General features: G+C 46.4%; 5 protein-coding genes and 1 pseudogene across 10 annotated transcripts; 4 read left to right on the forward strand and 2 right to left on the reverse strand.

Annotated features, from left to right (window-relative positions):
* The first annotated feature begins 25,237 nt into the window (after positions 1-25,237).
* LFNG (LFNG O-fucosylpeptide 3-beta-N-acetylglucosaminyltransferase) lies at positions 25,238-56,650 on the forward strand. Its single transcript, XM_028705721.2, has 8 exons — positions 25,238-25,869; positions 47,166-47,214; positions 48,660-48,759; positions 50,271-50,424; positions 51,652-51,737; positions 52,559-52,724; positions 53,138-53,223; positions 54,143-56,650. Exons 1-8 carry the CDS (start codon positions 25,441-25,443, stop codon positions 54,207-54,209), a joined length of 1,137 nt encoding a protein of 378 aa, XP_028561554.2. The 5' UTR covers positions 25,238-25,440; the 3' UTR covers positions 54,210-56,650.
* An 8,693-nt stretch (positions 56,651-65,343) lies between these two features.
* Positions 65,344-65,989, forward strand: LOC114584537 (large ribosomal subunit protein eL27 pseudogene; annotated as a pseudogene).
* A 1,873-nt stretch (positions 65,990-67,862) lies between these two features.
* On the reverse strand, positions 67,863-155,208 carry TTYH3 (tweety family member 3). 2 transcript variants are annotated; one of them, XM_028706429.2, is made up of 15 exons: positions 154,697-155,208; positions 120,431-120,600; positions 112,345-112,456; positions 109,269-109,489; positions 108,788-108,883; positions 106,839-106,911; positions 105,308-105,383; positions 95,974-96,029; positions 94,787-94,879; positions 94,602-94,694; positions 93,129-93,265; positions 86,167-86,343; positions 84,884-84,959; positions 82,837-82,940; positions 67,863-75,485 (listed from the first exon to the last, which is right to left on the reverse strand). In XM_028706429.2, exons 1-14 carry the CDS (start codon positions 154,829-154,831, stop codon positions 82,860-82,862), a joined length of 1,596 nt encoding a protein of 531 aa, XP_028562262.2. In that variant the 5' UTR covers positions 154,832-155,208; the 3' UTR covers positions 67,863-75,485; positions 82,837-82,859. The 2 variants fall into 2 exon arrangements, with proteins under 2 accessions (XP_028562262.2, XP_028562263.2); XM_028706430.2 differs by lacking the exon at positions 82,837-82,940 and having other exon boundaries at positions 154,697-155,204.
* A 16,246-nt stretch (positions 155,209-171,454) lies between these two features.
* Positions 171,455-211,343, reverse strand: IQCE (IQ motif containing E). 2 transcript variants are annotated; one of them, XM_028706021.2, is made up of 21 exons: positions 211,152-211,343; positions 207,247-207,294; positions 206,119-206,164; positions 205,551-205,691; positions 204,964-205,098; positions 204,409-204,479; positions 203,096-203,209; positions 202,217-202,267; positions 200,751-200,821; positions 199,481-199,553; positions 198,634-198,683; positions 189,012-189,163; positions 187,624-187,679; positions 184,656-184,837; positions 182,986-183,088; positions 180,941-181,105; positions 179,471-179,494; positions 178,832-178,954; positions 177,014-177,141; positions 174,243-174,364; positions 171,455-172,989 (listed from the first exon to the last, which is right to left on the reverse strand). In XM_028706021.2, exons 1-21 carry the CDS (start codon positions 211,191-211,193, stop codon positions 172,826-172,828), a joined length of 2,061 nt encoding a protein of 686 aa, XP_028561854.2. In that variant the 5' UTR covers positions 211,194-211,343; the 3' UTR covers positions 171,455-172,825. The 2 variants fall into 2 exon arrangements, with proteins under 2 accessions (XP_028561854.2, XP_077774842.1); XM_077918716.1 differs by lacking the exon at positions 211,152-211,343 and adding an exon at positions 207,688-207,739.
* Positions 211,344-212,678: 1,335 nt separating this feature from the next.
* BRAT1 (BRCA1 associated ATM activator 1) lies at positions 212,679-235,695 on the forward strand. Of its 4 annotated transcripts, none has more exons than XM_028706179.2 (14): positions 212,679-212,780; positions 213,396-213,586; positions 215,236-215,390; positions 216,245-216,392; positions 217,837-218,209; positions 219,780-219,899; positions 221,015-221,106; positions 221,763-221,869; positions 222,310-222,496; positions 224,646-224,725; positions 225,027-225,129; positions 226,967-227,065; positions 232,277-232,458; positions 233,994-235,695. In XM_028706179.2, exons 2-14 carry the CDS (start codon positions 213,460-213,462, stop codon positions 234,705-234,707), a joined length of 2,487 nt encoding a protein of 828 aa, XP_028562012.2. In that variant the 5' UTR covers positions 212,679-212,780; positions 213,396-213,459; the 3' UTR covers positions 234,708-235,695. The 4 variants fall into 4 exon arrangements, with proteins under 4 accessions (XP_028562012.2, XP_028562013.2, XP_077774844.1 ...); XM_028706180.2 differs by lacking the exon at positions 212,679-212,780 and adding an exon at positions 212,792-213,088; XM_077918718.1 differs by lacking the exon at positions 212,679-212,780 and adding an exon at positions 212,792-212,981.
* A 5,853-nt stretch (positions 235,696-241,548) lies between these two features.
* On the forward strand, positions 241,549-262,637 carry AMZ1 (archaelysin family metallopeptidase 1). Its single transcript, XM_028706791.2, has 7 exons — positions 241,549-241,697; positions 248,894-249,233; positions 250,336-250,503; positions 252,192-252,320; positions 256,805-256,971; positions 258,312-258,488; positions 261,352-262,637. Exons 2-7 carry the CDS (start codon positions 248,930-248,932, stop codon positions 261,919-261,921), a joined length of 1,515 nt encoding a protein of 504 aa, XP_028562624.2. The 5' UTR covers positions 241,549-241,697; positions 248,894-248,929; the 3' UTR covers positions 261,922-262,637.
* The last annotated feature ends 6,322 nt before the right edge of the window (positions 262,638-268,959 follow it).

Below are 268,959 nucleotides of genomic sequence, written 5' to 3' on the forward strand. Positions count from 1 at the left end.
TTTAATACCAGCCCTGACACTCTAACCACTTTATCATACTGATGTGATGGCTTTCTTTGTAATGGATTGCTTTCTTTGAAGTTTGAGTTCATTTTCATTTTTAATGCCTTGTGTGTGTGTGTTCGCGTGCACATTCAAACCACATTGGGGGTCTGTGTTTGGGCAATAAGTTTTTGTCCCTGTTCCCTGTTCCCCTCCCAGAGCTACAATTCCCATAGTTCCCTGGGAAGAGGGGTTGATTGTGAAACCGCTCTGGGAATTGTAGCGCTGGATGGGGAATAAGGGGATCTCCTAGCAACTCCCAGTATCTTTATCAAACCACAGCTCCCAGAATTCTTTGGGGAGGAAGCCATGACTCTTTGAAGTGGCATCACAGCATGTTAAACGGGTGCTGTGAGTGTGACCTCAGATTTAGCACTGGTTTCTGTAATGAGTGCACAACAGAGGCAGCTGGCAAAGAAATGTCTCCTGCCCCATCTTTCCAGCTCACCAGCTCCCTTCTAAGTCTATGTTGGATGGCGTTAGCCTCTCTTCCTTCTTCTTCTCCTCTCTCTCTAATTCATCTGTGCTGTCCGTCTCCCCCCCCCCTTTTCTCCCCAAGGAGATCCATGAGTTGTTCGCCTGTTTGTTTTCCTTTTCAGTTTGAGGCTTTGCAGATATTAAAATATAATCCAGGAAGAATTTGCTTTCTGGAGGATTATTTGATGAAGGAGGAGGTCATCTGGGAGCTGGAAGGAGGGGAGCAAGGAGAGGTTTTAATTTCCCCTCCATGTCCCTTTTGGGTTCCGTGTTTACGCTTCCCTAGAAACAATAGCAGCTGTGATGGGAACAAAGTCGGAGCCTTTAAAATATTCCTGGCATTACAGGAGGCTGTGATCAAAGAATTCTGATCCGAAACAGTAACACTAGACAGGGGTGTATTGGGGTTCAAGGCTAAAATAGTTGACATTGCTCAAACAGTGTGTTTGTCATTGTGCAGGGGATTGATAGTTTAGAGGTGGCAAGACACACGGGTAATTTAGAAGGGCAGGTGAAAGGGGGAACACAAATAAACATGCGCTGCATATGTACAAGTTCCTAGGTCCCATTGCCTTGTCACATTCTGGTGTGACAAAGAGATGGAACCCAGCGTGGAGCTATGCTGAGGTCATGCAACACAGACTCACGTCTGAGCTCAGCCTCTCCTAGGTGAACATAGGAAGCTGTCTCGTACTGAGTCAGACCACTGGTCTATCTAGCGCAGTATTGTCTACACAGACTGGCAGCAGCTCTTCAAGATTTCAGGCAGAAATCTCTCCGAACCCAACCTGGAGATGTTGGGTATCAAACCTGGGACCTTCTGCTTGCAAGGCAGACATTCTGCCTTCTCCCAACCGGGGGCTTTCCAGATGTGATGGACTACAACTCCCATCTTCCCTGACCATTAGGCATGCTGGTTGGGGCTGAGGGGAGTCTGAGAACATCTGGTGGGCATCAGGCCAGGGGATACTGCCTTAGGGGCTTCCACAGAGATCTAACAGATCAACCCCGTGTGCAGCAGCTGTGAAGAAAAGGCAAATTCCATGCAAGGGATCATTAGGAACAGAATACTGCACAGAACTGGTTGCCTCGCCTCAAAAAGGATATTGCAGATCTGGAAAAGGTTGAGAAGGAGCAACCAAAATCGTTCAGGGGGTGGAGAAACTTTTTAGTTTAGTGAAAAGACTGAACTGGAGGCAATGTGATATGAGCTTATAAAATTATGCATTGGATACAGAAAAGGTTTTCTCCCACTCTCAGAACACCAGAATCTGTGGACATACAATGAAGCTGAACGTTGGAAGGTTCAGGTTGGAGGCAGTAACAAACCTTCTTCTTCTTCTTCTTCTTCTTCTTCTTCTTCTTCTTCGGTGATCCCTCATAGCCGAGTAAGACTGATTTCCATGAACACAATCTTAACAGTGAGGCTTTATGTGACTGTGGAGGCCAATTCTGGATCCACACATCCTTCCACAGTGGGGACATAGGTTTCTGGGCAGGAGTTGATCATGGTGAGGGTCTGCCAAACATGCCTTCCTCTTAGCACGTTTCTCCCTTTCGTCCTGAGTTCGAGTGTCTTCGAAGTCTATGACACCTTTGCTAAAGGCTGTTCTCCAATTGGAGCACTCGCAGGCCAGTGTTTCCCAGTTGTCAGTGTTTATACTACATTTTTAAAGATTTGCCTTGACCACCAGCATTACACTTTCCATTTGTAAGTTTGGAATAGAGTATTTGATTTGGAAGACGACAATCAGGCATCCGCACAACATGACCAGTCCAACGAAGCTGATGTTGAAGAATCATTGCTTCAACACTGATGATCTTTGCTTCTTCCAGGACACTGACATTAGTTCGCCTGCATTCCCAAGTGATGTGTAAAAATTTTCGGAGACACTGTTGATGGAATCTTTTGAGGAATTGGAGCTGGTGTTTTATAAGTGGTCCATGTTTCACAAGCATACAGTAAGGTTGGTAATACAATAGCTTTGTAGACAAGCATTTTGGTTTCCCTGCAAATGTCCCGGGACAGTAACGAAGACCATTGGGACATCTTGCTGGCCAATGTGAGAATGGGATTCTGGGCTCAATGGCCCATTGATGTGATCCAGCAAGGTTCTTCTTATGCTCTTTTGCTCTTAAGGAATATATACGAAGCTGAAGAGACAGTGTTGTGCAGTGGTTAGGGTGTCAGACTCCACTTGTCCACAAAGCTTGGTGAAATGTCCTTAGACTTCATAGCATATTCCCAATGGGAAACTAAGCCACAAATTACTGTTCTTTTTTTTGGGGGGGGGGAAGAATTCCCATCTTTGTTTTCTTCTCTCTTTCTTAGAAACCACTTTCTAGACATTTCTATCCTTTCCCAATACAGACTGATTTCAAAGTGTATATTTGTATGTGGTTGAGCGATTAAATAACTCTTTCCCCAGGGAAAGAGCTGGGAAGGTTAGCTCCCCTTGGTTAGCCACGGGAAAAACATTCCATCGCGGTGACAGATTAGAATGACTGGGTTTTTAAGGACTTTTCGGTAAAAAATATAACCCAAGTCCTTGAAAAATTTTAAAAAGCCAACCTTTAATTATTATTTTTTTGACTGCTTCCCCCTCTCTCCCCCTTTTCACCATTTGGGTGTTTCAGGAGTGAATCTTGTTGCAACTGAAACCCCCAGAGAGGTATAATTAAGGCTCCGTTTAAAATCTGCCTCTCCAGGCTGGTTTGCCCATGTGAGCTTTCATCACTTGATGTCTGCAGCTGTCTAGTGATTACATTCATGGGCAAACAGAGCCATTGCAGAGAGCTGGTCCAGAGGCTCTACTCCTCCCCTGACACCCCATATGTCAATAAAACTATATATCCTACAGACACCATAGTCTGCATTGATCTGCATTGTAAGGGAACTGAACCCTGGGAAAGCGCAGGCAGCAGGCATGCTATATGTGGAGGGCTGGGGGGTTGAGCCCCTCCAAAAAATGTTCAATGAGGGCCCTCCCATCAGGCCTTTAGGATGGCCCACCGGGTCCTGTGGGGCCTCCTCCTGCCATGTGACGTCATGCACACTGCATGTGTGACGTCACACATGTGCTGGGCCCCCCAACGTTGCACAGAACCCGGCACGCTAGGCAGGCACCCCTAGAGCCCCTTGCTGCTTGGACGTTGGTGTTGTGCCTGACAATATGTCAAAGCCATCGTAAGCTCATTGTCCAGCACCTCTTGTGGCGGGGAGTTCCGTAAATGATTTACTTGGTCAGGAGAAGTCCTCCTTTCTCTGCGGCTCCTTTGCAAAAGCGAGCATTAATTTGGCTCGAAACCTTCAGAGGTGCTGAGATGTTCGCGAGTTTCACTGGCTCCCATCTGGGTGGGAAAAGCAGTTTGTGTCCTTTCCAACATGAGCAGGGAGGTGACTTGAAGGAGAAGATTCCACCGAGGATTTCTGCTTCTCGAAAGCCCTAAAAAAACGTTGAAGGTTAGCATGATTAAGGGAGAACGCAAATGTCAGCCCTCCAGTGTAATCAGGGCCCAAGTATCTGCCAGGAACTGACTAAGCCCCTCTTGAAGGCAACAGTTAAAGTGGCCTGTTGCCCACATTCCAGTGTTAATTGCTCCCTTTGCTTAACTGCGCAGGCGAAATGTGCTCTGTGGGATGGGCTGGGTCCCAGACAAGGGCTTCCTCATGGAACTGGAGAAATGCAATCAGAGCAACAGATCCAGGCTTGGGCAAGGAAGAAGCCAGTAGATCTGAAAAGGACCTGGTGGTCCATCCAGCATGGGACACATTCTTAGTCAATGATGGTGCAGACGACTAAAGGCAGCACCTATCAAATGTCCTGCATGTCTTGGAAGTCTGGGTGCAACTCAGATTGTTGAGATGGGTTTGCAGATAGAGCGTGGGGCCTTCAGTCTTCCAGATTATCCCTGTACCTTTATTGCTATGCTAACTTCTCTTTATCTCTTTGGTGTTTAGACTGATATGTCTTGTTTCTGAAAAATTGGGGGAGAAATTCATATATACCGTACTTTTCTGTGTATAAGACTAGGCTTTTTTTATTTAAAAATAGTGCTAAAAAATGGGGGTCGTCTTATACGTCTTATACACGGGTAGTGCATAGGGCGGATGTTTGATTGGTTGCTGTCACAGCTGTTAGCGGCTATTGAGTGTGTGATTGGTTGCTGCATGAATGGCTGGTGTTGATTGGCTGAAGCTGCGGTAATTGGGTGGGTGGTTGACAGCTTATGTTGGCGAGGGGACAGACGTGAGGTGGATTTTGCAACACGTGCGGGTGAGCTCAACAACTCAGGGCAATCCTCTGCAAAAAAATTTGAGTCCCCCAAAATAGGTGGCGTCTTATACACGGAAAAGTACGGTAAATATCTGGACAAGAGAAGAGAGGTCATTGTGGATCTGCCTTCTGAGAACAAAAGGGCAAGCATGGAACTCTTTCCTATCAAGAATGACCTTCCTTCAGTCATGTTGTTGTTTAGTCGTTTAGTCGTGTCCGACTCTTCGTGACCCCATGGACCAGAACACGCCAGAGCTTCCACTGCCTCCCGCACTTTGGTCAAACTCATGCTGGTCTCTTTGAGAACACTATCCAACCATCTCGTCCTCTGTCATCCCCTTCTCCTTGTGCCCTCCATCTTTCCCAATATCAGGGTCTTTTCCAGGGAGTCTTCTCTTCTCATGAGGTGGCCAAAGTATTGGAGCCTCAGCTTCAGGATCTGTCCTTCCAGTGAGCACTCAGGCCTGATTTCCTTCAGAATGGAGAGGTTTGATCTTCTTGCAGTCCATGGGACTCTCAAGAGTCTCCTCCAGCCCCATAATTCAAAAGCATCAATTCTTCGGCGATCAGCCTTCTTTATGGTCCAGCTCTCACTTCCATACATCACTACTGGGAAAACCATAGCTTTAACTATATGGACCTTTGTGAGCAAGGTGATGTCTCTGCTTTTTAAGATAGAATCATACAATTGTAGAGTTGGAAGGGACCCTGAGGATCATCTTGTCCAACGCCCTGCAATGAAGGAATCTTTTGCCCAACCTGGGGCTCGAATCCATGTTCCTGATATTAAGAGCCTCCTGCTCTACTGACTGAGCTATCAATGGCTACTAATAAACATATGCTTTCTTGTTTTATAATAAGCCTGAGTCTGAATACTTTTCAACTAAAGGTGTGCTCTGAGCATTTAACTGAAGTTAACTTCTGCTGTTGCATTTAAATGCTAACAGCTTGTGTTTTATGTGATCTGTACTGTAATTCAAGGCTCACCTATTCATCCAATTTTTGTGCTTTGAAGCATCCCCCCCCCAGCTTTTTCACCTCTTCAACACCTGGAAAAGGGAAAGTTATCCAAAGACTCTTCAGATTAAAACATTATTACCTCTGGGGAAGATTTTAATCATGCTGTAGTGTATATCAACCTTCTTACTATTTACAGCCTACAAAGATTTATTTATTTCATTTCTAACATTTCGATCCCTGATAATAGCCTCCAGCCCCCAAAATAAAATAAGATGGAAAGTGTTTATATGAAACGTGCTAATTTATGTATTGGAATTATTTTAGCTGTGAAGTACAAATCACACACCTTTTCATATTAAATGTGTTCACTGAACTATATATCATTGTATTATAATAATAACAAGTTGTAAATCATAAGAAATGTGAAAAGTTAATTGGAGCGGAGGAGGATTTCAAAGAAGCTTGCAACATGTGTGTTGTACAATGCAAACATTCCAAGAACCATTGAAGACCATAAATGTACAGGGAACCCTTTGTTGCTGAAAGTCCGGGGTGTAAATATTTGTTTTGTTTATTTATCGCATTTACACACCACCTTTCCTCTCAGGAGCTTGGAGCGGTGCACAAAGTACCGTATTTTTTGCTCTATAAGATTCACTTTGTCCCTCCTAAAAAGTAAGGGGAAATGTGTGTGCGTCTTATGGGGTGAATGCAGGCTGCACAGCTATCCCAGAAGCCAGAACAGCAAGAGGGATTGCTGCTTTCACTGCGCAGCGATCCCTCTTGATGTTCTGGCTTCTGAGATTCAGAATATTTTTTTTTCTTGTTTTCCTCCTCCAAAAACTAGGTGCGTCTTGTGGTCTGGTGCGTCTTATAGAGCGAAAAATACGGTGTAGTTGGGTCTGCTAATCAGACCCTTTTATTGTCCCAGGCACTGCTAATGCCAATATGAGCCTGTAGACAGGAGATCCAATATACTTTTGTTTATTCAACTGAATAAAGCGCACAAACATCTCCAAAGAAAGGGAAGGAAAACATTCATTTTTCCTTCTCTCCCCCTCTCTTCCGTCTGCTTTCCAATTGGTTAAGACTTACAGCTTATAGATTTCCCAGAACGCCCATTGGCATGTGAAGGAGGGGAGCGCACACATCACATGTGCATTTAGTTGAAACAAAATACAGTGGTACCTCGGGTTAAGTACTTAATTCGTTCCAGAGGTCCGTTCTTAACCTGAAACTGTTCTTAACCTGAAGCACCACTTTAGTTAATGGGCCTCCTGCTGCCGCTGCAGCACAATTTCTGTTCTTATCCTGAAGCAAAGTTCTTAACCTGAAGCACTATTTCTGGGTTAGCAGAGTCTGTAACCTGAAGCGTATGTAACCTGAAGCGTATGTAACCCGAGGTACCACTGTAAAATAATAATAATAAAAAATCCTTCCAGTAGCACCTTAGAGACCAAATAAGTGTGCATGCACATGAAAGCTCATACCAATAACTAACTTAGTTGGTCTCTAAGGTGCTACTGGAAGGAATTTTTAAATTTAATTTAATTTATTTTGTTTCGACTACGGCAGACCAACACGGCTACCTACCTGTAACTATGTGCATTTAGATTAGCCTTAGCCCCTGCCCTGGGTGTGTCTTCTAATATTCATGAGATCCTAATAGGCTCCAGAACATGCGCAGAGTCCCCAAAGTAGCACCTGCTATTTCATTTTGTTATCTTGGGTTGTAAATCTTTGACTCTACAATAAAATGCCTCCTTTACACACTGGAAGCAAGAGCTGATAAGAGGTAATTAACGAGTCCCTAACAAATAGACGTGGGTGGTGCTGTGGGTTAAACCACAGAGCCTAGGACTTGCTGATCAGAAGGTAGGCAGTTCAAATCCCTGCGACAGGGAGAGCTCCCGTTGCTCAGTCCCAGCTCCTGCCAACCTAGCAGTTCAAAAGCACGTCAAAGTGCAAGTAGATAAGTAGGTACCGCTCCGGCGGGAAGGTAAACGGTGTTTCCGTGCACTGCTCTGCTTCACCAGAAGGGGCTTATTCATGCTGGCCACATGACCTGGAAGCTGTACGCCAGCTCCCTCGGCCAATAAAGCGAGATGAGTGCTGCAACCCCAGAGTCGGTCAGGACTGGACCTAATGCTTAGGGGTCCCTTTACCTTTACCTAACAAATAGACAAAGGAAGAGATTCAACTTCAAAAGACCAGGTTGATGGACTGCAAACTAGCTTTCTTTAGCATAACACTTGATAGGTTCTTCAGCAGGGAAACAGAGACAGCAAGCACAATTTTATACAGAAGTGAATATAGCTGGTTTTTTTAATATAAAAACAGGATCACTAATCATTCCTGACCCCACATAGTTCTCCTCCTGCCCCATTTATCCTGAGGTAGGTTAGGCTGAGACTTAGTTACTGGCCCCCAAGGTCACCCAGGGAGCTTCATGGCTGACGTGTGGATTTGAACCCTGTCCTGCCAGGTCCTAGTCCAATGCTCCAACCAATAAACAAATCAACAAATTCATAGAGAAACATACGTTCACAAAAATCTCAGCAGACCTCACACTCGACTCCTTCCAAGACACAACAACAAAAGGAAGGCTGTCCGGTCCTCATCCGCACTATTCTTTTAAAGCAATATCATTCCACTTAAAAAACTCATGACTTCCCCCAAAGAATCTTGGGAGGTGTAGTTGTTAGGAGTGTGAAGTGTGTTCAGGAGACCCTTATTCCTTTCCCAGAACTACAATTCCCAGAGTTCCCTGGGAAGAGGGATTAGTTGTTAAACTAAATTTTCCAAATGTGAATAGGCATATGTTTAAAGGTTAATTTGCCACCTGAATGATGTTGAAGAAAGCTTTTTTTCTTTTTTTTAAAGTGTAAAACTGGCTCGGGGAGATTTCCTGCTGACATCACAGCAGACAGCCAATCGGCACTGGGCACAGCCGGTGAATGCTTCAGACTTGCAGAACTGTGCATTCTTGTTATTCCAAACTTGACCCTGGAGAGGTAAGACACATCTGGCTTGACTACAGCTTCTAAGTTCGCCCCCCCCACCCTATAAAAACATTATACATCTCCTTTTACACTGTGGCAAAATAGAGATAGAAAATCGTCAGGAGAAGGCTGACTATTCTGTCTCCTGGAAACAGAGTGGTATTTGGGCTGCCTATCAAGTGTAGCAGGGAGGCTCTGGATGCAAAATTAAAACTATGAAAGAGCCTTTGTCTGCTTGCAAGACAGAAAAAGGAAATATCTTTTCTTAAGGAGAAGCAGGGCTAAGGATGAGGCATGTCTTCCCAGATGTTCTGTTCATCCCTGTGAGTGTGATACAGGATTCAGCCCCCTTTGGGAGCCCTTGGGCCCATTTGCAACAGAATTAATGAATGGGCTGGGGGGAGGGGACCCTGCGGGTGGCACATTAGCAAATGCTGGCATACATCAGCATAGAGCAAAATGTTTATTCTGCAGAGTAAATACAGAATTTGAGTGTGTTCAAAAAAAGGCTTTAGGACAGGCTGTTCCAGTGGAAACATTATACAAGGGAGAGTCAGGAAATGGCTTTTGTTGAAAAAGACCTATATTTCCTAATGGGGGGAAAATTGACCTCATTCATTTGCTGGAACAAGGGGCGGTCCATTGAATACTCTGGCAAATGGCATCACCGCTATTGCCCTATTTTTTTTAAAAAAGCCCTGAATCTGCATTCCCTCCTCCTGTACAGCACTGATACTGCGGCTCAATGGACTGGTGATTTGCCAGTATAATGCAGCTTTGTTGTTCCTAAGCAGGCGGCTTCCCCAGAAATCTGAGCTTCCTTTGAAAAGCACAACTTTCTAGTCCTCATGGATGCTCGCTGGAAGTGCTGCCGTTTTCTTCTGCTCATATGTTGGGGGAGCCATCGTGCCACAGATGCAAGCTGCATGTGTGGACAAGGCCACCGGTATCTCCCACTTGGCAACAACACAAAGCTGAACAAGTTAATTAAGGCAAAGAATGAAGGACAGAGAGCGTTTCCTTCTAAGCAACGTGCTGCCTTCGGATTTCGCTGCATGTCCCAGCAGGGCTGGGAGCATGCCTTGGGATCATTTCAAGAAGGCGGTCGCTGTTGGCTGAGTTCTTTGCTGTCATCCGAAAAGCTGCTGGGTGAAAACACTCATTTCCAAAAGGAAACTGTTGGCAAAGGGCGCAGCTGGATTAACCCCCAATAAACACGGGCACAGGGTTCTTAAGAAACCCTGCTACAGCAGCGCTGACTGCCATGGCATTGCCCCTCCACCCAACCCCAGACGGGAAGAGGAATTTGCCTTCTACCAAATGTGGCCAAATGTGGGAGCCTCTCGAGGTGGCACTCAGATCTCTCCCCAGCCCACACCACCCCTCACTGGCCCATGTTTTTGCTTAGAGCATGCACCACTCTGGCAAGACAGTCTGTGGGCAGGTAGGGTCTCTGCATACCAGATGGAGCTGGTAGACAGCTGCCCTGGACACAGAATTGACCTGCGCCTCCATGGACAGCTGTGAGTCCAAAATGACACCCAGGCTGCGCACCTGGTCCTTCAGGGGCACAGTTACCCCATTAAGGACCAGGGAGTCCTCCACACCTGCCCGCCCCCCGTCCCCCCAAAACAGTACTTCTGTCTTGTCAGGATTCAGCCTCAATCCATTAGCTGCCATCCATTCTCCAACCGCCTCCAGGACCTTCACTGCCTTCAGTGGTTCCAAATTAAAAGAGAGGTAGAGCTGGGTATCATCCGCATATTGATGGACACCCAGCCAGCTCTACTCCCTAGTGGAAGCTCAGGTGGCCTCTGAGACAAAGCCGATATTCCCACAGCATGCTGGTTAAATAAATTGTTGGTTCCAAACCGGTTATCTGAGAGTGCCAAGCCTTATGTTCCCACGAGCAAAAAATGAATGGCTGTAGCTCCGTGGCAGATCATAGAATCATAGAATAGAATCATAGAATCATAGAGTTGGAAGAGACCACAAGGGCCATCGAGTCCAACCCCCTGCCAAGCAGGAAACACCATCAGAGCACTCCTGACATATGGTTGTCAAGCCTCTGCTTAAAGACCTCCAAAGAAGGAGACTCCACCACACTCCTTGGCAGCAAATTCCACTGTCGAACAGCTCTTACTGTCAGGAAGTTCTTCCTAATGTTTAGGTGGAATCTTCTTTCTTGTAGTTTGGATCCATTGCTCCGTGTCCGCTTCTCTGGAGCAGCAGAAAACAACCTTTCTCCCTCCTCTATATGACATCCTTTTATATATTTGAACATGGCTATCATATCACCCCGTAACCTCCTCTTCTCCAGGCTAAACATGCCCAGCTCCCTTAGCCGTTCCTCATAAGGCATCGTTTCCAGGGCTTTGACCATTTTGGTTGCCCTCCTCTGGACACGTTCCAGTTTGTCAGTGTCCTTCTTGAACTGTGGTGCCCAGAACTGGACACAGTACTCCAGGTGAGGTCTGACCAGAGCAGAATACAGTGGCACTATTACTTCCCTTGATCACTTGCTTTGACTGCAGAAAGGACATGAAGTTTGACCATTGGCTTCTTCAGGTAGGGTTGGGGAAGTCTTCTAAAACTGTGATGCCATGAGAAAAATTATAACAGTGACTAGAGCTGTCAGCCAGCATAGAACAGGAACAGGGGAACCTCTGGCCCCTCCAGATGTTGCTGGATTATAAACAGGGGTCAGAAATCTATCTGGGAAAGGATACATCACAATGGTGGGCTCATCACACAATTTTTAGCTTATAGCTAAAACTGCATTCTGTTGGTTTCACTGTGACATTCCTCTGCTATCTCTCTTTTCCGCAACACTTTCTGCTCCTGTTGGAAGGTTGAATTGGGAAAGCAAATGCATTATGAAATAAAACTGTCTTATTGGACAAAACCCTTAAAGGAATGAAGCATAAGCCGAGCCTGTTTGACTGGGAGCCAAATTGCATGGGGCGTTCCAGTAAGGGCACTGCTTCTGACACAGGGCAGGTGGTGGCACATCACCTGCCCCCACCATGCCCATATTGCAGAAAGCACCCAAGAGTTTCAGAAACAGCAGGGAAAAATTATGGAGCCAGCACTGGCTGGCGGCAGTTGTCTCTTGATAGCATCCAGCTACGAAAGTGTTAAGGCAGAGCAAGCGAAGCCTTTGAGAAACCAGGCCAGAGCATCTGACAGTCACCATCTCCCTCCTCTTCCCCCTGCTTTCCTATTTATTCTTCCACTCCTGATGTGAAAAGTCACCCTGAATGACATGCATGAGAAACCAGGCAGGGCGGGGGACCCCCACCTTACGCCACCCGCTTTCAGGCGGGCTCAAAAGCTTTCGTGGGCCCGTTTGCGCCCCTCCGACCCACCTCTCCCCCGCCCCACGGCAACAATGGCGGCTGCAGTGGCAGCTCTGCGAGGGGCTTGTTTGCCGTTGCCGGGGAGAGAAGAATGTGTTGGGCCAGGGGGCTGACCCACTCCTGCCACCAAAGAGAGAGAAATCTTAGCCTTGAAGGAGTCACCACTGAATTCCATTCAAGGGACAGAAAAGAAGCGAAATCCTTTTAAAGAGAGCCCAAGAATGCTTCTTTCTGGCTTTTGTCTTGCTCTGCTTGGCTTTCATGCAACGATGCTGAGGAAGCCGCCCCAATACATTAACCAGTTTAACTTGTTGGTGACCCTTTTTTTGTGCTGAGGACACAATGGGGATCCTCTCCAGCTTTTTCTTCTTCTTCTTTTTCAATAGATTGGCCCCCCGTTGTTGTTCCCTCTCCCTCCTGCCTCCCTTTCTCTGGGTCTCCTCACCAACCTTTCTCAGGCTCCTATTCAATGCCACCGCTCTGCGTTTCCGTAGAGAATTTCCCCCCTCCAGGAACCTTCCCTTCATACAAGGACGGATTGTTCCATTCACTGCTGCCCGTTGGGACATCGCCTCCCATCGACATGAAGGAAGTTTAGCGGCAGGATCGAAATTTGTAAGTTTATAAAATGACGCCTGGCATGGAGAAAGCAGGTGGAGAAAGGTTTTGCTCCCTCTCTTCCAACACTAGAACTCCTGGGCATCCCATGATGCTAAACGTAGGATGACTCAGGAAAGATAAAAGAAATGGCTTCTCTCTCTCTCTTTCTTTCGTTTAAAATACAGTTGAACCTTGGAAGTCAAACGGAATCCGTTCCAGAAGTCCGTTCAACTTCCAAAATGTTCGAAAACCAAATCGTGGCTTCTGATTGGCTGCAGGAAGCTCCTGCAACCAATCAGAAGCCTCGTTGAACATCGGGTTCCAAAAGAACATTTGCAAACCGGAACAATCACTTCCGGGTTTGCGGCGTTCAGGAGCCAAAACGTCCAAGTTCCTGGGCGTTCAGGATCCAAGGTACGACTGTAAAGTTATATCAACACTTTTCACAACATGAAAAAAGACAAGCTAATCTACATGAAAAATAACAAAGAAAAGAAAAGAAATAGGAGAATATAGGAAGGATCCTATCTCGCAAATGTTTCTTAAATTTGTCCCATACAGAAAAGGTGTGTCCTACTAGCTGTTACCTGGGAGCCTCCCTCTCTTCTCCCAGCCTCTCACCCTGAGAGATCTCCCCTTCCCTGTTGTCTCACACAGCCTCCTTCAGACTGAGAGCCAGTGTGGTGTAGTGGTTAAGAACAGTCGACTCATAATCTGGGGAACTGGGTTCGCGTCTCCGCTCCTCCACATGCAGCTGCTGGGTGACCTTGGGCGAGTCACACTTCTCTGAAGTCTCTCAGCCCCACTCACCCCACAGAGTATCTGTTGTGGGGGAGGAAGGAAAAGGAGATTGTTGGCCGCTTTGAGACTCCTTAGGGTAGTGATAAAGCGGGATATCAAATCCAAACTCTTCTTCTTCTTCTGTACATGCAGTTCTTACCTAAATACAACAAGAAAAAAATGATGAATGTTGGAAGACTCAGGACAGGTAAAAGAAACAATTTCTTCATGTAGGCCAGAGTTGGCCTGTGGAATCTGTGGAATAGGAGGCACTGAGGACCACCAACTTAGATGGCTCTCAAAGAGGATTGGACAAATTCATGGAGGTCTGTTGATGGCTCCTAGCCATCATGGCTGTGCTTGGCCTCCGTGGTTGGAGGCAATATTGATTCTGAATGCCAGGTGCTGGAGACCCCAGGAGGGGAGAGGGCTTCTGTGCTCAAGTCCCGCTTGTGAGTTTCCCACAGGCATCTGATTGGCCACTGTGAGAACAGGATGCTGGACTAGATGGGTCCTTGGCCTGATCCAGCCAGCAGGCTCTTCTTTCCTCCTGGAAAGACCCCAAAGGCCCATTACTGATGGGATTGCAAGGGAATGTTTGAGTTCTGGCTCTTCCCGAGCATCTAATGCAACACAGAAGGGTTTTTAAGAGGCCAAGCTAAGCACGATCATTTTGATAAGGTCTGGTTCCCATGTATCTTGCTATGTAAACAGAAGTGATGTCAGTGTCGGACCTCCAGACTCTCACACTTAATTAGGCCATCAATAGCAGAAGCCTTGGTGCTGCATTCAACGGTTCAGTTCAAGTTTCTGATCAAGTTTCTTTCCTGTATATGTGATTGGCAGAAGCATGTCACACTCTACAGGTCTTGATCGATGACATTTTATCGTAAAACCATATATATGGATTGTTTGAAATGCAGTTGTGCTTCCAAGTTCACATCTGACCTCATCTCTGGTTCGCTAGCTGTTTCGTCTTTATTACCTGCTCAGCAGTTTAGAAACAACCACCACCAAATTGGATTATTTGTTGTTATATTTTTAATTCCATGCAGGCTGGTGGATGGGGTTCTCTCCTTGCCTCACACATACAAAAAAAGTGACTCTGTGAGGCAGGTCAGATCAGGGGGGCCAACTTGAATAAAATATGGGGGGGCAGGTATGCCCTGTCCCAAATAATCAGTCACATGATGTGGCACACATAAACCATTTGAATGGCAATGCCCATCAATTTTGGGGAGCCCAGTCCCCTGAAATATTTTATTGGGGGAGTGAAGGGGCCCTGGCCCCTAGGAGTTATCTCCTATGGGTCAGACTGAGAGACAGAGAGCGGCCTAAGGGCACCCAGTGAGCTTCATGGCTGAGGGGGAATTTCAGCCCAGCTCCCAAAGTCCCTCTCCCCTGTGTCTTAGTTGCCTAACAACCCATCCCTCTTCACAGAGAATTCTGGGAATTGTAGTTCTGTGAGGGCAATAGGGAGGTCTCCTAACAACACTCAGCACCCTTAACAGACTACAACTCCCAATATGCTTTGGCAGGGGCGGGGGGGAACCATGACGGCTTAAAGTGGAATTGGAGAGTTTTCAATACACGGTTGTACCTTGGTTGTCAAACAGAATCTGTTCCTGAAGTCCGTTCAACTTCCGAAAACATTTGACAACCAAGGCGTGGCTTCTGATTGGCTGCAGGAGCTTCCTGCACTCAATCGGAAGCTGTGTCGGACATTTGGGTTCCAAAGAGCGTTTGCAAACCGGAACATTCCCTTCTGGGTTTGTGGCATTCGGGAGCCAAAACGTTCGAGTCGCAAGGCGTTCGGGACCCAAGGTATGACTGTATGGTATAAATGTGGCCTCTAAGATATGCAGCCACAATCTGTGCATCGTGTTCCACCCCAAACAAGAAGGCAAAACTCTAGGAAGGCAGAAATGAATAAAAAAATGTCCTTCCAGATAAAACACACGCAAACATTGCACATGCGTTTGAAATCCATTGTTCTCTTTTACTCTCCTTCCCTTTCCCAACCAGGCCAGCCACATCCACCTGTTCTTTTCTAATCCTGCACTGAGCCACAAACCCCTTTTGAAGCAGGACAGGTGGCAAGGAGGCAGCAGACAGGGTGGGGCAGGTGGGGGCCATTTGCGTTCCTTTGTCTCATGTCCTGCGTGTGGCTCCCCACAGAAAGCTAGCAAACAATCCCAACTAAAATAACAATAAAGTGAGCAGCATATTTGGGTGTCCGGATACAGAGTGGAGAACCAAGTGGATTCATTTGCGACGTTTTTGCCTACAGGGCTGGACAAGAAGCTTGCATGCTTTTGTGTGTGAGGTACAGGATGAGACCCCACTTACAATCCAGGCAGCTGGTGTGCAGGGAGGAGAAGCCTTATCCCTGCGTGGGCTGCGAAATACCGTATTTTTCGCTCTATAAGACGCACCAGACCATAAGACGCACCTAGTTTTTGGAGGAGGAAAACAAGAAAAAAAATATTCTGAATCCCAGAAGCCAGAACAGCAAGAGGGATCGCTGCGCAGGCTTCTGGGATAGCTGCGCAGCCTGCATTCACTCCATAAGATGCACACACATTTCCCCTTACTTTTTAGGAGGGAAAAAGTGAGTCTTATAGAGCAAAAAATACGGTAAACGTTTTCGCTACAGGGAAGGGCTGTCGCCCAGTAAACAGAGTATCTCCTTTGCATGCAGAACATCCCAGGTGGAAGGCACCATGTTGGCTTTTCCTCCAATAACGTAGAACAACAGAGTTGGAAGGGACCCTGAGGGTCATCTAGTCCAACCCGCGGCAATGCAGGAATGTTTTGCCCAATGTGAGGCTCCAACCCATGAGATTCAGAGTCTCATGCTCTACCGATGGAGCTATGCATAGTTCCCTGCTGCTTATGTATTTCAAGCGGTGGCCTGCATCATTTACGAAATGCTTTATAATGGGATTAAGCCAGACTTCACCAGCCTGGTGGCCTCCAGATGTTTGGCACTACAACTTCCATCTCCCTGACCATTGGCTGTTGTGGCTGAGGCTGATGGGAGTTGTAGTTCAAAACATCACAAGGGCACCAGGTTGGTGAAGGAGGTTTTTTTATAATAATTTTTATTGCATTTTCAATTTTATCATAATCCCAGTTTCAATACACAATTCAATAAACTCAAACATCGCTCTATATGAGCATCAACCACCTCCCGCCCCTCTTTCTGACTTTCATAGATAATTACTTTATTCTTAGCATTTCTATAACCTCCCCACATTTTTAGAGGCAGTGTACCTGGAAAGTAGCCTCAAACCCTACTTGCAATTGTGCTGTAACATCAAGTCAAACCTTGGGTACCGAAATCAGGTTTCACACAGGTGCCTCTTACTAGATTTACAAGGTTATATACAGATCCCTGGCAGGGCTCCTAATACAGGCCTGCGTCAGGTTTTCTGCTAGGCCAGGGATGGTGAATCTCTGGCCCTCTAAGGCGATGTTGGCCTTCCAATGCGCATTACTCCCATGTTGGCTGGGACTGATGGGATTTGGAGTGCAACAGCGCCTGGAAGGCAACAAGTTCCCCAACTGAAGGAAGAGAGGCAGCAGAGGAATCTGGAACCTGGGTCATTGTTCAAGGTACAGTGCACAGTTATCTCACAGTAAAGGTAAAGGGACCCCTGACCATTAGGTCCAGTCATGACTGATTCTGGGGTTGTGGCGCTCATCTCACTTTATTGGCCGAGGGAGCCGGCATACAGCTTCTGGGTCATGTGGCCAGCATGACTAAGCCGCGTCTGGCAAACCAGAGCAGCGCATGGAAACGCTGTTTACCTTCCCGCCGGAGTGGTACCTATTTATCTACTTGACATGCTTTTGAACTGCTAGGTTGCAGGAGCAGGGACTTAGCAACGGGAGCTCACCCCGTCGTAGGGATTCGAACCGCTGAACTTCTGATCGGCAAGTCCTAGGCTCTGTGGTTTAACCCACAGCGCCACCCGCGTCCCTTATCTCACAGTACCTGAATGCAAAGTGTGATCTCTGTGGCCGGTTTGGGTCCTGAATTTTGTGCTGAAGAAGATGTTCTGCAGGGAGAAGAGGCAACGGCCTTTACTGCGTGGATTCATCTGCTCCGGGTTCAGCAGACAGTCACATTTTCAGCCCAAGCCAAAAAGCAGAGCCGACGCCTGGAGGGGAAGTCTGGGGAGGGGACGTGCGCCTGGAGTCCACCGTATTCTCTAGGGAGCTGCCCTCTGGTGAAACAATTAGTCAGAGATGAAAGGGGGTGTCTCCTGCCCTCCAGAAGGGCCTGCTGCTGCTGGCATGCATGCTCTCCAGAGCCAGCGCAGTAAAAATACGGTCTGCACACCAACCGCAATCACTGTCTTTTGCCTGCAGCCAAAGGGGGAAACTTTTGGTAATTCATTTATGTGGGGCCTTGAAGACTGGAAGGCTTTGTGGAGCTGACAGCCCACAGACCCTGGACATGCCAAGCTGGACAGACAGGGCATTGTGGCCGACACTGTGTAGCAACGGCAAGGAGCAGGTTGGCAATGCGGCGAAAGCAGCAGCTGGCCTGACAGGGACCCAAACATCTGTCTGATGTTTCTCCAGTCATTTGGGAGATTTCCAGAGTGCTGTTGCCAAGGCACTGGGGGAGAGGATGTCCTTCTGGTCTGATGTCCTTTTGAAAAGGGTCTTTGATTTGTATCTGCGTTCCTGTTTCAGCATCTCTGCAGATAAGGCTCCATGCAGTGTGTTTCCTCCAGGGATTTTAAGCATTCTGAATACATAATCCTTAAAAATTAATATTGCACCCATCTCTCTCTCTCTCTCTCTCTCCCTTCCTTGACCCCAGCTTGCTAAAAGAACCAGCATTTTGCCACAATGAGTTTAGATTAAATGAAAGGTTAATGGCTTCTAAAATTCCACATGGAACCACCTTGTGTTAAAATCTGGGAGTATTGCAAATCTCTTACAAAAAAAAAAAAGCATTTCTGTCTCATATATGAAAATTCCCACACCCTTATTAACTGGACAACATTGGTTTCCAGATCTAAGCAGCCCAAACCTTCATGTGGACATGAACTTTTCGTCCAATATATTGTTGCAAGCATTGTATGAGAGAATCTAGGCTTTTGTTTAGCACATTGATTTGTTTGATACACCGTTAAGATTGAAGCTGCTTGCCTAAATGAGCAGCGATGGCCTTGGACGGCTGATAGCAAATCTCATTTGCTTTGATGAGGGCTAGAAAGGAGTTTGGAAAGCAGCCACCCAAGGAAACATTAAATATTGTTAGAAGCATGCTACATATTGTTAAGGCACTTGGGATATTTTGTGGATTTTTTCCCAGAGAAATAAATAAGTCTGGGCTTTATTTCCCTAACTGGCTGGCAAGAAGGCTGCTTGGGAATAGAGACCTCAAAAGCATGCTTTTTGCTTTTGAGAAACTGATGCTGTTTCCAAAACAGCTTGTCTGCTTGACTACACTCTTCAGCTTATTGGCACGCATCCTCAGGACATGCGCTCATCTATAACAATCATCATTCAGTGTGCAGAATCAGCAGTAGATACTGTAGTGTCTGGATGATACCCTGGCTGGGTCCCTTCCAGACCTCCTTGGAATCTAGTAGAAGAGGCTGCTGAACAAGTTCATTTGTTATGATAATGGCTTTGGCTGGCCAGTTAAGTATTGTGATTTGACATATCCAAAGAACTTGCTCTGTTGCCATAGAGACAAAGGGGCAGGGCTTTTCCCACCTCACCTAACTGGATGCCACACCATCTTAGGATGGAGAACAAGAGGCCAAGAGGCCTGTGTATAGGAGAGTTGTGTGTGAGTTTTGAGCAAGGCTGGAAGTGGGGTCATCGAGACATGTCTGCCCTGTGCTGAACCCAAGCTTCTAGCTTGGGGTTCCCTTGGAACCCTTATGGGGAAGCAGGATATTTTTGGGTGTTAATGCTGTGAGCCCCTCCATCCTACATTCAGGCTGTATATATGTATAAAGAAAACCATGTATCCTAAAGACTCCACAGTCTCCATTGACCTTCATTCCAAGGAAACCAAAACCGCAGTAATCATAGGCACCGCTGGAGTCTCTGGCTGCCTGGAGATTGGGGATGAACACAACAGTAGGTTACACAAGCACACTCACCCACATAGTGCCGTGTTTGTGCTTTCCCTCAGGAGCTGTCTCTTAGAGAGCCAGCGTGGTGTAGTGGTTAAGAGCGGTAGTCTCGTAATCTGGGGAACCGGGTTCGCATCTCCGCTCCTCCACATGCAGCTGCTGGGTGACCTTGGGCCAGTCACACTTCTCTGAAGTCTCTCAGCCCCACTCACCTCACAGAGTGTTTGTTGTGGGGGAGGAAGGGAAAGGAGAATGTTAGCCACTTTGAGACTCCTTAAAGGGAGTGAAAGGCGGGATATCAAATCCAAACTCTTCTTCTTCTTATCTGCAGCCATCCCAATGTTGCTGGACTCCAACTCCCATCAGCTGCATCTACCACAGCCAACTGTCAGGGATGATGGGAGTTGTGATCTAAAGCACAGAGATGGCACCAGCTCAGGGAAGGGCTGCCTTAGAAGAACACAACTGGTTCTGTGCTATTTCTGAGCTTGAGGCCTAACCAAAATGTGTTTGGCAGCACAGCTCATTCTCCTGCGTGAATTATCTCTGAGCCTCCGCACTTGAAATGTGCATCCAGCTCATTCCAGGAATAGAGTCCACACTTGTGACTTGGCTCGTCATGAAATGTTCAACTCCCAGGGCTATCAACCAACAGTGTGCTTCTAGCTAGCAAACAGCCCTGCCTTGAAAGGATTTATCAAGGAATTAACCCAGTTAACAATGCAGTACTATGGATGTTTACCCAGATGTGCATCCCACTGAGTCTAATGGAGCCTACCTCATTTATTACAACATTTTGACAGAGGTAGCGTTTGGCTAAAGGTCTTCAGAAGACGGCAGTTTCTTTCCGCTAAATAACAAAAGACAAAGCTTTTTATGCATAGCTTGAGAGATAATCTTAAACACATTTCTCCAATCAGGAGATACAACAAGATTCTTACAGGGGGACGTTTGGTAATCCAACATCCTTTGGGGGCTTCCTATAAGGGTAGTTGCTTAGGCATCACTTAAGAAGAGAGGAGAGGATGCAGATTTGCAGGACATTAGCGCATGATTGTGTGCACACATGCACACAAAATTTAGAATAATCACTGCCTTTTAAATAGAAATGCATGACATCTTGCCATAGTGGGGAAATGTGTGCCATAGAATCATAGAATCTTTAAGCTGCACCTACATGGATGGAAATGATCAGGAAGGTAAAGAAGCCTCTGACTCAGATGCTGAAGTAGATCAGGGTCTTTTCCAGGGAGTCTTCTCTTCTCATGAGGTGGCCAAAGTATTGGAGCCTCAGCTTCAGGATCTGTCCTTCCAGTGAGCACTCAGGGCTGATTTCCTTCAGAATGGAGAGGTTTGATCTTCTTGCAGTCCATGGGACTCTCAAGAGTCTGCTCCAGCACCATAATTCAAAAGCATCAATTCTTCGGCGATCAGCCTTCTTTATGGTCCAGCTCTCACTTCCCTACATCACTACTGGGAAAACCATGGCTTTAACTAAACAGAGCATGAGTGAGGAAGCTGTGGCCCAAGATGCTGCTGGACTCCAGCTCCCATCAGCCCCAGCCAGCACAGCCAATGAAATAACACGATACCCTCACATTTTATTTGCTTATTTGGATATCTAAGTACATAATTTTATAGCTTGGAACAACAAACCTATTAAGAAAAGAAGGATACATCAAATAGAAGGCTGTCCTCTGTAAAGTAGGATACAGGGCCATCCTAGGCACACCTCTGGCCGTCTTTAGTCCGAATCAATGCTGTTCTTACATCATAGTATTGTAATGAGTTTGGCAGGGTCAGTTTGGATGATGCCATGGGGTCCCTTCAAAACTTGCTATCCTGAATCTGTGAGGGCAGGGTCTATAAGAGGAAACCTGTCAGACCAGTTCCTTTGTCTAAGTACTGACATCTGCATCTTAAAAGAGCGAGTTCTGTTGCCATAGAGACAGATCTGTGGGCATTTCCCCACTTCACCTGGCTAGATGCCACAGTCATCCTAGGATGGAGAACAATGGGGGGGGGGTGGAGTTGTTGTTGTGTGTGATCTTGACTGATGCTGGAAGCTGGAGACACAGAGGCCTTGCTCTGTGCTGGGCAGTGGTCTCCTCTGGAAACTTGAGAGAGAAGCAAGATCTACTGCGGGGATAATGCTCTGTGCCCCGGAGCCTCTTGGAACTTGGAGATTGAGGTCTGCACAACAGTATTTTAGCCAATGGCAGGTAGCAAAAAAGATAGTAAACATTTGGAAAACTAGTTACAGGTAGGTAGCCGTGTTGGTCTGCCGTAGTCGAAACAAAATAAAAAAATTCCTTCCAGTAGCACCTTAGAGACCAACTAAGTTTGTTATTGGTATGAGCTTTCATGTGCACACACACTTCTTCAGATACTGGCCATGTGGCAGGTGGAATGGGAGTAATTACGGGTCTAAAAACAGCCAGTTCATCAACATGCCATATGTCTACCACATTGCTGCAGCTTAATATATATTTTTATCATTCATCACAAAGTGACTGTGCTCATTATATCCATCTCCATTTCCACTGAGAAATGATCTTCGTATAACACTGGGATGCATTAAGGAAGAGACATCTGTTTGCCAGGCTGGTAAACGCAAATGTTTGGTTTACACTGTGCCTGCAGATTTCTTCTTTTTAACTTAAAATGGCACAAGTCCCTTGTAAAGTGCCCAGCAAGTCGTTTAAGTAACAGAGTCCTGGTCAGTTCAAGGGGGACTATCAGGGTCTGCCTTTGGAGATATGATCAATATAAGGTTGGTGCCTTATGACAACTGCAAGCAGCTCCAGTCACTAGGGTCAAGCCTGATAAAAACTGTGGTCCAAAAACATCTGGGCAGCCACATGTTCCCTTATGCAAAAGGGGCTGAGGTTCAACCACTGACATCTCCAGGCATGGCTGCACATGTCCCAAATGAAACTCTGGAGAATCAGTATAAACAACACTCAGGGATGGATTAAGACCTTTAGAGGCCCCAAGCACCTAAAATATTTTGGTGCACCCATATATATATATCTATTTCAAATTGTAAACAATAAGGAACCATAAAATAAAATTTTATTTTTTGAAATGAAATGAAACTTACAGTAAAATGGAAAATGTTTGGTTTTATATACTTCCACTTTATTTATATTTGATAATTTTTCTCCTACTTTCTCTAATTGCAAAGCCTCTGATTAGATTCTCAAAACTTATGTAACACATCTGCTTCTACGCTTGGTAGAGATAAGGCACCCAGCCTGCCTTGTTGCGTAGTTGTTCTGTTGGGATTTTTAATAGACTTCAACTGAGAAAATGAACGCTCAGCTGAGCAACTTGTGACCATTAATGTTAAAAATCTGGCAATGGGAAATTTCTTTGGTGCCCCCGCCCTTCCCTTGATGCCCTAAGCATGTGCTTATTTTGCTTAATGGTTAATCCAACCTTTGCAACACTTAGGTGAACCAATGGGTCTGACCGCATGCAGTTCTGGTCGCCTCACTTGAAAATGGATATTGTAGAGTTGGAAAAGGGCAATGAAAATGATCAAGGGGAGGGCGTGACGGCCTTTTGTGGGAGCCAGTTCCATAGTTTAACTCTGCACTATGTGACATCATACATTTGTATCTTGCTTTTCCACCCAGCTGTTCAAGGTTGTGAACATTATCCTCTTCTCTCCCCGCTTTTATATTTGCAGCAGTCCTGCAAGGCAGGCTTCACTACAGTTGATGCATGTACATTTTTTGTTGTTTAGTCGTGTCCGACTCTTCATGACCCCATGGACCAGAGCACGCCAGGCACTTCTGTCTTCCACTGCTTCCCGCAGTTTGGTCAAACTCATGCTGGTAGCTTCGCGAACTGTCCCACCATCTCGTCCTCTGTCGTCCCCTTCTCCTTGCGCCCTCCATCTTTCCGAACATCAAGGTCTTTTCCAGGGAGTCTTCCCTTCTCATGAGGTGGCCAAAGTATTGGAGCCTCAGCTTCAGGATCTGTCCTTCCAGTGAGCACTCAGGGCTGATTTCCTTTAGAATGGATAGGTTTGATCTTCTTGCAGTCCAAGGGACTCTCAAGAGTCTCCTCCAGCACCATAATTCAAAAGCATCAATTCTTCAGCGGTCAGCCTTCTTTGTGGTCCAGCTTTCACTTCCATACATCACAACTGGAAAAACCATAGCTTTAACTATACGGACCTTTGTTGGGAAGGTGATGACTCTGCTTTTTAAGATGCATGTACAGAAGCAGCAGTTGTTCTCAATAGGGTGGGATGGGGAGTGCAGGGGCCCTAATCCACATACAGCATCTGACGCCCAGGAAATCCTGTTGGCAGCCTTGGAAAGACCTCCTTGGGTGACCTAAACACACCTTGTTTGCCTCTTATGCTGAATCCTCACTCCGCTATGAAACTCACTGGGTGACGTACACCAGTCACATCTCCCAGACTAACCTATCTCGCAGGGTTATGGAGCGGGAATAAAATGAAGGCGGAGGGAAACCATGCAGCCACCCATGGTGACCATCATCCAGCCACAATCTGACCCTCTAGCCCCAAGAGCATGGCCTACTACTCTGGCCAGAGGGATGTTTTCCATCCCTGGCTTCCCTGCTGAGCTTCAGAACTTCTGGACTGCCTCTGCCTCACCTCCCCAGAAGGACTTCTTGACTGAGGCACTCTCCCCCCCCCCAAGTGCCTGACCCAACCACACCATTTGCAACAGCTATCTGAAAGGGGAATAATAATAATAATAATAATAATACACTGCACATCTGGCTGGGTTTCCCCAGCCACTCTGGGCGGCTTACAATACAGTGGTACCTCGGGTTAAGAACTTAATTCGTTCTTGAGGTCCGTTCTTAACCTGAAATTGTTCTTAACTGGAGGTACCACTTTAACTAATGGAGCCTCCCGCTGCTCCCGCACCGCCGCACGATTTCTGTTCTCATCCTGAAGCAAAGTTCTTAACCCGAGGTACTATTTCAGAGTCTGCAACCTGAAGCGTCTGTAACCCAAGGTACCACTGTGCATATAAAAGCAAAGTAAAATGTTAAACATTAAAAACTTCCTGATACAGGGCTGCCTTCAGACCAAGCTAATCTTCTCTGTCTCCTTCCAATTTCAGTGTATGTGCTGCCAAAGGGAGCACATTTTACATATGCTCAGAGAACCGCTTTCCACAGAGTTCAGCACAGAGCTTGCAGGGTGTGCGTGTGTGTCTGTGTTGTCCCTGTTTCAAAGGAGACAAAACAAAACAAAATATTCTAGTGGCTGTTTTGCGAATGGCAGGAAGAATGCCTTTCCAACACGTTTTTTTTTTAAAGCACGATTTCTCTCCAAGCGTGGGCTGGTCCCCTTCCGCATAAAACCCCACCGCGTCGCTTTGCCTTGTTGCAAGCGAGCTTTACGACCAGGGAGACCCTCCCTCACTTTAATAGCCTCCGTCCTCCCCGCCCCGCTTTTCCAAGCCACGTGGGAGACCCACCGCTACCTTCCAGCCCGGGGGCCCCGCGTCCCGCAATGTTGCAACGTTCTGAGCCCGCCCCCTCCCTCGGTGGGCGCGGCCTAAGCCAGCCACTCAGAGCAAAGGGGCGGGGCCGCGGAGAGAGGAGTTTTTAAATCGCGGCTGAGTCGCTGCAGCGAAGCTATCCGCGCTGAGCTTGGCGCGCTGGGAGGAAGGGGAGACCCGGGGCGGGGTGGCTGGTGCTGCTGTTTCTGCTGGAGCGAGGCAGGGGAAGTCTTTGCAGGGCTGTTTTGCCTCGCGCGCACCTGGGCAGCGGTTGTTTGCCCCCCCCCCCGCTAAATTTGCACTTAATTAAAACTGCAAAACCTCCGAAATCCGCGATGCTGAAAAGCTGCGGGAAGAAGCTTCTGCTGTCCCTGGTGGGTTCCATGCTGACCTGCTTCCTGGTGCTGGTGGTGGACCAGCAGAAGGGGCAGGTGCTGAGCCTGGGGGGCGGCGGCGCCGGCCTCCTCCTGCAACCCTTCGAGGGCTCCCGCGGCGACGCGGCGGGCTTGCGAGCTGCATTGCCCTCGGGGCAGAGCCACCACGATGTGCGGAGCTTCAGCGCGTACTTCTCCAAGCTGGCTCGGGGGAAGGCGGAGGCGGCCCCGGCGGTGGGAGGCGGCCCGGAGGAAGGGAGGGCGGCCAGGCCGCAGCTGGAGGACATTTCGCCCCAGGATGTCTTCATCGCCGTCAAGACCACCAAGAAGTTCCACAAGTCGAGGCTGGAGCTGCTGCTGGATACGTGGATCTCGCGCAACAAGGACATGGTAAGGAGATGGGGCCGCGGGTGCGGGTCTCTTCCCACCTCCCAGTTATGGGATGGATGCTGTGCATTTATTTTTAAATAAGATGACTGCCAACAAAACAAAACAAAAACCTGATCCCCTGTTGCTGGAAGACTTGTGGTGGTGGTGGTGGGTGTATGCACTCTGTGCATGCTCAAGGGTGCACTCGGCTTCGAGCATTGCTGGCGGTGCCAAAGCTGAGCTTTGGGACGGGAAATGGGTTGAGGGGTTGTGCTGTGGAAACTCCCTCTTTTGGGGGTGCTGTGTTCCCGGGCAGCGTATCTTCCAGGCTGAGCCTTGACCTGGAAACGAGTTTGTGGTGGCAAGGAAGCCCCGGGGAACCCGCTTCCGCGCGCGCAGAGGCCCCTCGGATCGCTAGCACCCATCCAGAAAGCGCGGGTTGCCTGCAGCGAGTGGGCGGCTGCTGCACGGTGCCAGCCCGTGCCAACGGCGTGCTAATGAGCAGGAAGGATGCGGGGTGGCGAGTAACTGCAAGCCCAGCGCCTTGATCTGTGCCGTCTCCGCCCTTGCCCCCCAGGGAGGGAAAGTGAGGCACGCTCCTCTGCCACAAGCCCACACAGCCAGCCTCCCTCCCCCCCTCTTTTGCTGCTCTCCTATAAATGGTTTCCGTCAAGGGAGGCTTATTTCGCTTGCTTGAGTGCGCGCGCGCGCGCGCGCACACACACACACACACACACACACACACAGGTTTTCGTTTTGTGGCTTTCATTGTTTCCACGCGTTGCAGCAGGGCAATAGTGCTTGCTTAAAAAGAGAGGTGTGTATCTGAAATTTGACATGCAATCCCTACTCTGAAATGGGCAGAACTGCTCTGTGGTTGACTCAGTGGTGAGAGAAAGGCACTCTGCACATGCTCAAGCGGTCCCTTCCTCCCCAGCTAACCCTTTTCAGAGTGTGGATGCCCTGTCAGTTACTCTAAATGCATTCCCCCCCCCCTGCAAATGGAGGGTGGCAACATGTTATCAGTTGAGATTCTCTGATAAATTGAAAAGGGTGTTGGATGGGGTGAGAGATGCCTTGTTCTCCCTCCGGAGTCTAGTTTGCTCTAGGCAGTTGCTACAAAGTTGGTCAAGGGGGATGTGTGTGTGCACAAACACCCATATTGGATACCTGTTAGGGCAGACAGACATGCAAGGTTTTGAATAGAAACCTGGTTTTGCATGCCTTTCTGTTCTTCCAGCAAGAAAGCATTGCACCACACCACTGCAAGCAAATGTGCATGCAATTGCCCCACCTGAGCCGTACGCAGTTTTTGCCACTGTGGCTGTGAATGCTACCCTTAAACTGCTTTGCTAGGCATTAAGTTATTCAGCAGCAGCAGATTGAAGTGTCCCCTGTCCAAGTATAGACCAGATGTGATAATAGCACTTCAGAGACAGTGTGTCTCTCTGCCAGGGCCAGTTCAAGACTTTTTGGCACCTGAGGTGGACCCCCAAACTGGTTTCTCCCCCCAAGAGAAGAAGGGGTGAGAGAAGATCTACATCAGGATCTGCTCTCCCTGTGGATTCTGCCACCTGAGGTGGTCACCCAAATTGTCTCATGGGTGGATCAGCCCTGCTTTCTGCTACATTTTAAAAACCACTTTCAGGCTTGATTGAGGGGACTGTCTGCCCTTCTGTCAAAAGGCTTAAGGCCTGAAAACACGGCTTCTCAGCCTGAAATGGCAATTCTAAGGGGGATGGTTAACTGTTTGAATCTGTGTATCTGAAGAAGTGTGCATGCACACGAAAGCTCATACCAAGAACTAACTTAGTTGGTCTTTAAGGTGCTACTGGAAGGAATTTTTTTTGTTTTGACTATGGCAGACCAACACGGCTACCCATCTGTGTTTGAATCTGGTGTTATTAGAGGGATTATTATTATTATTATTATTATTATTTAACACATTGGCTTGTGTAGCTGAGCATTCCTGTGACTGTTAGGTTACGTGTGGTGGCGGCGTCCAGATGTTTGGACCCATCAGCATCACTCAGCCAAAACATCTGGAAAAGGCCAGGTTGGCAAAGCCTGTCCTATATAGCATCTCTGCAAGGGATCTTTGCAACGGTTCCCCCTTGGTGTGACTGGTTCCCCCTTGGTGTGACTGCCGGGAGAGCTGCTTCATTATTTAAATCTGCTCCCTAACAAACTGATGGCTTTAATGATTCCCTCTTCTCAGGCTCCGGTGCCTGTTTATTCCCTCCTCCCCAAATCTTTCCCTCCCTCCCTCTTTCTCTTCTCTGTGTTCTCTCTCTCAGGAAGATTGGAGACTGAGGAGCATGAAATGCAATTTGTGTCGCTGGACTGGGCTTTGTCAGATGTAAAGCAGAGACTTAAGACCAGGCTCATTTGCATAAAGAAAAAGGGGAGGGAGGGGAAAAAAGAATTCTCAGGCTTGTTTTAGAGCCAAGAGGGGGGGGATGTCTTCAGTCACCAAGTGCCCCCCTTTCCTAAACTGTGACTGGAATTCCAGGATGCCCCCAAAACAATCGGAGATGAAGAATTGGGAAGTTTCGTGGCTTAAAAAATTAGCATTAAAGTGCTAGCAATTCTCAAAAATTATTATTTATACAACCATCTTAATTCTCAAAATGCGGGTTCTTTTTTCATTCTGCCTCTGTACACCAACACAGGATGGGTTTCTTTTTACAGGTGGAGAAACTAAGGCAGGACAGAGAGAATGACTAAGCCCATTGCTGATGGTGAATTTTAGCACTGGTTTGATCCACTTTTGTCCTGTGGATCAAATTAGTGCCTGATGTTGCATCTATACAAATGATAGCCTGGGAGCCTGAAGTGTGCATGTAAACTACTTGGTAGCTTGCTCATGTCTGCCACAACTCCAGAAAAATCTTACTGCTACCCTATTATTTTTTAAAGAAACCTGGTGCAAAAGAGACATGGAGGCAGTCCCTTTGTAAATCCCCAGTTTTACAATTTCCCCAGAACTCAGAGGAGTGCAAAAGCCAAAGGACAACTGCTTTCTGCTCCACGTATTACCGTGGAGAAGGCAGCTATCATTGACCACAATCCACAGTATCTATGATCTCCCTCTGCTGTTGGAGGCTGGGAATCCCAGGTGAGCGGAAGCAGAGAGCTGTTGCTCCTTCTTTCTGACTTCCCACAGGCACCTGATTAGCTACTGTGAGAACAGGATGCTGGCCTTGATGGGTGTTTGATCTGGCAGGGCTCTCCTTATGCCCTTGTGCAGGGAGTAGGAATTGGATCTGTTTGCTTCAAACTGAGGAACGAGCAAAACATCCCTAGTGGTTCAAGCATCCCTAGTGATAACTCCATTAGCCTGTGGCAGCCGTGCCTTGCTACTGATGAGCCATTGGTGGCCCAGCTGGGTACCTGGGTCTTTAGAGCATCCTTCCATCTCTCATGGTCACTTTGCGTCTTGGCCACCCAGCAGAGACGCTCCAGCATGGATCTCTAACCACTACGCATGTGTTCGGAGCCCAGTGGGTGCCCCCAACACCTACCGACAATCCTGGGAAAGGCTGGCCCCTTTTCCCCCTTCACAGATTCCGTCTTTCTTCTGGGTTTTTTGTTCCGCCTTGTTTGTCCTCTCGGCCTTCCCAGAGCCTAGCGGCTCTGCTCTCACGCTGTCTCCCCAGGCAAGCTAACAAAGCCCCTTTTCTCCCGGGGGCTGAGAAAAGACTCAGCAGAAAGACTCTGCAGCCGCTTGTGTGGTGCTTTTCCGTGGGAACAGAGCGGAGGAGCTCGCCGGAGCTCACAGTGGCCAGGTCAGGTTGCCTAGAGATGTTGTGGGGTGGGGAGGGGGTGTCAGGGGGAAGTGGGGCAAAAATCCAGATTGCCTCTTCTTGGCGGGGTGTCTGAGTGACACCTCTCTCCTCCAGTGCTTGAGGTGTAGGCAAACTGAATTTCCCAAAGCCCGTCTTGCATCACAGCAGAGAGAGAGGAGAATTGGTGATATGTCCCAACCTCTCTGTGCAGATTTGCATTCTCAGGTTCAAACACTGAGTTGACCTTCAGAATCCTGAAAGTTTTGCATAATGCAGTGGCCTCTGGGGAAGACTGTAAACTCGCCTTGCCCACTCTCCAGATTATTTTTGAGGCTACAGCTCCCATTAGCCCCAGGCAGCATGACCGAAATATCCAAAATATCTGAAGGGCACCAGGATGAGGAAAGTGCTGTAAGCCAAAGCTTTGTTCAAAGGAACTCCTTTGATGGATGGCGCTGGGCTGTGAAGGGTCAGCAAATCTTGGCCTTGCTACAGTGCAGACGTATACTAGTTTAGGGGTGATTGGCACAGTAGTTTCGTGCAGAGGGGGGGGGGGGGACAGAGCTAGGGACCTCTAATAGAACGATCAGCTGGCTGCCTTGCCAAAATGCCCGGAATTCTCTGGGATAAACTCCTACAGTTAAAAACTAGCCTGTAAGCTCCACTGATCTGTAGCATAGATAGGAGTTGACTCTTTGCTCGGAGATAACCTGAGTTTGCAACAGTCTTTTCTCTTTGCGCCCCCAATATGTGTTCTGTTTTTAAGTGGATCGGGGCTCCCACACTTCCAGATCAGTGCTGATGTGCTGCAACAGTAGCAGGTGATGGTCCTTTGTAGATATATCTAAAACTTGAGCATGTCACATTGTGAACTGGATCAGACAAGCGGCCAGGTTGACAGGCTCTTCTTCCTCCTCTTTCCTGGAAGAGGTTCAGAAAAGGGAAAGCCAAATGAATCAGGTTGGAGAGCAAACTTCGCTGGGGGAAGGGTTACAACATCTTGGGCTTCCTGGTTGCTGGGGGGAAATGAGGTGAATAAGGGAGGATGGTGGCAGAGGTGCGTAGAATGAGGCATGTCAAGGTGGAAGTGGATCGGGAGAAGCTTTTCTCTGCATTGGAGGACAACCTGAACGCTGGGAGATTCAGCACAGACCAAAGGGAAGTTCTTCTTCACAGAATGCTATTTTGTTGTTGTTTAGTCATTTAGTCGTGTCCGACTCTTCGTGACCCCCTGGACCAGAGCACGCCAGGCACTCCTGTCTTCCACTGCCTCCCTCATGCTGGTAGCTTCGAGAACACTGTTCAACCAACTCGTCCTCTGTCGTCCCCTTCTCCTTGTGCCCTCCATCTTTCCCGACATCAGGGTCTTTTCCAGGGAGTCTTCTCTTCTCATGAGGTGGCTATGGAATCTGCGAACACCACATGTAGGGATGGTCGCCCACATGGATGGCTTTGAAAAAGAGGATTAGAGCAATTCATGAAGGATAATCAGTGGCCATTGGCCATGATTGCATCCTGTCTCAGCTGTCTGAGGCTGAATGCCAGTTGCGGGAAATCTCAGGTGGGGAGACATTGTGCTCAGGTCTCACTTGTGGGCTTCTAAGTGACACCTCGTTGGCCCCCAGGAGAACAGGAAGCAGGGCTACATGGGCCTTTGGCTGGATCAAGCAGCCAAGCTCTTCCTACAACCTTTTAACAGTTGATCTCTTGCTAATCATGATGTACCCTCTTTCTCAGAGGGGAAATTGAGTTGACTGTAGCCGTGGGGCCTCTTCTCTAGACACCATTTCCTCCTCCTTGTCTTCTCTGTTCCACATTAGCACAGCTTCTCTGTGGCATGGAGACTTTTACAGGCTTCAAGCAGAGCGGGGAATTCCTTGGGAATTGCCACAATTGCATCTTGCCATTGACATGTGGGTGGAATCCCTTTTCACGTTCTGTAATGATGAGGGATGTCTCCCCTAGACTCAAGACATGCTTCAGTTCATGTACATTGCCACTGTACACATGTTCTGCTTCAAAAGTCAACTCTGCCATCATAAGAGCATTAGAAGAGGGTCCATCAAGCTCAGCATCACCAAGACACCAGCAAGCCAGACCTGAGCACAAGTGTGACTCTCGTCTCCTGTGACTTCCAGCAACTGGGATTCAGAAGCATCACTGCTTCTCACCATGGGGGCAGAGCAGGGTAGCCCCAAGACATCTGGGCATCTGAGGCGAACCACAGAATGGCAGCCCCTTTCCCTCCAGGGATGATGGGGTGAGTGAAGATCTACTTCAGAACATGGAGGAAATGGCTGGCAAAAGGCCCCCTGTGAGAGGCAGGGAAGGGAAGATCTCTCAGGGTGAAGGAAGAAAGGGAAGCTCCCTTTCTGCATGAGATGAGGGTCTCAGACACTGAGGTCCAGTGCCAAGGGCCTTCTGGCAGTTCCCTCGCTGTGAGAAGTGAGATTACAGGGAACCAGGCAGAGAGCCTTCTCAGTAGTGGCACCCGCCACGTGGAACGTCCTCCCACCAGATGTCAAAGAGAACAACAACTACCAGACTTTTAGAAGACATCTGAAGGCACCCCTGTTTAGCTTTTAATGTTTAATAGGTTATTGTATTTTAGTGTTCTGTTGGAAGCCTCCCAGAGTGGCTGGGGATACCCAGCCAGATGGGCGGGGTGTAAATAAATTATTATTATTATTATTATTATTATTATTATTTTATTATTATTATTAAGATTTACCATTGGGAAAGGTCTCGTAGCCATTGATAGCCTTCTCCCTCTTGAGTTTGCTCAATCCTCTTCTAAAGTCATCCAATTTGGTGATTCGTCGTTGCTTCCTGTCGGAGTGAGTTCCACAGTTTAACTAGGCATGAAGAAAGAATCTCTCTCCTCCTGGATCTTCCAACTTTCAGCTTCAATGGAGGCCCACAACTTGGAGTTCGAGAGAAGCTTTTCTCTGCCCACTTCCTCCATGCCCTGCATACATCTATAAACTCCCACCCATGTCGCTTCTTGCTTGCCGTTTCTTTGAACGAAAGAGTTCCAAGCGCTGTAACCTTTCTTCACAGGGAAATGTCTCCATGAAGATTGTGTTGATGAAACAGCTTTCCCCCTGAAGAACTTATACTGTTCTTCAGCTACACCGGCACACTGCCCTACCATGGTGCGTTGCGTGGCATCCTGGCATGGCCCTTTCCGCATTGCCGCCTCTTTAGCGAAGCCAACCAGCCAGCCGGGGGGAAATCATGTCAGCTTCACTGAAGTTCCTACACTGTCTTGTTTTCAAACTATTGCCGTGTGTTCCACTTCTGATGTGTCTACCTGCCCTTTCCTTGTGTTTGTGTGCAAAGGGAAATGACTGGTGCGTAGATCATAGGCAGCTATTTTGGAGTCGAGACCGAAAAGAAAGGAGAGCTCAACATGTGGAAAAAAGCCGTTTGCAAATGTTTGAGGGAAAGCTGCATGTTTGTTTTCCAAGTCTGCACACTGGAAGCAGAAGGTGGGGGAGTCTGCCTTAAGGGGTTTATCTAAAGCACGAGGTTTTGCTGCCCTCCCCCATCAACCTGCCATTTATTAAACATCTCCCTGAAGCTTATCCTTCCCCTTTTAGCTGCATTCAGGCTGTTTGCAAAAGTGGTTGTGAGATGTTAAGATCGAAAACCGAACATCCTTCCTTCCTGTAGTTTGAATGCAAAGAGGAGGTAGCATGTTCAGGTCTTAGCTATGCTTCAGAACCCACAAATGTGCAGTTGACTTACCCCATTCATGCAGAATGAGCAAAATGTGTAATTTGGCAAATGAGTCCTCTCTCCATTTGACCTGGCATTCCTAAGAACCAGTAATTCCCCAAATCATGAGAAGGGCTTCCTAAACGAGCCTTTTGGGGATGCTGGTTCACAGGGTCTTTTTTTAATTGCACACACATAGGTAGGTCAGGAGAATGACCTCTTGGTCCCCTGTTGGTTGAGACCATCCCTGAGCAGGCCTGGACAAGTGAGCTTTGTGACCTTGGTCCTGTTGTGAGGGGGGAAAAGAGTAACACAATGAACTTTGTTTCAGGCTTGTAAGTGGTGACTAGCCTGATCGCCTGCATGGTGAGTAAGAATCTCCTCTGGGTGACTAGGCAGTGAGAGCTTCACAAGAGGGTCCTACTTTGGCCAAATACCAATAGCTATTTCCTGCAGATGCTCAGTGCATTTGTATTTACAGTGGTACCTCGGGTTACATACGCTTCAGGTTACAGACTCCACTAACCCAGAAATAGTACCTCGGGTTAAGAACTTTGCTTCAGGATGAGAACAGAAATCGTGCAGGGGCAGCAGGAGGCCCCATTAGCTAAAGCGGTGCTTCAGGTTAAGAACAGTTTCAGGTTCAGAACGGACCTCCAGAACGAATTAAGTACTTAACCCGAGGTACCACTGTATTTGATGAAATTTATATACTGCTTGATTGTTATAAAACCACGATGGTTTACAAGAAATATGAAAATTTTAGATAAAAACAGTTAAAATCAATTTAAAACACTTAAAGGTAATTTCAGTTAACAGTAGAAAAGACTGTTGTGCAGTCTCTTTTTATGTTCTTATGACCAGGAGATGGTGGAGGGCTTTGCAGTAAGCTTGTAACTTACGTTTAGCTTTATGCGCTAGACAATAAATAAAGGGGGGGGGGCAGCCGGAAAAAAGATTTTGGCAAATCCACCCACCATTGCACCCAATCCGTTTTGAATATATACAGTTTGGGCTTTAGGCGCGACCCCCAGAACGCAACCCCCACATCAGTTGAGGGCATACTGTACTTCCCCACAGGGTCTTGCAACAACCGTCCATATATATAGCCAGAGGGCAACTGTTTAGTTCCAGTAAATCAGCTCTGACCGTGTATGGTTCCCCTTTTACCACCACCCTGCCGCGGTTTGCTGCCACGTAAACTGCTTATGGAAATACCCTCCCAGACACCAAAGCGGCTAATAACTTGAGGGCTTGGTGATGTTTCTAGCAACTCTCAGCAGGCACCGCCAGTGGTTGACTGCCGCAGTTTGTTTCAGATGAGAACCCATAAAGAATTACTTTACGTATGGAGTGTAGGCGGTTGCATTTGACACAATGCATGCACAGGGACTAGCGGTTAACACCCTGTGCAATTGGATCCTGCCCCTTGTTTTGTGCACAAAGCAACTTTCTGACCCCGCACCTATCAGTTTCCTGCTCTGCCTCTAAATGAAGATCTTGCACTTCTAGTAATGGGATAGCAGGATCAGTTACCTATTGCAACCTTTTCAAGAGTGAGCAGCCCTTAAACGAGTGAAGCTTTGTTAAAGAGCAGACTCGGCTCATGGCAAACACACACTCAGAGATGCTCATAGGTAAGGAAGCAGTAAAGTTGTCCATTGTAGGAAATACATAACTTGGAGAAAAGAGTTTGCGGTTCTAGTCTCACCAGCTGGTCTAGAGAAGAACAAGACAGCCATGCTTGCTCCTTTGCTCTCTGAAGACTGAGAAGTGTGAGGAGGAGGAAGTTGTGAGCAGGATGCAACCCGAGAATATCGGTCTCATATGAGAGAGGGCGGGAGAGGGTTCGTTTCAAGAGGTTAAAGATATCTGTCCCTCACTCCATCGGTTTAAACCATGGGTAGGCAAACTAAGGCCTGGGGGCTGGGTCTGGCCCAATCACCTTCTAAATCCAGCCTGCAGACGGTCCAGGAATCAGCATGTTTTTACATGAGTAGAATGTGTCCTTTTATTTAAAATGCATCTCTGGGTTACTTGTGGGGCAATGGAATTCATTCATATTTTTTTTCAAAATATAGTCCAGCCCCCCACAAGGTGTGGGGGACAGTGGACCAGCTCCCTGCTGAAAAAGTTGCTGACCCCTGGTTTAAACCCATGAGAAAAATCATATGCTCTAAAGTGACTTGCACCCAAACTTCCAACAGCTGGACTACTTAACTCCCATTTCTGCAACACACACCAGCCTAATTTCCAGCTTTACCATTGTGAGCCTATCTCCAACCTTGTGATGATTTGGCCTATACCAGCTTTCCCACTTGGGTCCCCAGCTGTTTTTGGACTACAACTCCCATCATCACCACCACCTAGCAAGACCAGTGGCCAGGGATGATGGGAACTGTAGTCCAAAAGCAGCTGGAAAGCCAAGTTTGGGGGACAGTGTTCTGCAGTGTGTCCATCGATGCCGGCTGGGGCCGATGGCAATCATAGTCCAGAACATCTGGAGGGTGCCAGGATGGCGAAAGGCTGGCAATGAGGACTCACATTTTCTCCCCTTCCTAGCTTCTCTTCTGCATCCCACTGTAAACCAACCCCCGGCAGAAGCTCTTCCGATGATCTAGCCCCGAGGGAAGAGTCCAGTCCGTGGTTTTGGGCTGCTGTTGTTTTTTGGAAGTGGTTTCTTAAGAATTGTGGCCGATTCAGTGTGGAAATACTCTGGAAGCCAGAGGAGAGGGGAGAGGACTGCAATGCCAGGGAGCAGTTGGGGGGAGGGAAGGAGATGAATACAGATGCAAGCTAATCCAAACTTAGCAAATTCCTGCTGAGTCGAGGGATTTGCCTTAACAGGATCACACAAGAAATCGTCTTAGTGTGCAGAGCCGAAGAAGAGAGACCTCAGCACCGAGGAAAGCGGGTGGTCTGGGTTTTCTGCCACTTGCAGGCAGTGCCAACTGCAGATCTGGGGCTGCCCCGGGTCCAGTGGTGTGGAAACAAAGCTGGCGCAGCCCTGGGATAGCCAGCCCTCCTGGCATAAGACTTGGTCGCTGGAATGGGGTATTGTTCGATCTTTAAGCAGCAATTTTTTTGGACTAGCTTCTCCCTGGCTGCCATGCTTTGCTGCTTCATCTTCTTTAAAATGAGCTGCCAAGAGTCAGGCCTGCAGGGGATCCCTGCTGCCACCCCCAAAGCACATTTGCGCTCCTTAGTCCTAAAATGATCACTTTAACTGTAGCTCAGCAGAAAAAACCAGCTGCTTTGCATGGTTCAATCTCCAGCATCTAGGGCTGCGGAAGACTCCCCACCTGAAATCCTGGGGAGCTGCTGCCGGTCAGTGTGGGCAATGCCAGCTGTCTGATCCAGCATAAGGCAGCCTTATTGGTTCCTATAAAGAAGGGCCCATAGCTTAGGGCTAGAGCATCTGATTTGCATGCAGGAAATCCCTGGCATCTCCTATAGGGTTGGGAATGTCCCCTGCCCGAAACCCTGGCTGCCAGTCAGTGTGGTCACAACTGAGATTGGTGCAAGAGCAGCCTGAGAGCTTGAGATTTTGCTTTTGTGTGCATTGAAGTTATTCAGTCCCACATCCTATGCTCATCCAGACATGTGATGGAATACAAGTGTACACACACCCGCCCATCATGACTGACCTGCTCCATGTTCTCTTTTGCAGAACGGTTAAATAATTGCCTTGCCCTCCCCTGACTTTCCTCTCTCCGCAAGCCATGCATTTGCCTTCGGGACAGCGCATTCCTAAGCAGCTGCGGCTCCCAAATTTTCATAGCGCCTTGGCTGGAGTCCCTGCCCTGGGGGTTAATAGCTAGCTAGGGTGCGTGCCATGCGCTCCGCACATGCCCCACAAAGCCCAGTGCGCTTCTGTGTACAGAAGAAACAGAGCTGTGTTTACTGTTTACACTCCAAACACAGGTGTGGGCCCTGCCCGACCGGATCCAGTGACCTGGTGCTCCCAACCAGTTCTGGCCACTTTGCTGGGGCAGAGTGGGAAGGACTTTTCAGTGGGAGCCCAGGTCCTGTCTCCCTACAGTCCTAGGTCTGGGGGTGGGGCGTGCTGAGTTCCAGCGATTCTAGCTAAATTTAGGAGTGGGAGATTCCCAGAGCTGCACCCCCACCCTCATTCCAGGATAATGGAGACTTTGCATAGATTGCACCTCCCTTTAGCACAGCACCAAGCCTGCTTAAAAGTGGGGGGGGGGGGGGGGGGAGAGAGATAGGAGATCTGGGCAGGCCAAGGGAAGGGCTCCTTTGCACAGTGCAGAGTTAACCCTATGGAATCCTTTTTCCACCTGTGGTGGAACTGCCCACCAGTATTCAATAGTTTGTCAGGAAATGGACTATAGTTTGTCAGGAAATGAGCAAAATGATCAAGCATCCCAGTCCAGCTTCATAGAACGGTAGCGTTGGGAGGCAACCCCTGTGATGCAGAAATCTCATCTAGAGCACCCATGGCAAATGGATTTGTTTAGTAAGTCTATGAGGGATGATCAGCTGAAAGCTTTGAGCCCTCAGGAACTGTTGACATGGATGCTGGCAGCTGCCAGAACCTCAGTTGCCCCCAAATGGAAAACCTTCCTGGATTTGCGACTTTTGCTTTGTTGTGAAAATATGTGGAGTTTAGCATTAGCTGAAAAAACAACAACTCATAAATGACATGTTGCCCAAAGCTCGGAGGACCTGGAAAAAAATAATTCTGGGGTTTAAGTTTACATGCAGCAAATAGACACATAGGACTCCCTCCCCATGACAAAATGTAAAAATTTGGCTTTCCCAATGGTTTCAAGTCCTTTGCCGACAGAATATTAAGACTTTCACAGGTATACTGCACCGCTTTTTTGTAGCTGTAGCATTTCTATTGTATTAATTGGTCGGATTTACTTCAATAAAATATTTCGTTTAGACACATCCGTGGGAAAGAGAAGGGTACCTGTGACTACTGGTCACATTCCCACTGGTCCATCTGCAGCTCAAGGTTGCTTACACTGGCTGGCAGCCACACTCCAGGGTTTCAGGAAGTCCCTGCCTTGATATTGAACCCAGGATGTCTTGCGTGTGCAGAGCAGGTGCTGGACTGCTGAGCTGCAGTTTGTTCAGCACGGTTGGCTTGCCACAGCCTCCCCTTCCAGGCTGGCTTCCTGGCCCAGTTCTCCCATTGCCTTCATGCTTTGCCAGCACCCTATGGGGGGGGGGGTTGATCTGTGCATAGTGTCAGCGCTGCTAATCGGCTGCCCTAGGCAATGTGGCATTTCCATTCAGGGCTCCATAATAGCTCTTGAAACCAAAGTCCTGGAGAGGCATCTGTGGAGTGCAGGGGTGTGTGTGTGTGTGTGTGGGAGAGATGTGTGGGCATCTAATTGCACAAGGCCCTTCATTGTCCTGCGTTGGGGGTGGGGGGTTATTAAACATAATAGCACTTAAAATTAGAGGGTCTTCCAGCTTCTCAAGAGCAGAGGAGCAGGAAGAGAGGGAGGGAGGCAAGGATCAGGGGCACCTGTGTCTCTTTAGCAATGCCTTGCAATGCCCATGGCTCAAGATCAAATCCTGAGAGGGGTTGCAAAGAAGGGTTTTGCCTTTTGCAAAGAGAAAACGGGCTGCTCCAAAACGGATGTCTGCGTCAGCCTGTTTTGTACACAAGGGCTGGGTTCGAGTTCTGTCTTTTCAGTAAACAATGCCCCAGGCAGAATACTTTGTTCCTCCAGCTGCTGATGTCTTCCTCCCCCCCCCCCCTTTTCTTGGCACCAGGGACTTTTCCAGCTGTCCGGGAGAAAGACTGCAAAAGGGACTAGAACTATCCAGCCCGACTGGTCCGCCCATCCAGTGGGAATTTCAAAAGTGCAGGCATTCTTGTAGAAATATCTGCTTGGAGCCATTTGAGGCTTAAATCTGCAGCCTCTCCACCACTCATGATTAGTGCTAAAGGTGTTAGCAGAGGTGGGGATAATCTTTGGAAAGAATAATTCTGGGAGAAGTCCAGACTTTCCTGCTATGCAGGACTGCGCAAATCAGAATACATATCCCACTTCATCTTTTTTGTTATTAAAGTGGCTATTGTGGAACCAATTTCACTGGTGGAAAAGCTGCTTTCAGGCATGTGTGGGTGATTGTGGGGTTCACAACTGAGGGAGTCAGTGGAGGTGCCTTGGTCTGAGGTCATGGGAGGTCAAAGACCCAGTACAATTTCTGCAGCAGGGTCTAGGGCTGGTATTTTCCATGAGGTCTAGAAACCTTTGTCCTTTCAAAACCAAAGCAGATTCTCTGAGAGCCAAGTCCTTTGCCAGACCCTGTTCCAATTTGTTTCAAGCATCACACCCGGTTCTTCTCGGACCTCGAGCACAGACACCACAGATCTACAAAGTACAGTGGTTAAATCCGGTTATGGATTTAATTCATTTTGGGGTGCTATGCGGCCCCTGAAAAATCCGTAACTAGAGGTGCTGCTTCTGTGCACGCACGTGGCGCGATAGAGCGCTTCTGCACATGCGTATACACTTCCGGGTTTGTCGCGGCCGTGACCCGAAGATTCTGCAACCTGGAGGTTACGCAACACGAGGTACCACTGTAAAGACAGCAGGCAATTTTGAGCCCCCAGGGCACTGACAGATCTAGCTGGGAGCACACTCTCCTCCTCCAGAAATCAAAATGGGGTGCGCGAGAGAGACTGTGCGTCATGCAGTTCTGCAGAAAGGCAGGTCATGGGGTTAATTTCATCACACTAAATTGCTTCAGTTCCTTAAACTGAGATTGCTGTCTCTGCAGAAGTGGGCGGCGAGGGGGAAGATTTCTGCAATCGCAAGCTGGTCACATGGCTTGATAAATCTTGCGTGCGTGTTCCACCTTCCTGTAGATACTTTCGATGGCTGCTGTGAAATGTGACCGCAAATGGCAAGAAGAGGAAAAATCCCCCCCCCCCTTGTACCCATCCGCTGCCGCCTCCCTGGGGCCTCGCTGCTCCCTGCTGGGGGGGGGTGCCCTTTGCCAGTCCTCTTGCGGGACTTTGTCTCTACTTGCAGTTCTTGGCCTTTGCCTCTGCCAGGAAGGGGAAATGATTCACAAACCAAAAGAGAAATGGGACCAGTACAAGGGCAGGAGGAGAGGGAGAGAAACAGGCTCTCATTGCTCAGCTGGGCCTAAGTCATTCTCCTGCTTACCTAGTGGCAGAGCTGGTGGAGCTGTGGTCCTGCAGCTGCTGTCTGCCAGACACAACTGAGGCAGCCCCAAGTATCCCTGGAGGAGCCTCTCCACCCCCATTGTTCTGCCCGGACACTGAGGTCCAGCTCCGAGGGCCTTGTGGCGGTTCCCTCCCTGCGAGAAGTGAGGTTACAGGGAACCAGGCAGAGGGCCTTCTCGTGTGGCTCCCGCCCTGTGGAATGCCCTCCCGTCAGATGTCAAGGAAATAAACAACTATCTGACTTGTAGAAGACATCTGAAGGCAGCCCTGTTTAGGGAAGTTTTCAATGCTTGATGTTTTATCGTGTTTTTAATACTTTGTTGGGAGCTGCCCAGAGTGGCTGGGGAAACCCAGCCAGATGGGTGGGGTATAAATAATAAATTATTATTTATAAGTAAAGGACTGGTTGATCAACCAACCAACCTTGTCCTGGGGTTAACAAAGGACACTGCTGAACGGCAGTTGATTGAGGGCAGCTGGGTGCAGCATCTATAAGTTGTCGCCCCCCACCGAAATATACCATCCTCTTCTCCCTGCCCACTTTCAGTATGGATCTACTATTTAGAGTGTGTGTGTGTGTGTTGGGGTGGGGGTGTTAACTTACTGGTTTTTCAGCAGAAATGACAAATCTGGATTAAATGGGGAAATAAAGGCACTTTGATGCCGGTGACATTTGCAAGAAAATGTGCATGCATGTGCAGCCCCCAGGTCCAGGATAAACTGGCAAGGAGTGTGGATGCTTCTGGTCCTGTTCATGCAGATCCATGGACCCAATGCAGGCACATCAGTGCGCTATGAAGACTACAGCCTGCCGTTTCAGCAGGCAAGCCTTTATACAACTGTGGTGTATGATACAGCACACCGTATAGGAGATGGGGTGAAGTGTTGTCTTTGCCTCCTTCTGGCCCTGTTCTGCGCTCTCTCCCAATTCTTTTGCCTGGCTGGAATGTGTCCTTGAACTAAGGCCCCTGGTTTGCCTGGATGGAGAGAGAGTGAGAGTGAGAAAGAGTGTAGAAACCTTTGTGATTTTTGCAGGGCTGCTGCATGAAAGTTAAGAGATGCATCCATTGCTCTGCTTCAGATCTTGCCCACAGCTGGCACACAGCCCCCCAAAGAGTTGCCCCACAAGCAAACACAGCCCTTGGGCCGAAGGAAGCTTCCCCCTTCCTGGGCTGCTCCCTCCTGTTGCAGAGAAGATCCAGGCAGAGAGGAACTTTTTGCACGGACAGCAGCGGAGGTGGAGTTCTTTGGCCTGGTAACGTGGGTGCTCAAAGCGTGCAAGAGAGGCCCATTGCTTTACCCGGCCAGGGGGATTGACCACCATGTTTTATTTTATATATTTTATACAATGCTTGGTGGTGGAAAACACTCCAAGCAGAGTTTGGAGCAAAAGAACAATAAGCTGGAAGGTTTCTGCTGCTTTAAGAGAGCGCAGGGTCTGTGGAGCCTGGCATCTCCCTTCAGGTCTGCTGCCCCAGTGGAGTCCGGCTGGCTCTGAAGCAGCATTGTCCTGGGCTTTCTTCTGGTGGGTGTCTGCTATTGTTCCTCGGGGCTCTTTTCTTTTTTTGCATCCTGTGTTTCTTTAAATTGCAGCCTTCAGAAACAATGAAGTTTCCTGCGTGTCCCCAGGCCAGGGTCCTCAGACAATGCCGCCCACTGAGTAAGCACCAGAGAGGAAAGAGAAACCCTTTTTCTTAAGTTTTAAAAGCTCTCGGATGGGGAGGGGAGAGCAGCAGCCGAGAGCTGCACCAGGATCCTTGCTGGGAGGGCCCTAAAAAAGCTGCCTGAAACCTCCCTCAGGTGTTGGGTCAGATCCAGAGCAGGGACAGTTGCATTTGACTTCAATGGGACTTAAGTCATAACTAACTTCCCCCCATTAATTTCAGTGGGCTTCGCCTGGATTCATTGATGGGTGCTGGATAGAAATATGCTTTAAAGAAACTTCAATTTAACTTTTTATTTGGTGGGGGAGGCTCAGTGGTAGAGCATTTGCTCTGCAAGCAGGAGGTCCCCGGTTCAATTCCTGGGGACTGTCCCCTGCCTGACACCTGTTGTAAACAAAAATCTGCCTTTTTCCCCTTATGGGGTATCCAAGAGCCCATATAGAGTCCTTACGTGGGTTCCCTATTGATAGAAAATAACAGAGGCCAACCAGAGAATATTAAGAAGCAAAGCAGCTAATAAGCCTGATCTTTATTGATCTGTTGCAACAGGGTGCTCCCCTCACACGCAGGAAATGAGGAGGAACCCAAAACAAAGGTGTGCCTGCCCTTATATAGAAATTTTAAATTCCCTGCCCTGGAGCTCCAGACCACCCCTCCATACATCAAGCATACATCACAGAAGGGGTGTAACCCAAGACCACCACCCCCAGATACATCATACCTACATCACAGAAAAGGCCGTCTACAGCAGAAATCTGAGTGCGTTGTTTATCTCGTCTGACAGGTTACCTGTTAATGCTCACTTGATTGGATACCCTGGGGAGCCTGGCCAGTCTTTCGTAATGATAAATACTTACCATAGTTCCTGAGCCAGGTCACAGGCTCACCCTAGTCAAACACAGACAGACATACCCTTAAGACAGGATTTGTGAAGGAAAAGAGAATGGGGAGGCTTTTCCATTTTCCTTTGACCTTGCAGAGAAAACATTTAGTCAGTTTGGGAATCAAAAATGGTTTCAGGTCAGTCTTCCTGTGCTGATCTATGTACACGCTTGGTTGGTACATTTATTATATATCTAAGACTTTAAGACTGCTGGCAATACTGAGCTGGACGGACCAAGAACCCAGGCAGTATCCTGTGTCCTTTTAAGTGCATGCTTAAAAATGCATGTGCATCATCCAGGTATATTTGTTCAAGCGCTGGGCTGGATTTGTTGCTTCATAAAGTCTAGCTGGCTCTCGTAAGCATGCCAGGGCCGGCTGCCTCTTGCATTTCAGTCCAGTTGCACAATGTTGTCATCTCCCCATCTTCGGGACAACAAAGGAGGCCAGGTTAAGTTTTACCTGCGGCCTTCAGGATTGCCTGCATTCTACCTGCCTGTGTGTAATGGCTGAGCTGTAAGAAACACAAGTGAATGATGTGTAAAAGAGTGGGTGACATTGGGAGAGAGAGAGAAAGAGCAATTGTTCAGATTTTAATTGAATTTCCTGGCTGGGTTCCTACTGAGCGGCAGGAAGGGGCTGGATGGAGAGGGTGGGAGGCAGGGAGCCTGCAGAGACAAGATTGTTCTCAGAGGTGACACTGAGGGTTGTGGACAGGCTGTACCCTTCCTGTCCAGGCAGAGGGGGAGCCAAGCAGGGAGGCTGCTGCAACTCTCCAGCGCTGGCTTCCAAAGCCTTGCAGGGTCTCTTCCTGTGGCAAGAACTCGAGAGAGGGTCCTCTTGCCCCACTGGACTCTCCCAGGGTGCAAGTTCGGTGCGGCTGGTGACATGTTCAGGATGAACTGTTCTGAAGCAGTCCAGTAAAAAAAAAATTGGCAAAATAATAATCTCCTCCTGGTCTTTTTATAGCAGCAGGAGGATTAGCTAAGGGGCTATTTTGGGAGCAGGCTAACGAAGACACAGTCGCTGGAGGACGGCACATGCCTGATCTAACCATGTAAACATTTCCCTGTTTTTTCAATGAAGTTCCCAGTCAAGGCTCGCAAGCTGATGCCGATCTCTGATCTCTTCTTCCCGGCTGCTGTTTCCGCTTTCCCCATCCATGTTCCCCATTTTGGGGGGTGTATTTTAACCCCCCCCCCCATGTTGAAAGAATGTGCAGGGCGGGCGGTGGTGCTGCCTCTGCCTCTGCCGCCTAGCCCTGCTTTGCCACTAACCCACACATTCAGTAGACATCAGGTGCCACATCCCACATGCCTCTGTGGGGGGGGAGGGTTAAGACCCAAGCCAGGCTTCAAAGGGTCTTCTCCCCCTCCACCTGGTACCAATGGGGAAAGCAGAGTCTGCATTGCCCCCCCCCCCAGCAAAATCGGCTCCTGAGATATTACTAGGTCCTGTAGCCAATAAGGACTAGAACCTTGGTTTTTTTAAATAAAAGAGGGCGGGGAAGGAAAGGAAGAATCATTAGAATTGAGACAGGAGGGCAAATTCTGTACCCACAATTACCACTCCTGGGGGACACACAAGAATTGATACATGCCACTCCTGAAGATAAGCTATTAGGATGAAAAAAGCATCATTCTATCTTCCTAATATGTGGATCTGTTCCTTGGAAGCCACCTTTACCTTCACCCAACAAGTCCTGCCATACCCCAAATCCGTTTGAGTGTGTACTCATAAGGACTAGAATGTTGCTTTTAAAAGAAAATAGAACTGAGAGTTGCAATGGTCAGGCTGCTGAATTCCATCTGGCTTTGGCCCATTTGCACCCTCCTCCTTTGTCTCCATGTCTGGGGTGGGGGTGGGGAGTGTCTGCTCTCTTCCTCCTCTCCCCCCCCCCCTCCTGATGAAACCAAGTTGCTTGAATGCTGCCTCTCCTCCCCCCTCCCTCAGCCCAGCCCTGTTAACCAGCCCAGCTGTATGCTAATGGAGAGCAAACACCATCTCAGCCTCCAGCTTGCATTAAGTTGGCTGCAAGAATCTATTGTTAACCAGCCCATTGCTTCCCTGCCCCCTGCCAGCTACATTCTTCAATGGCGGGGGGGGGGGGGGGAGACCACAAAGCAAACTGGAGTGAATGATGTTTGGGCGCAGGCTGACAGCTCAGATTGTACTCCCCCTCCCCACCTCCTTTTGTGTGCCTCCCCCTTTTTAACTATTTTTTTGTGGGGGGTGCATCTGGCTGCTGTTTCTTCCTTCCCTCCCTCCCTTTTCTGTCCTTTGTTTTGTGTTGCTCTGGATTATTTGCGATTCCCCCGCCCCTCCCACCAGGCAGCACACACAGACAGGCAACAGATGCCAGGAATTACCTGTGTCAATAAGGAAGTGCAGCCAGGCAGGTGGCAGGGCTCAGAAGGCGGGGCAGAGACAGCTCCCTTGGCTCAGGTTCACCTGGCAGTTGGAGCTGAATCAGTTGCAGGCGGGGGGGGGGGCTGTTTTGTGGTTCTTGTTCTCCATCATGCTCAGGGGGCAGGTGGGGCGAAGCCTCCCAGTATGGAGAGGGGCATCTGGGCAGGACTTTGGGGGCAGGGGCCTGCGACCCCTCTTGGTAGAATGAGCAGCCTGCCGGCCTCATAAATGCAGCACATTTTGAGGGGTGAAGGAATTCACATTCCTATCCAGACTGCATTTACAGGGCAGTTTATTCTGTCGCCCCGGCTGTAAATTCGCGCACCGTTCCTGAGCTTTTGCACGGCATGAAAGCCGCTTCTGCAAAGCCAGAAGGATATTGTGGGAGTTTTGGAGTGGGAAAAGAGCAGGAAAGCACCACAGCAAAGTTCTGTAGGCTTGCGGAAGGCTTGGACCAGGGGTCAGCAACCTTTTTCAGCCGTGGGCCAGTCCACCGTCCCTCAGAGCTTGTGGGGGCCCAGACTATATTTTGGAAAAAATATATGAACAAATTCCTATGCCTCACAAATAACCCAGAGATGCATTTTAAATAAAAGGACACATTCTACTCATGTAAAAACGCGCTGATTCCCGGACCGTCCTTGGGCCGGATTGAGAAGGCGATTGGGCTGCATCCCTGGCCCCCGGGCTTTAGGTTGCCTACCCCTGGCTTGGACTCTACTGTTGCAACAGGTGCTCTTAGTATGCAGATGTATTAATTCAGAATGTTTCTGGGATAGCTCAGTTAGTAGACATGAGATTCTTCATCTCAAGGTTGTGGGGGGTGGACTAGATTGGCTCTTGTGGCCCCTTCCAACTCTACAATTCTGTGATTCTGCAGATACCAGTTGCTCAGAGCTGCAGGAGGCAATAATGCTCTTGTGCTTGCGCAGGCATCTGGTCGGCCACTGTGAGAACAGGATACTGGAATAGATAGGTCATTGGCCTGATTCAGAGGTGGTTCCTATGTCCTAATGTGCTCAGGCTGAAGGGCGCAGGAGGTGGTGCTTGGAGGAGCAATGCTGAACAGGTTGTGTGTGAGAGACACAAGACTGAAACATCTACTCAAGGGCACTTCATGAAAATTGTTGGAGGCTGGGGGTTGGACGGGGTGTTTGCATTCTCCTCTGTTACATTTAAGATCATTTACCCCCATTTACCCTCCTTACAGTGCATGATTTCTCTTTCCCCACCCCAAGCCACCGGCATGAATGAGAAAATTCCAAAAAGTTGATTGCCATTGTCTTGAAACCTCAGGGCAACCAACGCCCTACTACAAAAGGGGGAAGTGAGCTCAGGCAAATATTTCTCTTGCCTGAACTGCATTTTTATAGCCGGGTAGATGTTGGAAAATCTGGCTGCATTCATCACATCCAAATCCAGTGCTTGGTCTCTGTCTGGGCCAATGACTGGACAGAACAATCTTTGTATTTCTAGGTAATAAAATCCAACCTTGCTGCAAAATTGCATGTTGGCGTTTTTGCAGATTAGATTAGGTTGCACCAATTTCCAGCAAGATGGGACGTGGTTGTTTGCACAGTGTTAGCTGGAAAGGTTTGGGGGCATTCAAAAGTTACAGTGGTTCAGATAAAACTTTTATTATTATTATTTTAAAAATCTCCCTTTCTCTTTTAGACATTTATCTTCACGGATGGTGAGGATGAAGAACTGAAGAAGAGGACAGGTGAGCTGGTTGAATGCATTTTGGCAGATGGGGAAGGGAGCTTCTTAAATATCGCTTCATCTGGAGGCTGTTCATGGGAGGGTGAAGGAAGATAACCTCCTGCTCATTAACTCTCTGGAGTTGCTGGGGGGGAGAGAGGGGGGACTTACTCAGCTATTTATTAAGCCGCCCTTCCCCTGCCCTTAGGAGACTGGATCAGATCAGTCTATTCTTATGCTAATGCCTCTATTCATGATTCCCCTCAAGACATCCCAGAGAGTAACAGGTGGCAGCTGATGGGAAAATGCTGGTTGAATAGGCAGATGAGAGCCTCTCCTTAGCATTTCCCCAGCCCAACAGAGTCCAGTTTGCATGGAAGGCTTTCTCCCCCTCTCTGAGTTAACACTCAGTGCAGTGAAACAGCCTAGCAGCCTTTAGATGCAGCCCGTAATCCCTTCTTCCCTGACATTTGTTTATCCAAAGAATTTTTTTATTCTGCTCTTCAGCCAGAAAAAAGGCTCCCAGAGCAATGTACAAATTACTAAAAGGGAAGAAGGGGGGGCGGGAGAGAAAGGCAGGCTTCCAGTCTTTAAAAAAAATAAAGGCATGGCACAAAAAGAAAGTGGAGGGGAGGGAGGAGGAGATAAACAAACTCAAGTTCCGAGTTGCAGGTTCTTCTAGCGACCTGCTGGGGTGGGAAGTATGAGGGGAGAAGGTTTTCTCACACGGAGGGCCATGTTTGCATCATGGATTGGAGAGTTGGAAGGGGACCCTGAGGGTCATCCAGTCCAACCCCCTGCAATGCAGGAATATGAAATGAGCTCAGCGTCTGGTACCTGAAAAAGCAGCGAAATGCTTGGCATGCGAAAGGTTCAGTCCCCAGTAAAAAGGTAAAGGGACCCCTGACCATTAGGTCCAGTTGTGGCCGACTCTGGGGTTGCGGCGCTCATCTCGGTTTATTGGCCAAGGGAGCCGGCGTACAGCTTCCAGGTCAAGTGGCCAGCATCAAGTGGCCAGGACTAAGTCACTTCTGGCGAACCAGAGCAGCGCACGGAAATGCCGTTTACCTTCCTTCTGGAGTGGTACCTATTTATCTACTTGCACTTTGACGTGCTTTCAAACTGCTAGGTTGGCAGGAGCAGGGACCGAGCAACGGGAGCTCACTCCGTTGCGGGGATTCGAACTGCCGACCTTCTGATCGGCATGTCCTAGGTTCTGTGGTTTAACCCACAGTGCCACCCGCGTCCCTCAGTCCCCAGTACACCTAGTTTAAAAGCATCCAGTAACAGGGCAGAGCCGGCAATGAGCCAGCGGTTAGATTCAGCAGAAAACAGCTTTATATGTTAGTAGGGTTGTGGTTGTGCTCTTGCGATGCATTTTGTTGACGTATTTATATTTCCAAGCAAGACACAAACTTGTCAGGCAAGCCATGTCCTTCCATTCATTCTTCCTCCTCTCTCCTTCAGGGAACGTCATCAACACCAATTGCTCCGCTGCCCACAGCCGCCAAGCCCTGTCCTGCAAGATGGCCGTGGAATATGACAAGTTCATCGAATCTGGGAGAAAGTAAGCGCAGGGAGTGGGCCAAGGGGGAAAGGCAACTTCATTAAGCCAGTGTAAGGAGGGGCAATGCAGAGGGTGTGCTCTGCAGGCTGATGGGGATCTCCAACTAGGCAGGAAGGGCCCATACCTCAGGGGCAGACCATCTGCCTTGCAAACAGCAGGTCCCAGGTTCAAATTCTGACATCTCCAGGTGAGAAAGAGAATTGTCTTCTGTGCAGGCAGTACTGAGATAGAGGGACCAATGGGCTGCCTCTGTGTAAGGCAGCTTCCTGCGTCTCGGCTTGAATCATAGAATTTTAAAGTTGGAAGGGACCACAAGGGTCATCTTAGCCCAACCCTCTGCAAAGTTGGACCTTTTTTTGCCCGGTGTGGGGCTTGAACCCATGACCTTGAGAATGAAGAGCCTCTCGCTCTACTAATGGAGCTATTCCTCATCATGTTGCCCTCCAGATGTTCTGGAGCACAACTTCCATAAGCTCCAAGCCAACCAGCATGGCCCAATGGTCAGGGATAATGGGAGTTGTAGGCTAGAACCTTTGGAGGTCACCAGATTTTGGGAAGACTGGACAGTCCTGAGCCAGATGGACCAGTTGTCTGGCTCTGAATATGGCAGTTTCCTAAGATGCTAATTATTTCTGAAATTGCCCAACTGAATGTAATGTGTAAGCTTTTTAGGGTAGGTGGATCACGGCCTCGGTTGTAGCAAAATTTTATTGCATCCTTGATAGGTCCCTTTCCCAGTTAGTTGTCCTAAGTGATGTTCAGAATTAAAACCACCAGTAAAAGCATTTTTAAAAATGGCAACCTTAAATAAGGGCTGCCATCATCAACCAGCTGAGGAAAGGGTCCTTTTTAAGGCAGGCATGGCCAAACCTGGCCCTCCAGATGTTTTGGGACTACAGTTCCCATCATCCCTGACCACTGGTCCTGTTAGCTAGGGATGGTGGGAGTTGTAGTCCCAAAACATCTGGAGGGCCAAGTTTGGCCATGCCTGTTCAAGGAGTTGAGTGGCCCACACCTGGGAAAAGAGACTTTTTTGCCCCATGAAGCTGCCTCATGATAGGCAGAACAAACCAGTTCCTGTTTAGATAAAAACTGTTTGTATATATAAATACCTATAAATAGTTAGAGCTTCATAGGTACCAACCCAGGAAAATATAGCAATTGGAATCGATTGTGAATTCATTAAGACTCCTGGTGTAAACATGCAAAAGGAAATAATTCGGTTTGGTTCTTAAGGCTGATGTTTAAGCCTGTGATAAAGGAGCGTCCTCAAATTTGCTTACAAATCTGAAATAAAATGTCTGTATTTCTGTTTTGTCTTTTATGATTCGTTCTTCGAATGTATTTAATCCCAGCAATAAAAATAAATAAAGTTTAAGGCACTCCTGTTTTGCATTAAAGTTTGAAAATGCCTTTTGGCTAGGAATACTGGTCAACTTATGACAAACCAAGTTGAATTTATTTGGCCCCCTCTTAACCTGTTCACCTCTCCTTGTCGTTTGATGCATTAGGTGGTTTTGCCACATGGACGATGACAATTATGTCAATGTTCGAGCGCTGATCAAACTGCTCTCCAGTTATCCTCACACACAAGACATCTACATCGGAAAACCAAGCCTGGATAGGCCCATCCAGGCCACAGAGAGGATTAGCGAGAACAAGATGGTAAGTGAATGGGGGAGCTGGAGAAAAATATTCACTTAGACCACATTCACATACCCCCATACGTTTAAAGCATTATGATACCACTTTTATACAGTTGATTCTTCAACTGTCAGGTATCTATAGAAAATTATTCAAAACATCCAATCCCATGGGAATGTTCAGGGAGGCAGGAGAGGATATATTGCTTATTAATATCCTTCCTAACTTGCGCTAGCAAGTTCTATAATTTAGCAGAGTTTTACATTCCCCTTTTTAAACGTACAACAGATAGCTGGTTGCAGGCTTAAGCCTTTCACTATTAGGTTCCTGGTAAGTTCTCTTATGGGACGCGGGTGGCGCTGTGGTCTAAACCACAGAGCCTAGGGCTTGCCGATCGGAAGGTCGGTGGTTCGAATCCCCGCGATGGGGTGAGCTCCCGTTGTTTGGTCCCTGCTCCTGCCCACCTAGCAGTTTGAAAGCACGTCAAAGTGCAAGTAGATAAATAGGTACCACTCTGGCAGGAAGGTAAATGGTGTTTCCGTGCGCTGCTCTGGTTCACCAGAAGCGGCTTAGTCATGCTGGCCACATGACCCAGAAGCTGTCTGTGGACAAATGCTGGATCCCTCAGCCTACAGAGTGAGATGAGTGCGCAACCCCAGAGTCATCCGCAACTGGGCCTAATGGTCAGGGGTACCTTTACTTTACCTTTACTAAGTTCCCTTATATCCTTCTTAAAAGAATGAACACACCACAATCTTGTGTAAAGTACATAAAAGAAGTTTACTCACATCATCAGTTCACAGTTGGATCCCTGAAGGCAGACTTAGTTACATATACATGTGGGTCTGTCCCATATGGAGATAGCCCCTTTGTTGGCTGAAAGCTGAGCCAACAAAGCATCTCTAGCTAAAAAGCTGCTGGTCCAACGACAGAGGAAGTCGGGGGGTGTGTGCTGTGTGCCTTGTCCTTTTTGTTACCTGGACAGGTAAGGTCACGCCCACCTCTAGTCACATGCAAAGGATGTATGTCCCAGCCAGGAGGAAACAGGAAGTTTTTGACTGACTGGACCAAACATTCCCCTGCATGTCCACTCTAGGAAAACAAGGAATGTTGTACTTGACTGCTACTTGTGTATCACATCCCACAAATCCAAGATGACACCCAACACATTCCACTTTCTCTAGACCAGTATTTTCTTCAGTCTTCCAGATTGGTTTTGACTCTTGACTCTTTTCTTGCCCCACACAGCATCCGGTCCACTTCTGGTTTGCCACGGGGGGCGCTGGTTTCTGCATCAGCCGTGGGTTGGCGCTAAAGATGAGCCCTTGGGCGAGGTGAGCGGTTGACATTGGAGGGCGCTGTGTTTGCTACCCTGAGCTCTCGGATCACTACTATTTATGCCTTAGCTAGTCATGAACACGAGTGCCCGTTCCCACCTTGCAAATGTAAAACACATCGGTGGTTCAGGGGATTTTTTTTGGGGGGGACCACCTAAGAAAGAGGTCAGCCCACCCCTTTCCTTTTTATTGCAGTTGTTAGAGTTATTTTTGTTACTATTTAACACCCATAAAGCACCTAATATTTTCTTAAGTGCTGTACGTGTAATAAATTTTATCCAGTCATACCTCGGAATCCGTTCCAGAAGTCCGTTCTACTTCCAAAACGTTTGGAAACCAAAGCGTGCCTTCCGATTGGCTGCAGGAAGCTCCTGCAGCCAATTGGAAGCCACGCCGGACGTTCGGCTTCCGAAAACCGTTCGAAAACCAGGACACTCACTTCCGGGTTTCGATCGTTTGGGAGCCGATCTGTTCGGGAGCCAAGGCGTTCGAGATCAAAGGTACGACTGTACAGGGGAATTCCCCGCTTATGTGAGGGTTCAATTCTGGGTTCCCCTGCAAGTCCTTTGCCCCCTCGTGGTGCCAGAAGACAGTGTGCCCATTGGCAGTCATACATGCGCAGGGAGGTGCCTGTAGATGTTTTTTTAAGCCGTATGTAATATTGAGGGTTTTATGTTATTTTTCATATTTTAAAAAATAAGGTTTTGGTAAATTGGGGTGGGGGAAAGCAATTCTCCTCCTATCTTCGTTAGGGAGCCTTGCCCGTTGTTAAGTCCCCCACCATACCAAAGTCTTGCTTCTTCCACAATCCTCTACAGCGGCGGACACTTCATGAGCACCGCAGAAAAGATACGCCTCCCGGACGACTGCACCATCGGCTACATCATAGAATCTGTGCTGGGGGTGAAGCTGATCCGGAGTAATCTCTTCCATTCCCATTTAGAGAACCTCCACCAAGTGCCCAAGACAGAGATTCACGTTCAGGTAAAAAACGAGAAACCTCTTAGTAGACCAGTGTTTCCCAAACTTAAGCGTGATTGCGTACCCCTTTTGAGTGTTTTTGTCTTGCCAGCGTAGCCCGTGTGTGTGTGTGTGTGTGTGTGTGTGTGTGTGTGTGTGTGTGTGTGTTAGAGAGAGAGAGAGAGAGAGAGAATGAATGAATGAATGAATGAATGACACATGTGGAAGTCTTCGGAGCTTTAAATATATATATCTTCATATAAGATATATATATATTTAAAGCTGGGAAGATTTCCAGATGTGTTCTCTCTTTGTCTCCAACATGTCGAGAACCTTAAGTCTTGAGATAAAGATATTAATTCAGCCAAGTGGGCAGAGGAGCCCCTTCCTCGTTTCATCAAGTCAATCTTTGTGTGCTCTCTCTCTCCCCTGCCCAGGTGACCTTGAGCTATGGAATGTTTGAAAACAAGAGGAACTCCATCCATATCAAGGGAGCTTTCTCCGTGGAGGAGGATCCTTCCAGGTGAGCAGCAGGTGTCCCTCCCCTCGTGCATACTAGTTATTTGTTTAGAGATGTGTGGATCAGTTGAAACAGTCCCTGTCCACAGGTTTACAATCTGAAAATATACACGACACGCAAGGAGAAAGGGACAGCGAGAGAAGAGCTTCCCATCTCCACTCGGCTGAAAGACGGGCCATATTCACACCACACTTTTAAAGCACTAGAACAGGCATAGGCAAACTCTGGCCCTCCAGATGTTTGGGACTACAATTCCCATCATCCCTAGCTAACAGGACCAGTGGTCGGGAATGATGGGAATTGTAGTCCCAAATATCTGGAGGACCAGAGTTTGCCTATGCCTGCACTAGAATATCACTTTGAGCAACTGTGGCTTCCCCCAAAGAATTCTGGGAGCTGTAGTTTATCAAAGGTGCTGAGAGTTGTTCGGAGGCTCCTATTCCTCTCCCAGATCTACCGTTCCTCTGGGAGAGGAATTGATTGTTAAATAGCTCTGGGAAGAGATTGGGACCTCCTAACAACTCTCAGCACCCTTGATAAACTACAGCTCCCAGAATTCTTTGGGGGGGGGGGAGCCATGGCTGCTTGAAGTGGTATCATAGTGCCTTAAATGTAGGGTGTGAATGCGGCCAAATCTCTTAGCCTAACCTACCTCAAAAGGTGATCATCAGGAATAAAACAGGGCAGGGGAAAGAGACAAAGAACCACGAGCTCTTTAAAGGGGAAATACTGGATCTGAAAGCTATAGATAACTTGCTCTGTAATTAGAAAGGTGCCCCTGATTTTCATCAGGGAGCAGGTTTTAAACCTGCTTGAACCACCCCCTGGCTAAACGTTACAGCCCTAATCAATACTGTGCCACTGATGATCGGGATTATAATTTTTGGGATGTGGCTGATATACCTCCTTCTCTCTCTCTCAGGTTCCGTACCGTCCACTGTATGCTGTATCCGGACACTCCGTGGTGCCCTCGCAATGCAGTTTACTAAGAGACAAGGTGTCCCCTTCTTAACCTCGTCCCGAGTTTTCCCGGTATCCGAAGAGCTCGTGGGACCTGTGCATTTGCGTGTGTGTTTGTTTCCTTTGCTGTGAGGCTGTTGGCGCTTAATTACTGTGGTTAATTCACAGTGTGCGTGTGTTTTATAGGCTGCTGTGCGGCCCCTTCTTCTCTCATCCGGCCCTGAGATGCTGAGACGTTTTTGGGCTCCCCCTGCTATTTGCCCCTGTTGATGGGGCAAGCGGGTTTTACTGTGGGCAGGAAGGAACTGCCCGTACAACCCTCATTTCTTAGGTGGGTGGTTCTGGCTGTTTGTACAGGTGTAAACTGACCGAAAACCCCCACCTGAACAACCAGCCTGGGCATTTCTGAATATTGCTTTGCAGTGTTCTTGTAAGAAGTTGTTTGTTTGCTTTTCCACGACCACCATTACTGCTGTGTCCCGTCCCCCCCCCCGACCCACCCTTGCTGCTGAATTTGTAAAAGCAGTGTTGGAATGAACGAACAAAAACACAGGGTGCAATTCAGCCCAGAGTTAAAGCACTAAAGGAAAAAAACAAAATCAAAACCTATGGACTTCATGGGGAAAAACTGAGCATCTTCATAGATCTCACCCATTAACAATCAATTGGGTGCTTCCCAAGTGCCAAACCCTGAGCTGGGATATGCCTTAAGTTGGTGGTGGAGAATCTATGTCCCAGATGTGCTTGAACTCCCAACCAGGAAGCCCAGCAGCCAACATGGCCAATGGGCAGAGATGATGGGGAATTGAATCTAGCAACATCTGTAGGACCACAGGCTAGCCACCCGTTACCTTAAACCAGGTGCAGGGAATCTGCAGCCTTCCAGATGTTGGTGAAATGCAACTCTCAGTCAGCAAGCATAGCCAGTGATGATGGGAGTTGTAGTTCATCAACATCTGGGGTTCCATAGGTTCCCTGCACCTGCCTCAAACCTTTCACTGCTTTCCCCTCTCCATCCTTGATTCCTAAACGCCCCTTTAATTGTTCCTCCCTGCTTATTAGGCTCCGGATAACTTTTCAGATGAAGGTTTACAAACTAAAGTTTGTAATTTTTTAAAAATGCTCCTTTTTTGGAATTTCCCCCCTCTCCATAGTGAATGAGTGAGTGAGTGTGTTCTGTATTTTATACATATAATGCTCAGTTTTCTGAACTGTTGCTTCTAGAGCTGGTCCCTTGGACTCCCAGCTTTTATGGTTGCACTGAAGGGAGAAAGTCTGGACTCAGCCTCTTGGCAAACTCTACTTCCTTGCCTACAGCTCAATTGCACGAGGATTTATGCTCCACTGAATATGGAGGGGACTTCCTTGGAAGTAAATAGGCACAGGATTCAGTGTTTCTCAAACTTGGGTACCCAGCTGTTGTTAGACTACAACTTCCACCATCCCTAGTGATCTGGACCAGTGGCCAGGGATGATGGGAGTTGTAGTCTAACAACTGCTTGGGACCCCAAATAAACACTGAGTTAGCTTTATTGAAGCACTGTAATGTTTAGCAGCACAATTTTACATATATTTACTTGGAAGGAAGTCTGGGGCTGTTGACAGGGACTTAGTCCCGGGTAGGATTGTGAATTCCATACAAGTGACTTAACTTGTTTTCCTTTACGGTTTAATGAGAAGTGGCTGGCGTAAATTACTATTTTTCTGCCATGCCTTCTCATATGCGATGAAAACCTTTAGGGGCCTGGTTTTGTGAGACTTCCGCTTAGCAAGGACAGTCACCTGCCTTCACCTTCTCTCTTCCTTCAGTGCATCATCTTTTGCCCACCTGTCGTTTCCTCTGGAGCATCTTTCTCCAGGGGTGATTAAAAAACATCTTACCAGGTTGTCTCTCCTGTTGATGCGGAGACTGCTGCTGTAGCCCAAGCGCTCAACAAGAGGTCACATTCTCGTACGCAAGTGTCCAGCCTCTTGTGCAAAAACCAGGGGAGTGTTTGCTTCCTGGATTCTTGGGCAGATTCAGAAAACTGTAAGCTTCCATTCCAAATGGGAAGGAAAAAGAATTGGCCCACACTGGGTAGTGTTTGTAAATATCTTATTGCAACAGTGTTATTTACTGTGCCCTTTTTGTGTAGCTTTTGTAAATTGTGGATTTTTTATTAAATATTTTTTTCCTGTGGATCAGAAAAAAAATAATTTTATAAAATCTGTTTTTAAAAAAATGAAATGGGGAGGGCCAGGGAGTCTTTTGTGACTATCACTTATCCTTAATTTATATGTCCCAGTATCTGGGAATTTGTTTGGGGTGTGTGTATGTATGTTGTGTGTGTTTTTAAATGAGGAAAATAGAGGGGGGGGGAATATAACAAGGACAAATGTTCTCAGGGAATTAAACCTGATTGTTACCATGGAAACTGTGGTAACCATCCTTTCTTTTGCTGTTAATAAAGCAGTTTTTTTGGCTGATTAATGTCATTTGACTGTGGTGTTTTGTGTGTGGCGCATGCAGGGAATAAGATCACACATCCTTTGCTGCAAGATGTAACATGAGTAGTGGCCATACAACAGGAGCTGCAACACAGTGTTGCAGTACTGCCTTTCAGGGTCCCAGCCAGCCAGTGATGAGGTGGAGAAGGAACATTTTGGGGGGGTTAGTGGCTGGAGGATGCGGGTGGCGCTGTGGGTAAAACCTCAGCGCCTAGGACTTGCCAATCGTCAGGTTGGCGGTTCGAATCCCCGCGGCGGGCTGCGCTCCCGTCGTTCGGTCCCAGCGCCTGCCAACCTAGCATTTCGAAAGCACCCCCGGGTGCAAGTAGATAAATAGGGAGCGCTTACTAGCGGGAAGGTAAACGCCGTTTCCGTGTGCTGCGCTGGCTCACCAGATGCAGCTTGTCACGCTGGCCACGTGACCTGGAAGTGTCTGCGGACAGCGCTGGCCCCCGGCCTCTTAAGTGAGATGGGCGCACAACCCCAGAGTCGGACACGACTGGCCCGTACGGGCAGGGGTACCTTTACCTTTACCTTTTTAGTGGCTGGAGGACTGCAGCAGATATTTCACCTGCAGGAGAAATATCTGACGCTATTCTAAGCTTAGAATATCGTACCGCCTGTACCTATTCATTTACCTGACAAGAGCCTTTCCTGCGTTTTATCTCTCTACATTAAACAAGTTGCAATAAGCAGAGGTGGTTCTAGGTTTCAGGGGGTCTCAGCCAAGGTGTGCACCATCTTCCTGTGCTTAACAGACCTGGTCAGAAGTAGCCAGGGTGGGGGTAAGAGGGAGCGAGTGCCTTTTTTCCTGGTGGCTGAAAGAAAAAGGGAGCCATTAGCTCCTCCTCCCATGTTTACTGCCCTATATGAATGGAGAATGGATCCCTTTTTCTTTGACTGATCAGGAAGAAGTTGGGATTCCTTGTCTTCGTCCTTCACGTGTCCTTACCATGTCCTGGGATCTTGACCTAGTGGTGACACTGAGGATCTGACACAATTGCCTTACAGCCTGCTAGTTCTGAATGGGCCTCACCGATATGTCCACATTTGTAGCCCAACCATCCTCGGTTGATAGCCCAGCCAGAGATTGCTACACCACATGGACCGCCATCTCCTCCCAATAAATGGTGCGCACACAGCTACTTTCTCTGTTACATTTACAGAATAATACCATATTTGCACAATAATAAATAAAAATATTTTTTTATTTATACCCCGCCCTTCCCAGTTCAGAAAACCGGGCTCAGGGTGGCTAACAACGAATTTTAAACACTTAATTGATGTAACAAAAAACAGCATAAAATACAGTATAAAACATGAATAACAATAAATTCAGAATTCAAAAATCAATTTAGGGGGGAAATCCATCCAATAAACATTAGATGATCACCAGGGCTAGCTGGCTAAATTAGTACTTTTTGGGTCAGCGAGGAGACCAGGGCAGAATTAGCTGTGGGATCCCAGAGCAGGTAAGCTTCATAAAAAGGGGAGGGGGAGGGAAGGAAAGGGAATAAAAAATCAGGCTAAGTTCAAATTGAAAGCCAGGCGGAATAGCTCTGGCCCTGCGGAAGGAGGTTAAATCCTGCAGAGCCCTGGTCTCATGAGACTGAGCATTCCACCAGGTTGGAGGCATCTCTGAGAAGGCCCTGTCCCTGGTGGAGGATGACTTCCTTAGCGCCCGGGACCTCTAAACTATGATTATTCATGGACCTTAAGGTCCTCTGCAGGGCAGACCAGGAGAGGCGGTCCCTTCCTGTGGTTTCCAGCAACTGGTATTCAGAAGTATTGCTGACTCCAATGGTGGGGGCAGAGCAGAGCCATCATAACTAGTAGCTATCACTAGCTCTCTCCTCTGCCAATACATATAATCCTCTTCTAAGCCATCCTAGTTGGTGGCCATCACTGGTTCCTGCAGGAGGGTGTTCCACAGTTCAACTACCATATATGCCCTGTGTGAATAAGTGTTTTGCTTTATCCATCCCGACTCGTCCAACGTTGAGCTTCATGGGATGCCTGCAAGTTCTGCTATTACGACACACACAGAAAAATCTATATTCTCCATGCTATGTGTCCTACAAACTTCTGTGAGTTGGGGCAAAACTCTGGTGCCGTCCCCCCAACCCCACATTCCACCTCTGCACTCATTTCTCAGCTAAAGACTGGTGGAAAACAACAACTGCGCACACAGAGGCACAAACACGGTGAGCTCATTTCAGACACCCATTCTGGGTGTATGGATTGGCAGTAGCCAGTGTGTGTTCCCTTAAAACTGAGACTCTCTGCAATGCCTTTAAAAGTAAAAAAATAAATAAATCACACCCATAAGAACCTATTGCATTATGCTGCAAAGCACACTTTCATTCTCGCATGTCAGTGGAATGGTCTGCATGAGGGGTGGTGCTGGGGATGATATATGGACTCTGGCTGGGAAAAGCCAGCTCCTGTTGTTTGCTTTGTAATGGTTCAGCAACCCAGAACAGCCATGATAACGGCGGGGCTGGCTCTCCACGGTCCAGCAGGGAGGGTTGGGTGCTTGCCACCGGAGGAAGCCGTTTTTCATCACCGTCTGGCCAGCGGCTGCAGCCTCTGGAATAAATCTTCTGTCCCATAGCGAGCCAGATTTGATGGCTAGCCAGCAGTGTTATCAGAACAGCAGTATATCCTGGAAAAATCTACCTTCGGCTCACATTAGAAATAGACCTCGCAATGTATTCAAGAGGCAGTAAGCATTAATCTACAGAGTACAAAAGAGCAAACCTCTTGAGCAGGATTTAAGCCATCCTGCCAGGCAGCTGGATTGGGATTTGTGCTCTGGCCTTCCAGTGCCAGTCAACCTCCAATTTCCTCTAACCCTTTATGATGCAAATATCCATGAGCTAACCCCTAAACTAATACTTGCAGTTATGCAGAACAGCTCTATCAACGGCAATTGGTCATGATGGCTATATAGAACCTCCAGGTGAAGGGGCAGGCTATCTTTGAGGACCGACATGCATAGTATTGCTTTTAGGTCCTGCTTCAAGGCTTCCTGGTGGGCATCTGGTTAGCCTCTGCATTAAATGGGCCTTTGGCATGACCCAGCAGAGCTCTTATACCCCAAAGGGTACACAGTCTGGCGGCACATGATTTCCATCATCTTGCTGAAGCTAAGCAGCTCCAGGCCTGGTCAATGCGTGGAAGCTCATGGACTCTGCCTTGGTTTCTGCTCCAGAAGAAAGGTAGAAAATAAACAGAAGGGAATGGATGAATGAATGAATGAATGTATCAAGCTTCCACACCTCACTCCCTGAGGATGCAGTTATGCCCTTCAGGAACCACACGACACTGGCCAAGGGATGCCTCCACTCTCTCATGGTTTGCTCCCCAGTCACAGCATCAAGCTGAGGAGCAACACAGCTTACACTTGAAAGCAGCGCACATTAAATTGCTGTGCAAGGTACTGAAAATGCCTAAAAAGAGCTTTGAGGTGTGTGGGAGCCGATGGCCCTCTAGATGTTGCTGGGGAGACTCCCACCAGCCCAAGCCAGCCTGGCCAGGGATCAGGGAGGAGGAGAGTTGCAGTCAAGTAGAAACCAGAAGGCCACATGTGTCCCATGCCCTGCTTTAGTGTCCCCTACAAGAAAAACAGGGAAGTTGTACCGATACATGACCATCATACTGTCAGAGGCAGGGTGGGCGACTACCAATTTTAGTTTATTTTACGTTCCAGTTTTTCCGCATCCTGAAACTAGTTTTCAACATTGCCACTACAATCTACAATTTTTAAAAAAGAAATCCTTCAGAAAATAAACACATTGATTAAAACACTTATTTTCTGCAAGCAATTTCTCCTAATGCATTTTTGTACGCATCGTTTGGGTGGAGACATGCATTGCAAAATTTGGAGCAGTGCAAATTTCAAAGGATAGCTGTGCTTTGGTTTGCGGCATGGTTTGAGATTTGCAACTTAGGTAAGTTTATCCTTAAATGCAATCAAAACCACATTTCTCCCTACTGAGCACATATTGTTTGCCTTGATTTCATTGAAATCAGCTTAGCTTTGGCCAAGCTGTAGCCAAAGTTTTGTTGGTCTACTTACTAAGCAGTGGCGTAGCGTGGGTTGTCAGCACCCGGGGCAAGGCAAGTAATTTGCGCCCCCTAACGCATGGATTTGCGCCCCCTAACCCGTGGATTTGTGCCCCCTAATCCATGGATTTGCGCCCCCTAACCCTAACCCCCAGATGTTGCGCCCGGTGCGGCCGGCCCCCCCTGCACCCCCCACGCTACGCCACTGTTACTAAGATCCTGACACCCAACTGTCAGAAGAAGCCAGTCCTGTTTAACCATCCATGCACTGGTGGAACATGTAGACCCTGCCACCTATGGGTATCTCTGCAAAACAATTCTACAGAGGTTTTGGACAATACTTCAAGTTGCGTGTTTATTTCTGTTACAAAGGAAAGGCCCAAAGGGGTCTTATGAAGTAGAAACAAAATCTTTGTCTGTATGGAGCCACTACAAGTAAACAGGATGTCCTGTCCCAGAAAAGAGCTGCAAGATGAAAGCCTTTAATTTAATTTTATTTTTAAATTGAAGCTTTTTTTAAAAAAAGCATGCGACATAGATACCAAAGTAGAAGATGGCCGCAGAAAAGGTTCTATTAAGAAAAAGAAAATGGTAGCCATGGCTGCTTATGGAATGATGAATCAACGCTATAGAATTGCAACATGGCAAGAGAAGTATGGCATTCAGAAGAGACTTAAAATTAAGTTGGAATAAAAAGGTCATGCAACACTCCTAGGGGTCACATGTACTGTATGCTGCCCTGACTTCCATGTTGGAAGTAAGGCAGAATATATATCTAAACAAAGCACCAATTTCAAGTATTGCTTTTAGTTGTCAGAAAAGACGTCACAACAAACATAGTTCACACAAGTTCTGCAAGCAGGGGGCAGAAGCTATGTTTTTTTCTACTGCATTCTTTTACAGGGACAAGAAGGTCACAGAATTGGAGAGTTGGAAGGAACCCCAAGGATGATCTAGTCCAGTGCAGGAATCTCAACTAAAGTACCCATAACAGATGGCCACCCAGTCTCCTCTTTTCCAGGCTAAACATACCCAATTCCCTCAACTGTTCCTTGTCAGACTTGGTTTCCAAACCACTGATTATCTTGGTCCTCCCCCTCTGTACCCATTCCAGTTTATCAATATCCTTCTTAAATTGCAGCGCCCAGAACTGGACACAGTATTCCAGGTGTGATCTGACCTGGAATAGAGTGATACTATTACTTCCCTTTATTGAGGGTGAAAGAGGAGAGCGCGAAATATGGTCTGAAGCTCAACATCAAAAAAACGAAGATCATGGCCACTGGTCCCATCACCTCCTGGCAAATAGAAGGGGAAGAAATGGAGGCAGTGAGAGATTTTACTTTCTTGGGCTCCATGATCACTGCAGATGGTGACAGCAGCCACGAAATTAAAAGATGCCTGCTTCTTGGGAGAAGGGCAATGACAGGCCTAGACAGCATCTTGAGAAGTAGAGACGTCACCTTGCCAACAAAGGTTCGTATAGTTAAAGCCATGGTTTTCCCAGTAGTGATGTATGGAAGTGAGAGCTGGACCATAAAGAAGGCTGATCACCAAAGAATTGATGCTTTTGAATTCTGGTGCTGGAGAAGACTCTTGAGAGTCCCATGGACTGCAAGAAGATCAAACGCATCCATTCTGAAGGAAATCAGCCCTGAGTGCTCACTGGAAGGACAGATCCTGAAGCTGAGGCTCCAGTACTTTGGCCACCTCATGAGAAGAGAAGACTCCCTGGAGAAGACACTGATGCTGGGAAAGATGGAGGGCACAAGGAGAAGGGGGTGACAGAGGACGAGATGGTTGGATAGTGTTTTCGAGGTTACCAGCATGAGTTTGACCAAACTGCGGGAGGTAGTGGAGGACAGAGGTGCCTGGCATGCTCTGGTCCATGGGGTCACGAAGAGTCAGACACGACTAAATGACTAAACAACAACAACATTACTTCCCTTGATTGGGAAACTGGACTTCTGTTGATGCAGCCTAGAAGCGCATTAGCTTTTTTGCTGCTGCATCACACTGTTGACGCATGTTAAGCTTGTGTCCTAGGTTCGATCTCTGACATTTCCAGGAAGAACCAGGAACGCTGACGAGCCACTGTCAGGCAATGTGGACTGTGCTGAGCTGGTTGCAGCAATGGACTGACTCAGTATAAGGTGGCTTCCTCTGTCTCTAAAAGCAGCGCCTGGAAATGGCAATGAGAGAAGCAGAGTGACAGGGATGAAATCCTCCCATCTTGCTGGGAGGAAAACGAAAGGCAGTCTAAGAGGCAGCTGAATGGAGAAGCAGCAAAGGTCACAGAGCTGTGGTTCTCACGTTCTACTCCTTGGCGGCTGGATCATGTCTAGTAAACTATTCACCGTCCCGCAGTTGGAACACCGTCCACGAAGAAGCCATCCCACTCACCCAGCTGCTTTGTGTCTCCATTGAAGATGAAGAATGATCTGTGACCAAGTCTGTGGCCCCGACCTGACGCTGGAGCGTAGAAGAAAAAACCCTAACCAGCACCAAATTTGTGTGTTGTGGGCGAGGAGTAAATGTTTTCAGCTGAGCAAAGCTTGAAGCATTGACTGATGAATTATGCAGAATTGGCAAAACTGATGGCTAGACTGCGAGAAAAGGACAACAGTGACTTTGACAAAGAGGGGGAACCTTTTATATTATATTTGCAGAAACAACAAAAAAAGAACATTGACTCGATGGTAGGATTTAAATAAACATTCACACCTTTATTGATAGAGAACAATTAATGTGATGAAGGAATAATATGGTGGACTGTAAAAATCAGCAGTATATAATGAGGACAACAAATCAGAAATGGAAGCTGAGGGAAGTCCAAAGAGAGGGAGGGGGTGATGATGTGTAATATGTATGTTATTGATATGAGATGTTTGTAATGATAGAAAAGAAAATCAATAAAAAAATTCTATATATATATATATATAGGACTCTTTCGCTACTTCCCCTCCAATGACAGAGCCCTTTGGCCAGGTCTTTCCTAAACACAGAATGTGCCAGAACTCCTTCACAGGAGCTCCCCTGTCCAGTTCTCAGGGAAAACTCAATTGAATTTGTGTGCATATTTGGGAGCTGAGCGTGTGGGCCAGGTACTTGGAAGCACATCATGGGGGGGGGGGGAGGGAGAATATGCTTGATAAAATTGCAGAAGTATTACACCGGCTCAAACACTTGAACTTGATTGTGTACATTCTTACTCAGAGTGTAAGTTTCAGTGAATGATATGGGCCTTAATGTAAGGTTACCAGATTTTTTTCAATGAATCCAGGGACATTTTTTAGTAGGAATGATAGGATTTTGTATGGGGACTGATTTGTAAATCCGGGGACTGTCCCCTTACCTTAATCTCGAATGAGGGCATTTGGCATTGCAGTTCCTTTAGTTTCCCTTCCCAAGTAGAAATTAAGATATCATGTACATACACAGCAAAATGAGTAGACTATACCTTTCAGAGTAGTGTGGGAAACGCTCCCTCACATCAAGAAAATCAACCTGCCTCCAACGACAGAGAGAAATAACCAAGTTCTGGCGCAGATCCTTCTTTGCAATGTTATTTTCCAGGGTTTTTTTTGCTGCTACAGCAAAATAGCTAGAATTACTCTTGCATCACCTTGAAAGACTGGTTGAATTGGATGGAGGCAGTGGGTTTTTATCACGCTGCATGTGTTAACTGACTTACAAATGGCAGGATATCTGGATCATCAACATAACTGGCTGTGTGTGTGTGTGTGTGTGTGTGTGTGAATATAACACCTGAACTTTTCTACATTTCATTTCCTTTCAATGTCACAGCTTACAATTCACCCCTTCCCCGCCCATGCAATCTCTCTCTCTCTCTGTCTCTCTCTGTCTCTCTCTCTCTCTCTCTCTCTCTCTACTACACCAACTCAGTATAACAATTCATGCATCCGACAAAGTGGATTCTAGCTGACAACAGATTTTGCTATCATGAATTCCTTAGTCATTGCTTCAAGGCTCTCTTTTGTTTTTTCCTGGAGGTGCTTAAAATTTTACAGGGGACACATAGGGTGCTGCCGCCACCTGGTGGAAGCAGTGTGACAGGAACACTTGAAATGTGAGTAAGTAGAGATAGCATTATGGTCTGCAGCTGAAAGCTGTGGAAACAAGATAGGATTGATGCCGAATGCAAATAGCAACTGGAAGAAGCAGAGATGGACTCCTTTCACAGAACCCGCTATCCCACTTGTTAAGGGACGTGGGTGGCACTGTGGGTTAAACCACAGAGCCTAGGATTTGCCAGTCAGAAGGTAGGCGGTTCGAATCCCCGTGACGGGGTGAGCTCCCGTTGCTCAGTCCCTGCTCCTGCCAACCTAGCAGTTCAAAAGCATGTCAAAGTGCAAGTAGATAAATAGGTACCTCTCCGGTGGGAAGGTAAACGGCGTTTCCGTGCGCTGCTCTGGTTCGCCAGAAGCGGCTTAGTCATGCTGGCCACATGACCCGGAAGCTGTAGGCCGGCTCCCTTGGCCAATAAAGTGAGATGAGCGCCGCAACCCCAGAGTTGGCCACGACTGGGCCTAATGGTCAGGGGTCCCTTTACCTTTACCCCACTTGTTCCTTGTTGTTGTCTTTTTTAAAAAACCTGCATTATTTTCTAGTTCCAGTGTGGCTATTTCAGTTTTGGCTAACCTAATGTGCTCCAATTGCTTTAGATGGCAACTCCACCAGCCCCAACTAGCACAATTGGTGGAGGCTGCCTGCACCATGAGGGGCAGACGGGGAAAGCAATGCAGATATTCTGGATATTCCATATCTGGAAACATCATCACTGCACCCTGGGCACCTTCACTGGGTCAGAGTCCCACAATAGGGTGTGGGTGCCATCGCCGCTGCAGCTCCAAGTTTATGAAACCAGGGAAAGTCGTCCTTGTCCTCGCTGGGTGTTACTCCGGACACAAAGCTGTTATTGTTAAGAATATTGATGATGGCACCTCTGACCGCCCCTACAGCCATGCTCTTGTGGCTGGCATCAATCACTACCCACACAAAGTGACAGCAAGCATGGGCAGGAAGATTGCCAAGCATTCCAAGATCAAGTCCTTTGTGAAGATCTACAATTACAGCCATTTGATGCCTACCAGGTACTCCGCTGATACTCCCCTTGATGTCTGTAGGGACCCTGGGCTGCAACGTAAAGCCCAGCGGGAGGCCAAAGTGAAATTTGAGGAGATCTACAAGACAGGCAAGAACAAGTGGTTTTTCCAAAAGCTCAGATTCTGAGTGGCATGCATTTGCACCAATAAATATTTTTTGGGGGAAAAGAACAATAGGGGGAAAAGGAGAACCGATCCAGGCATCTTTTGAATGCGGACAAGAGAAGTATTAACCATCCTGAACAGGTAAGGCGGTCGATTTAACTTTCACTGTCAATACGGTAAACAGAACCCGATCAATATGGCTTTCCCTACAAATGATGGGTCATCATTACACACCTTTGTGGCAACTGAGCCCACAATGGTTTTTGACAAGAGTTATATATTTGCAGCCATTGCATCAGGGAAGGTTTTCATGGCACTATGACTTGGGAGAAGCCTCCCCACGAAATCATGAGCTTTGACATGCTGTGCATCAGGGCACACTTCCCCATAAAAAGGTAAAGGTACCCCTGCCCGTACGGGCCAGTCTTGCCAGACTCTGGGGTTGTGCGCCCATCTCACTCAAGAGGCCGGGGGCCAGCGCTGTCCGGAGACACTTCCGGGTCACTTGGCCAGCGTGACATCGCTGCTCTGGCAAGCCAGCGCAGCACACGGAAACGCCGTTTACCTTCCCGCTAGTAAGCGGTCCCTATTTATCTACTTGCACCCGGGGATGCTTTCGAACTGCTAGGTTGGCAGGCGCTGGGACCGAACGATGGGAGCGCACCCCATCACGGGGATTCGAACCGCCGACCTTTCGATCGGCAAGCCCTAGGCGCTGAGGCTTTTACCCACAGCGCCACCCGCATCCCCACACTTCCCCATGCCCACATATAATAGTTGAGTTGGAAGGGACAGCAAGAGTTACCTAGTCCAACCTCCTGCAATGCAGGAATCTCAGCTAAAGCATCCATGACAGAGGGCCATTCAACCTCTGCTTTGAAAAGCCCACTGAATCCACCTCCTCCTGAGGGATTTCGTTGGAATCTCACTTTTTGTAACTTGAAGCCATTGGTTCGAGTCCTACCCTCCAGAGCAGAAGAAAACATCCAGCACTGCAGTGCAGAGGGTTGGTCAGCAGGAAATGTACCTCACACAGGCCAAGAAAGGTGAGCCACCCATTTTATAGAGGACGGGTCCCTGCTCTAAGGAGTTCTACCATCTGAAGTTCAACGCAGGGGCAACAAGAGGAAGCAGAGGCAGCAAAATACAGGGAAGCAACAGGCGGCTGCTTCAGTAACCCCACTTAGACTCAGTTACAGCAGGGCAGCCTTTGCCAAGAGATATGCCATCTGCAGTGGGTGGGAGTTGTAGTCCAAAAAGTATGGATTTCACCAGGTCAGGGAAGGATGCCATGGACGATGCCAAGGACTGGAGAAGGGGGCACGTCTGCAACCAGTGCTGGTAAGCTCTGCCCCCTCCTCTTTCATCCTCTCTTTTATTGCAGAATGGTAAGGTGGTGGGTGGCGCTGTGGTCTAAATCACTGAGCCTCTTGGGCTTGCCAATCGGAAGGTTGGCAGTTCGAATCCCCGCGATGGGGTGAGCTCCTGTTGCTCTGTCCCAGCTCCTGCCTACCTAGCAGTTCGAAAGCTTAGCAGTGCATGTAGATAGATACCGCTGCAGCTCTGGCTTCTGTCAGTGTGTCCTGTTGCACCAGAAGTGGTTTAGTCCTGCTGGCAACATGACCCAGAAAGCTGTCTGTGGGCAAACGCCGGCTCCCTCAGTCTGAAAGTGAGATGAGCGCCGCAACCCCATAGTCACCTTTGACTGGACTTAACCGCCCAGGGGTCCTTTACCTTTTATTGCAGAATCTAAGCAACCAATTGCATGTTTCTCCCTCTGTGTGTACAAATCCATAAAACACAGTCCCCAATGCTAACAAACTACTTTTAAATATAAAAGAAAAGCCGCAAGGAACAATGGCAGTGATTTAAAATTAAGACACGTAACTCCAGGGCTATGCGTTTTCAAAGTTTATTTTAAAACATTAAACTGAAGCTGAATAGAAACCACAGAAATTACATTTAGAACTTTTTGTTTAGCATTTGCTGAACAAGGGGGGAAAGAAAACCCAAACCAGTAAAAAAAATTAAAAAAATGGTTACAGTACAATTTAATAAAACTAATGAGAGGAAAGGGAAGGATACAAAAACAGGCTCACTCCTCAGTTTATACCCCCACAAAATTTCAAAACATTTGGGGTAAGTGCAGAACACTTGAAAGCAACTAGTCATGTTCAAAGGCTTAAAAAAATTACACACATATACATGTGCATCTTTATATATGTATAAAGTGGCATGATATACAGTACAGCCATTGTGGTTTTAAACAAAACCAAGTTAGGAGAGAGAGAAAATGTCAGTTTTGTCTTCACTGGTATGTTTCTGTGACAGTAAGTCAAAAAGTGAGAGAGAGAAGCCGGGAGAGAGAAGTCCTCAGGCAATTCCCACGTTGACTCTTGCTAACAAAGGATCCAGGTCCTATGTTACAGCTAGGGTTGCCAACTGACCAGGAAAAGCAGCCTGGCCTATTCTTGTGCCTTTTTACAGCATGGGGACAAACACAGTCATCTCCCAATTGTGGCTGCCATTGGTCTGCTAATGTGCTAATGAAAAGCACAGCTACCATAGCTGGTTCATCCTAGTTGGCAAATCCCAGAAGCAAATTTAACAGCACCAAAACACCTGAAGCTCTGTGTGTGTGTGTGTGTGTGTGTGTGTGTTAGCAACATTCTTGCCAACTACTTCAACGCTCTCTGGAGATGGAGCCCTTGCGGTGCAGAAATTCAGAGTATAAGACTCCTAACGTAAAATAGAAAAAACCAACATTGCATAGAGAGGACAGTGTTGTTGTTCTTGTTGTCGAAGACACTCAGCACCTAGAATGATCCTGAGGGAGTAGAGCAACCCCTCTTTAAATATTGAAAGGAATAAAGCTTTGCTTTCCTCATAGCTGCCTGCTTAAAAACTGGCCTTTTCTTCCTCTTTTTTGGTGCAAGTGCAACCAGAAGGGGCAGTTTTCTGCTATAAATAAATAAATAAAAGCCCACACCTCTGCATCTTCCTATGCAGGACGTCAAAGCAAAACTTCACCCAGTTGGGCGAGAGGAGAGTTGCCTCGTTTACAGAGGAAAAACTGAAGTCTAGTGAAGCCAAGCCATCTCCCCAATCCCACCGCCAAACTCTCATCTGACAACTGCATGTCAATCAAGAATGAAAAAAGTCTAGGCTCTAGGAGGTCCCAGCTCTCACTTCCATGGTCCTATCAAGTTTCCCATACACTTTAGAGGTTATGGGAGCTTAAGCCATGGGTTGCCAATGAAGCGCCCTTGAGATCTCCCCCTGCAAGAGCCTCTGAGCCTCCCCACTTGATGCCCCCCTAGATCATTGGGTGATAAGGGTGGTTAAAAGTACATAGAGCTGAAACAGGAAGTTGGAAGAGTGGCTCTTTCCCTCTTTCTTTTCAGCACTGAGCACTTCTTAAGGCTGAGATTAATTCTACTGGGTCGTTTTTTAATCGGATCCCTTGGAAAAGCAAAGTGTGTCTCTGCATCTTCTCTCTCTTGGGCAAGCTCAAAAATAAAGATTAGCAGCAGAGATTCTTTCTTGTTCTAGCAGATAACATTCCAGGAATCAAACTCTGCAGTCCTGCAACTAGCTGTGCATAGCAATTTCTCTCTCACACACACACATAAATGGCTAAGATCCAAGAAGCTACTCTAGAGCAGGCTCCCTCAAACTCGGCCCTCCAGATGTTTTGAGACTACAATTCCCATCATCCCTGACTATTGGTCCTGCTTAGCTAGGGATCGTGGGAGTTGTAGGCCAAAAACATTTGGAGGGCCAAGTTTGAGGAAGCCTGCTCTGGGGTTTCCAAAGGCTCTCACATGCCCCATAGACTCCTTTCAAACAGCAAGCTCCCAATGTGGGTCAGGGCCTGCTCAAGACACAAGTTCAAACTGGGTTAGACTTAAGGATTTTGGGGTCCTGGCCAGCCATTATTTAAAGCAGGGTGGGGAAAGCCCTGAATTACAGTTCCCATCATCCATGATGATTAGAACCATTGGCTGGGGCTAATGGGAGTTGGAGTCCAACAACATATGGACACTGGTTTCCCATCCAAGTTACAGATTAATCGTGAGCAACAGAAATGGGAAATATCTAAGGTGAAGAAAAGGGGAACCCAGCTGATTTAATATTGCAGGCAATTCAAAGAGAGCACAATGAATTATAGCCTGAAAATTCAGGAAATGTCTGAGATAAATGTTTGTATGGCATAAGGAGTTGAAATCCAAGCCTCCTAGCTATTAATCCTCATGGGAGGCTGGTCCTGGAAAAGAAAGATCGTGCCTGATATTCAAAGCCTTGCTAAGGATGGCAGAGAGTCTGTACGCTCTCCTGAAACGCTGGCTGAGAGCAGGCAAGAACAGTGTAAGTTAACACTGGCTTGTATCCATGTGGCCTTTTAAGAAGTATTTTTTGCATGTGAATCACATAAGCTTGCCTCCAGTTCATGAGTACCACGCGAAAACTTATGCATGGGACACATTTCACACAACCAAAACTATCCCACTGTATCTCTGCTACAATCTGACACACAGCATTATGCGAAATGGTCCTATGACTTTCAACCTTCCATGCTGAAGTAGGAACTTGAACTGCAGGCTAAAGCTGTGTCAAAAGAGAGAAGCTCAACTTCTTTCTCATGGCCACTGCGACATTGATTACTGCAAAATGTAGGTAGTATTCTTCCCCTTTGTGAACACACACAATGCTCATCCTAAGAGGGGATAAAGAGCAGAGGTGGCACAGGCTTTCTAAATAGTGTTTAGCACCAAGAATTTCAAGACATGCACGAATTCAAGCCAAGTGAAACTGGCTCCCCATCTGCTCACAGTAAGTAGCCCGCCAGGAGTTTCAACACTGCCATTTCTGCACTTCCAGGCAGGCAGAAAAACAAAAACAGGCGGCTTGTTGAGTGAGGTGTGCTGTTTGGCTTGGTAGGTCAAAAGCTGTATGGCCCAGATGAATCTAGGTGCCACCAAGTGTCTGGGCTAAGCACTAATGTGGAAGCTTCAATTATTCTTGGAAATCGTACCCTGAGCACACACACACAAACACCTTTCCATGAACATGCAATCTGTGGCTTGGGAAATTCTGGGCCTCCCTCTCCTCTCCTTCCATCACTGCTAAGTTGGTCACACCTGAGGCACCAAATGAAAATATGTTTCCAGTGGTATTTAACAAGGAATAGGGGACAACAGAGGAGAATCGAACTCCTCAGATCGGCATACGTGGATGAACGCCAAGTTCGTACACTGAACCCTTCTTTTTTCTTTTTCTTTTAATAAGCAAAAATGAACTCAAAATGGAGTCAGCTAACATTAACATACAGGATACAAAACACTACACTTATTTCCAGGACAGCACACACACGAAAAAAAAATAAATTCACAGCCAAGTCTTGATTCAATTTCCTTTTTTTTTTTTTTAAACGATTACAATGCAGTCTTGAACACTGGACGCAGAGAGTCCAACATGCTATATACATTTCACATTGTGGAGATGTTTGTGTGCTTGACAAGGTTCTTGGTTCACAATTGTTTTTTTTAATAAAAAAAGTGCTGTGACAATGTCATGGGGTTTTTTTTGGGGGGGGGGAGGAGAAGGGGAGGAACATGACCAAATAAAACAGACAAGCAGATGGCCACATATGCACTGGGGGGTGGGGGAGGGAAAGAGAAAGAAAATCAAAAGGAGAGTCTTTACCACTCCAGTTTCCCATTCCGATGTCTCACTGCCTCATTTAGATTCTGATCAGGCAGTACTAGGTATCGGTCTTCCTCCCTCTCCAGAATTTCAGAAACTAAATCAAAGTTAGGGTGATGGTTCTGAAATGATTTGAGAGTCGCTGAGGAAATCAGCCAGGACACATTCCAAGCAATATGGTCTTGAGATTGTTCCCCCCCACCCCCATCACATTACTTAAAAACTCATACAAATTAGGACAGAGAAAAAATAAAGTTTTTTGTGGTTTCACTTGCTATACCAAAGATATTTAAGAGCCCCAACAGGCACCAAAGCCAGCTAAAAGATAAAACCGGCCAGTCAGCAATTTGGAATTCGTCTGTTCGGAAGCTGGCCTGGAGGGCAGGGTGGGGGCGGAACAAATGACGCAGAGAACTCCTGAGAAGCCGATTCCACAGACATGCTGCAACCACAGATGGTTTGGGATTGCACAAGAGACTGCACAGAGTCACCTCACTTGCAGGTCACCACTGTGTGCACTTCTCCTCGTGCCAGTGCAAATGCCCCCACACGCAAGCTTCTTTTTCAGAAGTAGGTCCACTTAAACTAGCCTTGGAAAATCCCCACGTGCTGTTGGTGTCACTCAGGAATCCATATTGGTGTTGTTCTTTTTGTTTTTTTAAAAAAGAGGTTCGATTAAAAACCAAGTTGAGTCTTGCCCACGTTAAGATATACACCAAGGTCCTGCATTGCATGCAAAACGAGGCAGTTAGATGCTGCGACTCTACGGAAGTTGGAAAAAAAGTCACATCAAGTCCAGAGTGCCCCAATCGAATCCACACAGTAGAGACCTTGCAGCTTTGCCTTATAGCATCACTTTTCCCCAAATGGTCTCCTTCCAAAAATCCAATGGAAGATACTAAGCACATCTCCATTTGGCAATTCATGGTCCACCAGTGTACCCGGTTGCTCCTTCCTCTTCAGAGCGTAAGTTGCAGCTACACCTTGGACGAAGGCAATTTCTATAGTGGTTACTGTAATGTTATTGTTGGTCCCTTGGTTAGCATCAGTATGGACAGACAGCATTTACTGGAGCATCTGCAGGGGTTGGGCTACTTGACCCTTGGGGTCCTTTCCAAATCTACAGTTCTATGATTTCATACTCTGTGAATCTCTTCCTTTCTACACTAGTGGGCATGGGGTGGGAGAGACCTTGTTTGAAGGCTTGCCTTTCTCAAGGTATTAAAAATCATGACTAGGCTACCCAGGGTGCTATTTGGGGGCTGCTTCTCCAGTATAATCTGAAAACTGTTCCATAAATTTAAGATGTTTTAAGTGTACACCTACATTTTTTTGTTTTAGAAGCATGAACAAACACGGTGTTTCAAAACCATGTACCTAAGCAGAATGAGGATTAACTCCCAACTGAGTGTGCACTCAATGGCAAATGTGGGTTTGCTGCTTTGCAATGTGCAGTATGGTCCTTAGAGTGGGAAAAGAGAACAGTTTTGGAGCTAGCCAAATGGAACGTAATTATCAAGAGGTTGCCGGATGGCAGGGGAGGACATAAACATTTACAGTCTTTAACTTTTTGGACCCCTCTCCTAATAGTATTGGGTAGCATATGACCAAAATCTATACCAAGGGGTAAATTTAAAGGCTTACTACGCTGTTCATATACACGAAAATCTTTTTGACAACTGACTGAAGACTGTTTCAATCTTTTCTTTCTATCTTTCTGCAGGCAGCACCCAAAGATCCCATGGTCCTCTAGCATCCCCCACTTTCTCAGTAAGCAGAGTGCAAAAGAGTCACACCCTTGTAGGAAGTAACCTGTTTCCAAGGAGAAGGCATACAAACCTTCCCCTGAAAGCAGCCCTTTGCTAATGGAAGAGATACGGGTTATCAAGTGGGTGAACAGCTCAGCTGATTAGAGCGTGGTGGTGCGACAAACATCAAGGCTGCAGGTTTGAGCCATATGGGGCAGCTGCATGTTCCTGCATTGCAGGAGATTGGACTAGATGATCCTCAAGGTCCCTTTCAACTCTACAATTCTATCATTCTATGTCTGGAGGAGTTCTCCTCCAATACTGTCCTAGGTGATGGGACAAACTCACTGTGGCTTCTACGTGAACTTAAATGAGGACCCCCCCCCCCAAGTTCTGACAAAGGTGCCACGCAAAAAAGTGATCTGGTATCTCAGCTGACATTGGGAGGTATTTTACCCTGTCTCTAATCACTTGTTGCGGGATAAGTTACACAGAAATGAAAAATCAAAGTATTAAATAAGTAAAGGCCTTCCCTGTCCAGTATTTCCTGTTGTCACCCCCCACCCCTGGACCCCCATGGTGTTTTATCAAATAGAGCACCTTCAATGCAGCAGCTGTGGGACTGGTGCAGGCATCCCTGAACTTTGATCTCTCTCAATCTGCTGTTGATCTTTGTTGCCAGCACACATCATTTTAAGAGGCAACTGGAATGTGGTTTGTGCAGCCAATATGAGAGATTAGCATGGCGGGCCAAAGAGGGTGGTGGGAGAAAAAGCAAATATCAAACCTGTTCTGACATTCACAGTATTTTTGCTCCCCAATTCTGGGATACAGGAGCAGCATAAATCTGTAGATTGTGGAGCTCTCCCAAAGGTCTATATCTGAATCCAACGCTTCTAGGGTCTTGCATGTCCCAATGCTCAGAACAAGCAGTAAGTCCATCTTGCCACAGGGGAACATTTGCACCGAACCTGGCTGGCACTCTTAGTTGCGCTTTCATCGTGTTACACTTGTGCCATGCGGCCAGCAGCAGAGATAAGATGCTTCTCTCCCCCGTCTAATGCTCCTTAAGCATTGTCCTGAAATATTTTGGCACCAGGAGGAATGCTGGCTCCAGTTTCATGTCTGTACATCAGTGTCAAAGAACTTCTGCTGATTGCTATTAGAAAGTCTAGTGGCAAAGTAGAGTGGGAAAATTCAGCACAGCCGATGTGAACTCATCCATGCATGTGGGTGCATGCAGAGCGTGTGGGGAGTGAGAATACAGCAGTTGGCAAGGGAAGCCCCCTACTGCTCCCCAGGTGTTTGCACCTAGGTCTAAAGAGAGGGAGAGAGAAGTAAACTTGTACTGGAAGAGGATGATTGAATCAGCAGGCCTTCTCATTCTAACACGGAAGGAAGAGGTGGCCTCCCAGATTTGTCGATCCTGGAATGAGGAGACGCTTCTCTAGAGTAGCACAGAGATGAGAGATATGCAGTAGAAGCTGAGTGCACGTGAACTTTATGACAGTGTGCGCATTAAATATGGCTTCCTCGGATTAGTATGTCGCATCCATAGTACTTCTGTAAGATGATCCACTTTTTCTAGGCTTGACTCACGACACCATTTTCGTCCTCAATGAATTAGACAGAGGCCTGGCGGAAAAGGTGGCAAGCGGCTTGCAATTTCCTGATCGGCGGTCAACAAAAGCTGATCCCACACATAGCAGGGCAACATGGGTGAACTGGCGAGTCTCCTGCAGGTGTGCACAGGACCTTGCTTCTCTGTCCACTCCTGCACACACAGGTGCAAGTAAGTATAGCCTCAATCAGTAATAAGCTTCCACCTAGCTTTGCCCCAAGTGCACTCCAAAGGGGTGGAGAAGCAAGAAAAGCAACTGAGCTGGATTCAGGACAGAAAAAAAGCAGGGCTGTTCTGCGAGGACAACACAGGATGGCAGCAGTTGGCACGTTTTGTTCCTTATTTTTTTAAACTTAGACCACGTTCTAGTTTTTAATGCACACTGCCAGTGTCTGGCCGAGGCTGGTTGGTGGCGAGGTATTTGGCTCTCATGCTGGAGGTGTACTGGAGAAAGAGAAAAAAACACAAAGGAGACAGTAGATCAATTCAGAGTAATCGGCAAGACCTTACGACTCAAGTATTGCTTGATACATCCCCTTGTATTAAGATTTGAAGTTAAATATCAAATGGTTAATCATCCTTTCCGACGCCTTAACAAAAGGTTCACCTAGGCTTCTGACGGATGCCAGAACCAAAACTCCTGGGTGTAGAAAAGGGCTTGGAAGATATATGCATAACAAATCCCATGATTTTTTGAAGGAAAGCCTGGGCAGTTAAGCTGGTATAAAAACAAACCTAAATTTGGAATTTAGACAGGCCAGGAGTGATACGCCTATTTGCAAAATACTTGCAGTGCTCAATCCAAGTGCTCCCTGATTAAACAGTGAGGAGAAAAAGAGGAGAAAAAGCAGAGATTTGGCTCACCAGATTTCCTCTTTCAATCATGCAAAGAAAGGAAGAGATGAGTGGCAATATATAGATACACTGCTATATCTATATTTTTTACTATGAAATAAAAAAATGGAAAATTTAAGGGCACCATATGTGTTGCAAACTGAGGGCTGCCCAGGAACCCAGGCTGGGAGGTATAAAGCAGGGTCAGGTCTTCTAGAGGCATTGCTACAATCACTGGCACAAGGTGGGAAAGAGGAGCTGGTGAGGGGGACACAATCCTACCTTTCTGTCATATAATGCAACACATTGATAAGAAGCCGATTGTGCATATATATATATATATATATATATATATATATATATATATGTATTTGCTTTCGTAGATTTTCACGGGTACAGGAATGCAGGTTTTGGTGTCCTCGGGTGTCTTCCCGTGTAAAAGTTGGGGTGTCTAGGCGACGTTTCGACGAGGTCTCACTCGTCATCTTCAGGCTGGTGCTTTCGGCTTCTTGTTACTGGAACAGAGCAGGATCTCAGTGTTTGAGTTCCTATAAATACTGTTGAGGAGGTGTGGTGTATAGCCTCCAATGTTCTGGGCAGAGAGGAAGTTCCCAGGCTAGTGTGCCTTTTCTTCTTTTGTTCCTTAATTGCTTGAGGGATATCTTGAGTGATTTCTTGAGTGATATCCTGAGTACCACTTAGGTGGGTCATTAGGTGTGGATTAGTTGCTAAAGCCTTTGTGTCTTGACCTCTTGAACTTTGTGAAGAGTTTTTCTGAGAAGATGGAAGTACTGCACTTAGTTGTGCTCTGGCTTGGCTTCGTGTATAGGGGCGAGCTGTGGTTTTGTGGCCTGTGCCGGGATTGCAGGGGGGTGCAGCATCCGGAGGTGCCACCATGGTTTGGCTACTGGATGGTGTCTGTAATTTATCTGTGGAGAGGGTCTGGGTTTGGGTCTGGTGTGGTTGATTGGTGATGGCGTTCTGTGTGCCTCTGGATCTGGTGTCAGTTTTTGTGGGGAGGGCTAATTTCCAGATGTCTGGCAAGCGGGATGTGTCGTCACGCTTGTTCATGTTGTGAGGGTGTTTCTCTATCTCGATGGCTTCCATGATTATTCTCTTGTGGTGATGTTCCATGTTAGAGAGCAATTTGGAATCTGCAAAATTAATTTCGTGTCCTGTTTCTTTCATGTGTTGGAAAAGAGAGGAAGTTTTTTCTTCTTTTTTGACGGCACAGGCCACAAAACCACAGCTCGCCCCTATACACGAAGCCAAGCCAGAGCACAACTAAGTGCAGTACTTCCATCTTCTCAGAAAAACTCTTCACAAAGTTCAAGAGGTCAAGACACAAAGGCTTTAGCAACTAATCCACACCTAATGACCCACCTAAGTGGTACTCAGGATATCACTCAAGAAATCACTCAAGATATCCCTCAAGCAATTAAGGAACAAAAGAAGAAAAGGCACACTAGCCTGGGAACTTCCTCTCTGCCCAGAACATTGGAGGCTATACACCACACCTCCTCAACAGTATTTATAGGAACTCAAACACTGAGATCCTGCTCTGTTCCAGTAACAAGAAGCCGAAAGCACCAGCCTGAAGATGACGAGTGAGACCTCGTCGAAACGTCGCCTAGACACCCCAACTTTTACACGGGAAGACACCCGAGGACACCAAAACCTGCATATATATATATATATATACACATATATAGGCATTTGTTATACACACTTGAACCAGCACATAATAAAAATAACCCAACATAAAAACCAACACTCCAAACATTGATACAGTCCACCCTACAAATCCATCCATCCATCCATCTATCCATCCAGGAGCCAGCTAAAACACAGCAGAGCACCCCTTCAGCTACAGGGCCATGCCTTTAAAAGTGACATTTTCACTTGCCAATGGAAGACCGACAAGGAGGAAGGAACCCAGGCAGATATGCCAGAGGATGGTCTGAGGACACAAGATGTAGCACCCTGAGCTCCCTACTCTGGCAGCTGGTAGTTCTGGGTCTGGGTTGGTACCTGGGCAGTAGACCACTGGAAATCCTTTGCATGCTGCTTTGAGTTCCAAGGTGGAAGAAAGGCACAATATAAATGAAATGAAATGAAAGAAAGTAAAAATAAAAGTGTCTCCCAAGGAAGTGTGTTTCCTCCTTAGAGTCAACTTGGTGTTATCCCAGAGTCACTGTTTTACTCCTTGGCAGCGATCAAATCAACTTAGCTTGCTGAAACCAAGCATGGTGATGGACTCAAGTTAAAATCCAATGCTCAAAAACACAAGATCAAATATCGCTGAGTGAAATGAGGCTTACATCTGAGTAAACATGGATAGGATTCGGCTATTAAGTGTGGTTTCTCAACACAGGCCTAGAAATATTGCCGTCTCTTCAAGTCTTTGTGGCTAGAGCTTCTACTACAACACTTCCACGCAGGATGTTGGAACACCTGCCTCAATGGGATTAACACCTGTTTTTACTGGAAAGACAGATGTTCTTCTGGGACAGGTTAATGCTCAGCTATAAATGTCAACCAGATCCTGTTCTCAAGGTCGTTGCAGTAGCTCCAGAAGTACCCCTTGCTGGGCAATAGGCAACACAGAGGTGATAAAACAGGCAAGGTCGCTCGTGATGTAAATTTTTGCACGCTCTCTCTCTCTTTCTGATGTGTGCACTAGGGGAGAGAACATTGATTCTGTAAAGCAGAGAAGGTATTAGCATAAGAGAGGCAAAGTTAGTGATTCAACGGCATTCCTGATGCCAGCTCAATTTCCCATACATGCCCATGTATGAGGACATCTTTTCAGTCAGGTCTTTCACTGCAGATGACTTATGGACAGCCAACCCGACCTTTCAAATTTAATTAGATAAATACCTCCCGGTTAATATCTGTGCTGTTCCCACTGAGATAGATTCCTTTGATTCCCTTCTTTCTAAAGGAAAGTTATGTCCTACAGACAAAAATATTACTCTCAAAGTTCTCTTGAAAGGAGAATCAAACCTTACATTTATTATGCTTTTATCACACCCTTTCCCCACAGAGCTCAGTGTCTGTGTACATTATTCTTTCATCCTCTCAACCTACCCTTTCAGGTTCGGCTGAAATATAGTGCCTGCTCCCCCACCCCCAGATACCCAATGACCTTTAGGTCTACACCATTTCACACTCACATATACAGCGCAAAGCCGTCGTGGCTCAGCAAATGATTGTCTCACAGATGAACAACAAATCACAGTTTGTTCCTCCAAAGCTTGGTTTGCTACCCAACTACTCTTGCCTTGTGCCTGTGTAGCTTAGTGAGCATATGGGGGGGAGTGGCCAAACAAACCATAGTTAAACAAGGCTGGTGGGTTCAAACAAGATACCAAACCATAGTTAAAACATGCCATAGTGCACAACTCAACCTGCCATCATGGTTTGCTGCTGGGTTCAGACATTCATACAAACCACACTTTGGCTAAACCAACCATGGCTTAAAGTTATGAGCATGTGGACCAGGTCTTTGGCTGTCTATCTGAAGATTAACTTGTGCAGGTCTACAAAACAGCACTACTCTCTGGATCACCTCTCATTTTATTTATGAAGTTGGCCTGTTAAATTAACCAGAGTTGTTTTAAATGGAGATCTCTCATTCGAACACAATGCTAAGCTGGGGTTCTGTAAAAGTGAAACAAACTCTGTCCCCAAGTCTTCCTCCTAGTTCCGTGGGAAGAGAAGGAGGAAACGGGAGAACCTGACGCTTGGTTCAACTTTTATATATTATTGATTCCTTCACTTATGTGGGCAATTAATATTTCTAAGAACTAGTCTATTTTATTCCTCACCTGAATGACACTGTGAATGTGGGTAGCTTCAATGTCTTGCAACTGCCATAAATATTTTGCTGATAACCTTTGGCCCCTTCTCAGCAACTGAATTTAAGACAAAATATTCATGTCCAGTTTTTTTGAGCATGTCAGCCTGATTGGTGCTGATGTTCTGGTCAACATGTACACATTTTGGGCTGCTGGAACATGTATCCTATCTTCACTAAACATTTTCACTTGGGAGGGCTCAGTTTGCTAAATACATTTTAGGGACTTTGCTGTTCTTTGGAACAATCCCAGCAAAAACCTGTGCCCACATGTTCCAAGGAGACGCTTCTTCACAAGGCGACAGTTCCACTTCTCTCTCCCTCTCCCCACCAATCTTCCTACTGCAAGATCTTGAGCAGGAAAATGTCTAGCCCCAACCTGTCTGCATTAGCTGCAACATACTTTTTTTTTTAAAAGCAGTTTTATTCAGAATTAAATATAAGAGCTTTCCCTTGACCCCCCCCCCAAAAAAAACCATTTTCAAGATGTGTTGGGAACAAGATTAGTTGTTGCAGCTGCTTCCTGTATGTGGTGTTTCTTCCAATTGTTTCTTGCTGCGTAAAATGTTAAGCAGCTCTTTCCCCCTGCTGGTCCTAACCTCGGAGGAATTTTTTCCTTAGAAAGCAAAAGAGGGGAAAAACAGCAGAACTACGAAGGACAGCTGGACTGGTCCTTAGTGGAAATTCAAAGTTTTTCTCCAGCAGAGCCACACAATTACTACAACACGTCCTTAATCTAAATCAAGTTTTGGGGTGGGGAAGAAGGATGACAGGCATTTTATAGAGGCCTGCCACTTAGGGAGGGCAGTCTCTGCCACCCACATTCAAAATTCATGTATTCTCTCTAGTTAGCTATTGTTAGAAACCACTGCAGGCCTACAGAGTAAGTTATGCATACAAAAAGGAACCAACATTTTTGCTTCAAACATGGAAGAGGGTGAGTGTTTAGCCTGCACTGATAAACTTGCAGTACTGATCATGCAATTTAGCCTTGTTTATGGTCCCACCAGAAAGTGCTATGCCCCCCCTCCCCCCAATGCAAAATGGTACCCCTGATTATATTAATTTCTTTGAGGTCTTTATATACTGCTTAATTAATCATATGCATTCAGTGTAACATTTATTTTGTTTTTAAAGTTCAGATAGTGCTCTAATTTCATGAAGTATATTCTGCGCTGTAAAACTATCCTGGGGTTGGGGGTGGGGGGAATTGCCTGAAATACAAAGTAGGTAATACAGAACATTAAAAATACACAATGCAATGGGCAACTGCATACACCCATGAGAATTAGGAAATGCTGCATCCGGGGCTTGGTTGCCCAAGCAAGGCCAATGCAAGACTGCTTACAAGAGAGGAAGATGCAGTGGCATTCTGGAGAGTACAAGCAACATGCATTGAATGACGCACACACCCATTCATGCGCTTGATAAAGAGTGCGCCGAGCCAAGGCTGTTTCCTTGACAGGCCAGCCATCTCAAGAGACCCACAAGCATTTGCCAAAGCAGAGCAAGCCAATGACAAGGAGGTGGCAAGAATGAAGACCAGGCAAGTGACACCGGAGAATGGAAGCCAGCGCAGCACAAAAGCCCCAGCAGGAATGGGTGATGTGGAGGCGTAACAGCTTGATGTATACAAACAGGTCTAGGAACAGGATGCAGACTGTGGCTAGTGGGCTGTGCTAACCAGGGAAACAAAAGAAGAACCTGCGTTAGGGCAGGCACTTTTTCCAGGGCAGACGTCTTTCAGTTTGCTTCAGTAGATAGAGAGTGCAGGTTGGTTGGTTGGTTGGTTGGTTGGGCTTGTTTTAAAGGGATGAACCGCACAGGATTAAATTCTCCCCAAATACCTGCCTCTAGGATTCAAAACTACACATGGCTCTCAAGAAGCTACTTTGTACTTAAGTCAGACCATTGGTCCATGTGGCTGAGGGCTGGCTACCTGCTACTGCCCGCCAATACCTGAGATCTCAGGCAAAGGCTCTTCCAGCCACACCTACTTACAATGCTTTTGTTATGGATATAAGGAAGCTTTATACAGAGTCACACCGTTGATCCATCTAGCTCGGTATTATACACTTGAGTGGAAGCAGCTCCCCAGAATTTCCAGCAGGGGCATTTCACTGTCCTACCTAGAGATGCTAGGAATTGAGCAATGCATATGCTCTAACTTTGAACTACAGACACTGTAGTCCCCTGTCCCGTCGTCCCCCCCCCCCCCCAGCTAGGATGCTAGGAATTGAATTTGGACCCTTTGGCATATAAAGATGGTTTCTTATCACCAAACTATGCTTATTTCCCTTTAAGATTCTACAGAAGTTGTTTTTTGATGGATTCTTGCCACTTAGCATCATAGGAAGAAGAAAGCACCACATGGCAACTGTATTTACTTGTTACTGATTATGAAAACTCTATGGCTAATTTGTCAAAGCCAGAGAGGAACCCATTTTTAAACAGGAACCAGAGTAGCGTTCTTCCTGTCAAACCTTGCCTGCAAACATTTCTAATAGTAGAAAGATTGTACGTGCAGCACAGCTAGGAAGCTATTTTGAAACATGGAATGGGCAGAATTTAAGTGCTTTGGATTATAGATTTGTTAGGAGAAGCTTTAGTAGCTGTTCTATGCTGGTGGCATTCTTTTTTTTTTTTTTTTTTTAAGTGTGTTCCACAGCATCAGCTGCGATGCCAAGAGATTCACTGAGGAAAGACAAATAGGCATTTCATTAAGAAAGATGCCCATGTTAGCCAAACTGGGTTCTTCTCATATTTTCAGTTTCAGACACTTGGCAGCATCCAAACTCGAAGTCTAGTTAGAGAGGAGGAGATTCCTCTCCATTACAAAACTCCTGCTAATCTGTTCATCTCCAAGAAGTGCGACTGACTGCCACGAAGACCACAGGAAGCTTTGCCAAGGAAAGATGTTGATGTTGCTCCATTACTAAGCACCAGGGCAGGCCTAGCTAGCGTAAACCCTGGGCAGGAAAAGGATAGGGTGGGAAGTGCAGGGAGAAGGAATGTGAATACTTTGGCACTGGCCTGGGGGAATAAGTGCAGGGATGGCAGGGTGTGGGTGGGAGTTCAGCGAGAAGGACCTTATTTCAGTACCTGTTCCGATTTTGCGGGCGCTGTTACCAGTACGTCCGAGCACTGTCCGAGGGCTTAAGCTGCCAGCTCATATGGCTGCTACTGTCCATGGCAGCCAAATACAACTGTGATGATGCAGGAAAGAGAGAAAAAGAGAGAGTGCAGCCTCAACGTGCATGAAAAACACAGTGCAAGCAAGTGAAACGCTGGGGTGTGTATGTCAATGACAGGGAAGGCTCTACTGTCCTATAGGAATAGACTCTGGAGCAAGGAGGAGGAGGAGGAAACAAGGGAAGGTATGACCAAGGGGACAAAAAGAATAGACAAACAATGAAGAAGACGACTCCAATTCTAGGAGTAGGTTTCCTTGGTTTCCACAACAGAAGCTGAGACAAAATAGTATGAGTACGGACTACGCAACATCATCTTAAAGACTTCTTAGGCGCCTCCTATTTACAGATTTCTTACTCCTAAATTGTGTCCAAAGCTGAGTAAAAGGCATTTCCTATGGTTGTGGATTTGAGCCTTAGCTGGAAAAGGCCAATGGGCTGCATGGCTCATGGGGAGGACTCACATCCCATCCTCAAAGATTCTGCCTTCTCTTTCCCATCTGAAAGTAATTCATTGCATAGATAACTGCTGGCAAGAAGATGTCTCTGTTTCCCTCACAACTCAAAAAGCAGGAACACACCTGAAGTCATTCCTTCTTGTACTAAAAGTATCAGTTCAGATGCATGTAGAGACATATTCGCTTTCCTTCTTTCATTGGGACAGTGTTATTCTGTCTTCTCAAAAAGTTCAGGTAGGAGATGAGGGATATTCTGCCCATCCCCCATCTTCAACAGCGCTCCCACCACACCTGTCTGAAGTCCCCCATCTCCCTCTCCCAAGAAATGCAATTAAGACCACTGCTAGTGACAAGGGACATTTCTTAATTAGAGAATGAAGACTCCTTTTGCCAAAGAGTAAGAGCTTTGCAGCAAGCAAAACTATGGTTTGGCTGAATTCTACAGGCGACTAAGATGATCAGGCTTAGCATGCAGTATTAGGGAGTTATAGTGTTTGCAGCTACAGATCCCACCACCACACTCCCAGTCAGAACAGTAATCAATTCCAAGAATAGATGTTTATATTTCCTCTGAAACGGTAACACCATGGCTGAGAAAAACAGTGTTCTCTGAAACGATATACAAAAAAAGAAAAGGGGGGAAAGGCTAAAAAGGAGAATTCTGAAGTTTGTTGCTGAGAGCTGGTCAAGGTAATCAACTAGGGCTGGTAGCACAGACTGTCACAATTTGTTCTTTTAAAATTCTCATTGCTTTTATTTTATATTTCAGGGTGTATTTGCTTTCAGGAATGGCTAAAGGCACTCCCACAAGACAAGTTCAGACATCATAAGAGTGCATCTTCTTAAAAAGAAGGAAAAAAGATGGATTTATGTCATTCATATCTCAATTGGGTGCTAAAGCACACTATCAACTCACCAGTGCAAAGGCTGATATACTGCAGGTTATTACAAGCTTGAAACCAAAGAAACTAAGCAGTGAATGAAACAAAGCTGAGCCTGAAACAGCTTCCAGGTCAATCAAAACCTTTCATGAAAGACATTTCCCTATTCTGAAAGTTTGATACAAAAAAATGAAAAAATTACCAATATTGAAACAGAAGACAAACCCCCTAAACACCTGTATATCTTAAAGGCAGATTTTGGAAAAGGATTCAGTGTTAATGTCAAAACACAGTTTCCACTACAAGCTCAAGAGATACTATGGTGATATATCTGCAGACTTACTAGCAGAATATATTTGCAGAATTCTTCTAAAGGTTCACATCTGTGACAACAATCCTCATGTTCTAAGCAACATGCATGTTTGTTTTCCTATATGAAAAGGAACCTAGACATTTTACCAGGAGACAAGCTGTGTTAATGTGTATGCGTGCAGGAAGAGCTCATGTTTCTGTTCTAAATAGATGCTTATTCATGAAGCAGTATATAGGAGCTGACTACACATATTTCCAAAGCAGATTTCTGCCTTACCCTTCAAAGCAGTAATTAAAACAGACTTACGGAGGGAGGTGGAGACTCCCGGCCAATCAAAGGTGTGTTCTCACATCGGGGGTTCTGAAAATTTGCATTCTGGCTCCTGAGGGGAAGGCAAGAAAAAGTAAAGCGTGAAAAGGTCATTCACTTTCTGGTTTACAGTATTTGTGGAAGTCAAAAATAAGGTGGCTGCATTCGTTGTGATCTTGGAATTGTATACACAGAATGTAATCTGTGAACTGAGCCTTAACAGGCAACTGCTGCTCAACAGCAGATTAGGCTGGCGGATGTTATTTCCTTGGCTCAGTAGGCAGGCAAGAGATGTACCACTCCCATGAAGAGTCCTAGCCCTGTGGTTATGTCCAAAGATGTGCATCATCTGCCAATCCAAAACACGGCCAAAACCTGCACATTGTTCTGAGTTGTCTTTAGGCAAAGAATTATCTCATATTCCATATTATTAAAGTTTGTGGAAGATGTTCCATTCGTTCCATTACAGAGACAATGGTGGAAATACATTAAGCCAGGGGTGGAGGAGCCTTTTTCAGGCCAAGGGGTGGTTTCATTTGGACGGCAAAAGGGGGCAGGACAACAAATGCAATGTATCTTTGTACTACAGGCTACTTTCTTAACATATTCACACACCTGCTTATAGCCCCCATCCAGAGAAGCAAGAGGCAAAAACATTCAGCGTGCAAAGCAGGGCCAGGGAGGAGGGTGGCCTGGGGCGAGTTCTGAGGAACCAGGCAGTGAGGCTTGAGAGGCCACATTTGCCCTGGGTCTGAGGTTCCTCACTCCTGTTTTGAACACACAGCATCTCTAGTGGCAAGTGTTTCCAATCTTTAAGTACCACTGAGTCATTTCCCATTAAGCTCTGCAAATATCAGTTTATCCACTTGCAATACAGAAAGATATAAATAACTTGGCTTGCAGCTGCAGTCACGTACAACTCCCTTTTTGGTTCTCCAGTAGTAAGTAACTGGTGCCTTCAACTGTATCCATAAATTATCTCTTAAACCAAATACCAGGATCCACTCAGGTACAGAGAGCTGCAGAACAGAGCCTCCCTCCTTCCCTCCCTGTTCATCCTCCCACTGCGAATATGTGAAACTGCCTTATAGAAAGTCAGACCACAGGCCCATTCAAGGACACTACTACTGACTGACCTGACTGACAGTGCAGTGCCCAGGATGGTCTCAGGGACAGTCCTGCTACTCAGCTAACACTTTTCAGTGGAGATGTCTGGGACTGAAGCAGTGTCCCTGTGGATGCACCTAACCCACTCTATGCACTGAGCACCATCTACTCACATGTACTCTGTGACGGGAGCATTGCTGACTGTGTGTGCCGCTGCTGGGATGCTGGTCTCGCTTCCATAGCTGCTCCCACAGCTGTAAAGACTAGGCATGTGCACCCTGTACAAGTTGTCGTGCGTTTGCCTGTTCCCTTGAGCAGTCGATTCATCCTCTCCATCATCATCTGAACTCCTGCAGATGGGGGGAAAGTTTCTCTTCAGGGCTGCTGCAGAGCAAACCAGACCAAGCACGTGGTGTTGCTTCTCCCCCCCCCCCCTCTTTTCCCTGCTTCTGAGTAGTACAGCAACAGCTTCCTTCTCACAGCAACCACCTCCCCACAGAGAACAGAATGACTCAGACCTCCCACAACTGCAGCCTGGGCTTTCAAAGCCTGTCACATTTCTTCCCACAGAGCCTGCCAAATAACTCAGAACCAACAAAGCAGTCTTCCAGGAGCTGGTGCAGGATAGCTGGGGCTGATGGGAATTGCAGTCCAAAACAGCTGGAAGGCATCAGGCGGGGAGAGGCTGGAATACAGGGTGGCAATGAACACAGCCACTGGATGCATAACTAATCTAAGGGGCCAGTATAATATTAAGACTGTGGGATAAGTCCATGTAGCTGATGGACTACATGGAGTTGGCGGAAATGACGGGCAGAATCCGAGACCAGGGAGAAGAGTCGGTGGAAGAAGATTGGAAAAAAATTAAAGTATATTTACAGAAATACTGTAAAATTAATGAATGTTAGAAGGATGCTGGAGAGAAGTTATATGGCTTTAGCAGAAATGTTATAAAGAATTAAGTAAGTATAGATTGATAATGGGTAAAGGTGTAAAATGCAAAGCTAAATTGTGTTAAGACAAATTATGGAGCTAAATTTGAGAAAGAGGGAAAGGATTTGCTGAAACAACTAACTGAACTAGAATACAAAAAAGGGAGGTGTGAGGAAGTCAAGGAAATAAGTAAAGATAAGGATATGAAAATACTGGTTTCTTTTTTTCTTTTTTAAACGTTTTTGTCTTTTAAATGTTTTTCTTTTTTCTTTTTTAATGTTCTGATGTATTGTTGGTGTTTTTTATTGTATTCTTTTTTTATTTATTTTTGAAACTTTGTAACCTTTTATTGTGTGTTTTCTTTTTTCTGTATCTGTTAAACTCTAATAAATATTTTTTATAAATATTAAAAAAAAAAAAAGACTGTGGGGTAAGGAGACGGCCACACATACACAGTCACCTTTTTACAAGTTAGGAGATTTCCACATTCTGTCAGTATTATTAACCAGTACTGAAGAATCTTGGGGATGATTTATATAAAGACAGGCCAACTTCTAGCTTAGAGGATCTAATTTGTGTTTGTTTACTACAATGTCTACTGACTGGAACCTGGGCAAAAATAGTGGTTGTGGCAGAGACAGGTGTCAAATGGTGGCTCAAGAGCTGAGGCCAATTGCCTACTGTACTCCAGGAGCCAGCCTACATCCAAGTTGCTGCATTCCAAAGACCCTAGCACAAAACACAAGCTGCCTGGCAGAGTCTCACAAACACTTGGTCAGAAGCAACTAATTCATACCCCTATTTTATAGAGAGGGCATTCTGAGGCTCAGAAACAGGTGATTAGCACAAAACCAGCCATGGCAAGTTTTGCCAGGTTTTAATGGGTTCATTACTGAGTTAGAAACCCTTGCCAATCCACTACAAATCACCCAGAAATCTACCAGTAGATCCCAACTTACCTTCTTTCTATCCTGTTTTTCCTAACCACAGGATTTAATATTTGTGTCTACACCTGATATGATAGACAGGGGAAGTATTTCCCCCCTATTTGCAGGTTTTTTTGGTACAACACTTTTTCAAAACAGCTCTGTAGATATTTAAAGAATAAATGCACACTCCAAAGCTCACAGAAATAATGAGCAAGTGATAGAGACACTTTGAAAAGTAAAGCTATAACCAACCAGGGTGGGGAATGGACTACATTGTATTCTGAAAGAAAAGTCACGAGAAAAAACCTACGCAACACAGGCCACAAGTGTGTAAGGGGTCCAAAGCAGGCAATGGTTAGAAACTTTTAAGTAACAGACAGAATTGGCATGTGGCTTTCGTATGTTTGAAGGAAGAAGAGGAGGAAGGGCAAAGACTATGGTGCAGCAAAACTCTGCCTGGGCTTACATAACCAGCAGCTTATCTGTGGGACCCAATAACCTTCTCAGGTGTAAGACGTGCTAGCTGCATCACATTCAAAGAGTGATCAAGGAATCTGGTTTCCAAACAACAGTTAATTGGGTAATTTGAAATGTGTTCCACAAGGTGGCAGTGAACATTTGCTGAACAACAGAAATTAAGGGTCAGCAACACGGCATTTTATGTCTCCTGAACATTTTACAGGTCAATCTTATTAAGTGGTCTTTTTGACATTGAAGACAATCCTAATTGCTCCAGGAAGACTTGCCATCCCATGCCAGTCAGTCCTTCCCAAACAGTCATGACATTTCTCTTTTAATGCTTATTTTGCAGCCCACGGACGTCATATCCTCTAAACTTAGCGTCTTGAATAGTACTATTGGGTAGTGTGAGGAGTTGTGGCTGCTTGAGATGACTTAGTGGGTGTATTTTAGTCCAAAATCTAAAAGACTGCCATGCATAACACTTCCTTCCCTGCTCCATTTGGCCAGTTTCTCCCAGGGTTCCACATTGCCCTGCATTGTACTGCTTGGGTAGTTTGCTTACACCACACAGAGCTGTCAGCTCCTTTTCCTCAGCCTCTGGAATCCCAGCATGTGGATGACACACAACTATTTTTCCTTTTCATCTAATACCAAAGGGGCTGCTGTGGTTTTGAATGGCTGCATGGAGACTGGATGGGGTTAAGGGCTAATAAACTGAGGTTTAATCCAGATGGAGATGTTCCTGTTTAAAAACGAGATGGACCCTAGAAAAGAGATTCACTCCCCTTGAAGAATCAGGTTCGCAGTCTGGGAGCCTGCTCCTGGAGGCAGCTTTATACAGTGGTACCTTGGGTTACATACGCTTCAGGTTACAGACTCCGCCAACTCAGAAATAGTACCTCGGGTTAAGAACTTTGCTTCAGGATGAGAATGGAAATCGTGCTCTGGTGACGCGGCAGCAGCAGGAGGCTCCATTAGCTAAAGTGGTGCTTCAGGTTAAGAACAGTTTCAGGTTAAGAACGGACCTCATGAGATTTTGAGAGAAATAAAGTATTACCAGACGCAATATATGGAATTGATGAATCAAGAGATAGAATGGAAAATAAAGCAGATGAGACAAAGAACATTTGAATCGGCAGATAAATGTGGGAAACTTCTGTCATGGCAACTGAAAAAGAGACAAAAACTGAACACTGTGACAAGTTTGGAAATGGATGGAAAAATTATTCATAAACCAAATGAGATAAGCAACTGTTTCCAAAGCTTTTTTAGGAAATTATATACACAGGGGCCAATTGATGAGCGGGAAATAGAAGAATTTATTAAGAAGTATGGACTACCAAAGATCTCAGATCAAAGCAAAATGATTCTGAATGAGAAAATATCAGAGCAAGAAATAGAGGGCGCCATTCAGAATATGCAGTTGGGAAAATCTCCAGGACCAGATGGCCTAACGGCTAGATATTATAAGGCATTGAAGGAATGGATAATACAACCACTGAAGGAGGTCTGCAATGAAATTTTGGAAGGGAAAAAGGCACCTGAATCGTGGAAAGAAGCTTTCATCTCACTTATACCGAAAACAGAGACTGAAAAGAACCAGGTTAAAAACTACCGCCCTATATCATTACTTAATGTGGATTACAAAATTTTTGCAGACATTTTAGCAAAAAGATTGAAAAGAGTACTGATTGAGGAGATTCATAAGGACCAAACAGGCTTTCTCCCAGGGAGACATATGTCAGACAATGTCAGGAACATTATAGATATTTTGGAACTGCTGGAAGTGAACATTAACAGAAAGGCGGTGCTGATCTTTGTGGACGCGGAGAAAGCCTTTGATAACATTTGTTGGACCTTTATGAAGAAGAATCTCCAAGGTATGGGGGTAGGCCAAGGTTTTGAAAACGGTATAGGTGCTATATATTCTAAGCAAAAAGCAAAGTTGATTGTGAACAATGTGGTTACGGAAGAAATACCCATAGAAAAAGGTACACGACAAGGGTGCCCAATATCTCCCTTGCTTTTTATAACAGTCCTGGAGGTCTTGTTAAACATGATTAGAGGGGACCAATTGGTTAAAGGGATTCAGGTCGGAGCCAGAAATTACAAACTAAGGGCATTCGCAGATGACCTTGTATTGACTTTACAACAGCCAGATACTAGTACTAAAAGAGTATTAGAACTAATTGAGATATTTGGTCAAGTAGCAGGATTCAAATTGAATAAGCAAAAAACTAAAGTGTTGGAGAAAAACCTAACATTGGTAGAAAAAGAGAAGTTTCAAAGTGAAACAGGTTTAGTAATAACAAAAAAGGTGAAGTACCTGGGTGTGAATCTGACTTCTAAAAATGTGAATTTGTTTAAAGACAACTATGACAAATGTTGGACAGAGGTGAAGAAAGATCTAGAAATATGGTCAAGGTTGAAACTTTCCTTGTTAGGCCGAATTGCTGTTATTAAGATGAATGTATTGCCTAGAATGTTGTTTTTATTCCAGACACTCCAGATCCTGGATAAAATGGACTGTTTTAAGAAGTGGCAAAAAGACATATCAAAATTTGTCTGGCAGGGCAAAAAGCCCAGAATAAACTTTAAGATTTTAACTGATGCAAAAGATAGAGGGGGGTTTGCCCTGCCGGACCTGAGACTTTACTATGAATCGGCAGCGTTCTGCTGGTTGAAACAATGGCTGCTTCTTGAGAACACAGACATTTTGGATCTGGAAGGGTACGACAACAGATTTGGCTGGCATGCTTATATATGGTATGACAAGGTAAAAATGCATAAAGGTTTTAAAAACCATATTGTTAGGAAAGCACTATACAATGTTTGGATAAGATATAAAGATTTACTGGAAAGTAAAACTCCCAGGTGGCTATCACCAATGGAGGCTAAAGAGACAAAAAAACTTAATATGGAGTCTAAATGGCCAAAATATTGTGAAATTTTAGAGCAAGATGGTGAAAGGGTCAAATTACAGAGTTATGATAAATTAAGGTCTAAAGTACGAGATTGGTTGCACTACCTTCAGATAAATGAGGTATTTAAACAAGACAGGAAAATAGGTTTTCAGAAGGAGAGGTCGAAATTAGAAACAGAACTGTTAGAACCCAATACTAAGAACTTGTCAAGAATGTACAATTTGCTGCTGAAATGGAATACACAAGATGAAACAGTAAAATCGGTTATGATCAAATGGGCACAAGATATAGGTCATGACATTATGTTTGATGACTGGGAAAGGTTATGGAACACTGGTGTGAGATTTACGGCTTGTAATGCTTTAAGAGAAAACATAATGAAAATGATCTATAGATGGTATATGACCCCAGTCAAACTTGCAAAAATTTACCATTTGCCCAATAATAAATGTTGGAAATGTAATGAGACTGAGGGTACTTTCTATCACCTCTGGTGGACCTGCCCGAAGATTAAAGCCTACTGGGAAATGATCTATAATGAAATTAAAAAGGTCCTTAAATGGACATTTTCTAAAAAACCAGAGGCTTTTCTCCTGGGCATGGTGGGCCAACTGGTGCCAAGGAAGGACAGAACTTTCTTTATGTATGCTACCACAGCAGCAAGAATTCTTCTGGCAAAGTATTGGAAGACGCAGCAGCTACCTACTCTGGAAGAATGGCAAGCGAAGGTGATTGACTACATGGGAATGGCGGAGATGACCGGCAGAATCCGAGACCAGGGGAGTGAGACAGTGGAAGAAGACTGGAAGAAATTTAAAATATATCTTAAAAACTGTTGTAATATTGAGGAGTGCTGAGATGCTATGGTGTTAAGAAACAGAGAATTGCAGCTGTATATCATAAATTTAAGGGAATTACAATGAAGATGAATTAATTAATTAAATGGAGGGTTGCTGATACAAGGGAAAAATAAGGATGCAGAAAAAGGGAGGTATGGGGAAGTCCGGGAAATAAGGTGAAGGAAAATGAGTTTATGAAATTATACATGTTTATTTGTGTGTATGTTTTGTTTTGTTTTGTTGTTTGTGTACAATACATGTTTGGAAAATTAATAAAAATTATTTAAAAAAAAAAAAAAGAACGGACCTCCGGAATGAATTAAGTACTTAACCCAAGGTACCACTGTATCTGGATGATCAGGTGGCAGCGATGATCAGAAGTGTCTTTGGCCAGCTGAGGCTGGTACACCAGCTGCACCCATTCCCAAGGAAATGGACATCCAGGTTATTGTAACATAGTCTACATGGGGCTCAGATTGAGGAAAGTCAAAGTGTGGACAATTAACCTTTAAAACTTTAAATCATTTCTGTCCAGGATACCTTAGGGATCACCCTCCCCCCATATCATCCTGCTTGCTCCCTAAGGTCTGAAGGAGAGGCTCTTCTGTGTCCCATCTGGAGTAGAAGCACGTCTCAGTGGTATAAGATAGGGGATCTTCACAGTGACTGTTTAAAGATTATGGAATGCCTTGCCTATTGTGTATTGTTTACACTGAGTTGCAACAGGTCTTCAGTGTTTCAGACAGGGGACACTCCTAGCCCTACCTGAAGACGCCAGAGATTGAAACCTTCTGCATGCAAAGCAGGTGTTCTAGCACTGAGCTATGGCTGCCGATTGCTGTCTCTTTGATTTGTAAACAACTTAAGACTTTTTCTTAAAAATACTGGGTGGCATATACAATTATTTAAATAAATCAATGCATCATTTTATACATTGTTGCTTTTTATAAAACTGAACTTTAAATGTTGTAAGTAGCTGTGAGTTGTGCTCTTGTACCAGAAAGAAGAGATATAAAGGCACCACTGTTCCCTCTGTTTGTGTGCATACCTCTTTTGCTGCCAAGTGTGCGGGACGCTGCACACTATAGAACTGAACATGAGGGCAGTGACAAAGGAGAAGAGAACCAGATAGATAAGCCCTTCCACACCATCATAGCAGAAGCCCGTCAGAGATTGTATGTAATCCTAAAAGGAGAGAAACAGAGCAAACTCTTTCAAGCTCAAGATGGAAGGCAACACTGCAGCCTGGCTTCCCACCTGCACAATTCCTCCATTCAAACATGTGTCGTAACACTGTTTTATTTTGTGAGACTGTCATGGGAGCTTTTAAAAAAATGGTTCACCTTCTAAAATTGCACTTTTAAAAATGCAAAAATAATGCAACAGTATAAATAATAAGAAAAAAGAAATTCAAACCCTATAGTTCTTGGGTGTATTGCTGTAATACATTAAGCATGTTGTTACTGGTCATAGCAATAATTTATAAATCTCATCTATTTTTATTTTCCAGGTATCACATGAGGATGCTCCAAAGGAAATCAGAACTGAAAGAACTCTAACAAGCAGTAGATGCTGACTTTTCATCCTAATGCTTTCTACAGAGACAAATACATTAAAGTCAACACACAGTTATACACTTGAGAGCTAGCATGGCATAGTAGCCAAGAAGCGAAGCCAGGAACCAGTTCAAGTCCCACGTCTGCTACAGACTGAACTAGGTAGCCTTAGGTAAGCTGTTCTCCCTCAGCCTCAAAACTACCCACCTGCAACGTGCAGACAATGATAAACCTTGCATGGTTGTTGTAAGGATTACAGAGCTAACACACGCAAGGTACCCCTGAACACTACTAAGTATTATTAAAGTTACAAGAACACCAAAAAGAAGAGGAGAGACACACTTCTTTCTCTGGCTGTTGCTTTTCAAAATCAGTCTTAGCTAAATATGTACATCATAATCCAAGGGTGCTGCTGCCCTGCCTTCATGCCCCTTCAAGCTTTACACAGAACCATTATCAAATCATTTCAGTGTATCTTTGCTGCCAAGGAAAGGCCAAAATGGCATGCCAACATTGTTTTTTCCTCCAATGGGGAAGGCCACCAGATTCAGCTTGTGTAAAAATATGTGCCGCTCATGGTGTTCAAATGCCCCTGTTGCACAGTGAAGCTCAAGATGAGACAGGCTGCCTTGGGCTGAATGCAGTGTTCTCTGTCTGCAAGTGCTCTTGCGCTAGTGGACAAGTGAGTTTTAATGTTGTGCAACAAAGGAATCCTGCTTATGCGTTCTTGCACAACAACATCCCACTGGTGCGAAACATATCATGAGCGGAACAAATATACTACTAAGTGACTTAGCGCTACATTCGATACAACCTCTAGTTTCCTTGCAGAAAATACAATCAGGGCCCACCTGTTTTCTATATTCTGTCCTTTCACAGTACACCATATCCCAGCTTTTCACATCACAGCTCTATGGCTACAAGCACCAAGTGATTTACTGTATTTCCTGCCCACTGGTACTCACCAAATGCAGACTCCGACAGTCCACCAGGGCAGTCAGGTGCTGCAGGTTGCTTTCGGTGGTATTCAGAACTCCCTGGATTTGACTGATGTGCTCCTAAAAGCAAAGATGTTAGACAGGAATTGGAATGCAAAGCTGGGCATTTTCTTTACTGGGTTTGTGGAAAGGAATAATTCATCAAGCTTTACCTTGGAAGCGGGGTATTCTTTGACGGCAGACTTCATCAGCTCCAGCACATCATCCTGCATTTCTACCAGGACCTTGTGGCTTCCCGACAGCTTCTGCTCAACACAAACATCATATCTCAGTCATCAGGGCCAAGGGAAGTCAGCATGCATGCAATGACTAGATCTCGATTTGACAAGCTGCCCTAAATTATTGAAGCACTGTCTAGAAGAGTAGCCACCAGTATCCTACACAGGAGAACCGTAATGTGTCACACTGTGAATTAGAAGCCGGCAGGATGGGGGTGGAAGGCCCCAGGTTCAAATCCCCCCTCAGGCATAAGGCTTACAAGGTGACTTTGTCAGCCTAAGCTGCCTCACAAGCTTTCTGAGAGAGGAAAGGCAAAGGCCTTTTGTGAAAACAAGACTCAGAAACAAAAAAAGTCAGTCTTTATTTTGTGCTTCTTTCCAGGTCTGCAGGTTTTCTATGTACGTTGGAAAGTGGGTGGCAAAATTCAGAGTTGGTGTTCCATGTTTATAAAGAAAACACACTCCAATTAGCAAACTACAGGCACACCAAAGTTTTCATTACATAAACACACCCTGTGGTTTGCTTGTTTTTCTTGTATTATGATTTATTTTTAAAAATACGTGGAGGAGACACAAATTTCGTAGTCTAAATTGTTTTCAAACGTTGTGCCAGGGAGATTAGCTTTATGTACTGGGCCTTTGGGCTTTTGCTGCAATACCCTGTGTGATTGCTACTCAGATAATTTACCAGAGAGCCTGACCTCCTGAGTGAAGACTGGGTGACCAACCAGATTGCTGGCCCCATAGGGATCATTTTTGGTTTCTGCGCCTGGAAGGGGGTTGTGTGGTGACCTGAATTTGAAGACATGGGTCAGTTTCCATAGCAAATAGCTGTTTTCACATTAATTAAGAGCCCTTCCTTGCTGCTCCCCTAATCGAATATTGGCGAGCGTTTCCTGGCATTTGCTTTGAGAGCAGATGAGATCATAGTGAGACATGGTGAATGGCCAAACCTCCTGCCCATTGTTCTTAATACATTCATTTGGGCTCTCCTTTTTAGCAGCAGATGAAAAAATACTCTGACGTTTCGGAGAAGCTAGCTTGGAGACTTGCTGTTAAGACTCCTGGTCATGTCAAAGTACAGCTTAGTGAAAGAGAAGTGTGTGGGCTGAGGAACTCACCTGCTGAAACGGATTTAGGGAGCCAGCATTGCAGACAAGATAATAGTTCAGAGTATCTGTCAAAAGGGAAGACAAAAAAAGGGGTAGCAATCAAGGCTTCATATCTGGCTCTGGTTACAGCTTGCTATTCCTGTAATACCGGAATATTTTGTTCTGAACAACCTGCCAAACAGGTATGCCCTAGAAAAATTGCCAGAGGGCTGGGAGGATGTGGCATGAAATGAAGCTCAATGAATCTTCAAAAAGGAATAGTCTCAAATGTGATGGTATTTTAAAAAAATTGCCACCACACAAAATTTCTCTCCTGCAAGTCACATCTGTGGCTCCGTATTAAAAAGAGACAAGGCTATTTTAAAATTAATTTTTAACTAATCACATGACTTTTCTGGAGAAGCTGTTCAAAAGTATCATACTACTAAGAGCCGACAGTCTTCCTCTAACCTCTGCATCAAACATAATGCATGATGTTCTCCCTCCTACTCCTCATGGAGTGTAAAAAAGGCTTTTAAAAACAAATATTTGAACAGATAAAAATGCTGGTATTGGGATGGGGGACAAAATAGGTAGGCTGACTGAAGAACTGGATGGGGGGCAGAAAAGAGCCAGGAACAAAGTGGAGGGGGGGTGGGACAGAGTTCAACCTGCACCAGACACCCTGCATATCTCTCTCTCTCTCTCTCTCTCTCTCTCTCTCTCTCTCTCTCTCTCTCTCTCTCTCACACACACACACACACACACACACACACACACACACAAATGTGGGAAAGCAGACTTTCTTCTACTCTCAGGTGTATAAGAGACTGAAGAAAAATTGATTACTTGAGCATGAGTTAACTTGAGCTGGCCAGTCATTTCTCGCATGCAGAAGGACTGACATTCCCCACTGTGTAAAGGACAGTGTGCCAACGGCAATAAACGCAAGTGCCAATCTGATAAAAGGAAGCCCAACAAAGAGCTGCTTCTTGGGCACCAGCTTCAGATAATTTTTCTGAGAAGGCAAGAGGTGCATTAAGGCACCTAACTTTGGTATAACGTCCAGAAGAGGACCTACCTCAGGTTGATACAATACAGAATAAAGTCCTTTTCAAAACATGGGAAGGGCCCTCACACTGCTTTCTCACCCAATTGCATATACAAGCACTACTACTACTAGGTTTCTACATCATTCCTAAATACTGTCACCGAAAAGGAAAGGGAAACGAGCTCATACAACATTTCACAGCCTGGCTTTTAATCCATTCTTGCTATAGCTGCGCTGGGAGTGAGTTATGCACAACCAACCATTTTCTCCCCAATTCGCCCTGTCAGAGCCGTCCTGAACCAGTTTTAATGAGATTCCCATTTCTCACCCTTAGTCTCTTTGGCTCAGCTTCCATGCCTCCTCCATAAGGCACGGTCACGGACAACAGCCACAAGCAAACAAATAAAAAATAAGGAAGCCACAAGGAAGCCTATGGGACTTGTATTTTGGTCTACACACCCTGCACATGGTGAAAAGGAGGTGGGGGGAAAGCGGTTATTCTAATTGACCATGGTTTTGTAGGGGAAGAAAAAGAAACAGCCAGAAAAGGGGAGCAGCAGCCAGTGAACAGAGCTGGCCAGACTTTCTCCTTGTTTCACTGCACTTACCATTAATATTGAACACAGTTTCCAGAAACCAGTGCACACGCTGGAGAGACAGCTTTGTATGGGGCCGCCTGCCTGCTAACCAGGGAACCTGACAGCTGTTATTTATAATTCATTAGCTCGCTTTGGGGCTGCTTCCAGCTGCTGCACCTTCTCTCACCCACTGAATTTCTCTTTGGGAGCACTTGTGCTTGCAGCTCAGCTGAGCCAATCCAATGGTAATCAGCAGAAAGTGAGAAAGTAGGGGCCTCCTACGTTTATTCCCCAAAAGGGGTTTTGCCATGAATGACTAGGAATGGACGACTATCCATCAGACTACTAAGCATTTGACCCCAAGAAAGAAACCTGTGTATCCAGGTCTGTATTCATGAGCAGGCCTTTCCAGAGCAAGAGCAGAGTCAACATACTAGCACTGCGTTCAAAACTATTCCTCTACACATGGCAATGTACTCTCATGTATGCATCAAGCCACAAGGGGAAACAGCAAATTCCAGTGAACCTGAACACCCCTAGATTCTACTGATGTTAACTCCTTGGTAAGGCTATGACTTGGGGTAAACATGTGCATGTCAATTCAAACCTCTACTGTCAAAGAAGAAGTCATTTATTTACAGATTGCCCTTCATCCTACAGGATCGCAGGGCTGTGAACACACAAGACAAAACAATGCAACAATTAATTAAAAATGTAATTGAAACACCACACTGGGCTAATAAAACAGTTCAGCAGGAGCATAGCCATGCCCACTTACAGGCTGCCAACAAAGGTTGTGTGAACAGATGCGTTTTAAGCTGTCATCCACAAACCATCAGTGCCAAGGGCAGCCTTTATCTCTAGAGTAGAGGAAGTCCCACAAATCGAAGGGCTGCAGCCCACGATAACTGATTCATCATTCCATGGTTATGGGAATGCTGCTCCAGGCAAGAAACCACAGGACTGACTTTAGGGCACAGACCAGACATTCTTTCAAAATGCCACAAGCTGGATTGATGCACACAACACACCCCTTGGATGAGCTCACAGCCAGACGTGGATGGGGAGTGCTGCAGAGAAGCATGCAGGCTTAGGTAGTCTAGACCTGCCTTAGGTGACCGTTGAACACATCAGTGAAATAAAGACATGCTGCTCCACACAGCATTGGATTAGTAACATGAAGGAGTAGCAGCATCCCAACAGTGATCAACAGATTTGAGAAGCAGGTGCACTCTATTCCTGGAGCATTCTTACAGCTTGAATTATATTGTCACAGGCCAGACTCTTAGGTATGCCAAGAATAGCTTGCTATACTTTTCATTCAGTGCTTGAGCACCGAAGCAGAAACATGGGAAGTGGGTCAAAGCAAGTACCTCACAGAATCCATGTCACACAAGCATGTAGCCCATATTGATCCTGTACATTGCCACATGTGATGTAGACATGCAGGGATGGGGTGGGCTCTGGATGCACACCCATCTAAAACAGTGCAGATGTGTCTCTACTGCACACAGACAACTCTGGATGACTTCAGGACACTAGTGTGCTTGCCTGCACCTCAGTGATCCAAAGAGAGCAACAATTCTGATGAGAAGGAGTGAAAAGTCCCTCTTTAATGGCAGTTTTCTGAGAGGGGCATATCAGCAAAGTGGGCTGATCTTAGGCGAGCCTGGAGAAATCAATAATTCAGTGCAACTACCCAATGCATGAAGAAGTTGTGCTGTGCGTGCGTATGACTTGTCTATTGGGTGGGGGGAAGCCACACTGACAGTTCTGGAAATTGAAATCCTGTTCGCAGAACGTGCATAGCATGAGTGGATGGGAGAACAGGATGCCCTGTCAGCATCCCTCAAACACCACCTAGAAATCCCCCACCCCCACAATAATTCAGTCTATGCTGTCTATCTGGTACAGTGGTACCTCGGGTTAAGTACTTAATTCATTCCGGAGGTCCGTTCTTAATCTGAAACTGTTCTTAACCTGAAGCACCACTTTAGCTAATGGGGCCTCCCGCTGCCGCCGTGCAATTTCTGTTCTCATCCTGAAGCAAAGTTCTTAACCTGAGGTACTATTTCTGGGTTAGCAGAGTCTGTAACCTGAAGCGTATGTAACCCGAGGTACCACTGTATTGGGTTCAACATCCACGGAGACCAGAAAGGTGTTGTGGAGAAAGGGTTATTTTACTTTAAGAGGTTGTTATAATCGAGTGCAAACCTTGATAGAAAGGGGATGGGGAAAGATTCGACAACCTAACAGGGGTCAACAACCTGGCCCCCACAAAGCCTTCCATGGGTGAACTTGGGCTCCTCAGCCTCTGAGCTTTCTTTTCTGTTTTTTAAGTAAGTCTCTAGCCCTCCAAGAAAGTTATGGGACAAAATGTGCAGGCACCTTCCAAGTGATTTCTGTGAAATGAGAGTGCAGCCACCTTGCATATCTGTCCTGGTACTAAGATTGCCAGGTGTGGTTCTCTCTCAGTTGCACAATGGGACAGACAAAGGCATATTTAATCACCCCTCATCCTACTCACACTACATAGGGAGCAGAGGTGATTAAAGTGACCCCCTGACTCCATTTCAGAGGGAATGGCTATGATGGGACCCATGAAGCTTAAGCTTATTTTATTTATGTCATAGAATTTGTACACCGTTTGATTGTAAAGCACCTCCAAGCGGTTTGCAAAAATACAGAACAATATGGAGACAAATCCACAACCATACTTTAAAATATACAGAAGTTTAAATGTTGGTGTTCACACAGCACAGGAAGAGGTCCAAACACCAAGAAGAGGTCTGCTTGTGCCTTGCACCTGTCAAAACTTGTTTGCTGCCAAGGGAAGATGGTAATTTGGAGTAAAGAATCAGCAGAGGGAAGAGGTTTTTAACCCTTTCCCCACTTGTTGCTTCTCCGCTCCAGATCACTAGGGAATGGGGTGTCCTGAAGTAAAGGAATGATGGGGTGGTGGTGTAAACTAACCGTGCACTTCCCCACTCCAAATCAATCCCTTGCAAAATGAAGATTCTCCTTTAGAAGTAGTATATTGTTTTTTCCGGCTCAGAGGGGATTATGACAATACATGTATGAAGACCAATGGTGATGAGCTCAGAGACCTTGACAACTACTAATTAAGGGAAAGCGTCCCCACGCTCTCTAATTACTTCCCTCCTCCGCCCATCATAGACCTGTTAGAAATGAGAGACTTTTCAGCCCAGATACATGGCGTCTGATGCAGCATCATTCCAGTCAGTTATCCTATCCAGACACAAAACATTTTTTTGTACATCACCTCTGAACTTTACTGAATCACTTGGTAATAAAACACAATCAGCTGGAAGGACTGGGGCTGGCAAATGGCATCCTGCCTTGAAAACAAACGTATTGGCTGCACTGGGGTTCCCCTAGCAGTGCAAGATGATTATCCCATCAGCGTCCAACTCTATTGGCCTTATCATACTTAATGAATACTAGATGAGCTGAGCATATAATAATCTAGCCTTCCTGCACACCAAATTGCTTCATTTCCCTCTGCTCCATTCCACCCCCTCCACACAGCATGTGGAAAAACAAAACAAAAAGAATCTCATCTCATCTCTAAACTGTGAGTGGAGAAGATGATACACATAATCAGATTATCTTCTGCGCCATTTATTCTGCTTAGATTTGAAACAGATTTGAAACATGCCAACATAATTTGGGTATATTTAAAAGCATTTCAATTCCTGCTATTCATTGTTGTTGTTTTCCAACAGAAGGAAAAATGCCACACTATCCTACAATTAAATGCAACTATGGATATAAGGATCATACAGAAGATCACATCTATCGGTCTAGCTGGGATGCTAATTTATATCCCTGATTAGGAAAAGCAAGCTTGATTTTAATTTCAAATTTTCTTCAGTCAAGTTACTTATGGAAAATTCCCCTATCAAAAGCTCTCCAGCTCAAGGATCTCTTCTGTATTTCTTAAACTCAAGTTGCCTTAGCTAGTCCTGGGTCTTGGCAAAGGGGAGACACATCTGGCCCCATCCATCCACCAAAGTAGGACCAGTTTGTTTCCCCAAACCCTGCCAGAAAAACAACAACACACTGAGCTCCAAATGGTAGTCACTTGGGAATGCAGAACTGAAGGGAAACATTTCTCTGGCCTCTGTCACCAGCTAGGAGACTTAGGACACTAGAAGACTGACTCCCAGGAAGTACATCATGACAAGGGGTAGATCAACATTGCCTCATCTGTTGGTTGATTGAAGGAGCAACTGCTGCCACCCTTGCTTCCCTCTTCCCTCCCTATTCCTTTTTCCTTTTGTGTTATGTCTAGCAGATTGTGAGTCTGTAGGCAGAAACTACCTTATAGTGATACCTCGGGTTATGAACTTAATTCGTTCCATAGGTCCGTTCTTAACCAGAAACCATTCTTAATCTGAGGCGCACTTTTGCTGATGGGGCCTCCCGCTGCCGCCGCACTGCCAGTGCACGATTTCCATTCTCATCCTGGGGCAAAGTTCTCAACCTGAGTTACTATTCCGGGTTAGTGGAGTTTGTAATTCGAAGTGTTTGTAACCCGAAGCGTTTGTAACCCAAGGTACCACTGTATTAACAATTATGAAGTTGCAGATATAAAGCACAAGGTGCCTTTTCTTCTGGAATGCATCTATTTTATGGAATCAGAAAAGCTTCCAGGGCAAAAACAAGCAAGAAAAAACTGTTACTCATGTAGCATTTGCTATAATTCTATGGACATTTACCATCTCTTTCAGGGTATATATCAGGGACTAGCAGCTGAATGGTACCCTGAAGTTTCAGGGGGGTTAAAAAAATAAACAAGAAATACATACCACTGAGGAACACCCAGCTGAGTTTCTCATTAGTCAAGTGGGGGATATACGTGGATGGAGCGGCTGCAAGGGAACCTCTGGGCAGCCCACCCTTGGGGGAGGGATACTGCCTGGCCTATCCCAAAATAGCTCTTCCATAAAAACTAGTCCCTGGCCAAAATTTTATATTTGCCCAAATTGCCCCAAAATGCTTTGCAGTGGTTCTGCAATTGCTGTGCTGCCCCTTGTGCACTTCTAGTCACCTTAGCCTTAGTATGTGGCTTGGCACTCCTGTCTTGAGTAGATTCTGGAGGCCCCTTTCCACAGCACCCCTACTCTCTTGCTTGCAGCACAGAGTTATTTGGGGGGGAATAGTCCCTGCCTTTTGGAGCATGGACTGAATGCTTCCCCCACCCCCACCTTCCATGTCTAAAGACATGGCTATATCATGTTTATTTTTACAGATGGGTTAATTAAACCAGGAGTTGTTTATGCATTATAAAGAAACAAATCTTTGTTGGCAGGGTTAGGGGATGATCTTAAATCATCAGTTACTAACAAATGTTGTTTCCGTGTACACAGTAAGATATCAATGCAGATATATAGTTGCTTAAAAATAAATAAATAGGTAGCTAAACCACATTGTTGACAGAACTATCCCTGCCATGAAGGAAGTCTGCAAAGTCCCATTAGAATCCTGCACAAGCACCACAGCTGTCACCTGCTCACCCAAGGAGCAGTTCAGCCATCTATTCTGCCTCCCCCTTTCCCGCCTCGACTGCTATCGAAGCACCGTTTTGTCAAATGGACCGTTACCTACCGAGACCCAAATTGAAGGCATCATTCATCTGCTACCTTTCTCAGTCTAGATCAGGTGAGGCAAAGCCCAAGAGAGCACATTACTCAGCTAAGGTGTTCAATTACCCCTTTGTCACAGATGTGTCAAGAACCTCTGCTACTAAGCCTAACAAATTAGTGCAGAGAGCTCAGGCTTCCCAGGGCTAAACACAGCTGAATGCTGAGTTTATACAAAGACCCGGAGGCAGGAAACCCTGGATTTCAGCATTTGTGAACATGCATGCAGCTTACTGGGGGAAGGGTACAGAGATTTCAGTATTTCTCTACCCTATCCCCAATTTCTTTAAATTTGTAGAGCAGAAGAACAGAAACATCAGTTAATGCCATTTAACAAATAATCACTGGTTCAAATTTAAACCAATTTTAAATCAGTGGTGTCTCCTGCAAAAGAGGGTTTGTCTATGAATAAATGTCTCTTGATTCTGAAAACACATAATAGATGGTTTTCTTATATTTTGTTCAGAATGAAAAACATTATTTGTTACATGCCTTCAAGCTACAAATTGTATTTAGAAATAAGAACATTTTCGCTGTTTTATTTCTTTAGTTATAAGCAGTGTTAGAAACTCAGATATATAAGCTAGGCACCAAACGGCTCCTTATACCAAGGTGTGTGAAAACCTTCAAGATCCAATGATCTCCAGGCAGGCACCAGAAGATGTCAGGCAGCATCCTGATGCCCAGGCATCTTCACTTGGTTGCAAGTGGCTGATAGCCAGGTGCAAAATGTGCCTAGCACCTGGCTAATTTCGAAGATTGGTTATAAGCCAGGATTTTTACACAAGAAATCATGGTGGATTGATGGTGAAAAAACTTAACATACTGGAAAAGATAGTGGCTGAAACCAATTTATTCTTGGATTGTAACAAAACATTCATTTTCTACGTCAGGGGGAGAACTGGACAGCTTATTGTAGAATGTCTATCACCTGCTAGTTGACAAAGCTCTTGCAAAAAGGTGGATCTTGGATAATCCAGCAAGGCAGCTAGGTTAATCTGGCAATTTATTTTAAGAATCATGCAAGTCATAGTTAATCTGTGTTAACTGTTAAGAGACCCTGAGCACACAGTTTTGTGTTGTAGATTTAAACACACACACACTAGTGGTCTACTGGGATTCTTTTGTCGTCCAATGTTTTACTGCTGTTGCACTTGAACCTGAATTTCCAAAAAATGCCAATACAGTCCCATACTACACTTTTAAGGAAACATTATATTTCTCTCTTTCTTAATGTTCCAGCCTATTTAACTGCCCTGTCTGGCATGACAGGGGACTGGATGCTTTTAAATTGAGATGCTCACTCGTTCTGGCTTTTATTTTGCTTTCAAAAGAGATCTCATATTCCCAGAACTACAAAAAGCCAAGATCAATCCACAGAAACATGAATCACAGTTTCAACACATGAATGGATTTCCCGTTGTTTACATAGCCATCATACCAAATCCACTTGCATCTATTTGTGTGGAGTCACCAACACGGTATGAGCAGTGGCTACTTTGAATTATATTTCCACCAACTGGGCTTCTTTCCTTATATACAGAAGTCATTTAAGCAATCGCAGGTTCCTTAAGGAAACTGGTCAAGGCTGAGGGTACAATCCCTCAATCAGTCAACCAGATTCTCACACAGATATCCACACACTCACCCATAAAAACAAAACCTTGCATATCCCCTGTCTCATATGCTTCCACAAAGACCCTGGACAACCCCTTGGTCACATACTGTTTTACTGGGAGAACTAGGACTGGGGAGAAGAGATGCTACCATGCCCATATCAGAGGACCTTCTTTGAAGATGCCAACTGTCATTGCCTTGCTGTTCCGCTGCACTGGAAGCCAAGACATCTGGGTCATGCCATGGTGTATTCAATGGAGACAAAAGGGTCAGAGGAGGGGGAAAAGGCAAAGGGGGAATACAGTACCCTGACACCACAGCTTATGCCAGATCTTGGTTCACTGAGATGAACCAAGGTTCTGGTGACATGGGCCATCCTCACACCTCCTACCCTCTTCAACCTAACCCTCCATTTCTTGCCTTTCTACAAAACACAAAATGCAGTCACTTACCTGTACTTAGCACCGCATAATCCTCTACCACTCTGGAGATGTAGGCATCAGGGTTAACGCAGAAGTCACTGGAACCCTAAAGAGGAGTAGAGATGACACAAGTAGTAAGAAACACAGGGGGAGAAATAATAACCACGTAGAGCACAAAAACATTTTATCCCCTGCCCTGATATAACTCTTCCCAATTTGATCTTCAAACGTATCTTTTAAATCATAATTTTATAAAAGCACCCAGCTCTAAGAATGTATGGCACTCCTGCAGAAGATCTACACGTTCAGGAGGTCAGATTTCTAGCCAACCATCTGGATATGATGAAAGATGCACACCTCATCTCATCTACCTGCTTTCCACTCACCCCAACAAATCTCTCTATATGTAGATGATAGCAGATCTAGGGGGAAATCGGCCAGTTTTTGATGTTCAGGAAGGAGTTTCTGTGGTCAAGCATTCAAATATGGAAACTCCTCACCATCAGCACTAACACATAAACTTTAAGCAGTCCAGTCCAGGAAAAACTTTGCCACTTGATTCTGCTGAAAGTATAAAATCCCTCCCATTTTAAAAGGGGGGCACTAGTAGTAGCAACCCTGTTTCTCCAAAAGCTTTTTGTCAAGAAATGATACATATCAACAGCTCCTTGAAGTGTAGAAAAATAAGGCTTCCAGTAATATTTAAAAATAAAGGCAAAGAAGCTTCATTGTCTCTACACAGGAACAGTGTGTAAACCACAGTCCCACATAACTGCTACTAGAAGCTGCAGCCTTGATTCACTTACACAATGGGTGCAGAGCTTGGAGCTAGAGCAGCCAACATGATGGTGCCACACTACACCTTCCATTATCCCTGATCACTGGCCAGACCGGCTGGGGCTTGTGGGAGTTGTAGTTCAGCAAACATCTGGAGGACTTCATAATACAGTGGTACCTCGGGTTACAGACGCTTCAGGTTACAGACTCCGCTAACCCAGAAATAGTACCTCGGGTTAAGAACTTTGCTTCAGGATGAGAACAGAAATCGTGCGGCGGCAGCGGGAGGCCCCATTAGCTAAAGTGGTACCTCAGGTTAAGAACAGTTTCAGATTAAGAACGGACCTCCGGAACGAATTAAGTTCTTAACACGAGGTACCACTGTACTTATCCTAGCCTGGAGGAATCCCATTATTCCTGCCCCCCACATATGGGCAGAGGGTAGAGGAGAATTTGAGAGATCTCCCACTCTCCCTGCTCTGAATGGCTTGTGCTACCTTGGCAGGTGCGGGGGAGGGCAGGGAAGAGGCATGGGCCTATTGGGACTTTTTTTTTTTTAATTGTTAATTGTTCTATCCAATTTTAATATTGTGATTTTGCACTGTAGTAGTAGTAGTGATAAAAATAATAATACACATGGGTGCTGCTCCTGTGGTACAGGTGGACTGCAGCCTAGGTTTTTTTTTTTATCTAGCAGTAAATAATGTGTCAATGGAGAGAATGGTTCACCTGTCTGCTTAAACAGCAGTGCAAGGTGTGTGAGTTTTGTATCATAGCCACTTACCACAGCAACAGCTAACTCCAGACCCAGGGACCCCCAGCTCACAATGAGGGCAAGCACCCCTAGAAGACACACTCTGCAGGAGAAAGAGAAACAGGCTCAGTTTGGCAGACACCTTGGCTCCATTCTAATACCTTAATCTGAAGTGTAACTTCTAATTTAGAGTTCAAAGCAATAAGGAGGAGGAAAAGTTGCCAAACAATTTACGTTTCCGTAACTGGAAATCTGAAGGAGTAGCTGCTTCGATAAGCATCCTGACCTCTTTGTTGTGGAATAACAGCGCTATATAAATAATTATTTACAGGAAACCTCAAAACAAGCCACTTATGAACAGAACAGTTACTTTGCAGGCAACATGAGCAATGACTACAGTTCATTTTTTGCCCTATGCCCTTTATATTTGGAATCGGTGAACTTTCTTCTTTCCTTCTGCACCTGAAATGCACGAGACCAAATGCTGCTGGCTCACAACTTTGACATGGATTTGAGGACTGAATGAGCAGGACAAGTAGTTTTAGGTTCTCTTGTCTGTGAGGAGACACTGTCCAAAGGGTCTGGGACTGCAGTCTAAAAGTGGGAACAGCAAACATACATATCGTTGTGCAAGGAACACTGTGTGGTCCAGCTACCGGCCTGGAGCTGTATTTCACACCCCCGACTTTTAAGAGTGGGGTCAGGCCTGAGTTTGGGGCTCAATTGTCACCCTGATGGATGACTTTTGTAGAGAGGAGGACAGGGGGAGTGGATGCGCCACCTGCTCAATTTCTCAGCAGTTTCAAAATCCCCGCCTCTTGCACACACAAATTATGACTTTGATCTGCCATATGTATTTGCAGCCTGATCCTGTGTATAGTGACCCACTGATTTCATGAGCACATACTCCCAGATCACAGAGGAAAATTTTGTATTTAGATCAACAGAATTATGCAGTACCACCAAAGCACCAACTGCGTAAAAGAGGTATGCAAATCCTTGAAAATGTCAAGCTCTAGCCACATCTTGTGACTTCCCAAGTCGTAATGAAAACCATCACGTGTTATTGTATGATTTTAACTTATCAAAACAAGGTATTTAATTTACACAGCTTGATCTTTTTTGTGCAATACACTTTCACAAGCAATAAGGAAGCTACAGATATGAAATCCTTCTGACTCCATTAATCAACTGTGTGGATAAGTAAGTTTCTCCTGAACCACAGAATGGTAGCTGCTGTTTTGCATTTTGTTTAAGCACCTCAATGCCTTCCTTTATCAGTTTTACCCTTTTGTTTCCAAGAAACACATTCTTCATGGTAAGCATTCCCTGTCCTGCCCCCAAAATGCCTGGATTTAAAGCCTCTGTAATGTGAGATCCATCTCTAAATTAAATACACAAGTTCAACTTCTGAGTGCATAAAGATACACTGCAAATGACTAATATGCAGGTGAACCATGCACTTGAAGGGCCTTATCATCTTAACCATATTAAAAGGTCTATTACAATAAGCACATCCCCACTGGCAAGATCAAAGCACACCATAGGGACTTGGCAGTTTTTAAGATGTGGCATTTCCAACCCATACATGCATGGGTCTAATTCTGCACCACGAGGAGATATCTTCAACTAGAGACGCAGTACTGCATTCACCTTTCTTATCCATGGAGGGTACACCAGAGACCATTAGAATTACATTCACTTTGAAGAACATTTTCTCATCTTTCCAAGTTCAAAGATGGACACAAGCACACTGCAACTGTGCAACTGTTACATAAATGCACTTTCTTGCTAATGCCTCCCAGAAAAAGCCATGGCCCTGTCAGAAAAAAACTCCAAATGACCTTTTTGAATGCAGCAAGCATCGCTCACTGAGTAAACACTACTTAATAGTGTATGGAAGACTTGAAGGGCACAGAACTGAAGATTAAAACAAGTTCATTTTAATACGTTCACATACTGTTTCCACATCAACCTACCCCACAAGAATGGCCTTTGAGTTTCTAATTAGTCCAAATAGCACCAGCAAACAGATTAGGACATGGAACATGAGTAAGCCCAGGTATCCCAGCCACCTGTAGCAAAACCAAAACACAGATTAAAAAACAACACAGGAGACAATTAAAATGCGCAAAAGTGAAAAGCAAGTCTTGGACAAGCAAAGCAATCTTCTGATTCCCACACCCACTACAGAGATTGAGAAATGAATGCTACAAAGCTCATTTGCTTTGGCTTGGAGCTACACGCCATTGCATCATCATCACATCAATATCAAGGCAATTCAGAATTGGGCTATGATTACTGGTAAATGCTCAAAAACCTTTCTATTTAAAAGAGTGGGGATCCTAGCACTTCTAACCACAGAATGATAGCATAGGAAGCTGAAGCTTGAACACTCAGCTTGAACAAGCACCAAAACAGCATAAAACACACACATGTAAGAGTACACAGCCTGCTTACCTGTACCAGTCATACAGATCAATACGACCTGCCAGCAATTCTAGAGAGACGTCATCATTCTTCCAGAAAGGAATCTCTGTTGTCTGCCTCACAAGTTCATCCAAGAGTCCTTGGAGCTTTTGAACCACGTGCAGGTAATCTGTCTGTTTAGCAAACATTACCTCCAGGAACCCCAAGTTGGGCTCTGCTGTTTTGTTCAGAGCAACTGCAATATTTTGCACCTGTGGATAAAGAAAGACTGGAATGAGTTCTCCACATCAGCACAGGCATACACATAAAAGTAAAGGGCTAGCAAGTTGGTCAGCTTCAAGTGAGATGCTCTAAAGCAGTGTTTCCCAACCTTTTTTGGGCAAAGGCACACTTGTTTCATGAAAAAAATCTCGAGGCACACCACCATTACAGCCCCGTGACGTCAGCGCGCAGCGTCACGCCGGGAGGGACATGAATTGCTAGCAAATTACATAATCACCTCCTTGAGGGCTGGCTCATCTTCTCCGAAGGCAGAACCCCATTAATTAACAGCACAGACTCACACCATAGCCAAGACGAGGGGGGAAAACCTCAGTCATGCACAGTCATGCACATGTGGGGGCTAAATGAGGACGAAGACCGGGCAGAGAGCAGGGTTCAAATCACCCCACCTGGCCAGGACAATCCCTGGGTGCTCCCTTGGGCCACTCGCCTGACCCACCTCGCAGGGCTGTTGTTGCGAGGATAACACGGGGAGAACCACGCGCGCCCCCGGGAGCTCCTTGGAGGAGAAAGCGGGCGATGAATGCAATGCATGAAATATATGAGAGGCGACCAGGTTTTGCAGGTGAGGGGCCCCCGCCAGCCTCCGCTTCCAACACCCGGCGCAACGACGCCGAAGTTTCCCCCCGGGCTCGGCTCGGGGAGCAGCGCTGCTCCCCCCCGGCTCCCCTTCGCCCTCCCGGCTCTCTCTGCCGCCCACTGGGGACCCCCCTCACCTGCCAAGTCCGGAGCGCCGGTGGAAGTTGCATGCATGCATGCAGGGCGCCGCGTTGCCATTGCATTGCACTGCACTCCATGCAACGCCTGCACGCATGCATTGCCTTGCACGCCCGCCAAGGGGTCTCCCCGCGGTCCGATGCGTCCCCTCCGGCGCGGATGCAGCATTGCAAAAATAAAAAACCCCCGACGCAGCCCTACCTAGGGGGCAGCCTCCGCCTCCGCCGCTCCGCCTCCGCGGGGATCCCCGGACTCCATCCTGCCGCCCGATCTCCGGGGGGCGCAGGCAGGCTGCGCGGGGTCTGCGCGGAAGAGCCCCTGCCCGCCCGGCCGCTGCGCTCATTCCATGGCCGGGAGAAGAGCGCTTCAAACAAAACGCCCGGCCCGCCAGGCCACACTGGGAAACGTAGTTCGCGCACCCCACGCGGGTGCGGAGCCCAAGGGCGAGGGGACTACGGATCCCGGCAGCCCCCGCGCCGGGGACGGAGGGGGAGAGGCCGGGTGCAGGGATGGAGGGACGGGTGGGCGAGCGAGTGAGTGAGTGGCAGCCGCCAAGCCTTGGCCGAGAGCCAGGAAGGGCCTCCCCGGAGGAGGAGGAGGAGGAGGAGGGAGGCGCAGAGCGGGAGGGAGGGAGGGAACCCCAGGGGTCATCTAGTGACGGCGCCCCAATCGAAAATTTGACTTTTTAAAAAAAAAATCTTTCAATTTTTTAATTTTTCCCGTGGCACACCAGGCAACATCTCGCGGCACACTAGTGTGCCGCGGAACAGTGGTTGGGAAACACTGCTCTAAAGCAGCTTATCTATCATATCCAAAAACTAGCAATGCAGCTAATTGCAATGATATAGGTTTGTCCCATTAACACTCTCACACAAATCTGACAGTGCATGCAGAAATACATACTAATGATCTCTTCAGGACAGGACAGGCAGGAAGAGATGCTTTGTGTAATAGAATTTCACCAGGCACCCAGACTTTGCTGCTATGTGGCAAGGACAACCTGCTACCACAATCTTCTCAAGCAAAATTTTGGTAAATTCAGCCTCTTTTACAGGGAGGGTACTTTATTGCTTGGTGGTTGAGGGCTGCTCCAATGAAAAGAGAGAACATTCCTTTTTCTTTGTGGGCTTGCTGCAGCAAAGCGTATTTCCTGGTACACAGAGGTGGCACTGCTAGAGCTGACTCTACCACCACAGTTCGCTGTCGTGCTAAAACAGAGTCTGCAAATCAGCTCAGAAAGCACACCCACAAGTGCGGTCAGATTTCATAAGTAATTTATACACAAGTGGATCTGAGGAAGGCTTTCATTCAGTGGACGAAACCTGGGTTTACAAAACCAAACCTTCCTCAACTCCATCATACCATAGTAGGCTATTGCTCACTTGAAGACAAAGCAGGCCATGTGGTTTCACTTCTGTGTGACTGCCTCATATGTTGCACTAAGAAATTATTTGGGTTTATTTGTTCCATTAGGACAAATTCCTGTTTACTCTACAATAAAAACAGGTGCTAGAGGTGCCATTTGCAATATCTCCACTTCTAGACTTTCTGAAACAGGAATCCTTCCCACTTAACAATCTGCAACTTACCCTGCAAAAAAGAAGGCTAGCCCTGTTTTTAAGGGTTTAACCTAAGCATCTTCATGTAAGGAATCTCAGATAACTAAGATTGGAAAAGGCCCAGGATTGTTGCTGCTAGAGTATTGGGCTAACTGGATTATTGGTATGGCTCCCTAAGAGGCAGTTCTTTATATTCTCATTATCAAGCAGTACAGGTGTAAATTAACATTGTGGTTTTGCTATTTTTTGGTGTTTTGTCGCTGCTCAGGAGGGTTGGGGAAAGCATTAACATGCAGCAGCTTGAACCAAGCATAATCGTGATGGAACATTACTTTATTTAACAGGTTTGACTTGCTTGGATATTTTTAGAACAAGGAATGAAAGGAAATAGAACTGCATTTCCTTCTGCTAATGGAAGCTGTCAAGGACCTGTTGGGAAGCAGATAAGAACGGAGAGGCAGACACACAGGTGGGTTCTCACCTGAGGACAAGGTTTCAACAACAGCTCTCTCCCTCTCTGTCTTTGGGGGGAGCCTTCTTCCACTTACCCGGTCTTGGACCCCTGCAACAGTGAGATTGGCGTGCCGCAGTGAAGATGTTAGCCGATGAATGCCATCACTAGTCTCCCCATTTCCATAGAAGCCAACAGCTATGCCAGCGCTGTGGGGAGACAAAATAGGAAAGAGTTTGAACATTTCAATCTATGCAGGCAGCTGCAAACTTATTCCTCATATTCTGAAGTTCTCCACAGGAAGAGAACAGTATACTCTGGGCTGTAAGAAAGGTTGCAACTGGATAATTATAATCCCCAAAAGAAAGAATAAGGGGGAAAACACTTCTTGTTTGCTTGCTTGCTTTAGCTCTGGATTCTAGCTAGAAGTGTAATATACAAAGCTGATGGCCCACTCACTACTGAGCATTAGTTTTAGGACAGGGAACATTTTACTGTTCCACCTGCTCTAGTGCTCCAGCACATTGCAGCTGACTCTGAGGCATCTCCAAGGGTGCAGATAGTTCATGTGGGATGGGGAGTAGTAGTAGTAGTAATAATAATAATAATAATTTTAATAATAATTTATTATTTATACCCCACCTATCTGGCTGGAGAAGCCTATTGAGTCTGTATGGACTGACTCACATTTCAGGGAAAGACAGGAAAGACAGGAAGCTGTGGCCAGGCTGCCTTTCAGGGAATGTTGCCCACCATTGCTGATGTCATTGAGGAAGTCCCGATAAACCAAAGCAACTCCAGATGACAGCTCAGAAACCACTTCTTTAAGAGAATAATACAGGAGGTGTGGGCTTTCTAGATTTCAAATCAAGGCTTCCAGGCTTTCTACCTTGAACTTTTGGCAGGTTACACATTCTATCCACCCAGTTGGTAGAAGAAACCACCTACCTAACACAGGATACCAGAAATCTTTCAGTTTAAAATGAGACAAGAAACCGCCCATTCCAAAAGAAAACCATCAGTGGCATCACATTTGCTTTTCATGCTCAACATTGAAGGATGACCAACGGGGGAAGTTATCTTCCTAAATCTATACAATGTACCATCCAGAATATTACAGTGGCAGGAGATCTGTACCTCAGAAGTTAGCAAAATGAATGGATATGCTTCTTTGTATCCAGAATACCCCTGGTGTTTCTTCTTTGTATCCAGAATACCCCTGGTGTTTCCCATAATGCTGATGGTGTTGCTACAAGCAGAGCAGCTATAGAAATCTGATTCAGTTTGCACACACCAATAATAATAATAATAATAATAATAATAATAATAATAATAATAATAATAATAATAATTTATTACTTATACCCCACCCATCTGGCTGGGTTTCCCCAGCCACTCTCGGCGGCTTCCAACAAGAGATTAAAAATACATTAAAACATCAGTCATTAAAAAACTTCCCTAAACAGGGCTGCCTTCAGATGTCTTCTAAACGTCAGATCGTTGTTTATTCCTTTGACATCTGGTGGGAGGGCGTTCCACAGGGCAGGTGCCACTACCAAGAAGGCCCTCTGCCTGGTTCCCTGTAACTTCACTTCTCGCAGTGAGGGAACTGCCAGAAGGCCCTCAGCGCTGGACCTCAGTGTCCGGGCCGAACGATGGGGATGGAGACTCCTTCAGGCCAAACTCATGGCTTAATATGAATGCACAAACACACAAGACTGCAGGCTCCCAGAGAGGCAGTTGCAGCCATTCTGCTCCTCCTCTAGTTCTGCCTTCCACACTGCTGGAAATATGTCCTGAACCCAGTGCATATGAATCATAGAATCATAGAATCATAGAGTTGGAATAGACCACAAGGGCCATCGAGTCCAACCCCCTGCCAAGCAGGAAACACCATCAGAGCACTCCTGACATATGGTTGTCAAACCTCTGCTTAAAGACCTCCAAAGAAGGAGACTCCACCACCATCTTCTCTCACAAGAACCAGCCCTCAACCCAAACCACCCTTTGATGTCACTTTTGGGTTTCCATCTTCTGAGGTCATGTGAGTAGCAACAGGGTTTTTCCCGCAGCAGTGCAACATTTCTGGAATACCTTCCACAAATGTTTGCCTGTGTTGCTTTCATTTAGGCATCAGATGATAAGGCTATAATTTTGGATTCTCAAGTGATTCACTGCTGTTTTAATTTTCCTAATTTGATAAATTGCAAATTATTCTTTGTAAAAAATAAATAACTATAGGCCATTTCAAATATCAATGTGGCATAGAAATATTGTAAATAGGAATGAAAGCTGTCAAGTTGAATTGACTCAGGACAGAGAAGTTACCCACAATTAATTAAAACATTTCTATACTGCATCCCATGTTGGGCCCTGAGGTGGTGTTCAACAATACTGAAATGTGTATCAAAACACCTAAAGGGTGAGCAGCAGACAGCAGGAACAGTCCTTAGGCTGCATATTTAGGATGGTGGAAGGTCTAAGAATATGCTAGGTTACCATCCTAGCAAATGGAGAAAAGCAAAAATCTGTCACCTGAGGTGACACAAGTCCAAGGGCTGAAATCGGTACAGATGGCCCTGTAAGATCGCAATCTCCTAACTTACCTTTCTCTAGCGAACAAAGGCACATATCTAGTGACCAGATAAGCTTTCATCTTTGTGTCAGACAAAAAGCGGATAATCCCCACTGATTGTAACTGATCCATTAAAAAAACAACACAGTTGTATGAATTAGACAGAGGTCAGCTGGAGGTAAAATAATGGGCCGCGTGGGGAGGAAAGCTGTCTTGCCATGTGAAAAGGCAAGGGACCCGATGAGATCATTTAATAAGATATGGCATCAACTGGGAGTTTGGAGGTGTGGCTTGTTTAAAAGACATAGTAGAACTGCATTCTGTAGAACAGTATCCGAAAGCAATACTTAAAATCACAATATTTCAAAAGTCATTATATCGTCATGCCAATATTGTTATTTAATGGTGATTTCTAAGCCCTTATTGAGGTCCAGCTACAAACAGTGAGGCTAACTTGGGACTGAAAAGAAACACTCAAATTTTATGCTATCATGTGTGGTTCAGGTATTTCTGCAGTCACCATGTTTCCTCTGAAAGCAGAGAAGGAAAGGTTCAGTAACTTCCAACAGCAGCAGCCAATAGTCCCACACACCATGACAGAGGGAAGAGATAGTCACTGTATATAATGCTGCTGCGGTAGATGGACCAATGGTTAAGTACAAGGCAGACTCCCATGTTCCTATGATGATGATAATAATAATAATAATAATAATAAGCCCTATATTCTAAACAAAATGCTTGTTTAACCTGGAGGTAGGCTGTATGAATTGTGTATTGATTTGTAATGATTTGTTGGGTCTCTGGACCGTAATAAAGATTGATTGATTGATTGATAATAATTTATTATTTATACCCTGCCCATCTGGCTGGGTTTCCCCAGCCACTTTGGGCGGCTTCAAACAGAATATTAAAATACAATAGTCTATTAAACATTAAAAACTTCCCTAAACAGGGCTGCCTTCAGATGTCTTCTAAAAGTCTGGTACAGTGGTTCTTAACCTGAAACAGTTCTTAACCTGAGGTACCACTTTAGCTAATGGGGCCTCCCACTGCCACTGTACCGCCACCACACGATTTCTGTTCTCATCCTGAAGCAAAGTTCTTAACCTGAGGTACTATCTCTGGGTTAGCGGAGTCTGTAATCTGAAGCGTCTGTAACCTGAAGTGTCTGTAACCCGAGGCACCACTGTAGCTGTTTTTCTCTTTGACACCTGGTGGGAGGACATTCCACAGGGCGGGTGCCACTACCGAGAAGGCCCTCTGTCTGGTTCCCTGTAACCTCACTTCTTGCAGGGAGGGAACCACCAGAAGGCCCTTGGAGCTGGACCTCAGGGTCCAGGCAGAATGATGGGGGTGGAAATGCTCCTTCAGGTATACCTGGACCGAGGCCGTTTAGGGCTTTAAAGGTCAGCACCAACACTTTGAATTGTGCTCGGAAACATACTGGGAGCCAATGTAGGTTTTTCAAGACTGGTGTTATGTGGTCTCGGCGGACGCTCCCAGTCACCATGTCAGGGTTGAATGTCCGGGTTGCTACAAAGTGAACCATGGTGGGGGCCATGGTGGAAAGGTGGCTGACAGGCACATGGTTCACCCCCGCCAACAGAAAAAGGTTACCCCTTCCCAATTAGTGAGTGGCTGCCATCTGCTCCTAGAGAAGAAGAAAAAAGCCTATCCACTGCCAGTGTTTTAAGAGACAGCAAAACCAAATCACCACACCTGACACCAGCTGTGGTTCAGACATAAATGGAAGGAACACTATGTGGGAATGGGGGATGGGAAACTCTCCATTGCATTTATCACTAAATTACTGTTGTATAAGGTGGAGTAAATTGTATATAGGCTTGTATATAGGCTTGGTTTCAAGAGCTGCCCCTCCCCTCAACCCAATTATGACCATGGGATGAAGCTAGATTTTCCATTTGGTGGAGGCAATTGAGGTTGTGGAAAAGCCCCCCATACCCTTCATTGACTAAATTTGACAGGCTTTTCACTGGTACTCATTACTGAATAAAAGCTGGGATTTTCAGAAATGAAAATTCCTGGAGGTCACATACAGCCCAGTGAGCACAAATTGCCTGTTGGATAAAAGAAGAGCAAAAGAGAACATGGTTGTATTCTGTTAACTATAATTTTGTGTTTAAGAACTTTGTTCTGAGCAGGACGTAGTAGCTATCGGGGGCGGAGCGGGGGGGGGGGGGAGTTAGGCTGAGAATGTGGCTGGATATGATTAACAAAGTTCCTTAAGAATCACTGAAATCTGGTGGGGGTTTTTCTGAATAAGGGAGTGGATATCAAAAACACGGAAGCAAAGTTGTATGCATACAGGAGATGCTGTGTGTGGCCACTCAAATGACCTGTTCCCCTTATTTAGCACTAAAGTGAGGCTTCAAAATAAGGGCCCAGCAATTAATATATACATAGCCCCTCCTCCCTTTCCTAAGAAGAGACCCACCATCCACAAAAGTCTCATCTTTACAAGTTAATATTGCAGTGGCAGCAAGACATCTTTAATTAAAGGGACTTTACAAGCTGAATCCTTAAAAAAAAGAACCTTTGTTACTCCTGGGGACGAGTTAATATTCCCATCTAATTACCACCTTATTCTTCAACATTTGGGAGAAAATGCTATTTCTGGTAGAGCTGTAAAAGCCATATTTCAACATCTGTTTGCATGTTATTTCTGCTAAATGCAGTTGTTCAAGACATTTCCCAACGATCAGAACCAATCTGTCTGGAATTTCCTGGACATATCCAGAATCCTGCAGCTGCAAGCAGCGTTCGTATGGAAATCGGCTAAATATTCGGAGGTATGGCAGTCCATGCTGGCAGTGTTGTTTTTGCTGATTCTCCTCAGAAATAGCTCAAAAATGTCCTATTTTGGCAAAAAAGCTTAACAACTTTGGCCAAAACTACAAAAAGCTCAACAAACTTTCCACTATTTCCAAAGATCACAAACAAAGCACACCTCAGAAAATCTACAGCGTCCATAGGTACATTAAAAGTGACAAATGTGTTTTTGGAGAATTGGAATCAGAATTGGAAGTTGCCCTGGAATTCCCTCCTCAATTCTTGATCTACCAAGCAAGACATCTGCAGCATTCCTGAGTCCACCCAGGCTCTTCTTTAATACCTCCAGCAAAGGAGACACCAGCTCCTGAGGCAGTCCTGTTCCACAGTCAAACAGTTCTTACCACTAGGATGTCTATCCAAATGTTTAGCTGAAATCTGCTTCACTGCCATTTCTACTCATTAGTTCTAATCCTGCCTATGCATGGCAGCTGCAAGATCACCTGCAGCCCAGACACATCCCACAAAAGACAACAGAGTGCCTTGGTGGCTGCACCCCAAGTATCTGATGGCTACCTATGAGAAACCCTAGATTAGAGCCATGGTTAGGAACACTCTCCTAAGAGACCAAAAACAAGAATCCTCAAATCACAGTGCTTAAATAAAATTTGCTATAACCACTTTCTCTTCAACATATGTGGGATTGTTGTTGTTGTTTAGTCGTGTCCGACTCTTCGTGACCCCATGGACCAGAGCACGCCAGGCACTCCTGTCTTCCACTGCCTCCCACAGTTTGGTCAAACTCATGCTGGTAGCTTCGAGAACACTGTCCAACCATCTCATCCTCTGTCGTCCCCTTCTCCTTGTGCCCTCCATCTTTCCCAACATCAGGGTCTTTTCCAGGGAGTCTTCTCTTCTCATGAGGTGGCCAAAGTATTGGAGCCTCAGCTTCACAATCTGTCCTTCCAGTGAGCACTCAGGGCTGATTTCCTTAAGTATGGATCGGTTTGATCTTCTTGCAGTCCATGGGACTCTCAAGAGTCTCCTCCAGCACCAGAATTCAATAGCATCAATTCTTCGGCGATCAGCCTTCTTTATGGTCCAGCTCTCACTTCCATACATCACTACTGGGAAAACCACAGCTTTAACTATACGGACCTTTGTTGGCAAGGTGATGTCTCTGCTTTTTAAGATGCTGTCTAGATTTGTCATATGCGGGATTAAAAGTCTGCAAATGCAATGCTTGATGGTAGATTGAGGAAAGGGACTAGAGGATAACCCAAAATAACATTCAGAATGGGCAAGAGTAAAGGCAAAAGTTAATTGTGCTATTCAAAGCTGAAATGTTTTGCCCTCTCCAGAGACCCTGACTCTCTCATGCACCAAGGTGCTGCAGATCTGTTGGTCACACAGCAATGGGTTGGTTGCCAAGAAAGGTCCGGTAAAAGGGCTAGAAATACCACTGTTTAAAAGACTGGCAGTGAATTTTTCTAATTGCTCAAGGTGCCAAGAGATCAGAAACAGCTACAAGGACCATTGGCTGAAGTTTTCCCTTTGTAAACTGCTGATCAGTCTTTTGATAAATGCAATTTAAAATGCAGAGAGGCATCAAAATAGCTCTGTGGATGGACAGAGGTCACCCCTGTGTGCTGCAATATAGTTTGAAAGCAAATCTATCTCAAGCTTTGATGCAGAAAGAGCAGAACTTCTGCCCTGTTCACTTTAGAAAAATGCTCCATGAAACATACCTGTCTGTGGGCAAATAAGCTTATTATTACTAATGCTACCAGAATAACCAATTTGTACCGATCATCATCCCCACTCAAGAGCAGAGAGGTGAGGAGCCCCATTCCCTTTACTGTCTGCCTTGTTCTAAATCTCAGGTGGTGAACAAACCTGCTTGCTTGCACTTCCAGCTTTTGCCATTCAAACCCAAGCAAATAAACTCTCCAAGGAATCCAGGGTTTTTTTTTAAAAATTGTGTGAATTCCATTTTTTAAAATGGGGGTAAGAAGAGTAGCTTACTAGCTGTGCTTAGCACAAAACTAGCAAACAACAAAAGTTTTACACAAAAATCAAGTTGGGAGAAGACAATAAGGATAAGGCATTTGAAGGATATTTCAGATATTCCTGAAGGTTAGAAAAACAACAAAGACAAAATGCCAGCTTGACACTGCAGAACTACATGTTTGTTTCTATTCTAAGGACAATATGACCTTGAATGGGGGATTACCTCCACATGCTACTCTCAGAGGAAAGCATTACAATCACTCTTGCAGTTTTTAGTATGCTCTGTGCATGCAGATAACTGATAATCAAGTTAGCACTTGGTGGAAACAATTTCCTCCTGTAAAGATGGGCCCATTCAGCTGGCCTGCCCCCACTGATGGATCCTGGTGGATTCCTGATTTTCTGGGGGATGTGTTGTAGGATCAGTTTCATTTTACATACTCTGATGATGTGGATTTCTAAGCAATATACAAAGATAAGGTAGGCCTTGCCCAGAGCTTTATGATCTAACAGACACAATGCTAAGCCAACAGTTTCACCACAGATCTACACTGACGTAAGCAGCCCAATGAGCCTGGATCAGGAAGAGACCAAAAGTTTATTTACACTTACTATGGCGCCTGCTAGGGAAGAGAATATTATCTTGAATCATAGACTGGTGAAGGCTATGTTTGAAAAGCTACAACTTTGGGTAGCTGGCTGGGTAAATGTGGCAGCAGTGGCAGAATGAGAAGGCAACTTTATCTCTGCCTTTGTCAGATTAGTTCTGTTTGCCCTTCTGTTGGTTTGGAGGAGGGGGAGGACTTACCTGCAGACCAGAGTTGCAATGATGACACACCAAGCTGTACAGCAGCAATCTGCATTCAGCTGTTCTTCAGTTTTCCGATGGCGACAACATAACCAGAAGGAATAGAAAAGGAGGAAGAGGAGATCCAGAGCAAGGCAGGACAGAGCAACACCACCCAGCAGCAAGAGGGCCTGAGGAAGAGAGAGAAAAAAACAGTTAACCGAGAGGCATTTCCATAGCAGGAATATACAAAATCACCTCTGTGGCCCAATTGCTGTGATCTCCACAAGTACTATTGCTCACAAAATCTTGAGAGGCCAGCAAATAAGGAATTCCCTTTTAAAATCCAGATTGAGTCACGGGGGAGTTTACCTGGACTGTATTTTAAGTGAGGGCTACTTCACGTTTACAGCTTATATCTTTGGATCACTGATTAGCACTGGTATGTTTAAAAGGGGGCATATTTCTGAAGTATGGAGGGCTGAAGGCCACAAACATTGGCTACCACATGAGCGAAGGCTCCTGTCATATGAAAGGGGCTCTTAAACTAAGGTTACCAGACTTTTTTCAATGAATCTGGGGACACTTTTCAACTTCAATGGATTTTGTATGGGGACTGGTGTGTAAATCCGGGGACTGTCCCCGGGAAACGGGGACATCTGGTAACCTTATCTTAAAGCCACTCCTCCTCAGTATGAATAGATGGGGCTTTTGTAAAGTCCTTCATTAATGTGCAGTTTCAAACTGAAAGCTAAGCCTGTGAGAAAACATTTTTCTTCATACATTTTATTGCACAGTCATAATTTAGGCTGATGGTTAAGTACACTGGTAGCATAAACTGTGGCCACAGAATTCACAGCGCAGCCAAATGCATCTCTAAACCTCCAAATCTGGGAAGAATGCGTGTAAGTTAGACTTCTTTGCTTTTCTCAGACTGCATGCATGTAGACAACTGAAAAAGCATAGTAAGAGGAGTGCCATCATGGTAGAAGATAAAGGGCTATTCTGGGGGCTACAGGGGGAATTTGGGGAGCCTACCCCTCCCAGACCTATCTTTATTAGCTCTATGCCAAAGTGATGCTTTTAAGAAGTTAGAGATCTTTCCCATAACCCTTTTAAATCATCATAGTGTTCTTCCCCTCCACCCAAATTACTTCCCTTTTCTCCTCTTTTTCATTTCCCCCTACTTCTAAATTACCATGCCTTCTTTCTAGATTTGCTACAAGGATTATTTAAGACAAGCTGATCAATTGCATTACATCATGAATGGGATAGCTCTGGTTATGTGACATCACTGAGGGCAAAACAGAGCCAACTGAGAAAACGGGCCATGCTGGAGTAGTTTCTGCAAAGTCCTAACCCCCACACTGCAGCATCTCATTTCCAGTGCAGGAGAAGTGCGAATCACCATTTGCTGGGTGAAATGGCAAGCAATGATTGGCTGCAAGCCAGGGAAGGAGGTAAGGCATGAGATTGGGGTTGCTTTAAGGCTTTTTCAGGTAGTACCAAACCACAGTTTGGTATTACATCTATACCAACTCAGTATGAGGAACTCAGATGTCATTCTAGCATGACTTATTCAAATTCATTCATTTTCTGCAATTTAAACACACACACACACAAATACTTGAACCAATTGCTTTTTGGACACAAATCTGGAGGTTACTGACTGTAAAATGACATTGAATTGCAAGTCCTGGAATGGAGCCCAAGAGATTTGTGCCAACACAGTAATGTTAGTAACCTTCACTCCACAGACAAATCTGTCCCAGAAATGTGCAATAGAAGGGATTTTATTTTTAATCAGTTGCGTCTCTTTTGCCCTTCCTGTCCTCTTGCAATCCTGATAAAATTACAGAAAGTATGAATTTTTAACAATAAAAACTCTCCCTTAGCCTTGGAAATGACATTAAAAATACTACAATTAAATGAAAAGTTAGTCCTAAAAACAGGTTGACTGCCACTATACAATTGAAATACCACAAAAACACTTGCCGAAAAGAAAGCACACACATTTGTAAATCTCCTTGCTGGGAAACTGAGCAACACCAAAGCTTTCAGCTAAGCAAATACCACTGCTTGCAGAATGACAGGTTGCCTCCTACACTAGATGCCACTCATGTAGCAAAGGAGTTGTCCCAGGATTTCAGAATACAACTAGTTTGGAACAACCTTACCTAAGCTGGTGCCCTCTGGATGCTGTTGGATTCCAATTTCCATCAGCCCCAGTTATCATGACCAAGGTGTACTGAGGATCGGATCTGAAGTCCAACATGCAGGCTACCCCTGGCCCACTCAGACCACGAGCAGCACCCCAGTGTCTTCAAGCAGAGGGAGGATTCTCCCATTTGTGGTCCATTTACCTGGTGATCCCAGGGACTACAGCTGCAACCCCCTGCATACAAAGCATATACCCTAATACTGAACTACAGTTCTGCCTCAAGGAGGAGTAAAAATGATAAATTCTCAAATCAAACCTTTTGTTTGTTGCTCCTGCTTCTCATTTCAATGCAGCACTGCTCAAAGTTATATTTAAAAACAAAACAAGCTGAAGTTGTGCTAAGGCATTTATTATAGAACCTGTGGTCTGCAATAATCATTTTGCAGCAAACTCATCTAAAATAGCATGCTACTACAAGTTCTCTCTTAACCATGGTTAAGACAGCAGCATTGAGCTGCAGGACTGTGAAAGATTTGAGAGAATTCCCTCCTTTCACAAAAGAAAAGAAAAAACCCTCAAATGATCCCTACCACAGAAGTCTGCATGCACATACACTCTTAGGAGCTTACTGGAGTTTCCGCTGTATCATGCCAAAGGGTGACATCATCTGCTCCTTGCTCCTTTGCAGCCATTCTCAGAGGTGTATTAAAAGGACCAGGGGACGGTGAAATGCTTTTAGAGTTCTACATGCCACATTTACCCTTTGAAGGCAGTGAAGGGCGTTTTATGCTGCCAAAGTGAATGGTAATTCTTTGTAAGATGCACATAGGCCAGGCATAGGCAAACTCCGGCTACAATTCCCATCAGTCCCAATTGTAGTTTGGGACTACAATTCCCATCATCCCTAGCTAACAGGACCAGTGATGATGGGAACTGTAGTCCCAAACATCTGGAGGGCCGGAGTTTGCCTATGCCTGACATAGGCATTCACAAATATCAGACCTCTCCACAAACCCAGTCAAACACTGAAGAGCAATGTAGCATGTGGGCAGGCAACCACAACCTGGGTAGTCTAGGAGCTGGCGCACTGAACAAGGTGGGGAGACCCAGGTTCAAAACACCACTTGGTCACAAAGCTTGATTGGTGATCTACCCCATAGGATTGCTGCAAAGGTAAAAGGGAGGAAGCATACACACATGCCCTGAACCCACTGGAGGAAGGGTGGAACAAAAATACTGTTAATTGCTATTATTATTTAACAACTTCCTACATAAAATGGTTTCAGAATTGGACCGAGAGAGCTTTCCCCATAGTTGAGATGCTGGTATCTTAGCAACCTCCAAGGAGGGGTCACAGGTACCCGATTCTTTCATCACTACCCTAATTTCAAGTATGAACCACTCATGAGTTGTACATAGACTCCTGCAGGGAAGTTGTTCTTTTCCATTTTATCAGTATACTTGCTGAAAGCTTCTCTGCAGAACAATGATTTAGAAAAGGATAATCTCTCCCGCTCTCCAAATGCAGTTTGTACTGACACATCCCCACAGACTAAATCTTTATTAAATGAAGCTTAGCTCAAATTTGGCAGGCTGTCAACTGAGCATGCTCACTGAAAAGACAGATTTCCTCACAGAAGCTGCTGCAAGTCCAACAAAATGGATGCTTCAGTTGTTTTGCATTAACTGTGTCTAAGGCTGCTAACCTGTAAGGTAGGAAATGCAGAGTTCAGCAACAGCTTGTTTACATCACTCTTTGAAGCAGTAAAGCCTCCAATAGATGATCAAGAACCACAAAGATTACCTTATCAGCCTCAAAAGAAATTACTCTCAAGCAGATAGAAAACAGAAGGTGTCCCAATGGCATGTTTACATAACATGGGTATGAAAAAACAACATACATCTGCTATCAGAATTTGCAATCAATGGGATTGGATTGTGGTGTATCACAGCCATCTATGCATCATGAAGCATTACACTGCACAGTGTAAGGAAAGATCTGGCGCATCTCCAGATTCAGAGGGGTGGCGGGGGGGGGGGGAGAGAGAGAAATATTCCTCTACCAAAAAGCTTTGAAAATTCCCTCTGCAACAAGTATTCTGGGATCGAACTGGGAACCTTGAGCCTAAGTCTTAGTCTAGTGAGGTAACTAGGGAAAGGCATGGGGGAGGGAGAGGTATCCTTTTTCTTTTCATGTATCTGATATGTCCCTGCAAAATACGAGTTTTAACTGTACCAGGACACAAATAAAACAGGCCTCATTTTCTTTTTTTCCAGTGGATGCCTTCAATCTCCAACAACTCAGTTGTCCTCAACATTCTTTTGGCCCTTGAAGTCGCTGATCACAAGTCCTTGCTAAGCTACACAATTCTCTTTTAATTTATAAATTAATATACTTCTGCAGACCTGTGTCCTCAAGTACATAGTAACTCAGCAAATTTTTGTGGTTTCATTTGAAATCCATCTGTTATAGTTGAAATGAAATTGTCAGAGATATTCATTTTAGTGTTTTTAGAACTTTTCTAATCAAAATGTCAGAAGTACTGTAGTTAAGAGTTGTACGGGTCTTCAAGTTAGTGGCCTGCAGATGTTTCTAGCTGGTATTTGTTCCCAAGTAAATGAACCAATACTGCAATAGAATAATGAACTGATACTAGTACATTAAGTCAATACATTCACGCACCAGACTCAAATGAATCTTCATCAGTGGCATCCACTGTACTGAAAATAATCACAGGATAATTCACTGACATGCTAGCCTGCATTTCCTCCTGCTATATCCAACTAAAGCATCAAATATAATTGGCCATTTTCTTCATGGCAACCAAATTCAGTTGGAGCAGGTATGAGGAGCAGCAAGCACTCCCAGAAAAGGAAAGGTTGGTGTGTTGCACATTGTTCATGTGAATAAAGTGCATTCAATGTTGAGGATAGATTCTTGTTTCTGTTGCCTCATATTATTTCTTTTGACTCAAAGTCCTAAACTTGGCAACTCTTGCCTTCAGCAAGATGTTCTTTTTCTGTCTTTCCTTGTAGCCTAAATGTCACTACAATGAATACTTCGACCCATAATGAGGTCTCTCACCTTTATAAAGAGCAACCAACAATGACCCCAGCAAGGGAGGTAACTCCATCCATGTCCCCAGCTCCCACCTGTGGACACAGTATTCAGATTCTTAGCTCAATTACTGCCAAAGACTTTATTCTAAACATCACTACAATGACCAAACATGATCAGGTTGCAGGTTACATGGTTCTGAAGTTTACAGCACAGTTCTAAGGTACATGGCTAGGCATAAGCTAAGATGCTGTCTCACCACTTGACTGGTCCCTGAGCTTTGTTTAAATGCCTTAAACAAAGCAAGTAAATAAATGTGTGCGCCCGCACACACACAAATATTGACCAACTGGTTAATATTTCAATCAACTCTAACCATTTCCAGCATCTAGATATGAGTGAATGTCAACAAAACATAGGCTTGAGTGACATGTTCCCTACTTAAAGCCTGTTTTTGTTACTACTTATTTATGGAAAGATTTAAAAAAATTAAAATTCATTAACATCCTGAGTGCATAGATGTGAATTGAGGTTCTTCAAAATACAGGGAACCTTTTAAGATAGCTACTGCCGCTCCCATCAGATGAACAGCTGGCATTACTAAAATGCCAGGGGTGGGAATGCATTATCTAAATAGGCATTTGTTTTTCCAAAGCCCACAGGGCACAACAATATGAAATTACTGGAAATTTATGTTAAAAATAAATTGCTGGGGAAATCGAAAAGGAAACAATCCGATATATGGGGGAGGGGGGGTGCTATGTGAGAACTGGAAGAACATGTCAGTGGAAAGCTATCAAGCAAGAATATAGATTTCCTGTTAAACGTGAAAACAACAGATGATCCTCAGGGTCCCTTCCAACCCTACAACTCTTATGATTTTATGCCAGGAGAGGGAGAATTCAATTTGGGGAGAAGCAGCTATGTTAGACTTGCAAGGACAGTGAAGCAAACAGGGATCTGAATCTAGGTTGCCCAGCTCCAAGCGCAGCAGAACCACACTGGTTTTCACATCAGCAGATGCTGGCTCTTAAAAGATCTAATGTGCTTTTTATAAACAGTGAGATGAGCTAATCTGCTGGAATATTACCAGGAGCAGCTGAAATAAGTGGCTTGAATATTTTAAACGCTCAAAGAAGAATTAAAAACAGAAGAAAGCAGTAGATTAAAAAAAAAAAAACCAGCTCAAAGGGATGCTCCAGTCTACAACCTGACGTTGTGTCACATCTAATGTCCTCAGGCTGCCCTAACCGCTACAATTGATTTGGGTGGTGGAAATCTCTCTCTTTAATGTCCATGTTTTCCAAACAGGCTTTAGTACTCAGTCAACCTGGGAGCTCCCTCTTTGTATCACCAACTGCACTGACTGTTGCAAGGACTGTAACATGCCCTTAGCAGCACAGAGACAAAATATTCAGTTGTATTGTGACAAATTCCAGAAGAAGCAGCCATGTTAGTCTGTGGCAACAATACAGCCTCTGAAGTGCTGCAGTGCTTTAGAAGCTAATTGGTTTGCTGTAGCCTGAGTGTTTAGCAAGCAACAGCCTACTCTTTATTTTAACCAAGCCACAAGCACAAGAAGAATCCCATTTGAGTGTTCTGAAGATGGATTGGTTTGCTAGATTGAAAAGAATTTTAAAGAGGAAGTATTCATGTGTAACCACTGGAAAATGACATATGAAAATGATTGTGTGGGGGACAACTGCCAAATAAGAGGGCCGTTTCATATATTAACTGCTTTAGACTAGAACCTATTCTTTTGGCAGGGCTCATTTCAGAAATCTAAACAAGAGACTCCATTACAAGGATGGATTGGGACCCACAACTGGGCTAAGCCCCAAGTTAAGATCAGCAGCCCTAGCACAACCCATTTTCCTTTTCAGAAGAGAAAAAAATGCAGACTAACACAGGGAGAAAATCAGAAGTGGGTGCTGTGTTGCAGGTTGGATATACTGGAATATGGAGAACACACACAACAGAGAAATGAATTCAGCCTGAAAACTATTGTAATTATGAGTCTAATTGTTAGAGGATAAACTATTATTCATTCATTCAATTTTTTACCTGCCATTCACCATCAGGTCCCAGGGAGTCACAACCATTCAAAATTCAACATTAAAAACAGATTAAACAAATTATAGTGGCAGGAATAGGGTGGGTCTCAGGTGTCCAAGACCAGGGTAAAGAGGTGTGCCTTCAGCAAACATTGGAAACAATAATGAAGGTGCCAGACACACTTCTGTGGGGAGGGAATTCCCAAATGATTTTGCTATTTTGGGATACTCAACTGGGAATGGGAATACTCCCTTAAGTGGATTCATAGGTGGCATCAACCTCCACCAAGGCTAATCGGTATAGTGACAAACAAAAGTTTTCAGCGTTGGAGGGGATGGGGCATAAAGAGTTCTTTATAAACATGCCTTGGGAGTGCCCTAAGATTCTTTATAATGGGAGATGATTTTCAGAGAAATTAATGCTGCCACCGACCGAACTTAATACGCACTCCTGCAACTGGCACTTCAAAACCTTTGGAAGGGTGAAAATTAAGATTTAATACATGAAATATTGATTTCTATTGCTGCTAGCAACATGAATTGAAGTTGCAAAAAGTTGGAAGATAGCTGACAATCATTTCAGTTGTAGATCCACAGGAATATGGCTATGGTGAAAAAATGTACCTTCAGTATAAGACTTTGTAAACTGCTTTCAGGTTGTTGTTTTTAATAATCAATTGGTATATAAATAATGGAGCCCAAACATAAACAGAACCTACACATATCTAATGCTTTCTTGAAACTCTGGGGCCATAGCTAATGTTTTGTCATACTTCTTTCTTTTTCAAATGATGTTGTAACTAGGTATACATCCATTTTTGGGTGCATGTGGAAGAGATCTATTGGTTACCTAGTTAATTGCCTTGTCATTTTGGTAATCAATAAAATACAGGTTTTTTTAAAAAAACAAACCTGCAAGCAGCCCCAGCCAGGGTGGTCAATAGTAAAGGATGATGGGAGTTGTGGTGTATCTAGAGGGCCACAGCTTCTTCAGCTCTGAACTATACGCAAACTGAAGCTGAAAGCTGAATGCACTGAATTTTAAAATAAACTATTTCAAATTAAGAGCATATCTCTAACGTGATCAAAAGCCAAGTTCCTTCAAGCATTCACCCCAAAAGCAATGACTGCATATATTGCTGTCTCTTTCCATAAATATCCCCTTTTCTGGCTGTTCCCTCGGCATTTCTTAAAAAGAAACATTTGCTTAATGCTGTGTATGTGTGCATCCTTTGAATTTAATAGGGTGCATATGGATTCTTTACATGTGGAGTTGTGTGTCCATATACAAAGAGAGAGAAAATTGTTCCTGAAAGCAGCCTGGTTGCTGTTGCTGTTTTACTGGTGTCCTTGATTCCAAGTTCATTTCTACCACCATGAACACCAAATACTATTCATCTTCCTTCAACATTAAAGGAACTAACATTCAAATTAAAATCGACAACATACAGGAAACAGATAAAAACCACCCAAGACCTACAACAATTATAGCTGAAGACTGCATTTCTGAACCACTGAGACTCAAACCACTTTCCTCAGTACTGCAGGACCTGACAGGGGCAGCCACTCAGCTAAGAGACCTTGTTCAGAAACCTTTATAAATATTTTCAAAAAGAAATTACCAGTAACTTCTAGCTTGCTTTAAGGGATTGTGTGCATTGTCATGTTTCAAGCTGACAATACGAAGTGTAGGTGGCTTGCTGTAATCAAAATGGAAGTAAACATTTTACTGTGAAGAATATTCTGAAAATGGTAACAATGCATAGGTGGGTCCCATCTAAGATACAGGGACTTGGAAGGATACTGTTATGTGGCTCTTGGAGGGATGTGGGATTTTTTTATCCAGGTTATCATTTGCCACAGACGATATCTATGTTGCATGGGCTGCTAGAAAGAATAGGCTGAGTTAAACAACTGCAGCATTCTCTGAATGATAAAGAAGCAAAACTCTGAAGCCACAGTAAGTGTGATGGTCCCTAGTTCAATCCTTGGCATCTCTGGGTAGGAATGGCAAAGACTCCTGTCTGAAACAGTGCAGAGCCCATATAGCAGACAATACTGAGCTGGATGGAGAAATAATCTGACCTGATTCCTTGATTATTTATCCTGGGAACACATTAACACCCGGGGAACATCGGAACAACTGCAATAGCTAGCAGCTTTTTGAAAAGCGAAACTTGTTTTATTTCTAAGAATAACCACCAGCACATGAATCATTTTCCACATTTAAAGAATGGCAAAGCTGCTTCCTATACTATTTGGAAACTATGTGGAAAAACAGCTGCACCCAAAATTGGCTTTCCACAACAAAGAATCCGACAGTTCATATATTTAAATCCCACCTTTCAAACCAAACAGGAAGCTTAAAGCAGATAACAATCTAAAACCTATAAGTTGAGGGGAATCTAAACAATCTAAAACCTATAAGTTGAGGGGAATCTAAGTTGACTGGTTAATGTGCATAACAACTGGCCATTGTGCACATTCACCAAGTTTCATGGCGAATGTGCACATAATCCATCCATGAAGAGAGAACTGTACCCCAGTCAATATACATAATCTCCCACAGACCTCGATAACTGTGCATATATCAGCTAAATTTCATATATTCTCTTATCATTATGCATAATCCCCAACAGGCTCTGAGAAATGTGTGTATCTCAACTGAAATTTGTACATCCACCAGGTAATATGCACATTCTTCTATTAGTATGCGGTCTCAGTTGTTTCTGCTGTAAGTTGAGCAGCTCAATTCTGATGGGAATTCCTCCATTGAGTTTTACAGAATCATAGAACTGTAGAGTTGGAAGGGACCTCAAGGGTCATCTAGTTCAACCCCCTGCAATGTAGGAATCTCAACTAAAGCACCCATGACAGATGACCATCCACCCTCTGCTTAAAAACCTCCAAGGAAGAATCTACCACCTTCCAAGGAGGTCTGTTCTACTGTCAAACAAGTTCTTCCTAACGTTCAGTCACAATCTCCTTTCTTGTAACTTGAAACCATTGTTTCAGGTCCTAACCAATCCTTATAGAGGCAAAACTAGTTTGCTAGACAGCTATTTAAATGATGTGAAATGGCAAAAACTCGCTTTAAGTTCAAGGAAATCACTGGATTTTTTTTAAAAACAAACAAACAACCACTTCCATGTACAATACTATTGGACCAACATGAACTAGAGCTTCCCAAAACAGGCAAATCAGACATCTTCACTCAAGACTAGCAGAACAATATATGGAGACCTGAGATAAAAAGTTCTGGATCTGTGAAGTGAGAAATCCACTTGAAGATGCCAACGCTTTTATTTTGAGGTACAGACTATTTTAGAAGAGGTGAGCACTTGGGGCAAAAGCTTAGCTCCATTCCTCCAAGAGGAAAAGGGTGTCAACAAAAACTGTTTATGCTTCAATCTTGTAAGACAAGTCATCTTAGATTTATTCTCTATTACCACACTTGCAAGTGGCTGATGAATTTCACAGTTGCACAGCAACATGAAAACCTAATGAGGCGAGAGGTTGACTGTCACAGAAAGCTCAGTGCTCCATCCCTCCTTCACTCAAGGTCTGTCAGTGGAGAAAAACAGACACTGAAATGGCTTCAAACACACTGACTACAACTTTGCACATGGTGTTCTTTTTCTTTCTAAATGGTCGGGGAATACCAGCAAATACAAAAGGGGGTGGGGTATGCAGTAAGGTAGTTTCACCTTGATTTTATCTAGTCTGTCTCTCTTTGCTGAGTAGAAAGCTGAAGGGCCTCAGATGATGATTGCAGGGTCCAGGTTGGTTCATATGGGGAGAGGCAGTCCTGGAGGTATTGTGGTCCTGAGCCATTTTGGGCTTTCTAGGTCAAAACCAGCACTTTTAAGCTGGCCTGGAAACTAATCTGCAGCCAGTGCAGTGGAGCCACAATCAGTGTAATATGCTCAAACCAACTTGTCCGAGTGAGCAACCTGGCCGCCGAATTCAGCACCGTCTGAAGTTTTCAATCTGCTTTCAGAGGCAGCCCTACATATAATAAATTGCAATAATCTAACCTAGAGATCACCAGAGCATAGGCAACAGAAATTAGGTTATCCTTGTCCAGATAAGGGTACAGCTGGGCCACCAGCCAAAGCTGATGGAAGGCACTTGGTGCCACTGAGGCCACCTGAGCCTCAAGCGACAGCAAAAGATACAGAAGTACCCCCAAGCTACGTACCTGCTCTTTCAGAGCAAATAGAACCCCATCAAGAACAGGCAACTTCCCATCCTTCTAGTCTAGGCAATGATCTACTAACAGTGCTTCAGTCATATCTGGACTGAGCTACAGCTTGTTGGCTCTCATCCATACTCCAAACCTCTGGATAACTCCATTCAGTGGTTTCATTTAGATGTTAAACTTGAACAAAGAAAGTTGCACCTGCCAAAATTCCTGCTTCTGCACAGCTAGGGGCCCTGTCCTTTGTACTTGGTCACTCCAAACACAGAAAACAACAGATACGTGCTGTAAAAAGTGGATCCTGTGCTGCCAATTGGAGTTGAAAGGGGCCAGAAAAGCTGAAGGTTAGTAAATACTCTTAAACATTCAGACAGAGCCAGTATTCATAAGTGCAAGCAAATAGAATGGTATTCTTGGGCATATTTATTTAGTAAAATGGGAGTCCCATAGCACCTTAGAGACCTGTGAAGTTATTGTGGCTTAAGCTTTCAGAGTACCCCAACAGTGTCTGTACCTAAACATGATTATCAGGAGAGAAGGGGAGTGGAGCCAAAAGGCCAAGCAATGCAAATGATAGTAATAACCATATGCAGTAGAGGCAAAGGGTGTTTTAAAGGCCATCTAGTCCAACCCCATGCTTTATGTAGGAAATTCAACATAGAGCATCCCCCAACAGGTGGCTGTCTTGCCCTACATTCTGTCCAGTTTGCGCAACAAACCCAGGGACACACAAAGCACAACCAGCCATTGATTAGACCGTAGAGCTGTGCCTGAGCAGCTGCACAGATATCAAGATATATGCACAGATCAGCCTTTTCCCTTACATAGACAGAAAAAAGATGATGGTTGATGGAAAGGCAAGGTCAGGCAAGTGTCGTAAGATTACACCACAAACATATGCTTCTTTCTCAATGTTACATTGCTATCCAGTAGTGAAATGTGTTCCAGCTGCACTATGGAGTAGAAGAAAATATTGCTGGTATTCAGCATTTGTTACTAAGCCTACAGCTGAGATTGCAACCGACAGGGAATTCTGCCCCACCCCATCCCCAGCACATGCAAGCATGTGGGGGATGAGAAGAAAGCGTTGTGTTTTAACAACTACTTCTTTTAATTAACAAGAAGCACATGCTGCAAAGGTTCATTAAAGTCTTTCCACAATCATGCCTTTGCATTACCACCTGCTCCTGACCCCAACAAATAAGCAAGGGCAGGAAGCAGTCTTTCTGCCACCATTTTTCAGATTCATACAGAAACAAGTGACATATTGTACCCAAGTCATATAGGGTGTTTGAAGTCAAAATTAGCACTTTGAATTGTGCCGAGAAACCATTTGGCAACCTAGGCTAAAATTCTCCCTTGAATCCAGTCTCTAGTTCTGTATGTCAGTCCCTTCCTTCCAGATCCTTGATAATGCTGATCATGTATGAGAATCTAGCATTTTGTAGGCCCTCCAAAAGGTGCAATGCAATCCACTACCTCCCCTAAAATGACAGTCTTAGCGGAGGTAAGTAATTTTCTAGCTGTCAGACAATTGTATTGTATCAATGAAACTAAGCACAATTTGCAATGGTGGGGAGAATGCCTAGACAGCACCGAAAAGAGTATAACACACACAAAAACAAAAAAAAACAGATCAAGACTGGATCTCAGACTCTCTTAGGACAGTTATATATAAAAAAGAAGAGATTTGTAAGCACAATATTATAGAAAGAAAGTGCTGTAAACACACAGAACATGATGCATACATATATTTAATTAGTGTGTCTGAAGACAAAGTAGGTTGACCTTCTGCCACAATGTTATTAGGTAAGTTCTCAAGACTCAAACCATAAATGAATTAATGTAAAACATGCATGATGTGTTTTAAACAGGCTTCTGACCTCAGGATTATTGAGGTGTTCAAGCAGTACAGTCAAATGTTAACAATAGGAACAGCAGTACACAAAGCCCTTTTCTGAACAATTCACATAAGCACTGAGCAAAAAAACAAGCTGATGTTTTAAACGTGAAGAGCTTGATTTGTGTATATGCAAAAATACTGGCATAACGTTCCCCTCAAATAGCTCTTAAAACCACTGTAAATTCCAGTCCAGGATTCAAATTTAAAAAAGAGCTACTGTCCAATACACAGAATGCTCCTATTCCCAAAATCCATTTTTGAGTTGTTAAAAAACTTAAAAGGTGAAAACTAATATGAGATAGATTCATGACATGCAAAGCGAGATATGTCAAGCCTTTGTTTGTTATAATTGTGATGATTATGGCATACAGCTGATGAAAACCCCAAATTAACAATCTCAGAAAATTAGAATATTGTGAAAAGTTGCAGTAGCTATTTAGTCCATAACACCTGCAATGGGTTCCTGAGCCTTTAAATGGTCTCTCAGTCTGGTTCAGCAGGAAGCACAATCATGGGGAAGGCTGCTGACCTGACAGTTGTGCAGAAAGCCATCATTGAGACCCTCCATAAGGAGGGAAAGCCTCAAAAGGTTATTGCAGAAGAGGATGGATGTTCCCAAAGTGCTGTATCAAAGCACATTAATGGAAAGTTATGCGTAAGGAAAAAGTGTGGAAGAAAAAGGTGCACAAGCAGCAGGGATGACCGCAGCCTGGAGAGGATTGTCAGGAAAAGACCATTCAAATGTGTTGGGGACTTTCACAAGGAGTGGACTGAGGCTGGAGTTAGTGCATCAAGAGCCACCACACACAGACGGATCCTGGATATGGACTTCAAATGTTGTATTCCTCTTGTCAAGCCACTCCTGAACAAGAAACAAAGTCAGAAGCGTCTTACCTGGGATAAGAAAAAAAGAACTGGTCTGTTGCTCAGTGGCCCCAAGTCCTCTTTTCTGATGAGAGCAACTTTTGCATCTCATTTGGAAACCAAAGACCCAGAGTCTGGAGGAAGAATGGGGAGGCACACAATGCCATATTATTGAAGTCCAGTGTGAAGTTTCCACAGTCTGTGTCGATTTGGGGAGCCATGTCATCAGCTGGTGTTGGTCCACTGTGCTTCGTTAAGCCCAGGGTTAACGCAGCCGTCTACCAGGAGCTTTTGGAGCACTTCATGCTTCCTTCCGCAGATGAGCTTTATGGGGATGCTGACTTCATTTTCCAACAGGACTTGGCACCTGCCCACACTGCCAAAAGTACCAAAACCTGGTTCAATTGCCATGGGATTACTGTGCTTGATTGGCCAGCAAACTCGCCTGACCTGAATCCCATAGAGAATCTATGGGGCATTGCCAAGAGAAAGATGGGAGACATGAGACCGAGCAATGCAGAAGAGCTGAAGGCTGTGACTAAAGCATCCTGGTCATCCATAACACCTCAGCAGTGCCACAGGCTGATAGCATCCATGCCACGCCACACTGAGGCAGTCATTGATGCAAAAGGGGCTCAAACCAAGTACTGAGTACATATGTATGCTTCTACTTCTCAGAGGTCCAATATTGCTCTATTTGCAATCCTTGTTTTGCTGATTTCATTTAATATTCTAATTTTCTGAGATTGTTAATTTGGGGTTTTCATCAGCTGTATGCCATAATCATCACAATTATAACAAATAAAGGCTTGACATATCTCGCTTTGCATGTCATGAATCTATCTCATATATTAGTTTCACCTTTTAAGTTGAATTACTGAAATAAATGAACTTTTTCACGATATTCTAATTTTTTGAGTTTCACCTGTATGTTAGAAAAATGGGCTTGGTTCATAACTTATCAAATGCTACACCAAGTACAAACTGTGTTGTTTTATATGATGAGTCCTTATATTTTGACAAAAGAGAAGGTAAATACAGTAGCAGTCTGCCCCTGCCTAGGACAATCTCTCTCTCAATCAACACACACCAGGCACAGTCTGAACTGGATTTGCCTCATGCAGGAAAAGGCAGCATGCAAGGTGCCAGAAGCATCTGAAACCCCACCTCCAATCTGGAAGGTATTTTTAGGAATGCAGCTCATGCCTCCCAAGATACTTCATGCTGCCACCACTAGAATAATTAGCAGCTTGACGCAGGTGCGAGGTAATCTGCTGTTTTGACAGAGCAATACTTCCTATGATAACATGTCAACAGCTCTTCAAAGAAGTGCAAGACCTACTCAGAGCCATACCCTGAGGCAATACCATTCGTGTTCACCCAATAATCGTGATTTGCTAATCTTTTAAAAGTTTATTTAATTTATTATATTTCATAGATATTTAACAGATTTTCAAACCACCTTTCAAGATACATTATCCTTCCAAAGTGGTTTTTATTCTACTGTTTATCTGCTACACTGAGAACCAGTTTTGATGTTAAAAGTTAAAGTTAAAATATAAATACTGTTCCCTGGCAGATTTTTAACTAGCCTGACTTTTTAGGACAATGAATTAGGTTTTTTCTCACAAGTGATTTGTTTAAGGTTGTATATAGTTTAACTATGGTTGCTTTGCTTCTGTATAAAAGTGATCACAGTGAATGTGCAGAGCTAGCCTAAGGGCTTGTCTACCCAATACATCAGTTTTTAAACTGTACATAATACAAACTAGTTCAATTACAAGTACAAAGTCAGCTTGATCAGTGTTAGAAACAGATATGAAAGCTAAGAGCTAAATGACACCTTAAACCTAGGTTATGGGCGCCACAATGGAATGTCTAGGCGCGCTTTATTTATAACAAGAATACAGAGCTAAAAATGAATGAATTGCAGCTAAAATCTTATATTCATTTTTCACATGGTCTAGTCCTCATCTGAAGACTGAAAAAAAGCCATGTTTCCCCTGCCCACCCACCCCTAATATTTCTATGAGGGTCCCTTCTCCAGTCCTCAGAAAGTGACTGGAAGTGGGGAAGGGGGGGGGGGAAGTCCTCCTTTCATTCCAGCAGTGGCAGTTTTAATCTGAAATCTTAGGCGCAGTACTGCAGCCAGAGCTCAAAAACTGCTCGCATTAATTAAATTCCCTGCTGCAAAACGCGCCTAGAAGAATGCGAGTTTTGAACACGGAGCTTGATCAATCTTTCTTGCTTTCGGAATAGCTTTTCTCCATTTCAACAAAGTAGTTAAATAAAACATTAACACATTGAGTTCAACAAGTGCCAAATTTGTGTGTAGTACTAACCAAAAAGGGGGCGCAGGGGGCGCTGTGGGTTAAACCACAGCTTAGGACTTGCCAATCAGAAGGTCGATGGTTTGAATCCCCGCAACGGAGTGAGCTCCCGTTGCTCTGTCCCAGCTCCTGCCAACCTAGCAGTTCGAAAGCACGTCAAAGTGCAAGTAGATAAATAGGTACCGCTCTGGCGGGAAGATAAACAGCGTTTCAGTGCGCTGCTCTGGTTCTCCAGAAGCGGCTTAGTCATTCTGGCCACATGACCCGGGAGCTGTATGCCGGCTCCCTCGACCAATAAAGCGAGATGAGCACCACAACCCCATAGTTGGTCATGACTGGACCTAATGGTCAGGGGTCCCTTTACCTTTACTAAACAAAAAGGAAAGTCTCTGAGATGAAAGCAGTGTGAGTTGTATTTGCACACTGATTTCAGGAACAGCGCCATTAATATGTGACAGTTATGTAATTACTGAACTAACAGTTTCTACAAAATTACATGGCATTACTCAAAACTGCACCTAGTTTGGCCCAGTACATATGCACCCAATACAAATAGTTGCATGTAAGAACTGGTGGTGATGTTTTTTGTCTTAAATGAAGGAAGCTGTTGGCATGGCACATACATGCGTTTACCTCTCCATTATTTATTTTGACCTATAGCCCACAGTATCCCCAGCAATTTGGGAAAGATGTGAACCTAGGAAATTATATCTTATCTACTAGATCAGAGTTCATTTTCCTGATGTGATGGAAAATATGCTAAGGGCTTACAAAGCAACATTTTGCTTCAGGTTGCATCATCTACAGTTTCCCCCTTAAACATAAAAATGATTTCTATATTACAAGCGAAGCATGTTTGGAATCTCTCTCTTTTTCACTCTAGAGTCCTAAAGGATGAAATAAACCAATAAGAATAGATCATATATTTAACACTCTATATAAATTCCCTTCAAACTTCTCTTTAAGAATGTGGATTTCTACTGTAACACCTCAGAAGTGTCATCTCCTGTTGCAAATGCAATTAGCAGGAACTTAAATTTACATCCAAACTACCCTGTTTGCTTCCCAACACATTTCATGCAAACCCCACTTCCTATCCTGCAAAATGCATTAAAAATTATCAAAATAGCCAATTTATTACATGTATATCCCACTTTTCTTCTAAGCAGTTTAAGGTGGCATAGAAAGTTCTCTTCCTCCCCATTTTATCCTCACAATAACTTTATGGGGTAGTTGTCAGAAGGAAACAATATCTTACTAGCAATTTTAAGATGCCATGCTGGGATAAACTAGTAACTGGCTCATTTGTTAAGGCTTTAAAAAGAAAATCTGACATTTTGACAAAAAAAAAAATTGCCTTGTTCTTTGAAGGGTACATGTATAGTTCTCATACAGCAATGGCCTATATCTGCTGTAACTCACAAGAATACTTTCTGGGTCTTTGGAAAGATATAACCCACCAGAGAATAGAGAGGTTTTCTAGCAAGCAAGATGGAAATTTTATGGACCACAGAGATTCCCTCTCCCTGGCCCTCCAAATGAGGTTGATGTTGTACGAAATATCCAGATATGTAATGAGTCAGATCAACTCTGCCCAACTTGCGCCCAGGTCTCAGTAATACAGGCCAGATGGGCTACCTCATTTCCAATGAAGCCATGGATGAGTGAAGTATTAAGCTAAAACAGAGCAATGGAGAGGGCAGAATAAAAATTGAAACTGTGGAGTATGCATCTGATCATAGTCTTAAGACCTCCTTCCCCTATCCATCTTAAGACTATGACCAAATGCAGACCTCTTGGCTTCAGCATCACCCATCAATCCCTCCCACTGCAACTCTGCTCTGTTCACTGTCTAGTTCAGTGTTTCTCAACCTTGGGTCCCCAGATGTTTTTGGGTCCCATCATCCCTGAGCTCTGGCCTTGCTAGCTAGAGATGATAGGAGTTGTAGACCAAAAACATCTGGGGACCCAATGTTGAGAAAGGCTGATCTAGTACATCCTTTCACAACCTTGGGTCTCCAGATGTTGTTGGACTATAACTTCCATCATCCCTGACCACTGATCCACTAGCTAGGGATGATGGGAGTTATAATGGGAGTTATAATGCAGCAACATCTGGGCACCTAAAGTTGAAAAAGCCTGAAAAAGTTATGGAGGAACTCAAAAGCTTGCACATTATTTGTGATGTTGGGGCTGTCCTGATATGAATATTGGATTTTTATCACAACAGAATTTCTGTAGTTGATTGATACATTTTATCTACAAAGTAAGGGTGCATATTTATGTTTTCTTAACATTTAATTGGTTTATGTGACCCCGCAAAGACACTGCTGCCTGAGAGTATAAATACCTCCTTGCTAGATCAGACCTAAGTCTAGCATTCTTTGCAACAATTCTAGCAGTCAGGAAATAGGTGATGCACCAGAATAGGGTAGCGGTCCATTTGTGAATAATAGTATCTTCTGCCCACTCATGTAAGCTATAATTAGGTAAAGTGATGTCAAAGACCATGCTAGGAGTACATGCTGAGAAGCAAGAAAGAAAAGAACATTACTTTTATTTCCCTGCAACAGCAGAAGGTAGACAATACCTAGATTTTCCCTGGCATTTAATGGGGTATTTTAAGATAATGAAAGCAGAAACCCGCTCTCTAAAAGGCTTTTCTAAAGATCTCTACACAATGTCACTCCCCACTCCACCTTCTGATTAGAGAATAAGCAGAGAACTAGCATCTCAGAACCTTGGCTGTGGTACGTTACCTATCCCCAAGCCAGCTTTTAAAAAGGAAAGAAAAGGGATTTTAACTGTTGCTCCAGCAAAAGTTCTTTTGTTGAAAAATGCCACACAGGTGTACTATACAATAGAAGTCAGAGAGAGACAGAAAGCACACACACCACACAGACCTTTGGTTTTATATTCCATTTTATTAAGACCTTGAAAGTCATCTTGTTCCATTACACATAGGCTTCCTGAAAAACGGTCCCATATTTCCTCATTACCTTCATGTTCTTCATACTGTACATTCAATCCAACTCTGAAGACAACCCAAAATATGGTGAACAGCTTTTCATTCAAGTTATGTCCCTTCCAGTCAGATATCAGAATGCTCACAGTTGCTGCTCTGGGATGAACGTAGTGTACATCTGCAGTTTCACATATACCAGAGATCTGGAATTCCAATAATCTTTCTTTTTTCAGATTAAGTTTTTTACCTCTTACAGCTGAAGAAGAATTTAAACACATTGTTTAAATGTGTTGTTTTAGTCAACAACAATCAAATTCTCAGGCACCAAACAATGTTGTACAGAACTTTGCAAGGATCTAAATTCTAGCCAGGAACGAACGAAAATCAAGAAGAGTTCTAGATGCTCAACAAAGCTTCCAACTCAGAACAGTAATCCTACTTGTTGCCATAAGTGAAACCAGTAAGACAGGAGTTGACAAGGTGGACTGTGAAATCACATCCAGCTCTATTATTCAAAGTAAAAGAGGAAATATAGTGGGACACATGCAAGTCATCACTACCCCTCCAACCATGATTGGTAAGCCAAGAACCATCCTTGACTTCAAATTATGGTTTGTTTGGAGTGAAATAAATCACACACCCCAGTTGATGTTACACTAAGTCAAGGATTGTAGCTTGTTGCTCCTGATCACTATTCTATTATACTGATGGAATAATTTTCAGAAGTACTTATCAGATGGTTTAGCGAGTTAATTCCATTGGATATGCATTGAACCAAAGAGTTTTACACTAGGCTTTGATTTAACAGTTGTGGGTCTCTTTCTCACTTCATCATTTAAAGGAATGATAGAAGGCTTCAGAAACAAGTTCACCCATTCTCCATCATATTATAATGCAACATGACATTAAGGTTCTGCCCCTCCATCAAGTGACAGGTAGATTGAATCTGGTAGGGAAATGCCACTTCAAGTCAGGCAGCTGAACACAAAGGCTTTTGGATGAAGTCATTAAAAATGCCTTTGAATACACAGCAGCTAGATAAAAGTCTGCAAAGTGCTTACTCTGTACATTTGCATTCACTATCTGGCTCCGCACTCCCACCCTACTCTGCAAATTCTAACAATTATAGTTCAGTTTGAGTCTCCCAGAGACCAGGCAAAAATTGAAAACAGATTTCCTCTACAGCACAGCTTGAATTTCATAAATTCCATCAACTTTCTCAGGCTTTCTTAAAAACTGAACTGGAGAAAGAAGGAAAGCAGCAGCAAACACATTGCACCCTTGTTCTACTTCTGCAAACCAGCACAATTAACAATAGTCAACACTTCTGGCAACCCACCACCACACATACACAAAAGTGTGAGAGTGAATTCTTACTGTAACTTCTTATGAACTCTCAAGTTCAAACTATTTCTTAAGACAGGGGTGGTGAACCTTCCAGGTGTTGTGGGACTAAAAACCCCATCATACTGCTGGGGTTAGTAGGAGTTGAAGTTCAACAACATATGTGAAGGGCCATGCAAGTTCCCCATTGTAGCCTAAAGGAGTAAAACACAAACCCTGAAAATCTGATGGTGGAACTCAAAATGCAGTTGAAAAGATCACACGCTGTCAAGCCAAGATGAAGGCCTTGCTTGCAGGTAATCGTTAATAGCACCATAGCACTTCCTAGATAACATCACAGATTAGAGAACCTCTCTGCCATGCCTCAGGATATAATTAAGGTTGCAATCCAGTATCCTCTAACTTACAAATAAGTCCCACCACAACTCAGTAGGGCTTATTTCAGCATTACCATTTATAAGATTGCAGTAAATAGTGTAAAAGATAAAGTGATTCAAAACACAAGGCCTCAATACTGTACATAAACCAGTGCAAGTGTCGTTTTCAATCATAGTAAAAAGCAGGCTATGATTTCCCTTATGCAAAGACTGCTGTAGTAATACTCAGAAAGATTCAACAAGAGGTTATTCACATTACATTAATGTGGAGCTGGCACTGTTCCAGCTGCCACATAATATTTGTTCTGTTCCTGTAAGAAATGGATCTTTCAGTGTAACAGCACCCACACTTTGGAAATTCCTACCTACTGATATCAGGCAGGTGCCTTCACTGTACTCTTTTCAAGGTGAGCTAAAAATATTATTGTTTACTCAAGCCTATCCAAACATGGAAAAGTTGACAATGTTTTAATTTGTTTTTAACTATTGCTTTTAATTATATTTTGAATTTTTCCAAATACCTGTTTTTAACCTTGTATTTTATTGACAATTTTAATTTTATATATATTTGTAAACCATTTGCTTAAGAATACAATACCAGATATACCTTGTAGGATCAGTTCCAACATGCTATACCAGAATCCTAACAACCTGCAGGTTCCAAGTGGTCCACCAATGGACTATGGTCTATCCTTTTTCCATAGACCACATGAATAATGAAAATGGGAAGGGGAGAACCAGAGCTAACAAAAAAGACGACAACCATCCCAATTCTGTCAGTATGAGGCAGGCGAAGGTCAGTTTTCCAGCACAGAGTATAATTCACTTTAAGTGACTACTTTGCACCAATTGAGAGTACTGTTTGCTAAAGAATGATGCATTCAAACCTACTGGTTTTCTAATTAGCAGACTCTGAACTACAGTCTCAAGTTTCCAATAGTAGACAGCTCTCAAGAGAGTATTTCAGCACACAGATACAGTCTGACTGAAACAAGTCGATTTGTACTTCTCTTTTTTAAAAAAACAAAACAAAACAAAACCTTTCACTTCCCTATGTCTGCACACCAGATGCTTGTGGAAGATGTGTCAGCTGATACAAACCTGCACTTGAATGAGCTTCCCAAATATATTTCTTTCAACATATGAATTTGGAGAGGCAAATTCCTGGCTATGTGCTCTGCCTCACTGTTGTCACTTTTCCAAGAATACGAAACAATCCTTTATCAGGCATCACCACATTCATCTGTTGACAGAGGGAGAACATCAGTTCTCATTGGAAAGTTTGAGGCAGGAGGGTAGAAGAGCACACCACGTGGGAAATGCTAATGAACTGGAAATCTAGTAATGCTGGGGCAGCATGAGGGAGGGGAGAGTCTGGAAACTGACTTGGCAACTTTCACATCCCTCAGCACAGAATTATGCCTGCAAAACATGAAAGTAGCAAACTATCAGAAAGAACACAATATTTTAAACATGTTTTGTATCTCGTGTTTGGAGACAGGTAACAAGAGGATTTTGAGGAGCTCCAAAAGGTCTGTCCCAACTGAGTGAAAGGACATTAAAATGGCAAATACAATTCACTATAAGAAAGTACAAAACAATGCACACTGACACACACACACACACACACACACACACACACGAAAACCTAACTTTGCTTATCCAATTCCGGGGTTTTAACCAGGGAGAAATATCTTAGGGTCATGGTGGATTCATTGAAGATGTTGACCCAGCATGTGACAGCCATGAGAAAGGTGACTTCCATGTTGAGAATCATTAAGAAAGGGATTAAAAATAAAACTGCCAATATTGTAATGCTGTTATTCAAATCTATGGTGCAACTGCACTTAGAACACTTTGTACAGTTGTGATTGGCACACTTCAAAGAGGATTCCGTAAAGCTGGAAAATGTCCGGAGAAGGGCAACCAAAATGATCAAGGACTGAAACAACTTCCCTTTGATGAAAGGTTGCTACATTTTGGGCTCATTTAGGATGCAGGGATATGATAGAGGTGCAAAATTATGTGTGGTGTGTAGAAAGTGGATAGAGAAGTTTCCCTTCCTCTCATAATACTAGAACCCAAGGTTATTCAATAAAGCTGAATGTTTGAAAGATTCAGGACAGACAAAAAGAAAGCACAGCACAGGGTTAAACTATGCAATTTGCTCCCACAAGATGTAGTGATGAACACCAACTTGTATGACTTCTAAAACGGGATTGGAGAAATTCATCAAAGATGAATGGATCTCTTCATGGATCTGAGGCAGTATGCTTCTGAATACTAGTTGCTGGAGAGTACAAGTGGGGAAAAGTACTTTTGTAATCAGATTCAGCTTATGGGCTTTCCATATGCATCTGGTTGGCCACTATCATAACAAGATGCTGAACTAGATGGGTGTTTGATCTAATCCAACAGGGCTCTTCGTAGGTTATTTGGGAAGATCTCTTAAAAGAATCAAAGACCCAAGGATGCTTTACATGGACTCTTGGGCTGAGGTATATTGTCTAGGGCAGGGGTAGTCAACCTTTTTATACTTATCGCCCACTAATGCATCTTTCTTGATGGTAAAATTTCCTTACCGCCCACCAGTGCTCAATGGAAAGAGGATTCAGCTTGTGCCATAGAACCCCCTACCATCCACCTAGAGTCCTGACACCTCTGGTCTAAGAGGTTGATTGCAGGGGGGGGGGGTTTGTTACTGTTATTGATATGACTTTTTTGTATCTTTATTTACATATTCTTATGATTTATGTGGAAATTGTTCTATGTGTACTTTTTGATGTTTTATTTATTGTTTATGACTACTCTTGTTATGTTTGCAATTATGTGATTTTTTACATGTTGTAAGTCACCTTGAGCATGGTTTTAACTAGGAAAGGCAGCATACAAAGAATAATAGCTGACTGATTGGTTTGATTGAATGCAAAAGGGAATTACTTTGGAATTCCGAGTACTAAAACGCAATGTACTCAGTCTAAAAACAATATTAGTGCAATACAAGGAAAAGTGTCAACTCCAGCAAGATCTATAACTGTAACTCGCTTGACATTTTGAAACTCTTTTTAATACTGTTTCATAGCTACCAAATGGATACATATTTTAAGGCAAGCGCCACAGTGCAAGCCATCATGGAAACTGTAGTTACTTAGTTGTATGAAAAACCTGCTACTGTATTCCAAGTTCAGCTGCATTCCTAGTAATTTTTCAAGGTAAAAGCAGACTTTTTTTTTTAAGGTTCTGCATCTTGAGATTTGGTTCAAATTACACTTTGTGCTGCTTAAGGAAATCCTGGCAGCTATTAAGGACATTGAGCATTCTATAGAGATCCCTAGCTCACTCAGTGACTGCAATTCTCAATATTAATTTGGGCCTAAGAGTTATGACAAATGGACTTAGTGATAGTTTAAATTTGCAACCTATGGACTCAGTGCCAGATGCAAAAGTAGAGGCAAATTATCTACACTTGAAATAGGTGCTCGGGAGTTGAAGTACCAGTCACTTAGCAGATAAGACGATGATACCCTTTTGCTTCCAATTTATTATTCTATTTCCAAAATGTTCACCCTGCATTATTAGTCCACAATGCTCTTGAGGTAGTTACAGAAAAAAAAATGTTCCTTTAGGGCAGGCACGTCCAACAGGTAGATCGTGATCTACCAGTAGATCACTGGACATCTGTGGTAGATAACTGGTAGATCACTGGCTCCCCCCAAAGAAGCTCAACAAGTTTGGCTCCCCTAAAAAAAGCTCAAAACCTTTGTCCTGCGCCCCTAAAAACAGGGCTTTCCTCCTCCCTAAAAACTCACCAACTTTGACCTGAACCCCCAAAAGGGGGTAGATCACTGCCAGTCTTTAACTCTGTGAGTAGATTGCAGTCTCTTGGGAGTTGGCCACCCCTGCTTTAGGGAGGCCACTTAGCTTAAAATGAAAATGGTGTCAGTTCACATTCCAGCATCTTGTTCCTGACTTAAGGGGAAAATCCACAGCGCAGTGGCTGAGTACACAGTTGCATGCAAAAAAGTTTCGCTTCTCAAATCCAAAGAAAGGATTTCAATTAGAAGGGCTAGGAAAGACTTCCAAGATGCAGACAGTCCTGAGCTGAATAGAAAAGTGATGGCAGACTCTGGAGTTCAACTGTTAAGTTTCAAGACTGAAGCTAGGTGTCAGCAGTGCTTTATTGTCATATTTTTATTACTGTTTTCCCCCTGGTGTACGGAATGCTTTTATAATTCTCATTTAGTTTCTCCTCACAATTTATTTTGGGTTAGCTATACTGGACTTGCCCAAGACCAGCCAGTTGAGAAAAACCTGGAACCCTGATGCCCGGTGTTTAAACACTACATAGCTACTTCATGGCATTTGCTCAGTACAATGAAGACAAATTCCCTGGCTAAAGCTAGACAGTAGAGACAAAATGTAGAACAGAATTTGTAGCAGCATCATTTTAAATCTATCTCCAGACATGGTACACAATAGCAGAAATTTTACAGCAACTACTGGTTATCACACACTTGTGCAATCAATACCCAGATTTATATTATTACCACATTTAAGAGACTGACACCCACCACATATAGGGAAACAGAAGAATTTCCAGAGGATAAAAACTGGCCATTTAATCTCCAGTTTGATAGCCAAACAAAACTGCAAAGGAACATAATTTGATAGTTGTGGGCAGACCTCAAAGTCTGGGCAAAAATTGTATTATCTAATCCCATGAAACAAGCAGCCCTTTTTACACAAAGAGACTAAGTTGCACTGACAAGCTTGCATATGGCAAATGCATGGCTCCTAATTAGCTTAGGAGATTTATAAAACGCCATATATCTGGGCACAGTACTGTAGATAAAAACACAATTATAATGAAATATGTAAACAGCTCCTGCCAGGACTCCTGTTAGAAAAAAATTGGCTTAAAGCAGCAGTCACTCTTAAGATATTCCATTAGCAACTGCTACACTGATTATTATTTTTTTAACTTCCTGAACAGGAGCTACTTGCAACTACGGTAATCTGACCACATCTGCTGGAAGCTTCTGTACAGTTATACTCACAGCAAATCAACAGAATCCAATTCACTTTAGCAAAAATTGGGGTGGGTGGGGAAAATATTTATTTGTGTGCATCCCTAGAGGTTGTCTAAGCCCAACAATGGAAGGCTTGTCATGTCCTACAGATTTTTAAAATCTGTTGGTAAGAAACAGAGCAGAGTATTATTGGCACAAAGTTCTCAGAAGCAGTGGCTCTGCACTCCTCCTTATCTTTATCTTTGGGTTTATGATTCACTATTAAGTAAGAAGCCTTGCAGCATGACTCAGAGATTAAACTGTGGGGGAAAAGGGAAGAAAATGACTTACATCTCTTGATAAATGCCTATACCATAGTGATTCATACTAAATGGGAAAGAAGGCAGAGAAGGGGTAGAGGTTCGTCTTTCAGAATGTTCTACAGAATATGATATAATGGGACCATAATATGGATCAGATTCTTAGTCCAATATTATCAACACCAGACGATATCCAACATGTTGCCCTCCAGATATTATTGGACGCCATCATCCCATACAATTTGGCAAGCTAGCTGGGGCTGATGGGAGTTGGAGTCCAAAAACATCTGGAGGACACCATATTGACTACTCAGATCTGGCAACTGCTCTCCAAAGTTTTAGGCACAATCTTTCCCAGTCCTTCCGCAACAGATTCTTTTTAGCTAGTGGCACTGGGAATTAGGGGTGTATGGGGGGGTAGTACCTCTGGTGAGGGACAGGTGATGTACTTTCTGAGGTAGCTTGTCCACCTTTGGTTCCCGCCCTTCACTTAGATCCCACATGTGGCTCCTAGAGGCTGTCAGCACACAACAGCAGCCACACCACGGAACGGCTTGGACTGGCCGGCTAAACCAGGTGAGGGTAGCAAATGGGTCTTAAATCTTCAATGAGTAAGGGAATTCCCCTGCAGGGGAAGACAGGCTCCAGTGGATTAAGCGGACAAGACTAATAGTGGGTCCAATGGTCAAGAAGAAAGTTTCTGCATGTGTTGTAGAGGGTAGCAAGGATCAATGGAGGTCATCAACCTGGGGAAAGAGCCCATCGAGGAGAAGAAAAACTTTGATCCTAATCCTCCGCCAGTGTTAGAAACTCAGGTATATAAGCTAGGCGCCAAATGGCTCCTTAAACCAAGGTTGCAGTCACCCAAGTGATATGTGTAGTTGCCATTTGGGGGCAAGATGACTCTAAAGTCTTATTTTTCAAATGATGAACTGACTGTGGTTGATTCTCAATTAAACATCTGGCAAATTGAGATGACAACCTTGAGCTAGGTTAAGAGCTTTGAGTACTTCAAGAAGAAAAGTCACTTGATCCAGGGACAGTCCACATATATACTGGCCTATTCCAACCCTTTTCTTAATGGTGACTGCTGCTGCTCAGGCTGCACAGAAAAAGAAATTTGGTTCCAGAAATTCATTCCAATTGTGCAGATAAAATATAACTGATAGAATTCTACAAGATGGGGTATTAGTGTGTGAAACCAGTCCAAATCCAATGATCCTCAGGTGGCGAAGATGTCAGGTGCCATCTTGGCACCTAGTCATCTTCACTTGATTGCAAGTGGTCAAAAGCCAGGTGCAAAATGCACCTGGTGCCTGGCTAATTTTGAATACTGCCTTTCGCTGCCTTGCAGGATATTATTTGGGAGAAGAAAAGGCTAAGGAGTAAACCCTTCACAAATCTGGACTCTGAAAGACTTCTGGATGGTGACTTCCATGCCTCCTTCAGGCAACTCCTGCAGCCAAGCTGGCCCCAAACGTACTTCAAAGTTCAGCAACATCATCTGTCAGGTGAAGCTTGGAGCTTCTCTTGGAAAAAGGGGAAGGATTAAGAATAGCTCCACGAGTTTCACCTTCCCACACTCTAACCGTCTAGCGATGATGGATGGAAAAAAGGACGTGACTATGGAAGCTGGAGAAGCAGTAAGAAAGGAAAACAAAGGTGTGTGTTCCCAGATTAAAGGGAGATACCTTCATGTGTAGGTACATATAAACATGAAAACATAAGGTAGAAGAACCCTACTCATTTGTACTGGCAGGGATATGAAGATGGTTTCAGAGGCTGCTACCTTTGATTCAGCAGCATCACCTTATATCAATGAAAACGGGAGATATTTTACATCCTTATACTATATGGTCTTGCAACAGCACACAATGTAAATGTTGTGTCTGAAACACTGACATTTTGACACATTCATACTGAGGTGAAAAAGAGTGAAGGGACAGTCCTGGGGAAGCCATGTGGGATGGAGGTGCGGTTGTGACAAGGAAAAGAATCAAAGGCAGTGCTGATGTTGACATGTAAAGCTTTCACATAGCTTGGATCAAACAGACTAAGGGGACTAGGCTTTCACAATAGAAAAGGTCAACCAAGAGTCACCAGTTAGTTTGCAACTTCATTTTTACAATAAAGATCATATCAGGTCTCAATGGCAGAATGCAGCAGAGCTAGATGCTTAGTACACAACTGTCTCCTCTTTCTCCAGGCAAATTAAAGGCCGCTATGTAGTCTCTCTGCAGAGAGGAGAAACAGAACTAAACGCAGTGCAGTCATTCCATTCCATGAGGAGTTTATCACCAGTTAAAAGCTCAGTGTGCACGTGCACACACACAGAACAGCCCCAGGACTTCCTTAAAATAGAGGAAGGGTGCTTACTTCAAAGCAGTAAAATGAGTACAACATTCAACCCCACATATGGTGGGAAGGACATCCAAACTCATTCAGTAACTATATGCTATGCTGGCTGTTTCCTTTACAATGAGGCAAAATATGTTAAAATGATATATTTTACAAAAGTGAACATTTATGCCTTACTATCACTTTAGGAGTTGCAAAAAAACAAACCAAGCTTTACCTAAAAAGCTGCTTGCAAAATTCATGTCTACACTATAGTTCTCAGGAGATAAAATTGGCTCACTTATCACTAAAAGGCATAACTGAAACCTTAAGCCCAGTTCTAGCCCATAGTTATGGTAGATTTAAAAACACTACCACCATATAGAATGTTTCCTGCCACCTCAAGAGACTGCATGAACCATATTTCCTCAAGAGATGAATGAGTGGAGGGGGGCCCTTTCCACATCCTCTCGACCCCCTGGGAAACTCGACAAACCTGATACACCTGTAACTGGGTGTGGAGACTGCTGTGAGCAGCCTGAGGAAGGACCATCCACTATGGGCTGCCCATAAAAAGCAAGTTTAGAGTGAGAGACTAGAGAGATGACTGCTGTTTCCAGGATCTCTTCTCATTCTGAGAATTCTGTGGGTGAGGTGAGAACCTGGACCCTGGGTGAGAACCTGGAGACTGAGAGGGAGGGTGTGTCAGAAGAAAAATGAATTGATCTTGCTATATTGGTAACTTTGAAACATTTTTATATGTAACTGTATTTTTGTAATATTTACAGTAAGCTGTCCGTTGTTGCTTAAGTTTTTGGCACACTGCTTAGATATATTTTAAAATATATTAAATGGTATAGAAATTAAACTAAAAACTAAGTAAAATAAATAAAATAAGAGGGCAGCCTTTTCCCCCCAAAGTTTGCAACTTAATAAACCCTTAACATACTTTAAACTTTCAAGCATTCAGTCCAAATCAGGGGTTAATTGAGGAGAAAGCAGGTATTATTAACTTTCCTGTTTAGAGATACTTGCATGGTGTGTTTGTAATGTCAAGGGACTGATCTTTAAGGTGGTCTTCTATTGTCTTGCCCACAATGCATGACAGGACATAGAACAGGAAAAAACAGTGCTAGATCTGAAACAGCAAAATACATACAACTGCATCCAGCAGGAAGTTCAATAGAAAATTTACAGGAGATGCAAATGCTTATCTCACTTAAGTGCACAAAAGAGCATCTGAAAAACTGACCCCAAATTTTTCAGCAGGCCAACTTAACTGAAAAATTTCTCTGCAATAGAAACCTAGTTAGAAGTTTTAGCACAGAAAAGTTGCAAGGGTTTATCATTACAGTACACAAATACACAATCGCGCCACTGCAACCACATTCTTCTCTCCTGTAAGGAGATTTTACCCTCAATTTATCCTCTCACTCCCCCTAGTCTGGTACTGTTGAAGTAAGGTACAACATACTAAGAATGGGCAAAAGTCCTGAGTTTTCAATTGCAATCACAGATACAGTATAGATTTTTTTTCATGCACCAATTATTGAAATTGCATTCACACTTGTTCAATAGATTATACACATCTTTAATCTTCATATCCTAACCAATTCTTTATATCCAGATCCTTCAAAGGCTCACGCACTTAAGGATCTTGCAATACATTTATCGCAACAGAAAACATGAACCATGGAAAACAGGCCTAGAGAATCAAGTTTCATATCAATGTAAAATATCAGTTGGTCTATCTAATTCATTCCCCCAAGAAGGTACCACTTTTTGTATCAATGACAGGCTATAATATTTAGGCCACACAACTGGTATCAAAATAAAATAAGAAGAATTCCCCTTCACATGCCTATATTCCTCCACATAGCAAATCATTGGAATAAATGAAAACCACAGAATACACACAGAAAAAAGATTGGACTGGAAGCAAGGTTCTTAATTATTTTGCACTTCATTTTAAATTTTGTCAACAGATTGCTTTAATGCCTTTATGCATGAAACAAGGTTCAAGAGGGAGGCATAGATACACAACCATTTCTATGCTTGGTTTTTGCTGAACCTTAGGTAAACAAGTGCACTAAGAGGTGCAAAATGATGTTTCCCAAGCTAAAGATCATGGCTATACAAGGCAGCAATCATGTTAGCTCCACTCAAAAAATGAAAGGCAGGAAGAAGGGTGCAAAAGTAAAAGGCATTTCAGTTAGAAGGCTAGTCAAACCAAGAGCAGAGATTTCAGGTCCATTTTTTTGTGCAGGTGGGAGAATTAAGTATTCCATTAATAAATCCTTGCAATTTCAACACAGAGCTATAATATAGTAAGTCATCCATTTTAATAAAAGCAGTATACAGCAAGCTGTTCCTAAGTGGCAATAGGCTTCCAAGCAACTAGAAGACCAAAGAGTGGGCTAGATGTACCCTTTGCCCAATTCAATGTGAAATTCCTTTTGTTTTCCTAGGTACATACCCAGAACATAAGCCTTGTGAAAGACTAACACCAATACTTGGGTCAGAAGTAAATATACATGATGAAACCAAAGGGTAAAATACAATATGGAAGACTTTCCCACTACCACCAGAGTCCTTCCCAAGTTCCTAGGACGTAATGACATGAACCACTCTGGATTAATGTTCTGCATGCACAAAATGGGTAAAGAGGAGCTCAGTAAAACAGAGACTTGCTTTCAACCTCCAAGCCTGAATTCCGCCTCTGCTACCTCTGCATTTCTAGATTTGAAAAGATGGGAGGCAAAATGGATGGGTTTGTGCAAAATTTGTAACACCCCTACTTTCATCCCTAAGGAAGCAGGTTCAGACAGGATGTCTCTATGCTACAGTCACTCTTACTCAACTTCTTGTATGGAGGCAAAGCAAATGGGAAGAGGCACTCCTTTCTCAGCAGTAACCTCGTAAGAAATATTTGTGGGGGAAAGGAGAACAGCTCTTTTCATAGCCCCAAATACTTTGGTGTGTAACAGACTTTGGTCTATTTCCCCCAATTGTTTTGGGTAGCAGCAACTGAGTGGGGTGAAAGAAAGGATAAGAGGTGATGACAGTAAATACGAAGGAGCCAAAGCAGAACTGCCCTCAACTGGAACTGCTATAAGAAAGAGAACTGGATAATTGTAGGAGAAAGATGTGGAGGATCAATACAATAACTGTTCCAAACTATCCTAAGGCTTGAAATACCCTTCTCCAACCTGGATTCCAACTCTCACCAGCCCAGCCAACGGTTACAATGATGAAAGCTGTAGCCCAGAAACATCTGCAGAGCACCAAGTTGGGGAAGGCTGTTCTGAAGCCCACATTTTTATGTCTGTCAGGCAATCAGGAAACTGCCTGCCAGAATTTGCTCTTAACAAACAAAACTCCCTGCATATAGAAAACAAGCATGCCATGGGGAAAAGGTAAATTTAGCTTTTTCCTCCCCCCCCCCGGCAGTTCAGTGTGCAATTTGTTTGTGGGAACCGTTTGAATGTGTAAACCCCCACTTGGACCTTCAAGTGGTACAGTCTAGAGGAAAAGGGTTTATTCCTTGATTTTGCTGAATATATTATACTTGCCAGACAGGGGTGGATGGGTAGGAAACTGAAATGATGGAGATCTATGGAGGAGAGTGAAAGGTGAAGGTGCACATAAATGCAGAAAATTGTATTACCAGGAAAATGTCTCCTCAGCCTGAACCACTATAGGAAAGTGAGTGTAGGGGGGGGGGGAGAGAGAGAGAGGGAGAGAGAGAGAGAGAGAGAGAGAGAGAGAGATGAGGTTTGGAAAAGATGATTAAAAAGGTTATGGCAAAATTCCTTTGAAACTGACTGCATGTATAAAAGCCTATCCTCAGATTATAGAGGCTCTTTCCTTTTCTGACAACCCCCTCAGTTATTATTTTTTAGAAGGAATGCAAAGGGACTTGTCAGTTTCACTATTGCCTCTCCCCTCAAAATTCTAACATTAATTAGGGGAATATGTGGAGGAAATGTTGGTTCTCTCTCTCTCTCTCTCTCTCTCTCTCTCTCTGTGTGTGTGTGTGTGTGTGTATATGTGTGTGTGTATGTATGTGTGTAAAGCGTGGACAGAGAAGAGACCAGTATGGGGGAGATTGTACATGTGGGGAAATGTGTGCAAAATGGGGAAATATGAGAAAATATGAGGTGTGGATGAGAGGTAGATGAATATAAAATGGGGATAATATGAAACTCCCCTCTGTCTGAACTGAGGTTCCCTGCCTGCATATACGGGGTTTGGGTAAGAGGGGGGGGGGGAGAAGGTACAGGGTTAAATGAGGATAAATAAAAACAGGGGAGTGAAAAAGAAAGATTTCCGGGGAGGGGGGGCCATATGGGATAGAATGAGGGAAGTGGTGAGGCTGGAGGTTGAAATGAAGGGATGTGGATGGTCTTTGCCCCATACTTCAGCTGCCACTCACATGGGGAAACGTTATCCTATTTCATTATATGGTCTCTTATTACTGCATTGTATTTTTTATTATTACATAAAGTCCTGGAAGCCCTTTGGATGAAGGGTGGCTTAGGATCTTTTTAAGCAATGGAAATCAAATCAAAGGAAGGGGCTGTTAGAAGAAGATAAATAAAAACAGAGCCTGCCAGTCCTTTCCCCACCAGCAAATCCCTGTATGAAGAAAACCACACAGTTGTACAAAGCCAGGACATTGTGCTCTGAAAAATCACTATTAAGAACAACGATCATAAATAAACGAACATATAAAATCAAAGGGAGAGGAGGGGAGGAGAGAGAGAAGTCCGAGAATGAAGATGCTGTAAATGTATAAATATAAACAAAGTGGAAGGCTGAGAGTGCACTTGACGATACAAACAAATAAACATAAATAAATAAAGTATGCATGGGGGGGAAAGAGAGAGCGAGAGGCTGGATAATTTAAATAAATAAATAAGGCAAGCACGCCAAGGGGAAGATTAAGTGGATGAGCAATGTAAATAAATAAATATAAACAAGTCTGAAAAAACAAAGCGGCGGCGGGGGGGGGGGGTTGGGAGCGTGGACTGATAATATAAATAAATATAATTGAATAACTAAATAAATATAAACCAACAAAGCACGGAGAGTGAGAGAGTGGAGGGGTAATGAATGTAAATGAATTAAATATAAACAGACGAAGCCGGGGGGGGGGGGAGAGAGAGCGAGTGAGGGAGGAAGGGACTGACAATATATAAATTTGGTCTGTTGGCTGCAGGTCTCTTTGGGTTGGCTCGGGCCGGGGAATCTTCTAATAGGTTCTGTGGAGGTGTATTTCACGGTGTGCGTTGTGGGGACACACAAACCACACACACACAGGGGGGGGGGGAGCCGGGTGGTGAGGCGCCCCTTCCTTCTCACCTGCTGGTACTCGGCGTCCTCGGGTCGGAAGTCGTCGCCGACGGCCTCCCAGCGGAGGCTGAAATGGGGCAGGCGGTGCAGGAGGCTCACCCACCACGGAGGAGAGTAGCTCACGCCGGCCGCCGCCGCCGCCATGCCCGGCCTGAGGAGAGAAGGCGCCTCGCCTCCCCCGGTCGCCTCCGCCTCCTTCTCCCCCTCAGGGACGCCGCCGCCGCCACCTCCTTCCTTCCTTCCTTCACCCGGAGGAGCTGCCCCTTCCCGCGGCCATGAGGGGGCAATGCGAGCAGCAGCAGCAGCGCCGCCTCAGCTCCGCCGGTTCAGGCGGCCCAGGAGGCCCCGCGGCCCCGGCGGCGGCTTCGGAGGCTCCGCGCCCGACATGGCCCCTGCCCCGCCGGCCCACACGCTCCCTCCGCTCGGCGCGGCTGCCGGCGCTCTTTGTTCGCCTCTCCGCCGCCGCCGCCGCCTCTTCCTCCCCGGATGGCGCCGCCCACACGGACCCCCTTTCGGCGCCGCCCGAGTCGGCCGCCCGCCCGCCCGCTCCCTGCCTGCCTGCCTGCCTCGCTCCCTCGCCCGCCTCGGAGACGGCCGCGCGCGCGCGTGTTCATGGGCTGGCGGAGGGGGCAGAAATGGCGCCTCAGGGAGCAGGCCCTCGGCGCCGCCAGGCCGCCATCCCTGATGCTGCTGCTGCTGAGCCTAGGGAATGGAGGGGCATCATGGCCACACACAGACACACACACACACACACACGGGCATGGGCACAAAAAGGTCCCCCCCTACACACACACACACACACAGGCGTACAGTATACACAAAATGTATCCCCTACACACACAGACACACAAGCATGAGGGGGATATACACTGAAGGATCTTACAAACAGGCATGTACACAAAAGGTCCTCTTACACACGCGCGCGCGCGCGCACACACACACACACAGAGTGAGAGGGGGATATGCACTAAAAGCTCTCTCAGCACACATAGGTATATACACAAAAGGTATCCCCTACACACAGACACACAAGCATGAGAGGGATATACACTAAAGGCTCTTATACACACACAAACAGGCATGCACACAAAAGGTCCCCCTACACACACACAGTGAGAGGGGGATATGCACTAAAAGCACTCCTAACACACACATAGGCATATACACAAAAGCCCCCCTCCCTGCACACACAAACAGGCGTATAAACAAAAAAGGTCCTACCTACACACAGGCACGTACACAAAAAGGCCCCCCTACACACACACACACACACACACACACACACAGTGAGAGGGGGATATACATTAAAAGTTCACTACACACACACACACACACACACACACACACAGAGGCATATACACAAAAGGCCCCCTCCCTGCATACACAAACAGGCGTATAAACAAAAAAGGTCCTACCTACACACAGGCACGTACACAAAAAGGCCCCCCTACACACACACACACACGGTGAGAGGGGGATATACATTAAAAGTTCACTACAAACACACACACACACACAGAGGCATATACACAAAAGGCCCCCCCCTTTACATACACAAACAGGCATATAAACAAAAAAGGCCCTACCTACACACACACAAACACACAGGCATGAAAGGCTGCCTTACACACAAGCTCTCCCCACACATACACACCAACGGGCATAGGCGTATAAAGGTCCCCCTTCACACAGAGAGAGGCATGCACACAAAAAGTTGCATCTCCACAAAGATGTCATTGTCCACATCCATTCGCCTCGAGAGACAATGGGGTGCACCTCCGGGGTGAAGTGAAACCGTTGCATTTGCAGTGCCAAAGTGACCTCTCAGGGACGCAAACCTGGGCAGTGTGTATGGGGGTCCTTGGCCTCCTGGAGGGCATCTTTGGGCTCTGCACCCACCACAACAGCCTTTGATTCTCAACCATCAAGTAAGCTTGATCTGGTCTCGCACCCTGTTCCTGATGTAGATGTTCACTCACCCCTCCTTCCCTGGCATTGGGCATTTGTGGTTTGCCTCAGGTGCCAAAATGTCTTGAGCCAGCCCCATGTGTTGGACACCAAAACCCTATTTTTGAAGACACTGGAGGTATTCAGAAAAGCGTTTCTGAAGAATGTTTTAAACCCTGACAGGTTCATACAAGCAGTAATAATAATAATAATAATAATAATAATAATAATAATAATAATAATAATAATTTATTATTTGTACCCCGCCCATCTGGCTGGGTTTCCCCAGCCACTCTGGGCGGCTTCCATAGAAACCAAAAAACACTAAAATATCATACATTAAAAACTTCCCTGAACAGGGCTGCCTTAAGATGTCTTCTGAATGTCAGGTAGTTGTTTATCGTTTTGACATCTGATGGGAGGGCGTTCCACAGGGCGGGCGCCACTACCGAAAAGGCCCTCTGCCTGGTTCCCTGTAGCTTTGCTTCTCGCAATGAGGGAACCGCCAGAAGGCCCTCGGCGCTGGACCTCAGCGTCTGGGCAGAACGATGGGGGTGGAGACGCTCCTTCAGGTCTACTGGGCCGAGGCCGTTTAGGGCTTTAAAGGTCAACACCAACACTTTGAATTGTGCTCGGAAACGTACTGGGAGCCAATGTAGGTCTTTCAAGACCGGTGTTATGTGGTCTCGGCGGCCGCCCCCAGTCACCAGTCTAGCTGCCGCATTCTGGATTTGCTGTAGTTTCTGCGTCACCTTCAAAGGTAGCCCCACGTAGAGCGCATTGCAGTAGTCCAAGCGGGGGATAACTAGAGCATGCACCACTCTGACGAGACAGTCCGCGGGCAGGTAAGGTCTCAGCCTGCGTACCAGGTGGAGTTGGTAGACAGCTGCCCTGGATACAGAATTGACCTGCGCCTCCATGGACAGCTGTGAGTCCAAAATGACTCCCAGGCTACGCACCTGGTCCTTCAGGGGCACAGTTACCCTATTCAGGACCAGGGAGTCCTCCACACCAGTTCTTCAGGTAACGATATTCCAATCTTTACAAGTAACCAAGATGAGGGTCTAAAACTTCCCAGCAATTCCCTCTCCCTCCTACTTATCATGCTCTAGTTTTCCAGACTCTGTTCCAGCCCATAAAAGCCTATTTTGTCCCATCCCAAAGTCTCAAATTCTACCTTGCCCCCTCGCCTCACCTGGCAATATTTTGAAAGCCAATGTCTATTATTATTTATTTATTAATGGCTCCATAACCAGAGTTCTCTTGCTGACAGATTAAAATCCAAAACCATCAATCAATATAAGCAACAGCAGAGAAAACCATATAGAAAAGAACCAAACCACTTCAGAGCCAAGGTTAATGTAGGTTCGGCCACATATATATAATGAGAACCACAAAACACCTCACAGAGCTAAAACCAAATCCTAAAACTTAAGTGAATTGTAGAAATTAAACTGCTCATACAATTTGAAAGGGCCTAGATTACTATTTTTTTAAAGCTATTTGCCTGATGCTGGGCACTAAGATCTACAGAGGAGTTTTTCTCTGTCCTGCCACATCTGACATGTTTGGTAGGAACTTGAACAAGAGCCTTCTCAGTGGCTGAACCCAGACTTTGGACCTCCCTACCAAGAGAAGCTCACTTGTTCCCCTTGATGGTCCTTCTGCCAGCAGGCAAAAACTGAAAGTTTCTAGTCACCACAAGATTTGGTTTACTGACCCTAAGATTCAGTGCTTCAGAAAACAGGTCACCTTGATCTGAGGTGCTTCATGGGCTGTCTAATTTGGCTCAGGGACTGCCCAAGTCTTCTCTGTTCCACCCCAGCCCTGCATTTCACCACAGGGAAATTTAAAAAAACAGCTATAACTTCGCTTTTCTTTTGATAGAAGTAGATGAAATTTGCAGGCATGTTATCCAGAGTGCATAAGGTTTGCCAAATTACAGGCGAATAGGCTCAGGGTTAGGGTTGGGAGGGGGGGGACAAGACTTTTAATGTTTTCTTTAAGAGAGACAGAAATGAAACACCTATAACTTTTTATTTTGGAGGGCAGAATTGGACAACATTTTCAGGCACGGCTGTCCCTTTTGGGAGCATGAAACCAGCAGCATTTCAGGTTAGCTGCAGTGGTTTTGCTGCAAGAACAGCCTTTATTGTTTCAGCACAGGTAAAAAAAATCACTTATCTCTCCTTTGTAGTGATTAGCTGAACCAGCTAGGATCCTATCATGCTGAGGTGCTAAGTCTGAATCTCACCTAAAACCCATGTCCTTTGACCTAAATTTTTCTCCCTATCAGTGTGGGACCCAATTCTGCATTACCATTCTCTACAAAGACTTAGGCACACTCCCTCCTTTCTCTCTCTCTCTCTCTCTCTCTCTCTCTCTCTCTCTCTCCACACACACACACACACACACACACACACACACACAGTCCTAGCACAGAGAACGAACTCTGGGCTTTGGAACCAACCCATAGGCACCCTGGCTGAAATTAAGCGCTGGTCACATGCTTATCATGGACTCATGAAACACATATGCAACATAAAATTGGCTCTAGGCCAGCCCATTGCTGGAAAAATCCAGAGCCATTCCCAGCTGTGTGAAATTAACCTTTGTTTCAGAATGTAAGGGAAATATATCCTCTTAGGACTAGAAATAAGTTAGCTCTGATTAGCTTCAAGATGGCATAAAGAAACAGAACATGATAACAAGTAGTCATTGTTTTAAAAAATCCCAAATTTACTGCTGGGCCTCTTGCAAAGATTAGTGTGGGCAGGGGAGGTGGGGAGATTCTTTGTGGAAATGTTTTGCATTAGGGAAGAATGTGCCAGATGAAAATTAAATCTGGCTGTATAACATGAGAATTCTTTAAACTTTTCCAAAGTGTGGATCCCATCTCACAGTTCACATGCTTTTCTGCTTGACTTACGGACCACATCTCTTTGTCTTCAGCTGCTTAATAACCCTGTATTCATATGTTGTGGTGGTGACATGCTTAGCTACAGTTAGGACACTGTTGCCTGAGGGGGGAAAAATAGTAACAAAGCCCATACAATGAGATTAGTCAATTTTACATGGACCACATTCAACTGTTCTACATACTAAAATTGGAAAACTTCTAATCTAATTAAACCAGCTTCAGCAAGAGAACCAGCCAAGCCACAGCAGTCTCTGTCTACCATTGTGGAATTTTAAAACTTTTGAACCATCTTTTAAACTATCAAAAGTTGGTACCTTTGCACAGCTCTTTATTTCTTAACAGTCCCTTGCAGGCAATTAAATGTCAGAAAGTACTACTAAAGGTATATGGGGATATTAGTCCAACAACATCTGGAAGGCCGCAGTTGCCTCCCACCCCAGCTTTAGAAGAAGAGATCACTGTACATTTGGGGGCGGGAGTATTTGGGTTTACTGGCAAATATACAAGTAGCACACAGGTGGAAGTATGCAGCATAACACTCTTAACAAAGAGCAATTCCAGTGTCCCCACAGCAAATTTCTACAGACAGGTCCAGATGCTTAGATAAAGATCTGCACTTCCTGGTAAAGGAATTAATTCAGACTCACCTGTCACTGATCAGAAAGTTGTTTTAACTCTGATTGTTACCCTGCTGTGAAGAATCAATGAAATGCCTAGGTATAATTTAAGAATGATTGCCCATAATACACAAGAACAGACAGGGCCATGAAAAAGCGGCATTATATTACTCCCAGTGGCAAAACATTTATTAAAATCTTTACCAGTCTGCACTTTAAAGGCAGCTTGCAGAAGATTAAAACAATCTCAAAACAGGGAACACAACCTACAAAGTCTATCAACACAGAGAGTGACAGAACACTGTGACATTACATTACATTACATCACATCAGATGTCAACCCAGCTGCAGATTCAAGAGCCCACCCCAAAGACCTTCTGAGGAGCCCAAAGATCCCAGGCTCAATCCTTGGGATCTCAAGGAAGGGCTGGGGGAGGGCCTCTCCTTAAAACACTGGCAGGTTGCTGATCGTCCATGTAAAACAGTAATTAGCTGGTGCAATGATAAGGTACAAGGTATACCTGATAAGGTATAAAGACGCCTCCTATCTTCCCTTCCATGGAGATTGCCAGAGTGCACATGTGGGATGACATGGCCTTTTGTGTGCTGCTTGACATAAAACCCCAGAAAAAAACCTCACCGTGCAATGCCATAGCACATTTTTCAGGCACGATGGAGAAAACTGCCAGATCACGCACTTAAGACAATATGACAGGCTAGTGCAATGGCCCTTCCTGTAGGAGAAAGCAGCAACAACCACCACCAAGACTTCTCCATCATCACCTTCCAATGACCATCTTCCTGCTCAACTGCTTTATTAGTTGAGGTGGGGGTAGGAAAGTTCTCTCATAATGGTTTGCATACCCAGAACCCAAACATTCCTCACCCTAAGTCAAGAGGTCATGATGGCTGTGCTTAATAGGCTTGGAAGCAACAGGTCAAGGAAGAGTTTGGGAACACCCAGGAGAGCCGTTCAACAGCACCCCCACTTTCTGGTGGGCATTTTGCCAGACTGCATCATCAAAGGCCCATTCTACACCATGTGGCAAGAAGCGGGCAGCCAGATATGGTGGGGGAAGGGATTCTAATCTCTCGGATCAACTTGATCCTATTTGGGAAATTTTGCTTACATGAAAGCAGATGGTGAGCAATCCCTTACCAATTATGGCTCGAGGATGCGTTCCATTCTCTAGAATTGTAAAGGCACTTCCCACGTTGCCACCCTTCTCCATCCACACCTCCTGTCGGTTTTGTCTGAAAACCAAAATGGGAAGCAACAGTTACAGAAGGGGGGGGGGGTGTCCTTGAGGCAGCCTCTCTGTCAGCATGTTAAAAAGCAATCCTAATTTGGAGGAGGGGGTAGGTGCACATAGGAATGAACCCTCTCAAGTGTGTCCAATTAGAAGCTGCAACGGGAAAGAGAAAGGAATACAAAACTCATTGGCATCATTTTAAATGTTTGTCTCATTCTCATAAGAAAAGCCCTGCTGGATGAGACCTGCAGGTGGTGAAGGCGATGTCTGCTCCCAGGTCACCTAGGTACTAAGGCACAGTCTCCCTTACTATGGCAAGGCATATTGTATTTCTGTTTAATTCATTTACCTCTACGGCTATAAATTAGCATATACATTTTTGCAATGCAAATCGGTCTCATTTTTTTGGTGGGGGGGGAGGTTGATGCATTTCCTCTTTTTTGGCAGTATGCAAGCAGTTACCCTGTACACACCAACTTGCTCCTCCACTAGCAAAGGATAAGATAACATTTGCAAGATGGCTCCATTTGCCCACCACAGACATGAATCCGGTTGCAGAGGAATGTCTGTGTCTCTCCCTTAGAAGCATAATGACCTTGTTGCCTTCCTTGATGTCAAGATTTTTAAATGGACTTCTACCTTTGAGGGAAAGCCCTGTCGCGGCAGTGGTTGTAAAAACTCGTGCAAGATGGTGCCATATGGTGATATGACTGCTGACGAGTTCTTTCAGCATGATGTGCCAAAGGCATATTTATTCCCTGTGCACCCCCCCCCCACCCTCACGCGGACCAGCATTTGAGGAGTGGGTTTATCTGTGTTGTGATTTCTCCATGAGAGTTATAAAGATTGCAATTCCACTGCAAACAGCCATTTGGGAATGATACATTGTTATTTCCTATGGGTTTGTCCCTATGGTTTTGTACAAGGCCAGAAAAACAAAAACGCACACTCTCTTTTGTGTTTATTGAACGTGACTCTTGTTACTGGAGGCAGGGAGCAGTGATTCCATAGCAGCAACCTCACATAATGGAAACCTTCAGCCACCTGGATGTTGATGTCTGTTTTTAATTAAGACCCCTGAAATATAGTTCATGCTACATCAAACTATCTAGCAGTTGCACAATGTGGAACTGAGATCTCAGCAAGCAAAAAATGGTGAGGTTGATTATTTATTTATTTGCACGCTGTTCCCCCGTTTGTGGCAAATGCCAGAAAGTCAGGCTATGACCTTAGCTGCGCCAGGGGATTAGTCGACAGGAAGTCAGAGAGAGGTCAACGCACCAGATGTCTCCTCAGCACTGCTTTTGGCACCCTGTTCTACTCTTACAACAAACGCAAAGGTTGAAAAATTTCAGCTGTACAAACCAGTCCTTGGCTATTTACACTACCAATTTTTTTTTTTGGGGGGGTGTCACATTACTCCCTACTGAATGAAGCATCCTATGACTGTATAGGAGATTTCACAGGGCCATCCAACTTCCCGCAAGAGCTCATGCCTCCAGGCCGGGGGCGCCCCAACCAAGGCAGAAAGCTTAAAAGCTTTTTCTGTGCTGGGTACTGCTTTGGTTACATGGTGCAAAAAGGGTTTATATGCTCTCCGCTTTGCCTTGGGGAGCAAATCCTGCTTGGCACATGGCCTCTGGGTGTGCTGGGCCTGCTCTCTCTCACCCCCCACCTGTGGGGCAGTTCCAAGATTTGGGGTACATGCCGCTTGGAAACATACCTTCGTGTAAGACGTGATTGTACTGTGCATATATTCCACTCTGGCCCTGCCTGATGTCTTGGGATTTTGGGTGTCTGTATCTTTGCCCTAGGGACGCGGGTGGCGCTGTGGGTAAAACCTCAGAGCCTAGGACTTGCCGATCGTATGGTCGGCGGTTCGAATCCCCGTGGCGGGGTGAGCTCCCATCTTTCGGTCCCAGCTCCTGCCCACCTAGCAGTTCGAAAGCACCCCTAAGTGCAAGTAGATAAATAGGTACCGCTTTATAGCGGGAAGGTAAACGGCGTTTCCGTGTGCTGCGCTGGTGTTGGCTCGCCAGAGCAGCTTCGTCACGCTGGCCATGTGACCCGGAAGTGTCTCCAGACAGTGCTGGCCCCTGGCCTCTTAAGTGAGATGGGCACACAACCCTAGAGTCGGACACGACTGGCCCGTACGGGCAGGGGTACCTTTACCTTTTTAGCTACTGATCTGAAAGAAAACGTTCCTTGAAAGTCACAAAATCATAGAATTGTAGAGGTGGAAGTCAGTGGTCATGGGTTCAATCCCTGGCATCTACAGATAAGACAGGAAGAGATGCCTGTCTGAAACCCTGAAGATGATGCCATTCTGTGTAGATAAGACTGAGCTAGATGGGCCAATGGTCTGACTCAGAATACGCCATCTTCCCGTTCTCCAAGCGTGTGGCACCATTTGCTGCTCTGCCTCAGTAAGCACAATGTTCTGAGTTGCCCCCCCCCCCATCACTACCAGGAATAAAATCCACTTTCTGTCCCAGCAGCAAGCCAGTTTACCGGCTGGCCATTCTACCTACACCTTTATAATGTCAACTCCCTCATAAACCCGAAAAGATTAACAACCACCAATCTGAAAGCGACTCAGCTGTCCTGCGGAAATGCAAACCTCCCCCCCTCACCTCTCGCTCACACATGCTTTGTTCATGGCTCTCTCTTACGGCTTGCTATTGTGGGAAGGAAGATCTGGTTCCATCAAATTACTCACACTAGTAGCTCCCCAGGGACTGGAGTCTGGGAAACATTTTGCTCCTGTCTTGGCCTTTGTACACACTCCGAGTTTTGTATGAAAGCCTGGGGTTTTGCCATGGACTGCAGAGGTGCCTCTGAGCCTCAATTACAGGCTTCCAGCCTCCTCTCCCTGCACATCAGATGTATTCAGCCTCTAGATGCAAGTATTCCCCCCCCCACCCGCTTACGTCATTGACAGTGCTTAGCCGTATATTCAGAGCTGTTCAGGAATCATATCCAGCCTGCACACCAGAGCTACCTTCTGCACCCCTGACAATGTGACTGGAGCAGCGGATGGAATTAATTTACCTGATGGTGTAAACCTCTCTCCCGATTGCCTGGGCTCTGGACAGCTCCCAGCAGCTGCCTCTGGAAGCTCTACAAACAGTGTTTCCACTGATGGGATTAAGCAAAAATCATCTGCTCTGTACCATAGCCATCCTTTTTGGCTGCAAGTCCTGGCATGAATGATAGCAAGTATCAGATAGAGCAGTGTTTCCCAACCTTTTTTGGGCAAAGGCACACTTGTTTCATGAAAAAAATCTCGAGGCACACCACCATGCCAGATGGGGAAAGGTCACTTTTTACTTATGTAAAAAAAAAAAAAAAATAGTAACAGCATAGAAGGTAATGGTTAGGCTAGCATCCCTCTTCCAAATATGCTAGGTTTTTATTTGCAGGGACTGTTCTACATGGGAAAGCATTCAGCACTGTCATTCTCCCATCTGCCATCTGAATTGGTACTATTCTGGGTCAACTTACTCTGCTGCATGTGTAGATGAAAATGGCACCAAGTGTGGGGGGTTTTGGCCCTCTCTGAAGTGCTTCTCTGCAAGATATGGTAGGATGTGTTACACAAGTAAACACTTGCAGGGTATGATAAAGAGAGCATTCCAAGAGTGACTTGGGATGCTATGAAGATGCTGCAAAAGTGGGCATGTGATTATTGCACGCCTTAAGCTAATGCTGAATACCCAAGAGTGTACAACTGGACTGCTGAATCCTAACTGGGTGTACTGAAAAGATGCTGGATGAGACCCAGACCAATAGTACCTGCAAAAGCAGCGTTATTAAAAGCAGCTTTCCCTTTGAACATCTCTTTGTTCAAAGTGCATCTGAAAGCCTAATGACCCACTGGTTCCTTAGGAGTGAGCTTTAATGCAAGGATTTTGATGTTAATCCATGGATCAGATGTGTGTGTGTGGATAATCGCATTGTTGGACAGTCCTTTCTGCCTGTTGGCCGTTAGCCAACGACCCCCTCCTCCGCCTGAATGAAATGTGCCCCGTGGGAGCGTTGGGACATCAGAACCACAAGTTATAGTTATCAGGGGCGCCGACTTATAAAAAATATTGGGGGGTCCTGCCGCTGGTTCGCTCGGGTAGCCGGGAGAACGCAGTTCAAGGTGGCGGTGTTGGGGAGAGACCCTCGCTCAGGGCGCCACGAGACTTGGCGGCCGGCGGCCTATCTGGGGGGTTTTGGAGCATATTTCGGCGGAGCGATTGGGGAGGAGGGGGCTTGTTGCCGGATTCTTCAGCTGGGCCGGAGATCCGCTGCTGGGGGTCCCTGGGCCGAGTTGTGAGCACGGCCTGCTGAAGGGAGATCCAGCCGAATGCGCGACGGGGACGGCCGGGGCTCTCCGGCTAGGGCGCGCGGCTGGCTGGCTGGCGAGGGAGCAGGTGGGGAGGAGGCGGGGGTCCTCACTCTCTTAGGAAACACACCCGCGCGCCCGATTGCCACGAAGTCCGAAGGGTGCGTGTGTGGAATTAAAAAGCAAAAACGAGATACGGGCAGGGCAGGCAAAGAGTTTTCCGCAAGAGGATGGAGGGCAGGTTGAAGAGAAAATCACTCAGGATGAGACAGTCAAATCAGCCATGATAAAATGGGCTCAGGATATTGGGTATAACATCATGTTTGAGGACTGGGAAAGGTTATGGACCACCGGAATGAAATTCACGGCATGTAATGCCTTGAAGGAAAATATTATGAAAATGATTTATAGGTGGTACATGACCCCAGTCAAGCTTGCAAAAATATATCACCTGTCTGATAATAAATGTTGGAAATGTAAGGAGGCTGAAGGGAAATTCTTTCACCTCTGGTGGACTTGTCCAAAAGTGAAGGCCTTCTGGGAAATGATCTATAATGAGTTAAAAAAGGTATTTAAGTATACCTTTCCCAAGAAACCAGAGGCCTTCCTCTTGGGCATTGTTGGCCAGAAAGTGTTAAAGAAGGATAGAACTTTCTTTATGTATGCAACTACAGCAGCAAGAATACTTATCGCAAAATATTGGAAGACACAAGATTTGCCCACACTGGAAGAGTGGCAGACGCAATTGATGGACTACATGGAACTGGCTGAAATGACTGGCAGAATCCGAGATTTGGGAGAAGAAACAACGGAAGAGGACTGGAAAAAATTTAAGGACTATTTCCAAAAGCAATATAAGTTGTGTGAATGTTAAAAATTTACACGATTCGGAAACTATAGCTTCAGCAATTAGATTTGGGAAACAGGAAATTATATTTTAAGTAAGAAAAGGTCAAAATCTAAGGTAATACTATGTTTAATTTAAGATATAAGTAACTGATGAAAAGTATGTTAAATTTAGAGGTATAGTATTTGAAAAGTACAAAATAAGGTACGAAACAAGGTAATAATTTGCTGATATCTTTATTATAAAGAATGCAGGGTAAGGGAGATGCGAGGAAGTCCAGTTAGTTATATAAAAAATGTGTTGAATGGTTGGTTTTCTTTTCTTCTTTTTCTTTTTTTCTTTTTCTTGTTCTTTTACTTTTTTCTTCAGTGTATGTTTCTAACTTTGTATTTGAAAACTTAATAAAATATTTATATATAAAAAAAGGGAAATCCTTTCGCTTTTCTGGGGTGCAGGGAAGTCTCAGAGCCGGAGGTTGGGGAAGGGACCCCCTTTGCTCTGCCCTCTTCTCCCGTCTTAGATTCGCAGGGGGGTCCCCGCCCGAGCTTGCCTGGCCACCGGGCCACACAAGGGCCGCGCTCTACGCGGCGCACCTTGCTAGCCGCGCAGCTGTCCTCCGCGGCTGCGGAGCGGCCCTGCGCCGGTGCCCAGCCCCTCTGGGCGCCCGCTGCGCTGCCAATGACAAGCGGGCGACGTCGCGGGCAGGGAAGGCGTCGCTTTCTTTCCCGATCCTTCATCCTCCCAGTCTTCCAGCCCTTTTTTGGGTTGGAAGCTCGTCTCGTTCGCCCTTCTCCTTTCTTCACCCTGCGTGCAATTTTCCTCCCTCGTCTCCCTCCCCATTTCTCCTTCCTTCCTTCCTGACTGACGGGCTCGGGCTTCGGCTCGGGCTCGGGCAGCCACAGCGTCGGCGGTGTTGGCGATCGGCGGCGCGGGGGGATGGCCCTCCCGGGGGAGCCGGCGCTGCTCAATGGGGTTGCCAAGGAGACAGGCCGGCCGCCCCCCTCCCCCGGCCCGGCGCCCCCCGCCGCGCCGGTGCCCGTTATCGAGCTGGTGCGCGCCGGGCGCCCTATAAAAGCCGCGGACGCGCCAAGCTCCCTCTTCCGCCGCGCAGGAGCGATGCCTCTCTCTGGCTCTCCCTCCGCGCAGGCTGAGGGAGGGAGGGAGTGGCGCGTGTGACCCGTCTCTGCTGGGAGACCAAACCCAGCGAGGCAGAGTCGCGCGGAGGCGCCCAGGCAGCGCTGCCGGCTGCGAGGAGGAGCGCCAGGCAGCAGCAGGAGGCGCGGCCTCTCCTCGCCGCCGCCGCCCCGCCTCTCGCCGCCGACTCGCCCGCCTCCCTCCAGGCAACATCTCGCGGCACACTAGGCAACGTCTGGCGGCACACTAGTGTGCCGCGGAACACCGGTTGGGAAACACTGAGATAGAGAACAGACTTCTGTCCCCGACTTAACAAGCATTCAGCATAAGCGAGGGAGCCAATTTCTCTCTTTTATGTAGAGGGGCGTGGGGGGGGGGGTTGGGGGCAGAGAGACTCACTGGAAGAAGAACAAGCAATATCTTCCAAAGGACAGAGCTCTGGACTTCATGGATGCATTAACGGTAACCACTTGCCACTAAAGGAAGGCTACCTTTCCCCCTCCCGGCCTGCGATGCATTAAAGTTGTCGTAATGACAGCCCAGAAAGTTTTCCTCTTTTGTCTTTGAAAAACAACGGAAATCTCACAAAGGTTGAGGAGCCCCAGCCAAGACGCAACGTTCCCATCTTGATTGCTAATAAGCAGGCCGGTAAATGCAGCAAAACCCCAAGGGGAAAGACTGTAGCCAGAGGACAATGTTCCAGGAATGTCAGTCATAATGGTGGTTTGGAATCTCCTTCTTAAGATGCTGCAGGCCAGTGAATGCCAATTGCTGAGAAGCAACACTCGAGAGGGGCTATTGCATTCCAATCCTGTTAGTTGGGCTTCCCAAATGTATTGGACTGGCCACTGGAGGGAGAAGACTGCTGGCCTAAGGGGCCTTCAGCCTGACCCCGTAGGGCTCTTATTATGGAGGAAATGGCACTTAGTTTCATGATAGTGCAAATGGAAGCATAGGCCCAAGTTATGGCAGAGACTATCAGCAACACCGCACAAAGGTAAAGGTAAAGTGACCCCTGACAGTTAAGTCCAGTTGCGGACCTCAGGGGTTGTGGCGCTCATCTTGCTTTACTGGCTGAGGAAGCCGCCGTTTGTCCTCAGACGGCTTCCGGGTCATGTGGCCAACATGACTAAGCTGCTTCTGGCGAAACCAGAGCAGCACACGGAAACACTGTTTACCTTCCTGCCACAGCAGAACCTATTTATCTACTTGCACTTTGACGTGCTTTCGAACTGCTAGGCTGGAAGGAGCAGGGACCAAGCAACAGGAGCTTACCCTGTCACGGGGATTCGAACTGCCGACCTTCTGGTCGGCAAGCCCTAGGCTCTGTAGTTTAGACCACAGTGCCACCCGCGTCCCTACAGCCCACAAAAGAAGGAAGCATTTCCTCCAAGCCAGTTCTGAAGGGCTGGGGACAGGTTTATACACAGCAGGCTCCATCCTGCTTTCGCTGTGTGGGCACGCAGGCATCTTTGCTTCCAATTTGAAGAACTTAAAAAAAAATAAAAAAATAGGGAGATTCTGTGCATTAACTTACTCTCACACCCAGAAACTCCACTGAATGTATTGTACAAATGATTACTGGTTTTGCTCAAAACAAATCGAACTCTGGCTGCAACCCTAAATACATACACCAGGAGCAAGCCCAACTTGACTCAGCCTGCTTCACATGCATAGGATTGTGCTGTCGGTTTACTGGGCTTCACCTTCCCAAGATCCATTTGAGTGTTTGCAGATATCCATTGTGCCAATATAATAGTTACATCCCTGGAAAAGACCCTGATGTTGGGAAAGATGGAGGGCACAAGGAGAAGGGGACGACAGAGGACGAGATGGTTGGACGGTGTTCTTGAAGCTACCAGCATGAGTTTGACCAAACGGCAGGAGGCAGTGGAAGACAGGAGTGCCTGGCGTGCTCTGGTCCAGGGGGTCACGAAGAGTCGGACACGACTAAATGACTAAACAGCAACAACAATATCCTATGGCATCATTTCCCCCCATCCGGCAATAATTTAACCACTCAGCTAATGGCTTGGCAGCCAGATGCACGTGCTACAGTGCATGTCACAAACCATGTAAACGCTGCAATATTTTGATATACCTTTTGTTTTGCAAACATTGCTGGCAGGGGGTAGGTAGCTTTCTCTGATCCCTAAAATAAGACAGATTTTTGTTGTCATGCAAGTGGATCATATATGCTGCCACCCCACACACCAAATCCCCCAAAGAAACAACATGTTGATTTGTTCCAAGTAATGATGTACAGCAGAGAAGGCAGCCCTTGGCTTGCGGGGCAAATCTGTGCTCCACTATCCCTACTGAACTTCAGAAATGGGTGCCATGTTTTTTCCTCTGTTTCACCTGTAAGGACAGTAAGTCCCAAAAGTGTTTGCTATGGTGTTGTGTTGCTGTTTCATGCTCATTCTGGAACAGTAAAGGGCCATTTCAAAATATATGAGGAAATCTGTCAGGAAGCACCCATTCATCCCCTATTTACACATCCAGCAAAATCACGTGGCAGAGAACTTCTTGGGCTGTGCCACTTTAAAATGCAAACAAAGGGTTATGTGTGCTTTTTTGAATGATACCTCAAAACAAACAAAAACCCAAGATTTCCCACGTGTTGGAAACTTGCACATCAGAGAGCTATGCCAGAGGTGTGCGGCATTAGCTTTCTGCTTGCAAGTGTGTGTGCAGGAGCAACCCCACATTTGCAGGATGAAATTGTACAATCCAGGAAGAGTTCTATGAAGAGATTTTTGTAGAACATGTAAGTTTTGCGGCAATATTTGGAAAATAGCTCCCCACAGCTTCTCTCCCCGACATACCCCCGCAAGACGTAACAGGGAGCCTCTGAGTGCTACAGGTAAGGAGAGCAAGGTATTTCATGGTAAAGGTAAAGGTAAAGGTACCCCTGCCCGTACGGGCCAGTCTTGCCAGACTCTAGGGTTGTGCGCTCATCTCACTCTATAGGCCGGGAGCCAGCGCTGTCCGCAGACACTTCCGGGTCACGTGGCCAGCGTGACAAGCTGCATCTGGCGAGCCAGTGCAGCACACGGAACGCCGTTTACCTTCCCGCTAGAAAGCGGTCCCTATTTATCTACTTGCACCCGGGGGTGCTTTCGAACTGCTAGGTTGGCAGGCGCTGGGACCGAGCGACGGGAGCGCACCCCGCCACGGGGATTCGAACCGCCGACCTTTCGATCGGCAAGTCCTAGGTGCTGAGGCTTTAACCCACAGCGCCACCTGCGTCCCTTTCATGGTACTTTGCAATAAAAAATGTCTCTTAAGGGCACAGGCAGCAAAGCTAACGCCACTACGCTGATGGTGACATTCATCCTTTCCTCTGGTATGAACTGGAAAGGCATTTCCAAGATCTTGCAGCAATTCATGCTTGCCTGCCACTTAGGGAGTGGTCTTACTAATGCAAACTTGTCGCTTAAAATAGGGATGGGCACCAGAGTATCTGGGACTTGCCTTTTGGGCGGCACAGGGCAGAGTTAGGTTTGGAGCAGGGGCTTCTTCCTCCTCCATTGCAAATGTGGGGGGTCTGATAAGTGGCACATGTACAATCAGCAGGATGATCAATGGGCAAGAGCAGCCCTTCCATCTTGCACTCCAGAAGGCGAGCAAAGAAGATGAGTGATTGCCATGGCTCCTGAATAAATCTGAATAATTCATCAAGTCACAAATAACGACAAGACAGGAGACTGAAGCATCCTCCTCCAAGCAGGAACTGTAATTTAGATTCCCAACTTTATCTGCAGCAGCAGCAGCAGCAGTGTTCAGATGGACTATAGCTCAGGGGCAGAGCTGGGCAGGCAGAATGTCCCGGGTTCAATCTCAGGCCTCTCCAGTTGAAAAGGAATAAGGAGCAGGCAATGGCAAAGACTTTCTCTGCATCAGATCTTGAAGGGTACCCTCTCCTGGGCTTTAGAGACCAATCATCTGACTGAAGAACCTAGGAAGTTCTTTCATACAAAGGTGATCACACAAAGCTACCAATTGAAATGCAAGCGCAAGGCAATTCTTGGTTTGGGGCAAAATGAACACTTCTGAGAAAGAGAGAGAGAGGGAGAGATTATCTATGTTAGTTAAGTATGGTTGTTAATCTACCACAGGTTTGGAGATAAAGGCTCATCTCCAGTGAAGGAGCTGGGAGTCTTGCGAGAGAGCCAGAAGATAATGAAGTCTGGAGCCTGTTGATTTTATATTCCAGTGGTACCTCAGGTTACATACGCTTCAGGTTACAGACTCCGCTAACTCAGAAATAGTGCTTCAGGTTAAGAACTTCGCTTCAGGATGAGAACAGAAATCTGGCTCCGGCGGCGCGGCAGCAGCGGGAGGCCCCATTAGCTAAAGTGGTGCTTCAGGTTAAGAACAGTTTCAGGTTAAGTACGGACCTCCGGAACGAATTAAGTACTTAACCTGAGGTACCACTGTACTTAGCAAAAAGCTTAAAGCCAGACTTGACTCCTAGCCCCTTCATCTTCTACAATTTCAGTGAGTTGTATCTCCCCTTCCTGAACAATATCCTTTTGCTTTGGAGTCTTTGAACAAGTCGGCTCCAACTGATTTTGGTTCAAGAACCAGGCAAAGCTCAGAAATTCACAGGGTTCCTGTGTTTCGTGCCAAAGCACTGGTCCCACAGAACTGTTTGTTTAAGGGCATCACTACCTATTACAAGGAAGGCGCCCTCACCTTTTAAGGACCTTGTACTGGGGCGTCCAATTGCAAGGTGAAGTGGCATGGCCAAAAGTTGGGTACAAAACATGAACTGTGGGAAGCAAGAATAAAAGATAACTTAGAAACAACAGCCAGAGATGGCTTGGGGTACCAAAACAAGTTTGAATTCCTACCATGCGGACCAGCAGGGGCAGAATTTGCCAGTACCTGTGAATTATAGGGAAATGGATCTGCAAAAGATGCTCTCCCCTGCCCCTTAGGAACCACCTCGCAAATGTGGTCTTAACCATCTTTAGCTCTTTCTCTCTCTTTCTTTCTCCTTTGTGAAAAACTAAGCCGAGTAGCATAGCCTGGACAACTTCACCTCACCAAGCAAGACTAAAATGTCCTTCGTTGTCACGCTAGGAGTGCAGCAGAGAATGTGACAAATAGCTGGTGAAATCATGAGATGACGCTTTCTTCACTGGTGATGGAGACACTGTGATGATGTCATCCGAGTCATCCGACTGAACTTCATCTGCAGGTGGCGAGGGAGAGGGCTGCAGCTGATCACGGGAGGATGTGGCTGAAAGAACAACGAACGAAACAGGAGAGTGGATAAAAATGGCCAAAGTCTTTCTGTTAAGAATAACAAGGTTTCAGAATGGGTTATGAATAATTTTGATTGCCCTTTTCTGTTTCCATGCTGACACAACCTCTCATGCACAAAAGGAAGGCAGGCATTAAACCAATCATCAGGATTTACATGTAAATGAGAGTGCATGCTCCACCTTCTCTCCTATGGCTCTGCACTACTTCCTCATTTTGAAATATATTGCTTTCCACTGCATCAAAATACAGTAACCTATGACTTGATCAAACCCTGACGCAATGCATTAAGCCCTACAACACAGGAAGGGAGGAGGGAGAGAGCATGCAAGCACAGGAAGTCTCCTGCATGACCCTCCAAGCCATGGTTTGGAAGATTGCCCCCAATGCACCCACAGATTCTTCTGGGACAAGATAAAAGCCGACTCTAAGCAGAAACAGAAGGAAACCACCAATGAATACTAATTAGAAAAGTCATCCATTTGGACATTAGCAATTCAACTCCAATTCAAGTAATAAATAGCAGTAGCACAATAGACAAGCTATTTCCCCCCGGTGTGATGGCCCCCTTTATATGTTTGAATTACATCTTGGGCTGCTGTTTTCTTCTGGAACAGTTAAGCAATTAAATAATGATAGTTATTAACCTTCACAACAACCCTGTGAAGTAAACAGTAATTGATACCTAACTCAGAGGCCTGTGCAAAAAATAAAAATCAATGTGATGGAGTGGCTGTCGACAAATAAAAGTTATAACAACTGAAAATCAATGAAGCCGTCACTCTGCTGCAAGATTGAATACTGAGCCCCTACTTAGCCTCAGGTTTGTTTTGAACTCCGTTGAGACTGAAGACTTGGATGATGCCTTCCTAGAACAGATTGCCAAACATTCAAAAAGGAGAGATCTAGTAGGCTTCAACCACCCCAATATCTGTTGGAACTTAAATTCTGCCAAGAATGTAAGGTCCAACAAATTCCTCCATTCCCTCACTGACAATTTCATTTCCCAGAAGGTGGAAGTAGCAACAAGGGGGTCATTTATCCTGGACCCGGACCTCACCAAAAGGGAGGAACTGATTGACAAAGTGGAAGTACTGGGAACCTTGCTGAGCCTACTGCACACAGAAGTCCCTTTTTGGACAAGATTAATTAGAACCAAAGTTCATGGGAGACCACTGCAAAAACGTACGATTGACTATAAGCCCAGACTGGGGAAGTAAATGAGATTACCATGAACAGCTGAGGTGAACGCTAGAGGCGAATATTTGAATGGAGACCAGACTGGCTTCTTCTCTCCACTGTCAGGGGCTGCACGGCTTGCTCTCTCATCTCCAGGACCAAGGATCAGAGGCCTGCAAAATATGTGGAGAATTGGCAAGAGTTGTAAAAATAGCTCCCAGCAGAAACTGGGCCCAGAGTCAGAGAGATCCAGCCATAAAGGAGGAGACCTATGATAATAACTAGCAGAGGCCTGAGGCTTTAACTCAGATGCAGAGGTTCACTGGTAGGCAGGCAAGCATTCTGTTACATTCATCTTTTTGTTTAATCTCCATGTGGAAAACATCTAACGTGACTTACACTATGTTGGGCGGTACATTGTGGAACGGGCATAGAGAAACAGAGCAAGCCTGAAGAACCCAGGTCTCTGCGTTCCTGCTATTTGAGAAAGACACTCCTCAAAGATGGAAGACAATTTTGTAACACCTTGACTGGGAAGGTTTTTCTGGCATAGTCTGTTAAATGGCTCCTAAATGTAACACACACCTTGAGAACTCAGGATGGGCCACCTGCTTAAGACTCAAGCATTATACTGCTACATTTATTTATTGCCTGGGTTTTAGATTGCCTTTCATGATAAAAATCACCTTTACACAAAAGTAAAAGGCACAAACAATCAGTGCTTTTTTTTCTAAAAAAATGTTTAGGGGTACTCTCATTTTGACTCAAGAAAATCACCATTTTATAGTTCAAATCAGGAAAAATAAATACAGTAAGTGGGCAAAAGTACAAAGATTCACAAAATGTTTAGGGGTATGCGTCCCCCCAGAAGAAAAGCACTGAATATAATACACAAGCAACCCTCCCGAGGTAGTTTATGGTAGTCGGAAAAACAACGTAATATGCTTAAGATAACAAAAGCAACAGCATTAAAAAGTTAAGGCAGCGGCAGCAAATAATTAAATTAGATAAGAATACTAGCAGTAGAGAAAACAACTTTAAATAGCGGCAGCAGGTACAGCACCACATACCACCCGAAAGCCGAGTGGAGTAAAAAAGATCTTCAGGGCCTTTCTTTAATACCACTGAGGAGGGTGAGGCAAAGGCAGGAGCTCTGACCTCACCCTGCCAAGCACCAGTGATGGAATGGGATGCAGGATCGGTTGTCATGGTCTTAGAGCAAAGAGGCTGTGCTGACACATCCTGCTGTGCTGCAGAAGAGCTGCATGGATCACATCAAAGGTCCTGCCACCTCACTCTTTTACACAGCACAAAAAAGTGTCAGCCATAGTGGTCATATCAACCGCAGAAAAAAATTATATGCAATGTTGTTTGCAGATGACACGGCCTTGACACATTATACGCCGAGGAGGCTCTACAGAGACTCAGCAACCGTTTTGCCCAAGCCTTTGGGGAGTTTGGCCTCACCATCAGCCTGATGAAGATCAACATCCTGGGTCAGGACGTCACCAGCTCTCCACGCATCCGCATTGGTGGCCACACACTTGAAGTGGAAGACAAATTGGTCTACTTGGGTTCCACCATAACCAGCAACCCGCCCATTGATGCTGAACTGCACAAGCCTACTGGCCAGGCAGCTACGGCGGTGGCTCACCTCTCCAAAAGGGTACGGGAGAATGTGATGCTAACAAGACAGGCGGATGCCAACGGCAACATCAATATTTAAACACAACATCTACCAACATATATCTTTATATTAAAATAATAATATACAAAGGGTTAAAATGTATATTAAAATACAAAAGGTTAAAGGGACTAATTGTTGTTGGCATCTGTCTGTCTTGGGAGATATTGGAAGAGTGAGCCTTTGGGGGGTGAAGTCAAACCACTGGAAGGTTGCAGTGCCTGCTGTGGCTGTAGAGACTGATGCAGGAGAGACATGTTTTGTTGCAGCTGGGGCAGATGAAAGCCTCTGGTTGTGTTGATGCAGGTGTACCATGGCATTACAGTAAAATCATCCAATCAAATGTTAACAATTCACCATATGACCCTAAAAAAATCACAGCTTTTGGGCAGTTACAGCAAATCCTGTAACTCTGCCATGAATTTCTCAGACTCAAACAAAGATAAGTGATTTTCGCTTGATCATCCCCATGAGGTATCTTACTTAACAAATTCAGAATATATACAGCACTTGAAATCTTCAAGGAATTGCTCAACCTTTCACACGCTTGCTGCTATTATTTCCCATTAGCAGAGGCCAGGTTGCCTACTCCAAGGAGCACAACAAGATCATTGTGGGGCACATGTGGGATTGGGACCTAATCTACACTGATCTACACTGTCAGCAGGATCACACTGAATCATAAAAAAAGATGGAAATAGCCTGGAATGCCTTGTGCAGGTAAACAAACCATTTCTGATCCAAAGTTGTTTGGAACCATTTCTGACCCAAAACTTAGTGGGGCAAATGAAGGACCTTCTGAATCTTTTAAATCACTTTAGAAAAAAAAAAAGCTAATGTGCTCTTGTTTTCCTTTTCAGCCAAGCTGCTTGATGTTCTGGAACAAAGTTGCCTGGCATCTGGGCTAGACTGTGGAAGACTAAATGGAAATACAAAGGAGGGGGAGAGGGTGAAGACAGAAGAGTTGAACAGCATGGGAGAAGTCAACATTAGCCTCGTCGCCTGCAGCTCCATTTTGCTGGTGCAAATATTGTTATACTGTTTGGCCCAACCTGGGCTCCAGCTCACGTTCTTCAAGCCATTGACAGCAAGATCTGTGAAACTCAAATCTCATTAGAACGAGCCACTCCTGGCTTACCTTTCCTCAAGGTGGGTGCGTGCCGTGTGAGCCCTGAAAACGGACTGCACAAGCCTCACAGCATCTTCTTCTGCTTTGTAATCAGCAGCTGTTTGTGAAGAGCTGGACCCACGAGACGAAAGTGAATTCTAGGAGCACAAATAGGAACAAGGTGTTGGCATTCAATATGTCAATTGGCAACTTAACAGATTCTGCTGTTTCTGACCTCAAAGCATTCCTTATCCGTCAACAGAAAGAAAAAAGAACTGGCCTGCTTTTCAGCTGTAGTAGTTTGGGATTGCCAGTAGATTGCTGGGGCTGCCAATGCAAAGTTGATCCAGCCTTCTTACCACTTGCTCAATGAGAAATTTGGCATCATTGATATATAAATATGGGAGAACAAAGGATGCTGGCTATCAAATATTCTGGCCTTTACATGAGACACCTCTGGGTTGAGAAGCAGCAGCTTTCACTAGGCTGGCTGAATATGGGAGGGATGCAGCAATTTCCCAACACTGAACATTCACTAAAAAAAAAAATGTTTGAGGGCAGAGAAATTAATATATTAGGTCCCCCAACCACATACTGTATTCTTGTTCTGTCCATGGTTATCGATCACTGCCAAAAATGCCAATCAGCCAAAAGCAACAGCCAAATCAAGTTAAAAAAAAAAGGACCTTATTTTCTTTTTAAATTTTTATTTGTTCAAACTACTTATAAAGAAAACATTATTTTCTTAATTTGGTCCTCCTCTTGCATAATGCAAGAGCAAAATTAAGAAACACTGGCAGGAAGATTCAGACGTTATTCAAGCTTGTTTCACAATAAGATCTCAACAACAAATTTGGTTGGTCACTTGACAGTAAACATCAGAATGAGTTTAGCTTTAACTTTTTAGCAGCAGAAAAGCCATCTGTTGTATAATGCTGGAAAAACGCTTTGACCCATAGATTTTGGTTAAGGAAAGAATGGAAAAGTTAAACATGGGCATAAGGAGAACAGCCCTTAGAAGGATGGGATAAAACAGCGACTTCCAAGGATTAACATTGCAACAGAAATGCTGTCATCTTATGTCAAGCGAAGGGACACACGATGCTTATGCAAAAGTCTAGAAACAGTTTATACTTAAAAGGAGTTTATTGGGCATTGATGGCTAGAAGCCCCTAATTCAAATGGCCTCTGACAGCTTCTAATGGCTGGTAGTTTCTAAAGTCCTGGACAACTACAGCAATTTGGGCGCAGCCTAATTCAGAGGCCATCTACCCTCTGAATACAGGCTGCTGCTGGGCAACTGAGGTGTCCGGGGGGGTGGGGGAGAGGGAAAAAGGCTTTTATGTCCTGTTTGTGGGCTGCCTAGAAGCATCTAGTTGGCCATGGGCTGGACTAGATGGACCTTTGGACGGATCCAGACCTTTGGCTCTTCTCCTGTTAAAAGGCCAGTTTGCGACCTGGGGAAGTGGGGAAATGTCAACAATAAAATAGTAAACTGGCTTGATAGAGATGCAGGATAATTTTTTCCCTATTTGTTTTAAACTAAATCTGCGTGGTTTGATTTTATTATTAAAAGGTATATAAAGACAAGAAGCAAACAAAGCCTACAGTCAAAGTTCCAGTATTATAGCAGGACAGTGTTCTCGAAGCTACAAACATGAGTTTGACCAAACTGCGGGAGGCAGTGGAAGACAGGAGTGCCTGGCGTGCTCTGGTCCAGGGGGTCACGAGGAGTCGGACACGACTAAGTGACTAAACAACAACAAAAGAGCTTGGGATCCTGTTCCTTTGCCCTGCAGACCGTCTGCATATCAGGGGAAAACATACTGCGGCTGCACTTCTACTTGCCCTGATAGTTGCCTTGTGTCCTGTTCGAGGCACGCTGGGAGAGTTTCGACCGTGTGCGTTAATTGATAATAGTTTCTGCCGAGCCAAGTGTCCCCTGAAAGCTGCCTGGAGCACAAGAACCGCCTGAGAGAGAGCGCAGGGGGAGAGAATAAAATGAATGGATGTTAAGTCCCTTGAAAGATGGCAGCTACACATTCCATGCACAGCCCCAGGAAGAAATTGTGTTCTAGTAAAGGACTATTTTCTTGGCTCTATAAAGGTATTCCTGCCAATCAAAAGGCAAGCTGAACTACTGATCTCCAGTTCAAAAGTTGGTCCCGGCCAATGAAAGACAAAAGAAACCTACTTATGCACAGGTTAATTTGGAAATTCACATACAATCAAATCTGCTGAATGAAATCACACCTCAGGGGCTAACATTTCATTGGCAAGGCTACAATTAATGTCTTGGGTCTCAAACTACCCATTAGACTTTGCCACTGATATGAACATGTTTCCAGGTGATACAAATTGCAGAAAAACTGCACAAGACCTGAATGACTGAGAACAGAAGCAATTGAAACTATTAGTTGTAGGCCTGGAACCATTAGATTAACTTAAAAAAAATCAATTCAGCTAAGAAGAGTTTACATTACTCACCTCATCCAGTGCAGCCCTGTCAATCTGAAATGGATAAACATTGGACAGAAATGAGGCCTTTTCCATTCTTTTAAGCTAAACTTGGTCATTCTACTTTTGGATTTGGTGTATGCCCCTGGTGCTCAGAGGCTCATCAAACATTTTGCGTTTTATATCACTACAATTATTTATACCTTGCTTTGTGAACAATGTGTTCCAAAGCAGCTTGTGAAGAAATGAACAAATACAACAATAAAAGAGATTAAACGTATATTGATCTTAGATTAAGTCCAAGTCGTATTCCCACCCGGTGTAATTCATATTCCTTGGTATTATCTGAGCAGTTATGTATGACTATAGGACTTATGTGGAGTCATGCCACTGGTCCACCTAGCCATGTCTGGCCAACTTTTGACTGGCAGTGGCTCTCCACGGTCTCAGACAAGGGTATAATGTCTGCCTCTCCTCCAGGACATCTTTGTAGATAATAATAATAATAATAAATTTTATTTATATCCCGCCCTCCCCAGCCGAAGCCGGGCTCAGGGTGGCTAACAACAATAAAATAATACAACATTCTAAAATCATTTCATTATAAAATTAATTCAAATCAAATTGATGGCAACCATTGGGCTAGAGTTCTGTGAAGATTGCCAAAGGAGGGAGTCAGGCTGTGCCCTGGCCAAAGGCCTGGTGGAACAGCTCTGTCTTGCAGGCCCTGCGGAAAGATGTCAAGTCCTGCAGGGCCCTAGTCTCTTGTGACAGAGCATTCCACCAGATTGGAGCCACAGCCGAAAAAGCCCTGGCTCTAGTTGAGGCTAGCCTAACCTCTCTGTGGCCTGGGACCTTCAAGATGTTTTTGTTTGAAGACCGTAAATTCCTCTGTGGGACATACCAGGAGAGGCGGTCCTGTAGGTACGAGGGTCCTAGGCCGTATAGGGCTTTAAAGGTTAAAACCAGCACCTTAAACCTGATCCTGTACCCCACCGGGAGCCAGTGCAGCTGGTATAGCACCGGATGAATGTGATCTTGCAGCGAGGACCCCGTAAGGAGTCTCGCCGTGGCATTTTGCACCCGCTGGAGTTTCTGGGTCCGTCTCAAGGGCAGCCCCACATAGAGCGAGTTACAATAATCCAGTCTGGAGGTGACCGTCGTGTGGATCACAGTGGCTAGGTCAGGGTGAGAGATGGAGCGTGAGACCTTCTGCATGAAAAGTGTGAGGCTCTGATAATGATTTAAAGCCCTTTTGCTATATCCAGCATCCTTAACAACTGCCCTGTACAACTACAGGAAACGGGAGTGGACGGCTTTTGTTTTTAAAGGGGAAAGGATAGATTTGAAAGCATGTTGGCATTTGAGTGGTGAGGAGGTGCAGAGTCTCACATGCCAAAGGGTGTCACTATCATCCCGGTTCCTCCCGTCCTCTGATTTCTGTACTCTTCTGCTCCAAAAATATACCTCCCCCTCCCTTTGCAGCTGAAAGAGCATCACCTTGGTGTGGTAGGCCTTCCATTGTCTCTGGATGACCCGAGCAGCTTGTTCCTTTCTGTGATGCTCAGGAGAGCAAGGAGGTGGGCACTCCAAATCTGAACCTCTGAACTTTAGCCTGCATGCTGGATTCAACGGTCGCCAGCTGGGCTGACATTTCTGCAGGCCCTTAAAATAACATTGGAGAAAGTATGAATGGAGAAGCAGAAATCCAGAGGAATGGTGATTGCTGCTGTCAAAGGGACAGCTTGGAGGAATGGAATGCTAGCACCAATGAGCAACTGATTGTGCCAGCGCTGCAAAAAACAAATGTTTTTGTTGTAATACACACACGTACACAAAACCTTAAAAAGGTAAAGGACCCCTGACAGTTAAGTCCAGTTGCGAACGACTCTGGGGTTGCGGCGCTCATCTCGCTTTACTGGCCAAGGGAGCCGGCGTTTGTCCGCAGACAGTTCTTCCAGCTCATGTGGCCAGCATGACTAAGCCGCTTCTGGCAAACCAGAGCAGCGCACGGAAACGTCGTTTACCTTCCTGCTGGAGCGGTACCTATTTATCTACTTGCACTTTGACGTGCTTTTGAACTGCTAGGTGGGCAAGAGCAGGGACCGAGCAATGGGAGCTCACCCCGTCGCAGGGATTCGAACCACCGACCTCCCAATCGGCAAGCCCAAGAGGCTCAGTGGTTTAGACCACAGCGCCAGCCGCATCCACACAAAACCTTTAAAAGCCCCATAAACCTCTCAGAGAAGTGAAGATAAGAGGTTGGCAAGCTGACCCTTTCACTTGACTATTCAGGAATTGTTTAAATTATATAGAAAGAACTGTTTGTTCCTAGCTGAATGGTAGTTCTGGGTCACTCACTGAGGGAGAGGCCTTCTTTGGAGCCTACTCTCTATTCTTTATGGTTCAGGAGTTGGGGGTCCACAAAAAATATGGAGCAGTGCCGAAGGAGGACTCTCCCTCAGCTGTGCTCTTCCGCAGTGACTTAAGAATTAGTATGTATCTGGACACACATGGTTCTTTCTGTTCAGATGCAACACTAAGCCATAGTTTGATGGAGGGGTGGGAAATAGTTCCAGCTGTTGGGCCAGATCCTTCCTCTCACACATCCTGCTGGTCAACTGACAGGTGGGCAGGAACCAGGTCAAGCCTTTACCTGGCAGGTGGGCATGGCTTGGCTGAAATAGCCTTACAGCCCCAATTAGGCCTATAAGTGGAGGTTCGGCATCCCTGGTGTAGTGTTTCATAAATGAGCTTGCTTGAGTCTTGGGCTTGCATGCTCACTCCTTCCACCCTCCTCCTCTGATGCAGGCACGAGAAGATAGGAAAGCACCTGCTTCCTGGCTTAAACTTGTTGCAGCTTCTCATTACGTCTAAACCAGGAACAGCAGCTAGTTTGTAAGAATGAAGGTGGGAGGGAGGGGGTAGAGACATATGCAAGAAGCAAGAAATTGGAAGGATCAACAAATGAATGACGGAAAAGAAGTCATGCAAACATGGAGGAGGAATGAAGAAGCACAATATGGTAAGCGGAGAAGAGAAAGAAAGGATTGGGACAATGAGAGAGTTAGTGGGGGAGAAGAGGAAGGAGTAGATGGAGAGAAAGAGAGAATAACTGCCAATTCCAAGCACTGTGAGAGCCAAGGCAAAAAGATGGCGTTGCCTTTCAGTACAGAGGACTTTCCTGCTATTAACAAATCAGTGAAGGAACAAGTGAGGACAGAGATTTCCCAGCCAAGTTACCAGCAATTAAGTGTTCTGTCTCCACTCACATCCCTAAGCTACACATTTCCTCCAAGCCAGCCTTAGCTATTAGGAGGTCATACATCATTCTCCTTTAGCCACCTAGAGTAAGAATATAAAAGGCTCCCCCCCCTTTCTTTCATACCCATAAACATAAAATCCAATACTTGGCTGGAGGAAGGGTTTAGGAGGGATGCAATCTCTGAAATCCATGCCAAGCAGCCTGCACAGAAGTTTCAACAGAAGTCAATTAATATTAGGTGACCTGCTGTACCAAACATATCAAACTGTGGTTTTTTTACCTGGTTGGGAGGTTCTGTGGCATCAATTCCAGCCAGCCTACAGTTTGCTTCTTGGTTTCCCTCCAGTTCTCCCACCTTCTCTGTCAGCTTCTGGATTTCTTCCCTGAAGAAGTACAAAACAAATCATTTGCACAGAGTTTCCAGTTCCACAGAACTCTGAAACCTGCAGGCGCCTCCACAGAGCACACAATGCAAGGAGTTGTTTGGGGTGTCTACTTTTGGAGGGGCGCACCAAGGAAGTAGCACGTGCAACATCAAGAATGGATCCTGAGGCACACCACTTGGATCTTGTGAATCTTCCAACGCAGCAGGAGATTGGGGAAGGTTGGAGTAACTTGCAGAAGGACCCCTGAAACAAAACCAGGCAGGGCAACTGCTCTGATCCTCAAAGCAGAGGGAGGGAACAAATCCTGCTACATTCAGTCCCATGTTCAAAGGGAGGGTGCACGGCCACCACCTAGCCACAAACCTCTAACTCGCCAGCAGAGTCTTGCAAGAAAGAAGATGGGGGTAACAGCTCAACAACCTCAGGGATTTGCCAAAAAATTGACAACGAAAGGACATGGTGCTAACAGGTCAACAGCCTTGACTGTGCCGAAATGGGAACATTTTGCCAGCCCTGCTGATAGCGCTTCTGGGCCGGATTCACATTTGCTATCATGCTCTTGCGCAACTCCTGCCAGGTCTCTTCTGCAATTCCTAGTGGGCCTGACTCTGGAGGGTCACAGGCTCCACCAACTTGTCAAGGTTGTGGAGGAGGAACGACAATCATCCTGTGAGTAAGGAAGGCACGTCTGGCGCCACTTTTGTTTTACTTCTGGCACCAGATCAGGACGTGGTCGTTCCTGCAGGCGTTTATGATTCATTGATTGTGCAGATGAAAACGGTAATAAGAAACCACTTTGTCATTGTGTGGTTTTTAGCATTATCTGCTCAGCATAACAATGAAATTGTTGTTTATGACCTGCATTTGTGTACCCTGCTCCTGAGATCAATATGATATACTGTATAGGGCAGGCTGAAGGGAGGCGGGTGGCGCTGTGGGTAAAAGCCTCAGCGCCTAGGGCTTGCCGATCGAAAGGTCGGCGGTTCGAATCCCCGCGGCGGGGTGCGCTCCCGTTGCTTGGTCCCAGCGCCTGCCAACCTAGCAGTTCGAAAGCACCTCCGGGTGCAAGTAGATAAATAGGGACCGCTTACTAGCGGGAAGGTAAACAGCGTTTCCGTGTGCGGCTCTGGCTTGCCAGAGCAGCGATGTCACGCTGGCCACGTGACCCGGAAGTGTCTCCGGACAGCGCTGGCCCCCGGCCTATAGAGTGAGATGGGCGCACAACCCTAGAGTCTGTCAAGACTGGCCCGTACGGGCAGGGGTACCTTTACCTTTACCTTTATAGGGCAGGCTACAAAGATTTTTAAATAAACAAACACACAACTTCAGGTATTTGCTAGCAAATCTGGCTTTTGCACATATTTACTGTAAGGAAAGCAGCATTCTTAGGGCCTGGATTTTTTTAAAGCACTTTTTAATTTTAACTGGGGAAAATGGCCAAATTAAAAATGCAGAAAGATTCTTGCATAGAGCACCAAAAGATATTCACATACATATGACTGTACCACCCAAGATTGCATCCAAAGGCAGCTGCGCTGTTTCTGGCGATACCTAGAGACTTAACTCTTTAGCAGCCAGTTGGTTCTGAAGGACGTCCCTTTGGCCTTTCAGCTTGTTCACTAGTCTGCGAAGACGCTCACGTTCTTCTGGAGGGTCACCTTCCTCAGCAGCTGACTGACCCAACTGGGTGAGCAACGATGAAGTGCTAGTTTCTGAAAGCCTGCCATTCTGCATCTCATCCATTTTCTGGAAATATGGAAAGGGAAAAGAGTGAGGCACATTATAGCAGTCTACTGATCTAGGGGCACACAAAACCCTGCCCTGGTGTGCAGAAATCATCTGTGGTCGTAGAACATTCAACCAGTGGCAACCACCAGCTCAATGCTTCAGAACAGCCATTCTCAACCTTAGGTCCCCAGGTATTGTTGGACAACTCCCACTGGCCTTGCTTGGCAAGGAATGATGGGAGTTGTAGTCCAGCAACATCTGGGGACCCAAGGTTGAGAAAGGCTGCTCTAGAGCAGTGTTTCCCAACCGGTGTTCCGCGGCACACTAGTGTGCCGCGATACGTTGCCTGGTGTGCCGCGGGAAAAATTGGCGGGGGGGGGGAATAAAGGGGAAAAAAATTATTCCCCCACCGCCAGGCGTGGGGCTGGGGCGGGGGAAGCTTATTGTTTAGATTTAGCTCCCGCCAGGGACAGAGTCGGGAAGGCGGATTGGCGGAGGGAGCGGTGGGCGTGGCCGCGCGCGAGGAGTAGGCGGGGGAGCCGAGGCGCGAAGCTCGGGGGTTGGCTGCGGCGTCTCCGATCGCCGCGCGGGGATTGGTGGCTCCGCCGTTCCGTCGTTAAGCCGGCGGCGAGTGGGGAGTGGGCTTTCGGCGTTTGGGCTTGAGAGGGAGAAGGAAGCAGGCAAGGCGGGCGGGGGGAAAAGAAGAGATCTGTCATGGCGCGGGTGTCTGTCCTGGGAGTTTCGTTGCTGGAGAACCCGAGCCCCTTCGGCCACCCGCTCCGCTTCCAGGTCCAATTCGAGTGCGGGGAGGCGTTGCCTCACGGTGAGTACGCGGGGGGGGGGGGAGGAGAATCTCCCGCGCCAGGAGCCTCGTTCCCCAACCGACCCTCAGCCCGAGCCAGGTTCCGTCGCACACGGCGGCCGCCCGCAACCGACGTCCGGGAGCCCCCACCCCTCCGCCCAGGATGGCAGCGCTGGGTGCCTCCACTCCCGGGGCTTCCGCTGTGGCTTTATTTTGCCAGCCTGGACCCGGCTCTCCACACAGGGGCTGCTACGTGGGTGCTGTACCTTCTAACTACCTTTAAAAATAAAAATAGAGCTTTTATGAACTTGGTGCCTTAAGTTTTTGGGCTGCAGAGACTTAATTGGGGCGAGGCTGCTCTTGAGATGGTGTGTGTGTGTGTGCATATACATATACATATAAATACACACACTTAAAAATGCCACCGGATGTGGAGTGTCCTTCTGACCATTCTGCTGAATGAGGCCTTGGCCTCTGCCAGGAAGCCCCAGCCGGCAATACTGTTGGTCTGGGCAAAGAGCCAGTGTGGGGTGGAGATTTGGGCTGAGGAGACCACGGTTCAAATCCCTACTCAGCCAGGCAGCTCTCTGAGTGACCTTGAGCTTGGCATCTAACCTACATCACAGGGGTTTTAGAAGTGGGTTGAGGGTGAAAGCTATGCATGTCTCATTTAGCTCCTTGGGGTAAAGGTAGGATTTAAATTGGGGGTCATCAACCTTTTTCAGCCATGGGCCTGGCCACCATCCCTCAGACGATGTGTGCCAGAATATATATTTTTTTGGGGGGGGGGGGTTGAACAAATTCCTATGCCCCGCAAATAACCCAGAAATGCATTATAAATAAAAACACACTGATTCCTGGACCATCCGCGGGCCAGATTTAGAAGGCAATTGGGCTGCATCCGGCCCACGGGCCTTAGGTTGCCTACCCCTGATATAAATGAAATAAAATAGCATTGGCTGTTTTGGGGTGGCATTGGCTGTTACACACTGTTGGGAGCCCCAGCGCAGGCCGTGTCCTGACCTCAGTGCCAGCAGCCCGAGGGCAAGGTGTAGCTGCTTGATGAGATCAGCAGAGAGCTCCGGAATGAATGCCCGTATTCTTTCCCCCCAATAAATCATAGGCTCTTTATTTGTTCCTATTACACTTTCGTGCGTCCCTCCCGGCGTGACGCTGCGTGCTGAAGTCACGGGGCTGTAATGGTGGTGTGCCTCGATATTTTTTTCATGAAACAAGTGTGCCTTTGCCCAAAAAAGGTTGGGAAACACTGCTCTAGAGATTCAAGCAGTTTCTGTGGCTAAGAGAGGGTTGACAACTGAAGCTGCTTATAAGCTAGACTCTCCTCTCAAATCATCATAACCATAAGCACTTTCTACAAAGAACGTTTGTGATTTTGGAACTAATCCAAGTGCTTACTCTGCACCAGGGGGACGGGAAATGTCCAGGCCTTTCCACCCGCCCTGGAGACTCTCCCCCAATCGTGCCCCATCTTCTCAGGCCACCTCCCACACCAGCCCTATACTATGCCCTCCTTGGGTGCCCTCGTTTGCCTGCCTGGGGATGTATGATGATGCCTCTTGGTTGCCTGGATGGAAAATGCTTCTCTCTCGCTTTTGCGTGGCTGAAGTGTAGGTAAGAGATGCATCTCTTGCTGTGGCCACCTCTGCACCTGGCCAGGTTCACTGCTGGCATGCGGCTCCCCAGGAGGTTGTGCAAAAGGGGATGCGTCCCTTGGGTTTCTCAGCCTTGTCCTACATAGTCTATTCAACGAAGATGCCCAGTGACCCCCAAACAACTGCTCGGTAAAGGTAATGCTCACATCCTAAATATACGCCAATCAGCATCTCTCTCACACACACAAACAAACAAACACCTATATAAGCAAGTTCCTTGGGTCTAGTCTCTTTGCAATAGACTGAAGCAAATGGACCCAGGGGTTCAGCAACTGCAACCGTTTCTTTCCCAGCAGCGCTAAGATAGCGATCGGGCTCCCATCACTCACTTTCTCCAGCCTTGAAATCCGCCGAACCAGCCTCTGTCTGCTCCACTCAGTGTAATCTGGAGGAAAGTTAACAAGGTTTTCAAAGTGGAAGTCAGATTGCGAGAGACACAAATCCCCGACAGGAGAGGCCCAGCGAGCTGCAGGGCATCCAAGAGACGCTATTTATAAAAGCCGGAGCAGCAGATTAATCTTGAGATGTTTTGACATCCAATCAAGCTGCCTCTTGTTGGCTGAAGCTCAGGTGGGGCAAGGGAGCGACATGCCCCGTGTGCAAAAATGGACAAAATATCAGATAGCGTATTGGCAGCCGTCTCTGGTAGTGCACCCGCTTTGGCAGGAAATAGTTAAGCAGGCTTTTGAGGTGGGAGAATAAAAGCAAGGCATTAACCTGCACTGAGGGTTGGGTAGGGGCCCAAGGAGTGTGTGGGTCTTCTGCTCACTTCCTTTGGCTAGTGATAGTGGCAGCCCATGAAACTGCTTTTGTCTGCTCCCTGGTTGCCCTGATCATTTCTGGCTCCACAAAAGCTTGTTTTCCTATGTTCCTGTTTGCACTCCCATCCACCCTACGTAAGAACAGTCTGGTCAATTATGCTCCAATTTGCTCAGAGCTGTAAGCAGCCGTCAGGACAGAGCCAAGAACAGCGAGCCAGAAGTTGATGCTGAAGGATAGGACTTCTTCAGTGTAAATTGTGTGGGGATGGTGAAGGGAGAGACTCCATCAGGCAAGGCCTCCTTCCACCTGCCTTGCCCCACCCTCCGGCCCTGGGTCTCCTCATAAGGGAGCTGTGCCTGGAGGAAGAACTGTGAGGGGAGAGACTCCATCAGGCAAGGCCTCTTTCCACCTGCCTTGCTCTACCCTCTGCTTCTCAATGTGTATTGTATTGTTTTATGTACTGTGGCTTGCCGTTGTTTGATTGATTATAGTTTAGATATTATTGTAACTGTTGAGTGGACTTGTGTTTAACTTTTATATGTTGATATTATTATTTTATACTATTCTAATGATTGTCGAATGTTACTTTTTTGATGGAGGTTGCCTATTTTAAAGTTATGTTTTATTATCACATTTTTGTACTGCATTAGATTGTTATAAGATGTACATTTTTTGTTTCTTTAGCTTGTAAACCGCCTTGAGTATTGGAAGATACTTTTTATTTGTATCTTCCAATACTCACACAAGGCAGCCATGCCAAAGAGCTGAGCGGCTCCCAGTTTTAGCCACAGCAGCTCATGACAGATTCTTCCTGGGGGTTGGGAGATTTCGCATGCCCAGACGCTTCCACTTGCAGGGACCTGGGCGGGGGCCACTGCATGAGGACCACAGCTCTGCAACCCACTCCTCTTTTACACAACAGAATCAAAACAGTTGGTATTCTTGAGAAACTTACTCTTTGCTTTGCCGGAGGCAGGGGAGCTGCTCATCGCGTGCTCCAGGTCTGCTTTCAGCTTCCGGTTCTCATCCTGCAGCTCTTTGATGCTCCTAGATAACTGCAGGATGGCAGCGTTGAGCACCTTCTGCTGTTTGCTCTCCGGAGGGGACCTGCGTGTGGAAATGGGGGGAAGGGAACAGCTGTAGCCAAGACTGAAAATGCAGGGGGGCGGCGGCATCTAACTAGACTTGGGTTCAACAAGCTGACTTGATTCTTGGATGGGATGGATGGACAAGCAACAGTGCAGCAGCACAGCGACCAATGGCAAACATGCCCCCCTGATTATTTTCACACCAAGGAGACTTGAGCACCAGTGCAGGGAAGCATACAGAATACTGGATTTAGTATACAGTGTACAGGATCGAATCCACACCAAGCCATCCAATCTGCAGAGTGGCACTAGTCCAGTAATGCTCTATCAGGTCATTACAATATTTTTACTCATTTTATTTACTGATTTATTAAATTTATATCTCACTCCCCCCCCCCAAGGAACAGCCCCAAGTGCTATGCCTTGTGCTCCTTAGAGAAAAAGACTTATGCATTTATTTTATTGTTGGGGAGTTGTCACTGATAGGACATTAACAACAACAACAACCAGCGACTCAGGCAGGAACTCGTGCTATCAGGAAGCTGTTTAGATTCAGGAAAATCAGTAGAATGCTGGACAAGGCAGCATTCAGGGACATGCTTCTATCTTGCACCTTAAATCATACATCACAAAGTCAGCCCTGTAAATGGCCTGGTGCCCCTATACCTGCTTTATGGCATGCAGAAGTATCCAGATCAAAGGGAAGAATAAATTCTTGCTTTTGACCAACCTGGTGCCCTCCAGATGTTTTGGACTAGATGGCTGTGCCAGCTGGGGCTGCTGTAGCTTGTAAACCAACAACATCTGGAGGGCACCAGGTTGGTGAAGGCTGCTCAGCTTATTTAATAATGGGGAACCAACGGGATGCATCACAACAGCTGAGGTTGGGAGGTGGTTCATCCAAAACTTTTGTCCCTTGCAAGGAAAAGTGGCCTCTCAGTTAAGTAGCTTTCTGCTTGCAGATAAGAGTTACTTGTCTCCTGCTGCCGTGTCTCATATTGAGAATAGACTTTATAACACATTGTATGTGCAGAATATCGTTTAATGATAAAATTATACGGTTTCCAGATTGGGGCTTCCAGCTCGCAAGCACACCGTAAATTTCATTTTAAATATGTGTATCAGAATCGGATGGGGGGAGGGGAAAGCCAGGATACTGAAGGCTGAGAAGGGACAGTCCTTTCTCTGGAAGTTGCCCTTGATGAAATCATCAGGAACTGCTCACCTCAAAAGTGAAATGCAACACAAGCCAAAGAAATGAAAAAGTGTAATGGCTTCAAATGTGCTGCTGAGCTCAGGTGAATCCTGAATCTCTTTCGGACAACTTAAAGTCAAAATCCTTTTGCGGACGCCACCTCGTAGCTGGATAGACCTCTGCTTGTGATTATAATTCTTGCAGCACCCAGAGCTCTCCTGCTCTCTCAAGGCCATTTCTCCCTTCCTGCTCCTCATGCTTGGAACAGCCTCCCAGAATACTGTACCTCCTTCTTCCTTCAAACTGTCCCTCAAAATGCCACCTTTCCCCCCAATTCCTTTGGAAATAAACAACAACTCTGGTCCTCACACTAGGAATAAACATTTGTAACTGTAGCAATAAGAGATTTCAACGGGTTGGGGGGAATAATCATGTTAGCCTCTTTCAGCAGGAACAACCAAAAGTCTTGCGGCACCTTAAAGACTAAAGCATCTATTATGCCATGAAAAGCTTCCATTCATTTCAGGGGATGCCGCATGGAAGTCCACGAAAGCTTATGCTCCAAGACTCTGTTGAAATAGCTGCATGTCCTTCCTCTCTTTACCCCAGCCTCCATTTCCCTCCAAGTCAAATTGTAGGGGTTAAATTCATTGGGGCAGGAGCCTGTCCTCTTGTACTGTGCAAAGCGCAGCACACATTGCTGGTAACAAGGGGCAGTATAGTACAGTGGTTAGAGTGCTGGACTAGGGCCTAGGAGCCCAGGGTTCAGCTATGAAGCAAACAGGGTGATCACAATATCTCTCTGCCCAACATACAGTGGTACCCCGCAAGACGAATGCCTCGCAAGACGGAAAACCCGCAAGACGAAAGGGTTTTCTGTTTCGGAGGCGCTTTGCAAGACGAATTTCCCTATGGGCTTGCTTCGCAAGACGAAAGCCCATAGGGAAATCTCCGGGGACCTGTTTTAAATTGGACCTCTTCTGAAGGCCGGCGGGGGGCAAAAGTCTTTGCTCCCCCCCGCCTGCCTTCCCGGGCGATCTTAAAATGCTGGCGGGCGGGAGCGAAGCGTTCGCTGCCGACCCCCAGCATTTTAAAATCTCCCCGGGACAGCAGAGAAGTCCCGCCCCGCTCGGGATGGCGGCGCAGAGCTGTCTGCCGTGCCGGGATCAGCGCAGCTCTGCGCGGCCATCGGGAGCCGGGGGCGAAGCCCGCCCCGCTACAGATGGCCGCGCAAAGCTGCCTGCAGTCCCGGGACTGCAGGCAGATCTGCGCCACCATCCCGAGCGGGGCGCTAAGTCCCGCCCCGCTCGGGATGGCGGCGCAGAGCTGTCTGCCATCCCGGGATCAGCGCAGCTCTGCGCGGCCATCGGGAGCCGGGGGCGAAGCCCGCCCCACTACAGATGGCCGCGCAAAGCTGCCTGCAGTCCCGGGACTGCAGGCAGATCTGTGCTGCCATCCCGAGCGGGGCGCTAAGTCCCGCCCCGCTCTGGATGCCAGCGCAGAGCTGTCTGCCGTCCCGGGACTGCCATCCCGAGCGGGGCTAAGACCCGCCCCGCTCTGGATGGCGGTGCAGATCTGCCTGCCGTCCCGGGATCAGCGAAGCGTTCGCTGCTGACCCCCAGCATTTTAAAATCTCCCCGTGTCCCGGTGAGATTTTAAAATGCTGGGGGTCGGCAGCGAAGCCCTTGGTCCCCCCCAGCCCCCCCCAGCTTTCAGAAGCCCTTGTTCCCCACCCCAGCCTTCAGAAGAGGTCGGGGGACAGACTGTCCCCGGACCTGGTCTGAAGGCGGTTTCCCTAGGAACGCATTAATTGATTTTCAATGCATTCCTATGGGAAACCGTGCTTCGCAAGACGAAAAACTCGCAAGAAGAAAAAACTTGCGGAACGAATTAATTTCGTCTTGCGAAACCCTGTACTTCACAGGGTTGTTATGAGGATAACATGGGGAGGGGGAGAGCTATGTGCAGCTCCTAGGAGAAAAAGTGGATATAAATGTCATATTATTATTACACAGTTCTTAATCCCCCCCCCTTGTTCCAACAGAGCGTGGGAGCATAGGTGGGTGCAGTTGATGAATCTATTATTTACACCTGAGATAAGGACGCTGGTCCTAAAAGCCTCTCCCTTTCAGAGATTCAGTCTGGAATCCCCACCCTTGAATCTTTTCAATGGTCTTACTGTGATTTCAGTCAAATTAGCAGCATTCAAGACACAGAATAATGTTAATCTTACTCGACGTCTTCCTCACACTACCTTGAGCTCCACAATCCTCCAGTCTTCCTCCGATTGCACAGACCTCTCTCTCTCTCTCTCTCTCTCTCTCTCTTGCCTCTTCCTTCAGAACTTCCAACATTTTCTTCCTCCTCTGGATCTTTCACCTGATGTCTATAGTATCTGGGCAACTTTTACAGTTAAGAGTCTTTTTTTTCTAGGAACAGGAAGTCCTGCTAGCATTCACCTCCAATCTGGCTCCCCAAACACTCAAGTTACAGAAACACTCCTATTTACCAAGGGCTCGGGGTTTGAAAAAGGAACAACAACAAAATAAGTGCTTATTCTGCTTTCAAAACTATCTCCATTTCTCTTTCTTTCTCTGTTTCTGCATGTGGGTGTCAAGTGCTCTTCTCAAGACTGGGTTGCTTTGTTCTGCATCATTGTTCTCCCTCATTGCGAGAAGCAAAGCTACAGGGAACAAGGCAGAGGGCCTTCTCGGTAGTGGCCCCCGCCCTGTGGAACGCCCTCCCATCAGATGTCAAAGAGATAAACAACTACCTGACATTTAGAAGACATCTGAAGGCAGCCCTCTTCAGGGAAGTTTTTAATGTGTGACATTTTAATGTATTTTTAATCTTTGTTGGAAGCCGCCCAGAGTGGCTGGAGAAACCCAGCCAGATGGGCGGGGGTACAAATAAATAAATAAATAAATAAATAAATAAAATTATTATTATTTCACAATACCCATTACAAATGAGGCTGTCTTATCATGGGCCAGATTATCTGTCTATCCTAGGGGTAGGCAACCTAAGGCCCGTAGGCCGGATGCGGTTCAATCACCTTCTAAATCTGGCCCGTGGACAGTCTGGGAATCAGCATGTTTTCACATGAGTAGAATGTGTCCTTTTATTTAAAATGCATCTCTGGGTTATTTGTGGGGCATAGGAATTCGTTCATCCCCCCCCCCCCAAATATATAGTCCGGCCCCCCACACGGTCTGAGGGACGGTGGACCAGCCCACGGCTGAAAAAGGTTGCTGACCCCTGGTCTATCCAGTAAGAACACAACACCTGGATCAGACGGAAAGCCGGTCTAGTCCTGCATCGTGTTCCCACAGGGGAACCAGATGAGCAGGATAGCATTTTTCTGCTCATATCCTTCAGCAACTGGAATTCAGAACTGGAGATGCCTTGCCTCCAGTACTGAAGACAACACAGCCTTATGACTTGTAGCTATTCGTCTAATCCTCTTTCAAAGCTATTCAGGTTGACAGCCATCACTACATGGCAGCAAATTCCACTGCTTAACTATGCACCGTGGGCAATCATAAAATCAGAGAATTATATGGCGTTGGAAGGGACCCAGAGGACCATCTTGTCCAATGCAGGAATATGCAGCTGCCCCATATGAGGATTTAACTTAGTAGTGTGTACTCGGACGGGCAGCAGCTTGGGAGGGTTTCCTTCTCCAGCACCGGCTGCCTGAGCCCTTGTACGTGGAGAAGCCAGGGACTGGATCCAGGGGACATTTTGCATGCAAACTTGTAGTCTTATCACTAGGTTGTGGTCCCTTCTGGGTTAACCTAAAGTTCTGCACGGTGAATGCAGACTAAAAATCACTGCTAGATACTTCGGTCTGATTGAAGTGACAGCCCAGAACCTTAAGCCATTGATTTGCCCCCTTCAGGGAAGCTGGGATTGAGGCAGGACTCAGAGTTTGTATGTATATGTCAGTATACATACAACTTGGGAGTTTGTGTATATATGTCAGTATGTGTATTTGCAAGTGCTCAAGGTGAGATGAGAGGGAAGCGCAGAGAAGTGATGCATGTATGTGTAGCGGGGAGATTATGAAAAGCTGGTAAGTGGATTTAGGTGGGGGGAACTGCAACCCGCTAGACTGAACCAAAGGAGTGGTAGAAATGGCTTTCTCCCGGGAAGATACATGTCTGACAATGTGAGGAATATAATAGACATTGTGGAACTGCTGGAAAGGAACATTAACAGAAAAGCGGTTTTGATTTTTGTGGACGCGGAGAAAGCCTTTGACAACATTTGCTGGAGTTTTATGAAAAAGAATCTCCAAGGGATGGGGGTAGGCCAAGGTTTTGAAAATGGTATAGGTGCAATATACTCTGAGCAGAAGGCAAAGCTAATTGTGAATAATGTGGTAACGGAAGAGATAGCTATAGAGAAAGGAACACGACAGGGATGCCCTATTTCCCCCCTACTTTTCATACTGGTCCTGGAGGTTTTGTTAAATATGATTAGAAAGGACCAGTTGGTTAAAGGAATTCAGGTCGGAGTGAGAGAGTATAAACTAAGGGCATTTGCAGATGACCTAGTTTTGACTTTGCAGCAGCCAAACACTAGCACAAAAAGAGTTTTAGAACTGATTGAGATATTTGGTCAAGTTGCAGGATTTAAATTGAACAAACAAAAAACTAAAGTCTTGGAGAAAAATCTAACAAATGAAGAAAAAGAGACATTCCAGAATGAAACAGGTTTGGGGATAGCAAAAAAAGTGAAGTACTTGGGGGTGAATTTGACAGCGAAAAATGTGAATTTATTTAAAGACAATTATGATAAATGTTGGACAGAAGTTAAGAAAGATTTAGACATATGGTCAAGGCTGAAACTTTCCTTGTTAGGCAGAATTGCTGTTATTAAAATGAATGTATTGCCTAGAATGTTATTTTTGTTTCAGACATTACAAATAATAGACAAGATGGACTGTTTCAAGAGGTGGCAGAAAGACATATCGAAGTTTGTTTGGCAGGGCAAAAAGCCGAGAATAAAATTTAAGACATTAACAGATGCAAAAGATAGAGGGGGTTTTGCCCTGCCGGACTTAAGACTTTACTATGAATCAGCAGCGTTTTGCTGGTTGAAAGACTGGCTGCTCCTCGAGAATACAGACATTTTGGATCTTGAAGGATTTGACAACAGATTTGGTTGGCATGCATATATATGGTATGACAAGGTAAAAGCGCACAAAGGTTTTAAGAACCATATGGTGAGGAAAGCTTTGTATAATGTTTGGATAAGGTATAAAGACTTGCTTGAAAGTAGAACCCCTAGGTGGCTGTCACCAATGGAGGCAAAAGAGGTGAAAAAATTGAATATGGGTTCTAATTGGCCTAAATATTCTGAAATCATAGAACAAGATGGTGAAAAAGTAAAATTGCAGAGTTTCGAGAAGCTGAAGTTTAAGGTCAGAGATTGGCTACATTATCGACAGATAAATGAAGTTTTTAAACAGGACAGAAAGAAAGGCTTCCAAGTGGAGAAGTCAAAACTAGAAACAGAACTGTTAGAACCCAATACTAAAAATTTGTCAAGAATGTACAACTTGCTGTTGAAATGGAATACTCAAGATGAAATGGTGAAATCTAGCATGATTAAATGGGCACAGGACATGGGGCATGACATTGAGCTTGCTGACTGGGAGCAGTTATGGACCACTGGTGTTAAATTCACAGCATGTAATGCCTTAAGAGAAAACATTATGAAAATGATCTACAGGTGGTACATGACTCCGGCCAAGTTAGCAAAGATCTATCATTTGCCCAACAATAAGTGTTGGAAATGCAACGAAACGGAGGGAACCTTCTACCACCTTTGGTGGACCTGCCCGAAGATTAAGGCTTTCTGGGAAATGATCTATAATGAAATTAAAAAAGTTCTGAAGAGAACCTTTATTAAAAAACCAGAAGCCTTTCTCTTGGGCATGGTGGGCCAAATGGTGCCAAAGAAGGATAGGACATTTTTTATGTATGCCACAACAGCAGCAAGAATTCTTCTAGCAAAGTATTGGAAGACGCAAGATTTACCCATGTTGGAAGAATGGCAGACGAAGGTGATTGATTATATGGGATTGGCAGAGATGACTGGCAGAATCCGAGACCGAGGGAAAGAGGCGGTGGATGAAGATTGGAACAAATTCAAAGATTATCTTAAAAATTGTTGTAATTTGGAAAACTAGGGGCTCAGGGTAATAAGAGATAAAGAACTACAGTTGTATTAATAATTTATAGAAGTTAAATTTATGAAATATAAATAAGTTTATTATGAAAGGGTTGCTGAAAAATCTTGAAACAAGAATGCAGAAAAGGGGTGGTATGGGGAAGTCGATTTTGTGTTTGCTTATGTTTTTGCTTTGTTTCTTTTTTGCTTATGGAAAACTAATAAAAATTTATTTAAAAAAAAAAAAAAACAAAGGAGTGGTAGAAATGTGGCATTTGAGGAAGAATCACATAACATGGATTTGGGAACCTTCATTCAGTGGAAAAAAAGGATAAATGCTATTTCCACCACATTTATACAGAAGCGTTCCCTTAATCTACCCTCTTTTGCAATGTGCTTCGGATCTGGGTGCAGGATGTGAACCTCCGACCCCCCAGATCAACTAACCTGGGATATTCCCAAACTTCTTGGTGCAGATTAAACTGGTACCTACTTGCTTAGAGGCTTGTTGCAAGCATGGCATGTTTTTAACAATATTTAACTACCCTAAGGGTAGAGGGAGGAATAACTGTACAGGACTTGAGACTCTGCCCCAAAGGCTGGAGGTGCTGCCCATGTCCTAGAGCAGGGGTAGTGAATCAGAGGCCCTCCAGATGTTGTTGGACTACAATTCCCACCATCCCTTGCTATTGGCCATGCTGCCTGGGGCTGATGGGAGCTGGGAGCCACAGGTTCCCCATGCTGGTCCTAGAGCTTCAGTTGTTTCCAAGACATGGGGAGATTAAAATTTCCTGTATGTTTCCAATCTTTTCTCTTTTCGTAAGCATTTGGACTGGAAACATGTATTTATTTTTAACCAATGAAAAATGAGAACCTCAAGTTTCTACATCAATACTTATAATTAAGCCTGCAGAATACATAGAGAGCCCTGACTGAGGGATTATTTTTTGTTGGAAGGTATATAATTTCCATGACACATTCACCTGAGAACGCTTAAATGACTAGATGACTACACAGAATCCTATCAATTTCTAAAGGCAGCCTTCTTTGGGGTCAGGATGAGGGATTGTTTGCTTAAATTAAAGGCTGTCTCAGAATTCTGCTTCACGGCTTTTGATTGTTTTCAAATGGTTTACAACTTGATCCTGCTATGAAATATATTTTCCTGTTCCATAGGAACATGTTCTTAAAATTTAGCTTGATAATAATCCAGTGGAAAGGAAGTAGATAATTTCAAAATGGTTTAGCTATAGTCTGAAGTGCTTTCACTGGAGCTTGGAAAATAAGGTGCAGTAAAATCAATAGGGCTTACAGGATCAGGGAGGGTACTGACTTCAGTGTGACTTGAGCCTCAATCTTAAAAGTAAATCCTACTTATTTCAGTGTACCCATTTCTACCTAAGAAGGTATCATGGCTGAAGCCTTAATTACCTTAAATTCAATTGTTTCATGAGATGGAATGCCAACCAACCAACTGGGTTTTAGCCTTTAAGAGGCCATTGTCTTGACTTAAGAGTCCAGTTTTCATAATACGAGGGCGTGAACCTAAAACTGCAATGCAAAGGTCAGCAACCTACAGTTCTCTGCCTAGTTTCACATGACTCTTGAAATAATTTCAAAAGCCCTCTGCAAGTTCACACCTCTGACAAGAGTAACCTGTTCCTCTCCTCCAGCAGCCCATTAAGAGAGAAGAAAGAGTGAGAGACAGCAAAGGGAATGTCAATTATAAAGAGAAGGGGCAGCCCCACCCACTATTAACTCTGGCCCCACCCACTTCTGACTTCTGCTCCACCCCCTATTAGCATACAGCTCTTGGCAGATTACCTCAGAGATCGTCAGAAATATGGTTCCCCACCCCTGCTTTACCTGGTGACATACCTTAGTAGGAAATACCTTCAACAAACTTCCTTTTCTCTTTAGTTGGAAATAATGCAACATAGGTAGGACATGAAAGATCCATCGTTGGGGAAAGAAACCCAAAACAACGTCTAAGTGATGAGATTATTATTTTTTAAGCTCTTAACATCTTCTCACTTCACCGCTATTAGTGAAGTATAAAAATTAGCGAGCAAAAACTTATACACATGCATACAGCCCCGAAGAAATAAACGTACTTTCGTTGCACGGTCTTCGATTTTGCCAGTAGGGTTTGGAGTCGCTGGATCTGCAAAAGGATGGCTTGCGTTAGCAGGGAGACAGAGCAGGGACCAAGGTGCAAAGGAAGCGGCTTCATAAGCATTTGCTACCAAGTTTGGATTTGGATTTGATATCCCGCCTTTCACTCCCCTTCAGGAGTCTCAAAGCGGCTAACATTCTCCTTTCCCTTCCTCCCCCACAACAAACACTCTGTGAGGTGAGTGGGGCTGAGAGACTTCGAAGAAGTGTGACTAGCCCAAGGTCACCCAGCAGCTGCATGTGGAGGAGCGAGGAAGCGAACCCGGTTCACCAGATTACGAGTCCACTGCTCTTAACCACTACACCACACTGGCTCTCATCAAGTTGCATCAGGTGGGCGAAAAGAAGCGAAGGAGAGCAGGAAGATAGTATGGTGACACTCTGGTAACTAAGAAGTTGCACCGTGAAATCAACTAGGATGCCTTGCAATTCTGCAGAGGGTTCCCAGAACACAGCTCTGGCATCGTCTGTGGCCATCTAAGTTTGCATCGCAGTATCTGGGTGTGCATACTTCTCAGCAATGCTTTTGGGGCAGCCCTATGCATCACAGCCCTAAGAAACTACTTGGGTTGCCCACGTAACGGAGAAGCATTTTCTCCACGCTGAAATTCTGTTGCATGAGATCCAGCAGCAGGAGCGATGAACACATTTACCCATCATTCATTGAGAGGGAAACATGGAGAGCCCATTTGGGACACAGAATCCAAACCTAAGTAGGTTCCATCTTTTTACTGAAATTTTCTAATTATGTTCTCTGCCTTCAGGACAAGGAAAAGAAAAATGTACCTCCTCGTAACAGGTCTGCAGGGCAATTTTCATTTCTTCCACATTAGTGCTTTTCACATCTGTCTGGAGTTTGCTTTTTAGCGATAGAAAACACACATTAGAAAAATAAAAGATGTAGAAACTGGCAGAACAGAAGAAGAGACATAAATTAACCATGAACATTTGTTAACAGTGAAGCCAGCAGGAATTCCTTTTTCGCCCCTTACTGTAAAACAAAATTATCACCAGCAGTACTGATCATAACCAATGTTTCTGATTGCTTTAAGAAGGCTTTTGGAAAATTTATCTGGGGGGCAGATGCCACCACCAACTGGCCTGTCATCTCCCTGGTCTAGTCTACTGACTTGCACTAGATTCTCGTAGACAATGTGCGAGGCCACTCAGGCTGCCCTGAGGAACCAAAGCACATCACACTTTGTAAGAGGATGTTCCCATTATTCTCCTAGCAACTGCATTTTCATATAATTCATGGCTGTCAGAAATGGAGCAATCATTCGTGGGGCAATCTATATTTCAGCAGCATCAGAGGAAGTCCACTTGCTCCAGAACAGGATTGCTGTGGCCATAGCATCTGCCTCCGACACATAATGGTTTTGCCATTTCCCTCTGCCCAGCACCATACAATCTTCAACGCAAGCGCCACGCTTGGGAACCTTAGCTTCGTAAGGACTGCCTCCTCCCCTATGAATGCTTAGAACTTCAACAGAGGCCCTGCTCTACAATCCACAAGTGGTTTTGCTATAGCAGGTGTGCAAGCAAGGCTTTCCCACTGTGAAACCCTATGCCTCGGAATGCCTAACTGGTTCCCCCAACGAGATGCTGTTTTTGCAGGATGCTTTGGGTCTGTATGGTAACTATCTGTTTCAGATTGGGGGAGGGGGAGCTGGTGTTGCACGCATGTGGTGTCTCAAAACCGGAGGGAGCCAAACATGGCGCCAGCATGGCTTCAATGGCTGGTGGCTCCTCCTCTCTGCTGCTCAGCCTCCTCCAGCTGCTACTGGGGAGAGGGGATGGCTTCCCCCCAAAATTATGGGGCAAGGCAAAATAGCTCAGCCCCTAGGAGATGGCACCCCTGATCTGCTCGGTCCTCTCATGGGCTTTGCTCCTGGTTTAGCTCAATTTTGCTCACTGGTATTCTGTCAATTTATGACACCTATGTTTTTGATATGCTTTTGTAACTGATTTATTGCTAGCAACCTTGAACTTCTGCAAGGATGGAAAAGCAGGGTAAAAAACTATTAAATGAACAAACAGATGGAATTTGGCATACTTAATAGTGTTGTCTTTCTCCTTGCACTGCTGCTCCAGTTTGAGGATCTTCTGCTTCAATCCGTTAAGCATCTATCAAAGAGAAAGCACACAGGGCCTCTCCTGAAGCACACGTTGCCTAAGACATTGTGCATACACAAGTCACCATTTGTCTGCGCTGCCTACAAACCCATGAGAGGCAGGGCAGTCTCAGCAAAAGGCAGGTCAATATGAACCTCCTGAGACAAAGGGATCAACTGGGAATACAACAAAATAAAGGAAAGGAAAACAGGAAACCACCTTTCCCTCTTTCTACCAAAGTTCCCCAGCATCCTCTTCTCTAGGTGCTGTGTCTCAGTCTCATTATCTATTTTCCTGACCTTCGATACAACCTTTATGCGGGTGACCTTTAGCTCTGCTGTTCTTCACTCAACCTTTCCATTCCTCTCTTGCCTCAATCTCTGCTGCTTTCTTCACCACCTCTCATGGGACGGGTGCCCATTCCCCTCAAGCTTAGCTGTACTAAAATGGAGCTGTTTTCTTCTTGCTTATCAGCCCTTTTTAACCTCACATTGATAATCTGGTTCTCTGTTCTCCTCCTCCCTTTTTTATTTTTTTTTTAAAGCCATTCTCTTCCTTTTTCTGCTGATGTCCAGTCTCTTGCCAGGTCTTGTCTTTTCAACCACTTAATACATTTGGCATTTTCTCTTCCCTTTTTACAGACATTACCAACACCTTAATCCACCCTCTTATTATTTTCTGCTCTGATTATTGCAATTCTTCTCTTGTTGGTCTTTCTGCGTCAACTCTTAGGCCACTTCACTTTACCATAACATGCTGCTGCTAGTTTGGTATTTTCTTTTTCAATCCTATTATTTTGTGCCATTCTCCTCGCTGGCTTCCCCCCACTTATTGTATAAGCCTCTTGCATTTACTACTGAGCATCTTAATGGTCCTGCCCCACCTTCTTTCCCTAGATGCTTTTCCTTGGACCCTTTGCTCTGCTACTCTTCTAGATTTGCCCCCCCCCCCATTGCCTTCTCTATTCCCTGCCTGTTTCTCTCTGCATCTCCCCAGGACTCGAATTAGCCTTTCACCTGACACCCACATCTCTTCCGCCTTAGACCATCCATCCATCCTGGCATATTCTGGCCTCTCCTGCCTACTTACTTGATTTTCCTCTTTAACGCTTCTTGTCTTTATTCTTCGGCTGCAAGCCTAGAGGAAGGTTCTGTGTTCATTTTTGTAGTGTGCTTTGCAATTCAGGACAATTTAATAAACCGAGTTCTGAATAGCAAGGAGAACCCAGATGCAAGCACATCCACATTAAAAACAAAAGAAAACCTTCTGGCATTTCATGAGCACTTTCACCTTGTGTACTGTAATACACAGCTGAGCCACATGGTCACTCTACAAACCCAGTATGTTCTGGTCCACCAACAATTCTTAAGCTAGAAAGGAAGATAGGGGAAAGAGAAGGCACAATACCGAGCTGGTATCATTTTTCTGCTCTGTCCGCATCCAGCCAAATTCAGACCACTGTAAAAACAAGAACATTAATATTATTCACTATTCACAAAGTGTTTCATGAACCCAAGTGCTTTGCACAAGATAAAAAATGAAGATGGACCTTTTTCATAGCAGTTCACGTCCTTTTATTGTGATCCTCACACAAAAAAAATACCCCCAGCTTGCAGATTTGAGGGGAGTGGGGTGGCTGAGGCTAAAAATAGAAATTGGCTTGCCTAAGATCATCTAGTGAGATCACAGTAGAGGAAAAAATTGAATTAGGCACCTTCCTGGGTCAAAATTTAGCCACCATGCTTCTAGCTCTCACTAACAAACTTCCATTACATTCCTCAAGCTGCCATCCTCCAGACTTTCTGGCTATAAATAGACCAAGGTATGGTCTGAGGGTCTAGTCACTGCCTGGATGAGACACTAGGTGTTTGCTGCCTTGAGTCCGATGGTGAAAGGAAGGTAGGAAGTGATATAAATTTTTAAAGGACAAAAATGTACCCAGAGTTGTGCAACTGGAATCTTTAATTTTGTATTATTATTTTTACAGGGCACCCATTATATCTTTTTGGGGTGTAAAGTTTATTATTATTATTTCATTATATAATGTATCTAAAACAGTGAGCACCCATTACATCAAGGGGATTTACAACAGTAAAGCAGCCGTTTCTCTCTATCCTACAACAGTACAAATAAAACAAACAAATACTACAGACAGAAAATATTGTGCCTTTCTTGCCCGAGTTAGGGAGTATTTCCCTTGTCCTGTTTAGAAAACCAAGAGCAAAGTGAATAGATTCAAACATTCTCCCTTAACTGCATTTTTTTACCCAGGAGCGCACAACTCACCCTGGAGGGATCCAGCAGCTGTTCAATCTGTTTGTCCTTTCGGTTATTTTCCTCTTCGAGTCGCCGAAGCTTGGTTTTCATCCGATCTGCTTCACTTTTCTGGGCTTGTATTGTCTGTAATGAAGAGGGTTTGTGTGCACTACTTGTGCTGACTTAAGAGGAGCACAGATGGATCAGGCCCATGGCCCATCTAGTGTAAGGTTACCAGTTTTTTTCAATGAATCCGGGGACACTTTTCAACTTCAGTTGAATTCAGTGGATTTTGTCAGGGGACTGGTTTGTAAATCCAGGGACTGTCCCCGAGAAACGGGGACGCCTGGTAACCTTAATCTAGTCCAGCATCCTGTTCTCACAGCAATCTCCCCTCCTGCAGTTTCGAGCCGCTGGCATTCACAGCCACACTGCCTCTGACAGTGGAGCCAGAACACCCATTCTGACAAATTTCTCCTTGCAGCTCCACGGTAAATAAACATCGGTGACATTCTTCCTTTTGCATTTGCTTCTTGTTGTTTTGTTACAAATGCAAAACAGAACTGCCGGCCCCCAGATTTCAAAAATCAGAACAGAACTGATGGAGAGAGTAGATGAAGCAATAAACCCCCCCACAATTCTTCACCCAGGCTCCCTGCCCTGCGCAACATCTTTCCCCCCATTCCCACAGCTCTATCTTGCTTCCTCCACTGTGGCAGGAGGCCTTCCATGCAACCAGGGTATGGGAAACTGGAGATCATGTGCTCAATGACATGGCGTGGAAGTCAGAATATGAGGTCAAGGAATACGGAAGTAGAAGGCAAACAGGAAGAGAAGGTGGTGCAGCCCAAACAGGGACCCTGGGTGGGAAACCCAGCCAGACGGGCGGGGTATAAATAAATTATTATTATTATTATTGTTATTATTATTGGATCCCAATTACTATTCCCTCCTGGAAATCCTGCCAGCAGCTGTTCAGATCCTGAGCAGATACTCCCTACAGATTTGCAGAGATTTATTTGCATCCATTAGGGCCAAACTCCCCCCCCCCCCATTACAACTGAAAGTCTTCAGAAACTGCATTTTGCATGGTGCAGAGACGGAGGCATCAAATCAAGACATGCTTGTTTCTTCAGGCCTATGAAAATGGCTGAAGTAAGACCTAAGGTGGATTTCCTTTTGACTTTGCTTTAAAAAACAGCAACCTACTTAATGTATATTGTCGGTTTTCTGATCTCTGTACTAGTGCATGCATTTTATAAAATATTGTGTACCACCCTGGACACCTTTGGGTTGAAAGGTGAAACAGAAAAAAATAAATATGTAGAGTTTGTGATCCATACCTTCTTTAATTCAATTATCTCATCATACATATCTTCTTTTTCTTTGTAGTCTGGAGTTCCAGGGATGTAGCCTGGAAAAGATCATCCCCAAATAAATAAATGGGAGCCAAAAGGAATGGTAGAAATATTCCAAGACTGCAATGACTTCCTGTCCATTATAAAAATCCCAGAAAACAACTGAGACAGTTGCACCTGTTGCAAACTCACTGGAGCATTTACCTTTAATTAAAATCGTATACCACTTATATTTGGTATTGCACCTGGACTTATTGTCATTGCAAGTTTACTAAGAATATTTTAGTTGAGATTCCTGCATTCCAGGGGGTTGGACTAGATGACCCTCGGGGTCCCTTCCAACTCTACAATCCTTTGATTCTAAGAATTTATCTATGTCACAAGTTTATTGACGGGCACCGCAGGACCAAAACAGATTTTCCTTGCTTCAGAAGTCCTTGAAAGCACATGAAGGTTTTCTCAAGGTTAAGCTACCCTGAAATGCAACCTGTTCGCCATTACGGATCATCCTAAAGCTGCTGTTCCCTTTTTGTGACTCACCACTGCCGGCAGAGCGAGCGTGTTTTGGCTTCTTCATGCCCAAAGCTTCCTTCAGATACTCTGGTGTGTTGCCAGGGAGAGCGGTCAGCACAGGACCCACGTCAGGGTCCGACTTCGTCTGGTTCATCCAAGCACCTAGTGAAAGGGCAAGGGGAGAACGCAGCAGAGTTGACGGCGCACATATCTGAATTGCTATAGAAAGACAAAAGCAGCCCAGCCCAGGAGGTGTGAAGGTTGTGAAGTGGCTGCCATGTTAGCAGTGCTGGAAGAGTGGCAAGTCACAGTAACTGGACAAAGCAATCTGTAATCTACATGCGGCAAGAACAGAGCTGGCAGAGGTGATGCGTCATCCTATGGCGAAGCAACTGGTGTTCAATGGTAACAGAAGAACCCCTAGGTCACTTGGGAGGAGCCCATTGCTAGCTCCTCCCAGAAAGTGGGGCAGGGCTGGCAGGAGCTCCTCCCACTTTGGATACTCCTTTTTTTACCTTCACGGCATGGGAAAGAGATATATTGCTCTTGTTCCCACATCTCAAAGATTATGCAGTAAGAAGCTTGTAGAAGGAACTGATTTTGCATGTGGATACCTTGCTTGAATGATCCGTGCCACAGCTGCCTTGATGCTTTAACCAAGGGGATTTCAAAGTGCTTACTGTCTGTGCCCTTCAAGGTTCTCAGAAATCCAGCCTTTTTAGAATGGAAACATGTGCTAGAGGTGTATGGAGACTCTGAGGCAAGAAAAAAACACACACCTGTCAGTGCTATGGATTAAAACTGCAGCAGCAATAAGCTTTTAACATTTCATCTGAGTAAAGCTGCAAAGGATGTATGAACTAATTGCCTTAGAATCGCTACTTGGATATAGGAGACTCTTGTTCAGAGTAATGTACATATAATGAGAAGTATGTAAACCGCAAGATAATAAAAGGCTGAATTCCTTAGCCAGGTAAGAAAGCAGCCAGTACTATTTATCTTAAATCTTATCTTCCTATCTGAAAGCTTTTTTGGAGAGACCATTCAATTCCCTATCCCAGCGTGCTCAGACTCCCCTCTCCATTGCACTGAAGCATATTTCATGCTAGAGAACGACAGAGAATCAAATGACGCATTGTCATTAGGTGATTTCAGGGAAAGGGAAAGGTTTGTCGTGCTTACTTGGTGATTTTGGAGGCTTGCGAGATGTTGTTTTCTTCTTCAGTTTCTGAAAGAAATATTTATTTGGCACTGAAATTCACCAGTTTCATTGGTTTGGATTCACATGATGGCTACAAACAGTATATTTATTTTCTGAGCAGGGAACAACAGCGCCACTGCCATTATACGTATGGAGAAAGTGGGGTTCGAATTAGTCAGCCAGGTTTACTAAAATTCCAAAACTTTATCAACAAATCGCTAACCTGAAAGCTGAAATTTTCATCAAAATAAGTTAATAAAATAGGAACAGGGAACTTGTGGCCCTTCAGATGATGCTGGGCTCAGGGGTTGTTGTTGTCCAACAACAGCTGAAGAACCACATGCTCCCTCTCTGTGCAATAAACAAGACAATACCTTACAATGCTGTAAAAGTAAAACATCTAATTTTGTTCCTTGTCCAGGTTTCTCAGTTAAACTTCCATATTACAGTAGCATTACATACATACACACACACACACACACACACACACACCAGGGATAAAGTACAGCCCACTTATTTTTGTAAAAAAGGCTTTCTACTAACAGCTTCTTATATATTAGCAACTACTACTAGAACAACGAATGCTGCAGATTTGGGATTAGTGGAGTGGTCCAGAGAAATACCCAGATGATTCCAGAATGGTTGCCTGGAAACAAACAGTCACAATAGATGAAACAAATTCACACCTACATGCCTGATATTAAGTTTGCTGCTGGGGGGAAAAAACTACCACATTATATAACAGGAGAAAACTCCTCCCAAGGTGTTTTAAAAACTCAAGATCACCTACACCAATATCACCATGCTCTGCACAAATAAGCCCAAATGGAATATTATGAATACTGTTATGAAACTAACTGTAGTTTGTTGAAAACCAGGATCCCATGATATGACCATGAGGCTAAGTTGGGATTCCTTAAAAATGAAATGAAACTCTGTCAAATGTTTAGCTCTAGGTCATGGGGAGGAAGGCGAGTGCCAGCCTGACAATTTGGATTGCTCTGGGCTCATCCACAGACCACTTGAGCCTGGTTTACCATTGTATGAAAGCGCAGTCACTGAAAGGGTATGTAAAGTGTACAGAAAGAGAACATCCTTGTAAAACTCACCGTTTCTGTGTCAGATTCAAACGTCATTGCAGAAAGACTGTCCTCTGCCTGCAGAATAAAAATGCATACGTATAGGACTTTTTCTGCATGCGAACCTGCGGCTTTCTAGATACTGTTGGACTCCAACCCCCACCAGGCCCAGCCAGCATCTCCATGCTCAGGGATTATGGGAGCTGTAGTCCAGCAATGTCTGATGGGCCCTGGGTTCCCTATCCCTGAACTTCTTCATAATGTCCTGGCATCATTCAGAGGCACCAGATTTCAACTCAAATCTGCTTGCATGAATTACCAAGAGAGCTGTGGAAATACATGACACAAGGTATTAGTAAGGAGGGTGGGTTTGGATTTAGTCTCATTTCCCAATATTTTTTTAATTTCCTTTAAAAATAGTGTTGCTCCCCCACCCATTTTTTGCAAATAGGTCACTTTCTATGGAAGTACCTTGCAATTCATTTTTGCTGCTGCTGCTTTCACCAATCCTTATAAGCTCCACCAGTCTGGTCCTTAGGCTAGATCTAGATTTCGCTTTGTGTGAAAGGCAGAATTGGGGGGGGGGGGGCTGGTATTTACAGCCTGGATAGCGGGATGAAGAGATAAACTGGCTTCCTGGTGGCTCACTGCAGGCAGACACGGGCCACACAGCGCATCACCGAGTTTTTAATTTCCTGAAGTCCCATTCTTCAAGGCATACTGGCAGATTATTTTTTTGCTATCCTTCAGGCATCTGATCTCAGGCTATATCTCCCTATCCAATTTGCCCTGCAATGTTAGTGAGTGATCAGACTGTGAAAGAGGCAAGGACCGCAGAGCTTGAAGGCAGATGGATAACCACCACCAGGAGAGTGGAGCATAGGCAGAAATTTCTAAGAGCTGGTCTCTCCTGTTACCTGGGAGGAATTAAATGAAAGAGATATAAATCTCAAGAGACAGTGATGGAACAACTTTCAGAAGAAGATTTCCATTGTGCTAATGCTAAGAACAGAAAACACAGCAATCTGCACGTCACAGATAGCTTAGACAGAAGAACTAAGGGTGTGTTTGACTGGTTTAAGCAGCAGATTAATCAACTGAAACTTTAGGTGATGCCTCTATTTTATAGTGGTCAGGAAATTTTAATCCATGGAGTTATAAATTATGCCTAGGGGGACACTATACTTCTAATAAACATTACAATAACAATAAAGACTGATTTTGTTCTTTTTGATGTGAGCCACATTTGTCTGAAAAGGAGAAGAAAAAATGCAGTAAATAAATTGTGAGGCTCCACTTTAATTCCAAATCTGGACATAAATGATAAATAAACCACCTAAGGCTGCACTCCTATGCATGCTTACCTGGAACTAAGCCCCACTGAACACATTGGGAATTACTTCTGAGTGAACATGCATAGGACTGAGCTTTCCCTCTAATCTGCTCATAGGACATTTGAGGGTAAGGCTTGCACACAATGTTATAAAGATAACATATGAGATGTTATGACAAAGTTATGGGATATTCCTAAAATAAGCTCATTCTAATTCTTGCACAGGGCTCTGGTAAAAGGCACTGCAATTTAAAGCTAGTCCTCTTATCACATGATAGAACTGCAAGGACCATATTCCCAGCTGTGCAGAGTAGTGGTTAGAGCAGCCAGAGGCAAACTCGGCCCTCCAGATGTTTTGGGACTACAACTCCCATCATCCCTAGCTAACAGGACCAGTGGTCAGGGATGTTGGAGTCCCAACATCTGGAGGGCCAAGTTTGCCTATGCCTGGTTAGAGTGTCAAGCTAGGCCCTTGGAAACCAGGGTTCAAATCCCCACTTGGTCATGAAGCTCACTGGGTGATCTCTGGACTAGTTACTACCTCTCAGTCTAACTTAACTCACAGGGTCATTGTGGGGATTAAATGAGGAGGGGCAGAACCATGCACACCACCTTGAGCTCCTTGGAGAAAAACGTGGGATATAAGGGCAATAAATAGAAATAAATTCAATGAGCACTGTGGAAAAGACTAAATTCAAGACATCAGGAGGATAGAAGGGGCAGGGAATTGGTGCCTTTGTGTGATCCTGGGATCACTGGCACGCACAAGAAGGTATTTGTCATAGAAGAGAGGTCTGTCAATAGCTATAGACCATTGCAGTGGGGGGGGGGGGGAAACTGCTTTATGTACCAGATACTGAGGACAAACAACAGAATACGGGCACGACTTTCCAGTCCAGCTTGTGACTGGTTGCCGTTGGAAGCAATTCTGAACACAAAAGTTCCATCTAGTTGTAGAGAAGCTTGTCCAAATTTGCATAAGCCTTTAGGCCACCACCACACTTTGTAGTAGTAAGTCCCACAAATTAATATTGCATCACCTATTGTACTGGGTGACTGCAATGGGTTATTAAAAGGGAAGCAGAAAGATTTGTCTTTGCCCATGTCCTCCATAAACATATTGGCCTCCCCACTCCAATGGGGGCTCCAGTTTCATGCAGGTCAATGTTTACTTGTAAGTTCTTGTGAAGCTTCCCCACAAAATCCTGGGGGCTGTAGTCTGTTAAGGGTGCAGAGTTTTTGGGATATGCCCGTTTTCCTTTCTACAGTTACAATATTCAGAGTTCCCTGTGAAGGAGAGAGACTGTTAAACCACTCTGGGAACCGTAGTTGTAGGAGGGGAGCAGGGGGCCTCCTACCCACTCTTTGCCTCCCTAACAAACTACAGCTCCCAAAATTCTCGGTGAGGAAGCCACAACTGTTTAAAGCAGCATCGCGGGCTTTACATGTCCAGTGTGAATGTGGCCTTAGCCTTTATGAACGGTGCATATCAGTTTTGAAGGCTGGATTCATTTATTTCTTAGGTTTGCCAGCGTAGGTGGGTGGGAGACAGAGATGAGGAGGAGGAGGAGGAAGCAGCAGCAGGTTACGGTTGCCGCCTGTCCTGTATAATACAGGATTATCCCGTTTATTTCAATGTAAAATGCTATGTCCTGTATTGATACAGTTTTGCCTTGCATTTCAGGTCTTCTCTCTCTCTGCCATATTAGGGACCTTCTCCAAATGCACGTGTTGGAAAGGGGGCGTGAAGGGCTGTGTGTTATTTAAGCTCTGGGTCGCAAAGCACAGGCGGATTTACAAATCCATGCGTTTGTGTGTGATAAATTCCAGAGGAGCCATCCTGTGAGGCTGCAGTAGATTGCAACAGGTTGCTTTGAAGTCACTTTGTGAAACCCCCCCCCCCCCAAAATCGTCCACCCACTGCCCTGTCCTGTCTTTTGCCAGAGCAAAGGGGGCAGCTCAGGGCCGGATTTAGGTTTGATGAGGCCCTCAGCTACTGAAGGTAATGGGTCCCTTTCTATGTTCAGCTGTCCTTTGTCAACAACAAATTGTCGCTATTTTTTTGCGTTGAATATATGGTACATTTATGGACCTAATAGGTATCTAAAGCCATTTGCACATAACAAAATATGTATTTTATCAAAGTAATTGTTGAAGTGAAATGCAATTTTGGAAATGTACATCCAGGTTTTTTTTCCTTTAAATTTTTTGGGGCGCCCAAGAGAGTGGGGCCCTAAGCTATAGCTTGTTTAGCTTATACGTAAATCCGGCACTGGGGCAGCTGAGGGATCCCACGCAGGGATGGGGCAACCCTTGACCCGCCTGCTGCTCCAGAGGAAGCCCCTCTGAGTTCAATGGAGGGGCGGATAGTGGGGGCCTCGCGGGGGGGTGTGGAGAGGGAGATGTTGCCTCCCCTCCCTCGCCATAAGGCTTGGCTGGGCCGCAGCTGCCCCCTTCCTCGACCCCCGGCCTCCAGCCCCACCAGGCCTCCCCTCCCCTCAGCCGGGAGAGAGAGAGAGGAGAGGCGCAGGAGAGGCTCCCTTTCCCCCAAGGCCGGCCGGCCTGCCTGCCGGGAGAGCTTTCCCCCTTCCTCGCCCCTCACCAGCTCCCGCTCCGCGGCGGCCTCGTCGGGGCTCTGAGACATAGCGGGGAAGCGCCGGCCGGGCCAGCGAAACCACCATTTCACCCCAGGCGGCAGCGGCCCTTTCTCCGACTCCGGCGGCCTTTCCTCGCCGCTTCCGGGTTTCGGGCTCCATGGCAACCTGCCGCGGCAACCAGGACCCGGATGGGGGGCGGGGCGAGCCCGGGCCGAGAGGCTCCGCCGCCGGAGTTGAAAATCAAAGGCGCGGGCCGAACGAGAGCTTGCCCGAAGTGACGCGCTTGCTGTTGGTTGAGAGGCGCGCAGGCGCAGAAGCGAGCGCAGGCTGGCTCTGGGGAGAGGATCTCTCGTCGCCGCTGCTGCTGCTGCTGCTGCTGCTCTTGGCTTGGGCGTGCAGGGCAATGGGGAGACGGGAAGAGAGAATGTGCTTGTTGAAAGCCCCCCCCCCCCTTAATGTGCTATCCTTTTATTTGTATGTGTGCCGCCTGTCGGCCAAAGGTGCCCCGCCCCCAAGGCGGTTCACAAAAATAAATAAATCATCATCATCATTTTATTTGTATGCTGCCTTTCCATAGCTGAAACTATGCTCAAGGCGGCTTACAACATGACAAGATTTACGGTACATAATTACAAACGTAACAGAAGCCATGAACAATCAATCAAACACATCAAAAAGGACACAACCAAATGGAAACAATTTCCCGTCCTAAGATCCAAAACTTCTTTGTTAACGTGTGCGCATGTGCATGTAACCAGGGTGGGATTTAGGTTTGATGAGGCCCTAAGCTCCTGAAGGTAATGGGGCCCTTTATATGTCCAGCTGTCCTTTGTCAACAACAAATTGTCGCTGTTTTTTGTGTTGCATATATGCTATACGGTAATTTATGGACCTAATAGGTATCTAAAACCATTTACACATAACAAATAGCCTACACAACACATAACACTTTTGCTGTATGTAGGTTTTATTTTATTTGTTATCTTATATTTTGGAAATGTACACCCAGGTTTTTTCCCTTTAATTTTTTGGGGGCGCCAAGAGAGTGGGACCCTAAGCTATAGCTTGTTTAGCTTATACCTCAGTGATGGCCAAACTTGGCCCTCCAGCTGTTTTGGGACTACAGTTCCCATCATCCCTGACGACTGGTTCTGTTAGCTAGGGTTGATGGGAGTTGTAGTCCCAAAACAGCTGGAGAGCCAAGTTTGGCCATCACTGTTATACGTAAATGTAGCACTCACAGACATCTGTCTTCCACAACTTGGGTCCCTCCAGACGTTTTGGACTACGACTCCCATCAGCCCCAGCAAGCTACCACAGGCCTTATGGGCATAGTCGCAGGGGCTGATGGGAGATGTAGTCCAAAAGCCTGGAGGTTGGAGAAATTGTCTCTTTATAAACCTCTCTGACCCGACTCCGGCAGATCCCTCTGGTGCAACGCATGCCCTGCAGTCCCGCCTCGGGAAAAGGCTCTCCTTGCTCTCCACAGATGCTTTGGCTTGCGAGCCTGCAGAAACTCATGCCAAGTGCTGGCAAGGCAGGAATGCGGGAGGCTTCGCTTGCGCTACTGAGCATGCTCACTGTCGGATATGAACTGAGCATGCCCAATAGCGCTTGGAAGGGAAACGGGGCAGGTAAGGTGTTTGCGATAGCAGCGCGCGGGGATTTTATTGCAACCCGATCCAAGCCACGTTTGCTCGGAGACCAAGTCCCGTTTTGTTCAGCGGGGTTCCTCTCCAGGATCGCGGCGTTTGCATGCTTGCTTGGTGTGCTCTCCAGAGATTCCTGTGGCTTATTCCCAATTAAAGCAGAAGTGATCGTCGCACAAGCTGTTGGTGACGCTAGTTCTGTGGAAGTCGGTGGCACTTACTTCTGAGTAAACACTGATCGCGCCGGCCGAGCTGTGCGTGCGGAGAGCTGCATTCCTAGGGGACCCCGAGAGGTGCACTTACTGTACTTGATAATAAACTCAAGCTGAACTCTTTGCAGCTGCTGCCTTACTTCTGAGTAAGCAGGTACAGCCCTGAGCTGCAATGCTTTGATCACGGAGCAGGAAAGGAGGGGGGCATAATGGAACCCGTGAGTCCCACCCCCTGATGCTCCCCAGTTAGCTTTGGGTCTGATCCTAAGTGAGAGTGGGTGAAACCAGGTCAGTTCGCTGTCATTTGAGTACAGTTGGGACATTAGATTTAAATGCAAGATCCCATGTTCTGGTTTAGTTTCCTCTTCAAAAACAACATGTTTTCCAGGTTCTGCCTTGTTCTTACACTCTTTCATGAGGAAAAAAACAGAACGGAAAAACCGAGACTCACCATGGATAGAAAGTGCTCTCAACTTCTGCCTTCAGTATGTACGATTCTGGCAGATCCAAGGCACCCCCTTTCGGATGACACTTGTTTGGAAAAGTTGCTGGATTGGTTTAAGATGCTGATCAGCACTGGTAAGTTCCATGGTTAGATGTTTGTTTTGTAAGGTTTCTCTAAAGCGTCACACACGTGTGGAGAGGAACCCACCTCTTGAAAAAAACTAAACAAGGGGCCTTGAGACCATGTGGCCCTCCATGTCCCATCAACTTGGAAGGTGGTGGACTGTCCTGCCTTAGAAGTTTTTTAACAGAGGATGGGTGACCATCTACTTTTCATTATCTGTGCTGTGGCTGATGGAGGCTGAAGGCCACGAACATCTGGAGGGCCACAGGATCTCTATCTGGGGCTTGTGATTTTGGCGTTGAGTGGTATATAAATAGTTTAGTTATTGCATTTGTATCCTACCTTTCTAAGGAGCTCAAGGTGGCATACATGGTTTTCTCTCCCCTCCCCCCTTCATTTAAGCTCCACAACAACCCTGTGAGGAAGGTTAGGCTGAGAGGCAGGTCATCCAGTGAAATTCATGGCTGAGTGGGGGTTTGAACCCTGGTCTCGCAGGTCCTAATTCAACACTTACAAATATCTAGCCTAGAAAAGAGATCATAAAGAGGTGATAGCCGGATTATTTATACTCCGCCAATCTGGCTGGGTTTCCCCAGCCACTCTGGGCTGCTTCCAACAGAATATTAAAAACAATACAGTGTCAGACATTAAAAACTTCCCTAAACAGGGCTGCCTTCACATGTCTTTTAAAAGTAAAATAGTTGTTTATTGCCTTGACACCTGATAGGAGGGCATTCCACAGGGCAGGCGCCACTACCGAGAAGGCCCTCTGCCTGGTTCCCAGTAACCTCACTTTTCGCAGGGAGGGAACTGCCAGAAGGCCCTCAGAGCTGGACCTCAGTGTCCGGGCTGAATGATGGTGGTGGAGAGGCTCCTTCAGGTATACAGGACTGAGGCCGTTTAGGGCTTTAAAGGTCAGCACCAACACTTTGAATTGTGCTTGGAAACGTACTGGGAGCCAATGAAGATCTTTCAGGACTGGTGTTATATGGTCTCAGCAGCCACTATCAGTCACCAGTCTAGCTGCTGCATTTTGGATTAATTGCAGTTTCCGAGTCACCTTCAAAGGTAGCCCCACATAGAGCGCATTGCAGTAGTCCAAGCGGGAGATAACCAGAGCATGCACCACTCTGGAGAGACAGAAAGTGAAACCAGTGTTCCCCTGCCTGGTGCAATCTGCCCACCCGCCCACGATGTTGTTGGACTCCAACTCCCATCAGTTTCCAACCAGCATGGTCAACTGTCAGGGATGATAGGGGTTATTGTATAAAATGTAGTGAGGGAGCCAGTTTGGGGAAGCCTGTTGTAGTTGATGGAGCAAATTTGCAGCTCCAGAGAACTCAAAGCAGCTGGTTCAAATAGCAAGAAAGGAGATTTCGCTTTAAATGTTAGGAAGCACTTCTCGAGGGTATAAGGTGTGAAGGGCTGGTGGCATGCAAAATTTCTTAATAGGTTGAGACTGTGATTCCAGGTAGGGCTGAGGAAATCCCCAGCCTTAAAATACGGAGAGGCGGTGCAGAGAAGACTAAGCAAGGCAGCTTCCTATTGCATCACTAGGCCTTAATTCTGAGTAGACCGCAGAGGCTTTGCACCACATAAGCTTTGTCTTCTGACTAAACATCTGGTCATTCCCTTCTGGCTCCTCTTTCCCCCCTCCCAGGATCCAGCCTGTTGCTGTTAGAGGAAAACCCGTGTTTGAAGGAGCTGGTCCTGGCTGTGCTCAGACAAGAGGAGCCAAATCCCACCATCCTTTCCTTCGTCCTGAGGCTCACTGGGATATTTGCTGCCTCTGAAAGTAGTTTCCAACACCTGCAGGTCAGTAAAGTCTTAAACACCAGCTTGGCTGCAGGAGTTGCTGGAAGGAGGCGTACAAGGCGCAATCCAACCGTCTTAGGAACTCCAGGTTTATGTAGGGCTTACTCCTTTTATTCCCCTGAAGATACTCTGCAAGGCAGTGGGGGGTTCGGACCTGAGTTTTCCTTCCCATGGATGCGCTCCCTTCCCAGGTGGACAAGCCCCATCTGCCCCTCACTGCCTTCTACAGCACCTGCAGAAACTGCCTTCTTGACCATTGGACCCACTCTTAGTCTTGCCCGCTTCATTCACCAGGGCCTGTCTTTACATGCGGCGGAAACCCCTAACTCACTGAGGGTTTTGGACCCATCGGTCCAACCCTTAAAATATAACCACCAAAAAAGCACAAGGGACGCAGGTGGCGCTGTAGGTTAAACCACAGAGCCTAGGGCTTGCTGATCAGAAGGTTGGCTGTTCTAATCCCTGCGATGGGGTGAGCTCCTGTTGTTCAGTCCCTGCTCCTGCCAACCTAGCAGTTCGAAAGCACGTCAAAGTGCAAGTAGATAAATAGGTACTGCTCCGGCGGGAAGGTAAATGGAGTTTCCGTGTGCTGCTCTGGTTTCGCCAGAAGCGGCTTAGTCATGCTGGCCACATGACCCAGAAGCTGTACGCCGGCTCCCTCGGCCTATAGAGCGAGACAACCCCAGAGTCATCCGTGACTGGACCTAATGGTCAGGGGTCCCTTTACCTTTAAAAATCACAAAAGAGCAGCGCTAGGTTGCATGTGTTTCAGGATTTTCCCCCACGCAGAAATGGACGTTAGTCATAGGTCAGCGACCGTGAGAATCTCCCGCTTTCTTCTGTTCTCGCTTCAGCAGGGAGAAGTTGTATTTGGTGCCTTTGGAGAAGCGGGGCCTCTGAGCAGTGCATTGTGGGAGGACATGTCCATCCGGAGCGGCTGGGTGCAGGGCGTTTACAGCATGCTGCAGCACTACAGCGCCTTCCAGTTCTTGTGCAACTCTGGTAAGTGCTGCTTCTTCTGCCAGAATTTATACAACGTACCTGGGCCTGCCTCTGAGACACGATAGGCACCTGTGTCAGGCCATTGCTCCATCCAGCTTAGTATTCTCTACACTGCCTAGCAGCATCTGTCCAGGGTTTTCGAAGAAGTCTCTGTCTTGTCTTACTGGAGAGGTGAACTGCTGCTGAATTGTGGCCGCCCGCCTAAAGGAAGGCAGTGGGGCTTCCTAAAACTGAAAACCCACGGCTAACCTGTCCTTTGAATCCTGTTGAGAATATCTTAGTTCCCAACATGCAGGGGTGGGGAGCCAGATGCTGTAGGACTACGACTCCCATCATCCATGGTGATTGCTCACACTCACTGGGGCTGCTGGGAGTTGTAGTCCAACCACATCTGAAGGGCCACAGGCTTTCTCCCACTCCGTCTCCCCCTGCTGCCTGGGCTCCCCTTCCTCTGTTGTTTCTCCTCTGTTGGTTTGTAAGCTCCTAGGGGCAAGGCCTTGTCTTTTGTGAAGCATCATGTGGCTCTGACATGTAAATCGTCACCCTCATAATTCCAGAGCGGATGTCTGCTTTGTAACAATGAGAAAGAGATGGACCTTTGTCTTGGGCCTCGTGCTGCAGCACTCTGATCTCCCCAGCCTTCCTTGGGCTGCTTGTTTTCTGGGTCGGCCTGCTTTTGTGATGTCTGCTGCCCCTTATGGCTAGTAGGGTCATTTGTTGGGTTATGGAGCTCACCAGCGATTGGAGAAGCGCTGCTGAACAGATGGAAGCTGCCCTTTTTCGCTTTCTCCCTTTCCGATGTTTGTGCTGTGAGTCCTGTTGCTTACGTAGCCAAAACAGCACCACCCACACGCACAAGGGAAGCATCACCCAGATGAAAATGCTGGATGGGAGCCAGCATGGTGTAGTGGTTAAGAGCGGTGGACTCGTAATCTGGGGAACCGGGTTCACGTCTCCGCTCCTCCACATGCAGCTGCTGGGTGACCTTGGGCTAGTCACGCTTTTCTGAAGTCTCTCAGCCCCACTCACCTCACAGAGTGTTTGTTGTGGGGGAGGAAGGGAAAGGAGATGGTTAGCCGCTTTGAGACTCCTTTGGGTAGTGATAAAGCGGGATATCAAATCCAAACTCTTATAGTATTCTCCTTCTTCTTCTCTCTTTTTGTTTTCTTTATCACATTGATATCCCACCTTTTCCCTCAAGGAGCTCAAGGTGGTGTACATGGTTATCTTCTTCCCTGTTTCATCCTTACAACCACCTTGTGAGGTAGGCTGGGCTGAGAGTGACTCACCCAAAGTCACCCAGTGAGTTTCATGGCTGCGCGTGGGATTTGAACCCTCCCCTCTGGTCCTAGCCCAGTGCTCAAGCCACTTCTCATCATGGACAGGGGGCACCTTATTACAAAATTATTCTGCACCCTTCTCTCTCTGTCTCCCTCAACACCAGGTTCCCTAGATGTGATTTTCGCTCTCCAAGGAGACCCGAGCCTGTTTGTTGCGTCAGGAGCCAACCGCCTTCTCGCTCGCGTGCTCATCTTCTCCGTTCAGTCCGAACCGTCTCGCCTCCTCAGCTCGATGGACTGCGATTGGCCGGCTTGCACTCGAATGATAGTTGCTCGCATCGAAGAGTCCCTCAAATCCCACTCGGCCTCCCGGGCCAAGCATTCCTTGCAGCTGCTGACGACGTTGTTTGAGCACAACCAGGACGCCTGGACTGAACTGCTCTGGTCGCGGATCGCGGGAACGGTGGAGTCCCTCCTGACAGAGGAGCCGCTCCAAGTTGGGCACCAGCTGGTGGATCTGTTCCTCAGCATGGCAAGGTAGGCGCCTGCACAGTGGCTTTCATTAATGTGAGGGGAGGCGAAGGATGGAGAACTCTGTGGTTCTCCAGAGATTGATGGACTCCAGCTTCCATCAGCCCCCAGCCAGAATGGCCAGTGGTCAGGGAAGATAGGAGTTGTAATCCAGCCATGGCTGGAGAGCCACCAGTTCCCCAACCTTGATCTATATCAAAGAGGTCTTCCAAGGTTAAAACCAATAGTTTGAGCTATGCTTGGAATAGAATTGGGAGCCATTGGGGAAAAGGAAGACCTGTGGTCCAGCAGCTGCATTGCCAAAAGAAGCTCCAGAGTTCAGTCTCCAACATTTCCAGACCACTGACCAGAAACCCCGGGGAGATGCTGCTAATTGGTGGGAACCTATAGTGGAGAAATGAAGTGAAGGCATGAGGCGGGAGTTGGTAATGCAGGTGAGCTGTGCATAAGCAAGCTGCCAGCTAGCTCTGCCGAGGCTCTTTTTATTAGCACAATATGCAAAACCAGTCAGATACATTTTGGACTGTGCCCTTTACACGTCTTCCAATCACGCGATCGTGGGGGGGGGGGTACAAAGTTATTTTGGCACCTGTTTCCACCGTGTCATTTCCCCCTTGAACAATGTATAACGAAGGAGACAAAGGTCACAGACAGGGCACAGCAGACCACTAAGAGAGCAAAGGTTAGATAGGGGGTATGAGGTTCAGACAGCTGTGGCTTGTCTGCGGGTGGAAGTGTGCTCCACACCTGACGGTCATTCCTTCAGAGAACCTTTCCCATCCCTTTGGGACAACCTTCTGGGACCAGCAAGCTAGTGGTGGGCGGGGCCAGAGCAAAAGTGGGCGGGGCAGCAGGTGTCAATTTTACCTTTATAGAGTAGGCCAGTTTCTGGACACACTCACACACAGCTCTCTATCCTGCATCCAAGCAAGCAAGAGGCATCATCAGAGGTCAGGGACACAGCAAGGCAAAAACGCTCCGGGGCGAGGAAGTTATGAAGTAGGGTGGCTTGGGGAGAGGCCTTCATTTGCCACAACTCCACCTGCCCCACCCGCCCCTAGGAAGGTCACTCATCTAGGAGAAAGAAAACTCAGATTTTAAATCTCCACTACCTTGTGGGATATCTTTAGCAGAAGAAAAGGCTGAGGAGTAAACCCTACACAAATCCGGCGCGGAGTCCCTAAGGCGGTTGGGTGGCGCCTTGTACTCCTTCCTGCAACTCCTGCAGCCAAGCTGGTGCCAAACATCTTGCTCTGCTTTCCCTTGGACCACATCAGTGAGGCTTGGCCAGGGGGATGGGTCTTGTCGCCTGGGCAGCCCAGGACCTCCAGACACACTGCCCAAGATTGTGCCTAGAGAGGTCACCTCATTGCTGCTAACACAGCAAAAACAGCACGGGAGGCAAAAGTTATGAGTTCCAGGTTTATGCAGCCACAGCAGGTGCTGCGATTCTCCAACAGTTTGATTTCACCCCCAGAGGCACACGCCGTGGTCTCTTGAGACAGACTGCTGGCAACAACAAATACATATCTAAAGGTTATGCATGCGCATTAATGCATCCTCCTCCCTCCTGTAGGTCTCCAGCGTTTGGCTGCCCCGAATGCAGCCTCTGGAAGCTGGTGGCACTTGCTCTGAAGACCTTGAGCCTCACTCAGTCGGGCCCTCTGGCCTTGGGACTCCTGAAACTGGAAGCCTGGTAGGGATGTGTTCCCTTCAACGTTAAAGCCCAAACCATTAAGTATTTTGTTCGACCTTGTTTTCCTTTAACAGATAAAATAATAACAATATTTATTATTTATACCCTGCCCATCTGGCTGGGTTCCCCCAGCCACTCTGGGCGGCTCCCAACAGAAGATTAAAAACATGAAAAAACATCAAACATTAAAAACTTCCCTAAACAGGGCTGCCTTCAGTTGTCTTCTAAAAGTCAGATAGTTGCTTATTTCCTTGACATCTGACAAGAGGGTGTTCCACAGGGCGGGTGCCACCACCAAGAAGGCCCTCTGCCTGGTTCCCTGTAACCTTACTTCTTGCAGTGACGGAACCGCCAGAAGGCCCTCAGAGCTGGACCTCAGTGACCGGGCTGAATGATGGGGGTGGAGATGCTCCTTCAGGTATTCTGGGCCGAAGCCATTTAGGGCTTTGAAGGTCAGCACCAACACTTTGAATTGTGCTTGGAAACGTACTGGGAGCCAGTGTAGGTCTTTCAGGACCGGTGTTATGTTTTATTATCACATTCTTGTATTGCATTAGATTGTTATAAGATGTATCGGTACATTTTTTTGTTTCTTCAGCTTGTAAACCACCTTGAGTATTGTAGGATAGAAAGATGGTATACAAATTAAAAATGATGATGATGGTCTCGGCGGCCACTCCCAGTCACCAGAATCCCTCCTCAAGCCAGCCTTTTCTATGAAGCCATGCTTAGCCTCCTAGCTTTCACCCGCAGCTGCAACAGAGTCTAAGGCTGCAGCCCTGTGTACCTTTCGCCGAGGAGTAAGACCCATTGAAAGCAATGGAACCTACTTCTGACTAAAATGGCAAAGGATTGTGCCCCAAGCACAGGGGAGAGCTGCACGTTCCTTGCTGTTTTTGCCTCTCCTGCCCTCCCACCCTCTCCCCCCTCACAAATTGCAGCTGCAAGCAGGGCTGATACCCAAAACACCTGGCTGGGGAAGGCAGGACTATTGCATTTGTGCATGCATTTGCATTAATATACGGAATAAAGCTTTAACCTACATTAAAACCCTAGAGATACTGCCTTGCTGCAGATGCAAGAGAGACCTAACCTGCTCCCTCTCCTCCTTCAAGCCCACAGGCAATCCAGGTGCAAGGTCTGGGCCTTTTGCTGCAGCCAATGGGCTGTGTCTTGAGAGGCGCTTCTCCATCCTTAGAATTCCCAGGTGCGTTGCTGAGTTAGGATGCGGCCTCAGAGCTCAGTGCTACCAGCCACAGTGGCTCGGCTCTGCCTCCGCAGTAGGAGGCAGCAATTGCTTCTGAATACCAATTGCTGGACGCCACAGGAGGGGAGAGGGCTCTTGTGTTTGGGGCCTGCTTTTGGGCTTCCCCTGGGGGCATCTGCATGGGCACTGTGGGTACAGGATGCTGAATTAGGGGGACCATAGGCCTGATTCAGCAGGCTCTTCCTAGTTTCTTATGTGCACATATTGCATTAAGCGGGATGGGTGGGTTAAGGGAGCAAAGTACAGTTAGCAGGCCCTGAAATACTTCGCCTGGGCCCAGATCCAAAGAACAACAGGCCTTGCTGGAATGTCCCAGGTGGATTCTGCTCCCTTCCATTTGGGAGGGCATTGGGCAAAAATCCACTTTCTTCCCCCTCTGTGTACGCTTAGCCAGCCTCTGCCGTCCTGGTACCCTACAACTGCTTTACACTACAACTCCCATCAGCCCCAGCCAGGCTGCTCTAGCTGGAGCTGTTAGGAGTTGTAGTCCAGAATATCTGGTCGGCACCAGGTTGGGGAAGGCTGCTTTTACTAGCCATTTCAGAGAAGCCTTTTGCTCCGTTGGTGTCCTCCGGCTTCCCTTTCTCCACTTCCAGGTTTGCCGCCTGAATCTGCCTCTGTGGAGTCTCTTCTGTCCTCCAGGGCCTCCTGTGTCAGTTTCCTGTGCCAGACTCTGGCTCATCTGGAGGAAGTCCAGTATGTGGTAAGATCTAGATAAGCAAAGACCCAACCTCCTTTGGCTCCTCCTTCTCCCTGAGCTTTTTATAGGGAAAAGGTCATTAGAAGAACTTTTAAGAACTGGTGCCTGTACTCACTTATTTTCCTCTTTCCTCCTCTTCTCTCTTTCCTTTTGTGCTGCATCTTTTACATTATAGGCTGAGTGGGCAGGGACTCTCTCGTTATTAATATTTATAAGCCACGCTGGGAGCCTTTCCTGCCGAAGAGTGGAGGAAAAATCAGCTCTCCAGGCTTTAAATGTACCATCCTTGTGCAGTATTGAGCTGAAACTCTTGAGATGCTGAACTCTGGCTTCCTTACCAAATTTTGCCCTTGTGCAGTGGGGCTGCAGCATACCCAGAAGCCTGTGTATAAGACACCTCTAGCAAATTGGCTGAGATTGCATTTATCCCTTTTCTTCACCAGGCCTCTCTGGCAGTGGACTTTCCCCACAAGCCTTTGCTCCAGTCCGTGGTGACTGTGCTGCAGTTCTGCGTTGGCCTCGCCGTTCCGGTCTCCCCTCTGGCAGCTAAGATCGGCAACTTCCTGGTCGGCTGCTTCCGAGTTCAGCGGGCAGCCCTGGGCCTCCTGGGAGCTCTGTCTCGCTGGGCAAGTAAGTACAAGAAATTTATTACAGTCAGAGACCAGCTTGAGAAACACAAATGGAACTACAATCCCAATAGCAAAACAAACATTTAAAACAATATACAACAATGGATTTTAAGTTTAAAAGTGCGATGGGCATATAAACACATAAAAAACTTTTAAATAGACAGCCTTAGAGAAATGACCCAAAGTCGCCCGTGGATCCGGGTTTGGGAATTTTCTTAACAAACTAGATTGAATCAGTGGGTGGTCTGCGCCTACAGATCTGTGTGCAGAATCTGGCGACAATCCAGATTGTCTTGTGGTCTTTGCCTAACAGGAGAAGATCGAATTTTTGCTTTACTGGGAGGTCAGCAAGCCTCATCAGCAGGGGGTCAATGGTTGCAACCCCCTCCCTTGCTATCTCGGTGTTCCCTGTCGATTCCAGGGTGACCACGGCCCTGCGAGAAACCTCCTGGGAGGCAAGGGAAGAACAAGGGCTCCTTTGATGGTCCTTTCCAGTTTCTCACAGTATTGTAGCGTTGGAAGGGTCCCCATTGGTTATCTAGTCCAACCCCCTGCAATGCAGGAATTTCAACAAAAGCCTTCCTGACAGACGGCCATCCTACCTCTGCTTAAAAACCTCCAAGGAAGGAAGGAGCAGTCAAATACAACATTCCTTGTTTTCCTAGAGTGGACATGCAGGGGGATGTTTGGTCCAGCCAGTCAGAACTTCCTGACTCCTCCTGGACTGGAGCATCCTTCCTCTTGCATGTGACGAGAGGTGGGCGTGACCTTACCTGTGCAGGTAACAAAAGCACAAGGCACACAGCCCTCCTCCCTCCTTCTCCATCTTCCTTTTGTCATCTGAACTTCAGTGACTGCCAGTCTGCAGTCACTGGGATTAACCCCCCATATGGGGTAGATCCACATGTATATATCTTTGTAACTAAGTCTGCCTTCTGGGATCCAACTGTGAAAAGAATATGAGTAAACTACTTTTATATACTTAACACAAGATTGTGGCGTGTTTATTCTTTTAAGAGGGAAATAAGGGATCTTACCAGGAATCTATATTGAGAAGCTTAAACAAGCTAGCAATCAGCTACCCGCCGTGCGTTCAAAGGGAACTGTTAAAACTCTGCTAAGTTATAGATCTTGCAAGTGCAAGTTAGGAAGGATATTAATAAACAATATATCCTCTCCTGCCTCCCTGAACATTCCCACACCCACCACCTCCAGAGAGAGTCTTTTCTACTGTCAAACGGCTTTTACTGTCAGGAAAGTTCTTTCTAATATTTATTTGAATTTCCTTTTCCTGTAACTTGAAGCTATTGGTTTGGGTGCTTGGCTGTGGAGCAGCAGAAAACAAGCTGGCTCCATCTTCCATGCGGCAGCCCCTGAGACGTTTGAAGCTTGTAGCAGAAACACAACAGGTTGCAAAATCAGTTGCATTTTTTATGGTGGGGGGCAATTCTAGGACCACCCCCTCGTTTGGAACCACCCTTCCCTTTAAAATAAACACACATATTCATATTTGTAACTGCCACAGTGAGTTCCAGAGTTCCGTTTGGTTCTTGATTATATATTTTCTCCTTAGTGTTGTACAGTGGACACTCGGGTTGCGAATGTGATCCGTGAAGGATGCATGTTCGCAACCTGCAGCACTCGCAACCCACAGCAGCGCATTTGCGCATTCGCAGGTTGCGATCCAGTGCTTCTGCGCATGCGCGAAACCCGGAAGTAACCCATTCCGGTACTTCTGGGTTTCGGTGGGTCCGTAACCTGAAAAATTGCAACCTGAAGATTCTGTAACCCGGGGTATGACTGTACACCGCCCTGGGATCTTTGGTTAAAGGGCAGTACAGTGATACCTCGGGTTACATACGCTTCAGGTTACATACGCATCAGGTTACAGACTCTGCTAACCGAGAAATAGTACCTCGGGTTAAGAACTTTGCTTCAGGATGAGAACAGAAATCGTGCAGCGGCAGCGCAGCGGCAGCAGGAGGCCCCATTAGCTAAAGTGGTACCTCAGGTTAAGAACAGTTTCAGGTTAAGAACGGACCTCTGGAACGAATTAAGTACTTAACCCGAAGTACCACTGTATATAAATTGCAAAGTAAATAAATAAGTAAATAAAATAACTCCCAACTGTCCTTCTCTGTGTGTTTTAGCTTCAGTTTCTGACGAAGTCATGGAACAAATCTTTGACATCCTCCTTGTGTACCTGAAGAGTCCAGATAGCAGCCCTGCTGTAAGTATAGATTCTTGAGTCAGGAGTAGGAGCTCAAGGTGGGAAACGTTTTTCTCTCCCTCCCTGTGAGGGAGGCTAGATAGAGAGGCAGTGAATGGGCCCCCCAAGGCCAGTCAGGGAGCTTCATGACGGCTGAGCAGGGGATTTGAGGCCTGGGCTCCCAGGTAGCAGCCAGACCCTTCAACTGCTACACCACATTGGTTCTTGGTTGCAAAAGGAGTGATTTGGGGATGGCCAGACTAAAAGTACCAGGATGTTGGTCATCCGGGGGGATTTATTTCACGGCATTCCCCTTTTTCAGGTTTTGAAGAAGGCATTCCAAGCAACGCTGAAGTGGCTTCCCAGCACCTCTGAAGCATCTGACTCTACCGGCAACTTCCAGCAGCACAAACAGTTTCTCAGAGGTAAATTTGCAAGCCTGTTTCTGGCCTAAGGAGCATTTCAGCCAGTGTACTGGACATCCGGTGAATCTGACTGATGGAAGAACGAGGACTGAGAAAAGAAATTACAGTGGTACCTCGGTTTACGAACTTAATCCGTTCCGGAAGTCCGTTCTTAAACCAAAACCGTTCTTAAACTGAGGTGCGCTTTCCCTAATGAGACCTCCCACTGCCGGTGCCCTTCCACTGTTCGGATTCTGTTCTTGGACTGAGGTAAAGTTTGCAAACTGGGACACTACTTCCAGTGTTGCGGAGTTCGTAAACCGAATCGTTCGTAAACAAGGCTGTTCTTAACCCGAGGTACCCCTGTACTTCTTTGCCCAGCACGAAGTTAAACTACGGAACTCACCCCCCCCCCCACACACAGGAAGCAGCGATGGTCACCAACCCAGGTGGCTGTAATAATAATAATAATAATAATAATAATAATAATTATTATTATTATTATTATTATTATTATTATTATTTATACCCCACCTATCTAGCTGGGCTTCCCCAGCCACTCTGGGCGGCTTTCAACACAATATTAAAATACAGTAATGCATCAAACATTAAAAGCTTCCCTAAACAGGGCTGCCTTCAGATGACTTCTAAAAGACTGGAAGTTGTTGTTTTCTTTGACATCTGGTGGGAGGGCGTTCCACAGGGCAGGAGCCACTACCGAGAAGGCCCTCTGCCTGGTTCCCTGTAACTTGGCTTCTCACAATGAGGGAACCACCAGAAGGCCCTCGGAGCTGGACCTCAGCGTCCGGGTAGAATGATGGGGGTGGAGACGCTCCTTCAGATATACTGGACTGAGAAGAGTAGACAAATTCGTGGAGGGAGAGATGGCTCTGGGCTGCCTCCACAGTCAAAGGCAGCAAGGCTTCTGAATCCCAGTCGGCGGAAATTGCAGGAGGGGAAAGGGCTTTTGCGCTCAAGTCCTGCTTGCGGTTTTCCCACACGTGTCTGGTTGGTCACCATGAGAACAGGATGCAGGACTAGATGGGCCATGGGCCTGATCCTGCAGGGCTCTTATTAGATTCTTATTTATGGCAGGGGTGGGGAATCTCAAACCCAGAGCATGAACCTGCTGTAACAAAATGCCACACTGTTCCCCTTCTTTTGTGATCTTCCTTCAAAGAGTTCAGTCTGGGCTGGGGACTTTCACTTGTCTTCACCCCCAGATGCAGATGGGGTTGTAACTTACAGTGCTGTCCTATTCAGAAATGACCCCCAGCTAACAGAAGTCACTGGGTTAAAGCTGACCGAAAGTCCAGAGGCATTATAAACAATTTACAATGGGGTGGAAGGTGTATAGGCTATGAAGGAGTTGCTCACAAATTTATTGACAGCTGCACGAGTTATTATATCTAGGAAGTGGAAGGGGCAAGCAGAATACAAAATGGAAGAATGGTATAAAGAGGTGTGGGGTATATCTATTAATGATAAATTGACAAGTACCATTAAAGTAAGATGTGGAATATGCAGGAGAAATGATTTTGAGGAGATACGGAGAGTATTTGTAGAATTTGTACTGTTAAAAGGGAAAGGGGGTCAAACCATCGCAAGAGGTGTTGAAATTTTGGAAGGATGGAATGGTCTCGGGGGCGGGGTGCACATGTTTATTCTTATTTATTTATGATTATAACTTTGTCAAAATAAAATTAAAATTAAAAAGGGAGGGGGAAAGAAGTGACCCCCATTAAGTTCAATGGGACTTTACTCACAATGTGTAAAGCTTGGCAGACTTGATGTTGTTTTATAAGCAGTAATGGTTCTGTCTGTGACGCCCTCTCTGTCTCCCACCCCCTTGGAGCAGACATGCTGCCCGTCTTGCAGAAGCGCATGCACAGCCCCAGCTGGGAAGTGCGCGACTCGGCCCTGGAGCATCTCACGCAAGCGATGAAGCGCCTGAGAGGTAAGTGCAGGGAAGGCAGAACCTGTAGGCAGGGAGCACAGCTGGGTGACGAAGGAGCAGTCCACCTTAGAAGCACAGAATGAGTGGCAGGGACCCTGAGCATCCTCTGGTCCAACCTGCTGCAATGTGGGAATCTCAGCTAAAGCATCCGTGACAGATGGCCATCCAGCCTCTCCTTAGGAACCTCCAAGGAAGGAGAGTCCACAACCCTCAATGGGCTTGATGAGCTAAAACAGGAGACAGGGCCGTCTTTACCCAGGGGTGCAAGGGGTGTGGGGCACCCAGGTGCCGAATTCTAGGGGGCGCCATCTGCCCGCCGCTGAAGCCGCCTAAGCTCTTAACTATCTACCTGTTACAAAATAATAAATAATTTTGATCGAGCTAGAAAAACAAAATACATATATACCGTATTTTTCGCTCTATAAGACGCACCAGACCACAAGACGCACCTAGTTTTTGTAGGAGGAAAACAAGAAAAAAAAATTCTGAATCTCAGAAGCCAGAACAGCAAGAGGGATCTCTGCGCAGTGAAAGCAGCAATCCCTCTTGCTGTTCTGGCTTCTGGGATAGCTGCTCAGCCTGCATTCGCTCCATAAGACGCACACACATTTCCCCTTACTGTTTAGGAGGGGAAAAGTGAGTCTTATAGAGCAAAAAATACGGTACCTAGGTATTACCGAAATGTATGCCTACTGTTTCACTAAAGGACTTTCAACATTGTGCGCTCATTTACCAAATATGTGCCGTGCCAGCAGTGGCGCTTCTCATTCACAACGGCGGCGCTTCTCAGACTCAACGACGGCGCTTGTCATTCTCAATGGCACCGTGCATGCAAAATTAACTAAATTTGGGGGCGCTGGGCGGATCTTTGCACCCCAGTGGCACATATGCTAAAGACGGCCCTGACAGGAGGTCTGCTGGCCCAACCTGGTCTGCCAGGCCTTGTGACTCGCTGGGACATTTTGGGCTGGCCTTGCTCATCTGCTCTACGCTTTGTGTCATGTGTGGTGGCCAGGCTAGGTGGGCATGATGGGAGTTGTAGTCCAAAACAGCTGGAAGGCTTGATTAATCCTTGCATTCACTGCTGTTTTAGAACGGTGGGGTTCCCCCCCCAAAAAAACCTCTGGGTGGGAAGATTGTTTTCATGGCTTCCTGTATTATAAAAAATATTTAAGGAGCCATGTTGCTATCTGCTAAGATAAGGCTTTCAGTTTCATGTGTTTTGTGTGTGCTGCTACGGAAAGGGTGTTTTAGTGGAGCGGTGTTTTTAATTTCTTTTAACCAGTACGTAACCCAGACAACTTCACTTATTGGGTGAATTATAAACGGAGTCAGTAAATAAAATGCATGCCTTGATTGGGGGTGGAGGAGGAGGGATAGGGAGAAAGGGGGGGCTTTCCCACTTCATGAGCTTCTGGTTGGGGGCTTTTTCTGCCCATGAGCTCCTGGGTGGCTGACACTTCCTTGCCAGGAATGTCTCAGCAAAAAGAATTCCTCCCCCCCCCCTGCCTTTAGGCTTTGCAATAATAATAATAATAATAATAATAATAATAATAATAATAATAATTTATTATTTGTACCCTGCCCATCTGGCTGGGTTTCCCCAGCCACTCTGGGCGGCTTCCATAAAAACCAAAGATACAGTAAAATATCACAGATTAAAAACTTCCCTGAACAGGGCTGCCTTAAGATGCCTTCTGAATGTCAGGTAGTTATTTATCGCTTTGACATCTGATGGGAGGGCGTTCCACAGGGCGGGCGCCACTACCGAGAAGGCCCTCTGCCTGGTTCCCTGTAACTTGGCTTCTCGCAATGAGGGAACCGCCAGAAGGCCCTCGGAGCTGGACCTCAGTGTCCGGGCAGAACGATGGGGGAGGAGACGCTCCTTCAGGTATACTGGGCCGAGGCCGTTTAGGGCTTTAAAGGTCAACACCAGCACTTTGAATTGTGCTCGGAAACGTACTGGGAGCCAATGTAGGTCTTTCAAGACCGGTGTTATGTGGTCTCGGCGGCCGCCCCCAGTCACCAGTCTAGCTGCCGCATTCTGGATTAGTTGTAGTTTCCGAGTCACCTTCAAAGGTAGCCCCACGTAGAGCGCATTGCAGTAGTCCAAGCGGGAGATAACTAGAGCATGCACCACTCTGGCGAGACAGTCCGCGGGCAGGTAGGGTCTCAGCCTGCGTACCAGGTGGAGTTGGTAGACAGCTGCCCTGGATACAGAATTAACCTGCGCCTCCATGGACAGCTGTGAGTCCAGAATGACTCCTAGGCTGCGCACCTGGTCCTTCAGGGGCACAGTTACCCCATTCAGGACCAGGGAGTCCTCCACACAAGCCCGCTCCCTGTCTCCCAAAAACAGTACTTCTGTCTTGTCAGGATTCAACCTCAATCCATTAGCCACCATCCATCCTCCAACCAACCGCCTCCAGGCACTCACACAGGACCTTCACTGCCTTCACTGGTTCTGATTTAAAAGAGAGGTAGAGCTGGGTATCACCTGCATATTGATGAACACCCAGTCCAAACCCCCTGATGATCTCTCCCAGCGGCTTCATATAGATGTTAAAAAGCATGGGGGAGAGGACAGAACCCTGAGGCACCCCACAAGTGAGGGCCCAGGGGTCTGAACACTCATCCCCCACCACCACTTTCTGAACACGGCCCAGGAGGAAGGAGCGGAACCACTGTATGACAGTGCCCCCAGCTCCCAGCCCCTCTAGGCGGTCCAGAAGGATGTTATGGTCGATTGTATCAAAGGCCGCTGAGAGATCCAGCAGAACTAGGAAACAACTCTCACCTTTGTCCCTAGCTCGCCGGAGATCATCAACCAGCGCGACCAAGGCAGTTTCAGTCCCATGGTGAGGCCTGAATCCCGATTGGAAGGGATCCAAATGGTCCGCATCCTCCAGGCGTGCCTGGAGTTGTTCAGCAACCACGCGCTCAATCACCTTGCCCAAGAATGGAAGATTTGAGACTGGGCGATAGTTGGCCATACTGGCCGGGTCTAAAGATGGTTTTTTAAGAGGCGGTTTAACGACCGCCTCTTTCAGCGGATCTGGGAATGTTCCCTCACAGAGGGAAGCATTCACCACCCCGCAGAGCCCATCGCCCAGCCCTTCCCGGCTTGCTTTTATTAGCCAGGATGGGCAAGGATCAAGGAGACAGGTGGTTGGTTTCACGCGTCCAAGCAGCCTGTCCACATCCTCGGGGGTAACGGATTGAAATTGATTCCATGCAACTTGACCAGACAGAGCTCCAGCACTCTCCCGCCCCAGCCCTGCTCCCACGGTGGTGTCTAGCTCCTTCCGAATATGAGTGATTTTATCTGCAAAAAACTTTGCAAAATCGTTGCAGGAGATCTTGGGGTCTTTACAAGGCCCCGGTGGTAAAGGTGGTTCCGTTAAATTGCGAACCACCTGAAAGAGTCTCCTGCTACTATTTTCTGCAGATGCAATAGAGGCGGCGAAGAAAGTCTTCTTCGCCGTCGCTATCGCCACTTGGTAGGCTCGACGTTGAGCTCTAACCTGTGTCCGGTCAGATTCAGAGTGAGTTTTCTGCCACCGACGCTCTAGCCGTCTCATCGCCCTCAGCTCCGAAGAAAACCACGGGGCTGTCCGGGCTCCATGCAATCGGAGAGGGCGCTTCGGAGCCAGACAGTCAATAGCCCTGGTTAACTCCGCATTCCAGCAGGCCACCAGGGAATCAGCTGAAAGGCCATCAACATGGGATAAAGCATCCCCTACCACTCTCTGGAAACCATTTGGATCCATTAAGTGGCGGGGGCGGACCATCCGAATTGGTCCTACCTCCCTGCAGAGGGGAAGGGTCGCGGAGAAGTCCAGTTGCACCAGGAAGTGATCTGACCATGGCACTTCTTTTGTTTCACTTTTACTTAGTGTCAGATCACCCACGTCACTAGAGGTGAACACCAGGTCTAAGGCATGTCCATGACTATGAGTTGGGCCAAACTTATTCAGGGACAGCCCCATGGAGGCCATGCTTTCCACGAAGTCCCGAGCGGCCCCTTGTAAGGTCGTGTCGGCATGGATGTTAAAATCCCCTAGGACAACCAAACTAGGTGTCTCCAGGAGAAAATCCGACACGACCTGAAGCAGCTCGGACAGGGAATCCTTGGTGCAGCGGGGAGGTCGGTACACCAAAAGGAATCCTGTACTGCCCCTATTGCCCAACTTCCAGAACATGCACTCAGAAAACTGGATCTTCCCAGTAGGACGCCTGGTGCAAGCTAGTGACTTCCTAAAAATCACTGCAACCCCCCCCCTCCCCGCCCACATGACCTGGGTTGCTGTGCGTAAGAGAAACCTGGTGGGCAAGCAGCGGCAAGGACAGGCCCATCTGCTTCCTCCAACCAGGTCTCTGTCACACATGCCAGGTCAAATCCTCCATCCACAATCAGGTCGTGGATGGCAGTGGTTTTATTCATCATTGACCTGGCATTGCACAGCAACACTTTCAGGTCATGTGACAACATAAGGGGAGTTTGGCTGCTGGACCAGGCAAAAGGCCCATTGAGTCCTGTACAGTGGTACCTCGGGTTACATACACTTCAGGTTACAGACGCTTCAGGTTACAGACTCCACTAACCCAGAAATATTACGTCGGGTTAAGAACTTTGCTTCAGGATGAGAACAGAAATTGTGCTCCGGTGGCGCGGCAGCAGCAGGAGGCCCCATTAGCTAAAGTGGTGCTTCAGGTTAAGAACAGTTTCAGGTTAAGAACGGACCTCCGGAACGAATTAAGTGCTTAACCTGAGGTACCACTGTATCGTGTTCTCGCAGTCGGTCAGCTCATAATCTAGGCATGAGTAAAAGAACCCTCTCACTGCTTGTGATTCGCAGCAGCTGGCAATCAGAGGCGTACAAACCATCTACAGTTTTATTCCCCTGTGATTTTGTTGCCTTGTTTTAAAGCCATTCCGGTTGGTGACTTTAAATGCAAACCAGAAGCAACTGCAACAAAACGTTGCAGCGTGGAGCGCTTCCCTGTTCAGGATTCCAGGCACCAGTACATCTGATGGAGCAAATTATGACCTCTCTGCCAGTCTGGAGACTGTGAGCCTTCCCAGGAAGCCTGCGTGCTCTTGGCAAGATCTGTCCGGGGCCAGGCATTTGCTTTAATGGTAGGGACAGAGGGCCGATGGGATCAGGCACTGTTTATCCCCCCCCCTTTTTTGTTTCCATCTCTACACAGGGCAGGAGTGGTCCTGGCAAGAGCTCCTCTCTTCGGAAGTGCTGCCGCTGGCAGAGGGCCTCCTGGCCGACCCAGAGAGCTACGTGCGAGCCAGTGCGGTGGAAGCCTTGGGGCAGTTTTCCTTGCTTGCTAGCGCTGACTCGAAGAAGCCCGGCTCAGAGAACAATGGCAGCAACAAAGAGGTACAGTACTCTTTGCTGAGCACGTTTTTGTCCCTGCCTTTTCACGCGGCAAGGCAGGGGGGCGGCATTCAGACCGGAAGACTACAGCTCTGTTTACAAGGGGGGGAGGCGCTTTGGGTGGGTTTCCCCTGAAAGGGCAGCCTAGAAATACAGTCGTACCTTGGAAGTCGAACAGAATCCGTCCAGGAAGTCCGTCCAACTTCCAGAACGTTCGAAAACCAAAGTGCAGCTTCTGATTGGCTGCAGGAAGCTCCTGCAGCCAATCGGAAGCCCCGCCGGACATTCAGCTTCCGAAAGAACATTAGAAAACAGGAACAGTCACTTCCAGGTTTCGATCGTTCGGGAGCCAAAATGTTGGAGAACTAGGTACAAGGTACGACTGTACTATGAAGCAATAGATAGGATATTGAAACAAAACCCGGTTGCTAGGAGGTCAGTAGGTGTGCAGCAATCGGAGCTCATCGCACCAAACTTACACCAACTGCAATGGTTAGTTCTTGAGTTTCTGGGCTCAGTTCAAAGTGCTTTCAGAAACACAGAATTGTAGAGCTGGAAGGGACCCGTGAGGGTCATCTAGACCCCCTGCTGTGCAGGAATCTCAACTTAAAGCATCCTTGCCAGGTGTATGAAACCTTGCATGGTGCAGTACTCATGTTCAGCGTTCCATGGCCTTTGCCAGAACACTCCATTCTCTCGTCCCTCTGGTTTTCTCTTCACCCCCCCCCCCCCAAATCAGCCAACATGAAATGGTCACTCAGCACACTCAGTCCTCACTGGGCTGTTTGGGCCCCACCCCACAACTTTAGGGTTCAACATACCCTGCAAATACTTCTTTGTATTTCTGCAGACCTTGTGGCATGGTGATTTTGGCTGTATAAGGAGAATGGATTTGGCTATAATAATAATAATAATAATAATAATAAATTTTATTTATACCCCACCCTCCCCAGCCAAGACCGGGCTCAGGGCAGCTAATAACCGACATAAAAACAAATTGATTGAAATACAACTTAAAAAACAAGGTTAAAATACAACATTAAAATATTAAAACATTAAAATGCAGCCTCATTTCAATGGAAACTCAAATCAAAAACTTTTTGGGGGAAACGTCAAATCTTCACCAAGGCTAACTGTCCAAACTGGTCCTACATGGGCCAGAAAAAAGCCAGGGAAGTCCCCAAATAGGAGTTCCATCACAGAAGGAGAAAGGAAAAAGGAAAGAGGGGAAGGGAATCAAGTTGATTCCAAGCCAAAGGCCAGGCGGAACAACTCTGTCTTACAGGCCCTGCGGAAAGAAACCAGCTCCTGCAGGGCCCTGGTCTCATGAGCCAGTGTTGAAAAGGCCCTGGCTCTGGTTTAGGCTAATCTAACTTCTAACTTGTATAAGGAGAATGGATTTGCTTTGGTAGGGGAAGAATGCACACCATGTTTCCCTGGTGCCGCGGGAGTTAACACGATGTGGGTTTCTCCTCGCACCTAGCATAGCTTGCAAACAGTGTTCAGATCCCCCTCATCTCTTCTCCTTGTCCTTCAAGGCCAGCGTTGGGGCTCGCTTGCAGGAAATCCTGTCCACTGACTCCGAAGGCTTCCCCCGCAGAGCTGTGATCCGCGTCTTCATTGACTGGCTGCGGGACGGCCACCCGGAAGTCCTGGCTGACCCTGAGCAGTTTGTTTCCAGAGCGATCCAAGCCGTGGACAGAGACTTGGACTGGGAAGTCAAGGTCAGCGGCTTGGAACTGGCCAAGGTTTTTGCTGCCCAAATGTCTGGCCGGCTTGGGCTCTCCGACTGCCCGTACGCCGCTGACTCATCACCTGCCAGCCAGGCTGCCCGTCGCCTCAAATTGCTGGAGGCGTTTTGCCGAGTGAAGCTCTTTGAGTTCCTCTTTGGAGCCCTGTATGACTGCGACAGGCCAGTGGCGCTGAAAGCCTGCGAGATCCTTTTAGCCGTGAAATCCAAGATTTGCAAAGACAGTCGCCTGGAGGAGAGCAGCTTGGAACTGGGCAGCACAGCTCAGCAGCGGGAGGAGAAACAGAGGGAAGAACTGATCCTTCCTGTTGGAGAGTCGGCTAAAAGGATTTCCCAGGATCCAGAGTGCCTGATCCTTTTCTTAGAGACGACGGACCTGGAGGGTTTGCAGAGATCTTTAGACAGGAGCAGCGATCACCTGGAAAAGAGCCCCCAGTCGCTCTTGCAGGATATCCTCTCCGCTGCAGGGAATACGGAAGAAAATGAAGCAGATTGCTACTGACAGCTTTCCAAAACGGAATTGATCCTTGGGGAGGGCTAGACCCTGCCGACCCTCCCCTGACCCCAGGAACTTAAAAGGCCACTTTGCAAAAAACACACGTCTTCCTGCTCGTTTGGGCACCGTCATGTAGGGATTAGTATGAAACCCATCTGGAGGAAGACAGCTCTGGTGCAAATCTGAGAGGGGGGGCAGGAATCAAAGCGGAGCTAAAACTCACACAAGAAAATCAAGAGATGCCCAAGCCAGGAGCGACTGACGAGATTATGACAAGCGCACCGTTGTTGATTTGTAGAACATCACCCAAGTCAGGTGAGCAAGTTGTGGCCCTCCAGATGTTGCTGGACTGCAACTCCCATCATCCCTCACCACTGACCATACTGGCTGAATCTTATGGGAGTTGGGAGTCCAGCTTTTGGGGGGGCACTGGCTCCCCACCCCTGGTTTAAAATGCAAAACTCAATCAAACCCTATGTAAAAAGGTGGATCCGCCTTGAAATAAGGAAACTGCGTTGCATTTAAAACCAGCACCACACAATTAATAAAGTCTTCGGGAGCCCATACTGCTGAAAGCTTGCAATTTCTAATGAACAAACTGTTCAGCGCAGATACCGAGAAGTTTCAGGGTGGATCTGCAAACGACATGACTGGATTTTGTACTTGTGCGCAGTGAGAGTTCCTGACGTCTCCTTTCGATGCACACAGTCGTGCATAAGCAGCGTTTGACTTCCAAGTTCAAGTCTAGAGGCACTGCGTGTCCCTTTCAGACTTAAGGCACAATTGCACACGGGCTTCCAAGTGTTTTCTTTGGCCGAGCAGCTTTGTACCTTTATAACTCAGTCCTCCCTTTTGAAAGCATCGCAGCCAGGTTGGTCCAATTGAGTTTGAGGCTCGTTACTTGCTGGCTGTTGCCTTTGCAGAGCAAGGGAACAGGTTGGCGAGGAAGGATTTGTTTTATTACCAATTAAAGTTTGTTTTTAAAAAACCAAAAGTTTTTGTCAAGCTCAGACTGGATGGCTTGTCTATGCATGTTCCAAACCTTGCTTTCTGTGGCTAAGATAGTAAGTTCTTTCAAGAAGCGTTTTTGGGGAGGGCCAGCTTTGAATGCAGAAGGCACGCAGGTGTCAATCTTTGGCATTTCCAGGTAGGGCTTGGAGAGACCCTTCTGACAACCTCGGATAGCATCTGTCATTCAGTGTAGACAGCCGTGGGCTAGATCGATAATGGTCCCCCTTGCTATAAGCTTCTTAAATTGCTAAGATCTGGATGCATTTTGAGTTTGGACCATGGGCGTAACCAAGGGGGAGCAGGGGGGCAGCTGCCCCACATAAATCAAGTAAATCAATAATAATAATAATAATAATAATTTATTATTTGTACCCCGCCCATCTGGCTGGGCTTCCCCAGCCACTCTGGGCGGCTTCCAACAAAGATGAAAAATAAACTAAAATGTCACATATTAAAAACTTCCCTGAACAGGGCTGCCTTCAGATGTCTTCTGAATGTCAGGTAGTTGTTTATCGCTTTGACATCTGATGGGAGGGCGTTCCACAGGGCGGGCGCCACTACCGAGAAGGCCCTCTGCCTGGTTCCCTGTAACTTGGCCTCTCGCAGTGAGGGAACCACCAGAAGGCCCTCGGAACTGGACCTCAGTGTCCGGGCAGAATGATGGGGGAGGAGACGCTCCTTCAGATATACTGGACTGAGGCCGTTTAGGGCTTTCAAGGTCAGCACCCACACTTTGAATTGTGCTCGGAAACGTACTGGGAGCCAATGTAGGTCTTTCAAGACCGGTGTTATATGGTCTCGGCGGCCGCTCCCAGTCACCAGTCTAGCTGTCACATTCTGGATTAGTTGTAGTTTCCGGGTCACCCTCAAAGGTAGCCCCACATAGAGTGCATTGCAATACTTAAATTAGCAGGTTCTTGCCACCTAACATGAAGCCTGCCCCCCACCCCCCAAAATTCCTGGCCTATGCCCATGGTTTGGAAGCCAGCTTACCAAGGGGTTTGAATGATGCTAAGCCTGAAACCTTCAACACACTCGCTAGGGAGCAGGCCCCATTGCACTCAGTGGGGCTTGCTCCTGAGTAAACCTGTTTATGCTTGCACTGGAAGAGCAGATGCCACATCTTGATCCTCCAAGGAGCACGAGTCGCCAGCTAGTTTCTTTGGCAGAATCAAACGTGGGGGGGGGGGGCAATGCTTTTCCAAAGCTCCGCTGGATTTCGGTGAGGGGCGCCCAGGGAAATGCCTCCAGCTGGGTCTGTCATATCAATTGCTTGCAAACACGTGAAGATCCCTTATGCCAACCTTCTCCAACCTGGGAAATAGGTTTGGGTGGTGGGAGTTCAAAGCATCTAGAGGACACTAGGATGGAGGAATGTTGCCTTACAGCATCCATGCAGCCCAGCATTGCAATCAGCAACAGCTGTCTGAAAGCGTTTTCCCCCTTCAATCCTTTTAAGAGCATAAGAGGAGCCTGCAGCTGGATCAGGCCAATGGCCCGTCCAGTCCAGCATCCTGTTCTCACAGTGGCCAACCAGATAATAATAATAATTTATTATTTTAACCTTCCCATCTCGCTGGGCTTCCCCAGCCACTCTGGGTGGCTTCCAACAAAATATTAAAATACCATAATGCATCAAACATTAAAAGCTTCCCTAAACAGGGCTGCCTTCAGATGACTTCTAAAAGACTGGTAGTTGTTGTTCTCTTTGACATCTGGTGGGAGGGCGTTCCACAGGGCAGGCGCCACCACCGAGAAGGCCCTCTGCCTGGTTCCCTGTAACTTGGCTTCTCGCAGGGAGGGAACAGTCAGAAGGCCCTCGGTGCTGGATCTCAGTGTCTGGGCAGAACAATGGGGGTGGAGACGCTCCTTCAGATATACTGGACTGAGGCCGTTTAGGACTTTAAAGGTCAGCACCAACACTTTGAATTGTGCTCGGAAACCCGCAAGCATGACCTGAGCACTAGAGCAACAGTCTCCTCCTGTGGCTTCCAGCACCTGTCTTTCAGAAGCCTTGCTGCCTTCCAGCACAGTCATTGTGGATAGTAGCCACCACGATAGCCCTCTCCACCACAAATTGGTCCAATCCTCTTCTAAAGGTTCTAGTGTTGACTGTGGAATTAACTCTGGGGCCTTCTGATTGCAAGAATGATGCTCTCTTCACTGGGCTACGGCCCTCCCCAGTTAGACTACAGCCTAGGTCAGGCACCCAAATAAACTCGCTCACAAAATGAGTAAGCTTCTCCAGGGTTTGCGACTGGACATTCCTAGCCCTCGCTAGAGTTCATGGTGACGGAATATGGGCACATCTGCATGCAAGACAGATGCTCTAGCAGTAAGCAGCCTCTTTCCGTATTGCAGGTGGTTGTTTTGGAAAGGGAGTGGGCTGGATTAGATCATTTCCTAACAAGACCTACATTTTGAAAACGCGCCTCCTCAAAATCACAGCCGAGCAGAAAAGATCAAGCATTTTAACTGTCGGCAAAGAATCCCCTCACCCTCCAGTCTGCACACTTTGCTGGTGCATTTAATAAGACGCCAGCAGAGAAAAAAGCCAGGGGGGGGGATTTGGGCTCGCACCGCACTTAGAGGCCGGATCCTGCCCCCGCTCGAGTCTGCGGGGCTTTTGCAGCCCACTTCAACAAGAGCTGGGCCTGGCTCCTCGTTACCAATGCAAATTCTACGTAAAATCACATTAAGAAATCCTGAAGCGCAACATGATAACAGTGTCTGCTCATGCTGCCAGGATTCCCCAGGCACGGGAACAGCCACGAGGCATGAATTAATACCCAGAGAGATGAACCCTGCTGCATCGTGCAGTTTAATTCTGAAAGGGCAAAAGCTAAGCCAGTAACAAGCAGTCCCAGAGACTGAGAACGACTGCATCTCTTAAACCGCAGGAAGCAGAGAGGCAGGAGAATAGTAGTAGTAGTAGTAGTAGTAGTAGTAATAATAATAATAATAATAATAATAATAATAATAATAATAATAATGCTATGACTATTTATTTGTAGCATTTCTATCCTACCCTTCATTCAAGGCTATCATATGTGGCTATCCCACCCCCATCCTGTTTTATCCCTCACAACAACCCTGTGAGGCAGGTTAGGAGACACTGACTGGTCACGGACTTCCAGTGAGCTTCCTGGCTGAGCTTGAAATTGGGTCTCTCTACTCTGAGTCCATTTATATACTATCATAACCATCCATAAGTTCATTGTGCTTGCCAAAGGCCATGGCAATTTCATAATTACCAAACTGCAACCATAGTAAAAACATACACAAATATTATAAAACAAACGCCAGTGATAAGGAGAGAGGTCAGAAAAACCGCCAGCTAGCTCAAAGCTAGCTCAGCTTCAGATCACAGCTCCAAGTCCCCAGAACAACTTGCAGCAATGTTATCTAACCCTCTTTTTTTTTTTTATGGGCAGTGCATAAGGCATGTCTTCATGTGTCACTGAGCTATTAGTGACACTCAAGAGAATCTGAACCATTTGCACTGAATTGTACCTACTGCCATGTACAAGCAGAGATTCTGGAAATTGATCTCTTGGATCCCTGTATAAGGGGCAAATTACGGTAACCAAATAATGCACAATGTATTCCGCCTGTAGCTGACCACGAATACAAAACCTGCCATCGTATGGGACCTTACGAAAGCAATCATCCAAGACTGCAGAAGGCATCAATCGAATTCGCATCTCAACAAAAGCATTTCTTACAAAGAAAGGCTTGGGTTTAGTCAAAGAACAGGCTCCAAAATACTCGGTTTTCAAAAATGGGTACTGTGGAGAAAAATTGGAGTCCCTAATTAATTTCATGCCCCTTCCAGATTCTATCTATGTATATATCTAATAAGAAGAGCTGAATTCTGCAGTCTGTACAGTAAGCCCACTAAGCAAATGTTCATGTTTGCTCATCTTCTATCTTTATTTAGCTTTTGCTAACAGGGAGGAACAAGCCACACACCCCGATCACAGGTTATCCTACTGATCACATGTGTACAATGTTTTCTGAGATTCCACCAGGTAAAGGCAGTTTCAGGTTGCTCTTAAGAGGGTAGTAAGAGTCCTGTGGCAACGGTCACTCTAGTCCAAAATCCTGTTTTCATGGTGGCCAACCAGATGCCCCCCAGGAAACCCACAAGCAAGACCTGAGTGCCAAAAACCCTCTTCCCACATGTCTCTCTCTCTCTCTCTCTCTCTCTCTCTCTCTCTCTCTCTCTCTCTCTCTCTGTGTGTGTGTGTGTGAGAGAGAGAGAGAGAGAGAGAGAGAGAGAGAGAGAGAAGACTGTGCATGCAGCTTGGAAACTTCATCCTGGCAGGAGCTGGGTGCAAATTACAACATAGACACTAGTCTACCTTCCTCTACTCCCAATTAACCTCCATCTCCAGTGCCTGCCCTGTGACAGCGCCAGTGGTATGCCCCCAGCTCTCAGGTTTGGGTTCTGAAATCTCAGGGTCTGGGATGTTCCTGACCTGGCAACTCTAGACTGGTTTCCAGAACTGAGCTTCCTTTTCCGAGGCAGCAACGTGTAGATCAACAAACTCCTTTCTCTTCTCCATCCAGTAGGCAACCCTTCCCTCAGACTCTTAATAAGCAGTGTTTAATTAATTAATTAATCATTTTCTGACCAGGAGAAGAGGAAGACTTGGATCTCCGCAGGCTTTCATTCAGGGAGAGATTATTAACTGGGCAGGAGGAGATGATTCAAAGCAGAGAGACAGAGCCACTTAACTGCCTGCTTTCAGAGGCCGGAAGGGAGGAAGCAGCTCAGCACTCCCTAAGGGACAGATTCCAAGCCCCCACAACAGCTAACACCCAAACCTAACTCTAGAGTCCTGCTGGACCAGACCAAAAGTCCATCTAAGTCCAATATTCTGTTTCCAATAGCATTTAGTTACAAATTAATTAATACAAAAATATAAGCTAAAACCAACAATATTTTTTTAGCATCCTTCTGTCTGAAGCGCCTCCAGGGATGAAGTCAAACTGCTGTGTTAGCCGGGGATGGAATTTGTCCCGGGACAGATGTGCAAATCTGGGGACTGTCCCCGGGAACCAGGGACGTCCGGTAACCCTACTCTGGGCATTTTCAGCTGGTCACTTTCTCTTACTCCATCCTCACTGTCTCTTAACGGGTGGATTTTGTGGCTACATGACCCTGTTTGGTTCCATTTATTGTTCACTCCAATAACTTTGATGGAAGGGTGGTTTGCCTGTATCTTAATAGATACATAATGAATTAAATCTGAGCGTCCAGAGTACACGAACCACTGCCCTACAGGTATCTGGTTGGCCGCTGTGAGAACAGGCTGCTGGACTAGATGAGCCAGGTGCCTGATCCAGCAGCCAGGATCCTCGTACGTTTTCAGTGCATTTGGGTACCAGTTGCTGGAAACCCCGGGAGGTGAGGGTGTTCTGGTCTTGCTCACGGGCTTCTCTCCATCTCCCTGGCCACTGTGAGGATGCTGGACTGGGGGGGGGGGGGGGCTGGCCTGATCCGGCCCCAGGGCTCTCCTAACGTCCTTCCCGGCAGCAGGGATAACATATTTGGCTCCTAACCTTGAACGCTCTTGGGAGGAAAAGGCTTGTTAAAAGCATTTTCCGGATGCCGGGGACGCAAAGGCTGGAACGCGCAAGACTTGCCAATATGTTCTGAGGAAGGGCCAGTCAAATGATAACCGGGGTGGTTTGCTTTTCCTGCGGTTTGTTTTCCTATCACGCCCCCACTTCCCCCAACACTGCCCCCCCACCTCATCGGAGCCCCCCCCCCTCCTGCCTCGCCTGCTCTCTCCCCAGTCCCCACCCCGCCTCTCCAGCCGGCGGCGCGCAAACCCCATCCGCCCGGCGCGTCACGGCTTCGCCAGCTGCCCCCGCTCCGTCTCCCCCGCTCGCCCCAGCCGGCCTCCCTCCCTCCCTCTCCGTCTGCAAGAAGGGAGATCCCCGCGCAATCCCAGCTGCGTTTGGAGGGAGAGCGAGGTAAGTGACGGCCGCTTCGCCGCCGCCAAGCGCTGCAGATTTGCAAGAGAGGCGAGCGAGCGAGGAGGAACCCCGTTGCAAATCGAGGAGGAGGAGGAGGAAACGCGCCTTTGCAAAGTGGCTTCTCCAGACCCGGGGAGGTGGCGGGAGGAGTTTGGGGACTCCCCACTCCCTGGGGAGAAAAGGGCAGGTGCGTCGCGCACAACTGCAAGGAATGCTGGCGAGCCACGTCGTTGCTCGGGCTCAGCCAAGTGCCGTCTTAGGAAGGGGCTTCGCTCATATCCGCGTCGACGCGGGAGATCCGCTTCCCGGCTTCGCCGCCGCCGCTCGACCGAGAGAATTCAGTTGCCTGGGGCTCCCGTTGCCCTTCGCCTGTCATCGGACGGGAAGAAGGACAAGCGTCGAGCAACTTGCGACAGGCTCGGGGGCAGAGGCGTTGCGGATCGGGAGGTGCTGCAGCGGGGTGTGAGTGAACGTGAGAATGAGCCTGGGAGTCGCGTTCCGGGGTCTGGCGCGCACGCGGGTCGGGAGAGCGTGACGGGCGGGCACCCGCGTCCACAGTGCCGGGCCGAAAGGGGAAAGGGGTCCCAAGGGGAGGGGGTGCATCGGCGCCAGGTTTCTCTCTAAACTCGCAGGATGCGCCAAGAGTGGCTGGTGTTCTGCAAAATAATACCGCCGCCCGCCCTGGTCCTCTGGAGGCCCTTCCGTTAACCTTTACATTCATGTAAATCCCGCCCCGCCTTTTTAATAGATGGAGCGAGCGCTTCTGAAGCAGGCAGCGTGGTTTAGGAGCATAGGAAGCTGCGTTGCCGATCTAGTTCAGTGCTGCCAGCACTGGCCGGCAGCAGCACTCCAGGGGTTCAGAGGAGGCATTGCCAGCCCTAGACGGAAATGCTGGGACCTGTTGCATGCAAAGCAGGTTCTTTAGCAGTAATCTACAGCCCTTCCCTAGGGTATCATTAAAAAAAAAAATACTGTCCCACCCAAAAAGTGATATAGAATTAGAATTGTAGCGTGGAAGCGACCCCACAGGTAGTCTAGTGTCCAACCTCCTGCAATGCAGGAATCACAACTAAAGCATCTATGACAGGTGGCCATCCGAGGTCTGCTTAAAAACCTCCAAGGAAAGGAAGTCTGCCATCTTCTGAGGGAGTCTGTTCTACGGCTGAACAGTTCTAGCTCTTCCAGATGTTTAATCTGAAGCTGCTTTCTTCTAACTTGAATCCATTGGTTTGGGTCCTACCCGCCAGAGCAGGAAAAAACAAGCTTGCTCCATCTTCCATGTGGCAGCCCTTTAGGAAAGCCATCAAATCCTCCTCTTTTCCAGGCTAAACATACCCAGCTCCTTCAACCGTTCCTCATCAGGCTTGGTTTCTGGACCCTTGATCATCTTGGTTGCCCTCCTCTGCACACGTTCCAGCTTGTCAACATCCTTCTTAAACTGCGACACCAAGAACTGGACACAGTACTCCAGCTGTGGTCTGACCAAGGCAGACTACTAGAGCAATACTAGGACTTCCCTTGATCAGGGCACCATGCTTCTGTTGATGCAGCCTAGAATAGCATTCGTACTTTTTGTTGCTGCAGCACACTCCCAGAAGTCATCCCTTCTCTGGTCACTGCTATGGATGGATGGCCAGACTGACCATCCAGGCACTGTGATTGTCTCCAAAGCATTCCCATACGGCAGTGTTAACGTTGCCAGACTTCATGTCACGTTTGCAGACATCTTTGTAACACAGAGTTGGTCTGCCCATGGGCTCGGTGCCCGAAGCCAGCTCCCCATAGAGCATGGGTTGGCAAACTAAGGCCCGGGGGCTGGATCCAGCCCAATCGCCTTCTAAATCCGGCCCGTGGACGGTCTGGGAATCAGCGTGTTTTTACATGAGTAGAGTGTGTGCTTTTATTTAAAATGCATCTCTGGGTTATTTGTGGGGCATAGGAATTTGTTCATATTTTTTCTTCTTCAAAATATAGTCCAGCCCCCCACAAGGTCTGAGGGACAATGGACCAGCCCCCTGCTGAAAAAGTTTGCTGACCCCTGCCGTAGAGCATGCCCCTGGGGATCCTGCCATCTTCCATTCTGTGGACATGGCTGAGCCAGGATAGGAGTGTGAACACACTGGGAATGTGGGCTTGGGAGAACACATCTTGGTTTGAGACTCTGCCCTGCCATGTGAAACCCCAAATCTTCCTGATGCAGCGCATATGGAAAGTGTTGAGGTGTCACTCCTGGTGGCTGTAATTGCCCACGACTCACTTCTGGAAAGCAGCATGCTCAACAGGCAAGCCTGGCAGACCTTCGTCTTGGTACTGGATTTTAGCATCACCTTTCCCCAAAGCCTTTTGGAGAGGCAAGCTGTGGCCGTAGCTGCCTTGCTGGTACTCTTCTCCAGCTCTTCTCCTGTGATGCTGGCGTTGGGAGGAGAGACAGTTTGGGTTGCTTCCCCAGGAAACAGGAAGGAGCCTCTGCGAACTGTGTGTAGGTAGACCCTTACTGCTCCTCATCACAGCACAATTCCTAGGAGCCACACACATCCAACGGTGAGGTAGATTAACGTTACCAGTCATCTCCGTTTCCCGGGGACAGTCCCCGGATTTACAAATCAGTACCCATATAAATGCAGGTGGCGCTGTGGGTTAAACCACAGAGGCTAGGGCTTGCCGATCAGAAGGTCGGCGGTTTGAATCCCCACCACAGAGTGAGCTCCCGTTGCTCGGTCCCTGCTCCTGCCAACCTAGCAGTTCGAAAGCACGTCAAAGTGCAAGTAGATAAATTCCGGCGGGAAGGTAAACGGTGTTTCCGTGTGCTGCTCTGGTTTGCCAGAAGTGGCTTAGTCATGCTGGCCACATGACCCGGAAGCTGTACGCCGGCTCCCTTGGCCAATAAAGCGAGATGAGCGCTGCAACCCCAGAGTCGGTCACGACTGGACCTAATGGTCAGGGGTCCCTTTACCTTTACCTTACCCATATAAAATCCATTGAAGTTGAAAAGTGTCCCCGGATTCATTGAAAAAAATCTGGTAAAACCTTAGGGTAGATCCATGTTCAACTATGTCACAGTGCTCCAATTTTCCTACCCCTCTTTTTAGTTGCCTGTCGTGTGAGCACGGGCCTCTGGTGGCTCCTGTTTTGCTTTTTTAAATCTTGTCTTGCCTTAAAAACAAGGCCCATTTATGCAAAGTATCCGGTCTCTCCAGAGAAGTATGAACAAGGTGCCCCTGAGCAGTGTGGAAAAGCTGCCGTTCGCCCGTGGGCGCCTTCATGACATGGTTTTTATTCTGAGAAGCTCTGCATGGTGACGGCTTGTGTGCATTTCCTTGTCCTCTGTTCTGGGCACATGGGAAATGGCAGGAGAAGGAGGCTCCTGAATGTCTGCCAGGGCTTGGGGGGGGGGGGCAAACAGAACGGAGAGATCACTAAAATGAACGGCCAAGTGGAATATGCAGCTTTGAAACAGGGCGACATAGCGGGGGGGGGGGAGGGGAGGGAGCCCTTGGCAGAGTTGCAAAAGCCACGTGAACCTGTGAGCAAAATACGGCTTGCTTCAGCAGAGCCTCATTATGAACTTCAGTTCATAATGTCCCACTCATTGCACTCTCTGATTTACAAATGGAAAATGAGGACTGAACGGGTGGCTTTGCCTAACGCCTTTAGCGACAAGCGATGCTAAACTGGATTTAGTGCTCCTCGTTTTCAAAGGGTTCAGCCAGAACACGGTAGCTAGACTGGTGACTGGGAGCAGCCACCGGAACCACATAACACTGGTCCTGAGAGATCTGCGTTGGCTCCCAGTATGTTTCCGAGCACAATTCAAAGTGTTGGTGCTGACCTTGAAAGTCCTAAATGGCCTTGGTCCAGTATACCTGAAGGAGTGTCTCCACCCCCATCGTTCTGCCCGGACACTGAGGTCTAGTGCTGAGGGCCTTCTGGCAGTTCCCTCGCTGCGAGAAACGAAGTTACAGGGAACCAGGCAGAGGGCCTTCTTGGTGGTGGCGCCCTCCCTATAGAAAGCCCTCGCTTCAGATGTGAAGGAAATAAGCAGCTATCTTATCTTTAAAAGACATCTGAAGGCAGCCCTGTTTAGGGAAGTTTTTAATATTTAATGCTGTATTGTTTTTAACACTCGATTGGGAGCCACCCAGAGTGGCTTGGGAAACTCAGCCAGATGGGCGGGGTATAAATAATAAATTATTATTATTATATTATAACACAGCTTAGATCCAGATAGAATCACCAAGCTGGAAGACTTGGGACAGATAAGAGAGAGTCCTTCTTCACGCAGCACGTGGTCAAATGATGGAACTCGCTCCCCCAGGAGGCAGTGATGGCTACTAACAAGGATGGCTTGAAAAGAGGATGAGACGCATTCATGACGGAGGAGAGGGCTCTCAGCGGCTCCTAGCCACAAGGGCCACGCTCTGCCCTCCGCAGCTGGAGGCAGCCATGATTCTGAATCCCAGCTGATGGGAACCGTGGGAGAGGAGAGTGCTGCTTGTATGCCCAAATCCTGCTTGCGGGTTTCCTTTCTGGTCAATGGCCTTGGCCCAGGATACCTGAAGGAGCGTCTCCACACCCATCATCCAGCCCGGACACTGAGGTCCAGTGCCGAGGGCCTTCTGGCAGTTTCCTCCCTGTGAGAAGTGAGGTTACAGGGAATCAGGCAGAGGGTCTTCTTGGTAGTGGCACCTGCCCTGTCTGACATTTAGAAGACAACTGAAGGCAACCCTCTTTAGGGAAGTTTTCAATGTTAGATTTTTTTTTTAATATTCTGTTGGGAGCTGCCCAGAGTGGCTGGGGAAACCCAGCCAGATGGGTGGGGTATAAATATTCTTATTCTTATTAATTAAGCCACTGTGAGAACAGGATGCTGGACTAGACGGGCCACTGGCAAGATGCTGCTAAGCCAGAGTCCCAGAATCCACAGCCTCTTTCTCACTCCCTTGAGCCATTCACTTGCTGCTGCCTTTGCCTATGGAATAGGTTGCCAACTCCCCCTGCTCCTAGTGTAGCAGCCGAGAGTGTTGGAGTGGGGCTTAGGAGACCCGGGTTTAAACCCCCCCCCTCAGCCATGAAGCTCACTGGGTGAGAGTCTCTCAGCATAGCCTACCTCACAGGTTAGCTGTGAAGATAAAAGGGGAAGGGGAGAATGCCCTTGAGCTCTTTGGGTGAAAGGTAGGATATAAATGCAAAACTACAACAATAAAAGAAACGGGATATTTTATTATCATTTACAGTGGTACCTCAGGTTACATATGCTTCAGGTTACAGACTCCGCTAACCGCTAACCCAGAAATAGTACCTCGGGTTAAGAACTTTGCTTCAGGATGGGAACAGAAATCGCGTGGTGGCAGTGCAGCGGCAGCGGGAGGCCCCATTAGCTAAAGTGGTACCTCAGGTTGAGAACAGTTTCAGGTTAAGTACGGACCTCTGGAACGAATTAAGTACTTAACCCAAGGTACCACTGTATTTCTTAATTGCTTTCTAAGCAACCGTCTCAAGCTGATGTATGCTAGAGATAATTAAAAAGAAAAGAAAAAAAGCAAAAACTTTTAAAATGAACCTTAAGCCATACAATGCAGACATTTGTGGCTAAGAGCCATTTATCCTGTTGGGAAGCAGTCAGAACAAAAATGCCTTCAGTTGCTTCCAGAATGTGGGCTCCTGCAGGGATGCTATTCCATAGAACAGGGATAGCCACATTAAAAGCCCTGTTCCGAGTTACTCCGGAGGAGGCTTCTGAAATCTTTGGAACTTGCAGGATAAACTTTCCCACAGACCACACAGGGCTGCTGAGTATATAAGAGATAAGGGGAACTTGCAGGAAACCTGACCCTGAATTGTACAGGGAGTTGTACTACTGTTAAACCATTGGAAGCCAGACAGCTTTGCAAATCACCTGGAGATTCACCAGTAGACCCCAGTCATAGAATCATAGAGTTGGAAGAGACCACAAGGGCCATCGAGTCCAACCCCCTGCCAAGCAGGAAACACCATCAGAGCACTCCTGACATATGGTTGTCAAGCCTCTGCTTAAAGACCTCCAAAGACGGAGACTCCACCACACTCCTTGGCAGCAAATTCCACTGTCGAACAGCTCTTACTGTCAGGAAGTTCTTCCTAATGTTTAGGTGGAATCTTCTTTCTTGTAGTTTGGATCCATTGCTCCGTGTCCGCTTCTCTGGAGCAGCAGAAAACAACCTTTCTCCCTCCTCTATATGACATCCTTGTAGTCTTCCTTGTAGGCACTTCTGGTTTAAAGCAGTAGGGTGCAAAACCTTTTGACGTCCCACGGTTAAACTCTCGTTCTGCCACACAGTCGTGCCCTATTTTATTATGATGCTCGTGTTTGCTGCCGTTGCTCCAGAATACGTCTTATCCGAGGAGGGTGGTGGCAGAGCAAAGCAGAGAACGAGAAGGATGAAGCTGAACTTTCAAAGAGAATAATTCATGGGTGCTTGTCGGGGAGTCGCTTGGTAGTAGCTGACTTACAAAGGGAATCATTTATGAAGAGATCATTGAAAATTGCACGTGGTGTAATTTAAGGGTGCCTGGCATGATGGCAGCCATAAGCAATGCATTGTATTACAGGAAGGAAGTTCCACAGAGCATCATTTTGGATGGAAACGCTAAACCAAACCATTCTGCAACGGCAGATTGGGATTGAGTTTTCCCAGGGGATGGAAAACTAATCACTATTTTTAAAAATAGGCAGGTAGATAGCGTCTTACACCAATTTCACTTATGCGATTGCAGACTTATGTGGATCACTGCCAAATAAATAAACAAATAAATAAATAAGATGGAGAAAAAGTAGGCGGGAGAGCAGGGGGGAAATGGCTGGCAAGTCCAACCCTTTGCAATGCAGGAATCTTGCCGACACTTGTCCCTGGTTGGGCTCGAACCACCAACCTTCTGGTTAACAGCCAGATGCACTGACCCATTGTGCCAAGGATTGCGGGGGCGATGATTAAATACTTACATCTTTCTGGGATCTGATTATTTAACGGGCAACAAAACAAATGTGAAATGGTGCCCCCTGGGTTCTGGGCTCACAGCTTTGATCTCTTCTGAACCGCCATCCTCCAACACCTTGAGATGTTTCAGGTGATCCTCAGGGCTTGCTGGCTCCCCTGGCAAGCTCCCCTGAGAGCAGAGTCTAGTTAGATGCTGACCATGGTTTCTTCTCCTGGCAGAGGGCGGCACCACTGAAGCGGGGTCTGCCGTCAGCGATGTTGCAGTGCAGACATGCCCAAGAGTTCAGCTTTGGGCCCCGAGCGCTGAAGGACGCTCTGATCTCCACGAACCCTGCGCTGCAGGAGCTCTACGCCAAGGCCTTCTCCAGCGCTGAAAAGCTCTTTCTCTCCGAAGCGTACAACCCGCACAGGACACTTTTCTGCAGCCTGTTCATCCGGACGGCTTTCGACTGGCTCCTCAGCCACCCTGATGCCCCTGAGGACTTTGAAACCTTCTACTACTCCCTGCTGAGGAGGAAGCAGAGAGTCTACCGCAAGCACATATACCTGCAGCCTATAGGTAATGCACCTGGTGGGTCTTTGGCACCAACTAACAAAGGAGACAAGGATGCCATGTGTTGAATTGAGGTTGTGATGGGAGACAGGGAAAGAGGGATCTGTGGCTTTAGTGCCTTTCCTCTTGGTCAGGGCACCTGCTTTGCATGCAGAAGGTCTCAAGGTCGGGCTGGGGGAGACCCCTGCCTGAAACCCTGGTCAGCTGCTGCCAGTCAGTGTAAGCGATGCTGAGTTAGATGGACCAATGGTCTGAACTCTGTATAAGGCAGCTTCCTATGTTCTTTAGAAGGGCGCCAGCCCTCCCATCAGATGTCAAAGAGATAAACAACTACCTGACATTTAGAAGACATCTGAAGGCAACCCTGTTCAGGGAAGTTTTTAATGTGTGACATTTTAATGTATTTTTAATCTTTGTTGGAAGCCGCCCAGAGTGGCTGGAGAAACCCAGCCAGATGGGTGGGGTACAAATAATAAATTATTATTATTATTACAGCAGCAACAGTAGTGGCTCTGACCACAACAGTACATGATAGTCTGACTGATTTCCCTGTAGTTCCTTTCTTCGACCAGGGCTTGGTGGTGACCGAATCTTCACCTGAAATCCCTTAGGAAACAGATTGATATGCCACTCTTGTCTTTGGAGCCTTGCTTCAAGTCCCCATAGGGACTTCACCAGAGCCAGCGCCCATCTCTAGTTTTTACAATGGACCCTGTCCAAAATCCCCTAGAGGCAGTCACGCATGTTGCTTTGGATGTAGTTGAAGACCCTGGGTGTGTTTTGCGTCATTTGTTCCCACATTCTGAAGATGCTGGATCTTCCTTGGTAGACAAGCAAATTGTTTTCGCTTGCAGTAAATCTTCAGATACAGAGCGCCCTCTCCCTTATTAGTGACGTTCTTCTCTGAGGAAGGCAATGACTGCTCAAAAAGTGCAAGTGCAAGGCTCTTACAAAACAAAAATAATATACAAATAATAACATTGGAGGTTTGTGCTCTGGGGATTCTTCTCCTTCCTTGAGATTTTTCTCCTTTCTTGCATTGCTGTAGGGCATAGCCCCCCCCCCCGAAAGAGCCCCAGAGGAACTGACTTGATGCTTCTGCTCTTAGATCTAAGCGACGGCCCTGCTGGGATCTCGCTGCTGGACTCCCTCTGTGGCTGCGTCGAGTCTTTCTTTTGGGGTCTCCGAGTCAAGTGCCTTCCTTCCGTCCCAGTCTCTTCCATCCACTGCTGTTACCGTCACAGCCAGGATTCGGACAGAGTGCAGCTTCATACAGGTAAGCCGACAGGAGAGCAAGTTGGGGGCAGCGAGGCGTGTTACTAGGAAATGGGGCTCATGTCTGACTTGGGAGAAGGGGTGCAAGTGGGGAATTTTGCCAGCCCAGAGGCAAGAGTCAGAGGCAGGGGATCCTTCACGGCTGGAGGGTAGAGCACAGGATGGGTTGGAAGAGGAGGAGGAGGAGGCAGGGCAGGCAAATGAAGGGCCAGGTGCTTCCCCACCCTCCCCTGCACCACTGTCTCCCAGAACCAGAAGGGGAGTGAAAAGGGAGGAGCAGAGGAAGTTTCCACGTAGGCACAGTCTCCGGCTGTGTGCCCAAATCCCAACGGGAGAGAGTACATAAACTGGTGGAGGGGAAGTGGTCCCCTGTTTCTGCAACTGCTCCATAGAGGGTGGAGCTGGGAAGAGCATAGTAGATGCTAGGCTGCTGTGTGTGGGTATTCAGAGCTGTAGAGGTGGCTTTAAGTGTGATCTTTGACAATTAAGAGCTAGCTACCTCCCATGTGCATTCTTTTGGCTGAGAAGTGCCTTTGACAGTTACCGGGAACTTGAGGTCATCCTTGCCCTCTTCCCTTCACCCTTGAGTACGTCCTTGGGCCCCCTCAACCCTCTTAGGCCAGGGATAGAGAAGCAGCGTAGCCCTCCAGAGGTTGTTGGACTCCAGTTCCCATCATCCTTGGCCACTGGCCGTGCTGGTGGAGCTGGTGGGAATTGGAGTCCAGCAGTCTCTGGAAGGCCGCACAACTTTCCCACCCTGATTTAGGCGATGTTTGCCTTTTGCCTGCACAGTAGAGGAGGAAAGGTGTGAGGCAGGGGGTGGGAGAATAATCTTTCCATGGAAAATCATTCCATGACTAGCAGCTGCAACAGTAACCAACCAGATGGAGGACTGGAACCACATTTTCCTTTTGGAACACCACCCCCATCACCACACAAACATATTTCCATCCCTTTGTTTTCATGGAAAAAGGTGCTAACCCAAATTGGGTGTGTTCATAATGGATTCCTGATTAGACTGATACCCTGCGGATGTGTTCTGTTCATCCTGTTCCACCCAAGCTACCCAGGAAAGGTTGCAATATATTTAAACTAAGGCTTGAAAATAAATGCTAAAAAAATCTCATTGTCATGACAGAATATGGCTTTGGTCCAAGCTACCTGAAAGCTCCTATCTCCCTATACAAACCCATCCAGGTCCTCGAATGAGCATCTTCTCCTGGCCCCATCAATATAAGAGGCACAGTTGGGGGGTGACACGGGAGAGACAGGGCCTTTTCTGTGGCCGCTCCCATACTGTGGGATTCCTTCCCTAGAGAGGTCAGACTGGCTCCCTTTATTTTATCTTGTGAACCTCCCTGAGATCTTCGGGTGAAGGGCAGGATACTTTAATGCTGGTTCCAAGTGTGTTTCTCATGTATTTTAACTGTGTTTTTCCATTAGCTAGTTTTATTGCTTTGTATTTTCCGATAGTGTTTTTAAATGCTGTAAGCTGCCTTGAATCCCATCTTGGGAGAAAGGCAGGATATAAATGCACAAACAGACAAACAAAAGCCTGAAACAGGGTAGGCTTTACTTGCTGCTGAAGGGCAGGGAAGAGGTTTCTAAATTCTCCACCAAGGGAATTGAAAGATTGACAAGTTTCACTGGATTGTGTCTTTTGTTTTGGCATCTTCCTTCCCCCCGTAGATGGGATCCTGACCTTTCTGAAGAACAACAAGCCCATGGATGCCCTCTGCGTCTTGGGTCTCACCCTTGCTGACCTCTACCCCTGTGAAACATGGAGCTTCACCTTCAGCAAGTTCTTGCCTGGCCAAGGTTTGTCAAGGGATAGGGAGGAAAACACCTCCATAGTTCTCTTAAAAACTAGTAGTGACGAGGTCGTATGCTATGGTTACCTGATTTTTTTCAATGAATCTGGGGACACTTTTTTTTTTTTTGAAGCTGAGTAGCAACAGGGAGTCAGTAGTGGGGATGGTGAGGCAAAAGAACACATGCATATTGTATAAAGGTGCAAAGCCCTTCTTTTGCACCCTGTGAAACATAAATGCACAGGTTTTTTTTAAAAAAACTCTGCACATTTATGTTTCACAGGGTGCAAAAGAAGGGCTTTGCACCTTGCCTAGCAGAGAAACCACCTGCCTTGCACCCCTCCTGGGCAACGCCCGCCCGCCCGCCCGTGACTCCTGAGCCTCCCCAGATCTGTCAAAACAAAGGGGGAAGGGGGCAGGAGATCTGTACCACCGGACATTCCTGGTTCCCCTTCGGTAGTGGAGGCGGCAGCGAGCAGCTCCTGAAGCCAGCCAGAGCCAACTGCGCTAGCAGGCTGGCTCCAGGCTGCTGAGGCTGCCACCGCCACGTTTCCCGGGGACAGATTTACAAATCTGGGGACATTCCAGGGACGGAATTTGACTGGGGACAGATTTGCAAATCCGGGGACTGTCCCCGGGAACAGGGGATGTCTGGTAACCCTACTATATGCCCTCTGGGGAGGGACCTCCAAAGATGCGGATCCACCAGTAAAAAGGCTCTGTCCCTGGAACCCACCAGTCTAACAGCACAGATGTAGTATCATCTCCTTCTCTACAGGAAAGGACCATAGTTCAGTGGGCACAGCATCTGACTTGCAAGCTAAAGATCCCAGGTTCAACCCCCAACATCTCCTGACAGGGCTGAGAGAGACACCTGTCTAAAACCCTGCAGAGCTGCCAATCAGCGTTGACAGTACTGATTTAGATGGACCAACCAGTGGTGTGACTTCGTTGCCTATGTTCCTGTGCTCTTCTTTCAACTTGCCACACCCAAGCCCACCTTTTCCACGAAGCACTTCCTTAACATCCACACTCCAGTCTTCATTCCCAGAATAAGCACCTCTGGCTGCATCTGCTCACATCCATCAGCTGTTGCCCTTGGCTCTCACCTCCGTTTGCTATCCCAGGGATGGCAGGAGTTGCAGTCACAGGTTGACCACTCCCATTTGGGACGGTGAGCTCCTTGGAGTGTGGGATGTGATGCTGAAGCCAGATGCACACAGGTGGGGAATTCATGGCTATAAGTGGCTACTAGGCATGATGGCTCTGCTCTGCCTCTAGAGTTGGGAGGCAGCAGCAGCAGAAGAAGAGTTTGGACTTGATATCCCACCTTTCACTCCCCTTTTTGTTGTTGTTTAGTCATTTAGTCGTGTCTGACTCTTCGTGACCCCCTGGACCAGAGCATGCCAGTCACTCCTGTCTTCCACTGCCTCCCGCAGTTTGTCCAAACTCATGCTGGTAGCTTCGAGAACACTATCCAACCATCTTGTCCTCTGTCATCCCCTTCTCCTTGTGCCCTCCATCTTTCCCAACATCAGGGTCTTTTCCAGGGAGTCTTCTCTTCTCATGAGGTGGCCAAAGTACTGGAGCCTCAGCTTCAGGATCTGTCCTTCCAGTGAGCACTCAGGAATGATTTCCTTCAGAATGGAGAGGTTTGATCTTCTTGCAGTCCATATGACTCTCAAGAGTCTCCTCCAGCACCATAATTCAAAAGCATCAATTCTTTGGCGATCAGCCTTCTTTATGGTCCAGCTCTCACTTCCATACATCACTCATAAGGTGCCCAATTCACTCCCCTTAAGGAGTCTCAAAGCGGCTCACAATCTCCTTTCCCTTCCTCCCCCACAACAAACACTCTGTGAGGTGAGTGAGGCTGAGAGACTTCAAAGAAGTGTGTCTGGCCCAAGGTCACCCAGCAGCTGCATGTGGAGGAGCGGAGACACGAACCCGGTTCCCCAGATTACGAGTCCACCGCTCTTAACCACTACACCACACTGGCTCTCTTCTGTGCTTCTGAATACTGGTTGCTAGAAACCGCTCTTGTGCCCGGATCCTGCTTGTTGGTTTCTCACAGGCATCTGGGAGAAGAGGATGCTGGACCAGAATTGCCACTGGTCTGGTGCAGCAGGTTCTTCTTAAATTCTTAATGCGTTTGCCCCTCCCTGTATATTTTTGACTGGATTAATTTAAGAGCAAAACAATGATCGATTGTGGTCCTCTCCTCCTGAAATCCCGCCAGTTCTTCCGCTATTCTGCAGTTTTCTATAACTTGTTGTTCCGGTTTCATTAATAGTTGCCAAGCGTTTAATGTGGTAGGGATATCAATGAGGTTCATTGGGTGTTTAATTAGTTGGACAGCCTCCACCCCGCTTTCTGATATAGAGGAACCCTGGTAAACCAACCAGATGGACATTAGGCAGTTTGCTTCAAAAACAAAATAAACAAAGGATCCTACCAGATTAATTGTAATTTAATTCATTTAGCTCTACCGGCGCTTTTTTTTGCATCACAGTTATCAATCCTGTTGCTTTTCCAACTGCTTATTTTTTTGCTTTTAAAACCAGATTTTATTGCAGTTTAGTAATCTGAAATTCCATATTTTAAGCTGCCTGGGAATTGATCTGAAATAATAAAATAATTACGAAATGAAACGCCTGTGAGGGTACACTAGGTAAAGCTTCCTTTAGCAGAGCATCTTCTTGGCTTGTGCAGTCAAGTGCCAGGTGCCTGGGTGGTGCTGTATAAAGTCTGTGGCTCAGTAGGCCAGATCTTTCGGTCCCTCCGTGGGCAGGTAGGTGAGTCCACCCACTTGTCAATCATCTGGTGTTATAATGACATCAAAGTTGACCCACGGGGTCAGGGAGGCGTTGTTGCACCAGCACGTTCCCCATAGCAGGGGTGCCATCTCGCCCTCTGGATTGTGGATGCCCGCCGCAGCAACATGGAAGTTGCGGTGGTTGGCAGCTCCTCTTCCTCCTCAGCCAGCGATGCACCCTTTTCCACGATGGAGGGGCTCTGTGTCCAAGCTCTCCCCCGGAAAAGGGTGTGTCGCTGGTTGGCTGTGGAGGGCGGAGCTGAACTGCTTCTCTCTCAGAAGCAGCACCACAGCCTACCTGCCGGCTTTTCTCATTGACTTTGTGGGTGCCCAGCCCCCACAATAATATTATTGTGGGTGCCCAAGCACCCACAGACCCCTGGAGTTGGCTCTTATGCCCCATAGGGAACACAGTGGCAAAGCAGCATCTTGTTGTTGTTTGGTTGTTTAGTCGTGTCCGACTCTTCGTGACCCCATGGACCAGAGCACGCCAGGCACTCCTGTCTTCCACTGGCTTCCGCAGTTTGGTCAAACTCATGTTGGTAGCTTCGAGAACACTGTCCAGCCATCTCGTCCTCCGTCGTCCCCTTCTCCTTGTGCCCTCCATCTTTCCCAACATCAGGGTCTTTTCCAGGGAGTCTTCTCTTCTCATGAGGTGGCCAAAGTATTGGAGCCTCAGCTTCAGGATCTGTCCTTCCAGTGAGCACTCAGGGCTGATTTCCTTCAGAATGGAGAGGTTTGATCTTCTTGCAGTCCATGGGACTCTCAAGAGTCTCCTCCAGCACCAGAATTCAAAAGCATCAATTATTCGGTGATTAGCCTTCTTTATGGTCCAGCTCTCACTTCCATGCATCACTAGCAGGGCTGAATTCTCTGTTCATCAGTTAAATGCTACTACTTTGGCTGAATGTGCAAGTTCCTGATGGGGAACTGGTGGGAACAGCCAGTGCAGATTTGAAAATTGTTCCCGCACCCATCAGCTTATGTCAGCTGTTATGTCAGTTGATTGATAGCTGGGCCTGGTTTTGGAGAAATGGCCTTGCGGGCAAAACCGGACCCCCTGGCAGACCAGGATTGGCCCAGAGGCCAGAGACGCCCAACTCCTGCTATAATGGATTTATTTGAATATTAAAGTTGCATACAGTAGCGTATTAAAAATTGAGTAATTATGAACTTTTATTTTTCTGCTTGTCAGTCTTTTATAAATTTAATGAACTTTTTTTTAAAAAAGAAGTCAATAAGATATACTACTGAGCATTATTCTGAATGCAAAGTTCTGCACAATTTGCTTAATGCATTCTGAGGCAGCAAGGTTCCTCAAGTACACATTTACCACACACTCTCCAGCAACAAAACCTCCTATAAATTGGTACTTAACCCCTCACTATTCTATATAGGCATAACACTGGTTTGCTGTGTGCATAATGAAACCAAGCCGCAGTCATCCTCAGCTCTATCTCTCTCTTGCTTAATGCTTAATTTTTAGATGATAAAACAATGCTGGGATCAGACTGACATCTGTCCGTCTTCTCTCTATGTTTCAACAGACTTCATTATATAACAGATATCTCTATACCCAGATGTGTAAGGGTGGTTTTCCTATCTGGGTGGGATGCCTGGGTGTTTGAGGAAACAAGGCTGACCTCTTTCTCCCCTCTTGTTTCCTGCCTCCGCAGAGGTGGGGGTCTGCAGCTTTGCCAGGTTCACGGGCGACTTCCCCCAGATGGGTTGCACCACATTAAACCCAGCGCCATGGAGACAAGAGGTTCATGACGAAGTTATGGAGCACGCCAGACATCAGGCGTTGCTGTTCAACATGCTGGAGATGCTCCAGTGTTGCAAGGTGAGGCGTGCAATATTTCCCCAACAGTAGAGCACCTGCGTTGCATGCTGAAGGGCCCAGGTTAAGTGCCCAGCAATTAAAAACACACACAAAAGCATCTGGATTTACATATAAGCTAAAGAAGCTATAGCTTAGGGCCCCACTCTCTTGGGGCCCCCCAAAAATTAAAGGAAAAAAACACCTGGATGTACATTTCCAAAATATAAGATAAAAAACAAATAAAAGCTACATACAGAAACAGTGTTTTGTGTTGTGTAGGTTCCTAGTAATGGATCCTGCCTGCTAGCCTGTTCCCTAAAATATCACTGGTTTGCTCATTTCTATATATAGGGTGCCTACATTCTGTATGGACTGGTTGCAGGGCAACATGTAGCATGCAGCTGCAGACTGCAGTGCAGCACAGTTGAATGTAGATCAATCTATTGTAAAAGGTAAAGGTACCCCTGCCCGTACGGGCCAGTCTTGACAGACTCTAGGGTTGTGCGCCCATCTCACTCAAGAGGCCGAGGGCCAGCGCTGTCCGAAGACACGTCCGGGTCACGTGGCCAGCGTGACAAGCTGCATCTGGCGAGCCAGCGCAGCACACGGAACACCGTTTACCTTCCCGCTGGTAAGCGGTCCCTATTTATCTACTTGCACCCGAAGGTGCTTTCGAACTGCTAGGTTGGCAGGCGCTGGGACCGAACAACGGGAGCGCACCCCGCCGCAGGGATTCGAACCGCCGACCTTTCGATCGGCAAGTCCTAGGCGCTGAGGCTTTAACCCACAGCGCCACCTGCGTCCCTCCAATCTATTGTACCTGTTATCTAATATGAAAGAGTGCTTGTAGAATGATGATCAGGCAGTGTAGACTAAGGGTATGAGCATATATTCAACACAAAAAACAGTGACAATTTGTTGTTGACTAAACAAGCTAAACAAGCTATAGTTTATGGCCCACTCTCTTGGGAACCCCCAAAAAATGTAAAGGAAAAGAAAATTGGGTGTACATTTCCAAAATGTAAGATAAAAAACAAATAAAATAAAATCTACATACAGCAACCGTGTTTTGTGTTGTGTAGGCTCCTATCTGTTATGTGCAAATGGCTTGAGATACCTATTAGGTCCATAAATTACCATGCAGCATATATTCAACACAAAAAACAGTGACAATTTGTTGTTGACAAAGGACAGCTGGACATATAAAGGGCCCCATTATCTTCAGTAGCTTAGGGCCTCATCAAACCTAAATCCGGCCCTGGTGATGTTGGAGGAAAGGAGAACCAGTTCAAGGCAGGAAAGGCAAACTCCACAGTGAAAGTCCAGCTTAATCTGCTCTTGGTTTTTCCCCCCAATGAAAGGTCACATGCCATGAAATCTGCCACCTGATTGGCTTGGGGAATTGCCGTTGGCTCCAGTGCATCATGCAGGGGGCTCTGAGTTTGGATGAAGTTCTGCTGCGGCCGCTGGAGCCCTGCCCAATATGCCTCCGGAAGCTGCAGTACGTGGTGGGCTTCAAACTCATCGAGCGCTACAAGGTAAGAGACTCAGAGAGCAAGATGGCTCTTTCCCCTCCTTTCTGCAAGGCGGGGGTTCGTCTGGTCACCAGCTCCAGGCTGCTCATCTTATAATCCCCATCAGAGGGAGACGGAAGCAGAGAAGTTGTCTGGAGAGCAGAAACCTACAGGCGGCTCAAGAGAGTCTCAAGCCATTTGCCATGTAGGAAAGGCAAGGGATCAGCCTGTCTGTGTCCCTGTGTGGCTCTCCTTATACAGGTCCTCATTCTGGCCAGCTTATGCACCCCTAAGGCACAGGATAAGGCTGAGAGAGGACTGGCCATGCAGCAGGCGCTGGTTCCAGATTCTGTGCAGGGGCTCTGCAGGATCTGACCACACTCAAGGGAAATGCTTGATGCTTTAGTTCAGCTCTCCATATACTTTGGACTGCTGTTCCCACCAGCCTCAGCTTGTGCTTGATTGGGCTAATAGGAGTTGTAATCCAAAAGATCTAGTTGACAAAGGCTGCTTTAATCTGAGCTGAAGCAAATGCTTCAATAGCAAATTAGAGCTATAACAATAATTTATTAAATACTGTATTTTTCGCACCATAGGACGCACTTTTTCCCTCCTAAAAAGCAAGGGAAAATGTGTGTGCGTCCTATGGAGCGAATGCAGGCTTTCGCTGAAGCCTGGAGAGTGAGAGGGGTCGGTGCGCACCGACCCCTCTCGCTCTCCAGGCTTCAGGAAGCTATCCGCTAGCCGTGGGAGACCCAGCTCTCCCACGGCTAGCGGAGCGCTGCATTAATCCCGAAGCTTGGGGCGTGCGGAGCTCAGCGCGCCCCAAGCTTCTGGGTGCCGGCAAGGTCTCCGCTAGCCCTGGGAGAGCCCCGCGACGTCGCGCGGCTCTCCCAGGGCTAGCGGACCACTGTGCTAATCCCGAAGCTTGGGGCGTGCGGAGCTCAGCGCGCCCCAAGCTTCTGGGTGCCGGCAAGGTCTCCGCTAGCCCTGGGAGAGCCCCGCGATGTCGCGCGGCTCTCCCAGGGCTAGCGGACCACTGCGCTAATCCCGAAGCTTGGGGCGTGCAGAGCTCAGCGCGCCCCAAGCTTCGGGATTAGCGCTCCGCTAGCCTTGTCTAGGCTGCGGGTAGCAGCCTGCTTCCCGGAGCGTCGGGCACCCTGAAAGCAGAGCGCCCGGCGCTTCGGGAACACATCCGCAGCGTGGGGACCCTTGCAGGAGTTCCCCGCAAGGCTCCCCACGCTGCGGATAGCAGCCTGCCGCCCAGCGCGAGGGGCGCCCTGAAGCAGAGCGCCCCTCGCGCCAGGCATACATCCGCAGCGTGGGGAGCCCTGCAGCAGTTCCCCGCAAGGCTCCCCAAGCTGCGGATAGCAGCCTGTCGCCCGGCAGGCTCGCGCCAGGCATACATCCGCAGCGTGGGGAGCCCTGCAGCAGTTCCCCGCAAGGCTCCCCAAGCTGCGGATAGCAGCCTGCCGCCAGGCGGGTGGGGCGCCCTGAAGCAGAGCGCCCCTCGCGCCAGGCATACATCCGCAGCGTGGGGAGCCCTGCAGCAGTTCCCCGCAAGGCTCCCCAAGCTGCGGATAGCAGCCTGCCGCCCGGCGGGTGGGGTGCCCTGAAGCAGAGTGCCCCCCGCGCTAGGCAGACATCGGCCAGCCCCACAAGCTCGGGGGACAGCAGGGAGGCGCAGCGCCACTATCCCGCTGTTCCTCGACCTGGTTCGGTTTCCCTGACCTGCTTTTGGGGGGGATATAAAGGGAAATTTTTTTCCCTTTATTTCCCCCCCAAAAAACTAGGTGCGTCCTATGGTCCGGTGCGTCCAATCGTGCGAAAAATACGGTATACCCCACCCATCTGGCTGGGTTTCCTCAGCCACTCTGGGCAGCTTCCAACAGAATATTAAAATACAATAGTCTATTAAACATTAAAAGTATCCCTAAACAGGGCTGCCTTCAGATGTCTTCTAAAAGTCTGGTAGTTGTTTTTCTCTTTGACATCTGGTGGGAGGGCGTTCCACAGGGCGGGTGCCACCACCGAGAAGGCCCTCTGCCTGGTTCCCTGTAATCTCACTTCTCACAGTGAGGGAACCACCAGAAGGCCCTCAGCACTGGACAATGGGGGCGGAGATGCTCCTTCAGGTATACAGGACCGAGGCCATTTAGGGCTTTAAAAGCCAGTGCCAACACCTTGAATTGTGCTCGGAAACGTACTGGGAGCCAATGCAGGTCTCTCAGGACTGGTGTTATGTGGTCTCGGCGGCCGCCCCCAGTCACCAGTCTAGCTGCTGCATTCTGGATTAATTGCAGTTTCTGAGTCACCTTCAAAGGTAGCCCCACATAGAGCGTATTGCAGTAGTCTAAGCAGGAGATAACCAGAGCATGCACCAGTCTAGTGAGACAGTCCGTGGGCAGGTAGGGTCTCAGCCTGCGTACCAAGATGGAGCTGGTAGACAGACACAGAACTGACCTGCGCCTCCATGGACAGCTGTGAGTCCAAAATGACTCCGAGGCTGCGGACCTGGTCCTTCAGGGGCACAGTTATCCCATTCAGGGACAGGGAGTCCCCCACAACCACCTGCCCCTTGTTCCCCAAAGACAGTGCTTCTGTCTTGTCAGGATTCAACCTCAATCTGTCAGCCGCCATCCATCCTCCAACCTGCCCAAATCAAGAGTGCCCAAGCCTAAAGGAAGGTCCTAGGTAGGCATCTCCAGGTAGGGACTTCTGCCTGGGGAGCTTCTGGAAGTCCATGTAGACAACCCTGAGCTAGGTAGAGAAATGGGTCTCACTTGGAACAAGGCAGCGCCCTCTGTTTCTGTGCTCCCTGATTATCAGTGCCCTGATCTGAAACAGCAACAGAAGCAGTCACCCCGTTTTATGTTCTCTGGTGCAGAAACTCTATGCCTGGATGCAAACTCTTTTGTCTACCTGGCCCAGCCAAGACCCGGCAGACTTGTCCGTGTCAGAAGACGTTTTGCCATACAGCGCTGACTCTGGGATGGGTGGAGAGAATGATTCCGAAGCGGTGACGTCCCTCTCGGAGCCCCTGTCCCCAGATACTTGCAGCCAGGCGGTTTCCACGTTGCAGGATCTTGACCTCGACGAGCCGTCCTGTTCTCTGGCCGATGCTCCCAGCCAGGAGCGACTGGGCGGTGCTCCCAAGCCCTCGGACATAATTAAGGAGTACACGCTGTGGCTGGAGATGTGCATCGCCGCTCTCGAAAAGGACGTCTCCGAGGAGGATCTCTTGCAAGTAGACAAGGCGGTGGATGCCCTGGCCCGCTGGGAAATGTTCACGGGGGAGCTGCCCAGTGTCCGGAGAGACCTGCCTTTTGCCAGTGACACTGCAGGGCTGCGGAAGGTCCTTGGAGACAAATTCTCCTCCTTGAGAAGGAAACTGAGCTCCAGGAAAGCAGCCAGGGGTGAATCTTCCCCTTGTCGCTGGAGATGGGAGGACAGCTAGCCCCACGGAGACACACTGCCTGTTTCTCATATTCATTAATTGTGGGTTTTGTTAGATCCCTTTCTTCTTGTTATGCCTCTCGTCCTTTCCGCTGCAAGTTCTCGTTGATTTATCAGAGAAAGAATCAAGAACTCTGCTACTGCAATTAAAAAAAAAGAAAAACTTCTACTGAGGTATTTCCTTGTCCTTCCTGAAGCAATTCTTTGGTTTGTTGTATCTAAATACGCAAATATGATCAGAAGAGTCTTTCAGGTAACCGTTGTTAAGTCATATATATAGAGCTTTCAAAGTTTTAACCAGTACTTTAAATTGGGCCTGAAAACCGACCCAGGTAGACTATTTGGTCCAAACTTAGCATTTTTCTTTTAGGGCTTTGAGAGTTAAATGTATTTTAAGACAAGCACACTCTCTTCTCTCCCACCTCCCATCAAGTCATGAACTTTGTTCTATATAGCTGCACTCGAATTCCAAGGCTAAAGCATTGACACTCACCCCCCAAATAATGTCACCTTTTTAAGGATCCAGCTATAAATAACTTGAGCTCCTTTGCTGCATAATAAAGCAATTGAGAGGAATGCATGCTTTCCTGGCAATCTCTAGAGACACTTGGGCCTTTTCAACCAAGGAGAAGAGGAGCTGGTGTGGAAATTGTCCTTCCACATATAAAGTTTGAGAAGTATCTGCAAGTGTTCCTTTAGGAACAGGAAGCCAGGATGTAGTTCTTCCAAACAAATGCAATTTAAAATTTAAAAAACTTGCAAGGACTGCTTTTTTAAAAAATAAATAAGAAAATGTGCTGGTACTCACCATGAAGTTGTTATACCAGAAAAAAAGAACTTCTTGCAACCATGCTAAATCTCAGCTGTTGCGCTAACTTCTTGCACCATGGTCCCAGCACACGCAGATGATTCTGGAAGATGTTGGTATGATCTTCAGGACATGCAAGACACAGGCTGGCTGAACTGAGAGAACATGACTTTGAGCACACCCAGCACTCTCTGGCAACCTCTCCACACATTGCAGTGTAAGATAATAATAATAATAATAATAATAATAATAATAATAATAATAATAATAATAATAATAATAATAATATTTTTTTATTTATACCCCGCCCTCCCCGGCCAGAGCCGGGGTCAGGGCAGCTAACACCAGTAAAATTAGAATAAAAACATAATAGGAGGGGGAAACCCAATTTAAAATACAGGTTAAAAATACAATTTAAAATGCAGCCTCATTTTAATAGTAGCCCATAGATCAAAACCATAAGGGGAGGGAAACATAAGGGTCAGACTGAGTCCAAACCAAAGGCCAGGCAGAACAGCTCTGTCTTGCAGGCTCTGCAGAAAAATGTCAAGTCCCGCAGGGCCCTAGTCTCTTGCGACAGAGCGTTCCACCAAGTCGGGGCCAGTACTGAAAAGGCCCTGGCCTTAGCTGAGACCAATCTAACCACCTTGCGACTTGGGACCTCCAAAGTGTTGTGGACCTTAAGGTCCTCCGTGGGACATACCAGGAGAGGCGGTCCCATAGGACCTTAAGATCAATGGTGATAGGCAAGCTCTCTTTCGTGGTAGCTATTCTGCCATTTTTATTGGCTTTTTCTGCAGCTTCAGGGAATTACAAATTGGGAGAGTGCTGTCTTCAGGCTCTGCTTAGGGGCTCCCTACAGCTATCTGGCCAGCCACTGTGAGAACAGGATGCTAGACTTGATGGGCCATGGGTCTCATCCAGCAGGACCCTTTCTGATGTTCTTAGGACTGCTGTGAATTGTCCAAATCAGTGGAGCGTTTGCTGGAACATGGTTGAAAAGCCACTGCTGTAATAATGTGCATCTTAGCACATTAGACCAAGACAAAACCAAGGGCTGAGTAATAGTGTTTTCTACATTCAGATTGTATAATCATAGGTTAAGGTAAAGGTACCCCTGCCCGTACGTGCCAGTCTTGACAGACTCTAGGGTTGTGCGCCCATCTCACTCTATAGGCCGGGGGCCAGCGCTGTCCGGAGACACTTCCGGGTCACGTGGCCAGCGTGACAAAGCCGCATCTGGCGAGCCAGCGCAGCACACGGAAACGCCGTTTACCTTCCCGCCAGTAAGCGGTCCCTATTTATCTACTTGCACCCGGAGGTGCTTTTGAACTGTTAGGTTGGCAGGCGCTGGGCCCGAGCAACGGGAGCGTACCCCGCTGCGGGGAATCGAACCGCCGACCTTCGATCAGCAAGCCCTAGGCGCTGAGGCTTTTACCCACAGTGCCACCCGCGTCCCCTTGTGTAATCATAGTAGACGTTAAAAGAAAAATGAACCGCTCAAAAGGAAAATATGGAATCCAGTGGTGTGTGAACACAGGAAGGCGAGTGCTGTTGATTATTGGGTGAAAACAATCCCTCCCCACCAAAAAAACATTTACGTACATCTGAAAATGGTGCATTGAGAGTAAACCAAGTTGCTGCCACCTGCTGGTTGCTTAAATATTGCTGTTTCAATGCTGTAGAAACATCCGTTCTGGTTTGTGGAAAACAGCCACTCAAAACATAAACATTATATATTCCTTTTTGGCACTTAAAAATAAAACAGCAGCTATATGTAAAAATCGGAATGTCACTAAGGGAGGTGGGGGGGGGGGGGAGAAGGACAGGGAGAGGGAGGGAGGGAGGGAATGTTTCAAAGTAAACATTTAGATTAGATTCTTTCATTTTTATCAGCAAGTGATAAACGAGAAGCAAAAGCAAAGATGTGTCTGCATCTCCTCCGTCAGCCAGCAAAAGTGTTTGCAGCGCTCTTGCTGTTGCTATGACAACTGCTTCACCAGGCCGAGAGAATCTATCTAGCACCTCTTTAAGCAAGAAGTGGTATGCAGGAGTGTTGGAGAGCGTGCAATATTGTGTGTGTGTGTGTGTGTAATCTCTCTGTGTGTATGGGTGGTATTCAACTCAGTTTCACGCAGAGTCGATGTAACTTAGCCACGTTCTTTAATTTCACAGGGTCTAATCTTGAGTAAAACTTAGGCTGAATAGGTGCACACACAATTTCACACCATGTTATCCCAGGGCTTAACTTGGCACATTGAAAATTTTCCCCATTGCTCAAGCCATCTGTGGATTCAATACAAATGCAAGAAGAACAGGAGAGTTTGTATCCCAGGCAAGCGCAGGACATTTTGCTGTGTCAAGGGCAAGGTGGTTCCTCCACTCCTTTCATATACAGGAGATGCCCGGGTTGGCAGTTGAATCTTACTTCAACAGGACAGTTCCTCCACTGCATGTAAGAGTACAAGGCTAGTTTGGGCACAGGGCAGGCCACGTGCTCCCTGCCCCTTAGCATCTCCTGCCTGAAGCAGATGCCTCACTCCATGTAATGGTAGGGCTGGTGCTGTTTGTATCAAGAGCCTACTGCGTATTAAGAGCCAATGTGTTTGCTGCAGGTCAGCTCTGAAGAGTGAAGCAAAACACACAGGGTTAACAACCCCACATGATGTGACTTTGTTGGGATCTGTATCACTTGTGAGCAGACGGGACAAGGCCTTTTCTCCCTTAGGTGTTAGCTTTCTAATAGACAGCAGTTAGCTATCTAATGGATAGGAGAAGAGTCACTGAACATGACCCTGTTGTAGCCATAAGGACATAAGACGAGTCTGGCTGATGGTTCAGACCAGAGGCCTGTCTCATCCAGCATCTCACAGATGCCACAAGTAGGACTGGAGTGGGACAGCGTTCCCCACTTCTGATTCCCAGTAATTAGCATTTAGAGGCCTACTGCTTCCAACACTGGGTGTGTGTGTACATAGCCATCAGTATGTAGCCACTGAGAGCCTTATTCCCCATGAATTTGCCTAAAGCCCACCATCAGGTCAAAGGGGCAACACAGAAGGAAGACTAGGATGGCAATTAGGAAGAAGAGACAATAAGGGTCTTTACAAGCCAACAGAGGGTTGTAAAGGGGCAGGGACAGTCCCCTTGGTTAGAGCGGATGTCTCAGGTTCTCAATGACTTTTGTTTATGAACATAGGAAGAGACCTGACACTTAGACATTGGCCTAATCCAACTCAGTATTGTCTGAAGTGAAGGACATGGGGCAGGAGTTGATAACGCAGGTGAGCTGCGCACATGTGAGCTGCAAACAAGCTGCCGGCCAGCTCTGTGGAGGCTCCTTTTATTGACACAGAATGCAAACCCAGGCAGATACATTATGGGCTGCGACCTTTACACATCTTCCAGTCCTGAGATCGTGGGGTGGTACAAAGCAATTTTGGCACCTGTTTCCACCGCGTCATTTCCCCCTTGCACAGTGTATTGAGAGCCAGTGTGGTGTAGTGGTTAAGAGCGGTAGACTCGTAATCTGGTGAACCGGGTTCGCGTCTCCGCTCCTCCACATGCAGCTGCTGGGTGACCTTGGGCTAGTCACACTTCTTTGAAGTCTCTCAGCTCCACTCGCCTCACAGAGTGTTTGTTGTGAGGGAGGAAGGGAAAGGAGAATGTTAGCCGCTTTGAGACTCCTTCGGGTAGTGATAAAACAGGATATCAAATCCAAACTCTTCTATGACGAAGGAGACAAAGGTCTCAGAGACAAAGGTTACAGACAGGACACCGCAGACTACTGAGACCGCAAAAGGTTAGACAGAGGGCAAGATGTTCAGACAGCTGTGGCTTTATCTGTGAGGGGGAGTGTGCTCTGCACCCAGCGATCATTCCTACAATTGTCAACCCTGACTGGCACTACAAAGTAAGTTGGGGAGGACCCCAGATCAAACATCGCAGCCACTTTGATAACTATATGGCTGCAGTCTCTGCATGTCACAACTTTTAAACTCATGAACCTGAAGGGGTGTGTGTGTGTGTGGGGGGGGGGAACGAACCCTCTGCATGACATGGTAAGGTTTTCTGGCGTTAGTTTTCTTTTATTTATTTAGAGTTCAGGTTCCTGAGTCAAACAGCTGAGTCCATCTGCAAGGAAGCATGAGGTGAATACCAAATGCTAGGCCACATTGCATGCTGGGAGCAGGAAAGAGTTCCAGTTGTTTCACTGGTTGGGCCACTTAGAAATACAAGCTGTGCACACACAGGGGTCTATTGTTATTCAGCATAATAGGGAAGAGGCCCCTCCATCCTGAATTGGGAGCCTGCCTGCTGAATTATGGCAATGCTGCCGAGTCACAGCCCACTCACGGGGGCGGGGGGGGGGCACTTTGTAAATGGCTTCAAAGTGAAAAAGGTCCACTTGCCCCTCAGCAGCCTTGAATCCAAGAACCACACAACTAAGAGTTATACATCAGTGGCAGCAATCCAGTCCTTGCCAGGCAAAGCTCATTCTGCTGGCATCCCTGCTGCAGATGGCTTTTGAGAATTTCAAGCATTGGGAAATGAGGTGCTTCACAATAATCCACTCTGTGCAACCATTTGTAGGCTCTCAAACAGCTACATGGAGAGTGTGAAGGCCGACAGGAAGCATTCAGCAAGTGGGATGCAGAAATCGCTCTGTTCCTGCTTTTCAGCTCATTGTCTAAAATGGAACGACAACTAGAAGCCACATCTGACCCAAGTGCCACCAGCTGGCGCACAAGGGCCAAGCGAAAGTCGAGAAGAGGTGTAATGGCTGCAGCAGTAAAGTTTAGTGGCCTGCTCTTAATACAGGGTGACTAACATTTGGCTTTCCTAGTTCTACCTGGCCTAGGTCTCAAGTATCTCCCATTACCTGCCACCCTGCACACCTTAAGATCTGCAGAAGAGGCTCTGGTCACAGCTCTATCAACATCTGCAACTCATGGTGCAACAATGCACGACAGGGATTCTCTTTTCTGGCACATTGGATCTGTAAGTCCCTGTCCTTAAAGATCCAGCTGATCCCCACACTGTCTGTTCTTAGGCATCATTTTAGACCTATTCATTTCCCCTGGCTTAATAATAATAATAATAATAATAATAATAATAATAATAATAATAATAATTTATTTATACCCTGTCCATCTGGTTGGGTTTCCCCAGCCACTCTGGGTGGCTTCCAACAAAAGATTAAAAATACATTAAAACATCAGTCATTAAAAAACTTCCCTAAATAGGGCTGCCTTCAGATGTCTTCTAAACGTCAGGTAGTTGTTTATTTCTTTGACATTTGATGGGAGGGCGTTCCACAGGGTGGGCGCCACTACTGAGAAGGCCCTCTGCCTGGTACATTGCTGCTGGATTATCTGATTTTCCTATTTCTTGATATTTTGGAATCAGAAAGGCAGAATATCCCCCCAAAAGAATAGACTCTCCTCCACATGCCCAATAGCCAGGGATAAGAAGAGTTGTAACCCAGTAACATTTGGAGAGCCACCCTTGTTTTAATGCTTGTTGCTGAGTAGAGGCCTAAAGCACCCTGGAAATCCTGTTCCAACGTTGCTGGTCTGGATTGACTGGCTTCCTCACCCTTTCTCTCCCATCACTTTGGTTAAGTAGGTTGTGCTACATCCTCTATGTGGCGGCATCAGTCCTGGCCTTGGCCAAACTTTGTTCTGGTTACTCACAGAGCTAACACTGAAAAAGAAAGTGAGATGGCAAGGTAGAAAGTTTCTCAAGTCTCCCAGTCCTTTAGGACCCCAGTGAATACATTCAACTGTACACGAGGAACCTACTCACCCTGCAATTGGGGGGCATAGCTTGTTCACGGTGGGGAAAACTCAGGCGGTAGAATAAGGTGGAATCTGCACTACTGTGTTCATGTCACCATCAAGTGATTTCCCCCCCAAGATGTGCAACAGGTAATGTTGTGAAAATTCCAGCTACTCATTTGGAAGACGCTTTTAGCTGCTTTAGCTCAGTTATCTTGGGTCCCTTCCAACTTTAAGATTCTACAATTTCTGTACATTTTCCTCCACAAAAGTGTCATGAACAGAGAAAGGAGTAATGTATGAAGAACCGTTCAGTGTACAGTGAAAAGCCATGACTGCCATCAGGGAAAGGGAGGCAGATGTAAGTCATGTTGCTATTATTGGATGCTGTGCAGCAGAAGAGAAATGACTTAACAGGTGCCATCAACTAAGTGCAACTGCAGCCTTAAAT

The sequence above is a fragment of the Podarcis muralis genome, chromosome 14 (genome assembly GCF_964188315.1).
Source record: "Podarcis muralis chromosome 14, rPodMur119.hap1.1, whole genome shotgun sequence".
NCBI lineage: Eukaryota > Metazoa > Chordata > Lepidosauria > Squamata > Lacertidae > Podarcis > Podarcis muralis.

Coding starts and splice junctions, on each gene's coding strand:
- IQCE (XM_028706021.2), bottom strand. CDS start 211,193: ATGTCTCAGAGCCCCGACGAGGCCGCCGCGGAGCGGGAGCTG. Junction 189,164..198,633: donor TCGAAGACCGTGCAACGAAA/GTACGTTTATTT, acceptor TTCCACACGCAG/GTCCCCTCCGGAGAGCAAAC. Junction 183,089..184,655: donor AACCAACTGGCTGCTAAAGA/GTTAAGTCTCTA, acceptor GTACTTCTTCAG/GGAAGAAATCCAGAAGCTGA.
- TTYH3 (XM_028706429.2), bottom strand. CDS start 154,831: ATGGCGGCGGCGGCGGCCGGCGTGAGCTACTCTCCTCCGTGGTGGGTG. Junction 120,601..154,696: donor AGGACGCCGAGTACCAGCAG/GTGAGAAGGAAG, acceptor TCTCTTCCTCAG/GCCCTCTTGCTGCTGGGTGG. Junction 94,880..95,973: donor CCCTAAATCCGTTTCAGCAG/GTGAGTTCCTCA, acceptor TGTGTTGAGCAG/AAGCTGTCGGGAAGCCACAA.
- LFNG (XM_028705721.2), top strand. CDS start 25,441: ATGCTGAAAAGCTGCGGGAAGAAGCTTCTGCTGTCCCTGGTGGGTTCC. Junction 25,870..47,165: donor TCTCGCGCAACAAGGACATG/GTAAGGAGATGG, acceptor TTTCTCTTTTAG/ACATTTATCTTCACGGATGG. Junction 48,760..50,270: donor TTCATCGAATCTGGGAGAAA/GTAAGCGCAGGG, acceptor TTGATGCATTAG/GTGGTTTTGCCACATGGACG.
- AMZ1 (XM_028706791.2), top strand. CDS start 248,930: ATGTTGCAGTGCAGACATGCCCAAGAGTTCAGCTTTGGGCCCCGAGCG. Junction 252,321..256,804: donor CAAGTTCTTGCCTGGCCAAG/GTTTGTCAAGGG, acceptor CTGCCTCCGCAG/AGGTGGGGGTCTGCAGCTTT. Junction 256,972..258,311: donor AGATGCTCCAGTGTTGCAAG/GTGAGGCGTGCA, acceptor CCCCAATGAAAG/GTCACATGCCATGAAATCTG.
- BRAT1 (XM_028706179.2), top strand. CDS start 213,460: ATGGATAGAAAGTGCTCTCAACTTCTGCCTTCAGTATGTACGATTCTG. Junction 216,393..217,836: donor CCAGTTCTTGTGCAACTCTG/GTAAGTGCTGCT, acceptor CCTCAACACCAG/GTTCCCTAGATGTGATTTTC. Junction 218,210..219,779: donor CTGTTCCTCAGCATGGCAAG/GTAGGCGCCTGC, acceptor TCCCTCCTGTAG/GTCTCCAGCGTTTGGCTGCC.